Source organism: Mesocricetus auratus, unplaced genomic scaffold (genome assembly GCF_017639785.1).
Source record: "Mesocricetus auratus isolate SY011 unplaced genomic scaffold, BCM_Maur_2.0 Super-Scaffold_100037, whole genome shotgun sequence".
NCBI classification, from domain to species: Eukaryota; Metazoa; Chordata; class Mammalia; order Rodentia; family Cricetidae; genus Mesocricetus; species Mesocricetus auratus.
This window is the reverse complement of record NW_024429215.1, coordinates 9,556,556-9,799,262: the sequence shown is the minus strand read 5'-3', so window position 1 is coordinate 9,799,262 and position 242,707 is coordinate 9,556,556. Positions and strand designations below refer to the sequence as shown.

Here is a 242,707-nt window from a genome sequence, read left to right as displayed (position 1 = left end):
GAAAGGGTCTTACCCGGTTCTGCTTGAAACCTCTCCAGTATACACGGTTGAGTTTCTCCTGGAGTGCCATCCGAGTTCCGGTTGCAAGTACGGTGTCTCCGTTCACATCAGCAGAAACAGGTTGACGTGAACAGACACGGTCCTCCGGAGCCTGGGCCAGGGCGTAAGGACACAGCAAATAGATGAGTAAGGTTTCAGCCTCCGCCTCCTGCTTGGAGAGATGCCTAAAAGCTGGGTACAAGGTTCACACAGACCTGCAGCCCAGCGCCTCTTTCTCCACTGGCTAACAGCACCATTGCACTGGCCACCCGCATACATTCCCATTCTCCCCGGCCCTCTCTAAGGTGGTTTCTTGTTGATGTTGTTTTATGGGTTTGTTTTTTTTTTGGGGGGGGAGGGTGTTTGAGACAGGGTTTCTCTGTGTAGCCCCAGCTATCCTAGAACTCGCTCTGTAGACCAGGCTGGCCTTGAACTCAGAGATCCTCCTACCTCTACCTCCTAAATGCTGGGATTAAAGATGTGCACCGCCACCTTGCCAGAGTTGAGGTTTAATAAAGACATTTCAGGGCTGGAGAGATGGCTTGGAGGTTAAGAGCACTGACTGCTCTTCCTGAGTTCAAGTCCCAGCAACCACTTGGTGGCTCATAGTCATATGTAATAAGATCTGGCGCCCTCTTGTGGCCTGCAGGGATATATACAGGTAGAACACTACGTATTGAATCTAAAAAAAAAGAATGTTTTTTAAAAAATCAAAAGAATAAAGATATTTCAATATAGACATAATATAGTTAAAAATTATTGCAGCTCAGAAGAAAGTAAGGTACTCAGAAAGCATGCGTGTGGTCTTCTCTAACAGAGACTCTCCTAAGAGGGTTTTCTCAAATGTGATGCTGAGACTAGCAGCATCTGGGAGTCTTATCAGGCATGCAAAGTTTGTCCCAGTGCTCAGACCCGCTGACTCAGAAACTCTGGCGGTGTCCAGCAACTTGCTTCCAGGGAACGCTTGTTTGTGTTCCTGAAACAGGGTCACATGATGCCCAGGTTGGCCCGAAACTAACCAGGTGACCCAGGTTGACCTTGAACGTTTTTTCCTTTCGGCCATGTGAGTCTTGGGGCTGGAACTCAGATAGACTTAGCAGAAAGTACCTTCACCAAGTGAGCCTCCTAGCTGGCTCCCTCACCGCCGCCTCCATCAGAGATGCCGGTAATCATGACACTCAGGGAATTACAATGGAGATTAGTAACTAGTCAGGAGATTGACAAAGGCCTGGTAAAGAAGCTTGAGTGGCCGGTACAGGCCCGACAGCCTGGTGACTTGGGGACTGAGGCCGGAAGATCAAAAGGTCAAGGTCAACCCTGAGCTACGAGGCGAATTCAAGGCTAGCCCGGCCAGCCATTGAGACCTCTGTCCCTGAATGAAGGGTTAAAAAAAAAAAAAGATTGCTTCTTGGCCTTTTGGCTGAGATGAAACGTAAGGCTGGAAAAGAAAGGGCTGGAGAGATGGCTCAGAGGTTAAGAGCACTGACTGCTCTTCAGAGGTCCTGAGTTCAATTCCCGGCAGCCACACGGTGGCTCACAACCATCTGTAATGAGATCCGGTGACCGGGAGGCCAACTTGGAGGCAGAATGTTGTATACATAATAAATAAATCTTAAAAAAAAAAGGAACGGATAAGCTCTTCCGAGATAGAACGCAACGGCTCTGTCATCGAAGTACCTGCCTGAGGGTGGGAGCTGGGGTCCCCAGCACACAGACAAAGCCACGAGCAGGGAAACAGGATCTGTAACCCCAGCGCTAAAGAGACCGAGGCAGGTGCGTTCCGGGACTCACCACCCTGCCAGCCCAGCTAAGTCAGTGAGAGACACTTTCTCGAAACCTACAGAGACTGGAGCTGGAGAGGTGGCTCAGCGGTTAGGGCACACACTGCCCCTGTAGAAGACCGAGTTCAGGGCCCAGCACTCACTCGAGATAGCTCACAACCGCCTGTAAGGATAGCTCCAGGCGGATCGGACACCTCTGACCTCTGACCTCAGGCACCTGAAACCCACATGCGTGCATGCATACCTGCATGTGTAATTAAAAATGCAAACAGACCTTTAAAACAAGGTGAACAGAAATCGTGGAAGACGCCTATCTCTGAACTCACACACAAGCACACACCCACACAAACATGTTCATAAACCAGGCAACACAAAAGAGGGGGTATATATAGCTCAGCAGTAGAACATTTGCAGGGAAATGAACCCAGTGAGAGCTGGGGGTGTGGATTAGAGAGAGAGCCCCTGCCTAGAATTCCCCAGTGAGGGGCTGGGGGTGTGGATCAGTGGGAGAGAACCCCTGCCTAGAATTCCCCAGTGAGGGGCTGGGGGCGTGGCTAAATGGTAGAGCACCTGCCTAGAATCCCCCAGTGACGGGCCAGGGGTCATCAGTGGTAGAGGCCCTGCCTAGAATCCCCCAGTGAGAGGAAAGCGTGTGGGTGTGGCTCAGTGGTAGAGACCCCGCCTACGGTTCCCCTAGTGATGGCTGGGGTTTGTGGCTTAGTGGTAGACCCTCTCTTTAACATTCACATCATGCTGTGTTCAGTCCCCAAGGGGAAGAGAAAGAAGAGAGGAAGACAGAGAGAGGGAGAGAGAGAGAGAGAGAGAGAGAGAGAGAGAGAGAGAGAGAGAGAGAGAGAGACCCAGTTCTTGTCACTGAGCCATGGCTGAGGACTTAGCTGCTTCCTTTGTCGTTCCTCTGCTTCCCGCCTCTCTGTTGCCCCTACCCCAGACTTCCCCAGCACCTGCCTGCCTTCAGCAGACTGTTTCCACTGAAGTTAAGGTACCATGGCGCCTGTCTGTTAACCAGAACCTCGGTCTTTTCCACCCCTTTGCTGGTACAACTGAGTGTGGTGACCTGCCTTCCGCCGCTACTGAGGAGTCCGCATATCCGTGTAATAACTCATCAGAGAACAGCAGGAAGACCCTTACCCCTGTCCAAGGGATCATTGATGACTGTGGCAAAAAGAAACCCATGAAGGCGTTCAAGAAGAGATTTGCCAGCCGGGCGTTGGTGGCGCATGCCTTTAATCCCAGCACTCGGGAGGCAGAGGCAGGCGGATCTCTGTGAATTCGAGACCAGCCTGGTCTACAGAGCGAGTTCCAGGACAGCCTCCAAAGCCACAGAGAAACCCTGTCTCGAAAAACCAAAAAAAAAAAAAAAAAAAAAAAAAAGAAGAAGAAGAGATTTGCCTGCAGTGGTACCGTGGGTGACCATCCTGGGATGAGGAAGTAATTCAACTACAGGCTGGCCAGCACAAGAACACGCACCCGTCCTTGACAGCCTGTACCGGCTACGAACCATCGGCTGAAGGTCTGTGGGTTCTGAGGTATAAGCGAGGCTTTCCTGGCAGTGGCTGAAACTTCTCCTCTGTCCCTTGTCACAGGTTTAGAAACCTCACAGCCCAGATAACTGTGTGTGTGTGGCGGGGAGTCTTCTTTTTTTAGAGATTCATTTTATTTTAGTGTATGAGGACGGAGGAAGTCAGAACAAGGTGTTGGATCCCCTGGGACTGGAGTAACGGGTGGTTGGAAGCCACCACGATGTGGGTACAGGGAGCTGAACCCCCAGTCCTCGGTAAGAACAGCAGGGCTCTTAAACCACTGAGCTATCCCTTGAGCCCCCAGGGGTCACCTAGTTATATTGTTTTCATACCATAAATGGAAAAGATCCATGAAAAAAAGTAAAAGACCCAATAAGAGGCAGATGCTGGTGGTCTACAGCCAGTTCAGCTACCCCAGAGTCTTTGCTAGAGTTGGCTGAGGTTCAAGTGTTTGGGTGCCTTGGCCAAAGAAATATGAAGATGTATTTGCTAATGGGGCTTCTGGGAAGGTTTTTTTTTTTTAACTGTGAAAATGAGATCACGCCGGGCGTTGGTGGTGCACTCCTTTAATCCCAGCACTTGGGGAGGCAGAGGCAGGCGGATGTCTGTGAGTTCGAGGCCAGCCTGGTCTACAAGAGCTAGGATAGCCTCCAAAGCCACAGAGAAACCCTGTCTCGAAAAACAAAAACAAAACAAAAAAAGAAAGAAAGAAAGAAAGAAAGAAAGAAAGAAAGAAAGAAAGAAAGAAAGAACATTGTTTGGTCTGCAGGTGACACTAGAGGTTGGCAGCCATGTGTCTGGAGCAAAGGCTCAACGTTTAAGGACATATCGACCTTGACTTAGGATTTCTATTTCTGTGATAAAACCCTATGGCAAAAAAGCAAGTTGTGGAGGAAAGAGTTTGTTTGGTTTACGCTTCCCTTGACTTCCAAGTCTTAGGCCATCACTGAAGGAAGTCAGGACAGGAGCTCAAGCAGGGCAGGAACCTGGAGGCAGGAGCTGATGCAGAGACCATGGAGGGCCGCTGCTCACTGGCTTGTTCCTCATGGCTTGCTCAGCCTGCTTTCTTGAAGAACCCAGGACCACCAGCCTAGGGATGGCGCCACCCACAATGGGCTGGACCCTCCCCCATCAACTATGAATTAAGAAAAGTTCCTAGAGGCCTTCCTACAATCCCAATCTTGCAGAGGCATTTTCTTAAGCGTGGTTCCCTGTCAGATGACTTTAGCTTGTGTAAAATTGACGTAAAACTATCCAGCACGGGACTGGAGAGATGGCTCGGTGGCCAAGAACATTAGCTGGTCTTCCAGAGGTCCTGAGTTCAATTCCCAGCAACCACATGGTGGCTCACAACCATCTGTAATGAGATCTGGTGCCCTTTTCTGGCCTGCAGGCATACATGCATACAGGACACTATACATTAAAAAAAAAACTATCCAGCACAGGAAGGAAGGAAGGAAGGAAGGAAGGAAGGAAGGAAGGAAGGAAGGAAGGAAGGAAGTTGTCCTCTAGTTTCTGAGAATGGGGTGTCCCCCAACAACAGCCCAAGAGTAAAATCACTTTGCACTGTTGCAGAGGACCCAAGTTTGGTTCCTAGCAACTATATCGGGCCTCATAACTTCCTATAATTTCAGCTCCAGAGGACACAACAGTCTCTTCTGGCATCCTCCTCTCCCCTCTTTGAACGAGTTCTTGCTTTGAAAACCAGACTGGCCTAGAACTTGCTGTGTAGCCCAGGCTGGCCTTGATCTTGCTGTGTAGTCCAGACTGACCCTGATCTTGCTCTGTAGCACAGGCTGGCCTTGATCTTGCTGTGTAGCCCAGGCTGGCCTTGATCTTACTGTGTAGTCCAGACTGACCCTGATCTTGCTCTGTAGCACAGGCTGGCCTTGATCTTGCTGTGTAGCCCAGGCTGGCCTTGATCTTGCTGTGTAGTTCAGACTGACCCTGATCTTGCTCCGTAGCCCAGGCGGGCCTTGATCTTGCTGTGTAGCCCAGGCTGGCCTTGATCTTGCTGTGTAGTTCAGACTGACCCTGATCTTGCTCCGTAGCCCAGGCTGGCCTTGATCTTGCTGTGTAGTCCAGACTGACCCTGATCTTGCTCCGTAGCCCAGGCGGGCCTTGATCTTGCTGTGTAGCCCAGGCTGGCCTTGATCTTGCTATGTAGTCCAGACTGACCCTGATCTTGCTCCGTAGCCCAGGCGGGCCTTGATCTTGCTGTGTAGCCCAGGCTGGCCTTGATCTTGCTGTGTAGTCCAGACTGACCCTGATCTTGCTCTGTAGCACAGGCTGGCCTTGATCTTGCTGTGTAGCCCAGGCTGGCCTTGATCTTACTGTGTAGTTCAGACTGACCCTGATCTTGCTCCGTAGCCCAGGCTGGCCTTGATCTTACTGTGTAGTTCAGACTGACCCTGATCTTGCTCCGTAGCCCAGGCTGGCCTTGATCTTGCTGTGTAGTCCAGACTGACCCTGATCTTGCTCTGTAGCACAGGCTGGCCTTGATCTTACTGTGCAGTCTAGGCTGGCTTTGGACTGAATCCTCCACCTTTTCCTACAGAATTTCCTCCACATTTACCACCACACCCGCCCACCTCAAGTACGTTACATCTATTTAACCACCACTGGTCCCATGTCTTTAGCCCCATCCATGACTTAACGGGCACAGTTAAACCCCCTGCTTCTCTTTCCCACCGTAGACACGTTTATACCGAGTGATAAGCAACAGGACGGCGGCGTGTGGGCGATGGTTTGACTTGTAGCTGATCTCAAGGACACAGTGTTTTCACTCAGGCTGAGGTACTGTTCTCTTCCCTCCTTATCACCCGGTTAGGGCACAGCCTGACCTCAGGTTTTGGAGGACACTTGGAGACAAGCACACATGGGTCTGAAATGGGGGGAACCCCAATTTCCTGGGACAGCTTCAGTGAACCCAAACAGCACGTGACAGTTTACCAATATAACGCACACGTCACCGCCCTCCACAGCCCTGGGCAAGTGGCCCCATCAAGGATACCTCAGCTACTGCCCTGATCCCAGGGAGGGGGCTGCCCTTCGAAGGAGTACGGCTTTAGGAAAGGTGTTCCTGCCGGGCGGTGGTGGCGCATGCCTTTAATCCCAGCACTCGGGAGGCAGAGGCAGGCGGATCTCTGTGAGTTCGAGGCCGGGCTGGACCAATAGCCTCCGAAACAATACAGAGAAACCCTGTCTCGTAAAAAAAAAAAAAAAAAAAAAAAAAAGGAAAGGTGTTCCTTTCTGATTTCTCAGGCTCCAGGGTGAGAATTCCTTTGGCAGCAAACACCAATTGTACCTTCCTAAAGCTCTGTGTAGTACCACTATAATTACTACTCAAAACAATAATTACCGTTTTTTCTCTTCGTACGGCGCTTTGAAGCGGCGAGATCCTCCAGGGCAGGGGTGTGGTCTGGTTCATCCCTGGGTCTTGGGCCCCAGGCACTGGAAGGCTCAGATTATGTTTATTGGACAAATGGATGATGGATGGGCTGAGCAGGTGTGCTCAGGAGGGCTGGGGCTGGGAAAGAGCAGTGTGGGCAAGTGGTGGGTGCGTTGGCACGCGGTGCCCACATCCTGGACTCCTAATAGTGAGATCTGAGCATGGCTTACCTACTGATGACCCGTTCACAGAGACATTTGAGGAAATACAGTTAAGCTGCTTTTTTTTTTTCTGTGATCTGTAGACCCGGGGTTAAGAGGGTCTGCTGCTCTTGCTGAGGACCCGAGTTCAGTTCCCGGCACCCACGTCAGATAGCTCACAACTGACCACCTGTAACTCCAGACACAGGGCACCTGCGTTTATGTGCACATACCCATACAGACACCTGAGGGACAACAACCGATGTTGACCTGCATACACACACACCACACACACATACACACATACACACACCACACATACATCACACACCTCACATACATCACACACACACATACACACATACCTCACATACATCACACACACACACATACACACACACCACACATACACACACACCTCACATACATCACACCACACATACACACACACCTCACATACATCACACACACACACACCTCACATACATCTCACACACACATACACACACCTCACATACATCACACACACCTCACATACATCTCACACACACACACATACACACACACCTCACATACATCACACACCTCACATACATCACACACACACACACCTCACATACACACACACCACACATACACACACACCTCACATATATCACACACACACATACCTCACATACATCACACACACATACACACGCACCTCACATACATCACACACACACCTCACATACATTTCACACACACACACATACACACACACCTCACATACATCACACACCTCACATACACACACACCTCACATATATCACACACACACATACCTCACATACATCTCACACACACACATACACACACACCACACACACATACCTCACATACATCACACACACATACACACGCACCTCACATACATCACACACACACCTCACATACATTTCACACACACACACATACACACACACCTCACATACATCACACACCTCACATACACACACACCTCACATATATCACACACACACATACCTCACATACATCTCACACACACACATACACACACACCACACACACATACCTCACATACATCACACACACACATACACACACCTTACATACATCACATACACACACACCTCACATACACACACCACACATACACACACACCTCACATATATCACACACACACATACCTCACATACATCTCACACACACACATACACACACACCACACACACACCTCACATACATCACACACACACATACACACACCTTACATACATCACACACACACACACCTCACATACATCACACACACACATACCTCAAATACACCACACACACATACACACACATATATACACCACACACACACATATACACACCCACACATACACACCACACACACACACATATATACACACACATACACACCACACACACACCACACATACACACACATACACACACACCACACATACACACACACCACACATACATCACACACACACACACCTCACATACATCACACATACACACCACACACACACACACACACACACACACACACACACACACGAAGAGAGTGCTTGTGTGTAGGATGAGAACAGAGACTGGAGAGGTGACTTGCTCAGCCTTGTCCAGTGAATTAGTTTTTTTCATGATGCCGTGACCAAAATACCCGATGTGAACCACATCTAAGGGAGTCATGTCTGTTTTGCTCCTGTCCCTGGAAGGATTAGAGTCACTCCAGGATGAATTTGCCTCAGCAGAACAGCAGGGGAGCCAGCTTCTGGTGACCTGACTGCCTTTGCTTTTCAGAATGCCTTTTTAAAAATTATCATTGCTGTTATACAATTTGCACCTTAGCAAGTCAGTTTCTGAACACCAAAACCTCTTACCTGAAGTTGTCTGAAGGAACCAAGCGCTAAAGCAATTCTTAGTCACGAGACCTCTTGGTTTTACAAATCTGCTCATAACCAAGTTTCGAACCCTCCAGGAAGAACTCAGATAGGCTTCAAGCACATCAGACAAAAGGGTATCATTTTTTTTTAACAAAAGGTAGCATCACAAGAGGCACTTCAAACCCAAGGTGCTAACATTCAGAATTCAAGCCAGGTGCAACCGTCTGCAGGATCTCCTGCTTCGGAGTAAAGATATATTTGGTTCAAGGCTTCAGAGGGGCTCAGTCCATTATGGCAGAGTGGAGATGCTTCACGTCATGGCAGATCAGGAACTTGGCAGGGGGCCGGGCACGGGACAGGATAGGACTAGAGGTGGGTATAATTCTTAAAGCCTCCCAGCTTCGTTTTATTTTCAAAACAGGGTTTCCTTTCCTTTCTTTTTATTTTATTTATTTATTTATTTTTGGTTTTTCGAGACAGGGTTTCTCTGTATTGTTTTGGAGGCTGTCCTGGAACTCACTCTGTAGACCAGGCTGGCCTCGAACTCACAGAGATCCACCTGCCTCTGCCTCCTGAGTGCTGAGATTAAAGGCGTGTGCCACCAATGCCCGGCTTCTTTTTATTTTTTAGATTTATGCATTTACTAAAAATAAATAGGTTTGCTTATTTATTAAATGCACAGTATTCCATCTGCATGTATCCCTGAATGCCAGAAGAGGGCACCAGATCTCATTACAGATTGTGAGCCACAACAGTGTTGCTAGGAATTGAACTCAGGTCCTCTGGAAGAGCAGTCAATGCCCTTAAGGTCTGAGCCATCTCTCCAGACCATAGATGGGGTTTCTTTGCCCTTAGCTGTCCTATGACTCGCTCTATAGACCAGGCTGACCTCGAACTCATAGATCTTCCTGCCTCTGCCTCCTGAGTACTAGGATTAAAGGCGTGCACCATCTCTGCAGTCCCAGCCTTGAACTTCTGACTCTTCCGTCTCTACCTCCTCCCGAGTGCATGCTGTGACTGTAGGCGTGTGCGCTACCGTGGACCTCCATCACAACACAAAGTGGGTGGGATGACGCGTGTATAATCCTGGCATCGAGGAGGTAGAGACAGGAGGTTGGCAACTCAGGGTCATCTTTAGCTACCCAGCAAGCATGAGATCAACCTGGGCTCCTAAGACCCCGTTTCAATAAAACCAAGCAAAAACACAGAACAGGCTGGAGAGATGGCAGTTAGGAGCACTGGCTGCTCCCGTAGAGGACCCAGGTTCAATTCTCAGACCCCACATAGTGGCTCACAGCCGTTGGTAACTCCAGTCCCAAGGGATTCAACACTCCTTTCTGCCCTCTTTGGTAAACAGGTATGTGCACGGTATACATACATACACGCAGGCAAATACTCATATACATAAAAGTATCAACAACAAAAAAATGAAAAAACCCCAGAAGCCTCAAACAAGCAAAAGGAAATGCTCTGTTAATTTTATTTCTCAGGAAAAGAGTCCTAACCCAGGCTCGAAGTAACTATCTTGCAGACCTATGAAACGTGTGTCCTTGCACTCAGTACGACCTTGAATTTCTGATCCTCCTCCCTCCGCCTTCAGATTGCCGGGGTTGCAAGCGTGCCCTGAGCTTGAGGTGTGACGCACCGGGAATGGGCTCTAACCCAGGACTCCGTGCACTGAAGGCAGGCATTCTTGCAACTGAACCATATGCCATTCTCCAGTCCCTCGGGTGGATTTTCTCCGTGACGGAGACGCTGGAGAGTCAAGGGCTTCCTGTGCCGCTGTCCCGCGTCGCCCTGAAGGACTCAACGGTGGCTCTCTCTTTACCTGCTGCCACCCTCACATCTGGAGGGACCTGAAAAGCAAAGACTCGGGCCACCTCAACAGCTGCAAACGTGCAAATGCCATTGGTCAGACTGGAGCCACCACAGGAACATTTTCTGTTGTGCAACGCAGTATGGTCAGGAGCACACGCCCTCGGTGACCCCTGCACCACAAGGAGAGCGCGAGCGGGGTGGAAGCATTTGCCAGAACCATTTAGAATCTGCAGACGAATCCTTCCTGGCTTCCAAGGCCAATCGGCTCCCAGAGAGAGAACGTTTGGCCAGGTCTCACGGCTTCTCCTTCTACATCTCCTTGTCTTTGTCCCAACATTTTACCGTTGCCGAAGCCGGCTCCCCTCAAAGGCTTGTCATTTCCTTATTGAGGAGAATTGAGCTCTGCTGAAGCCGAGGAACGAGTGCTAGACCCCGACGCGTGCTCAGGGTTGACTCAGCTCTGTCTGCAGCCTGGAACGTTTCATTTTGTTTGGTCAGCCCCGGGGGTGGAACTCAGGTTGTTGGGGTTAGTGGTGAGTGCCTCTGCCCACTGAGCCATCTTGCCAGTCCCCAATACAATCTGTTGTTTATTAACATTTAAAGATCTTATTACTTTTTTATTGAGCTACACATTTCCCCATCCTCTTCCCTCCTCTCCTCTCCCCTCCCATCCCCCACCACCCTATGCTCCCAATTGACTCAGGAGAGATTGTCTCTTTTCCCTTCCTAGGGGGATCCCTTATTATCTCTCTCAGGGTCCTCTGTGTTTCCTAGGTTCTCTGGGGTTGTGGCCTGTAGTCTGGTTGTCCTTCGCGTTACTTCTATTATCCACTTACGAGTTGTTTATAATTATTATTTTGGTTTTTTGAGCAAGGGTTTCTCTGTGGAACAGTCCTGGCTGTCCTGGAACTCGCTCTGTAGACCAGGTGGTCCTTGAACTCACAGAGATCCGCTTGCCTCTGCCTCTGCCTCCTGAGTGACGGAGGTGCACGTCACAGTGTGCGTGTGTCAGGGGACCACCTGTGAGGGTAAGCTCTCTCCTTTTACCACGTGGAGACTGAACTCAGGCTGTGAGGCTTGGTGGCAGGCTCACTGAGCCGTCTTTCGGTTCACCGATGCAGTCTCTTAGAGAAGAAAAAGAGAAGGGGGTAGCCAATGTACCCTCACTCAGTCCTTCTTATTGTTCGTTTTGAGTGGAGAGATCCCTCAGGGTCAGGGTTAACACGCAGATTTTGGGGGCCGCAGAGAAGGCTCAGAAGTTAGGGGTACTCGTTGCTTTCCCATGAGACCCACATTCTGTTCCCAGCTGACAGCCACCTGTCAGCTCCGGCTCTAAGGGACTGGTGTCCTCTTCTGGCCTCCGAGGGCACTTATGGAATGCCAGGGGGGCATTTACACATACCTATAAATAAAGGCAATAAAGTAAATCTTAAAAAAAAATACATTGGTGGTGCACGCCTTTAATCCCAGCACTCGGGAGGCAGAGGCAGGCGGATCTCTGTGAGTTCGAGACCAGCCTGGACTACCAAGCGAGTTCCAGGACAGCCTCCAAAGCCACAGAGAAACCCTGTCTCGAAAAACCAAAAAAAAAAAAAATTAATAATAATACAGGTCTGACTCAGTCAGTCTGAAAGGGAATCTGGGACTCCACGTTTCTCCCAGGCTTTGTTTTTATTTTTTGGTTTTACGAGACAGGGTTTCTCTATATTGTTTTGGAGGCTGTTGGTCCAGCCCAGCCTCGAACTCACAGAGATCCGCCTGCCTCTGCCTCCCGAGTGCTGGGATTAAAGGCGTGCTCCACTACCGCCCAGCTTCTCCCAGGCTTTTGGGTGATGTCGATATGGCACATCTTAGGCCCTCACCTTGGGATCAGGACTCGCACCTCCTCACGTGGAGAAGGAAAGATTAAACAAAGAGACACATTTGCAGTTCCTGTTGAGAGCTAGGAAGAGGTTGCTAAATTGAGCGATGATAATTTGCAAAGGGTGTGTGTGTGTGTGTGTGTGTGTGTGTGTGTGTGTGTGTGTGTGTGTGGTGGGCCAGCGACCCTTACAGGGATCGTACTTCAACAGCTGCAGGCCTCTGGCAGCTGTTCCCGACACTCTCTGGGAGAGGGCATCCCCTGGAGGATGAGGGTTTGTGAAGGGCTCTCTGGTGGGGGCTGCCACTCGGACATCTACAGCCAGGAATTTCCGTGAGCATTCCGCCACAGAGGTAACCAGCCTGTTGCTTAACTCGGGGCCTGGTTTGAGACGCTTGGTGACAGAAACCCAGCAGGTGGAAGCAGCTAACGCCAGAATGGGTTGTCCTGGGAGTTTGGAGACTTCGCTCAGGAGAGAAGAGCGAAAGAAACCAGCAGGAGTGCCAGGAAGCCTTAGGGGCACCCGAGGCTTTCGGCTTGCCAAGGACTGGGCCTTCCTCTGTTTCTTCTCTATAGACAGGCTCATCCTGGATGAGCCTCACGGCTGCTCCCCGCTCCAGAGCTTGTCAACCTCAGTGACCTCAGGACCAATAGACTTTCACCTCAGTTCCAGGGAATGCCAGGGAGGCCACTGATTAGCCAGCTCGGGTCACATGACAGGGCCACACCCACCGGTTTGCTGTCCTTTCTCTAAAACTTTATCCCGTCTTACTCAGTTTCATGGTTTCGACTTATTTTAAGAACTCTATTTTTAATTTTATATATATATATGTGTGTGTGCCTGTATGTGTGGGTTTGTGCGTGCGAGTGTGGGTGCCTGCAGAGGCCAGAAGAGGCAGTGAGGTCTCCTCGAGCTGGGGTACACACAGGTAGTTGAAAGTTCAACTATGTGGGTGCTGGGAACCAAACGTGGGGACCTCTGGAAGAGTAGCAAGCACTCTTAACCTCCGAGCCATCCCTCCAACCCCAAGATGTTTGTTTGTTTATTTTTTCATGTAAGCATCTTGGATTGGGGCTGGGACCTGTCTCCACAAGGCAGCCATTCGCAAACCCAGGTTTCTCTGGCTTTACCACTTCCAATCCCACGCGTAACGCCTAGCAAAAATCAACAGAATGCTAGGCAGGAATATTTGTTTGCTAAGCGCCTTGACCTGGAAGTGGCTGATGTCATTTCTGTTCCACCTCACTGGCGAGAACCAGACACAAGGTCACACTTAGATGCCTAGAGGGGAGGTGTAACCTTTGGGTGTGAAGAGACACAATTCCGTGGAAATGAAGCGCCAGTGTTAGCTTTCCCACACGCGTGGCTGACATTGATGGCCAAGGGGCTGGAGAGATGGCTCAGTGGTTAAGAGCACTGACTGCTCTTCCAGAGGACCCGGGTTCAGTTCCCAGCAACCACACAGCGGCTCACAACTGTCTGTAATTCCAGTTCCAGGGAACCTGACACCTCTTGCAAACCACCAAGGCACATAAAAATAAAAATTAAAAAAAAAGACTGATTGCCAAACTGAAGAGAGGTGGCTCAGCAGTGAAGAACACTTGGCCCAGGTAGGCGGCGGTGGCACATTCTTTTAATCCCAGCACTCAAGAGGCAGAGGCAGGTGGATCTCAATGAGTTTGAAGCCAACTGTAGAGATCAAGTTCCAGGACAGGCTCCAAAGCTACCCAGAGAAACCCTGCCTGGAAAAGGCAAAAACCAAACCAAAACAACAAAAGAGCACTTGGTCCTCTTGCAAGGAACCTGAGTTTGGATCCCAGCATCTATGTTGGGCACTTATTTATTTATTTATTTATTTTGGTTTTTACGAGACAGGGTCTCTCTGCATTGTTTTCGAGGCTGTCGGTCCAGCCCAGCCTCAAACTCACAGCAATCCACCTGCCTCTGCCTCCCGAGTGCTGGGATTAAAGGCGTGCGCCACCACCGCCCGGCCATGTTGGGCACTTTAAAAGCACTTGTAACTCCAGCTCCAAGGGAATCTAACGCCTCTGTCCTCATGTGAACACACTGGCACGCACACATACACACAGTTATCAATGGAAATTTAAAGGACTGATGGCGGAGTTGAGAAGCTCTAGAACCACCTAGGTGACTAGCCCCAAGTGTACAGTGAGGGATGATCTGGATTAGTTCCCGGACACAGGAAGATGCACCGCTCCCCCGGCTGGAGTCTCTGGAGAGCTGAGCACCAGTGTCCATGCCTGTCCATTTCCTGACTGTGGCTGCATTGCCGTGATGGACCGGATCTTGGAACTGTGATTTCACGTAACCGTGACTCCCTTAAGTTGCTACGGTCTGGTATGTTGCTGTCACAAAGAGAGGAGGTGACTATTACAGAAACATCCTAGGATTGGGTGGGTGGGTGGCTAGTGTCTAACTTTCCTTTGGATTGAAGTTGGGAAGAGTCAGAAAACTCATAAAACTCATGGCTCGTGGAACTCAGGGAGTTACAAGAGTCACTGCCAGGACCAGGAGAAAGGCTCAGCTGGTAGGATGCGCCTGCTGGGTTAGACTCCACTCTCAGGACCCACATGATAGAAGAGAACCAACCGACTCCTAAAATTGTTCTCTGGCCGGGCATTGGGGGCCCACACCTTTAATCCCAGCACTCGGGAGGCAGAGGCAGGCGGATCTCTGTGAGTTCGAGGCCAACCTGGTCTACAGAGCGAGTTCCAGGACAGCCTCCAAAACAATACAGAGAAACCCTGTCTAGAAATTAAAAAACCCAAAATTGTTCTCTGACCTTTTATGCACACTGTGGCATGTGCATGCAGGTGCGTGCACACTCACACACGAGTACACACACACACACACACACACACAAATGAAGAAACCATACGAATCAGATACAAAAGGTGACTTGAGGACAGCTGGTTGGAGTTGGGGTGTGTGTGGCAGAATTGCACCCTTACTAGAGTAAAGGAGACACAGTTTGGAGAGATAAGAGGCAGCCCGAGGTGGCCAGAGCTTTGTTCCCTGTAGTTGTTGGGGGGGGGCACAAAACTGTTCCCCTCCAGGGTTCCATGGCTATGAGGTGAGAGCGTATCCTCTCCGCCCTCCGAGCCTCACGGTGGGGGAAATATTTAACTTTCGGACTACCGAGTTTAACAGTCTGAGAATTCCTCTGCGCGGCAGGGGACTAACCGTGTTCACTGCTTGCCTGCTCGCCCTTTTAGTTCTGTTAGCTTGGAGCCAGGAAGGGACAGCTGATTGTATTCCCCGACCTGCGCGTTTACTCTTCAGCTCTGAGGCCATTTTAAAGCCCCTACGCCGGTTCACCTTTAGCCTCTCAATCAGTTACGGGTCGCCTGTGATCTTTATCACAAGCTGAAAGGTCCCGGCTGGTTTATCTTTTATCTAGCCCTGGGAAGTCCAGCGCTTGGACATGAATTACAGGCAGCTTGGGGATTTTTTTTTTCCATTACAGGGCTCAGCCTAGGCCTCCTCTTGAATTTCCGACTTCTCTACCCACCCTAACAGCCCCGGCAGCGGAGGCTGGGTGGTGCTAATGGGGCTTACAAAGTCTTGCTAAGGGACGGTTATGCTTTCCATTTTCTTGTCATGTCCTCAGGTGTCATGTATCTTTTTTTTTTTTTTTTTGCCTTTAGGCTGTACAGGTTTTTTTCCTGGTTCGGGAGAGGTTGTTTCAAAGATGTCCATCCCTCACTTAGTCCAGATGCGGGCAGAGCCCTGATGTCTGCTTTCGTAAAGTCACTTAGGGACCACTGACTATGACATTTGTCTCAGAGAAGAGAACACTGACATTTGCGCTTCAAATTGCGCCTTGAAGGCAGTTGCTGCAGAGGGTTCTTTCGTTCCCATCCCTTCGTCGTTAGCATCCCTGAAAACCCCGTGGTGGGCTTTCCGTGCGGGAGGCAGCGTTTTAAGTCACAGAGAAACAGTTAGGAGGCATACTCTGCAGGTTCGAGTGCGGGCTCCGCCAATCTTGGGTCACTCACTAAGGTGATGTGACCTACTGGTCCTCTGCAAAACGGGGGCAGATCTCAAGATGAGGCGGTCCCCAGAGGGCAACCCTCAGTCCAGGAGACCCCAGGATCGCGGATCCCGGGAACTGTGCTTTTCCCGAAAGATCGGCGTGGGCCGGGAGGCGTCCCGGGGCGGAAGGGGTTACGATGATAGAGACGCCAGGAGGACCAGAGTGGCGGGAGCGTCCCCCGCGGGCCGCTCACCGCGCAGGCGCGAGTGGCGAGGCCGGGTTGGGGGCCCGCCCCAGACACCCGGAAGTGTGCGCCTAACGGGTCGGGCCCGGCCTTCTGTCCGGGGAGGGGGCGGGGCCGGAGCCCCCCTGTGGAGCGGAGGCGCCATAGAGCGGGACGGCGGACCCGGGTCCTAGACGCATCCGGAAGTGGCGTCCTGAAGGCGCCTCTCGGTAACCATAGAGCCGGAGGGTGGGGGGGGTTGGCGGCCCGGGGTCTCGGAGCTCGGCTGCCTAGAGCGGCGAGGAAGCGGTGGCGGCCCGGGCGGGGGTGGGGAGGGCGGAGGGGGGCCGAGGCGAGGGAAGAGGCGCGAGCGGAAGCGGCCGGGAAGGTCACTTCCGGCCTGGGCGCCCGTCCCCCTGACCCCAGGGTCTGAGTCGCCGCTGCCGCCGCCGCCGCCGCCACCGTCGGCGAGGCGGGAGAGAGGAGGACGAGTGCAGCGCGGCGGCGGCCCCGGAGCCGAGGAGGTGAGGGCGGGCTTGGGGGCTCGGGCCGGGGGACCCCGGGGGGTGGGCGCGCGTCGGGAAGCCGGGCTTCGCACGGGGGTGTGGGTGGGGAGGCGGGCGCGCGGCCGAGCGGGCGAGTGCGCGTGCGCGTCGTGCCCGTGCGGGGGGGGCCGAGGGGGCGGCAGTGCGCGTGCGCGGCCCCGGGGCGGCTGTGCGGGCCGCCCGGCTGCTCGTCCGCGGCGCGGGCGGAGCGGCCGGAGTCCGGGAGGCGCCCCCCACCCACCCACTCCATCCCCCGGGGGTCACGCCGCAGGCTGAGGCCGGAAGCGCGGGGGACTCGGGGTGGGGGTGTGTGTGTGTGTGCGTGCGGGGGGGGGAGGCGATCCCCGCCGCCTGGACCCGGGGGCTGACCGGAAACGGCGGCCCAGGGACAGTCTAGGCCTCGCTCCTCCCGTGTCCCCTCCTTCCCCATTTCGAGGCGGCCCTGGTCCGTTGCTGCCCCGGGCGCCGCGCGCTGCTGGCCTTTGATCCCGCCGGTAATTACGGGGATGCAGGCGATGCGAGGCCCCGTTCGGTCATTTGTCCCCCACACCCCACCCCACCCGCGCGCGGCAGGAAACGGGGTCCCGGGAGGGGAAGCCTCCCCAGGCCAAGGTCAGCGCCGCGTGGGCCGTGCCCGGCCCGGTCGCCTTCCTCCCTCCCCGAGGCGGACCCGGGGCTGGGTTCCGCGCGGAGCCCCGCCCCCCCGGAACCCCCCGCCCCTCCCCGTGTGCATCCGTGCAGGTCACAGGGTGAACCCCCCCAGATCCTGGGGCGTGAGTCGCCCTCGCACCCGCAGAGGTCAGGCGGAAAGGCGATCCGCAGATGCAGAAAGCCAGTGTGGAGGCTGAACCGACGCCACCAGCTGAGACCCGACCCCGGGGCGTTATTAAAAAGACCGCCACTTGCTTTTGTTTGTTTGTTTGTTTCCCCCCCCCTCTCGCGTCGTTTCTGGTTTAGGCTCCGGTGTTGGGCGACGTTGAGGTTCTCGTTGACATCTGACCCTGAGCCTCTTGGGTGGAGTGCAGCCCAGCCTTCCCCGGTCTGCCTCTCTGGAGTTACTGAGCGCCGTGTCGCCACGGCCCGGAGAACTCTTTCTCCTCAGATTCCCATCTGGCTTATCTCACATATCGTCCATCCGAGCTGGGGGTGGCATGGGAAGGGCATGTCCTTTGGCTTGGCCCGTGGTGAGGTTCAAGACCGGGTTGCAGCCACTGGTGATAGATATTCCTCACCAAAGAGCTCTGTGGCTCACAACTCTGCTTCAGCTCCCCGAGAGTCGCTTCTGTTCCCCTGAGGACACAGTGGAGGTGATAACACTGTCCTCCCCTGAGGACACAGTGGAGGTGATAACACTGTCCTCCCCGGTGCAAGGCTCCTCATACTTTCCTTTGAGGCAGGAGTCACCCAGAAGGCCTCTGAAGCCAGCTTTCCCGAGTCCCGTCTTGGCTCTTTTACTGTGACCTTGGATGTGTCACTTCCCCTTTCCCAAGCTGTTTCGTCCTCGGTTCCCTAAGTGGGGAACATGGTTACAGTTCTCCCGAACAAACCTAGTCTGTGAAGACTACAGAGACTGCTCACCCCAGGACACGGAATTGCTCTGGTGGGCACAGCCCATGGGGTGGAGAGACGCTCCCAAGGTTTCCATGGGCCAGGCCTGCCGGTGGGTGACATGGTCAGCTTGACGAGGATCTTGTAGTCCCTTTTTGGAGTTGTTCAGGCCATGAGGGAGGTGTCCCACAGTGCCACGGGAGTTCTGAGGGCCTAGAGGGAAAGCGTGCTGTGGTCTCAGTGCAGGGCGGTGGGGACAACTGTGTAGTCACTGATGGGCACGCATCGCGCTTGGGGGGAGGGGTGCCCAGACACACTTCACAGACTTTCCAGACCCGTATTGGCATCCTCTGACTAACTGGCTGCAAGTTTGGTGACTTGCTCTGAGAGCTTGGCAGTTACCTGGTGCTAAGTTCTTTGAGGCCATGGGATAGAGGTGGCCACCTTTGTTTTGGCAAGATAGGGCAGATCCTGGTGCCCGGCCTGGAGAGCCCGAGGCGCTGAGGTAGCTTCAGAATATATTCTCTGTAGGAGCCTGGAACTGGCCCAGATTGCAGTGCTGTGTCCTCTTGGGCATGGCTGGACCTGGGGTTACAGGCCTATTCTTAGGTGCTACCCATTGGGTTGGGGTCCCTGGTTCCCCATTCTTCATCAACTGTCAGGAAGACTCGTGCATACGGGGTTGCTGGCTGGCAGACTCTCTTACTGTAGGGGACCTACAGCATCTGCTGGTGACTGGGTTGGGTGGTGAGAACTGAGACCCATGTGAGCCGAGGTGGAGGCCTCACTAGCCAGCAGGGTGGGTAGGGAGCTGAGCTGTCTTGGTCCTAGTGCCAATGGCCTTGAGGTGGAGTGTAGAGGGCTATAGAGAGACCATTCCAGACCCTGACCAGGTAGACTGGGTGACCCGGTTGCCTCTGCTTTTCCTCTTCTCTCTCTGTCTTGGCCTCTCCGTTTGGGCTCCCAGAGCAGTGGCTTCTCTGCTGTGCCCAGCGTGGGAGTCTGTCTGTCTACATGCAGGAGTGCCTGCCCTGACGTGGATAATGCTGGGAACTAGACACAGGATAGTCTCGGCCTTAGGGCCAGGCCGCTCAGGGCATTGCTTTGGGTCTGTGTGCAGGGTCAGTTGGTCAGGGCTGAGTATATATAGTTCCTGCCCTCCTTTGAGGATTCGGCCTGCTGGCCACTCCCTGCGATGTTAGCGGGTGAGAAAACCGTAGGAGGAGCTTTAGGGTTGAGCTAGGAATCTCCCGGAGGACTGAGGACTCAGCCACAGGAACAGACATTAATTGGGAGCAGTGCCAGTGTCCTGAGAGGAAGTGTGGCGGACCCGGATTTGACCGGGAGTTAGCTCTGTGGCCGTGTGACATTGTGTCAGCCACGCAGTTGTCTAGACGTGGCTTTCTCCTCCATGAAACAGGTAGAGCGGTTGCCGTGTGCAGGGACTGCTTCCTTGCCTGCAGGTTTCTTGTTGAGTACGGGGCATGTGTCATGATTTACTACCGGTGTGGGGTGAGGAGATGAGGCACCTTTCCTCAGTCACATGGTTGTCAGCCTAGGTCACATGGTTGGTCAGTGGTGGGGTGGCTTCTGACCCTGGCAGCTTGCCTGTAGGGATTGTCCTCTGGCCTCTCCCTGGCAGTTCAGGGGATCGTGATCCGAGCGGACGTGCTTACAGCACCATGGACCCCACGGCTGGGGGTTTAGTCTGCACTTGGTGGATGTTATCTGTTACTGTTGGCTAAGGAGGGCAGCTGCGGCAGAGGGAAGGCTTCCCAAGGGAGAAGACAGTGTCGATGCTGGGCCTTGGCACGTGGGCATACAACCTCAGCAGATCTAGAGAGGCGTGAGGCCAGGTGTATCTGCACACCAAAACGGGCCCAGAGATGCCTCGTGAAAGATGTAGTCTTTAGAGTTTTAGGTTCACAGACAATTTGAACAGGAGGCAGTTTCCTTATGCCCCTCCCACCAATCCCGGGTTCCCCACTGTTGGCATCCCCTCCCCCCCATCCCGGGCTAGCTTGCTGTTACGGATAAACCCGTACAGACGTTGTAGTCTCCCAGCGTGCACAGTGTGTCCTGAAGAGGGTTTGCTTTTGGCAGTTTTCAGTAGCAGTCCGGTGCTCAGGCGAGACCCTGAAGGCCTGACTCACTGAAACTGAGTGCCAATGCTGCAGCCGCGCCAGGTGTGTCACAGGTTTGCAGTGGATTAACAATCTAGAAGGCTCTCCTGGGGTGGGTGGGGCCAAGGGCTTTCTCTCTCCTGACCGAGTTTACTTCTTTTCCTTGACCATCGGGTCCGGCCAGCCCGGGTTGACAGTGCCCGTGCTCTACTGAGGAGACTAGAGGGCGCAGGAAGTGGATATACTAGACCGGTTAGGAGGCAGAGGCGTCTCACCAGCCAAAACACTGGAGGGGCGGCCATGAGGGCCAGGGACATGGCTCTCTGCCACGTCTGAATACACCCCCAGATCCAGATGAGGTGCAGACGATGTTCTCAGGTTGTGACTACCAAAACTGACTGGATGAGGTGGAGTCGTCCCCACGAGCCCACCCATGTGCTCACCCCTGAAGGACAAGTGTAAGAGCCCAGCGGTGGCAGACAGTGGGGTGCATCCCTTGGATGTCAGGTCTCGTCCTAGGGCTGAGGAGATGAGGGCTTAGCTTTGGTCTGGTGTTGGATGCCGGGCTTGGTTAGAGAGGAAGCTGAAGGACATGGAGTCGGGGAGAGGCCACCCACAGACAGGGAGTGGGTCTGCTAGGGAAAGCAGAGAGGAGGTCATGGAACGCCCAGTGAAGGATGGCGCACAGTGGCCTCATGGCTCTCTGCAGCGCATTCTGGAACGGTAGCTACCTGGCACACTTAGTGACTGCCCTCAGGGATCCCAGGAGGAAGTGGAGAGGTGATTAGAGATAATGACAAAGCTGGCGTCTGGGCACAGGAGGAGGAGACAGGTACTTGAGGCAACCCTTGAGAGGGAGGAGGAGTAGGCAGCTGGAAGATCTGGGGCAGGGTTCTCCAGCCGGGCCCAGTGGGGGTAGACAGTGAGATGGGGCTCTGGAGGGAGATGGAGTTTGCAGAGCCTAAGCCAGACGAGGGTCCTGTGGGGTCTGGGGTGAGTTTGCTTTTGCGGCTAGTGCAGTGGGGCTGTTTGAGTCACGCCATGTTTCTTCCCCGTGGCAGTTTTCTGACTTGGGGCATCCTCTCCGTAAGGTTCAGCTCACCCCCCGAAGGCGCACAGTTTGCTGGCTTCAGCATGGTCACAGCTTTGTGTACACGTCACCACAAGGGGTTTGGAAGCTGACTCGTCATGGTGAACCCCACCATAAAACCATTTCATTGCTACTCCATAACGGATACTGCTGCCGTTATGCATCACAGTGTAACATCTGATATGCGACCCCGTGAAAGGGTGGCTTGTCCTATTTTAGTGTCTTCTGTAGAGTTGAGCAGTGCTTCCCTGAGTTTGGCTGGTTTTACAAGCAAAAGCCTTCAAGGTTCAACTCTGTTGCGTGTCGGTGCGTCACTCTGATTGTGGCTGAGTGCCACGCTTTTTTTGATGGCCATTTGTGTTGGCTCTTTTTTGATTCGCTTTTTTGAGACAGGGTTTCTCTTTGTAGCTTTGGAGCCTGTCCTGACTTCGTGCTCACAGATCCACCTGCCTCTGCCTCCTTAGCGCTGGGACTTAAAGGCGTGTATTGCCTTTTTGGCTTTTGTGATAATATTCCCAGAACGTTCACATGTTTTTCCCACGCACGGCTCTGGGGTGTAGACTGTTGTGGAATTGCCAGGTTGGTGGCGAGTGTGTGCTTAACCTTGAGGGACTGCCAGGTGCTTTCCGAAGCAGGTGCACAGCCGTGCCCTCTCCCCAGGCAAGCCTGAGGCTTCCTTTCTGACGTGCTCGCCAGCACTTTGATATCAGACAGTGGCCTGTGGTGTGAAGAGGAGCCTCTGTGACTGTGCTTGAACGTCCCCAGGGCCAGCATCGTCACCTGACCGTCGGGTGTCTTCTTTGGAGAAGAGGGCGCTCAGACCCTGTGTGTGTGTGCTCTCTGTGCAGTGTGTGCAGGCGCTTCTGAGTGTGAGCACGTGTAGAGGCCGGCTTCAGTTACTTCTCTGTCTTCTTTTTATTTATTATTTCCTGTTGTTTCAAGACACGGTTTCTCCAGTCTTGGCTGTCCTGGAACGCGCTCTCTAGACCAGGCTGGTGTTGAACTCAGAGATCCTCCTGCTTCTGCCTCCCGAGTGTTGGGATTAAAGGCGTGCGACACCACCGCTTGTTTTGAAAGATTTACTTACTTGTTTAACATGCATGTTCCTGTTTAAATGTGCCGTGTACATGCTTGAGGCCAGAAGAGCCTCGGATCCTCCGATACTGCGGTGACAGGCACTTGTGACCTGCCACGCGGGTGCTGGGAGCCAAACGCATGCCCTCAGTTATCAGACTCCTGCCCGCTGAGTGTCTCTCCAGCCTCCACCTTGTCTTTGAGATGGTCACGCTGAGCCTGGAGCGCTCTCTTTGGGGTAGATGAGGGAGTCGGCCTTGTGAGCCGCCCTCCCCAGATAGGCGTGGCTCTGCTTCCTGGTGCTGGGGTTCCAGGCGTGGACTGCTCCACTTAGGTTTTTATGTGGGTGCCAGGGATGCGTACTTGGTCCTCACACCTGGCAGCCACCGAGCCATCTGCCTCAGAGATTCGGAGTGGGAGGGGGTGTTTGAGACTCAAAAGTAGATGGGGGGGGCACTTGGTGACGGAAAAGTCAGAGTGGGTTTGCTAATGGCACCCGAAGAGGACTGGTGGTTTGGAGGTGGCGGGCGGGCGGGCGGGCCGGTAAGAAAGGAGGTGCGTTGGGATGTCACCACCCTGCTTGCTGGTGGGAGGAGAGGAACCAGACTCCTCTTCCCGGCTGGAAGAGGGAAGCAAGCGAGTGTGAGCCGGGATGAGGGCCGGGAGGGGCTGCGTGTACACCAGGCAGCAGGTCTCGGAGGCAGGCGAGATTGGCAGCAGAAGAAAGCCAGGGCATAATTGGTGGGCAGGCATCCAGAGGGGGTGGGTGGGACCTAATAACAACAATAATAACAATAATTTGTCTGGGCTTAATAGCCCTGTCAGATCCGGGTGCTAATTGGATTGCTTAAGGGCCCTGCTGGGAGGGGTGGGGGCTGGGGGGGTGCTGCTCTTTGTTCCACCTCTGCAAGCACCTGTGAGGGGCTGGAGCTGCTGGCTGACCAGGGAGAGAGAAAGGTGAGGGCGGCCTGCACCTCCAGGGTTCCCGGTCAGAAGCATCATGTTGCTTGGACTTTTCTTTTTCATTTCTTGAGAGGTGCTGGAGCCTGAACCTAGAGGATCAGACCTAGGGCCTCTGTCATATGCCAGACGTAATCTCTGTCACCGAACACCCTTGCATGTCTTGGAGTATTTTTGTGTTCAGGTTGGGGCTCTTCTCCAGGGAGCTGGGCTTGTGGCGCCTAAGGTTCCCCTAGTTCCTCTGGGCCTCCCCTGCAGACCAGCATCCTACTCCCCAGGCTGTGGGAGCTGTGAGCTCTCAGGTGGGCCCTGTGCCTCGGGAGCTACAACAGAGGGCCAGTGGCTACCTTCAAGAGTGGGTGAATGAAAGCATGGGAGAGGAGGACTGGACACCCTTTTTAAACCCTTTGAAGAACCCCTGATTCATGGCTCCAAGCTTGGTGTCACTGGGGACTTCACACAGCTCTGTGACACACCTGCCCTGCCAGGATTCCAAGCTTGGTGTCACTGGGGACTTCACACAGCTCTGTGACACACCTGCCCTGCCAGGATACAGCTGAGTCCTACGAGCTTTTGCTTGCTCAGGGCCATAGCGTGTAGCTGTGGGACACTTGGGTCGGGCTCGCAGGCTGGGATTTGCCAGGTGAAGAGAGGCGTGTGCCTGGGTCTGCTACCAGGCTTGCTTTCAGCTTGTTTGCTTGGGTCTGCCCAGGAGCCTTGTGCTGCTCCAGGCAGCCACCTAGACCGCCCTGCAGCTCCGCCTCCGAGAGGAGCCAGGACACGAGAGGGCGGGCGCGTTTGAGGCTTGCTGAATCTGTGTCTGCCTCACAGATGAACGCAGGTGTGGCCTGCTGCACCTTGCTGCCTTCCCAGCAGGGGCCTGGGGCAAAACAAAAACAGAATGCCTTTCCCTTCCTTGTGAAGTCTGAATCTTTCAGGGCGTTTTGTGTGGGTGTGGAGGCTGCATGATGATTGATGGCTAGTCTTTCCCAGTCGTTTTCTTATCTTTTAAAACACTTTCATTGGGCTGGAGAGATGGCTCAGCGGTTAAGAGCACTGGCTGTTCTTCCAAAGGTCCTGAGTTCAATTCCCGGCAACCACATGGTGGCCCACAACCACCTTGAACAAGCCCTGATGCCCTCTGCTGCTGGCATGCAGGCAGAAGATTGTATGCATAATAGATAAAGTATATAAAAAAATAAAACACTTTCATTGAACCTGGTGCTCCCCATTTTGCTAGACTGCTTGGCCAGCAAGCCTCAGGAGTCCTTGTGTGTCCCCTTGCCCAGCACTGGGGGCACAGGTGCACTGCCATGTCCAGCTTTTGTATGGGGGCTGGGGATTGAACCCCAGTCTTTATGCTTGTGTGACAGGCCTCTACAGCCTGAGCTGTCTGTGTCTGCTCTACCCCTTCCAGGGCATTTTATGTGTTATTTCACCCATGGGCTAGGATCCAGCCCATCCTGCACCTCAGCCCCACCAGTGCTGTGGGCTTGTGTGCTCCGCTGGTTCAGGGGAGCGCACTCACTCAGAACTTGGCTGCACCGACAAAACTCACCTCCTGCTGGCTGTGCTCCCAGCCCATGGCCCTCCTCGGGGCTCCCACAGTCCTTGGCTTTGCAAGCTGTCCTTACGTTTGTGTCTCTTGCTCTTTGACATCAGGAGTCAACCAGACTCTTCCTAATAGTCAGCCAGGTAGTAAATATTTTAGGCTTTTTGGATCACAGTGCAAACCAAAACATAGGTGACTAGGAGCATATAAAATGCGACCATTTGAGGGGACACCACGGTGTCGGTGTCAGTAGGAGGAATTGGGCTGGTCTAGCAAACCTTTTCCAGCCAGCACAGGTTAGGTCCACATCCTTGCCTCTTTCCCTGCCCTCTCTTGTGGGCTTTAGTTCCCTTGAGGGTTGCCTCCTTGCCTGCTCAGAATACTAAGGCTTCCTGGCTTCCAGGAAGTAGAGGCTGACCTCGTGACCACTGACGCCATTTTGCAGGGGTAAGGTGAGAAGAAAGCGGGCAGGCCTGCCCTGCCTCCCCTCCTTCCTGCAGGAAGTTGGCTGGAGCTGGGGATTGCGTCTCTTGCTTGAGCTCTGGGTGTCTTGTTTAAGTGAGAGCAGGGTCACACTTGGCAGCAGCCTTTGCAGGACAACCCTCTCCTTCCACCTCCTTGACCCCTGGCAGTGCCAGGAGCTCCTCTGTTTTCCCCTGAGGTACTTGTAATGGTAACTGTTTTATAGTCATCAGGAAAGGACACTTTCGTAGTTTTCTTTCTGGGAAAGATATTTGTGTGCTGAAAATGCTGTTTTAAGGCATACAGTTGGGTGAGTTGTTACATGCATCACTGCTGTCTAGTCCGGCACGTTTTCTTTCCCTGTCAGGAGGCCCATACCTGTTTTTCAGTCTCTTCCACTCCTGTCCCAGCACCACAGTCTCGAGGCTGCTGCTGCTCCTTGTGTTTTAAGTTTTCATTTTTCAAGACAGGGTTTCTCTGTGTAGCCCTGGCTGTTCTAGAACTCACTCTGTAGACCAGGCTGGCCTCAAACTCAAGAGATCGTCTGTCTCTGCCTCCTGAGTGCTGGGATTAAAGACGTGCACCACCTCCCAGCCTTAGTCTGCTTCTTGTCTGTGGACTTGTCTGGGACTCCGTACCCATGGAATCCTATGCCATGTGGCCTCTACTGAGTGACCTTGGGAGTTGATGAACATACAGTCTTACACTATGGCCGTGGACTCTGAGTGACCCTTGCGGATCCTTACACCCTGTACTCCTGGGCTTATTTGACCCTGAGTTTGGTGACTTGGGCAGTTGGCACACAAACCTATTCCCGGTGCCCTGGGCTTGACCTTGGGCATGGATCATACGCCTTGTGGCTTTGGGTGTAGTGACCTTTGGCATTTCATGCAACCCTGTGGCCCTGGGCTTGCTGGGCCCATGACCTTGGGAAGTCCATGAACATGCAGTAATAGGCTTAGGTCAGTTTCTTCCCATGGTGTTTGCCTTCTGTTCTGCAGAGGTCACGCACAGCACTGCGGGCCTGCTCACTCACGCTGTTGCACAGCTGCGCTCTCCTCTCTTGGGTGTATGCCAAGGGTGCAACTCTAGGGTTGCTCGGTAACTTGTTGCCATTTGAGAAATGGGTTGTTTTCCAAGTGACAGGTCCACCTGACATTTCCCCAGTGGACCCGCAAGTTCTCTTGGAGTTGTTTGTTTGCTTGTTTCACTGTGAGACAAGATCTCCTGTAGCCCAGGATGGCCTTGGATACATCACGTAGCCACGGCTGGCCTGGAACTTGGGAGCCTCCTCTCAGGGAGGAAATGCTGTTAAAACATGTGCACGACCACACCTCGCTTCCTTTCGGTGTTCCTGATGTGCCACCTGGGGCCTTGCAGTGTTGGGTCTTGTGTAGGGGAGACAGAACTTCGTCCCTCTTAGAGTTTCCCTTTATGTCCGAGGAATAAGCTGCCATGAGGCAGACAGAGTAAGCAGAAGATGCCTTCATCATGTAAAAGCAATGCCCTGGGGCTTCCGTGCTGGTGCCTGGAGTTAGTGCTTGTGGGATGGGGAGGGGAAGCTCGCTTGTGCAGAAGGCCCTTGGCCTTGGCTCCTGTCCTTGACAAGGTGGTTTACTCCTCCCCGCAACAGGGAGGGCCTGTCTCAAAGAGGAAGCTGTGCTCTGGCGCTCTGGAAGAAAAGGGAAGAGTCCCTGCTGTCTCCACAGGCCTTGGGTTGAAATCGTCCCCTACCCAGTGACTCGTTCAGTGGTTTCTGCCCTCACACCTGCCTGTTCCGTTGCATAGTCCTGAAGGTTGTCGGAGGAGGGGAAGGAAGAGAACAGAAGGGACTTGGACTCCCTTGTGTGAGCAGGAGGACTGTTGTTGTCATAGTCCTGTGTGACCCACGACGGCCTTCCTGACCTCCTCGCCCCCCCCCCCACGCCCACGCTCACTGTGCAACAGGTGTCTGCGGTTTGCTGGCGTTCTGCCCATCCATAGGCTCATGGGTCCTCCGGGTTTCCCAGTTTAAGCCTTGCGGTTCTTTCGAGAAGCATCTTCAGAGTTTTGGGTTTTCCTCTCCCAGTAGCGTCTGGAGAGGTCACCACCTGGGCTTCCTATAAGCATTTGTTCCCAGCTCATGGGCCACAACACGGCCACCTTGTGCTCATTCACGGAACTGTTCAGACCCGGCTCCAGCAGCCGGGGCCGCCTTGGGGCTTTTTGTGTGTCTGTGTGGTTCTCCCGCCTGTGCCAGGGCTGGGGCAGGGTCAGGTACTGGACCTCATTGAGTTTTGTCTTTGAAGCCTTTCCTTGGCCCAGTTTCCTTCACCTGTGTATCGATGCCGTTGTTCCCTGGGGCACTAGGGCTGCCCGGCACTGCTGTGTGGCTGGGGTTCCCGTGGGTAGTGCCAGTTTAGGAGTGGGCTGGGGACAGACTAACTTGGTATAACACGAAGGAGCACTAGTGTTGAGCAGGAGAAAGGCCAGGTGGGTAGAGGATGGGTAGACAGGTCTCCTAAGGAGGTGACTCTACTTCAGACATAGAGGTCACGGGAGTCATTGCTACATACAGACTCCCAGGAGCTGGGAGGAGCACAGCTGAGGGGTCCCGGCGGCTGCGCTGGTGGGGACCTGTGGTTGAGGGTGTCCTGAGGGCTGGCCCTGGCCCAGAAGCCCCACGTGTTAGTGTTGTCCTGTGGAGCGGGCTCGTCCAAACCGGCCTGCGGTTGCTCTGCTTGTAAATTTAGGCAGTCCCTCAGTCCACAGGAGGCACAGGCTTTCTGCCTCTGAAATTTCTTTATGTTGCTCTTAGTGAGTGAGGCAGATGTGACATCCTCCTGTCACTGTGCCCTCCTCCCAGTCACTGCCACGCCCTTTTACCAGGTGTCACATTCGCATGCTCATATAACCCCACATAACCTCTGTTCTCCATCTTGCCCAAGAGGAAACTCCATCATGGAGGTGGAGTTGCTCCTCTGGGGCAGGGGTCTGGGAAGATGGCCGCGGCCTGTGTAGCTAGCTAGCGGGGTGGGGTGGGGTGGGGGGGTGGGCTGAACTATCAGTCTTACCTCCTGAGTTAGGGATGCTGCGGCTTGAGGCCTTCCTGTCTCAGGCCAGGCTCCTGTCTGCTGGGTGACTGTGCCTGCCATGCAGAGTCCTCTCTCTGTTCCACACCTGTAATCGCTGTCTTCCTGTGTTGCCCCTTCCTGCAGGGACCCAGACATGGAGCTGCGGGAAGAAGCTTGGTCTCCGGGGCCGCTGGATTCTGAGGACCAGCAGATGGCTAGTCATGAGAACCCAGGTGAGGTGGCCTCAGTGGTTCCTCAGCCAACCCCACTGCCTTTCCACCAGGCCAGGAAACCATCCTTTGTGACTCTGGGGTGCCTGGACTCCTGTCCCTTTCCCTCCAAGAGTCCCACGCCCGCAGCTTAGAATGAGAGGCTGATGGTGTCCCGGTGCCCACGGGTCCTTTTAACAGGGCCCTCCAGATCCTCGGGGACCACGTTTCGTCTCACGTCTCCAGCTGGCTGTTGGGCACCCCCTTTTGTGCCCCGTCCCCTCTTGTGGTTCCAGGAGCATTGTGACTGCTTTCTTTACCCGTGCTCCTCCCATCAGGGGAATGAGTGAGGGAAGGCTTAGCAAGGGAATCTCTAGTCATGTGCTAAGATTTGCGAGGGGTGGGCTGCTTAACTGCGAAGTCATTCACCTAAGTGTTGGCAGCATGTGTTCTGTTTGTTTAATAAAGTGTTATTGAATGGAACAAAACACCCGTGGGTTACATGGTGCCTGGGTTTGTTGGCTAAGACCCCTCCTGGCCCATACCCATGCCAAGAGAGCTCGTGAGAAGGCCCAGGGAACGCTGTGTGTCCGCCTCCTGGGGTAGGTGCGGTAGCTCGCTCCATGTTAATAAATTGGTCTCACAACCCATTGCTTCAGTGTTGCTCAGACTTTTCTGGCCTGGCCCGAGGTTGCTGACTCGTCACCTCCACCTGTACACAGCCATGTGTCCTTTTGTGCGGGGTTACAATAAAGCTTGGCACAACCCTGACCACCTGAAGTATGTGCTGGCTGTCCTGGTGTCCTTTCTGTCGCTGTGAAGTTACTTAGGGGGGAGAGGGCTTATTTGAACTCTTAATTCCAGGTGACAGCCCATCATGCCGTGGAGTCCCAGGGGCAGGAGCTTGCAACAGCTAGTCACAGCACATCCGCAGTCCAGAGCAGAGAGAAATAGATGCGTGTTTGCGTGCCTGGGCCAGGTGGCTTCTTTCCACCCAAATCGGTTTAAGATTCCCTGATCAGTGATGCCCTCACAGTGGCTTGGCTTTTCCCTTATCAGTTAGCTGATGACAGTTCCCTACAGACGTGCCCACAGGACAACCCAGCTTATTCTGGCTTGATCAGGTTGACAGTTCAAGCTGCCAGCACGCTGACATTGCACTCCCTGGGCTCTGCCTTGCTCAGGTGCTGACGGGCCGGTGTATCTCACACTTGAGTAGCCTCTTTGGTGGTCCTCAGCAGTGCCCGGGCTCTGGACAGTGGAGCTGTGTTACCTGTTCTGCTGAGTAGTTGCTCAGAGTGTAAGGCATTCCAGAGAATTAGATTGTAGGGTTTCAGAATTTCCTTTTTCCTTTTTTCCTTTTTTGGAAGCCTGTCCAACCCAGAGAGGCTAGTGCTGTTGTAGTGTGTCTGGCCATCACTGCCAGCCTTCACGTGGGTCACCCCACTGCGCATGCACAGAGCCTTGGAAGGTCAGGCCGCCTGTTGGGCCATCCTGCTTTTGAAAGGATATGGGTGGGGGTTGGGGAGATGAAATTGGGATGTAAGCGGGGCAGCTTGCCTAGGGACGGGGTGCAGAGGTGACCTGGGGCTCCCTAGGGCTGGAGTAGTTTCACAGTCAGCTCTGCTTGCTCCAGCTGCTGTGTGAGATGGGAGGTGGCCATGACCACGGAGATCCTTCCAGGCTGTTTTGGTCCTTAGCTCAGCAATGGGATATCCAGAAAGAAAAGTAGAGTAGTCCCAGTAGAAAAGGACCTCCAGGTGGCGTGGTAGTCTCCCACTGGGCGGTGAGGAGGCTCTGTCCTCCCTGTGGAACATAGCACTGGTCCTGCCGTGCACCTCAGTCACCTGGGAGGGCTCACTTCAAAACTATAGAATGGCCCTTGAATCTTCCCAGGTCCCTGTGTAGGAATGCAGCAGCGCATAGCCAAACCCCAAGCCCTTAGACCGCACTGACAGACACCAACCTGAGCACGCTGCCGCTCTAGCAGACATTAGGTGGGATAAATCAGCCACCTCAGTCTGGGTGGCTAGGGGTGGCTTAGGGGGAAGGAAACAGGGGAGATGGCCTTTTGGTGTTCATTGTGACACCCTTGAGGACCCATAGCTATAAAATAGGTGTTTTGTGCAGAAATGTGTGGAACAGAGGCCTGGGGGGGGGGGGGGGCATTGAGGACCAGCCTGGGTTCCTGAACCAACTAGGTAGAGCCCTATAGGGCATGGCCTAGGGAGCGAGTTGTGAGAGAGGAGGGAGGGAGGAAAGAGAGAATGTTCTGATGGACATTCTGATGGAAATACAGGGTGGCAAGTGGCCATTTGTGTGACCACAGTATGAAAACAGTCGAGAATTCCATCCTGTTGCTTCGCAGGCCAGGACACCTGCCTGGGAAAGGAACTGTGGCCGTGTCCTAGATGGCTGTCTGTTACATTGAGAAGGAAACAGGGCAGCCTCTTCACAGACAGGTGACTGGGATGCCGCTCACCTCCCGGAAGTCCAGGTTCCTTGGGTGTGCTGAGAACACGGTGCACAGACAAACCACGTGATCACTGAACTAACTCTTAAAGGGGAAACTCGGCAAAGATGAGGAGTCAACCCAAACCATCTCATCGAAAAGACCACAAGGAACTCAAGTGAATAAGCTCACTGCTTCCGGAATATTAAAGGCGAAGGAGGGGCCAGAGAGATGACAGCAGTTAAGAACAGGTACTGGCCAGGCGTTGGTGGCGCACGCCTTTAGTTCCAGCACTCGGGAGGCAGAGGCAGGCGGATCTCTGTGAGTTCGAGGCCAGCCTGGTCTACAGAGCTAGTCCCAGGACAGCCTCCAAAGCCACCGAGAAACCCTGTCTCGAAAAACCAAAAAAAAAAAAGAACAGGTACTGTTCTCCCAGAGGAACCCCTGGAACTCCAGCTCCAGGGGGTCTGATAATTGGACCCCAGGCACCTGCACCCACAGACACAGCCCTCTCAATAACACATATAATTAAAATCATTTTAAAAAGCTGAAAGCAGGATAATTGTCAGGCGAAAATGAATTAATGTAGTTTTGTTTTTCAAGACGGGGTTTCTCTGTAGACCAGGCTGGCCTCAAACTCAGATCCGCCTGCCTCTGCCTCCCGAGCCCTGGGATTAAAGGCGAGTGCCACCATCTCCCAGCAAAAAGGAATTTTGTAAAAGATGAAATTGGAGTAAAAAGTACTGAAGTTAGGCAGAGAAAGTGACATGTGTTTAGACTGAATCTCTGACATAGCCAAAGCAAAGGAATGGATTATGTGGTAAAACTGTAATTCATGGGCTACAGAGATGGCTCAGTGGCTAAGAGCACTTGGTGCTCTTGCTGAGGACCCGGGCTCTGTTCCCGGAACCCACACGGCAGCTCATGGCTGCCTGTGACTCCAGCTTCAGGGGATCTAGTACCTTCTTCTGGCCTCTCCATTCTCCGTCCACTTGTGGTACTCATTTACACAGAGTACACGCACACACAGATGCAGATGCATCCTAAAAACCAATTCAAGTGAAACGCTCCCAAACTGAGAACAATTGAGAGCAACGATCAACAGCTGAGGGCCATGGACTAGAGAGATGGCTCAGCAGTTAACAGCACTGGCTAGTCTTACAGAGGACCCGGGTTCAATTCCAGCGCTCACGGGAGCTCACAACCGCCTGTAATTCTGAGATCTGACACTCGCACAGAGACATGCACGCAGGCAAAACACTAATGCACATAAGAAAATATTTAAAAAGCTGAGGGCCCGGAGGTAGTGCAGTGACAGCACACTCGTTTTGCATGCCTAGGGTTCTGTGTTTGATCCCGCCTGCTGCAAAACCAGAACCCAGCTTCCTGGCAGAAAGAACGAGCAGCTATAAGGAAAAGCAAAGGCAGCTTAGACTTCCTGAGTGACAGTTCTCCGGGAGAGGGGTGAGCCAAGGATTTGAGGGGCGCTGACAAAAACAAGAGCCCAGTTAAGCCTCGCCTCTCCTCGCACCACCTGTGTGCCTGTCCTGGAAAATGTGATGGTGATCGAGCTTTGGACCAACCCCAGCGACCAGAGAGGCACACTAAAGGTGACAGTGAGCAGGGGCTGGCTTCAAGCACGGGACCGGCTGGCCACCCAGACACCTGCCTGTGGAGACACTGTGGAAATGGAAAGGATCTCCTTAGGGCACGTAGTCCCCAGAAGGCAGCATGGGTTAAACCAGCAGGTGGCGCCTGTGTTGTGATTCTGTTGTCCCCCCACGGTGACGATGGGAGCTGTCTCAAGCGGGAGGTACTAAATAGTTTAAATAAAAACTTTTGAGTTGCTGAGAGTAAATATGGCAGTTGCCAGTGTGGATTTCCGAGTTTTTATTTGAAAACAAAACCCCAAGCAGGCACTTGCTGGTTTTGTTCCTGTGGTGGGTCTGGGGTAAGCAGCATATAAAACAAATGGGGTGCTCTTGAGGGCACCTGGACCCAGACGCCAAGGAGACTCAACACTCGCCAGAGATGGGCAGTTTCAGCCTGAGCGAATTTAACCTAGAGTTGGTTTTGCTGTGGTCCTGGGGAATCCAGCCTAGAGTCTTGGGACATTCTGGATAAGGTCCCTGCGGTAGAGTTACAGCCCCTGCCCTGCTGCTGTTTTTTATTTGGACACAAGATCTTCCTAAGTGGCCCAGATTGGCCTTGAACTCATAGCTCAGGCAAGCCGCAGCCTCCCAGGTAGCTAGCTGACCAGCCTATAGTCCTGGCATTTGGCATGATATTGGGAAGGGAGAGACTCATTTGGTCCCTTTGGGGAAGACTAGGGACTCGACCTACACTTGAAAACTGGGCAGATGTCCTGCCTCTAACCTCAAGTGCCAAGAGCTTGCCTCTGATTGGTTGTCTTGAGATCGTTAGAGCTGCTGTCCAACAAAGAGAATTGCTGCCCCTGCCATCTCCAGTTGGTCCATGATCTGAGCCTTGTCCCAAGGTAATACAGGGAGCCTGTCTTCCGGGAGAGGACACGGCATCTCGAGACTCTTTGGCAAGGCTGGACTACTGTCTGTCATTCCACGGGTTCAGAGGTAGCACGAGTGTGCTGTGTAGCCTGCAGAGTATATGGCTGCTTTCTTTTTTGGTTTTTCGAGACAGGGTTTCTCTGTATTGCTTTGGAGGCTGTCCTGGAACTCAACTCTGTAGACCAGGTTGGCCTGGAACTCACAGAGATCCGCCTGCCTCCGCCTCCCGAGGGCTGGGTTAAAGGTGTGCGCCACCACCCGGCTATGACTGCTTTCTATTATTTTTAAATTTGATTGTGTGTGTGTGTGTGTGTGTGTGTGTGTGTGTGTGTGTGTGTGTGTGTGTGTGTGTGTGTGTGCCTAAATGTCTGTATACCACATGCTTGCCTGGTGCCTGTGGAGGTACAGCCCCCGGACCTGGAGTCACAGATGGTCTTGAGGCACCATGTGGGTGCTAGGAATCGAACCTGAGCTCTCTGCAAGGGCAGAAAGTGACCTTAACAACTGAGCCAGCCCTGCTTTTCCTGAGACAGCGGGACTGAGAGAAGCTGACTTCCTAAGCCGACCCTTCAGGCCCCTGCTAAATGCTCACAGTAGCACTTCCAGACCACACTCAGAACCCAGTGTCCCTGTGGAGCCCAGGCATCCCGTAAACCAGAACTGCACCTTTAAGTAACTAGCTCCGAGTCCCTTAACAGTCTGCTTCTTTAGAAAGCTGGCACACTTAACCGAATGACCAGACCACTTAGAATAAGTGTGAGCCCAAGGAAGGAACACTAGCCCAGAGTTGTCCTTGCCCCTTACTGCCTTAGCCAGTTACTCTTCAGATTGTCATTGCGTCAGTGATGGCCCTGAGGGGTGCTGGCCTCCTCTTCCTCCCCGGCAGGCCTCTGTCCCGAGCTCTCAGACTTGCTGTATTCAGCATTCAGATTCCGTGTCATGACTATTAATGCTGTTCAGAGATGCACATACTCCGTACACTGGCACTCCAAGTCTGTAAGCTTCCTGCTTTAAATTGCATTTTGTGTGCGCATGGGAGGGCGGGCGTCGGGGCAAGCAGGCCACCATGCACACACAGATGGAGGCCCGAAGAAAGCCTGAGGAGCTGGCGTTCTCCTTCCACCGTGTGTAAGGATAGCTCCAGGCGGATCTGACACCCCAGCACTCGGGCAGAGGCAGGTGGATCTGCCTACGGGGGTGCCCACCCACTAGCATGCATAGTGTGTGTGTGTGTGTGAGTGTGTGCGCGCGTGTGCGTGTGTGTGTGCATACTTACGTCTGCCCACGGGGGTGCCCATCCACTAGCATGCATAGGCCAGAGGCAGATGTAGATTGTTCCCAGTGTATTGATCTTCACACAGACACTGAACCTGTATGCTGCGGCTAGGTTGCCTTGCCAGGGAATTCCTAGAATCCATTTGTCTCCACCAACCAGCCAATATTGCAGATTCAGGTCTACACTGCCATGCCTGGCTTTTATATGGGTTCTGGGGATTTGGACTTGGAACCTTTTGGCTTTCCCAGGCAGTGCTTTTACCCAATGAGCCACATACTACCCGGCCCCATACATATATTTACATTTAGCTTTTTTTTTTTTTTAAGATTTACTTATGTATGCAGTATTCTGCCTGCAGGCCAGAAGGCGGTGCCAGATCTCATTATAGATGGTTGTGAGCCACCATGTGGTTGCTGGGAATTGAACTCAGGCCCTCTAGAAGAGCAGTCATTGCTCTTAACCTCTGAGCCATCTCTCCAGCCCTACATGTAGCTTCTTAATATGAGGAAAAGTGATAGTTTTGGAAACTATCATTTTGTTTCATTTAATCTCCAGTTCCACTTATTTTCCTGTAAATTTCTTTCCTTATCATGGAATAAAATTTCATGGTATGTATGCATGGCATTTTCCTTGACCATTCTTCTGGGGAAGGGCTTCCAGGGGACTTTTTTTTTCTGAGATAGGGCTTCTCTTTGTAACAGCCCTGGTTGTCCTGGAACTTGCTCTGTAGACCAGGCTGGCTTCGAACTCACAGAGATCCACCTGCCTCTGCCTCCCTAGTGCTGGGACTAAAGGCGTGCGCCACCACCACCCAGCCTGGCTTCATTTCTTGATTACTGACATGAGTATCTCTGCTTTGCTCTGTGTTTGGATTTCTTCTCCACCCAGGTGATTCTAATAGTCATCCTTGAGCATGGAGAGCCGTCTGGCTGGGCTCGTGACAGTACAGCTGAAGTTGGGAATAAAATGAAACATGAAGGCCCTAGGGCTTAGGTGGGAGAGGCCCCTGGCTACTCTATATTGAAATCGTTACAGGTGTGTTGGGCCAGTGACCATGATGGACCAAATCTCCATCACAGATCTTGGCTTGGCCAATTTCTGGTTCCATCACCAGGAACTGATACTTCAGTCCCCAGTACCTGGACTAGGACCATTTCTTCCACAGGAACGGGTATAGCCCTGTCTATATTTACAGATACCTAAGGGGCCTTGACAGTTGGATTAGCGTTGGAGGGAGAGCTGTGAGCATGAGGGTCAGGGTGTTGGGGAAAGGAGAGAAGGGAGACAGAGTCACACTTGAGTAGAGGGTCTGCTCTTTTAAGTAGAGCTTGGGAGACAGGACGACCAGGGCCCAAGGCCTTGTTCCTTGTAGTTACTGAGGTGTGCACAGCCCCCTTCCTTCCCCGGTGGTCTAGGTGACAGAGCAGCTTCCATCCTTTGGACCCAGCAAGGAGGAAGGCTCGAACCTTTGTAGGATTTAACCCTTCGGTCACCTGAGAGTTGCTGTGTGTGTGCTCTGGACTCGGTGTCTAGAAGGTTCCACTTGTCTTTCAGCTTTGGGCCCGGGAGAATAGCCTCGTTTACTCTCACCTTTACCGGTTTCAAGCCTCTGACCACTGCTTCAGTTTAACCCCCATCAGCTGAGCCATGATCTGTGGTCTTTATCATCTGCTGAGTTAACCTTTGATCTGGCCCCTGAGGGCCAGCCCTCTGAACATGAGCTCTGGGCCGATTGCAGAGTTCTGGTCTTTCGAATCCCCCCCACATGCACGCTTACGCACACCCACCACACACACGTATCACACACAACCTCACACACACACTGCACTCACGCCATACACCACACCTACACACTACACACTCTACACACACACACTACACACACACCTATGAGGCCCAGCTGTAGAGGCCTGCAGGCAGCATCTTGGGTTTTATTTATTTATTTATTTATTTATTTATTTATTTATTTATTTATTATTTATTGTTTTTCAAGACAGGGTTTCTCTGTATTGTTTTGGAGGCCATCCGGAAACTTGCTCTGTAGACCAGGCTGACCTCGAACCCACAGAGATCCGCCTGCCTCTGCCTCCCGAGTGCTGGGGTCAAAGGCGTGCGCCACCGCCGCCTGGCGATATTTTTTCCCCTTAGTGTAGCAGTAGAAGGGACCTTGCCTTAAGTCCACTCTCGCCCAGTCCCGATGGGGAAGGGACTTGACACCCCTGTGGACTTTCACAAGGGACAGATGGACCACTCACCCATTTGTCTCAGGAAGCTGACCTTGACGGTCATGTGTCCCATTGCAAAGATCCCTTCCCACCTCCCGAGCTTCCCGTTAGGAAGCAGGTTGCTCTGCGGCTACCAGATGTGGGCTTGCCGGGTCTCAAGTGTGTCCTCCAGCCCAGGGGCCACAGTGACTCCTTTGCCAGCGATGCCTCAGAAGCCACACTTGAGCTGGCCAGAGGGCATGAGCTGCCAGTGGACCGCGGGAGCCTGGCTTTGAAAGCGGACTCCAGGGGGCCATCCTAGCTGGTTGGCAGGGTATCCTGTGAGGCCCTGGCATGGGATTCTGGGCTTTGGTTCCATTGTGAAGTGGGGAGACTGAGGGGGTTCGAGGGGTGGGTAGGCCCCTGGAGAACAGGAGAGTGGACCCTGGCCTCAGGAGCAGGACAGGTTGGGCCTGGACCTCAGGAGGCAGACTACAGGACAGGCCGGCTGCACACGTAGACTCTGGGCTACCCTGAGAGGTGGGTGTTGTCCAGAACAAGGCCTCTGCACTATCCTTGGATGCTAACTGTATGGGGACTGTATGCCCAGATAGGCTAGTGCGTCTCCCAAACTGGTGTCCCATCCCGTTTGTCCAAACCGTTCCATCTCTGTTGCCCACCTTGCAGCTGCGATTGCCCAAATGTGACATCATTACATCCTAGCCTGGAGTCCTTCCGAGACCTATGGTTCCAGCGGCCTCAGGTCTGGCCCTACCATCCCCATTGGTTTTCGGGTGCCGTTTGTGCTGGGCCGTCTCTTAACATCCCTACTCTTGACCCCTATAGCTTTGGTTGGTAGACCTTTATGGAGACCCCGGTAGCCTTAGGCATTGGTCATCCGGTCCACGGAAGGGCTAGCAGAGGGCAAGTCCTCTCTGAGGGAAGAACAGGTCTTAGGGACATGGGTTATGAAGACAGAGTACTTAGACACCTGGAGTGACCAGTGCCCCATGGGATAAGGGGTGCGGGCCGCGAGCTGGCACAACCCAGCCGTGCTTGAGTTGGGGGAACCCAGAAAGAACGAGCTGCCCCTGGCCGCTCGCTAAACTGGAACCCATCAGCAACCCGCACGCGGACAGTCGCTGTGGGCCGCCCGCCACCTCTGACTTGCCTCCTCCTTCCCTCTTGCCTTACAGTGGACATCCTCATCATGGATGACGACGACGTCCCCAGCTGGCCCCCGACCAAGCTGTCCCCACCCCAGTCCGCGCCTCCGCCTGGGCCGCCACCCCGGCCTCGGCCACCTGCCCCCTACATCTGCAACGAGTGTGGCAAGAGCTTCAGCCACTGGTCGAAGCTGACGCGGCACCAGCGCACGCACACAGGCGAGCGGCCCAACGCCTGCAGCGACTGCGGCAAGACCTTCTCGCAGAGCTCGCACCTGGTGCAGCACCGGCGCATCCACACGGGCGAGAAGCCGTACGCCTGCTCCGAGTGCGGCAAGCGCTTCAGCTGGAGCTCCAACCTCATGCAGCACCAGCGCATCCACACGGGCGAGAAGCCCTACACCTGCCCCGACTGTGGCCGCAGCTTCACACAGAGCAAGAGCCTGGCCAAGCACCGGCGCTCGCACAGCGGCCTCAAGCCCTTCGTGTGCCCGCGCTGCGGCCGCGGCTTCAGCCAGCCCAAGAGCCTGGCGCGCCACCTGCGGCTGCACCCAGAGCTGTCGGGGCCCGGCGTGGCGGCCAAGGTGCTGGCGGCCAGCGTGCGGCGCGCCAAGGCTCCCGAGGAGGCGGCGGCGGCGGACGGCGAGATCGCCATCCCAGTGGGCGATGGCGAGGGCATCATCGTGGTGGGCGCACCGGGGGACGGTGCCGCGGCAGCCGCAGCCCTGGCCGGGGCAGGCCAGCGGGCAACGGGGCCGCGGTCCCGGAGGGCGCCGGCGCCCAAGCCGTACGTGTGTATGGAGTGCGGGAAAGGCTTTGGGCACGGGGCCGGGCTGCTGGCCCACCAGCGCGCCCAGCACGGGGATGGGCTGGGGGCAGCCGGTGGCGAGGAGCCCGCACACATCTGCGTGGAGTGTGGCGAGGGCTTCGTGCAGGGAGCCGCGCTGCGGAGACACAAGAAGATCCACGCGGTTGGGGCGCCGTCGGTCTGCAGCAGCTGCGGACAGAGCTTCTATTGGGCCGGCGGAGAGGATGACGGCGAGGACCAGTCGGCCGGCACGCGGTGTGCCGAGTGTCGTGGTGGGGACGCCCGGTAGGGGCGGGGGTGCCCGAGGGGTGGGCAGGGCCCCTCGGGCTCAGTGGGGACTATCAGCAAGCAAGACCACGAGGCCCAGCGAGAACCGGACCGAGAAGAGCAGCGGCCGCTTCCCTCGGCCCACGCTGGCCCCCGTGTGAGGGGGACCCGCGGCCATCCGAGCAGGTTCTTAGGACTGCCCACGGCCTCTCTGCTGACCCGCGCCGGCCCTGTGTAGGTTCCCAGCCTGGGAGCCAGAGACAGTGTGTGAGAGACCTGTGTAGATCAGTCGGGACAAGACCCTCAGTGGAGAGGCCACCCCCACTGCAGGTGTGGGGTCTCGGTGTCTAAGGAATGAGGGAATCCTGGCCTTGAGCATCAAGAGGGTCTTCCTTTCCTTCTAGGATTTTCTTTTAATCATACGTTTTGATCCCTCCCATTCATTAATTTTTTTCTGCCCCCTGGGTTGTTGTCAATTTTCTAGCCCAAGTCGTTCCTCTCCCTCCTGGATTTGCAGTAGCAGAGGAGAGAAGAAGTAGCCTCCTGCTCCCAGCACTGTCCCATTGGGGACAGGGTCCTGTGTGTCCTGATGGTGGAAGGGATGTGGGGGCAATAAATGGCACTATTCAGTTGTCCCGGCACTGCCTTGTTCTTGGGTTTGGGATGGACAAGGGCAAGAGGTTAAATGGCGACCTCCTCACTTAGCTGAACACAAGTGACAAGTGCCACCACTAGGTGACCATGCTGGGCCCAGAGTTCTCACCCGGTTCCAGGAAAGAGGCCTGCTTGCCGAGCAGCTCCCTGCTGACCTGGTGCAGGGGCTCAGGAGGTCTGCTCTGCTGGGAAAGAGATTCAGGCGCTGACATTTCCACGGATGGGTGCAGTTCCCAGAGGCCCCTCTGCTGTGACTCGTCCAAGCGCTGGCCACTAGTTAGCCATCTAGCTGCGGAGCGGGCTGTATCTTGGTGGATGCTACTGTGCAGTGAAGGGTATCTTGGAGGAGGAAGATGAACTAGGAGTAGGCAGTGCCTCTGGACCTAGCACCGGAACGACGACAGGATGTTGGCAGTTACTGTGTTTTGTTCGGGTGCCGCTCAGTGCCAGGGCAATGCGTCCCCCCACAACACCGCAGCTGCAGAACCGGAAGGGATCTTCAGTGTTAGTGTAGCTTCTGGCTCCGCAATCCTCAGCTCGTTGTCACCTGCTGCTGGGCTTCGGAAGGCTGTCTTGTGGACCTCGCCAGGGAGGAATCGCAGGCTAGTCTGGGGAAGTGAGGGATGAACCGTAGGTGAGGCTGCTTCTTTATTTATTTTTGGTTTTTCGAGACAGGGTTTCTCTGTATTGTTTTGGAGGCTGTCCTGGAACTCGCTCTGTAGACCAGGCTGGCCTCGAACTCACAGAGATCTGCCTGCCTCTGCCTCCCGAGTGCTGGGATTAAAGGTGTGCGCCACCAATACCTAGCTGCCAGGCTGCTTCTTAATGGGGGTGTTGTGGAAGACGTTTGAGTCCTGAGTGTGCCCACCTGGGTCTGTCCTGTCCCACCTGAAGGATGAGAAGGTCAAGAGTGAAGGTCACGGTGAGCATCCTCTGGCTGAGGTTTCAGTAGTTGTAGGTCAGGAAAACACTCAGGTGGCGGCTGCCTGGCTTGGGTGAGTGTCACTAGAGTAGCTTATGTGGTACGTACCATCTCAAAGGAGAGGTGAAGTTGTGTGTGGGGTGGGCACAGGTTAGTAAAGATCTAAGAGATGTTGCTAAAAACCCTTCAGTTCCTTCTGCCAAATGCTGACCTGGGACATTGTTGGGGGCCAGAGATGGAAGGGAGATGCTCTGTGCTTGTAGAGATAAGCCCGAGCCTACAGCCAGGACACGAAGGAGCTGAAGATCAGTTTCCACTCTGCTTCTTACGGGCTGTGGTACTCTGGGCAGGTGAACCAACCTCTCCAGCCCTTGATTGGCTTTCTCCTCCATAGAAGTCCTGGCCTCTCATGAACTGTTGAAGGTGATCTGAGCCAGATGTGTGGTCCCGGGACTCTGCACCTCTCCGAAGCTGAATGCCATGGCGAGGAGCTAGCTAGCGCTTTTAATCCCAGCTCCGTGTTATCCATTTGGGCCTCAGGTACTTACTGCAACTCACTTAATTTCCTGAGCCAGAGTATCTATGAACTTGTACCAGGGGTGTCTCGTCCCCCCCCCAGACTCCCTTCCCCAGGCCAGACCAACCTCAAGTCTTGTGAGGCCCTCCATTGGGCAAAACAAGGAGATGTGTCTTCCCTTGGGAGTCACCACCTAGTCCTCAGCCTGAGGTGCAGCTGTCCCGGGGGACAGGTGGACAGATGTGAGGACCAACGAGATTGGACAGCCTTCTCAATTTTGGGAAGCGTCTCTCATTTGCCTTTTGTCCGAGCCATGCCACTTAGTAGCTCTGCATCCCGCCACACAGAGTCCCTGGGATTGACATCTGGCTGTGGCAGGCTCGGCAGCACGCATCTCCACCCACTGGGCCATCTGAGCTCCCAGCTCTACTCTGGAACGTCTGCCGCTGTCACATCCAGCCTGCACACAGTCTGACCCCAACTCCCGTGCAGAGCAGGACACCGCCCCCACCCCAATCCACAGCCGCAAATCTATGCTCTCCGGAGTCACGCCCCGCCTGCTTGTATTACAACGCATGTGCCATATGCGAGGGGCTCAGCTGCGTCCCAGGATCGCGGGTGGTGCCCTTGACAGCCACAGTCGGTGCCCTCGTGGGGCCTGTCCTCGGGGGTGAAGGGAGACACACCAGCAAGGTGTGATGCAGTTGCATAGAGAGGGGCCCGAGGGCGTGTAGAAAAGACACGGGAGAAAGGAGAGCGCCTCCCCGGCCTCCTTGCATCCGAGTGCAGTGTGCACCCGGGAACATTCCCAATGCTCACCCGCTTCCCTGTGCCCTGGAGAGTGGCTTCAGGGAGGGATACTGACGTGTGGAGAAAGCTGGGTTCTATGCTCAAGTAACCTGGGAACACGACACATGCCCTCTCCCCCATGCTTGCGCTTCCCGGAAGACTTGAAAAGGGCGCACCCCTTCCCTGGCCAGACCTGTCCCCCGCTAGTGGTGAAGCCACAGTCTCGGCAGAGCAGGCTGTAAGGGGTGGGTTGCTGCTGTGCAGTGATGAAGGGGACCACGGGAGGTAGAGGCATAGCAGGAGCAGGAAGAGCTTGGGATATAGTATCTAGTGTTCTCTGAACTTGTTTGGTCATGAAACCTTCCATTCATTCACAGAGCATCTTGGGGCTGGTACGATAAATCCCATCACTGTGTGATGCCTGAGCCTGCCTGTCAGCACCATGGACAGAGAACCCCGCCCTAGGTCTCTCCCAGTGGAGCCCCCAGGGCAGTTCACAGGCATCCTGGTCCCTTACCCACCATATGTCCCACTAAGGGAGCAGTGTCGCATTTTCCAGCAAAGGAAACAGAGGGCAGCAGAGGCCAAATGCTATGCGTAGGTTCTCCCAGGAGATGAACAGCAGAGACTAATCACTTAGACTCTAAGTCCACACACTGTACTTCACTGAAAGCAGCTCTCAGAGTGAATTGATTTTTCTATTGATTTGTTGTTTATGCTCATTCATTCACACATGGCAGCCGGAGGACCAACGGGAGCTGGGGTTCTAGCTCAGCGGCAGAGTGCTTGCTGTGTATGTATAAGACCCTTGGTTGGATCCCCAGTAATGGGGGAAGCATGGCACAGGAGTAAATGGGCAATACATGGTTCGTATATTGAGGACAGGTAATATGTTACAGTAAGTGAGGGCTGCTAGCAGAGGAAGGTAAGTAAATGAAGGATGGTGTGTAGGGCATGCTCACATCAGAAGGCATGTTATTCCTGTGTGTGCGTGTATAGCTGTGGGCATAGACACATGTGTAATGCCACAGCACATGCGCAGAGGTCAAAGGGCACCTTTCAGGAGTCGGTTTTCTCCTCCACCTTGTGAATCCCGGGGAGTAAAGTCAGGTTGCCAGGCTTGCACGGCAAGGACTTTCACCCACTGAGTTATCTCACTGGCCCTGAAAGGCCAATTCTTTAGACCCTCTAGTGTGCATCTTCCCAAGTGCAGAAACCAGAGGTGTTTCTGACTGTGTGGCGTCAAAGCAGAAGGAGGCTATTTATAGGACCACAGGAACTGACAGGAGAGGCGGGAGGAGAGGTAGGGGAAGGGGAAGGGCTGGATTTGAGCAAAGTACAAACACATTTGTCAGAGTGAGACCTTTTTAACGTTATGAGTATGCAGGTGTGCGCTGTGTGCATGTGAGTGTATGTGTGCTCCAGTGTGTGCACACATGAGTGCTGGTGCCTGCAGAGACCATGGTAGGGTATCAATCAGACACCCTGGAGCTGGAGTTACAAGCCATTGTGAGCTGCTTGCTGTGGGTGCTGGGCACTGAGCTCGGGTCCTCCTCAAGAGTGAGAAGGGATTTAAACACAGAGCCACCTCTCGCCCCAGATACTTTGTTTTTTAGCTGTGTGTGAAAAAAAATCATGGCTGCTTTTGTTCATCACAGAGCCGGCCCTGCCGGGAGAGGCCATCAATCCTCATGCAATGGAATATCCTGCCTAAATTCATGCGTCAGCTTTGCTAGGGACAGACAATCCCAAAGGCTGTTACGTCCCCGTGACAAAACCAGAAATGAGCAGACACCCTGTGACAGACTGTGTCTGAACCAGGACTTTGCAAGGGTAAAGGGAGAGCTGTTGGGTGCTACAGAAGATTTCCATGCATCATGTAGATCAGTGGCTCTCAGGCCCTGGTCAGGGAGATTGTGTATAGCAACATTTGGTGACAGTTCTGGTGGCTGCAGCGGGAGCAGGTGAGTGCCCCTGACACAAGGTGTGTTGAGGCCAGGCACACTTTTCAGCATCCTGCAGTGTGCAGGAAGCCCCTTCACACAGAAGTAGGTAGTCAGGTAACCTACCAGGAACCGGGGAGCAGCACCTTCCTCTCCTCCAGCTCCTCCCTCCTGAGACATGGTGCTCGACTGCCACCTGGTGAGCACTGAGAGATCACCAAGCGCTCAGGAAACAGGGATTAAAGGGAATCTGACCCATTACACGTCCTTGAATGGCACAGGAAACTTTTCGATGGCTTTAGCTGTGCTCACCACTTCACCAATCCGCAGGATGTGACAAGGCAGGCAGACATAAGAAAAAGTAACCTAAGCGGAGAGCTACAGCAAAATGCAAAGAATGTGGGCTGGAGAGAGTGCTCGCGGGTTAAGAACACAAACTGCCCTTACACAGGACCCCACATCCCAGCATCCACCCGGGTACCTCACAACCTCCTGGAACTCCAGCTCCAGGGGGTCAAACAGCTCTGGCCTCTGTGGGCATCTGCACTCGTGTACACAAATAAATTCTTTTAAGCAAGGCAAAGAATTGGCAACTCTCAGCCAGAGGCCGAGTTTGAATGTGTGTGTAGGGCCCAGGGGACCTCAGTTGTCATTCCTCAGGTGCTGCCCACCTTTCTATTTTATGAGACAGGGTGTCTCGTTGTCCTGGAATTCTCCAAGTGGACTAGGCTGGCAGCCAGTGAGCCCCAGGGATCCTCTGTCTCCTCCACACGATGATGGTATTATCAAGTCGACAGAACCTAAAGTTACCTGGGGTCCTGCATTTGGGGGACTGTGTTGATGATTCTCAGGTAGTGTGCTTGACACAAGCTAGGTCACCTGGAGGAGGACAAACTCAGCTGGGAAAGCGCCTCCATCAGATTGGCCTGTGGGACATTTTCTGGATTGGTGATAAACTAAGAAGTAGTCAAGCTACTCTGGGCAATGTCACCCATAGGTAGGGTGTCCTGGTTGTGTAACAAAACCAACTGAACCAGCCACAAGGAGCGACTGTAAAATCATTCCTCTGTGGCCTCTGCTCCAGTTCCTGCCCTGACTTTCCTCAGTCGTGGACCGAGACATGGATACATTAATCACGTAAACCTTTCCCTGTGCAAGTTGGGTCTGGTGTTTTATTACAGCAACAGAAAGCTAACTAGGACTCAGGGGGCACCGTGCCCTGATGGGACAAAGGGAAAAGGGATCTGCGCAGCAGTACACATTCATCCCTCACTTTTGAGTGTGGGGGTCATGTGACATCTTCCCTGCAATGATGGATGCCTCCTCTTGAACCATTAACCGAAAGTCAACTCAACTCCCTCCAGTTGGCTTTGTCAGAATCTTTTCATCTCTCAGTACCAGGATTACAAGCACGTGCCAGCGCACATGGGTTTTTAGCATCGGTTCTGTGTGTCCAGTTCAGGTCCTCACGCTGGCACGACAAGCCCTTTGCCAACTGAGCCACCTCCCCATCCCACCTCTGCCTTTCGTCACGTCCCCACTCATCAACATGACCACCTGATGCTTTTCCACGTGCTGAGTGTTTATTTCATTCCCGATACAACCTTGGAGGTGGGACAAATGTTTTCACAGGTACAGAGGTGCCAGGACCCGACGGGGAGGGAGGGGGACTCACATCTCACATCTTCAGTTTCTCCACCAGTTACGGTCATCTTCGTTGAAGGAATACCAGTCGTCATCAATCAGCACGTGGGACTTGGCGAGCTGTACTTTCTCCAGCTGCCTTCTCACCTCGGCATAGTACTGCTGCTTCCACAGGCTGGGAAGAAAGGGAAGTCGTGCTGGGACCTGCCTCTGATTGTTCCCCCCTCTTCAGACGGCCTGGAAGCCAAACCGTGGACTACCAATATTTCTGAGGACTCTCAATGAGATAGTGCATCTGCCATAGGTGAAAAGGGCTGGGGGAAGGGGCCCCCAAGGTCCCACCCCCAATGGAAGAGGGAAAATCACTGGTGGTTCCTCAACCCTCCCCCAGGATGACTCCACAGCAGATGGAGGAAGTTGGTTATTATTAACATCATTCATCATCATCATCATTTTGCTTTTTTGAGACAGGGTTTCGCTGTGTAGCCTTGGCTGGTTTGGAACTCACTCTAGACCAGGCTGGCCTTGAACCCATGTAAAAGTCTTAAATGCAAAGTAAAATCTACCCTGTGCTGGGTCTTGTCCCAGGTTTTAGGCACAGTGATGGACTTGGTCAAGGAAAAGTCCCACCGATCCCAACTGAGGAGAGGGTTATTCAACACATTTAAATATCTGCAGAGAAATCTCACTTAGCCCATGAAAGATCACCTGGTAGAAATCCAAGTCTGACTAGGTGGGCATGGCAGTGGTGTATGCGTGTGGATGTTTTCCATTGTGTGTGTGTGTGTGTGTGTGTGCCTTCATGAGTGCATGTGCGTACACATTGTGTGTTGTGTATGTGCTGTGTGTCTGCGTTTCTGTGTATTGTGTTGTATGTGTGCGTAGGTGTGTGAATATACTGTATTTTGTGTAGATGCGTGTGTGCATGTGTGTACTATGTTTGTTGTGTGCATGTGTGTGTGTATTGTATATGTGTTTTGTGTGTGCATGCATATTGTGTGTCATGTGTGTATGAGTGTATTGTTCTTTGTGTGTGTGTATGTGTGTGCACTGTGTGTTGTGACTGTGTTTATGTGTTGTGTGCTCACACACTCAAGCGTGCAGGTGGAGGACAGAGGTCAGCATCATTGTCCTTAGACTTTCTCCATCACTCTTCACTCAGACAATGTCCCGAAACCCAGAGCCTGCTGACTGGCTGGGCAATGAACTCCAGGGTCGTCAGGGCTCTGTCTCCCTAGCGCTAGGACTGCAGGTGTGTGCATCACCACATCTGGCTTTCACATGGGTTCTAGGGAACAGAACTCTCAAGCCTTCAAGCCTTGTGTGGGAAGCACTTTATAGACAGCCATGTCCCCAGACTGCACCAACTGCTAACGTCATGTTTATCACTGGGTCTTGTCAAAGACCGCTGTGCCTTGTGGCTCATTGATGTGATTGGCTTTTTAATTTTTTTCCAAGACAGGGTTTCTTTGTGTAGCTCTGGCCATCCTGGAACTTGCTCCGTAGATCAGGCTGGCCTTGAACTCAGAGATTGCCTTTCTCTGCCTCCTGGGTGCTGGGATTAAGGTGTGTGCCAGAACTACTTGACTCCAGTTGACTCTTTAACCAACATTCTGCCCTTTGGGCTTCTCTGGGCATGTATATTGTGACAAGTTTATATAAAGATTGCCAACCTCACTCAGCCAGAGTTCCCAGTCCACCATCCCCTGTAACCTTCCCTACAGTCGCTCTTGGGCCTTTTGCATTTATATCCATGAGCTAAGGCTTGTACATTATGGATAAATCCCCTGGCTACTGTCTGGAGAAGTCCCTCAATTGATCATTTCACCATCAGCCTCATCTGGGTGGCCAGCCCTGTCCTCTTCAGTCGAATTTTTGTTTTTGTGTTTGGAGGCAGGTTCTTACCCAGAATGTATGAGGTAGGCTAGCCTGGTCTCAAATTTACAGCAGTCCTCCTGCCTCTACTTCACAGAGCTAGGACTACAAGCGTATGCCACCTTGCTCAGAAATTCAGCAGCATTATACTTTCATGGATAACAAGTACATTAGAGTGTGAGACGGTTCAGTGGATAAAGGACACTGGGCTGCAAGCCTGACACCCTGAATCTTATCCCCACGCCCTACATGATGGAAAGAGAAAACTGGCCTTTTGCAAGTTATCAGACCCCCACATGAGCACTCCACACACACACACACAGATAAACACTACTTAAAACAAAACAAAAACGGATGCGAGAGACTGGAGAGATAGCTTAGTGGTTAAGAGCTGCTCTTCCAGAGGTCTCCAGTTCAATTCCCAGCAACCACATGGTGGCTCACAACTATCTGTAATGAGATCTGGCGCCCTCTTCTGGCGTGCGATGCAAGTGCAGTCATACATGCAGGCAGAACACTGTATACATAATAAATAAATTAAAAATAAACACTAAGTACAGGCTCAGCATTTCAGCAACTAAAAACACGGACATGCGCATGTCTGCATGCATGTATGTGCACTATGTACACACAGTGCCCTCAGAGGCCAGAAGAGAGCACTGGACCATCAAAACTTGAGTTATAGGCTGTGTGGGCTAAAAATATGGACACACACGTGTCTGCATGCATATATGTGCACTATGTACATGCAGTGCCCACAGAGGTCAGAAGAGAGCACTGGGACATCAAAACTTGAGTTATAGACGGTTGTGGGCTGCCATGTGGGTTCTACAACAGAACTCAGTTCCTCTGCAAGAGCAGCCAGTGCTTTCATCAAGTATCAAGTCATCTTTCCAGCCCCATTTTTACCCACTACCTTTAATCATAGTTTCTTGCACAAGTCAGGGTGTTATTTATCAGAACACAGCAACACATCAGTGGCTTCAATTCAATCTTCAACATATATGGCCTACTTGTCTCTTTTTGATTGAGTCTCTCTCTGTGGTCTACGCCATCCTGGAACTCATTACATAGTCAAAGATGGCCCCAAATGTGTGGTAATCCCCTGTCTCAGCATCACAGGGGATAGGATTACAGGTATGAGTCGTGACACTTGGCACAATTAACCAACTTGCATTGCATAAGTGGCATTAGACAAATACACACCATGGTGCAGACACTTCCACCATGCATCTTCAGAAATTTCCCATCATCCCAACCCGGAAAATTTGTAGATAAATTTTCATCTCCCCTTTAAGTTATTTTGGCAGGGCTAGGTATGGAACCCAGGGCATTACATGCATTGAGAAAGATCTCTACCACTGAGTTACACCCCTCAGCCCTCTTGGTCTCTTCCTTTAGCAACCTCTGGTCTTTCTGTCTTGAGTCTAAAAAAATCTAGGAACTTCACATGAATAGTTATACAACATTTGTCTTTTGTGGCTGACTGACTTCTCTTAACATGAACATTCATCAAACTCCCTGTCTTAAAAAATGACACTATAAACATGAGTGTACAAATTGTCTCTGACTTTTTTTGAGACAGGGTCTCACTGTGTAACCTTAGCTGTACTGGAACTCTCATCAACAGTTCTCACCTCTAGGGTCCCAACCCCTTTAGGAGCCCATATCAGATACCCTGCTGAATGTCTGATGTTTACATTACGATTCACAACAATATCAAAATTACTATTATGAAGTAGCAGTGAAATAATTTTATGATTGGGAGTCACCCCAGCAGGAGGAACTGTGTTAAAGGGCTGCAGCATGAGGAAGGTTGAGAACTCTTTAGGTAAAAAGAGTTGCAAAGCCATGGATCTTAACTACTTTTTAGTTGTTGCTGCCCCTCCAAGAAACTTGTCAGAGAGTCACGTGTATGTCTCAGGAGATGAACGGTAGGAACTTACCCAATTTTCCACAGATTAGAGGAAGGATGCAGGAATGCAGAACACAGCTTCAACATGCCCGACGTACTGAAATTGTTCCTTAACAGGTTTAGGCTGGCGAGGCGCGAGTTGCAAGAGAGGGCCAATGACAGCTCCTCGCAGCAGTCAGAAGTCAACCCGCATGCCTCCAACCTATCCAGAGGCCCAAGGAAAAACTGGTCAGTGATGGACTCTCCATTCATCCCATAATGGTTTCAATCCTGCTGGGCACTGGTGACACACACCTCTAGTCCCAGCACTCGGGAGGCAGAGGTGGGCAGACCTGTGTTTGAGGCAATCATGGTCTACAAAGCTAGGGACAGCCAGGGATACACAGACAAACCCTGTCTAGAAACCCCTCCCCCCCAAAAAAGTGGCATTGCACCAGAAGCTCAAATGACTGGGAGCTGCATGCAGGGTGCAGGATGTCCAGACATGCACACGATACCCAAGAAGCTGCATGGATACTGCTCTAGTGGGAGGATTCATAACGGATAACAAAGTCCAGGTGGTCAGAGCTTGGCAGAAACTATGACATATGAGACAAAGTTGAAGTCTTTATACAGTAAAGGTTTAGCATGCTAGAAAAATGGTTAAGACTGGAGGCTTGCATTTTAAATGAATTAAGTCAGACTTTTTTTTCTTTTTGTTTTTCTAGATAGGGTTTCCCTGTAGCTTTGGAGTCTGTCCTGGAACTCACTCTGTAGACCAACCAGGCTGGCCTCGAACTGACATCCACCTGCCTCTGCCTCCCGAGTGCTGGGATCAAAGGTGTGCACCACCACTGCCCAGCTTAAGTTAGACTTGGAAAGACAAATATTGTGAGTTTTCTCTTTGTTCCTGGAGCCCAGATTGAAAATGGATACATAAAGTCATACATGCCACTATCGTAGATGTGAAGTTGTCTAGGGGAATGAAGACAACTAATGGGATGGGAGGGGGAGGGGTGTAAAAGGGGGAAGATTTAGAGGTACACCTGCGGGGACTTGGTCTAAGTTCACTGTATACGTGTATGAAAATGTCCTTGTGAAACCCAGTACTATCTAGGAGGAATATATGTCAATAAAAACTTAGGGTTTTATCCCGAGAAGAGCAGCAGTCCAGAGATGATCACTGACAGGGGGCGCTGGAGAGACGGCTCAGTGGTTAAGAGCACCTGCTGCACTTGCAGAGGACTCGGGCTTGGTTCCCAGCACCCCATCAGGTCTCACAATGGCCTTTAACTCTGGCTCCAGGAGATCTGATGCCTTCCTTCTGGCCTTGGTGGGCATAAGCGGGCATGTGATGCAGAGGACAACAAGCAGGCACACAAATGTGTGAGCGCATGGTAAAGTTAAAAAAAAAAAGACTAGGCAGCCACGGAGCTGCATACTGCTGTCATCCTCATACTCAAAGGCTGTGTGCATCCACTTGGGCTGCACAGAAGGACGCCTCTAAGGAAAGAAAGGGAGGTGGGAATGATGTATCAGAGGGTTCCCATATTTAAAAAGTTACACCAATTTGGTTTGTACACATGTGGAGATCAGAGGGCCATTGACTACAGTTGGCTTTCTCCTCCTACCTTTTGGAGCCCAGAGATGACTGGGTGACTTTACCTGCTGGCTCATCTCACTGGCCCATATCCTAGCATTAAATTTTTTTTAATTTTTGTGTCTTGTGTGTGTCTATGGGAGTGTATGAGTGTATTCTTGTGCATATTAGGATCTCAAAAACCCTCACAATGCATCCCAGTCTGGCCTCAAACTCAAGGTGATCCCCTCCTTCATCCTATTGTGTGATTGAATGCCAGGCAGAAGCCTCCATATCTGGGTAGCACTCTGCTCTAACAGTTTTCCCAGGTGGATGAGATGCTACGTCTTAAGGACCACTGGTAACTGACTACTTTGGGTTCATTCTTCCTGCAAGAGCCTAAGTGCTGCACCACTGAGGTCTTAGCTGTCTCTATTGCTATTACCCAGTACCCAGCATCATGTCTATCAGTCAGAGGAAGCTCAATGAGTATCTGAAGGCTCCACACTGATACATCCTGACACTCAGACCCATGACTTCCCCAAGGTCGTTCATGGTCGTGCATGTCATACCACCACCCTGGTGTCATGCTCACATCCCCCCACCTCCTCTGAGCTTAACCCCTCAAAGTGGTGACCCCAAGAAATTACCCAAGCCTCTCCAGGGAGGTTCCACTTTCCTTCAGTCCCTTGCACAGAGCTATGACTCCTCTGTCACCCAGGTCGTTGCTACCTAGATCCAAGCTCTTCAAGTGTTGTTTTGTTGCGATCACTGAGGCCAGATCTGCACAGCAGTCCCCCGTGAGCTGGCAGCCCACCAGTCTGCAAGAGACAAGGGACACATCCATGTCTTCAGTGGGGAAGGGCTTCAGTGGGAGTAGCATCCAGAAACATTCAGAATAGCTGCTTTTATTGTCTTCTAAGAGACTGCCTTGGGGTCAGCAAGATGGAGCAGTAGCTAGAGGTACTTGCCACCACGAGGGGTGATCCTGGAACCACAAGGTTGAAGGTGAGAGCTGACCCCTGCAAGTTGTCTTCTGATCTCCATGTGGGCATTGTTGCCCAAAAAGGCCCTCACTCCAATTATGAAAATAAACCTATGTAATTTAAAGGGAGATGGTCTTTGTTCTGTGTGTGCATATGTACAGGTGGGTATGGGTGTATTCACACCCATGCATGCCTGTGTGGAGTCCAGAGACCAACATCAGGAATACTCCTGTTTCTTTTTTCTCTGTGCAACATTCCTGGCTGTCCTGGAACTTGCTTTCTGTAGATCAGGCTGGCCTTGAACTCACAGATCTGCCAGCCTCTGCCTCCCAAAAGTGCTGGGACTAAAGGCATGCACCACCACTGTCCAGCTACTCCTCTTTCTCTATGCCTTAATCTTGTCATTTTTAGAGAGACGTGCTGGCCAGTGAACCCCTGGGATCTTCTTGGCTGCCTCCTCCCTTAGTGTTGGGGTCACAGGCAAGTTTAGGGGGCTTCTACATGGATTCTGCCAATCTGAACGCAGGTCAGACAGATGACAGTGACGGAAACTGCAGTGGCTATGGATGAAGGGAGGTATCATTGGAATAATAACTGTATAACAGGCTGGGGGGGATGGCTCAGTGGTAGATCACCTGCCTAAATTCTCTAGTGAGGGGCTGGGGCATGGCTCAGTGGTAGAGCCACTACCTACAACCCCCATCAAGGGGCTGGAGGTATGGCTCTGTGGTAGAGTCCCTGTCTAGAATTCTCCAGTGAGAGGTTAGAGATGTGGCTCAGTGGTTCCATTCCTGGAGCACCACAAACGACAGAAACAAAACCAGCAAAAACAAACAACAAACAAAAGCCCCTAAACAAACAACCAGTCTCCAAACCAAATAATCTCTGCAGCCATGATCAGACTTTAAGGGGTCAAGGGTAAAACCCTGATGGCACAAACCTGCCTCGGGGCTCCTGTTCACAGTCATCCCTTCCTTCCTCCAAGTCTGTCCACTCCACACACCACTTACCCGGCTGGTGTGATTCCCAGAAGGCTGAGCACTTAGCCCCAGAAGTAGATTAGATTCTCGTGTCTGCCTGTCTGTCTCTTTCATTCTAGAAACTGGGATGGCAGAGATGACCCGCAGCCACCACTGTCTACTCACTCCAGCTCTTGGAGGTGACAAGTGGGCTCCTTTATAGCATCACACAGAAGCTTCATCCCGTCGTCCTCCACAGGGTTCATGGTCAGGCCCAGGTGTGTCAGCTTTCCATTGTAGGAAAGTATCAGCGCCAGGAAGCCGTAGGTGTCTCTTGTGAGGTTGCACTGGTTCAGTCTACGGGGACACAGATGGGAAGAGGACAGGATGGGCATGGCACATACACAGTACTCATGGCCTTGGATGAGAGATTCCTCTCTGCCTCAGTTTACTCTTCTGTAGGATGGGGCTCATATTTACACTGACCATTGTTCTCAACCTTAAGCAGTGGGTGGTTGAATAACTTGGTAGTAGGGGACAGGGGAGATGGCTCAGAGGTTAAGAGCACAGACTGTTGCTCCAGAGGACCCAGGTTCAATTCCCAACACCCACGTGGCAGCTCACAACTGTCTGTAACTCCAGTTCTAGTGGATATACCAACTTCCTACAGATATAGATGCAGGCAAAACACTAATGCACACAAATGAAAAGAAATTAAAAAGGACATGGCAGAAATGGCAATTATTAGGATCACTATCAGCACTGGGACTTACTGCAAGAGAACTCTGACCAGGCTGGCAGGATGGCTTAGCAGGTAAAAGGGCTAGTGGGTCAAGCTGGAGAACTACAACCTGAGTTCATTCTCCGGGAACCCCATGGTAGGAGGAGATAACCAACTCCTATCTTCCCTTCCACCCATATGCATGCTGTGGCAGGGGTGTGTGTCTGTGTCTATGTGTCTGTGTGTGTACATGAAGTATGCATGCACAGATTCTACAACCCTATTTCTCTGCTATTTTTATTAGAATTAAAAATTTAAATTACATTTTGTGTGTGTGTTGAGAGAGAGAGACAGAAACATACAGAGACAGAGAGAGACAGAGAGAGACAGAGAGAGACAGAGAGAGACAGAGACAGAGAGACACACAGAGATAGAGACTGTAGAGATCAGAGGAAAATTGGTGAAAGTTGGTTCTCTTTCTACCATACCAGTCCCAGAGATCAAACTCACATTATTAGACTTGTCAGCAACTACCTTCACCTAGCGACGTATCTTTCTGGCACTATTTTATATTTTTTGAGAAAGGGTTTAAGTAGGCCAGGCTGGCTGGGAATGTACCTTGTAGATTAGGATATCCTAGAATATTCCTGTCTTCACATCCTGAATGTTGTAGTTATAAGTAAAACACCACCCCACCAAGCTAAGGTTATCTTAACACACTTCCTGGTTTGTGACAGATACATGTATGTGTTTTCAAATCACATTTATCGTGTGTGTCAGCAAGTCTTGTGTGTGTGTGTGTGTGTGTGTGTGTGTGTGTGAACATCAGAGGACAACTTGTGGTATCTGGCTTTCTTCCTCTACCCTGTGGGTCCTGGGGATTGAACTCAAGTCGTTGGGCTTGGCATCAAGCTCCTTTACCCAATGTCCCACACTATACGTTTATTCACAAGAAGTTATTGGTGGAATAATTGCTCCAAGGGAATAAATAGCAAGAAACTCCCCCCAATAATCAGAGGAGGTAAACTGGGTTGATCTGAATAACAAGAATCATTCTTTATCAGGCCCCAGATTAATGGTTGGAGATAACTGCAGTTTTAAAAACATTACATGGAAGTAAATACTACCACACAGCAGCCAAGGAGAATGCTGTTGTCACTCTAGCTCCCTTGTGCGGCCTTCCTAGGAGTCTCCGATACCATGCATCTGTGACTTTAGCCCCGAGTCATCTACCTGAAACAGTCTTTCCATGGGTGTGTGTCCATGCTCAGGTGTGCATGTATGTGGAGGCCACTCAAAGCTACCCACTTTCATTTCCAAAGATTTTTGGTTTATGTGTGTAAGCGTTTAGTGGGCAAAGGCGCCTCCCACAAGCATGATGAGTTTGACCCCGCCCCTAACTGTGTGCTGTGGCATATGTGCTTGTCCCGCCCATACACAATACACGTAAAACTAAAAACCTATGACTCTTTGTCTTATACAGATAATCCTTCTGCATCATCTGTAGATTTCACACTTGTAAATTTTCCCATTTGGGGGGCTGGAGAGACGGCTCAGAGGTCAAGAGCACTGACTGCTCTTCCAGAGGTCCTGAGTTCAATTCCCAGCAACCACAAAGTAGCTCACAACAATCTGTAATGAGACTTGGTGCCCTCTTCTGGCCATCAGACATACATGTAGGCAGAACACTGTATACATAACAAGTAAATCTTCAATTTTTCCCCCATTTGGTGAAACTTATTAACAACCTGCGAAATATCAACTCGGAAGGCACTCATGGATCCCTCTGACACGTGCATGGTCATGGAGACGTTTCTGTCTCCAGCCCTACGTTCTGTTCCTGGTGGAGATGGGACTTGTTTCAACTCTCGCACTGAACAAAATTGTCTTTTTGGTGTGTATTTAGAGTCATGCTTGTCGATTTCTTTGTGCTTTCTCCTGGTGATTTAGTTATTAAAAATGGCCCAGGCTGGGCTACGGGCTACTTCTGAGTTGGTAGAGAGCTTGCCTTGCATCCATGAAGACTCCGGTTTGATATAGCGTTTAATTAAAATCATACAGGAGAGGCTGGAGAGATGGTGCAAAGGGGAAAGTGTTTGTCCCACAAGCACAGGGACTTGAGTTTGGATCCCAGCCATCCATATAAAGGCAGGGGGCAGGGTTTGGTGACTCCTGTAATCTCAGGGGATGCCAGGCCTAGACAGCAGATTCACTGAGCTAGCCAGCTAGTTAGTCTGGCTGAATTAGCAAGCTGGGTTCAAGCGAGACTCTGCCTTTGTAGAATAGATGGAGAGTGACACCAAAGCAATCCTTGGCCTCTGTCTTCAAGTGCACACACATCTGTGCACACGCACCTACCTGTCCGTACACACACACACACACACACACACACACACATACACACACACCCTAAAACCAAAGGATGCATTTAGAAATAGTCTTGAGGGCTGACGAGATGGCTTAGCAATGAAGGCATTTGCAGCCAAGCCTAAGGATTTGAGTTTGATCCTTGGGACCCACACGGTGGAAGGAGAGAACCAATGTTGCAGGCGCGTCCTCTGAGCTTCCTGTGTGGGTTGAGGCACTCTCACTCCCATCCCCATAAATATATAATAATATAAGCCTAGAGTCATCTTAAAACATATATACAAGTAACAATAATGAAATGTTTTTTACACCCAAGGGAGTCCTAGAACCAGAGTCCTAACCATACTGGGTGTGGTGTGTTGACTACAACGTGTCCTCCTATGGCTCCTGTTTTAACACTCGGTCCCCAGGCAGGGGCACTCCTTAGGGACATTGTGGAATCATTAGGAGGTAGACATTTGCTGGAGGAAGCATGTCACTGGAGGTGGCTGTTCACCTCATCTCACGTCCTGTTCTTTCTGCTTACCATGCATGTTAAAAAATGTGCTCAGTCGCTTTCTGCTCCAGCCATTTTGTTTGTCCTGACTGTTGCCAAGCCTCCCCCACCGTGCTGGACTCTACCCCTCTGGAACCATGAGATAAAATAAACAGCTTTCTTCTTGTAAGTTGCATTTTGTCGGGGAATGATAAAACAGCAACAGGATAGGAACAAATACACTACAGGATGCTGCTCCTACCATGTACTATCAGTCCGCTCGCCGACCCATCATCCCCGATAACCCCATGAGTGTAACGGCTGTGATGTCCTGCCAGAGACATGAACCAGACTCACATCAGTCGCTGCAGAGCACATTCTGGGAGTCTCATGAACTGACACAGACGTCTCACTTCTTCAGTCCTCAGGCTGTTGTTTGACAGGCACAGGTGCGTCAAGGTCCGGTTACTGAAAAGGGCTGAGGCCAGAACGTGGCAGCTGACAGGTGTGAGGTCACAGCTGTCCAGTCTGCAAGGAGAGAGTCCTCAACAAAGGGAATAGTGAGGTCCGTTCTTATGTCTTCCTCCCCAACTGGCACACAAGACGGTTACCACAGCACTACTCACAACGGCTAAACTACCAAACTCATAGAGATCCACCTGCCTCTGCCTCTGCCTCTCAGGTGCTGGGTGTAAAGGCGTGCAACATGTATGGGGGCACAGGGTGTTAGCCAGAGGGCAACTGAAAGGAGTTGGTTTTGTCTTTTACCACCTGGCTTCAAGGACCTAGGCTAAGATCGCCATGACTTGGCAATCTAACCAGCCAGCCCAAGATTTATGTAGACACGTACAACTGTGTATACAAGGACGTCATGAAAATAGAAATGGAGGTGTCCAGGAGAGTAAAGGGGAACAGTGCTTCGGGATGTGGGTGAGAAAGAATATGTGTCTATGAGTACAAATACGCTGAGCAGACAGTAGATACATGTATGGGGTCTGGGGGGATGGCTCAAAGGTTAAGAGAGCTTGCTGCTCTTCAGAGAACCCTAGTACAGGCCCTGGAACCTATGCTGGATAGCCCTCAACCACCTTTAACTCCAGCTCCTGGGGATCTGATGCTCTCCTCTGTCCCACTGTGGAGATACCTACAGAATCAAACAAATTTTAACATATAAAAATTAATTTCCCTCTCCTCTCATTCCTTACAAGGTTCTGTCTGTGTGTGAGGACATTTGTGTGCCTTGTCTTGCATGTGGGAGTCAACTGCACAACTTGGCAGTGGTCCATTCTCTTTTTCGCTTTAAGGAGCAGGGGTGGGGGTGAATTCAGGTCATTAGGTGTGGCAGTAAGCATCATTTACCTGCTGAGCCATCTCTCACTGCCCTAGGTTTGGACTTTGTTAATTCCCCCTCTCACTGAACATTATACATCTAAGGGGGGGGTTGATGTTCTGTGTGTGACAATAGATTGGCAATATAATCTGTATGAATTCATACTGACACAATTGATACATTTGACAATGTGTAATCTATTTACTACATACTTAGCCGTGAAAAGGAAAGCTGCTAGACTTGAAAGTAAAAGCTTTGTAGTCCCCCAAACTAACTGTATCAACATAGAGTTCTTAGGATGTTATGTATCAGATATTCGGAATCACTAATGGGTTGAACAGAGTCTCTGCTGGTGAAGAAATAAACACCAGATGCATTGTACCAATGCAACTATGTTAATGCCAGTTGAGATTTCTTTTTTGGTTAGAGCCTTTAAGATTTTTATGTGTCTATGTATGTGGGTGCAGTGCCTTCAAAGGCCAAAAGAGGGCGATGGAGATGCTGGAGTTACCAGGGATAGTGAGCACTGTAATATGGGTGCTGGGAACTAAATCCAGGACCTCTACGAGAGCAGCAAGTGCTCTTAACCTGGGGGCCATCTTTCTAGCCTTGCCTCTGGCCTTTAGAGGGTGTTTTACTGTTTGGTTCTCAGAGTTGACTTTAACTAGAGCTGTGACAGCTGCCAGCACCCAGGTCTGAGCAGCGACCATTGGTGTGACATCCTGTTTTGCCAATTGATGATAGTTCTCCCATGAATGAGGAACTTAGCCTAACATGCCTCAAAGGCCATTCCATAGACATGCCTGGAGAAGGAACTAAAAGGCACCAACAAGAATCGCGTCAATCTCATCATGATTTCAATAATGGTTTCTACAGTTACTACCTCCTCACTCCCCTCTCTAATCACAGGACAATTTGACCAATTAACATCTGACCTTTCGATCATTGACATTAAGAGAACCACCCTGCTCCAGGTTTCCAAGTACAGGTCTGTCTACAAACAACACTCTTAAACTGGTCCCTCTGGACACCTTTGTCTCTATAGGAGGTCAGACTTATCTGATTGGCATTGGGATGACATTCTGCTAGGACCCTCCTCGTTTTGGAATGTGTAGTGCATGCATGTATGTGCACGTGTGTGCAGCTGCAACTGTCTGTGCATGCATGCTTATGGAGGCACAGGGGTGACACTGGGCACCTTGCGTCATCCTTCTCCATCTTATATATGGAGGCAGGGTCTCTCACTGACCCCAGAGCTTACCAATCTGGCTAGTCTGGAAAGCCAGCTTTCTCTGGATTCCTGCCTCTGCCTCCTTAGTGCCATGTAACCCACCAAGCCTATCAGGATACTCATGGGCTCTTGGGATCTGAACTCTGGTTCTCATGCATGCTCTACATGCTTTTTACCACAGGTCTACACGCCAACACATCTTCCTATTTCCTTGCTCTCTCTCATTTGCTCACTATCTCCGTCTGTGTCTCTCGGTCTGTCTGTCTCTGTGTGTATGCGTGTCTGTCTCTGTGTGTATGTGTCTGTCTGTCTCTCTGTGTATATGTCTGTCTGTCTGTCTCTGTGTGTGTCTGTCTCTGTGTGTGTGTCTGCCTCTTTGTGTGTCTGTCTGTCTGTGTGTGTCTGTCTATCTCTCGCTCTCTGTGTGTGTGTGTGTGTGTCTATACAAGAGCTCATTCTGTAGCTCAGGCTCACCTAGACTTGTTATGATCCTACTGTCTTAGCCTCCTGGGTACAAGGACTACAGTCACATACAACTATACCATGTGGCAACCATGTTCATGCTCTGGTTGTGTCTTGGCCAGGCAAGCAGGAAGTCATTAGTCATTGAATGGGTGGATCATCTCTAACCTTGGACTCTCGTGTGAACTAACCCACTTGGCATGTGTGGGTCACGTTCCAAAGGAGCTCTGTGAGTACAGAGGACTCCGGTCGACTTCCATTGTGCTCCCTTTTCACAGGAAGGGCTATGATTGAATGAACGGGGTTTCTCTGATGCCCCAGTGCCAGGGCTTTCCCATGAGGCCATGGGGTCTCAATCTGGAGTTACACATCTGCCACCCCCACCCATCTCCTGGACACCTCAGGCACAGCAGAGTCACAGAGTGAGAGGAAGCAAGACTCACATCAGCTTTTGCAGACCACACCTGGAGCTACTCAAGGCATCAGAGAGCCACCTCATGCTTTCTTCCGTCACCTTGTTTCCTGCCAGGCTGAGACATTTTAGGCTGGTGGTTGAGAGAAGGAGTTTGGAGAGCATCACGTAACAATCTGGGGTCAGCGCGCAGGAATCTAATCTACAGAGGCAGACAGCCAGAGACATTATTTTTTTCTCATCCCTCCTGGGTAACCCAGGGTAACACACACTGGTGACTCAGCTCCTTAGGAACTGGAGGTGTGTGCACACAGATTTCCCTTGCTTTTTCCTTATAGCAGCCGGTCCACACCCTTAACCAGCACACCACACCCCCATGGATACAATAGGCTATTAATTGCTAAATGAAAGAAAATGATGGGCTTGGGAAACGCTCGGGAGTCAAGGAGCTTCCACCAAGACTGAGACCTGAGGTTAATGCCAGGACCCACACTGTGAAGGAGAGAACCCATTCCCACGAGTTGTCCTCTGACCACACACATGCTGTGGCGTGAGCACGTCCAGGCACGTGCACACACTCAAAACTGGTAAACAAATCCAATGCAGAAGAATGAAAGTGACAATTCCTCAGCATGGCTTGACAGATGGCCTGTGTCAGCTCTAATTTAGCAAGTTCGCTGCCTGACATAACCAAAGAATCTTCCTGAGGCTGCATGTGATCCCATCTTTTCTTCTTGAGACAAGGCCTCAGGTTGGCTTCAAAATCGCTAAGTAGCCAAGGATGATCCCGAGTTTCTGCTTCTCCTGCCTCTACCTCTTGAGGGAGGCGCTCTCAGGTTCAAGCTTGGTTTTGTGCAGTGATGGGAACTCAAAGCGACACTTCCTCTTTTCTAGACAAGCAACATCATCAACCGAACCACATCTGCAGATGCCCCCTTCACCACTTTTTCTGAAGACAGGAGCTTTTGAGGCAAACCAGGTTGGCCTCCGAAACTCACCATCCCCCCGACTCAGCCATCGTGGTGCTGGATTCCAGCTACATACTGCCCTTCCTGGCACACAATCTTATTTTCAAACGTCTTTTTTTTTCTTTTTACATTTATTTACTCTGTGTGCACGTGGGGGTGAGGGGACAACTTCTAGGAGTCTCCTGGGTTCTGGGGACCGAGTTCATGTCACCAGGCTTAGGGGCAAATGACTTCATCTCCCTGGTCCCGTTTCTTAATCTTCACAAACACTAAAGTGTTTCTCTGTGGTGCGGCATTTATACCTTAAAATCTACGATCTGAACCACTCAATTTGCTGGCGCACTGCGTATTCTTTTTCTCAGTAACTCTCCTGGCTCTCCCACTCCCAGTGATAATGTTGCCAAATCAGTGTGGCTGCCCTCCTCCAGGACTTCTCCTTCTCTCTAATCCTCTTAATTCTTTTGCAACATTCCGGAAATCATTCCGATTTCTCAAGTAGAAGCCACACAGTGATAATCATCGCCGGAGCTCACCTCAGAGTTTCCAGGGAGCATTTTGGGTGTCTCAGCGCTTCACAGGCTAACTTGATGTCATCTTCCTCCATGAGAGTGTTCCCCAGATGGAGGTGTCTTAAGTTCTGATTACTAACGAGGGTCATCCAGAGATACCGGAGACCAGACGCTATCTCTGCATTCTTAAACCTGCAGGAAAGGAAGGGAGAGAGGAGGGATACAGTCACATCCTAACTCTCTCATGTCGTGGAGGTTTGTACACTGTGTGAAGACATATCACTGTGATTGGTTTAATAGAGACTTGAAAGGCCACTACCTAGTTAGGAGGTATAGGTGGGACTTTCCGGCAGAGGGAAAGGAAGGAGGAGATGAATCCAACAAAACCTGGGGGGGGGGGTCAGACATACAGATGAAATAGGTAAAAAGCCAAGAGGCAAAAAATGTTAATTAATGTAAATGGGTTAAGTTATAAGAGCAGTTGGACAAGTCTAAGCTAAGGTCAAGCTTTCATAATGAAGATGTCTCTGGGCTGTTCTTTGGGAACTGTCTGGCGGGGAACAGAAAAAGATTCATTGCACTCTTACCCTTCTAGCCCAGCGCTCAAAGCTGCTACCCATTTACATGGCATTTGTTTCTCAGACAGAATCTCACACTGTGCTGGCCTCTAACGCCTGTCTTCTCCCTCCACCCCTCAAGTGCTGGGATCACAGCCCTGTGCTAGCTCTCATGAGAGCTAATTGTTTTTCTTTTTAGCGACAGGGTCTAATTCATTCCAAGCTGGTCTTAGACTCACTTTGTCGCCCAGTTTCCTAAGTGATTCTGTATGAAAGTTATTTTGGGGTTTCTATTGCTGTGGTAAAATACCAGGACGAGAAGCAATTTAGGAAGGAAAGGACCTATTCCGTCTTACAGCTTACAGATCATCATCTAGGGAAGGCAGGGCAGGAAGTCAAGGCATTCATTAGACAACACGAACCATGCCTGGCTCAAGTCCATGCCATGTGACTTTCCCCTGGGTTGGGAGGGCAAGTTAAGAAGTGGGCTTTTTGTCTAAAGTAAAGCTGACATTTATTCTCCTACCCCAGGTATACGTCATCTGTAGCAGGCTCTGATTTTTATTATTGTGAGAGCGTGGGGGTGCCCCCTCAAAGATAGCATTTATTACAGAAGGCCAGAGCCCACCACTCCAGAATAGGCCACACCTCCCCAGCCTGAGGACAGGCCACGCCCCCACTGCCAGAGGACAGGTCAGCCTCCCCACACCTCTCACTGGGACAGAGATAAGAAGCCTTCAACTGAAGGTACCTGGGTCCTCCAGGCTTCTCGTTACACCTGCTGTGCTGAAATCATGTGATGGGAAACTTCTCACTGCTCCTAAATGTTGTACAAAGTCAGACCTTTCCATTGGTCTGTGGGTTTGATAGAGACGTCTCAGGGGGATTTGCTGAGTGAAGTGGCACCTTCTCATTCAACACAACATCCCACTCGTGATGGCTTGAGTATTCTCTCTTTCACACTTTTTTTTCTGAGATAGGGTTTCTCTATGTAACTTTGGAGGCTGTCCTGGAACTCACTCTGTAGACCAGGCTGGCCTCGAACTCAGAGATCCACCTGCCTCTGCCTCCCGAGTCCTGGGACTAAAGGCGTGCACCACCAACGCCTGGTGGTTCATGCATCTTTTATAGCATTTATTCTTTCAGGACACATCATCTCAGGGTTGAGAGAGGGACCCTCTTGGCAAGAGGGACCATGGGAAGGATTACTCATACCAGACCGTGCGGCACTTACGTCACACTTTGTACTTTACAGGCTGGATTCCTCAATTTCACACACAGTATCTTCATGGCCCATTCGTTCAGGATGCTGCTGCCCACGTCCAGATGCTTCAGTTTGGGGTGGGTGCCCAGGACAGAGCAGAAATCCTTCCAGCACTCTGTGATGTGGGGCTTACCATGTGTCCTGTGTCAGCAGGGAGGGAAAGGAGGGGATTGAACAGGAGGATTTCAACAGGAGTGACTGCCACAGCAAGGTCACCGGAGGGGACCAGACTGTAAGAGGGAGCGGGACAGCTGAGAAAACAAAACTGACTCAGTGGATGCTGCCTGGTGCTCTACAGGACCAGCCCTACACCCCCCCCCCAATATTTCAACATCCCCTGCTGGTAAGCTAGCATGATCAGGAGCCTCAGCCCTCCCACTCATGTGCTGACTTAAATTCTAGCACCCCTAGTGGCAAAATGGTGCCACTGCATTGTTATACCATTGGGAAAGATAGATTCTTATTTTTAAATTATGAGTCTTTCTGCATTCGTGCATGGGCGTGCATGGGCATGCATGCACGCGCTCACGTGTGTGTGTGTATGTGTGTGTGTGTGCGTGTCTACATGTGGGTACACACATATGTGTGCTTTTGCCCATAGAGACCAGGAAAGGGCATCAAATCTCCCTGGAGCTGGTGTTACAGGCAATTATGATCCACTCAGTGTGATGCTAGGAACCAGATTCAGGGCCTCTGGAAGAGCAGACCAGTGCTCTTAACTGCTGTGTCATTGTTCTAGCCTGGATTTTTTTTTTAATTCTGGGGATAATATGATCATTCGATCTCCATCTTGGATTAGAGATTTCCACTTCCAGGTAGCTATGGCAATTGACTAAACAGAGCACTACAGAACAGCCATCTGTGTGGCAGCGGACTACCGATAATCCTTAGCAACAAGAGGACGGTTACAGGACCTCTGGCCTGGGGTTCTAGCTCTTACTTTGTCCCCTCCCTCAGCCGCAAGTGATCTTGGTGGCTGCCGGCGTGTGTGCGGAAGCAGACGGTTAGCTGAAAACATGACTGCACCACACAGCTCTCCCTGAAGCCATTATCTACGCGAGGCGAGACTCTGCCGTGATGCAGTTGTCCTGGGGTCACCCACGTTTCTGTAAGCAACCCCAATAAACTGCTGTATAACCCAGCCGACGGTGGTACAACGATGGCTCTGGGCTTGCGTTGGGTTCCTGCTGGGGTGAGGAGAGGCTGGTTTGCATCTCCCCAGGTGGACTGCACGCAGCAAGCTGCGATAGAGAACAGTGCGCAGGGGTCTCCAGAATTAGAACTGAGGAACTCAATACAGCAGCCCCACATTTGTGCATTGCTAGCACACGGGCCTGCCCCTTTAAGACGCCCTAGGAAGTCCAGATCTCACAGGTCTAAGGAGAGCAGACGTGTCTCCCTGTACACATATCTGTGCTGTGACATGCTGGCCCTTGACCTACGGCCCCTGGCTCGTCCATGCTCTGGTCACGTGCCTGTGCTGGGAGCAGTGAGCTGTATGTAGAAAAGTATGCCAAGGGGGCCATCAACTGCGGTGGTGCTATGGGCTACAACCTTCCCACTCACCTTTTCTGCAGGTAGTTACGTGTCTTTATGGGTAGCAAAGGGACAGCAGGGTCATTGAAGCAGACAGTGAATGGTCGCACATGTGTGTGCAGACAAAAAAAAAAGAGGTCTGACATGGCTGAGTGGGTTAAAGGCTTGTGCCACCCGTGCTTGGTGACGTGAGTTCAAACCCCAAAACCCATGTAATGGAAGGAGCAGCTCCATTACTGCTGGACGTGCTCCTCCTAAGCTCCACACAAGTGTTGTGACATGTGTGTGCACAGACAGACAGACACACACACACACACAGAGGCACACAGGAACAGACAGACAGACACACACAGAGCCACACACACACAGAGCCACACACATAGACCCCCCAGACGCACACACACAGACATACACACACATACACACACAGACACATACACACAGACGTACATGCACACACAGGCATGCGCGTACACACACTAAACAAATAAATGCAACTAAATAAAAATAAATCCCCAGCCATGGAGAGTGGTGGAGTCACTTGAGACAGGGAGGATGGGAAGATAAGGTGTTCAAATATCATAAAATCTCAATCAAGGGGAATCAATTTAGAGATTTTTTTTTCAGACAGTGTTTCTGTGGCTTTGGAGGCTATCCTAGCTCTTGTAGACCAGGCTGGTCTCGAACTCACAGAGATCTGACTGCCTCTGCTGCCTGAATTCTGGGATTAAAGGCATGCGCCACCACTGCCCAGTTTAGAGATTATTTCTACATTGTGACTTAATATATAATGATGATATTAATGTGTTACATATCTAAAGATTGCCAAAATGATCCTAAAAATACCTGAACATGCAATCTGCCTGCCTCTGTCACCAGCTTACAGAGGTAAGGATGATTCATTTTAAAAATATTCAGTGTTTTTTATGTATGTGCATTGCACATCACGTGCCCGTGTGGCTCTGTGCATACAAATGCAGGTGCCCGTGGAGGCCAGAAGGGGGCGATGAAGCTGTAGACAGTTGTGAGCCACTTCCACTTGTGCTGGGAGCTGAACTCTGGTCCTCTGGAAGAACAGAAATATCCCCTGAGCCCTCTCTCCAGCCTAGGTACTTTTGTCCATTAATCTGTCAATCAATCTATCAGACTTTGGAAACTGCCAATCACCCAGGAATCTCACACTGGGAGAAGGGAAAGGCTGGAGCCTGGCACCAGCCAGAATGGAAGAGATTCCGCATGTAGCAGCCCACCTTGCTGAAGACAGTGGAGGCAAGACCATGAGTCAGTGGTGGGCGGGGATCACACCTCTGGGAGAACTATTTAGATGTACATGTTCCTGGACCTTCACCCCTCCTATTTCATCGTCACTTCGGGATCCAGAAGATGGACTACGGAGAGGGGGATCAATAGAGACCTATTGACCTTTGATCTTTGTCCCTTTTCCCAATGTGGCCACACTGTTAAAATCTCCCTTTTATGCATTTTATTTTTAATCTGGCCATTCTATAGTTGTCTCACTGGTGGAACCTAGCTTGATGCCCCTCCCTCTTGAGTGCTGGCCTTGCAGGTAAGTTCCATACCCCACCCAGTCGATACACCTGGAGATTGAACCCCGGGCTTCATTCATGCTAGGCAAGCAATCTCTGGAGATCTATCTACCAACTGAGCTATATCCCCCAGCATGTGACTCAGTGTTTTAAATGGGATTACCCAGGAGATCACGATGAACTGGACTTGGATCAGGTCCTGCTAGTAAGTGAATCATCGTTTAGGAGCCATCTGGTAACCTGAATATTTCTGAACACCATATCCAAGCCCAATAACATAGAAAATTTGCTAACTGGCTTAGGATAAAGATCATGCGACACTCACTGCTGTTGAATAACAGGGCTCAGCTCAATATTCATTTCCGTCGAGAGGACGCCTCTGACATCCACCTGGAGCGTCTCCAAGCTCTGACAACACTGGAGACAATAGGAAGATACTGCTAAGTCCATCCTCTGGTTAACCACAATCCCCACTCCTTGGAAGCTTGTCAGGGATGAGCAAACAAATTCTTCATCCTGAGACTCAAAGAGATAGTGGAAGGCATCCAGGACATCCGTCAGGCTGGTGGCATTGGCCTGCTGACCTAGCACAGAGACCCAATGTTGGAGCACCTTCTTTACATCAGGGGACAGGGAACATCCAAGCAGAACCTCCAGGGTCCTCATTGTGTCCTTGTTCATGAGGCCAAATAAGAAACGCTTCATCCCATCGAGGTGAGTGTTGAAGTGGGTTCGCTTCAGCTCTGTCATGCTCTTCAGAGTTTTACTGAAGGAAAAGTACTGGTTGCTTTTCCCCAGCCCTTCCAAAACATAATGCAAGGCAGCGCAGAAATCCTGCAGGCTGACGTGAAAGAAAACATAGCACCGTTTGGCGCTGCGGTCAACCTGGAGGATGTTCATGCGAAAGAGGGCTGAGATCTTCGACTCCTTCAGGCCGTAGGTCTGCAGGTCGTCATCGTAGAACACTGATTTCTTGCTCCACACTCCCTCTGCCGCCATCCTGCACAAACCCATCAGGGTGCCTTGCTCTTCCTGATTGAGGCAGCTCCGGGAAGGCTTTCTCGGGGTGAGCTGGTGGAACACCATGGTGGCGTACAGACTGGTGAGAGTCTGGCAGCCTGGAGTGCGTCTCTTTCCCAGCTCCTCCTGTATCTTCAAGGCCTCACAGACCAGTGAGCACACGGAGGGGACCTGACACTGCTCAGCGAGCCAGTGATTACCTGTCACGGAACTGATGACTTGGTTTCTTTGATGGTCATCACAGATGTTCTTGAGGACTACCTGCTTCCTCCTTGTCGCATACAGCCCTTCAACCAGTATGTAGAGCGGGGACACCAGCATGGACTTGAGCTTTTCTAAGCCTGAGTCTGTGGTGGTGATCAGGAGAAAGGACTTGGGTAGGAGGGCCTTCTTCAGGAGGCTGTACAGCACGATGGATATGGGCCGTTCATCCTCCCAGTTTTCACAGAGCCTCATGTCCTCCTGTAGGAGGGCAGATTCCAGACTGTCAAAATCATCCATGACAAACAAGAGCCTTTCAGGTTTGGACATGATCTCTGTCACTGGAGCCTGGGAGCCTGGCCACTCCCTGGATATCAACTGTACCAAACTACTCTTCTCTGTCCATTTTATGTCTTTTGGAGAGAAGAGGAAGGCATAGGAGATGTCTTGGCAGAGTTTATCCTGTGCCCAGCCCAGGATGATACTTCTGGCCAAAGCCGACTTTCCAACTCCTGGCTTTCCATGTAAGACAACAGTATGAGGCTGGATGGTTTTCTGGTAAGGCTTAAAAGCCTCAGACAACACTCGCATCTCAGGGTCATCAGAACGGACTTTCACACTCTTGTTGAGTTTCTTTGTAATGTGTGCCTTATAGACTTGCAGGTCACCTAGATGGTAGGAAGTCAGGTAAGACAGCCAAAGAAAAACAAAATTACAACAAAATCTCATTTTTTGTTGAAACCGACATGCATATCTACAAGATGAGTCTAACAATGGTTTAAAACATCTCGGAATAGAGGGGAGGAATCTAAATTGACTTATAGTAGTGAGGGAAGTTTAAGTGGATGAATATACTCCTTGCCTTTAGTTGTTCACTACTGTATGTATAATGAATCAAATGTCTCTCTCTTTTGCCACAAGTCAGATGGCTATGTACATATTATTGCTACTTCAGTACCTGTTTTAGAGAATAGACTCTCTTATTTGCTCTGTAGCCTACCGTGACTTTGAACTTGTGGTTCTCCTGTCTCTATGTCCCACCTGCTGGGATTACTGGTGTGTACCATCATGTCCCGGTCTCATCTGGTGCTGGGGAGTGAACCCCATGGCTTTATGCACCCTGCACAAGCACTCTACCAATTTGGTTACATCCATTGTCTGGCTTAATCTGAGCAATGTATTTCTAATGAGATGTGAGTAGGCTTGGCCATCTCTGGGCAGTGAGTTGTAGAGATTTGCCTTTCTCCCCATTCCATCATGCCAGTACTATGATTACAAGTACAATGCCATTATACTCAACTTTTTTTTTCTGAGACAGGGTTTCTCTGTGCAGCCATGGCTGTCCTTGATGCATTTTATACATCAGGCTGTCCTCCAACTCATATCTACCCAACTCTGACTCCTGTGGGCTGGGATTACAGGCATGCCCCACCACTGCCTGGATCATACCCAACTTTTAATGTGGGTTTGGGGGTTGGGCATGCAAGGCAAACATCCCACCTTGAGATCTTAATCTCTATTTGCCAAATTGGACCGATGCAATATCCTCATCATGTTGAACATTAGCCTTGCTAATGGATTTAGGTTTTCCCACAGAGTCAAAAGCTCTAGGAACCCAGCCTGCAGTTGGATCCAAGTCTTCCTGGATTTTTTTCTCATCTATAGATTTAATTATTATACTCGGGCTCCAGACTGCTCTTTGATGCCTCCCAAGAAGTCTGTGCTTGTGTGTAACTTCTCACCCACAGAGCACCCCAGCTCTCATGAGTACCAGAAACTTCTTTCAAGGCACTTGCTTTATGGCACTGATCAGAGTTCAGAGTCCTCAGTGCCATGCACGTGTGCACACATATACACAAAATTTGTGAACACACATGCAGGCATACACATGCACACACACAGGCTTGGATGCTCACAAACACACACATGAACACACATGCACACACACAGAAAACCCACAAACTATTACCTCCAAATAAAAGTTACAGTCCTATTTCTATAAGACATATGAAAGCAAAAGCTCCCATTTGCAAGCTTACGGTTGGGCAGAGGTTGATCACAACATAAGAAGTTGTACTTATTTATATCTGATGACTATTTTGCCTGTATGCTATATGTCTGTGTACTTTGGGCATGCTATGCCTGCTGAGGCCACATGAGAGCAGATCACTTAGAACTGGAGTTACAGATGGTTTCGAGCTGACATGGGGGTGCTGAAAACTGAATCTGGCTCCTCTGGAAGTGTGCCTAGTGCTCTGAAATACTGAACCCTCTTTTTGGTACCTAATCATATTTTTGAGAGTCGCTCACAGAATCTGAATCTCAGCAACATGGACAGACTGGTTGACTAGTAACACCATGGACCCTCCTGCATCCTCCTTATCAGTGCTGGGATGACAGGCACATTCCTATTTACTTGGCCTTTTAATAAGAGTTCTGGGACCTGGAGCAGCTAACATAGTACTGACTGAACAGTTTACCTCAAACTCAAAAACATTAATAGAACTACCTATATATCCAAACACAGATCCATGCAACTAAATGCAGTCTATATCAAGAGAACAGCTGACATTCCAGAAATTGTCAAAATGACTGTAAAGCTCATGATAGAATCAAAGAGACCTAGAAAGTCCAAGTTTTGCAGATTAATGTTGAATGTCATCTACCCTCTAAAATAATGTAAGTCTGTGGACATAGCGGCATAAGGACAGGCACATAGGATAGTTAAATAGAATCAAGCAACCCCACATTACCCTCCCACACCTCTATTTAGACAATTCAGCAGAATTGCGTGTGCTCATGTGTGTGGTACGTGGTCAAGTGCAGGTTATATGTGTGCTTGCCTGTGGAGGTGAAAGGTCAACCTTAGCTTTCTTTCCTCTGAAAGACTACCCTTTTACAAAGGGCTTTTTAATTGCTAATTAATCCATGGGTGTCTGTGAGCACTTGTAAATGCAGAGAATAGAGGTGTTGGATTTCCTGCAGCTGGAGTTCTCAGTGGTTACCTGTCATCTGATTTGGTGCTAAGAACCAAACTCCAATCCCACATGCACATACATAGGAATTCAGAGGTCCAGCTGGGATGTGGTAGCACACACCTATTATGCCAGTACTCAAGAGGCATAGGCAGGTGGATCTCTGTGAGTTCGATGTTAGCCTGGTCTACAGCGATAGTTGTAGCACAGCCAGGACTACACAGAGAAAATTTGTGTTGAAAAACAGAAAGAGCACAAAGAGCTCAGGGGTCTAATTCTTTAGGTAAAACTATAAACCATGTGGCTTTAAGTGTATCCATGTTTACACCCCACCCTGCATGCACACCTGGGGCGTGTCCCTCATCTGGCCCTTGGTCACTCTGGATTGGTTTTCGGTTTTCTTCTGTTTTACTCTTTGATTCATCTGCAACAGAGAGGAAGAGAGAGCACTGTTATCAAATCACAGTCTAAAAGCCCTAGATGGGAGGAGAACTCTCCATGTCCAAACTACCAAGCAGAATTAGAGCAAGTCTTGACTCATTTTATGCCCAGAAGTGTCCTCTAGGCCGTCAGGAGCACCGAGTGAATTCATTCAAGTGGACAACAGGAGCGTTGCTGGGAGGCATCACAGACTTTTTGTGAAATGGGTCTTACTATATAATTTAAGCTGGCCTAGATCTTGCTATGTAGACCAAGGTGGCCTTGAAGTCAGACTTGCTGGTCTCTGCTTCCCATCCACGCATTGAGGTTCAAGTTGTACACTACAATGACTGGCTCATCAGTAGACTCTTGAATGATTCTTGCTACTCAAAGACGACTTCTGCCACTTGCCTCAAAAACAATAAAAATGGATTCATGATCTTCTTACGCTTGCAGGTAGGAAGGGTGAGGTTTGGGTAGCTACTCATGTGACCTGGAAAAATCTAGATGCCCCTCAACTGAGGTATGGAGAAAGAAAATGTGGAACATTTACACAATGGAGTAGTACTCAGTGGTTAAATCCACTACGTGGGGCTGTAGAGATCGATCAGAAGTTAAGCGCACTGACTGCTCTTCCAGAGGACACGGGTTCAATTCCCAGTATCGATATAGCCGCAAACAACTGTCTGTAGTTCCAAGATCTGATACTCTCACACCGACATATGTGTAGGCAAAACACCAATGCACACAAAATAAAAACAAATACATTATTTAAATAATCAACTACTTAGCATCTGAAATGCATGACACAGGAGTTTAAGATCAACAGTGTGCCTTTTCTTTTGGTTTTCGAGACAGGGTTTATATCTGTGCCTTTTGAGGCTGTCCTCCTGGCACATGCTCTGGAGACCAGGCTGCCCTTGAACTCACAGAGAACAGCATGTCTCTGCCTCCTGACTGCTGGGATTAAAGGTGTGCACCACCAACACCCAGCAGAGTGCCTTTTAAAATATGATTATGATGTCATAAAAAAGATCAAGAGTTATTTGTTAAGTACTAGACTTGATTGGAGCCAGAGCCTCATGAACACGATTATAATTAGAGACTGAGCCAGAACCTCATGCATACCAAGCACATACAACCACTAGGGATTGAAGCCAGGACCTCATGACTTTACACACACTACCTCCGGAAGCCAAGGCATCATTCCCGCCATGCTCAGAGTAGCAGAGACTGAAGCCAGGATGTCTCATACATGCTAGGACACAGAAATACAAGAGACTGAATCTGAGCCTCAGGCATGTTTTGTATACACAACCAATAGGGATCATCAATGTCTAGGAAATACAGGGAGCAGAAAGAACATGGAAACCACGAGGAAATTTTCAAGCAAAGAGCAGCTGAGAGTTTTGTGTAGGTGTAGTCAATGTGGGATTCTTTATAGGTGACCTGGAACTCACAGAGATCCTCCTTCCTCTGTGTCCCTAGTGCAGGGGTTAAAGGTGAGCACCACCACCTCTTGGCCTTTTAAAAAAGGAAATTCATTATATAAACACTGTTATGCATATGTGTATATATCCATGCCAGAAGAGGGCACCACATCTCATTCATAGATGGTTTGCAAGCCACCATGTGGTTGCTGGGAATTGAACTCAGGACCCCTGTGAGAACAATCAATGCTCTCAACCTCTGAGCCATCTTTCCAGCCTTCATCCAAGCTCTTGTAAGCAACTCTGATGAAACCTCCTGTTTGAATACTATATGATGCTCTCACTCAGCCTGCTTATAGGTTGGCGCAAATAAATATTTTCTTCACCTTTTTCACATGTCTCTGCTGCTGCCTCTTGTTCCTCAGCTTGCAAGGCTCCTGTAAAAGGAAGAGCAAGACCATCCTACATGACTATGTTTGTTGTTCAAAAGAGATACCATCTGTGTCAGTGCCTGCCACCCACCACTCTGTCCTCCTAACTGTCTGTCTGCATACCTGTCAGTCTATCCATCTATCCATTTTCCATCTAAGTAATGTATGTTATCTCTTTGCTGGTTTTTCAAGACAAGGTTTCTCTGTGTAGCCATGGCTGTCCTGGAACTTCGCTCTGTAGACCAGACTGTCCCAAACTCACAAAGATCTGACTGTGTCTGTCTCTGTGTGCTTGGATTAAAGGTGTGCACCACCACAAGCTAGTGAAGTTGTAGTTATTCATATCTGATGACTATTTTGCCTGTGTGTTATATATCTGTGTACTTTGCACATGCTATGCCTGCTGAGGCCACATGAGAGTAGATCACTTAGAACTGGAGTTACAGATGGTTGTGAGCTGACATGGGGGTGCTGAAAACTGAATCTGGCTCCTTTGGAAGTGTGCCTAGTGCTCTGAAATACTGAACCCTCTTTCTGTTATCTAGTTATATTTTGGAGAGTCTCTCACTAAATCTGAATCTCAGCAATTTGGCTAGACTGGCTGACCAGTAAGCACCATGGACCCTCCTGTACCTGCCTTTTCAGTGCTGGGATGAAAGGCACATTCCACTTTACTTGTCCTTTTAATACGAGTTCTGGGACCTAAAGTCAGGTCCTTGTACCTCAAACTCAAATTCATTAATATATCTATATCTATATCTATATCTATATATATCCAAACACAGATCCATGCAACTAAATGCAGTCCATATCAAGAGAACAGCTGACTACCCAGAAATTGTCAAAAGAATGTAAAGCTCATGATAGAATCAATGGGACCACAAAAGTTCCCCATGTTTTGCAGATTAATGTAGAATATCATATACCCTGAAGAACAGAGGACATAGCAGCATAAGGACAGGCACATAGGTATTTTAAGCAGGATTGAGCAACAGCAAATTATCCTCCCACACCTCTATCTAAACAATTCAGCAGAACTGCCTGTTAACATGTGTGTGATATGTGGGTTAAGTGTAGGTTATATGTGCGCTTGCATGTTCCGGAGAAAGTGGTCAACCTTGGCTTTCTTTCCCCCTGAAAGACCATTCTTTTAAAAAGGGCTTTTTAATTGCTTACTACACTCGTGCATGGTTGCCTGTGAGCACTTGTAACTGCATGGAATAGAGGTGGTGGATTTTCTTGGAGCTGGAGTTCCCAGTGGTTACGTGCCATCTGATGTCGTGCTGAGAACCAAACTCCAATCCCATATGCACACACATAAGAATTCAGAGTTCCAGCTAGGATGTGGTAGCACACGCCTAGTATGCCAGTACTCAAGAGGTATAGGCAGGATCATCTCTGTGATTTTGATGTTAGCCTGGTCTACAGCAATAGTTGTAGGACAGCCAGGACTACACACAGAAAACTTGTGTTGAAAATTAGAAAGAACACAAAGTGCTCAGGGGTCAAATTCCTTAGATAACACTATAAACCATGTGCCTTTAAGTGTATCCATGTTTACTCCCAACACTCCATGCAAACCTGGAGCCTGTCCCTCCTCTGGCCCTTGGTCACTCTGGATTGATTCTCTATCTTCTTCTGGGGTACTTATTGATTCATCTGCAACAGAGAGGAAGAGACAGTGCTGTTAATAAGTCACAGTCTAAAAGCTCCACCTGGGGAATGGAACTCTCCATATCCAAACTACCAAGGGAATTAGAGCAAGTCTTGACTTAGTTTATGCCCAGAAGAGTCCTCTGGGCCACCAGGAGTGTTGCTGGGAGGCATCACCGACTCTTTTCAGAGCAGGGTCTTACTATATAATTCAAGCTGGCCTAGATCTTGCTATGTAGACCACGGTGGCCTTGAACTCTGACTTGCTGGTCTGTGCTTCCCAATCCAAGCATTGGGGTTCAAGTTGTACACTACTCTGAATGGCTCATCAGTAGACTCTTGAATGATTCTTGCTACTCAAAGATGACTCCTGCTACTTGCCTCAAAAACAGTAAAAATGGATTAATGATTTACTTAAGCTTGCAGGTAGGAATGGTGAGGTTTGAGTAGCCTTAAAACAACTACTCACGTGACCTGGAAAAAATCTAGATGCCCCTCAACTGAAGTATGGAGAAAGAAAATGTGGAACATTTACACAATGGAGTAGTACTCAGTGCTAAAATGCACTACGTGTGGCTGTAGAGATGGATCAGAAGTTAAGAGCACTGACTGCTCTTCCAGAGGACACGGGTTCAATTCCCAGTATCCACATAGCCACAAACAACTGTCCGTAGCTCCAAGATCTGATACCCTCACACAGACATACATGTAGGCAAAACACCTATTCAAATAAAATAAAAACAAGTAAATTATTTATATAAGCAACTACTTAGCATCTGAAATGCATGACACAGGAGTTTTAAGATCAACAGAGTGCCTTTCCTTTTCGGTTTTCGAGACAGGGCTTCTCTGTGTCTTTGGAGTCTGTCCTCCTGGCAGTTGCTCTGGAGACCAGGCTGGCCTTGAACTCAGAGAGAACAGTCTGCCTCTGCCTCCTGACTGTTGGGAATAAAGGTGTGCACCACCAACACCCAGCAGGGTGCCCATTAAAATAGGATTTTGACATTGTAAAAAAGATCAATAATCGAGTGCCTGCTTTTGCCTGGAGACCGCCACAGAGTTTCCCAAATTGGCAGGAATCAAGTACCCCAGATCCCAGGTCTTCTCTTCCATCAAGGAGACCTGGAGAACAGCAGGCTGGTGAGGAGATCAGGTAAAACTGGCCCTGCATCCAGGCCTGGGTTTTGCCTGGATACTGCCACAGAACTTCCCATCCCGGCCGGAGTGAAGCACCCCATATCCTAGGTCATCTCTTCCACCAATGAGATCTGGAGAACAGCAGGCTTCAGACAAGATCAGGTAAAACAGGCCCTGCATCCACATCTGCATTCCTGTGCCTGTGGATTGCCTGGAGACTGCCACAGAGCTTCCCATCCCGGAGGGAGCCAAGCACCACAGATCTCAGGTCTTCTCTTCCACCAATGAGACCAGGGGACCAGGTGGGGGCCTACGTACCCCAGATTCCTGGGTTTATTCTCCACCCACAGGACCAGAACTAAGATGAGGAATAGAAGAACTACCAGCGTATTGGACTTGCTTGCACCCACCGAGAGGGAACTCTGGTTCCCTAACCACCAGACCAGTAAGGGGGCTCTTTCTGCACCCACTCTGAGTTGGGAAAGAGACAAAACAAAAATACACTCAGCAACAGAAAAACAAAGATGACACCACCAGATTCTAGAGCCAGACTCCAACAGCCAGACTCCAACATTCCAATGCAAATGAAGCAGAAGAAAATGATCTTAAAAATAACTTCATGAAAATGAGAGAGGCCCTAAAAAGAGGATACAGGAAAATCCCTTAAAGAAATGGAAGAAAAAACAAACCAAAAATGCAAGAAATGGAAGAAAAAACAAACCAAAAAATGCAAGAAATGGAAGAAAAAACAAACCAAAAAAATTCATAAAATGCAACAAATGGATGAAAAGATAAACCAAAAATTGCAATAAACAATTCAAACACTGCAAGGGTTGAAAACTGAAATGGAGACAATAAAAAACACAATCTGAAGAAAGGCAGGAAATAGAATAGCTGGGAAAATGGTCAGGTACTACAGATACAAGCATTACCAACACAATACAAGAGATGGAAGAGAGCAGCATCTCAGGTGTTGAAGATACATTAGGAGAAATGGATTCTTTAACCAAAGAAAATCTTAAGTCCATCAAATCCCTAACACAAAAAATCCAGGAAATATGGGACACCATGAAAAGACCAAACCTAAGAATATTAGGTATAGAAGAATGGGAAGAAAAACACCTCAATGGGGCAGAAAACATATTCAACAAAATCATAGAAGAAAACTTTCCAACCTAAAGAAAGACATGCCAATGAAGGTACAAGAAGCTTACAAAACAAAAACATACTCAGCAACAGAAAAACATAAAAAAGTCCCCTGGCCACATACTAATCAAGACCCCAAATATAGAGAATAAAGAAAGAATATTAAAAGCAGCTAAGGAAAAAGGCCAAGTAACATATAAAGGCAAACCTATCAGAATTACACCTGACTTCCCTATGGAAACTCTGAAAGCCAGAAGGTCCTGGATAGATATTCTACCAACACTAAGAGACCACGGATGCCAGTTCAGACTACTATACCCGAGAAAGCTCTCAATCACTATAGATGGAGAAAACAAGATATTCCATGACAAAACTAGATTCAAGCAATACGTATCCAATAACCCAGCCCTACAGAAAGTTCTGGAAGGAAAACTCCAACCGAAGGAAGTCAACTACAACCAGAAAAACATAGGCATTAGATAATCCCACTTTATCAACAGCCAAAGTAATAAAGGGGTGGAATTCCACACATAAATCCACCACCACCAACTACTCCAAATCAAAGAAGAATGATCAATCAATGGTCATTGATATCTCTCAAAATTAATGTCATTAACTCACCCATAAAACACACAGGCTAATAGAATGGATTCGAAGACAGAACCCATCCTTCTGCTGCAAACAAGAAACACACCTCACCCTCAAAGACAGATATTACCTGAGAGTTAAAGGTTGGGAAAAATTTTTCCAATCAAATGGACCCAAGAAACAAGCAGGGGTAGCAATCTGAATATCTAACAAGTTAGACTTTAAAATAAAAATCAAAAGAGATTAAAGAGGTCATTATATACTCATCACAGCCGGAATCGAACAATATGAAGTTTCAATTCTGAGCATCTATGCCCCAAATACAAAGGCATCCACGTTCAAAAAAGAAACATTACTAAAACTTAAATCACATATAAAGCCCCACACACTTATAGTGGGAGACTTCAACAGCCTACTTTCACCACTAGACAGGAATACCAGGCAGAAACTCAACAAAGAAGCAAAGGGTCTAATAGAAGTAATGACCCAACTGGGATTAACAGACATCTATAGAACATTTCATCCACATAAAAAAATACCTTCTTCTCACCACCACATGGAACCGTCTCAAAATTCGACCACATACTTGGCAACATATCAAACCTCAGCAGCTACAAAAAATTGGAATAACTCCATGCATCTTATCAGACCACCATGTGTTAAAATTAGAATTCAACAACAACACAAATGGCAGAAAACCTACAAACTCATGGAAATTGAATAAGGCACAACTGCACCGTTCCTGGGTCAAAGAAGAAATAAAAAAAGAAATTAAAGACTTCCTAGAATTCAATGAGAATGAAGACACAACATACCCAAACCTATGGGACACTTTGAAAGCAGTGCTACGTGGGAAGTTCATAGCACTAAGTGCCCACATGAAGAAACTGGAAAACAGTTATACTAGAGAATTAACAGCACAGCTGAAAGCTCTAGAACACAAAGAAGCAAACTCCCCCAGCAGGAGTAGATGCTAGGAAATAATCAAACTGAGGGCTGAAATCAATAAAGTAGAAACTTTACAATACAAAGGATCAATGCAACGGAGAGTTGGTTCTTTGAGAAAATCAACAAGGTAGACAAACCTTTGTCCAAACTTACCAAACAGCAGAGCATGAACATACACATTAACAAAATCAGAAATGAAAAGCGGGACATAATGGACTCTGAGGAATTTCAGAGCATCATCAGGTCATACTTTGATTAAAGGTGTGCACCACCAACACCCAGCAGGGTGCCTTTTAAAATATGATTTTGATGTCATAACAAAGATCAAGAATCATTTGTTAAATACTAGACTTGATTGCAGCCAGAGTCTCATGAACACGGTATCTTTAGAGACTGAGCCAGAGACTCATGCATATCAAGCACATACAACCACTAGGGATTGAAGTCAAGTCTCATGTGTGCTGTGCACATACATTCACTAGATATTGAAGCCAGGAACTCAAGACTTTACACACACTACCACCAGAAGCCAAGGTATCATGCATGCCAAAAACAGACAACCAGAGACTGAAGCCAGGAGGTCTCATACATGCTAGGACACAGTAATACAAGAGACTGAATCATAGTCTCAGGCATGTTTTGTATACACAACCAATTGGGATCATCAATATCTAGGAAATACAGGGAGCAGAAAGAACATGGAGAACATGAGGAAATTTTCAGGCAAAGAGCAGCTGTCAGTTTTGAGTAGGTGTAGTCTATGTGGGAGTCTTTATAGGTGACCTGGAACTCACAGAGATCCCCCGTCCTCTGTGTCCCTAGTGCAGGGATTAAAGGTGGCACCACCACATCTTGGCCTTTTTTTAAAAAGATAATTCTTCATATAAATAGTGTTCTGCATACGTGTATAACTCCATGCCAAAGAGGGCACCAGATCTCATACATAGATGGATTGCAAGCCACCATGTTGTGGCTGGGAATTGAACTCAGGACACCTGTGAGAACAATCAATGCTCTTAATCTCTGAGCCATCTTTCCAGCCTTCACCCAAGCTCTTGTAAGCAACTCTTGTGAAACCTCCTGTTTGAATGCCATATGATGCTCTCACTCAGCCTGCTTATAGGTTGGCACAAATAAATATTTTCTTCACCTGTTTCACATGTGTCTCCTGTTGCCTCTTGTTCCTCAGCTTCCAAGGCTTCTGTAAAAGGAAGAGCAAGACCATCCTACATGACTATGTTGTTTAAAACAGATACCATCTGTGTCAGCGTCCCCACCTGGGCTTAGGACACGGAGGAAGAGGGGCAGAAAGAAAGAGCTGGAGGATGGGGAGGGGAGCTGAGAAATGCTGTGCTCTACACATGTGTGAAGCTGCTGTTGCACACATGAAGTCAGGCATCTCTGGTCACCTGCACAAGGCAGATACAGTAAAAATCCCATCATGTATTGGCTAGCAGCTCTGGATCTTTTGTCGGTGGCTCAGGGTGTGTCAGCTTTTGGAGTAATTTGTGTGTTTGTGTCGTATGGTTATTTTTCCATGAGGTATGATTGTGTACATGTGTGTACAGGTCTGTGTACACATTCAAGAATATGTATGAAGTTCTGATGTTGACTTTTGGTTTCTTTCTAAATCAGTATCATCTTCATTTTTAAAGATGTGTCATCTGTCTCCCTGTCTGTCCACCTGTCTGTCTATCTGCCTGCCTGCCCAACACTCTACCAATCTGTCAGCCTACCTGTACATTTATCCATGTTTCCATCTACCTAATATATGTAATATATTTGTTGGTTTTTTCAAGACATGGATTCTCTGTACAGAACTCTGCTCTGTAGACCATACTGGTCTCAAACTCACAAAGATCTGACTGTGTCTGCCTCTGTGTGCTCTGATCAAAGGTGTGCACCACCACTTGCTGGTGATGATGCAGATATTTATATCTGATGACTATTTTGCCTGTATGTTATATGTCTGTGTACATTGTGCATGCTATGCCTGGTGAGGCCACATGAGAGCAGATCACTTTAACAGCAGTTTTAGATGGTTGTGAGCTGACTTGGAGGTGCTGAAAACTGAATCTGGCTTCTCTGGAAGTGTGCCTAATGCTCTGAAATACTGAACCCTCTTTCTGGTACCTAATCATATTTTTGAGATCTGAATCTCCGCAACATGGCTATACTGGCTGACCAGCAAGCACCATGAATACTCTTCTGTCTGCCTCTTCAGTGCTGGAATTACAGGCACATTCCCCTTTACTTGGCCTTTTAATAACAGTTCTGGGAGCTGCAATCAGGTCCTTGTGCAGTTAACATAGTCCTGACTGAGCATTTTGCCTCAACTCAAATTCATTAATACAGCTACCCATATATATATATATATATATATATATATATATATATATCCAAATACAGATCCATGTAACTAAATGCAGTCCATATCAAGAGAAGAGCTGACCTCCCAGAAAGTGTCAAAAAGACTGTAGAGCTCATGATAGAATCAATGGGAACACAAAAGGTCCCCAAGTTTTGCATATTAATATAGAATACTATATACACTAAAAAAACATAGTGGACATATCAGCATAAGGACAGGTGCACAGGTTAGTTAAGCAGAATTGAGCAACCCCACATTACCCTCCCATACCTCTATCTAGACAATTCAGCAGAATTGGGTGTGCTCATGTGTGTGGTACGTGGTTAAGTGCAGGTTATATGTGTATGCTAGCCTGTGGGGGAGAAAGAGGTCAACCTTAGCTTTCTTTCCCCCTGACAGACTACTCTTTTACAAAGGGCTTTTTCAGTGCGTACTACACTCTTGCATGGTTGCCTGTGAGCACTTGTAACTGCAGAGGTGTTGTATTTTATTGGAGCTGGAGCTCCCAGTGGGTTCGTGTCATCTGAAGTGGTGCGGAGAACCAAACTCCAATCCCACATGCACACACATAGGAATTCAGAGGTCCAGCTGGGATGTGGTAGCACACGCCTATTATGCCAGTACTCAAGAGGCATAGACAGGTGATCTCTGAGTTCGATGTTAGCCTGGTCGACAGCGATAGTTGTAGGACAGCCAGGACTACACAGAGAAAACTTGTGTTGAAAATCAGAAAGAACACAAAGAGCTCACGGGTCTAATTCTTTAGGCAACACTACAAACCATGTGGCTTTAAGTGTATCCATGTTTACACCCCAGCCTGCATGCAAACCTGGGGCCTGTCCCTCATCTGGCCCTTTGTCACTCTGGATTAGTTCTTGGTCGTCTTCTGTGTTACTCATGGAGTCACCTGGAACAGAGAGGAAGAGACAGCGCTGTTAATAAATCACAGTCTAAAAGCTCCAGCTGGGGATGAGAATGTTCCATGTCCAAACTACCAAGGGGAATTAGAGCTAGTCTCGACTCGGTTTATGAGCAGCAGAGTCCTTGGGCCATCGGGAGCACCAAGTGAATTCATTCAAGTGGACAACAGGAGTGTTGCTGAGAGGCATCACAGACTCTTTTGAGAACAGGGTCTTACTATATAATCAAGTTTGCCTAGATCTTGCTATGTAGACCACGGTGGTCTTGAACTCAGACTTGCTGGTCTCTGCTTCCCAATTCAAGCACTGTGGTTCAAGCTGTACACAACCATGACTGGCTCATTGGTAGACTCTTGAATGATTCTTGCTACTCAATGATGACTCCTGCTACTTGCCTCATAAACAATAAAAATGGATTAATGATCTTCTTAAGCTTGCATGTAGGAAGTGTGAGGTTTTTGTACCTTAAAACAACTATTCATGTGACCTGGAAAATCTAGATGCCCCTCGACTGAAGTTTGGATAATGAAAATGTGGTACATTTATACAATGTAGTAGTACCCATTGGTAAAATCTACTACGTGGGGCTGTAGAGATGGATCAGAGGTTAAGAGCACTGACTGCTCTTCCAGAGGACACGGGTTCAATTCCCAGTATCCATATAGCTATTAAGAACAGTCTGTAGCTCCAAGACCTGACACCTTCACAAAGACATACATGTAGGCAAAACACCAATGCACATAAAATAAAAACAAGTAAATTATTTAAAAAGCAACAAGTGTGCGCTTCCAGGCCCTAATGTCTGGGGATCCCACCTTCAGGAGAGCTTGGGTCTCAGGGGCGACACTCCCCATGCCCTGCCCAACACCCATCCTCTCAATCTTCTGGGGGCCTGCTCCTGGTTTCCAGAAGATCTGTCCACACAGCAAAGACATAAGCCCTTCCAGGCCCCAACCTCCCGCAACCCCAGCTTCAGGAAAGGCATCAGCCCTTCCATGCCCCACCCTCTGGCGAGCCCAGCTTCAGGAAAGGCATCAGCCCTTCTAGGCCCCACCCTCCGGCAACCCCAGCTTCAGCTTCATCTTCAGTTTTAGCGTCCCGAGCTTCAGCTTCAGGAAGGAAGGCAGACCAGTGTATTCGGAAAGACGCCACCTGCGCCCACTGGAAGAAGAGATGGGCAGAAGACAGAGTAAGAGCTCACTCAGCAATAGAAAGACCAACATGACTCTACCAGAATGTAGAGAACCAACGCCAGCAAGACCTGAAAAGCACTACATAGACGAAGCAGAGGAGACAGACCTTAAAAATTATTTTATGAAGATGATATAGACCCTGAAAGAGGAAACGAGGAAATCCCTTAAAGAAATAGAAGAAAAAACAAAAAAATCCATGAAATGGCAGAAAAATTCAAGAAATAAACAAATCTCTCAAAGAATCTAAGGTGTAGCAAGAAAAAACCAAACAAATGGAAGAAACAACTCAAATAGTTGAAGGATCAAAAGCTGAAATAGAAACAATAAAGAAAACATAGAACGAGGGGATGCTGGAAATAGAAATGCTGGGTAAATGATCAGGAACTACAGATGAAAGTATCAGCAACAGAATACAAGAGATAGAAGAGAGAATCTCAGGTGTTGAAGACTTAGAGGATATAGAGTCATCAATCAAAGAAAATCTCAAAACAAACAAATCCCTAACAGAAAATATCCAGGAAATATGGGAGGCTGTGAAGAAGCCAAACCTGAGAATAATAGGTATAGAAGAAGGCGAAGAAATACAGCTCAAAGGTACAGAAAGCATATTCAACAAAATCATAGAAGAAAACTTCCCTAACCTAAAGAAAGATATGCCTATGAAAATACAAGAAACTTACAGAACACCAAATAGGCTCGACCAGAAAAAGAAGTCACCTTGCCATATAATAATCAAAACATCAAACCTACAAAATAAAGAGAAAATATTAAGAGCAGCTAAAGAAAAAGGCCAAGTAACATACAAAGGCAGACCTATCCGAATTACACCTGACTTCTCAATGGAAACGATGAAAGCCAGAAGATCCTGGACAGATGTCCTACAAACGCTAAGGGAACAAGGATGCCAGCCCAGACTACTATATCCAGCAAAGCTTTCAATTACCATAGATGGAGAAAACAAAATATTCCATGACAAAGCCAGATTTAAACAATACGTATCCATGAATCCAGCTCTACAGAAAGTGCTAGAAGGAAAACCTAGATCCAAGGAAGATAACTACATTCACAAAGACACAGGCAATATATAATCCCACTTTACAAAACACCAAAAGAAAAAGGGAGGAGAAACTACACAAAATAACTTCACTAACAATAAATGAAGCACAAACAAAAATCATCAATCAATGGTCATTAATATCCCTCAATGTCAACAGTCTCAACTTGCCTATAAAAAGACACAGACTAGCAGAATGGATACGAAGACAGAACTCTTCCTTCTGCTGCATACAAGAAACACATCTCAACATCAAAGACAGACCTTATCTCAGAGTAAAGGGGTGGGAAAAGATCTTCCAATCACACGGTCCCAAGAAACAAGTGGGTGTAGCAATCCTAATATCTAACAAATTAGACTTCAAATTAAAATCAATCAAAAGAGATGAAGTAGGACACTTCATATTCAAAGGAAAAGTACATCAAGACGAAGTCTCGATTTTAAACATCTACGCCCCAAATACAAAGGCACCTACATTCGTGAAAGAAACATTACTAAAGCTCAAAATGCACATAAAATCTCACACACTAATAGTAGGAGACTTCAACACTCCACTCTCACCGCTAGACAGGACCTCCAGACAGAAACTTAACAAAGAAACAAAAGAACTAATAGAAGTTATGACCCAACTGGGTTTAACAGACATCTATATAACATTCCACCCAAATACAAAGGGATATACCTTCTTCTCGGCACCACATGGAACCTTCTCTAAAATTGATCACATAATAGGAAACATAGCAAATCTCCACAGATACAAAAAAATTGGAATAACCCCCTGTATCTTATCAGACCACCATGCATTAACATTAGAATTCAACAATAACAAAAATCGCAGAAACCCTACAAACTCATGGAGATTGAACAACGCACAATTGCACCATCCCTGGGTAAAGGAAGAAATAAAAAAAGAAATTAAAGACTTCCTCGATTTCAATGAGAATGAAGATACAACATACACAAACTTATGGGACACTTTGAAAGCAGTGCTGAGAGGAAAGTTTATAGCACTAAATGCCCACATGAAAAAACTGGAGAACAGTCATACTAGAGAATTAATAGCACAGCTGAATGTTATAGAGCAAAAAGAAGCAAACTCACCCAGGACGAGCAGACGCCAGGAAATAATCAAATTGAGGGCTGAAATCAATCAAGTAAAAACCAGGAAAACATAGAGAAGAATCAATGAAACAAAGAGTTGGTTCATTGAGAAAATCATCAAAATAGACAAACCTCTGTCCAAAATAGCCAAAAGACAGAGAGCATGCTAATTAACAAAAATCAGAAACGAAAAGGTGGACATAACAACGGACAATGAGGAAATTAAGAGAATCACCAGGGCATACTTTGAAAAATTGTACTCCGCAAATTCCAAAATTTAAAGGAAATGGACAATTTCCTGGATGAACAATCTTAACAGATCTATAACCCTTAATGAAAAAGAAGCAGTCATCAAAAGTCTCCCAACCAAAAAAAGCCCAGGCTCAGATGGCTTCAGTGCAGAATTCTAACAGAAATACAAAGAAGAGCTAATTCCAATACTCCTCAGAGTGTTCCACACAATAGAAGCAGGAGGCTCACTGCCAAACTCTTTTTATGAGGCTATAATTACCTTGACACCCAAGACACACAAATATACAACTAAGAAAGAGAACTATGGACCAATTTCTCTCATGAACATTGATGCAAAAGTACTCAATAAAACACTAGCAAACCGGATTCAAGAACACATCAGAAAAATCATCCACCATGATCAAGTAGGCTTCATCCCAGGAATGCAGGGATGGTTCTACATTAGAAAATCAATGGAGTCCAACATATAAACAAACTGTGAAAGAAAAACCACATGATCATCTCGCTAGATGCTGAAAAAGCCTTTGACAAAATCCAGCACCCCTTCATGATAAAGGACCTAGAGAGATCAGGGATAACAGGAACATACCTGAACATAATAAAAGCAATATATAGTAAACCAACAGCTAACATCAAACTAAATGGAGAGAAACTCAACACAATTCCACTAAAATCAGGAAAAGGCAAGGCTGTCGACTCTCTCCATATCTCTTCAATATTGTCCTTGAAATTCTAGATACAACAAAAAGACTACAAGACTACAAAAGCAGATCAAGGGCATACAATTAGGAAAAGAAGATGTCAAGCTTTCACTATTTGCAGATGATATGATTGTTTACAGAAGTGACCCGAAAAACTCTGCTAGGGAACATCTAGAACCGATAAACACCTTCAGCAAAGTGGCAGGATAGAAGGTTAACTCAAAAAAATCAGTGGCCCTATTATATACAGATGATGAAGTGGCTGAGAAAGTAATCAGAGAAGCATCACCCTTTACAATAGCCATAAACAGCATCAAATATCTGGGGATAATGTTAACCGAGGAAGGGAAAGACCTGTATATTAAGAACTTTTAGTCTTTAAAGGAAGAAATCAAAGAAAATGTAAAAATCTCCCATGCTCTTGGATTGGTAGGATCAACATAAAAAAATGGCAATCTGGCCAAAAGCAGTCAACAGATTCAATGCAATGCCCATCAAAATTCTGGCACAATTCTTCACAGACCTTGAAAGGACAATAATAAACTTCATATGGCAAAACCAAAGGCCCAGGGTAGGCAAAACAACACTTACAATAAAGCAACTTCAGGAGGCATCACCATACCTGACTTCAAGCTCTACTATAGAGCTATAGTCCTGAAAACAGCTTGGTATTGGCACAAAAATAGACAGATAGACCATTGGAACCGAATTAAAAAGCCTGATTTTAACCCCCACACCTATGAACACTTGATTTTTGAGAAATAAACTAAAACTATACAATGGAAAAAAGCAAGCATTTTCAACGAATGGTGCTGGCATAACTGGGTATTGGTATGCAGAAGATTGCAGATGGTTCCATGTCTAATGCCTTGTACAAAACTTAAGTCCAAATGGATTAAAGATCTCAACATAAATCCAACCACACTGAATCTCTCAGAAGAAAAAATGGGAGATACTCTTCAATGAGTTGGTACAGGAGACCACTTCAAGAACATAACACCAGTGCCACAGACACTGAGAACGACAATTAACAAATGGGACCTCCTGAAACTAAGAAGCTTCTGTAAAGCAAAGGACACAGTCAATAACACAAAAAGGCAGTCCACAGAATGGGAAAAGATATTCACTAACCACACATCTGACAGGGTTGATCTCCAAAATTTACAAGAACTCAAGAAGCAAGTCTACAAAACACCAAAGGATCCAATTAAAAGTGGGTTATAGACTTAAATAGAGAATTCTCAATAAAGGAGGCTAATATGGCCAATAGACACTTAAAGTGCTCAATATCCTTAACCATCAGGGAAATGCAAGTCAAAACAACTTTGAGATACCATCTTACTCCTGTCAGAATGGCCAAAATCAAAAACACTGAAGACAATTAATGTTGGAGAGGATGGGGAGAGAGGGGAACACTTCTTCACTGTTTGTGGGAGTACCAACTTGTACAGCCACTTTGGAAATCAGTATGGAGATTCCTCAGGAAAATGGGAATCAATCTACCACAAGACCCAGCAATTCCACTCTTAGGCATATATCTAAAAGAGGCAAATTCATACAACAAGGACATCTGCTCCACTATGTTCATAGCAGCATTATTTGTAATAGCCAGAACCTGAAAGCAACCTAGGTGCCCCTCAGCTGAAGAGTGGATAGAGAAAATGTGGTACATTTACACAACGGAGTATTACTCAGCAGAAAAAAAACAATGGAATCTTGAAATTCGCAAGTAAATGGATGGCACTAGAAGAAACCATCCTGAGTGAGGTAACCCAGTCACAAAAAGGCAAACATGGCGTGTACTCACTCATATATGGATTTTAGACATGGATCAGGAGAGTGCCATTCTACGCTTCCACTCACAGAGAGTCTGGGAAACAGGAAAGAACCCAAGAGAGATATGCATGGTACCCTAGAGACGAGGAATGAGGCAAGATCTTCTCATGAACAGATTGGGAACTCGGCGAAGGGTGGTGGGGGGAGTGGGAGCTGGGAAGAAGAGAGGGGGAGAAGAGTAAGAGACAGTAGGTCATGGGGAACAGGAAGGATGAGTGGGGGGTAGCATAGGGGGAAGAGGGAATCATAGGTTAGAATAGATCTGGCACCAGTGTGACCTCTAGTGATCTAAAGGGATGACACCAATTGGCAAGCTAAGCAATAGTGGAGAGACCACCTTAAATGCCCATTCCTGATAATGAACTTGATGTCTATAACCATCCGGGAGCCTTCATCCAGTGACTGATGGAAGCAGAGGCAAACACCCACAGTAAACACTGAACTGAACCCAAGGAATCCAGGGACAGATAGAGAGGAGCGATGAAAAAATTGGCAAAGATTTGGCTGGCAAAACCAGCATAGATAGCTGATCTGAACAGGGGAGAGCTGTTGGACCCCAGACTGACAGCTGGGAGGCCAGCACGCGACTGATCCTGACCCCATGAATGTGAGAGTCAGTGAGGAGGCCTGGGCAAAGTACCGGGCCCTGGGCAGTGGATCAGGGTTTATCCCTGGCATACAAACAGATTCATGTGTCCATAACACAAAGAGGGATGCTTTCTCAGCCTGGACTCTTCGGGGAGTGCCTGGACCCTGCCCTGAGTGAAATGATGGACTCTAGATATGCCCTATGTGGAATGAAGTGGGGATAGGGAGGGAGGCTGGCGGGGATGCTGGGGGTGCGGGAGGAGGGAAGGTAGAGGGAACTGGGATGCACATGTGAAACAAGATATTTAAAATTAAAGTAATAAAAAGTGCTCCAAAATAATAAAAAGCCAATCATTCGTATCTGAAATGCATGACACAGGACTTTTAAGATTAACAAGGTGCCTTTTGATTTGGGTTTTCCAGACAGGGTTTCTCTGTCAGTCTTTGGAGGCTGTCCTCCTGGCACATGCTCTGGAGACCAGGCTGGCCTTGAACTCAGAGAGAACAGCATGTCTCTGTGTCCTGACTGCTGGGATAAAAGGTGTGCACTACTAACACCCAGCAGAGTGCCTTTTAAATAGGACTATGACATCATAATAAAGATCAAGAATCATTTGTTAAGTACTAGACTTGATTGCAGCCAGAGCCTCATGAACACGGTATCATTAGATTGAGCCAGAGCCTCATGAATACCAAGCACATACAACCACTAGGGATTGAAGCCAAGTCTCATGTGTGCTGTGTACATACAATCTCTAGATATTGAAGTCAGTACCCCATGACTTTACACACACTACCACCGGAAGCCAAGGCATCATGCACGCCATGCACAGACTAGCAGAGACTGAAGCCAGGAGGTCTCATACATGAAGAAATACAAGAGACTGAATTAAAGCCTCAGGCATGTTTTGTATACACAACCAATAGGGATCATCAATGCCTAGGAAATGCAGGGAGCAGAAAGAACATGGAAAACATGAAGAAACTGTCAGGCAAAGTGCATCTGTCAGTTTTGAGTAGGTGTAGTCAATGTGGGAGTCTTTATAGGTGACCTGGAACTCATAGAGATCTCCCTTCCTCTGTGTCCCTAGTGCAGGGATTAAAGGTGGGCGCCACCACCTCTTGGCCTCTTTTATAAAGATAATTCTTTATATAAACTCTGCTCTGTATATGTGTATCTCTCCATGCCAGAAGAGGGCACCAGATCTCATTCAAAGATGGTTTGCAAACCACCATGTGGTTGCTGGGCAATGAACTCATGACCCCTGTGAGAGCTATCAATGCTCTTAACCTCTGAGCCATCCTTCCAGCCCTCAGCCAAGCTCTTGGAAGCAACTCTGATGAAACCTCCTGTTTGAATCCCATAGGATGATCTCACTCAGGCTGCCTATGGGTTGGCGCAAATAAATATTTTCTTCACCTTTTTCACATGTCTCTGCTGCTGCCTCTTGTTCCTCAGATTGCAAGGCTTCTGTAAAAGGAAGAGCAAGACCATCCCACATGATTATGTTTGTTGTTCAATATTGATACCATCTGTGTCATTGCCAGCCACCCAGCACTCTGTCCTCCTAAGTGTCAGCATACCTGTCTACCTATCCATCTATCCATCTTTGAATCTACTTAATGTATGTAATTTATTTGCTGTTTTTTTTCAGACAAGGTTTCTATGTGTAGCCATGGCTGTCCTGGAACTCTTATCTAGACCAGACTGGCCTCAACCGCACAAAAATCTGACTGTGTCTGCCTCTGTGTGCTGGAATTAAAGGTGTGCACCGACACCAGCTGGTGAAGTTGTAGTTATTTATATCTAATGACTATTTTGCGTGTATGCTGTATGTCTGTGTACTTTGTGCATGCTTTGCCTGTTTCTGCCACGTGAGAGCAGATCATTTGGAACTGGAGTTACAGATGGTTGTGAGCTGACATGGGGGTGCTGAAAACTGAATCTTGATCCTCTGGAAGTGTGCCTAGTGCTCTGAAATACTGAACCCCCTTTCTGGTACCTAATCCTATTTTTTAGAGTCTCTCACTAAGTCTGAATCTCAGCAACATGGCTAGACTGGCAGACCAGTAAACACCATGGACCCTCCTGCATCTGCCTTTTCAGTGCTGGGATGATAGGCACATTCCCCTTTTCTTCGCCTTCTAATATGAGTTCTGGGAACTGGAGCAGCTAACATAGTAATGACTGAACAATTTACCTCAAACCCCAATTCATTAATACAGCTACCTACATATCCGAACACAGATCCATGTAACTAAATGCAGTCCATAACAAGAGAACAGCTGACCTCCCAGAAATTGTGAACATGACTGTAAAGCTCATGATAGAATCTGGAACCATGAAAGGTCCCCAAGTTTTGCAGATTAATGTTGAATGTCATCTATTCTGTAAAATAATGGAAGTCTATGGACATAATGGCATAAGGACAGGCACATAGGGTAGTTAAGTAGAATCGAGCAACCCCACATTACCCTCCCACACCTCTACCTAGACAATTCAGTAGAACTGCCTGTTAACATGTGTGTGGTACGTGGTTAAGTGCAGGTTATATGTGTGCTAGCCTGTGGGAGTGAAAGACGTCAACCTTAGCTTTCTGTCTCCCAGAAAGACTACCCTTTTATAAAGGTCTTTTTAATTGCAATTATACTCCTGCGTGGGGGCCTGTGAGTACTTGTAACATCAAATAGAGGTGTTAGATTTCCTGCAGCTGGAGTTCCCAGTGGTTACCTGTCATCTAAGTAGTGAAATCCCACATGCACACAGATATGAATTCAGACGGCCAGCTTGGATGTGGTAGCACACACCTATTATGCCAGTACTCAAGAGTCATAGGCAGGTGTGTATCTTTGAGTTTGGTATTAGCCTGGTCTACAGCGATAGTTGTAGGACAGCTAGGACTACACAGAGAAAACTTGTGTTGAAAATCAGAAAGAACACAAAGAGCTCAGGGGTCTAATTCTTTAGGTGACACTATAAGCCATGTGGCTTTAAGTGTATCCCTGTTTACACACCACTCTTCATGCCTACCTGGGGCCTGCCCCTCATCTGGCCCTTGGTCACTCTGATTTGGTTCCCTGTCTTCTTCTGTTTTACTCAGTGAGTCATCTGCAACAGAGAGGAAGAGAGAGCGCTGTACACAAGTCACAGTGTAAAATCTCCAGCTAGGGATGAGAACTCTCCATGTCCAAACTACCAAGGGGAATTAGAGCAAGTCTTGTCTCAGTTTATGCCCAGAAGAGTCAAGCTGGGCCACCATGAACACCAAGTGAATTCATTCAAGTGGACAAATGGAGGGTTGCTGGGAGGCATCACAGACTTTTTTCAGAGCAGTGTCTTACTATATAATTCAAGCTGGCCTAGATCTTGCTATGTAGACCAAGGTGGCCTTGAACTCAGACTTGCTGCTCTGTGCTTCCCAATCCAAGCACTGGGGTTCAAGTTGTACACTACCATGACTGGCTCATCAGTAGACTCTTGAATGATTCTTGCTACTCCAAGATGACTCCTGCTACTTGCCTCAAAAACAGTAAAAATGGATTCATGATCTACTTAATCTTGCAAGTAGGAAGGGTGTGCTTTGTGTAGCCTTAAAAAACTACTCATGTGACTTGGAAAATATCTAGTGCCCTTCAACTGAAGTATGGAGAAAGAAATGTGGTACATTTACACAATGGAGTAGTACTCAGTGGTAAAATCCACTACGTAGGGCTGTAGAGATGGATCAGAGGTTAAGAGCACTGACTGCTCTGCCAGAGCACATGGGTTCAATTCTCTGTATCCATATAGCCACAAACAACTGTCTGTACCTCCAAGATCTGACACTCTCACACAGATATACGTGTAGGCAAAACACCAATGCACATAAAATAAAAACAAGTAAATTATTTAAATAAGCAACTACTTAGCATCTCAAATGCATGTCTCAGGAATTGTAAGATCGACAGATTGCCTTTTCTTTGTGGTTTTCGAGACAGGCTGTCTCTGTGTCTTTTGAGGCTGTCCTCTTGGCACTCGATATGGAGACCAGGCTGGCCTTGAACTCACAGATAACCGACTGCCTCTGCCTCCTGACTATGGGGATTAAAGGTCTGAACCACAACACCCAGCAGAGTGCCTTTTAAAATAGGATTATGACATCATAAAAAAGATCAAGAATCATGTGTTAAATACTAGACATGGTTGCAGCCAGAGTCTCATTAACACAGTATCATTAGAGATTGAGCCAGAGCCTCATGCATACCAATTACATACAACCACTAGAGATTGAAGCCAAGTATCATGCGTATTGTGCACATACAATCCCTAGATATTGAAGCCAGGACCTCATGACATTACACATACTACCACCATAAGCCAAGGCATAATGCACGCCGTGTAGAGACTAGCAGAGCCTAAAGCCAGTAGGTCTCATACATGCTAGGACACAGTTACACAAGGGACTGATTCAGAGCCTCAGGCATGTTTTGTATAAACAACTAATAGGGATCATCAATGTCTAGGAAACACAGGGAGCTCTCAGAAAAAACATGGAAAACATGAGGAAATTTTCAGGCAAAGTGCAGATGTCAGTTTTGAGTAGATGTAGTCAATGTGGGAGTCTATATAGGTGACCTCGAACTCACAGAGATCCCCCATCCTCTGAGTCCCTAGTACAGGGATTAAAGGTGTGCATACCACCTCTTGGCCTTTTAAAAAAATAATTTGTTATATAAACACTGTTCTGAATACGTGTATATCTCCGTGTGAGAAGAAGGCACCAGATTTCATTCATAGATGGTTTGCAAGCCAACATGTGGTGCTGGGAAATGAACTCAGTACCCCTGTGAGAGCAATCAATGCTCTTAACCTCTGAGCCATCTTTCCAGCCTTCACCCACGCTCTTGTAAGCAACTCTTATGAAACCTCCTGTTTGAATGCCATACGATGCTCTCACTCAGCCTGCTTATAGGTTGGCGCAAATAAATATTTTCTTCACCTTTTTCACATGTCTCTGCTGCTGCCTCTTGTTCTTCACCTTGCAAGGCTTCTGTAAAAGGAAGAGCAAGACCATGCTACATGAGTATGTTTGTTGTTTAAAACAGATACAATCTGTGTCAGTGTCCCCACCCGGGCTTAGGACACGGAGGAAGAGGGGCAGAAAGAAAGAGCTGGAGGATGGGGATGGGATCTGAGAAACGCTGTGCTCTACACATGTGTGAAACTGCTGTTGCACACATGAAGTCAGGCATCTTTGGTCACCTGTACAATGCGGAGACAGTAATAATCCGGTCATATATTGGCTAGCATCTCTGGATCTTATGTCGAGGGCTGAGGGAGTGTCAGCATTTTGGAGACAGTTTTGTTTGGTGGTGCGTCGTGTGGTTGTTTCTCCATGACGTATGAATGTGTACATGTGTGTACAGGTCCTTGTACACATTCAAGTACATGTATGAGGTTCCGATGTTGACTTTTGGTGTCTTTCTAAATCACTATCGTCTTCATTTTTAAAGATGTATCATCTGTCTGCCTGTCTGTCTGTCTGCCTCCCCAGCTGTCCATCCGCCTGACTGCCCTCCCAGAACTCCGTCTGCCTACCTGTCTGTCAGCCTACCTGTCCATCTATCCATCTTTCCATCTACCTAATGTATGTCATCTATTTGCTGGTTTTTCAAGACAAGGTTTCACTGTGTACACATGGCTGTCCTGGAACTCCGCTCTGTAGTCTAGACTGTCCTCAGACTCACAAGGATGTGTCTGTGTCTGCCTCTGTGTGCTGGGATTAAAGTGTGCACCACCAAAAGCTGGTGAAGATGTAGTTATTTATATCTGATGACTATTTTGCCTGCATGTTATATGTCTGTGTACCTTGTGCATGCTGTGCATTCTATGCCTGCTGAGGCCACATGAGAGCAGATCACTTGGAACTGGAGTTACAGATGGTTGTGAGATGGCATGCGAGTGTTCAAAGCTGCATCTGGCACCTCTGGAAGTGAGCCTAGTGCTCTGAAATACTGAACCCTATTTCTGGTACCTAATCATATTTTTGAGAATCTCTCACAAAATCTGAATCTCAGCAACATGGCTAGACTGGCCGACCAGCAAGCACCATGGACCATCCTGTATCCTCCTTTTCAGTGCTGGGATGACAGGCACATATCCCTTTACTTGGCCTTTTAATAGGAGTTCTGGGAACTGAACTCAGGTCCTTGTGCAGCTAACATAGTACTGACTGAACAATTTACCTCCAACTCAAATTCATTAATACAACTACCTATATTTCCAAACAGATATCCATGCAACTAAATGCAATCCATATCAAGGGAACAGCTGACCTCCCAGAAATTGTCAAAATGACTGTAAAGCTCATGATAGAATCAATAGGACCATGAAAGGTCCCCAAGTTTTGTAGGTTAATGTAGAATATCATATACCCTGAAGAAACAGAGGATATAGCGGCATAAGGACAGGCACATAGGTTAGTTAAGCAGATTGAGCAAACCCTAATTACCCTCCCACACATCTATCTAGACAATTCAGCTGAATTGGGTGTGCTCATGTGTGTGGTATGTGGTTAAGTGCAGGTTTTTTGTGTGGTAGCCTGTGGCAGTGAAAGAGGTCAACCTTAGCTTTCTTTCCCCCTGAAAGACTACCCTTTTATAAAGAGATTTTTAATTCCTTACTACACTCCTGCATGGGTACCTGTGAGCACTTGTAACAGCAGGGAATAGAGGTGGTGGATTTCATGGAGCTAGAGTACCCAGTGGGTACGATTCATCTGATGTGGTGCTGAGAACCAAACTCCAATCCCACATGCACACACATAGGAATTCAGAGGTCGTACTTTGCTGTGGTAGAACACACCTATTATTCTAGTACTCAAGAGGCATAGGCAGGTGGATCTCTGTGAGTTCCATGTTAGCTTGGTCTACAGCGATAGTTGTAGGACAGCCAGGACCACACAAAGAAAACTTGTGTTGAAAATCAGAAAGAACACAAAGAGCTCAGGGCTCTAATTATTCAGGTAACACTCTAAACCATGGGGCTTTAAATGTATCCATGTTTACACCCCACCCTGCATGCAAACCTGGAGCCTGTCCCTCATCTGGCCCTTGGTCACTCTGATTTGGTTCCCTGTCTTCTTCTGTTTTACTCAGTGAGTCATCTGCAACAGAGAGGAAGAGAGAGCGCTGTACACAAGTCACAGTGTAAAATCTCCAGCTAGGGATGAGAACTCTCCATGTCCAAACTACCAAGGGGAATTAGAGCAAGTCTTGTCTCAGTTTATGCCCAGAAGAGTCAAGCTGGGCCACCATGAACACCAAGTGAATTCATTCAAGTGGACAAATGGAGGGTTGCTGGGAGGCATCACAGACTTTTTTCAGAGCAGTGTCTTACTATATAATTCAAGCTGGCCTAGATCTTGCTATGTAGACCAAGGTGGCCTTGAACTCAGACTTGCTGCTCTGTGCTTCCCAATCCAAGCACTGGGGTTCAAGTTGTACACTACCATGACTGGCTCATCAGTAGACTCTTGAATGGTTCTTGCTACTCAAAGATCACTCCTGCTACTTGCCTCAAAAACAGTAAAAATGGATTCATGATCTACTTAAATTTGAGATAAGAAGGGTGAGGTTTGGGTAGCCTTAAAACAACTACACATGTGACCTGTAAAAAATCTAGATGCCCCTCAACTGAAGTATGGAGAAAGAAAATGTAGTACATTTACAGAATGGAGTAGGACTTAGTGGTAAAATCCACTACGTGTGGCTGTAGAGATGGATCAGAAGTTAAGAGCACTGACTGCTCTTCCAGAGGACACAGATTCAATTCCCAGTATCCATATAGCAGCAAACCACTGTCTGTAGCTCCAAGATCTGACACTCTCACACAGATATACGTGTAGGCAAAACACCAATGCACATAAAATAAAGCAAGTAAATTATTTAAATAAGCAACTACTTAGCATGTGAAATGCATGAGCCAGAGTGCCTTTCCTTTTGGTGTTTTAAGACAGGGTTTCTCTGTGTCTCTGGAGGCAGTCCTCCTCGCACATGCTCTGGAGACCAGTCTGGCCTTGAACTCACAGAACACAACCTGCCTCTGACTGTAGACTGCTGGGATTAAATGTGTGCACCACCTCCTCTTGGCCATTTTTAAAAAGATAATTCATTACATAAACACTGTTGTATGACTTTACACATACTACCACCGGAAGACAAGGCATCATGCACGCCATGTTCAGACTAGCAGAGACTGAAGTCTAGAGGTCTCATACATGCTAGGACACAGTAATAAAAGAGGCTGAATTGGAGCCTCAGGCATATTTTGTATACAGAACCAATAGGGATCATCAATGTCTAGGAAATACAGGGAGCAGAAAGAACATGGAAAACATGGGAACTTTTCAGGCAAAAGCAGCTGTCAGTTTTGAGTAGGTGTAGTCAATGCGGGAGTCTTTATAGGTGACCTGGAACTCACAGAGATCCCCTGTCCTCTGTGTCCCTAGTGCAGGGAATAAAGGTATGCACCACCTCCTCTTTGCCTTTTTAAAAGAGATATTTATATAAACACTGTTCTGCATACATGTATATCTCTATGCCAGAAGAGGGCACCAAATGTCATTCATAGATCGTTTGTAAGCCACCATGTGGTTGCTGGAAACTGAACTCAGGACCCCTGAGAGAGCAAGCAATGCTCTTAATCTCTGAGCCATCTTTCCAGCCATCACCCAACTTTTGTTGGGTGATGAAACCTCCAGTTTGAATGCCATATGATGCTCTCACTCAGCCTGCTTATAGGTTGGTGCACGTAAATATTTTCTTCACCTTTTTCACATGTCTCTGCTGCTTCCTCTTGTTCCTCATCTTGCAAGGCTTCTGTAACGGAAGAGAAAGACCATCCTACGTGACTATGTTTGTTGCTCAAAACAGATACCATCTGTGTCAGAGTCCCCACCAAGGCTTAGGACACGGAGGAAGAGGGGCAGAAAGAAAGAGCTGGAGGGGTGGGGATCTGAGAAATGCTGTGCTCTACACATGTGTGAAACTGCTGTTGCACACATGAAGTCAGGCATCTCTGGTCACCTGTACAAGGCAGAGGCAGTAAAAATCCCGTCATATATTGGCTAGGGGCTCTCTAGGTTTTGCTGATAGGTGAGGGACTGTCAACATTTGGAGACCCTTGTGTTTGTGGGTTTGTCGTATGGTTGCTTGTCCATGATGTATGAATGTGTACATGTGTGTACAGGTCCGTGTACACATTCAAGTCCATGTAGGAGGTTCCCATGTTGACTTTTGGTGTCTTTCTAAATCACTATCATCATCATTTTTAAAGATGTATCACCGGTCTCCCTGTCTGTTTGTCTGCCCACCTGTCCTGCCGTCCCCCCGCCCAAATGACCAGCCGTCAGACCACCCTCCCACTACTCCCTCCATCTACCTGTCTGTCAGCATACGTGTCCATATATCCATTTTTCCATCTACATAGTGTATGTATTCTATTTGCTGGTTTTCAAGACAAGGTTTCTCTGTGTAGCCATGGCTGTCCTTGAACTCTGTAGACCAGCCTGGCCTCAAACTCACAAAGATCTGACTGTGTCTGCCTCTGTGTTCTGGGATTAAAGGTGTGTACCACCACCAGCAGGTGAAGTTGCAGTTATTTATATCTGATGACTATTTTGCGTGTATGCTTTATGTCTGTGTACTTTGTGCATGCTCTGCCTGCTTATGCCACATGAGAGCAGAGCACTTGGAACTGGAGTTACAGATGGTTGTGAGCTGACATGGGGGTGCTGAAAACCGAATCTGGTTCCTCTGGAAGTGTGCCTAGTGCTCTGAAGTACTGAACCCTCTTTCTGGTACCTAATCCTATTTTTGAGAGTCTCTCACAAAATCTGAATCTCAGCAACATGGCCAGACTGGCCAACCACTAAGCACCATCGACCCTCCAGCATCTGCATTTTCAGTGCTAGGATGACAGGCACATTCCTCTTTACTTGGACTTTTTATTCCTGTTCTTGGAACTGGAGCAGCTAACATAGTACTGACTGAGCAATTTACCTCAAACTCATATTTATTAATACAGCTAAATATCCAAACACAGATCCATGCAACTAAATGCAGTCCATATCAAGGGAAGATCTCACCCCCCAGAAATTGTGAAAATGATTGTGAAGCTCATGATTGAATCAATGGGACTACGAAAGGCCCCCAGTTTTGCAGATTAATGTTGAATGTCATTTACCCTCTAAAATAATGGAAGTCTGGTGACATAGCAGCATAAGCACAGGCACATAGGATAGTTAAGAAGAGTTGAGCTACCCCAATTTTCCCTCCCACACCTCTATCTAGACAATTCAGTAGAACTGCCAGTTAACATGTGTGTGGTACCTGGTTAAGTGTAGGTTATATGTGTGCTTACCTGTTGGGGAGAAAGTGGTCAACCTTACCTTTCTTTCCCCCTGAAAGGCTACCCTTTTATAAAGGGCTTTTTAATTGATAGTTACACTCCTGCATGGGTGCCTGTGAGCACTTGTAACTGCAGGGAATAGAGGTGTTGGATTTCCTGCAGCTGGAGTTCTCAGTGGTTACGTGTCATCTGATGTGGTGCTAAGAACCAAACTCCAATCCCACATGCACACACATAGGAATTCTGAGGTCCAGCTAGGATATGGTAGCACACACCTATTAGGCCCGTGCTCAAGAGGCATAGGCATAAGGATCTCTGTGAGTTCGATGATAGCCTGGTCTACAGCGATAGTTGTAGGACAGCGAGGACTACATAGAACTTGTGTTGCAAATCAGAAAAAACACGAAGAGCTCATGGTTCTAATTCCTTAGGTAACACTATAAACCATGTGGCTTTAAGTGTATCCATGTTTATTCCCCACCCTCCATGCCTACCTGGGGCCTGTCCCTCATCTGGCCCTTGGTCACTCTGGATTGATTCTGTGTCTTCTTCTTGGGTACTCATTGAGTCATCTGCAACAGAGTGGAAGAGAGAGAGTGAGTTATCAAGTCACAGTCTAAAAGCTCCAGCGGGGGATGAGAACTCTCCATGTCTAAACTACCAAGGGAAATTAGAGTAAGTCTTAATTCAGTTTATGCCCAGAAGAGTCCTGTGGGCCATCAGCAGCACCAAGTGAATTCATTCAAGTGGACAACAGCAAGGTTGCTGGGAGGCTCCACAGATTCTTTGAGAACAGGGTCTTACTATGTTATTCAAGCTGTCCTAGGTCTTGCTATGCAGACCAAGGTTGCCTTGAACTCAGACTTGCTCATCTGTGCTTCCCAATCCAAGCACTGGGGCTCAAATTGTACACTACCATGACTGGGTCATCAGACTCTTGAATGATTCTTGCTACTCAAAGATGACTCCTGCTACTTGCTTCAAAAACAAAAATGGATTAATGATCTACTTCAGTTTGTAGGTAGGAAGGATGTGGTTTGGGTAGCCTAAAAACAACTACACATGTGACCTTGCTAAAATTTTGCTGCCCCTACTGTAGTATGGAGGAAGAAAATGTGGTACATTTACACAATGGAGCAGTACTCAGTGTCAAAATCCACTACGTGGGGCTGTAGATTTGGATCAGAGGTTAAGAGCACTGACTGCTATTCAGAGGACACGGGTTCATTTCCCAGTATCCATATAGCTGCAAAGAACTGTCTGTAGCTCAAAGATCTGACACCCTCACACAGATATACGTGTAGTCAAAACACATAAATGAAAACAAGGAAATTATTTAAAAAAGCAACCCTTGTGCATTTCCAGGCTCCAAACTCTGGCAATCCCACCTTCAGGTGAGCTTGAGTCTCAGAGGCAACACTCGCCCTCCCCTGGCCAACACCCATCCCCTCAATCTTCCGTAGGCCTGCTCCTGGTATCCAGAAGATCTGCCCACACAGGAAAGACATCTGCCCTTCCAGGCCCCAACATCTGAAGACCCCAGCTTCAGGTGAGCTTGGGTCTCCATGGGGACACTCCCCATCCTCTGCCCAACATTCATTGATATTCAGGGGTCCTGCTCTTGGCATCCAGAAGACCCGCCCACACAGGAAAGGCATCAGCCCTTCCAGGCCCCAACCTCCGGGGACCCCAACTTCAGGAAATGCATCAGCCCTTTCACCCAAACCTCCAGCGACCCCAGCTTCAGCTTCAGGAAGGAAGGAGACCAGTGGAGACAGAAAGACACCACCTGCACCCACTGGAAGAAGAGATGGGAAGAAGACAAAATAAGAGCTCACTCACCAATAGAAAGACACACATGACTCCACCAGAATCTAGAGAACCAACACCAGCAAGACCTGAAAAGCACTACATAGACAAAGCAGAGGAGACAGACCTTAAAAATTATTTTATGAAGATGATAGAGACCCTGAAAGAGGAGAGGAGGAAATCCCTTAAAGAAATAGAAGAAAAAAACAAACTTAAAATCCATGAAATGGAGGAAAAATTCAAGAAACAAACAAATCTCTCAAAGAATCTCAAGTGTACCAAGGAAAAACTGCCAAACAAATGAAGGAAACAACTCACATAGTTGAAGGATTGAAAGCTGAAATAGAAACAATGAAGAAAACACAGAACGAGGGGATGCTGGAAATAGAAAAGCTGGGTAAATGATCAGGAACTACAGATGCAAGTATCACCAATAGAAAGAAGAGATAGAAGAGAGAATCTCAGGTGTTGAAGACTCATTAGAGGACATACAGTCAACCAAAGAAAATCTCAAATCCAATAAATCCCTAACACAAAATATCCAGGAAATATGGGACACCGTGAAGAAGCCAAACCGGAGAATAATAGGTATAGAAGAAGGCAAGGAAATACAACTCAAATGTACAGAAATCATAGTCAACAAAATCATGGAAGAAAACTTCCCTAACCTAAAGAAGGATACGCTTATGGAAATACAAGAATCTTACAGAATACCAAATAGGGTAGACCAGAAAAAGAAGTCACCTCACCATGTAATAATGAAAACATCAAACCTACATAACAAAGAGAAAATATGAAGAGCAGCTAAAGAAAAAGGCCAAGTAATATATAAAGGCAGACCTATCTGAAATATACCTGACTTCTCAATGGAAACCATGAAAACCAGAAGATCCTGGACAGATGTCCTACAAACGCTAAGGGAACAAGGATGCCAGCCCAGTCTACTATATCCAGCAAAGCATTCAATTACCATAGATGGAGAAAACAAAATATTCCATGACAAAGCCAGATTAAACAACACATATCCATGAATTAAGCTCTACAGAAAGTGCTAGAAGGAAAACCTATACCCAACGAAGATAACTACACTGACAAAGACAACAGGCTATAGATAATCCCACTTTCCCAAACACCAGAAGAAAAAGGAAGGAGAACCTTCACACAATAACTCCACTACCAATAAATGAAGCACAAACAAAAATCATCAATCAATGGTCATTAATATCCCTCAGTGTCAACGGTCTCAACTTGCCTATAAAAAGACACAGACTAGCAGAATGTATTTGAAGACACAACTCATCCTTCTGCTGCATACAAGAAACACATCTCAACATCAAAGACAGACATTACTTCAGAGTATGGGCTGGGAAAAGATTTTCCAATCAAATGTACCCAAGAAACAAATGGGTGTAGCAATCCTAATATCTAACAAACTAGACTTCAAATTAAAACCAATCAAAAGAGATGGACATTTCATATTCAAAGGAAAAGTCCATCAAGATGAAGTGTCAATTTTGAACATCTATGCTCCAAATACAAAGGCACCTACATTCGTGAAAGAAACATTACTAAATCTCAAATCGCACATAAAATCTCACACAGTAATAGTAAGAGACTTCAACATTCCACTCTGACCACTAGGCAAGACCTCCAGACAGAAACTTAACAAAGAAACAAAAGAAGTAATAGAAGGTATGACCCAACAGGGTTTAACAGACCTCTATAGAACATTCCACACAAACACAAAGGGATATACCTTCTTCTTGGCGCCACATGGAACCTTCTCTAAAATTGACCACATAATAGGAAACATAGCAAATCTTCACAGATACCAAAAATTTAGAATAACCCCCTGTATCTTATCATAATAGAATTCAACAATAACACAAATCGCAGAAACCCTACAAACTCATGGAAATTGAACAATGCACAATTGCACTATCCCTGGGTAAAGGAAGAAATAAAAAAGGAATGAAAGACTTCCTGGAATTCATTTAGAATGAAGACACAACATACCCTAACTTACAGACACTCTGAAAGCAGTGCTGAGAGGAAAGTTTATAGCACTAAGTGCCTTCATGAGGAAACTGGAGAACAGTCACACTAGAGAACTAATAGCACAGCTGAATGTTCTAGAACACAAAGGAGCATATTCACCCAGCATGAGCAGACACCAGGAAATAATCAAATTGAAGGCTGAAATCAATCAAGTAGAAACCAGGAAAACATTGAAAAGAATCAATGAAACAAAGAGTTGGTTCATTGAGAAAATCAAAATAGACAAACCTCTGTCCAAAATAAAAGACAGAGAGAGAGCATGCTAATTAACAAAATCAGAAACAAAAAGGGGGACATAACAATGGACAATGAGGAAATCGAGAGAATCCTCAGAGCATACTTTGAAAAATTGTACTCCACAAATTCGAACATTTAAAGGAAATGGACAATTTCCTGGATAAACAATCTTAACAGACCTATAATCCTTAATGAAATAGAAGCAGTCCTCAAAAGTCTCCCAACCAAAAAAAGCCCAGGCTCTGATGGCTTCAGTGCAGAATTCTACCAGAAATACAAAGAGCTAATTCCAATACTCCTCAGAGTGTTCCACACAATAGAAGCAGGAGGCTCACTTCCAAACTCTTTTTACAAGGCTACAATTACCTTGATACCCAAGACACACAAAGATACAACTAAAAAAGAGAACTATGTACCAATTTCTCTCATGAACATCGATGCAAAAATACTCAATAAAACACTAGCAAACTGGATTTAAGAACACATCAGAAAAATCATCCACCATGATCAAGTAGGCGTCATCCCAGGAATGCGGGATGGTTCAACATTAGTAAATCTATCAATGGAATCCAACATATTCACAAACTGTGAAAGAAAAACCATATGATCATCTCACTAGATGTAGAAAAAGCCTTTGACAAAATCCAGCACCCCTTCATGATAAAGGACCTAGAGAGATCAGGGATAACAGGAACATACCTGAACATAATAAAAGCAATATATAGTAAAACAACAGCTAACATCAAACTAAATGGAGAGAAACTCAACACAATTCCACTAAAATCTGGAAAAGGCAAGGCTGTCCACTGTCTCCATATCTCTTCATTATTGTCCTTGAAGTTCTAGCTACAGCAATAAGACAAAAGGAGATCAAAGGGATACAAATTGGAAAGGAAGATGTCAAGCTTTCACTATTTGCAGATGATATGATAGTGTACATAAGTGACCCGAAAAACTCTGCAAGGGAATGCCTAGAGCTGATAAACACCTTCAGCAAAGTGGCAGGATAGAAGGTTAACTCAAAAAGATCAGTGGCCCTATTATATACAGATGATGAAGTGGCTGAGAAAGTAATCAGAGAAACATCACCCTTTACAATAGCAGCCTAGATGCCCCTCAGATGAAGAGTGGATAGAGAAAATGTGACACATTTACACAATGGAGTATTACTCAGCAGAAAAAACAATGGAATCTTGAAATTCGCAGGTAAATGTATGGCACTAGAAGAAACAATCCTGAGTGAGGTAACCCAGTCACAAAAAGATAAACATGGCGTGTACTCACTCATATATGGATTTTCGACATGGATCAGGATAGTGCCAGTCTACACACACTTCCACTGACAGAGAGTCTGGGAAACAGGAAAGAACCCAAGACAGATATGCATGGTACCCCAGAGACGAGGAATGAGGCAAGATCCCATCTCAGAGATGGGAACTCGGCAAAGGGTGGTGTGGGGAGTGGGAGCTGTGTCCTGGGATTTAGATTTGCACCACCAACGGCTGGTGAAGTTGTAGTTATTCATATCTGATGACTATTTTGCCTGTGTGCTATATGTCTGTCTACTTTGTGCATTATATGCCTGCTTATGCCACATGAGAGCAGAACACATAGAAGTGGAGTTACAGATGGTTGTGAGCTGACATAGGGGTGCTGAATACTGAATCTGGCTCCTCTGGAAGTGTGCCTCGTGCTCTGAAATACTGAACCCTCTTACTGGTACCTAATCATATTTTTGAGAGTCTCTCACAAAATCTGAATCTCAGCAACATCGCTAGACTGGTTTACCAGCAAGCCCCATCGATCCTCCTATGTCTGGATTTTAATTGCTGGGATTACAGGCACATTCCCCTTTACGTGGCCTCTTAATATGAGCTCTGGGACCTGGAACAGCTAACATAGTACTGACTGAGCAATTTACCTCAAACTCATATTCATTAATACAGATACATAAATATATATATATATATATATATATATCCAAACACAGATCCATGCCACTAAATGCAGTCCATATCAGGAAAATAGTTGACCTCACAGAAATTGTCAAAATGACTGTAAAGCTAATGATAGGATCAATGGGACCACGAAAAGTCCCCAAGATTTGCAGATTAATGTAGAATATCATATACCCTGAAAAACATAGAGGACATAGCAGCATAAGGACAGGCACTTAGGATAGTTAAGAAGAATTGAGCAACACCAAATTACCCTCCCACACCTCTGTCTAGACAATTCAGCAGAATTGCGTGTGCTCATGTGTGTGGTACGTGGTTAAGTGTAGATTACATGTGTACTTTCCTGTGGGGGAGAAAGAGGTCAACGTTAGCTTTCTTTCCCCCTGACAGACTACCCTTTTACAAAGAAAGGGCTTTTGAATTGCAAACTACACTCCTGCATGGGTACCTGTCAGCACTTGTAACTGCAGAGAATAAAGGTGTTGGATTTTCTTGGAGCTGGAGTTCCCAGTGGTTATGTGTCATCTGAAGTGGTGCTGAGAATAAAACTCCAATCCCACATACACACACATAGGTATTCAGAGGTCCATCAGGGATATGGTAACACATACGTATTATGCCAACATTCAAGAGGCATAGGCAGGTGGATCTCTGTGAGTTCAATGTTAGCCTGGTCTACAGCGATAGTTGTAGGACAGCCAGGACTACACAGAGAAAACTTGTTGAAAATCATAAAGAACACAAAGAGCTCAAGGGTCTAATTCTTAGGTAACACTATAAACCATGTGGCTTTAAGTGTATCTATGTTTACACCCCACTTTGCAGCCAACCTGTGGCCTGTCCCTCATCTGGCCCTTGGTCACTCTGGATTGGTTCTGTGTCGTCTTCTGGTTTACTCATTGAGTCATCTACAACAGAGAGGAAGAGAGAGCATTGTTAACAAGTCACAGTCTAAAACCTCAGCTGGGGATGAGAACTCTCCAAATCCAGTCTACTAAGGGAATTAGAGAAGAGTCCTCTGGGCCGTCAGGAGCACCAAGTAAATTCATTCAAGTGGACAACAGGAGCGTTTCTGGGAGGCATCACAGACTCTTTTCAGAGCAGGGTCTTACTATATAATTCAAGCTGGTCTAGATCTTGCTATGTAGACCAAGGTGGCCTTGAACTCAGACTTGCTGGTCTGTGCTTCCCAATCCAAGCATTGGGTTCAAGGTGTACACTACCATGACTGGCTTATCAGTAGACTCTTGAATGATTCTTGCTACTCAAAGATCACTCCTGCTACTTGCCTCAAAAACATTAAAAATGGATTAATGATCTACTTAAGCTTGCAGATAGGAAGGGTGAGGTTTGGGTAATCTTAAAACATCTACTCATGTAACCTGGGAAAAACATAGATGTCCCTCAGCTGAAGTATAGAGAAAGAAATATGGTACATTTACACATTGGAGGAGTAGTACTCAGTGGTAAAATCAACTACGTGGGGTTGTAGAGATGGGATCAGAGGTTAAGGGCACTGATTGCTTTTCCAAAGGACCTGGGTTCAATTCCCAATATCCATATAGCCCTAAACAACTGTCTGTAGCTACAAGATCTGACACTCTTACACAGACATACATGTAGGCAAAACACCAATGCACATAAAATAAAAACAAGTAATTTATTTAAATAAGCAACTACTTAGCATCGTAAATGCATGACCCATGATTTTTAAGATCAACAGAGTGCCTTTTTAGTTTTTTTGAGACAGGGTTTCTCTGTGGCTTCGTAGGCTGCCCTCCTGGCACTCCCTCTGTAGACCAGGCTGGCCTTGAACTCACAGAAAACAGCCTGCCTCTGCCTTCTGACTGCTGGGATTAAAGGATAACACCACCAACCCCCAGAGGAGTGCCTTTTAAAATAGGACTATGACATCATAATAATAAAGATCAAGAATCATTTGTTAGGTACTAGACTTGATTGCAGCCAGAGCCTCATGAACAAGGTATCATTAGAGATTGAGCCTGAGCCTCATGCATACCAAGCACATACAACCTCTAGGGATCGAAGCATTGGGGTTCAAGTTTTACACTACCATGACTGGCTCAATAGTAGAATCTTGAATGATTCTTGCTACTCAAAGATATCTCCTGCTAAAGGCCTCAAAAACAATAAAAATGGATTAATGATCTACTTAAACTTACAGGTAGTAAGGGTGAGGTTTGGTTACCATTAAAACAACTACTCATGTGACCTGGAAAAAATGTAGATGCACCTCAACTGAAGTATGGAGAAAGGAATATGGTACATTTACACAATGGCAAAATCCACTACTTGGGGCTGTAGTGATGTATTAGAGTTTAAGAGCACTGACTGATCTTTCACAGGACAGGGGCTCAATTCCCAGTATCCATATAGCTGCAAACAACTGTCTGTAGCTCCAAGATCTGGCACCTTCACACAGACAGACATGTAGGCAAAACCCCAATGCACATAAAATAAAAACAAGTAAATTTAAATAACCAACTACTTAGCATCTGTAATGGATGACACAGGTGTTTTAAGATGAACAGAACGCGTTTTCTTTTGGGTTTTCAAGACAGGGTTTCTCTGTGTCCCTCGAGCGTGTCCTTCTGGCACATGCTCTGGAGACCAGGCTGGACTTCAACTTACAGAGAACAGCCTGCTTATGCCTCCTGACTGCTGGGATTAAAGGTGTGCACCACCAACACCCAACAGAGTGTCTTTTAAAATCGAATTATGACATCATAATAAAGATCAAGAATCATTTGTTAGGTACTAGACTTGATTGCAGCCAGAGCCTCATGATCACGGTGTCATTAGGGATTCAGCCAGAGCCTCATGCATACCAAGCACATACAACCATTAGGGTTAAAGCCAAGTCTCATGTCTGCTGTGCACACACAATCACTATATATTGAAGCCAGGACCTCATGACTTTATACATACTACCACCAGAATCCAAGGTATCATGCACGCCATGCTCAGTCGAGCAGAGTCTGAAGCCAGGAGGTCTCATACATGCTAGGACACAGTAATACAAGAGACTGAATCGCAGCCTCCGGCATGTTTTGTATACACAACCAATAGGGATCATCAATGTCTAGGAAATACAGGGAGCAGAAAGAACATGGAAAACAAGGAAATTTTCAGGCAAAGAGCAGTTGTCAGTTTTGAGTAGGTGTAGTCATTGTGGGAGTCTTTATAGGTGACCTGGAACTCAGAGTTCCCCCTTCCTATGTACCCCTAGTGCAGGGATTAGAGGTGTGCACCACCACCTCTTGGTCTTTTTAAAATGATAATTCATTATATAAACACTGTTATGCATACGTGTATATCTCCATGCCAGAAGAGGGCACCACATCTCATTCATAGATGGTTTGCAAGCCTACATGTGGTTGCAAGGAATTGAACTCAGGTCCCCTGTGAGAGCAATCAATGCTCTTAACCTCTGAGCCATCTTTTCGCCTTCAACCAAGCTCTTGTAAGCAACTCTGATGAAACCTCTTGTTTGAATGCCATATGATGATCTCACTCATCCTGCTTATAGGTTGGCACAAATAACTATTTTCTTCACCTTTTTCATATGTCTCTGCTGCTGCCTCTTGTTCCTCAGCTTGCAAGGCTCCTGTAAAAGGAAGAGCAAAACAATCCTACATGATTATGTTTTTTGTTCAAAACAGTTACCATCTGTGTCAACGCCTTCCACCCACCACTCCGTCTTCCTACTGTCTGTCAGTATACCTGTCAATCTATCCATCTATCCATCTTTTCATCTATCTAATGTATGTAATCTATTTGCTGGTTTTTCAAGACAAGTTCTCTCTGTGTAGCCATGGGTGTCCTGGAACTCTGCTCTGTAGACCAGACTGTCCTCAGACTCACAAAGATATGACTGTGTCTGCCTCTGTGCGCTGTGATTAAAGGTATGAACTACCTCCAGCTGGTGAAGTTGTAGTTATTCATATCTGATGACTATTTTGCCTGTATGTTATATGTCTGTCTACTTTATGCATGCTATGCCTGCTGAGGCCACATGAGAGCAGATCACTTGGAACTGGAGTTACAGATGGTTGTGAGCTGACATGGGGGTGCTGAAAACTGAATCTGGCTCCTCTGGAAGTGTGCCTAGTGCTCTGAAATACTGAACCCTCTTTCTGGTACCTAATCCTATTTTTTAGAGTCTCTCACTAAATCTGAATCTCAGCAACCTGGCTAGACTGGCAGACCAGTAAGCACCATGGACCCTCCTATGTCTGCCTTTTCAGTGCTGGGATGATAGGCACATTCCCCTTTACTTGGCCTTTTAATACGAGTTCTGGGAACTGGAGCAGCTAACATAGTAATGACTGAGCAATTTACCTCGGACTCAAATTCATTAATGCAGCTACCTATATATCCAAACACAGATCCATGCAACTAAATGCAGTCCATAACAAGAGAACAGCTGACCTCCCAGAAATTGTCAGCATGACTGTAAAGCTCATGATAGAATCAATGGGACCACGAAAGGTACACACCTTTTGCAGATTAATATTGAATATCATCTACCCTGTAAAATAATGGAAGTCTGTGGAAATAGCAGCATAAGGACAGGCCCAGAGTATAGGTAAGTAGAATCAAGCAACCCCAGATACCCTCCCACACCTCTATCTACACAATTCAGTGGAACTGCCAGTTAACAAGTGTGTGGTATATGGTTAAGTGTAGGTTATATGTGTACTTACCTGTGGGGGTGAAAGATGTTAACCTTAGCTTTCTTTCCTCCAGAAAGACTACACTATTACAAAGGGCTTTTAATTGCAATTAAACTCCTGCATGGGGGCCTGTGAGTACTTGTAACATCAAATATAGGTGTTGGATTTCCTGCAGCTGGAGATCCCAGTGGTTTCGTGTCATCTAAAGTGGTGAAATTCCACATGCGCACACATATGAATTCAGAGGACCAGCAGATATGTGGTAGCACACACCTATTATGCCAGTACTCAAGAGGCATACACAGGTGGATCTCTTTGAGTTTGATGTTAGCCTGGTCTACAGTGATAGTTGTAGGACAGCTAGGACTACACAGAGAAAACTTGTGTTGAAAAATCAGAAAGAACACAAAGAGCTCAGGGGTCTAATTCTTGAGGTGACACTCTAAACCATGTGGCCATAAGTGTATTCATGTTTACACCCCACTCTGCAGCCAACCTGTGGCCTGTCCCTCATCTGGCCCTTGGTCACTCTGGATTGGTTCTCTGTCTTCTTCTGGGGTACTCATTGAGTCATCTACAACAGAGAGGAAGAGAGAGTGCTGTTAATAAGTCACAGTCTAAGTACTCCAGCTGGGGATGAGAACTCTCCACGTCCAAAGTATCAAAGGGAATTAGAGCAAGTCTTGACTCAGTTTATGCCCAGAAGAATCCTCTGGGCCATCAGAAGCACAAAGTGAATTCATTCAAGTTGACAACAGGAGCTTTGCTGGGAGGCATCACAGACTCTTTTAAGAGCAGGGTCTTACTATTTCATTCAAGCTGGCCTAGATCTTGTTATGTAGACCAAGGTGGCCTTGACTCAGACTTGCTGGTCTGTGCTTCCCAATTCAAGCACTGGGGTTCAAGTTGTACACTACCATGACTGGCTCATCAGTAGACTCTTGAATGATTCTTGCTACTCCAAGATGACTCCTGCTACTTGCCTCAAAAATAAAAATGGATTAATGATCTACTTAAGCTTGCAAGTAGGAAGGGTTAGGTTTGGGTAGTCTTAAAGCAACTACTCATGTGATCTTAAACCAATCTAAATGCCCCTCAACCGAAGTATGGAGAAAGAAAATGTGCTATATTCATACAATGGAGTAGTACTCAGTGGTAAAATCCACTACCTGGGGCTGTAGAGATGGATCAGAAGTTAAGAGCACTGACTGCTCTACAGAGGACATGGGTTCAGTTGCCAGTATCCATATAGCCACTAACAACTCTCTGTAGCTCCAAGATCTGACACCCTCACATAGACATTCATGTACGCAAAACACCAATGCACATAAAATAAAAACAAGTAAATTATTGAAATAAGCAAGTACTTAATATCTGAAATGCATGTCACACGAGTTTTAAGGTCAACAGTGTGCCTTTTCTTTTGGGTTTTCGAGATAGGTTTATTTGTGTCTTTGGAGGCTGTCCTCCTGGCACACACTCTGGAGACCAGGCTGGCCTTGAACTCACAGAGAATAGCCTGCCTCTGCCTCCTGACTGCTGAGATTAAAGGTTTGCACCACCAACACACAGCAGAGTGCCTTTTAAAACAGGATTATGAAGTCATAAAAAAGATCAAGAATCATTTGTTAAGTACTAGACTTGATTGCAGTCAGAGACACATTAGGGATTCAGCCAGGGCCTCATGCTTATCAAGCACATACAACCACTAGGGATTGAAGACAGGACCTCATGACTTTACAGATGACTCAGCCTGCTTATAAGTTGGCACAAATAAATATTTTCTTCACCTTTTTTACATGTCTCTGTTGCTGCCTCTTGTTCCTCAGCTTGCAAGGCTCCTGCAAAAGGAAGAGCAAAGCCATCCCCCATGATTATGTTTGTTGTTCAAAAGAGATACCATCTGTGTCAGCGCCTGTCACCCACCACTCTGTCCTCCTAAGTGTTTGTCAGCATACCGGTCAATTTTTCCATCTACCCATCTTTCCATCTACCTATTGTATGCAATCTATTTGCTGGTTTTTCAAGACAAGTTTTCTCTGTGTATCCATGGCTGTCCTGGAACTCTGCTCTGTAGACCAAAGTGGCCTCAAACTCACAAAATCTAACTGTGTCTGCCTCTGTGAGCTGGGATTAACGGTGTTCAACACCACCAGCTGGTGAAGTTGTAGTTATTTATATCTGATGACTATTTTGCCTGTATGTTATATGTGTGTGTACTTTGTGCATGCTATGCCTGCTTATGCCACATGAGAGCAGATCACTTGGAACTGGAGTTATAGTTGGTTTTGAGCTGACATGGGGCTGCTGAAAAATGAATCTGGCTCCTCTATATGTATGCCTAGTGCTATGAAATACTGAACCCCCTTTCTGGTACCTAATCCTATATTTAGAGTCTTTCACTAAATCTGAATTTTATCAACATGGCTACACTGGTTGACTAGCATGCACCATGGACCGTCATGCTCCTGCCCTTTCAATGCTGAGATTACAGAAAGATTCTCCTTTACTTATCCTTTTAATATGAATTCTGGCAACTGGAGCAGCTAACATAGTACTGACTGAACAATTTACCTCAAACTCAAATTCATTAATACAGCTACCTATGTATATATCCAAACATAGATCCAAGCAACTAAAGGTAGTCCATATCAAGAGAAGAGCTGGCCTCCAAGAAATTGTTAAAATGACTGTAAAGCTCATGATAGAATCAATGGGACCAGGCATCAGGTACAACATGCCCTGCCTCTGGGCCTGTGTTCCAGTGCCTGGGGATCGCCTCAGAACTGCACAGAGCTTCCAATCCCGGCGGGAGCCAAACACCCCCGACTCCAGGACTTCTCTTTCACCAAAGAGACCAGAAACCTGAAGAGCCAGGGAGGCCAGGAGAGCAGCTGTTCCGGCGGGATCAGGTACAACAGGATCCAGCAAAGGGTCCAGGGTACCAGGTGGGAGGCTAAGTGCCCCAGATTCCTGTTCTTCTTCTCCACCCACGGGACCAGAACGAGGACAAGGAATAGAAGAACCACCAGATTATTGGACTTGCTAGCACCCACCAAAAGGGAACTCTGGTCCCCAGACCAGTAAGGGGCTCTTTCAACACCCACTAGATGAAGAGATGGGAAAGAAACAATACAAAAACACACTCAGCAACAGAAAAACAAATATGACACCACCAGATTCTAGAGACTCCACACCAGCAAGACTCCAACATTCCAATGCAAACGAAGCAGAAGTGAATGACCTTAAAACCACTTTCATGAAAATGATAGAGGCCCTAAAAGAGGATATAGGAAAATCCCTCAAAGAAATGGAAGATAAAACAAACCAAAAATGCAAGAAATGGAAGAAAAAACAAACCAAAAAATGCAGGAAATGTAAGAAGAAATGAAGCAAAAAATGCAAGAAATGGAAGAAAAAACAAAGCAAAAAATGAAAGAAATGGAATAGAAAGCAAACCAAAAAATGCAAAAAATGGAAGAAAAAACAAAGCAAAAATTCATAAAAGGCAACAGATGGACGAAAAGATAAACCGAAAATTGCAAGAAGCAATGCAAACACTGCAAGGGTTGAAAACTGAAATTGAGACAATTAAAAACACAATCTGAAGAAAGGCAGGAAACAGAAAGGCTGGGCAAACAGTCAGGTAATACTGATACAAGCATTACCAATAGAATAGAAGAGATGAAAGAGACTCTCCAGTGTTGAAGATGCACTAGGAGAAATAGATTCATCAACCAAAGAAAACCTTAAATCCAACAAATCCTTAACACAAAATATCCAGGAAATATGGGACACCATTTAAAGACTAAACCTAAGAATAATAGGTATAGAAGAAGAAGAAAACCACCTCAAAGGGGCAGAAACATATTCAACAAAATCATAGAAGAAAACTTTCCCAACCTTAAGAAAGACACCCCAATGAAGGTACAAGAACCTTACAGAATACCAAATAGAGTGGACCATAAAAAAATCCCCTCGCCACATAATATTCAAAACCCCAACTATACAGAATAAAGAAAGAGTATTAAGAGCAGCTAAGAAAAAAGGCCAGGTAACATATAAAGGCAGACCTATCAGAATTACATCTGAGTTCTCCATGAAAACTCTGAAATCCAGAAGGTCCTGAATAGATATTCTACCAACACTAAGAGACCATGGATGCCAGCCCAGACTACTATACCCGGCAAAGCTCTCAATCACTATAGATGGAGAAAACAAGATATTCCATGACAAAACTAGATTCAAGCAATATGTATCCACTAACCCAGCCCTACAGAAAGTTTTGGAAGGAAAACTCCAACCCAAGGAAGTTAACTACAACCAGAAAAACATAGGCATTAGAGAATCCCTCTCTACCAACAGCTAAAAGAACAGAGGGGTGAAATTCCACACATAATTCCACCAACAACAACCATTGCAAATCGAAGAAGGATGAGTAATCAATGGTCATTAATATCCCTCAACATTAATGGCCTTAACTCACCCATAAAAAGACACAGGCTAGCAGAATGGATTCGAAGACAGAACCCTTCCTTCTGCTGCATACAAGAAACACACCTTACCCTCAAAGACAGACATTACCTAAGAGTTAAAGGTTGGGAAATAATTTTTCAATCAAATGGACCCAAGAAACAAGCAGAGGTAGGAATCCTAATATCTAACAAACTAGACTTTAAAATAAAAATCAAAAGAGACGAAGGAGGCCATTACATACTCATCACAGGCGAAATCAACCAAGATGAAGTGTCTATCCTGAACATCTATGCCCCAAATACAAAGGCATCCACATTCGTAAAAGAAACATTACTAAAACTTAAATCACATATAAAGCCCCACACAGTTACAGTCGGAGATTTCAACACACCACTCTCAAAACTAGACAGGAATTCCAGACAGAAACTCAACAAAGAAGCAAAGGGTCTAATAGAAGTAATGACCCAACTGGGATTAACAGACATCTATAGAACATTTCATCCACATAAAAAATATACCTTCTCCTCACCACCACATGGAACCTTCTCAAAATTTGACCACATACTTGGCAACATATCAAACCTCAGCAGCTACAAAAAAATTGGAATAACTCCATGCATCTTATCAGACCACCACAGAACAACATTAGAATTCAACAACAACACAAATTGCAGAAAACCTACAAACTCCTGGCAATTGAATAATGCACAAATGCACCATTCCTGGGTCAAAGAAGAAATAAAGAAATTAAAGACTTCCTCGAATTCAATGAGAATGAAATCACAACATTCCCAAACCTGTGGGACACTTTGAAAGCAGTGCTACGGGGGAAGTTCTTAGCACTAAGTGCCCACATGAAGAAACAGGAGAACAGTTATACTAGAGAATTAACAGCACAGCTGAAAGCTCTGGAACACAAAGAAGCAAACTCCCCTAAGAGGAGTAGACGCCAGGAAATAATCAAATTGAGGGCTGAAATCAATAAAGTAGAAACTAGGAAAACAATATAAAGAATCAATGCAACGAAGAGTTGGTTGTTTGAGAAAATTCAACAAGATAGATAAACCTTTGTCCAACTTACCAAACAGCAGAGAGTGAACATGCAAATTAACAAAATCAGAAATGAAAAGGGGGACATAACAACAGACTGTGAGGAAATTCAGAGAATCATCAGGTTATACTTTGAAAACCTGTACTCCACAAAATTCGAAAATTTAAAGGAAATGGACGACTTCCTGGATAGCTATCACTTGCCAAACTAAATCAAGAACAGATAAGCAATTTAAATAGACCTATAACCCCTATGGAAATAGAAGCAGTCATCAAAAGTCTCCCAACCAAAAAAGTCCAGGTCCAGATGGCCTCAGTGCAGAATTCTACCAGAAATTCAAAGAACAGCTTATACCAAATCTTCTCAAAGTATTCCACACAATAGAAGCAGAAGGGTCTTTGCCAAACTCTTTCTATGAGGCTTCAATAATCTTGATTCCCCACACCACACAAAGACACAACTAAGAAAGAACTTCAGACCAATATCCCTCATGAACATTGATGCAAAAATACTCAAAATACTGGCAAATCGGATCCAAGAACACATCAAAACAATCATTCACCACGATGAAGTAGGTTTCATCCCAGGGATGCAGGGATGGTACAACATATGAAAATCCATAAACTTAATCCACCAGATAAAGAAGCTGAAAAACAAAAATCACATGACCATCTCACTAGATGCTGAAAAAGCCTTTGACAAAATCTAATACCCCTTCATGATAAAGGTCTTGGAGAGATCTGGCATAATAGGACATACTTAAACATAATAAAAGGTATATACAGCAAACCAACAGCCAACATCAAACTAAATGGACAGAAACTCAACGCAATTCCTCTAAAATCAGGAACAAAACAAGGCTGTCCACTCTCTCCATACCTTTTCAACATGGTACTTGAAGTTCTAGCTATAGCCATACGACAACAAAGGGGGATCAAGGGGATACAAATTGGGAAGGAAGAAGTCAAACTTTCACTGTTTGCAGACGATATGATAGTTTACATCAATGACCCAAAGAACTCTACCAGGGAACTCTTACAGCTGATTAACACCTTCAGCAAAGTGGCAGGTTACAAGATCAACTCAAGAAAGTCAGTAGCCCTACTATATACAGATGATAAAAGGGCTGAAAGAGAAATCAGAGAAACATCACCCTTTACAATTGCCACAAACAACATAAAATACCTTGGGGTAACGCTAACCAAACAAGTGAAAGACCTGTATCGTAAGAACTTTGAATCTTTAAAGAAAGAAATTAAAGAAGCCCTCAGAAAATGGAAAGATCTCCCATGCTCTTGGATAGGTAGGATCAATGTAGTAAAAATGGCAATCCTGCCAAAAGCAATCTACAGATTCAATGCTATCCCCATTAAAATCCCAGCAAATTCTTCACGGACCTTGAAAGAACAATAATCAATTTTGTATGGAAAATCAAAAGACCCAGGATAGCCAAAACAACCCTATTCAACAAGGTAACGTCCGGAGGCATCATCATCCCTGACCTCAAGCTCTATTATAGAGCTATAGTCCTGAAAACAGCACAAAAATAGACAGGTAGACCAATGGAATCGAATTGAAAACCCGGATATTAACCCACACATGTATGAATATCTGATCTTTGACAAAGAAGCTAAAAACATACAATGGAATAAAGAAAGCATCTTCAACAAATGGTGCTAGCATTACTGGAGGCTGGCATGTAGAAGAATGCAGATCGATCCATGTTTATTGCCAAGTCCAAATGGATCAAAGACTTCAACATAAATCCAGCCACACTGAACCTCTTGGAGAAAGTGGGTGGTACCATTGAAGGAATTGGTACAGGAGACAGCTTCCTGAATATAACACCAATAGCACAGACAGTGAGATCAACAATTAATAAATGGGACCTCCTGAAACTGAGAAGCTTCTGTAAGGCAAAAAACACAGTCAGAAGACAAAAAGGCAGCCCACAGAATGGGAAAAAATATTCACTAATCCCACATCTGACAGAGTGTTGATCTCCAAAATTTACAAAGAACTCAAGAAGCAAGTCTCCAAAACATCAAAGGACCCAATTAAAAAGTGGGCTGCAGAACTAAATAGAGAATTTTCAATAGAGGAGTCTAAAATGGCTGATAGGCACTTGAGAAGGTGCTCAACATCCTTAGCCATCCAGGAAATGCAAATCAAAACAACTCTGAGATACCATCTCACTCCTGTCAGAATTTATGCTGGAGAGGATGTGGTGAAAGGGGAACACTACTCCATTTCTGGTGGGAGTGCCAACTGGTCCAGCCACTTTGGAAATCAGTATGGAGATTCCTCAGAAAAATGAAAGAAACCTACCACAAGACCCATCAACTCCACTCTTAGGCATATATCCAAAAGATGCCCATTCATACAACAAAGATGTACGTTCCACTATAGTCATAGCAGCATTATTTGTAATAGACAGAACTTGGAAGCAATCTAGATGTCCCTGAACCGAAGAGTGGACAGAGAAAATGTGGTACATTTACACAACGGAGTACTATTCAACAGAAAAAAAAACAATTGAATCCTGAGATTTGCAGGCAAATGGATGACACTAGAAGAAACCATTCTGAGTGAGGTAACGCAGTCACAAAAAGAGAAACATGGCACGTACTCTCTCAAATAAGGATTTTAGACATAGATCTGGGGAGTGTCACCCTACAATCCCATGGCCAGAGAGTCTGGGAAACAGAAACTTTATTCAGTGGCTGATGGAAGAAGAGGCAGACTCCCATGGTCAAGTACTGAGCTGAACTCAAGAAAGCCATTAACAGAGTGGTTGGACTGATGACCAAAGGGATTAAGACTTGGCTGGTTTAACCCCCAGAAACAGATGACCTGACAAAGGTTAACTCTTGAAACCCAGGCATCAGCCTGGGAATCCAGCATGGGACTGATCAAGACCCCCCCTGAATGTGGGTGTGAGTGAGGAGGCCTAGGTAATCTATTGAGCCTTGGGCAGCAGATCAATACCCATCCCGAGTATACACAAGGACTTTAGACTCCCATACAACACTGTGAGATGCACTCTCACCCTGAACTCTTGGGGAAGGGTCTAGGTCCTGCCCTGGATGAAATGACAGACTATGGACACCCCCATGGAGGGCCTCACCATCCCTGGGGAAATGAGGGGATAATGGGGGCTTGGGGGGGAGGGCATGGGAGGAGGGGAGGGAAAGGGAGAGCGACCTGGAACTGACTTGTGAAGCAACCTTGTTTCTAATCTAAATTTAAACTGAAAAATAAATAAATTAAAAAAATGAATCAATGGGACCCTGAAAGGTCCCCACGATTCGCAGTTTAATGTTGAATGTCATCTACCCTCTAAAATAATGGAATCCTATGGACATAGCAGAATAAGAACAGGCACATAGGATAGTAAAGTAGAATTGAGCAACCCCAAATTACCCTTCTACATGCCTTTCTATACAATTCAGTAGAATTGCCTGTTAACATGTGTGCGGTACTTGGTTAAACCAAGGTTATATGTGTGGTAGCCTGTGGGGTGAAAGAGGTCAAGCTTAAACTCCATTCCCTCTGAAAGTCTACCCTTTTACAAAGGGCTTTTAAATTGCTAATTACACTCCTGCATGGGTGCCTGTGAACACTTGTAAATGCAGAGAATAGAGGTGTTGATTTCCTGTAGCTGGAGTTCCCAGTGGTTACGTGTCATCTGAAGTGGTGCTGAGAACCACACTCCAATCCCACATGCACATACATAGGAATTCAGAGGTCCAGCTGCGATGTGGTAGCACACACCTATTATGCCAGTACTCAAGAGGCATAGGCAGGTGGATCTCTGTGAGGTCGATGTTAGCCTGGTCTACAGCGATAGTTGTAGGACAGCCTGGACTACACAGAGAAAATTTGCGTTGAATATCAGAAAGAACACAAAGAGCCCAGTGGTCTAATTCTTTAGGTAACACTATAAACCATGTAGCTTTAAGTGTATCCATGTTTACACCCCACTCTGCATGCCAACCTGGGGCCTGTTCCTCATCTGGCCCTTGGTCACTCTGGATTGGTTCTCGGTCTTCTTCTGTTTTCTTCATTGAGTCATCTGCAATAGAGCGGAAGAGAGAGGGCTGTTAACAAGTCACAGTCTAAAAGCTAAGCTGGGTATGTGAACTCTCCATGTCTAAACTACCAAGGGGAATTAGAGCAAGTCTTGACTCAGTTTATGCCCAGAAGGATCCTCTGGGCCATCAGGAGCACCAAGTGAATTCATTCAAGTGGACAACAGGAGCATTGCTGGGAGGCATCAAAGATTCTTTTCAGAGCAGGGTCTTATTATATAATTCAAGCTGGCCTAGATCTTGCTATGTAGACTAAGGTGGACTTAGAGTCAGACTTGCTGATCTGTGCTTCCCAATCCAAGCATTGGGGTTCAAGTTGTACACTACCATGACTGGCTCATTAGTAGACTGTTGAGTGATTCTTCCTACTCAAAGATGACTCCTGCTACTGGCCTCAAAAACAATAACATGGATTAATGATCTACTTAAGCTTGTAGGTGGGGAAGGGTGAGGTTTGGGTAGCCTGAATACAACTATTCATGTGATGCGAAAAAAATCTGGATGCCCTTCTACTGAAGTATGGAGAAAGAAAATGTGGCACATTTACACAATGGAGTAGTAATCAGTGGTAAAATGCACTACCTGGGGCTGTAGAGATGGATCAGAGGTTAAGAGCACTGACTGTTCTTCCAGAGGACATTGGCTCAAATCCCAGTATCCATATAGCCACAAACAACTGTCTGTAGCTCCAAGATCTGACACCTTCATACAGACATACATGTAGGCAAAACACCAATGCACATAAAATAAAAAGTAAATTATTTACATAAGCAGCTACTTAGCATCTGAAATGCATGAGTTTTATGATTAAAAGAGTGCCTTTTCTTTTGGGTTTTCAAGTCAGGGTTTCTCTGTGTCTTTGGAATCTGTCCTCCTGGAACGCGCTCTGGAGACCAGGCTGGCCTTGAACACACAGAGAACAGCCTGCGTCTGCCTCCTGACTGCTGGGATTAAAGGTGTGCACCACCAACACACAGCAGAGTGCCTTTTAAAATAGGATTATGATGTCATAAGTAGATTATTAATCATTTGTTAAATACTAGACTTGATTGCAGCCAGAGCCTCATGAACACAGTGTCATTATAGACTGAGCCTCATGCATACCAAGCACATACAATCACTAGGGAATGAAGTCAAGTCTCATGTCTGCTGTGAACATACAACCACTAGATATTGACTTGAGGAACCTATGACTTTATACACACTACCACCGGAAGGCAAGCCATCATGCATGCCATGCACTGACTAGCAGAGACTGAAGCCAGGAGGTCTCATATATGCTAGGACACAGTAATACAAGAGACTGAATGGTAGCTTGAGGCATGTTTTGTATACACAACCAATAGGGATCATCAATGTCTAGGAAACACAGGGAGCAGAAAGAATATGGAAACCATGAGGTAACCCAGTCACAAAAAGAAATATGGCATGTACTCTCTCATATATGGATTTTAGACATAGATCTGGGGAGTGCCAGCCTACAATCCTATGGCCAGAGAGTCTGGGAAACAGAAACTTCATTTAGTGGCTGATCGAAGAACAGGCAGACTCCCTTGGTTAAGTACTGAGCTGAACTCAAGAAAGCCAGTAACAGAGAGGGAGGACTGGTGATCAAAGGGATTAAGACTGGGCTGGTTTAACCCCCAGAAACAGCTGACTAGACAAAGGTTAACTCTTGAAACCCAGGCATCAGCCTGGGAATCCAGCATGGGACTGATCAATACCCCCTGAATTTGGGTGTCAGTGAGGAGGCCTAGGGAATCTATTGAGCCTTTTGCAGCAGATCAGTACCCATCCCAAGTATACACACGGACTTTGGACTCCCATAGAACAATGTGAGGTGCACTCTCACCCTGAACTCTTGGGGGAAGGGTCTAGGCCCTGCCCTATATCAAATGACAGACTATGGACACCCCCATGGAGGGCCTCACCCTCCCTGGGGGAATGAGGGGATAACGGGGGGGGGGTTGGGGGGAGGGCACGGGAGTAGGGGAGGGAATGGGAGAGGGACCTGTAACTGACTTGTGAAGCAACCTCGTTTCTTATCTAAATTTAAACTGGAAAATAAAAAATAAAAAAATAAAAAAAAAATAAAAAAATAAAAGAACAAGAAGAAAGAAAAAAAAAGAATATGGAAAACATGAGGAAATTTTCAGGCAAAGAAAAGAGTAGCTGTCAGTTTTGAGTAGGTGTAGTCAATGTGGAAGAATTTATAGGTGACCTGGAACTCACAGGGGTCCCCCGTCCCGATTAAAGGTGTGCACCACCATCTCTTGGCTATTTTTTAAAAGATAATTCATGATATAAACACTGTTCTGCATACGTGTATATCTCGATGCCAGAAGAGGGCACCAGATCTCATTCATAGATGGTTTGCAAACCACCATGTGGTTGCTGGGAATTGAACTCAGGACCCCTGTGAGAGCAATGAATGCTCTTAACCTCTGAGCCATTTTTCCAACCTTTACTCAGGCTCTTTTAAGCAACTCTGATGAAACCTCCTGTTTGAATTCCATATGATGCTCGCACTCAGCCTGCTTCTAGGTTGGCACAAGTAAATATTTTCTTCACCTTTTTCACATGTCTCTGCTGCTGCCTCTTGTTCCTCAGCTTGCAAGGCTCCTGTAAAAGGAAGACCAAGACCATCCTACATGATCATGTTTTTTGTTTCTAAGAGTTACCATATGTGTCAGCTCATGCTTCCCACCACTCCATCCTCCTAACTCTGTCAGCAACCTGTCAATCTATCCATATATCCATCTTTTCATGTACCTAATGTACGTCATTATTTGTTGGTTTTTCAAGACGAGGTTTCTCTGTGTAGCCATGAGTGTCCTGGAACTCCACTCTGTAGACCAGACTGGCCTCAACTCACAAAGATCTGACCGTGTTTGCCTCTGTGTCCTCGGATTAATGGTGTGCACCACCAACAGATGGTGAAGTTGTAGTTATTCATACCTGATGACTCTTTCATCTGTACGCTATATGTCTGTGCCCTTTGCATTCTGTGCCTGCTGAGGTCACGTGAGATCAGATCCCTTGGAAGTGGAGTTATAGATGGTTTTGAGCTGACTTGGGTGTGCTGAAAACTGAATCTGGCTCTTCTGGAAGTGTGCCTAGTGCTCTGAAATACTGAACCCTCTTTCTGGTACCTATTCATATTTTTGAGAGTCTCTCACAAAATTTGAATCTCAGCAACTTGGCTATACTGGCTGACCAGTAAACACCATGGTCCCTCCTGCGTCTGTCTTTTCAGTCCTGAGATGTCAGGCACATTCCCCTTTATTTGGCCTTTTAATGAGAGTTCTGAGAGCTAAAGTCAGGTCCTTGTGCAGCTAAATTAGTCCTCACTGAACATTTAACCTGAAACTCAAATTGATTAATATAGCTAACTATATATATACATCCAAAAACAGATCCCTGCAACTAAATGCAGTCCATATCAAGAGACCAGCTGACCTCCCAGAAATTGTCTAAATGATTGTAAAGATCATGATAGAATCAATGGGACCATGAAAGGCCCCCAAGTTTTGCAGATTATTGTTGAATGTCATATACCCTCTAAAATAATGGAAGTCTGTGTACATAGCGGCATAAGGACAGGCACATAGGATAGTTAAGTAGAATCCAGCCACCCCAAATATCCCTCCCACACCTCTATCTAGACAATTCAGTAGAACGCTCTCTTAACATGTGTGTGGTACATGGTTAAGTGCAGATTATATGTGTGGTAGCCTGCGGGGGTGAAAGAGTACAAACTTAGATTTCTTTCCCCATGAAAGACTACCCTTCCACAAAGGGCTTTTTATTTGCTAATTGCACTCCTGCATGGGTGCCTGTGAGCACTTGTAACTGCAGATAACAGAGGTGTTGGATTTCTTGCAGTTGGAGTTCCCAGTGGTTACGTGTCATCTGAAGTGGTGCTGAGAACCAAACTCCAATGCCACATGCAAACACTTAGGAATTCAGAGGTCCAGCTAGGATGTGGTAGCACACAACTTTTATGCCAGTACTCAAGAGGCATATGCATGTGGATCTTTGTGAGTTCGATATTAGCCTAGTCTACTGCGATAGTTATAGGACAGCCAGGACTACACAGAGAAAACTTGTGTTGAAAATCATAAAGAACACAAAGAGCACAGGGTTCTAATTCTTTAGGTCACACTATAAACCATGTGGCTTTAAGGGTATCCATGTTTACCCCCCATCCTGCATGCCTACCTGGGGCCTGTCCCTCATTTGGCCCTTGGTCACTCTGGATTGATTCTGTGTCTGCTTCTGGGGTACTCATTGAGTCATCTGCAACAGAGAGGAAGAGAGAGAGTGAGTTATCAAGTCACAGTCTAAAAGCTCCAGCTGGGGATAAAGACTCTCCTTGTCTATACCACCAAGGGGAATTAGAGCAAGTTTTGACTCGTTTTATGCCCAGAAGATTCCTCTGGGCAATCAGGAGCACCAAGTGAACTCATTCAAGTGGACAACAGGAGAGTTGCTGAGAGGCTCCACAGATTCTTTGAGAACAGGGGCTTATATGTAATTCAACCTGGCCTAGATATTGCTGTGAAGACCTCGGTGGCCTTGAACTCAGACTTGCTGGTCTGTGCTTCCCAATCCAAGCATTGGGGTTCAAGTTGTACACTACCATGACTGGCTCATCAGTAGACCCTTGAATGATTCTTGCTTCTCAGATGCCTCCTGCTACTTGCCTCAAAACAATAAAATGGATCAATGATCTACTTAAGCTTGTAGGTAGGAAGGGTGTGGTAGCCTGAAAACAACTACTCATGTGACCTGGGTAAAATTTTGATGCCCCTCAACTGAAGTATGGAGAAAGAAAATGTGGTACATTTACAAAATGGAGTAGTACTCAGTGGTAAAATCCACCCTTCTTCAGTGAGCCTGGGTCTCTGGGGGAACACTCCCCATCCTCTGCCGAACAACCATCCCCTCAATCTTCCATGGCCTACTCCTGGTATCCAGAAGATCCGCCCACACAGGAAAGGCATCTGCCCTTCCAGGCCCCAACATCTGAAGACCTAGCTTCAAGGTGAGCCTGGGCCTCCGTGGGGACACTCCCCATCCTCTGCCCAACACTCATTGATATTCTGGGGTCCTTCTCCTGGCATACAGAAGACCCACCACACAGGAAAGGCATCACCCCTTCCATGTCCCACCCTCTGGTGACCCCAGCTTCAGGAAAGGCATCAGCCCTTCCAGGCCCCAACCTCTGGGGACCCCAGCTTCAGAAAAGGCATCAGCCCTTCCAGGCCCCAACCTTCAGCGTCCTTCTGCTTCAGAAAGGAAGGAGACCAGCAGAGACAGCTGATTTGAACAGGGGAGAGCACTTGGACCCCAGACCGACAGCTGGGAGGCCAGCATTGGACTGATCCTGAACCCATGAATATTAGAGTCAGTGAAGAGTCCTGGGCAACCTATGGGGCCCTGGGCAGTGGATCAGTGTTTATCCCTGGCATGCAGACATAACACAAAGAGGGATGCTCTCTTAGCCTGGACTCTTAGGGGAGTGCCTGGACCCTGCCCTGAGTGAAATGATAGACTCTAGATATCCCTATGTGGAATGAAGTTGGGATAAGGAGGGAGGCTGGGGGGAATGGCGGGGGTGCGGGAGGTAGTGAGGGAGAGGGAACTGGGTTTTACATGTGAAACAAGATATTTAAAATTAAAATAATAAAAAAGTGCACGAAAATACCCAATCATTAGTATCTGAAATGCATGACACAGGAGTTTTAAGATCAACACAGTGCCTTTTCTTTTGGGTTTTCGAGGTAGGGTTTCTCTGTGTCTTTGAAGGCTTTCCTCCTGGAACATGCTCTGGAGACCAGGCTGGCTTTGAACTCAGAGAGAAAAGCATGTCTGTGTCCTGACTGCTGGTATTAATGGTGTGCACTACCAACACCCAGCAGAGTGCCTTTTAAAATAGGACTATGACATCATAATAAAGATCAAGAATCATTTGTTAAATACTAGACTTGATTGCAGCCAGAGCCTCATGAACTCGGTATCATTAGAGACTGAGCCAGAGCCTCATGCATACCAAACACACACAACCACTAGGGATTGAAGCCAAGTGTCAGGTGTGCTGTGCACATAGAATCACTAGGTATTGAAGACAGGACCTCATGACTTTACACACACTCCCACCGGAATCCAAGGCATTATGCCCGCCATTCACAGATTAGCAGAGTCTGAAGCCAGGAGGTCTCATACATGCTAGGACACAGAAATACAAGAGCCTGAATTGGAGCCTCGGGCATGTTTTGTATACACAACCAATAGGGATCATCAATGTCTAGGAAATACAGGCAGCAGAAAGAACATGGAAAACATGAGGAAATTTTCAGGCAAAGAGCATCTGTCAGTTTTTTGAGTAGGTGTAGTCAACGTGAGAGTCTTTATAGGTGACCTGGAACTCACAGAGATTACCCTTCCTCTGTTTCACTAGTGCAGGGGTTAAAGGTGTGAACCACCACCTCTTGGCCTCTTTTAAAAAGATAATTCTTTATAACTTCTGTTCTGCATATGTGTATATCTCCATGCCAGGAGAGGGCACCAGATCTCATTCATAGATGGTTTGTAAACCACCATGTGGTTGCTGGGAAATGAAATCATGACCCCTCTGAGAGCAATCAATGCTCTTAACCTCTGAGCCATCTTTCCAGCCTTCCCCCAAGCTCTTGTAAACAACTCTGATGAAACCTCATGTTTGAATGTTTATGATGTTCTCACTCAGCCTGCTTATGGGCTTGCGCAAATAAATATTTTCTTCACCTTTTTCACATGTCTCTGCTGCTTCCTCCTGTTCCTCAGCTTGCATGGCTTCTGCAAAAAGAGCAAAACCATGATGCATGATTATGTTTGTTGTTCAAAATTGATCCCATCTGTGTCAGCTCCCGCCACCCACCACTCCATCCTCCTAACTGTCTGTCAGCATACCTGTCTACCTATGCATCTATCCATCTTTGAATCTACTTAATGTATGTAATTTATTTGCTGTTTTTTCAGACAAGGTTTCTATGTGTAGCCATGGCTTTCCTGGAACTCTTCTCTGTAGACCAGACAGGCCTCAAACTGACAAAGATCTGACTAGGCCTGCCTCTGTGTGCTGGGATTAAAGGTGTGCACCAACACAAGCTGGTGAAATTGTAGTTATTTATATCTAATGACTATTTTGCATGTATGCTTTATGTCTGTGTACTTTGTGCATGCTTTGCCTGTTTCTGCCACATGAGAGCAGATCATTTGGAACTGGATTTACAGATGGTTGTGAGCTGACATAGGGGTGCTGAAAACTGCATTTGGTTCTTCTGGAAGTGTGCCTAGTGCTCTGAAATACTGAACCCTCTTTCTGGCACCTAATCCTATTTTTTAGAGTCTCTCACTAAATCTGAACCTCAGCAACATGGCTAGACTCTCAGACCAGTAAGCACCATGGACCCTCCTGAGTCTGCCTTTTCAGCACTGGGTTGATAGGCACATTCCCCTTTTCTTGGCCTTTTAATATGAGTTCTGGGTACTGGAGCAGCTAACATAGTAATGACTGAGCAATTTACCCTCAACTCAAATTCATTAATACAGCTACCTGTATATCCAAACACAGATCCATGCAACTAAATGCAGTTCATAGAGAACAGCTGACATCACAGAAATTGTCAATATGACTCTAAAGCTCATGATAGAATCATTGGGACCACGAAAGTTCCAAGTATTGCAGATTAATGTTGAACGTCATCTACCCTGTAAAATAATGGATGTCTGTGGACATAGCGACATAAGAACAGGCCCAGAGGATAGTTAAGTAGAATCGAGCAACCCCAAATTACCCTCCCACACCTCTATCTAGACAATTCAGCAGAACTGGGTGTGCTCATGTGTGTGGTATGTGGTTAAGTGCAGGTTATATGTGTGCTTGCCTGTGCGGAAGAAAGAGGTCAACCTTAGCTTTGTTTCCCCCAGAAAGTCTACCCTTTTACAAAGGGCTTTTTAATTGCTAATTAATTTCCTGCATGGGGGCCTGTGAGTACAGTAAATAGAGGTGTTGGATTTCCTGCAGCTGGAGTTCCCAGTGTTTACCTGTCATCTGAAGTGGTGAAATTCGACATGCACACACACATGAATTCAGAGGGCCACCTAGGATGTGGTAGCACACACCTATTATGCCAGTACTCAAGAGGCAGATGGATCTCTGTGAGTTCAATGTTAGCCTGGTCTACAGCAATATTTGTAGGACAGCCAGGACTACACAGAGAAAACTTGTGCTGAAAATCAGAAAGAACACAAAGAGCTCAGGGGTCTAATTCTTTAGGTAACACTATAAACCATGTGGCTTTAAGTGTATCCATGTTTACACCCCACCCTGCATGCAAACCTGGAGCTTGTCCCTCCTCTGGCCCTTGGTCACTCTGGATTGTTCCTCTGTCTTCTTCTGTTTTACTCATTGAGTCTTTTGCAACAGAGAGGAAGAGAGAGCGCTGTTAACAAGTCACAGTCTAAAAATCTCCACCTAGGGATGAGAACTCTCCATGTCCAAACTATCAAAGGGAATTAGAGCAAGTCTTGACTCAGTTTATGCCCAGAAGAGTCAGCTAGGCATTCAGGAGCACCAATTGAATTCATTCAAGTGGACAACAGGAGCATTGCTGGGAGGCATCACAGACTCTTTTGAGAACATGGTCTTAAACTATATAATTGAAGCTTGCCTAGATCTTGCTATGTAGACCAAGATGGCCTAGAACTCAGACTTGCTGGTCTGCGCTTCACAATTCAAGCATCAGGGTTCAAGTTGTACACTACCATGACTGCTCATCAGTAGACTCTTGAATGATTCTTCCTACTCAATGATGTCTCCTGCTACTTGCCTCAAAAACAATAAAAAATGGATTAATTATCTAGTTAAGCTTGAAGGTAGGAAGGTGAGTTTGGGTAGCATTAAAACAACTACTCATGTGACCTGGAAAAAATATAGGTGCTCCTCTACTGAAGTATGGAGAAAGAAAATGTGCTACATTCATACAATGGAGTAGTACTCAGTGATAAAATCCAGTACGTGGGGCTGTAGAGATGGATCATAGGTTAAGAGCGCTGACTGCTCTTCCGAGGACACAGGTTCAATTGCCAGTATCCATATAGCTGCAAACAACTGTCTGTATCTCCAAGATCTGACACCCTCACACAGACATACGTGTAAGGAAAACACCAATGCACATAAAATAAAAACAATTTATTTACATAAGCAACTACTTATCATCTGAAATGCATGACACACGAGTTTTAAGATCAACAGAGCGCCTTTTCTTTTGGGTTTTTGAGACAGGGTTTTCTCTGTGGCTTTGGACGCTGTCCTCCTGGCACACACTCTGGAGACCAAGCTGGCCTTGAACTCACAGAGAACAGCCTGCCTCTGCCTCCTGACTGCTGGGATTAAAGGTTTGCACCGCCAACACACAGCAGAGTGCCTTTTAAAATAGGATTATGAAGTCATAAAAAAATCAAGAATCATTTGTTAAGTACTAGACTTGACTGCAGCCAGAGACTCATTAACACGGTGTCATTAGGGATTCAGCCAGAGCCTCATGCATACCAAGCACATACAACCACTAGGGATTGAAGCCAAGTCTCATGTGTGCTGTGTACATACAATCACTAGATATTGAAGACAGGACCTCATGACTTTACACATGACTCAGCCTGGTTATAGGTTGGCGCAAATCAATATTATCTTCACCTCTTTCACATGTCTCTGTTGCTACCTCTTGTTCCTCAGCTTGCAAGGCTCCTGCAAAAGGAAGAGCAAAGCCATCCCCCATGATTATGTTTGTTGTTCAAAAGAGATACCATCTGTGTCAGCGCCTGTCACCCAATCTGTCCTCCTAAGTGTTTGTCAGCATACCTGTCAGTTTTTCCATCTATCCATCTTTCCATCTACCTAATGTATGTCATCTATTTGCTGGTTTTTCAAGACAAGGTATCTCTGTGTAACCATGGCTGTGCTGGAACTCTGCTCTGTAGACCAGACTGGCCTCACACTCACAAAGATCTGACTGTGTCTGCCTCTGTGAGCTGGGATTAACGGAGTGCACCACGACCATATGGTTAAGTTGTAGTTATTTATATCTGACTACTATTTTGTCTGTATGATATATGTCTGTGTATTTTGTGCATGCTATGGTTGCTGAGGCCACATGAAAGCAGATCGTTTGGAACTGGAGTTACAGATGGTTTTGAGCTGTCATGGGGCTGCTGAAAAATGAATCTTGCTCCTCTGGATGTGTGCCTAGTGCTATGAAATACTGAACCCGCTTTCTGGTCCCTAATCGTATTTTGAGAGTCTCTCACAAAATCTGAATCTTATCAACATGGCTAGACTGGCTGACCACCAAGTACCATGAACCCTTGTGCTTCTGCATTTTCAATGCTGAGATTACAGAAACATTCCCCTTTAATTGTCCTTTTAATACGAGTTCTGGGAACTGGGCAGCTAACATAGTACAGACTGAACAATTAACTTCAAACTCAAATTCATTAATACAGCTATCTCTATATATATCCAAACACAGATCCAAGCAACTAAATGCAGTCCATATCAAGAGAAGAGCTGGCTTCCCAGAAATTGTCAAAATGACTGTAAAGTTCAAAATTAAATGTCCCCACATTTTGCAGATTAATGTTGAATGTCATCTACCCTCTAAAATAATGGAATTCTTTGGACATAGCGGCATATGAACAGGCACATTGGATAGTTAAGTAGATCGAGTAACCCCAAATGACCCTCCTACATGTCTTTCTATACAATTCAGTAGAATTGCCTGTTAACATGTGTGCGGTACTTGGTTAAGCCAAGGTTATATGTGTGGTAACCTGTGGGGTGAAAGAGGTCAAGCTTAACCTTCTTTCCCCCTGAAAGTCTACCCTTTTACAAAGGGCTTTTTAATTGCTAATTACACTCCTGCATGGGTGCCTGTGAACATTTGTAAATGCAGAGAATAGAGGTGTTGATTTCCTGTAGCTGGAGTTCCCAGTGGTTACATGTCATCTGAAGTGGTGCTAAGAACCACACTCCAATCCCACATGCACACACATAGGAATTCAGAGGTCCAGCTGTGATGCGGTAGTACACACCTATTATGCCAGTAACCAAGAGGCATAAGCAGTTGAGTTCAATGTTAGCCTGGTCTACTGCGATAGTTGTAGGACAGCCATGACTACACAGAGGAAATTGGTGTTAAATATCAGAAAGAACACAAAGAGCCCAGGGGTCTAATTCTTTAGGCAACACTATAAACCATGTGGCTTTAAGTGTATCCATGTTTACACCCCACTCTGCATGCCAACCTGGGGCGTGTCCCTCATCTGGCCCTTGGTCACTCTGGATTGGTTCTCTGTCTTCTGTTTTCTTCATTGAGCCATCTGCAACAGAGAGGAAGAGAGAGTGCTGTTAACAAGTCTCAGTCTAAAAGCTATGCTGTGGATGTGAACTCTCCATGTCCAAACTACCAAGGGGAATTAGAGCAAGTCAGTTTATTCCCAGAAGACTCCTCTGGGCCATCAGGAGCACCAAGTGAATTCATTCAAAAGGACAACAGGAGGGTTTCTGGGAGGCATCAGAGACTCTTTTGTGAACAGGGTCTTACTATATAAGTCAAGCTGGCCTATATCTTGCTATGTAGACCCAGGTGGCCTTGACTCAGACTTGCTGGTATGTGCTTCCCAATACAAGCATTGGTGTTCAAGTTCTACACTATCATGACTGGCTCATCAGGAGTCTCTTGAATGATTCTTGCTACTCAAAGATGACTCCTGCTACTTGCCTCAAAAACAATAAAAATGGGTTAATGATCTACTTAAGCTTGTAGGTAGGAAGGGTGAGGTTTGGGTAGCCTGAAAACAACTACTCATGTGACTTGGAATAAAATCTAGATGCCCCTTAACTGAAGTATGAAGAAAGAAAATGTGGTACAATGACACAATGGAGTAGTACTCAGTGGTAAAATCCGCTATTGTGGGGATACAGAGATGAATCAGAGGTTATGAGCACTGACTGCTCTTCCAGAGGACATGGGTTCAATTCCCAGTATCCATATAGTGGCAAACAACAGTATGTAGCTCCAAGATCTGATACACTCACACAGACATACGTGTGGGCAAAACACCCATGCACAAAATAAAAAACATGTAAATTATTTAAAAAAAGAAAATACTTTTCATCTGAACTGCATGACATAGGAGTTTTAAGATCAACAGAGTGCCTTCTCTTTTGGGTTTGTGAGACAGGTTTTCTCTGTGCCTTTGGAGGCTGTCCTCCTAGCACTCGCTCTGGAGAGCAGGCTGACCTTGAACCCACAGAGAACAACCTGCCTCTGCCTCCTGACTCCTGGGATTAAATGTGTGCAGCACCAACAAACTGCAGATTGCCTTTTAAAATAGGATTATGACATCATTAATAATATCAAGACTCAGTTGTTAAGTACTAGACTTGATTGCAGCCAGAGCCTCATGAACTTGGTATCATTAGAGATTGAGCCAGAGCCTCATGCATACCAAACACATACAACCACTAGGGATTGAAGCCAAGTCTCATGTGTGCTGTGCACATACAATCACTAGATATTGAAGCCAGGAACTCATGACTTTACACACACTACCACTGGAAGCCATGATATCATGCACACCATGCACAGACTAGCAGAGACTGAAGCCAGGAGGTCTAATACATGCTAGAACACAGTAATACTAGAGACTGAATTAGACCGAGCCTCAGGCATGTTTTGTATACAGAACCAATAGGGATCATTAATGTCCAGGAAATTCAGGGAGCATAAAGAACATGGAAAACTTGAGGAAATTTTTAGGCAAAAGCAGCTGTCAGTTTTGAGTAGGTGTAGTCAATGTGGGAGTCTTTATTGGTAACCTGGAACTCACAGAGAGTGCAGGGATTACAGGTGTGCACCAGCACCTATTGGCGTTTTTAAAAAAGATAATTATTTATATAAACACGGATCTCCATACTTGTATATCTCCATGCCAGAAGAGGGCACCAGTTCTCATTCATAGATGGTTTGTAAGCCACCATGTGGTTGCTGCGAATTGAACTCAGGACCCTGTGAGAGCAATCAATGTTCTTAACCTCTGAGCCATCTTTCCAGCCTTCACCCAAGTTTTTGTAAGCAACTCTGATGAAACCTCTTGTTTGAATATCATATGATGCTCACATTCAGCCTGCATATAGGTTGGCGCAAATAAATATTTTCTTCACCTTTTTCACATGTCTCTGCTGCTGCCTCTTGTTCCTCAGCTTGCAAGGCTTCTGTAAAAGTAAGAGAAAGTCCATCCTACATGAGTATGTTTGTTGTTCAAAACAGATACCATCTGTGTCCGGTCTTAGGACATGGAGGAAGAGGAGCAGAAAGAGCTGGAGGATGTGGAGCGGAGCCTAGAAATGTTGTGCTCTACACATGTGTGAAACTGCTGTTGCACACATGAAGTCAGGCATCTCTGGTCATCTGTGCAAGGCAGAGACAGTATAAATCCCTTCATATATTGGCTATGGGCTCTCTGTGTTTTGCCGTAGCTGAGGGAGTGTCAGCATTTGGAATCCCTTTTATTTGGGGTGTGACAAATGGTTGCTTGTCCATGATGCACGAATGTGTACCTGTGTGTACAGGTCCATGTACACATTCAAGTCCATGCAGGAGGTTCTAATGTTGACTTTTGGTGTCTTTCTAAATCATTATCATCTTCATTTTTAAAGATGTATCATCTGTCTCCCTGTCTGTCTGTGTGCCCACAGGTCAGACTGGCCTCTGACTCACTAAGATCTGACTGTGCCTGCCTCTATGTGCCGGGATTTAAGGTGTGCACTGCCACCAGCTGATCAAGTTGTAGTGATTTATATCTGATGACTATTTCGCCTGTATGCTATATGTCTGTGTACTTTGTGCATGCTATGCCTGCTGAGGCCTCATGAGAGCAGATCACTTGGAACAAGAATTACAGATGGATTTGTCCCGACATGGGGGTGCGGAAAACTGAATCTGGCTCCTCTGGAAGTGTTCCTAGTGCTCTGAAATACTGAACCCTCTTTCTGGTACTTAATCATATTTTTGAGAGTCTCTCACAAAATCTCAATTTCGGCAACATGGACAGACTGGCTGACTAGTAAGCACGATGGATCCTCTTGTGTCCTCCTTATCAGTGCTGGGATGACAAGCACATTCCCCTTTACTTGACCTTTTAATACCAATTCTGGGAACTGGAGCAGCTAACATAGTACTGACTGAGCAATTTACCTTAAACTCAAATCCATTAATACAGCTACCTATATATGCAAACACAGATCCCTGCAACTAAATGCAGTTTAATGTTGAATGTCATCTACCCTCTAAAATAATAGAAGTCTGTGGACATAGCGGCATAAGGACAGGAAGATAGGATAGTTAAGTAAAATCCAGCAACCCCAAATTATCCTCCCACACCTCTATCGAGACAACTCAGTAGAACTGCCTGTTAACATGGGTGTGGTACATGGTTAAGTGCAGGTAATATATGTGCAAGCCTGTGGGGGTGAAAGGTCAACCTTAGCTTTCTTTCCCCTGAAAGACTACTCTTTTAAAAAGGGCTTTCTAATTTTAATTACACTCCTGCATGGGTGCCTGTGAGCACTTGTAACTGCAGAGAATAGAGGAGTTAGAATTCCTGCAGCTGGAGTTCCCAGTGGTTACGTGTTATCTGAAGTGGTGCTGAGAACCAAACTCCAATCCCACATGCACACACATAGGAATTCAGAGGTGCATCTAGGATGTGATAGCACAAACCTATTATGCTAGTACTCAAGAGGCATAGGCAGGTGGATCTCTGTGAATTCGATGTTAGCCTGGTAGACAGCGATAGTTGTAGGACAGCCAGGACTACACAGAGAAAACTTGTGTTGAAAATCAGAGAACACAAAGAGCTCAGGAGACTAATTCTTTAAGTGACACTATAAGCCATATGGTTTTAAGTGTATCCCTGTTTACACACCACTCTGCATCCCTACCTGGGGCCTGTCCCTCATGTGGCCCTTGGTCACTCTGGATTGGTTCTCTGTCTTCTTCTGTTTTACTCAATGATTCATCTGCAACAGAGAGTAAGAGAGAGCGCTGTTAACAAGTCAAAGTGTAAAATCTCCAGTTGACAAAGCCAGACTTAAAACAATACGTATCCATGAATCCAGCTCTACAGAAAATGCTAGAAGGAAAACCTAGAGCCAAGGAAGATAACTACATTCACAAAGACACTAGCAATATATAATCACACTTTACAAAACACCAAAAGAAAAAGGGAGGAGAAACTACACAAGATAACTTCACTAACAATAAATCAAGCACAAACAAGGATCACCAATCAGTGGTCATTAATATCCCTCAATGTTAATGGCCTCAACTTGCCTATAAAAAGACACAGACTAGCAGAATGGATACGAAGACAGAACCCTTCCTTCTGCTTCATACAAGAAACACATCTCAACATCAAAGACAGACGTTATCTCAGAGTAAAGGGTTGGGAAAAGATCTTCCAATCAAACGGTCCCAAGAAACAAGTGGGTGTAGCAATCCTAATATCTAACAAATTAGACTTCAAATTAAAATCAATCAAAAGAGATGAAGAAGGACACTTCATATTCAAAGGAAAAATACATCAAGACGAAGTCTCAATTTTAAACATCTATGCCTCAAATACAAAGGCACCTACATTCGTGAAAGAAACATTACTAAAGCTCAAAATGCACATAAAATCTCACACACTAATAGTAGGAGACTTCAACACTCCGCTCTCACCGCTAGACAGGACCTCCAGACAGAAACTTAAGAAACAAAAGAACTAACAGAAGTTATGACCCAACTGGGTTTAACAGACATCTATAGAACATTCCACCCAAATACAAAGGGATATACCTTCTTCTCGGCACCACATGGAACCCTCTCTAAAATTGACCACATAATAGGAAACATAGCAAATCTCCACAGATACAAAAAAAATTGGAATAACCCCCTGCATCTTATCAGACCACCATGCATTAACATTAGAATTCAACAATAACACAAATCGCAGAAACCCTACAAAGTCATGGAGATTGAACAATGCACAATTGCACCATCCCTGGGTAAAGGAACAAATAAAGAAATTAAAGACTTCCTCGATTTCAATGAGAATGAAGACACAACATACACAAACTTATGGGACACTTTGAAAGCAGTGCTGAGAGGAAAGTTTATAGCACTAAGTGCCCTCATGAAAAAACTGGAGAACAGTCATACTAGAGAATTAATAGCACAGCTGAATGCTCTAGAACAAAAAGAAGCAAACTCCCCCAGGAGAAGCAGACGCCAGGAAATAATCAAATTGAGGGCTGAAATCAATCAAGTAGAAACCAGAAAAACACTGAGAAGTATCAACGAAACAAAGAGTTGGTTCTTTGAGAAAATCAACAACATAGATAAACCTCTGTCCAAACTAACCAAAAAACAGAGGGAGAGCATGCTAATTAACAAAATCAGGGATGAAAAAGGGGACATAACAACGGACTTTGAGGAAATCCAGAGAATCATCAGGGCATACTTTGAAAATCTGTACTCCACAAAATTTGAAAATTTAAAGCAAATGGACAATTTCCTGGATAGATATCACTTGCCAAAACTAAATCAAGAACAGATAAACAATCTAAACAGACCTATAACCCCTAATGAAATAGAAGCAGTCATCAAAAGTCTCCCAAACAAAAAAAGCCCAGGCCCAGATGGCTTTAGTGCAGAATTCTACCAGAAATTCAAAGAAGAGCTAATTCCAATACTCCTCAAAGTATTCCACACAATATGAGCAGGAGGCTCACTGCCAAACTCTTTCTACGAGGCTACAATTACCTTGATACCCAAGCCACACAAAGACACAACTAAGAAAGAGAACTATAGACCAATTTCCCTCATGAACATCGATGCAAAAATACTCAAAATACTCGCAAACCGGATTCAAGAACACATCAGAGAAATCATCCACCATGATCAAGTAGGCTTCATCCCAGGAATGCAGGGATGGTTCAACATTAGAAAATCTATCAATGTAATCCACCATATTAACAATCTGCGAAAGAAAAACCACATGATCATCTCACTAGATGCTGAAAAAGCCTTTGACAAAATCCAGCACCCCTTCATGATAAAGGTCCTAGGGAGATCAGGGATAACAGGAACGTACCTGAATATAATAAAAGCAATATACAGTAAACCAACAGCTAACATCAAACTAAATGGAGAGAATCTCAAAGCAATTCCTCTAAAATCAGGAACAAGACAAGGCTGTCCACTCTCTCCATATCTCTTCAATATTGTACTTGAAGTTCTAGCTTCAGCAATAAGACAACAAAAGAAGATAAAGGGGATACAAATAGGAAAAGAAGAAGTCAAACTTTCACTATTTGCAGATGATATGATAGTTTATACGTGACTCAAAAAACTCCGCAAGGTTACTCCTAGAGCTGATAAACACCTTCAGCAATGTGGCAGGACAGAAGGTTAATTCAAAAAAATCAGTGGCCCTATTATATACAGATGATGAAGTGACTGAGAAAGAATTCAGAGAAACATCACCCTCTACAATAGCCAAAAACAGCATCAAATATCTGGGGATAATGTTAACCAAGGAAATTAAAGACCTGTATATCAAGAACTTTGTGTCTTTAAAGAAAGAAATCAAAGAAGATACCAGAAAATGGAAAGATCTCCCATGCTCTTGGATTGGTAGGATCAACATAATAAAAATGGCAATCTTGCCAAAAGCAGTCTACAGATTCAATGCAATCCCTATCAAAATTCCATCACAATTCTTCAAGGACCTGGAAAGAACATTAATCAACTTTATATGGAAAAACAAAAGGCCCAGGATAGCTAAAACATCCCTATACAATAAAGGAACTTCAGGAGGCTACACCATACCTGACTTCAAGCTCTATTATAGAGCTACAGTCCTGAAAACAGCTTGGTATTGGCACAAAAATAGGCAGGTAGACCAATGGAACCGAATGGAAAGCTCTAATTTTAACCCACACACCTTTGAACACTTGATTTTTGACAAAGAAGCTAAAACTGTACAATGGAAAAAAGAAAGCATCTTCAACAAATGGTGCTGGCATAACTGGGTACTGGTATGCAGAAGACTGCAGATAGATCCATGTTTATCGCCTTGTACAAAACTTAAGTCCAAATGGATCAAAGATCTCAACATACATCCAGCCACACTGAAACTTTTAGAAGAGAAAGTGGGAGATACTCTTCAACGAGTTGGTACAGGAGACCACTTCCTAAACATAACACCAGTGGCACAGGCACTGAGATCGACAATTAACAAATGGGACCTTCTGAAACTAAAAAGCTTCTGTAAGGCAAAGGACACAGTCAAAAAGACAAAAAGGCAGGCCACAGAATGGGAAAAGATATTCACTAACCCTACATCTGACAGAGGGCTAATCTCCAAAATTTACAAAGAACTCAAGAAACAAGTCTCCAAAACACCAAAGGATCCAATTAAAAGGTGGGGTACAGAGCTAAATAGAGAATTCTCAGTAGAGGAGGCTAAAATGGCCAAGAGACACTTAAGAAAGAGCTCAACATCCTTAGCCATCAGGGAAATGCAAATCAAAACAACTCTGAGATACCATCTTACTCCTGTCAGAATGGCTAAAATCAAAAACACCAAAGACAATTTATGCTGGAGAGGATGTGGAGAGAGAGGAACACTCCTCCACTGCTGGTGGGAGTGCCGACTCATACAGCCTCTTTGGAAATCAGTATGGAGATTCCTCAGGAAAATGGGAATTAATCTACCACTAGACCCAGCAATTCCACTCTTAGGCATATATCCAAATGAGGCAAGTTCATACAACAAGGGCATCTGCTCCACTCTGTTTATAGCAGCATTATTTGTAATAGCCAGAACCTGGAAGCAACCTAGATGCCCCTCAACTGAAGAGTGGATAGAGAAAATGTGGTACATTTACACAATGGAGTATTACTCAGCAGAAAAAAACAATGGAATCTTGAAATTTGTAGGTAAATGGATAGACCTGGAAGAAACCATCCTGAGTGAGGTAACCCAGTCGCAAAAAGACAAACATGGTATGTACTCACTAATATATGGATTTTAGACATAGATCAGGATAGTGCCAGTCCACACTTCCACTGATAGAGAGTCTGGGAAACAGGAAAGAACCTAAAAGATATGCATATATGCATAGTACCCAAGAGAAGAGGATTGAGACAAGATCCTCTGAATGGATGGGGAGCATGGCGAGGGGTGGGGGGGAGCGGGACCTGGGAAGAAGAGAGGGGGTGAAGAGGAAGAGAGTGGGTCATGGGGGAACAGGAAGTTGAGGGGGTGGGGGTAGAATAGGGGGAAGAGGGAATCATAGGATAGAATACAGATCAGGCACCAGAGCGACCTCGAGTGATCTAAAGGGATAACACCAATAGGCAAGCTAAGCAATAGTGGAGAGAGACCACCTCGAATGCCCATTCCTGATAATGAACTTGATGTCTAAAACCATCATGGAGACTTCATCCTGTGACTGATGGAAGCCAAGGCAAACACACAATCACTGAACTGAACCCAAGGAACCCAGTGACAGAGAGAGAGGAGTGATGAGCAAATTGGCAAAGAATGGGCTGGCAAAACCAGCAGAGACAGCTGATCTGAACAGGGGAGAGCTCTTGGACCCCAGACCGACAGTGGGGAGGCCAGCATGTGACTGATCAGGATCCCCCCAAATGTGAGTGTCAGCGAGAAGGCCTGGTCAACCTATGGGGCCCTGAGCAGTGGATCAGTGTCTATCCCTGGTATACAAACAGTCTTTGTGTGCCTATAGCACAAAGAGGGATGCTCTTTCAGCCTGGACTCTTAGGGGAGTGCCTGGACCCTACCCAGAGTAAAATGACAGACTCTAGATCTCCCCTATGTGGAAGGATTTGGCAATAGTGTGGGAGGGTGGGGGGGAAAGGGAGTGCGGGAGGAGGGGAGGGAGAGGGAACTGGGATTGACATGTAAAACAAGCTATTTAAAATTAAAATAAAAAATGATTAAACAAACAAGCAAACAAACAAAAACAAAACAAAAAAAGCTTGCAGGTAGGAAGTGTGAGTTTTGGGTAGCCTGAAGACAACTACTCATGTGACCTGGAAAAAAATCTAGATGCCCCTCAACCGAGGTATGGAGAAAGAAAATGTGCTACATTTACACAATGGAGTAGTACTCAGTTGTAAAATGTACTATGTGTGGCTGTAGAGATGGATCAGAGGTTAATCTCACTGAATGTTCTTCCAGAGGACTTGGTTTCAATCCCCAGTATCCATATAGCCACAAACAGCTGTCTGTAGCTCCAAGATCTGACACCCTCACAGAGACATACATGTAGGCAAAACACCAATGCACATAAAAGAAAATCAAGTAAATTGTTTAAATAAGCAACCATTTAGCATCTGCAATGCTTGACACAGGAGTTTTAAGATCAAAAGTGTGCCTTTTCCTTTGGTTTTTTGAGACAGGGTTTCCTGTGTCATTGGAGGCTGTCCTCCCTGCTCATGCTCTGGAGACCAGAGTTGCCTTGAACTCACAGAGAACAGCCTGCCTCTGCCTCCTGACTGCTGGGATAAAATGTGTGCACCACCAACACCCAGCAGAGTGTCTTTAAAAATAGTATTATGACCTCGTAAAACAAGATCAAGAATTATTTGTTAAGTACTAGACTTGATTGCAGCCAGAGGCTCATGAACTTGGTATCATTAGAGATTGAGCCAGAGCCTCATGCATACCAAGCACATACAACCACTAGGGATTGAAGCCAAGTCTCATGTGTGCTGTGCACATAGAATCACTAGGTATTGAAGACAGGACCTCATGACTTTACACACACTACCACCGGAATCCAAGGCATCATGCATGCCATGCATAGAAAACCAGAGACTGAAGTCAGGAGGTCTTATAAATGCTGGGACATGGTAATACAAGAGACTGAATTGAAGCCTCAGGTATGTTTTGTATCCACAACCAATAGGGATCATAATTTCTAGGAAATACATGGAGCAGATAGAACATGGAAAACATGAGGACATTTTCAGGCAAAAAGGAGCTGTCAGTTTTGAGTAGGTGTAGCCAATGTGTGATTCTGTATATGTGACCTGGAACTCACTGAGATCCCCCTTCCTCTGTGTCCCTAGTACAGGGATTAAATGTGTGACCCCCATCCAATTGGCCATTTGTAAAATGATAATTCTTTATATAAACAATTTTCTGCATACGTGTATATCTCGATGCCAGAAGAGTGCACCACATCTCATTCATAGATGGTTTGCAAACCACCACGTGGTTGCTGGGAATTCAACTCAGGACACTGTTCACAATCAATGTTCTCAACCTCTGAGCCATCTTTCCAGCCTTCACCCAAGCTCTTGTAAGCAACTCTGATGAAACATCCTGTTTGAATGCCATATGATGCTCTCACTCAGCCTGCATATATGTTGGCTCAAATATTTTCTTTACCTTTTTCACATGTCTCTGCTGCTGCCTTTTGTTCCTCAGCTTGCAAGGTTTCTGTAAAAGGAAGAGCAAGACCATCCTACATGATCATGTTTTTTGTTCAAAACAGATATCATCTGTGTCTGCGTCCCCACCTGGGTTTAGGATATGGCCAAGAGGGTCTGAAAGAAAGAGCTAGAGGATGGGGATGGGAGCTGAGAAACTCTGTGCTCAACACAAGTGTGAAACTGCTGTTGCACACATGAAGTCAGGCATCTCTGGTCTCCTATACAAGGCACAGACAGTAATAATTCTGTCATATATTGGCTAGGGGCTCTCTATGTTTTGCCGATAGCAGAGGAAGTGTCAGAATTTGGAGTCCCTTTGTTTGGGGTAGTGGAATGTGGTTGCTTTTCCATGATGTATGAATGTGTACCTGTTTGTACAGGTCCATGTACAAATTAAAGTCCATGGAGGATCTTCCGTTGTTGAGTTTTGGTGTCTTTCTAAATCACTATTGTCTTCATTTTGAAGATGTATCATCTGTCTCCCTTTCTGTCTATCTGTCTGCCTGCCCAGCTGTGTATCCTTCGGACCGCCCACTCACCACTCAGTCTGCCTACCTGTCTGTCAGCATACCTGTCCATATATCCATCTTTCCATCTACCTAATGTATGTAATCTATTTGCTGATTCTTCGAGACAAGGTTTCCCTTTGTAGACATAGCTCTGTTGGATATCTGTTTTGTAGGCAACACTGGGATCAAACTCACAAAGATCTGACGGTGTCTGCCTCTGTGTGCTGGCATTAAAGGTGTGCACCACCACCAGCTGGTGAAGTTGTAGTTATTTATATTTGATGACTATTTTGCCTGTATACTATATGTCAGTGTACTTTGTGCATGCTATGCCTGCTGAGGCCACATGAGAGCAGATCACTTGGAACAAGAATTACAGACAGTTTTGTTCCGACATGGGGGTGCGGAAAACTGAATCTGGCTCCTCTGGAAGTGTTCCTAGTTCTCTGAAATACTGAACCCTCTTTCTGGTACGTAATCATAATTTTGAAAGTCTCTCATTACATCTGAATCTCAGTAACATGGTTTGACTGGGTGACCACCAAGCACCATGGATACTCCTGTGGATGCATTTTCAAGGCTGGGATTACAGGCACATTCCCCTTTAGTTGGCCTTTTGATACCAGTTCTGGGAGCTGAACTCAGGTCCTTGTGCAGCTAACATATAACTGAGTGAGCAATTTACATCAAACTTAAATTCATTAATACAGCTACATATATATATATATATTCATATATATATATATATATATATATCCAAACACAGATCCATGCAACTAAATGCAGTCCTTATCAAGAGAACAGCTGACCTACCAGTAATTGTCATAATGACTGTAAAGCTCACGACAGAATCAATGGGACCTCGAAAGATTTGCAGATTAATGTTGAATGTCATCTACCCTCTAATATAATTGAAGTCTATGTACATAGCGGCATAAGGACAGGCACGTAGGATAGTTAATAATTGAGCAGCGCAAAATTACCCTCCCATACCTCTATCTAGACAATTCAGTAGAACTGCCTGTAAACACGTGTGTGGTACGTGGTTAAGTGCAGGTTATATGTGTTAGCCTATGGGTCAGCCTTAGCTTTCTTTCCCCCTGACAGACTACCCTTTTACAAAGGGCTTTTTAATTGCTAATTACACTCCTGCATGGGTGCCTGTGAACACTTGTAACTGCAGAGAACAGAGGTGTTCGATATCCTGCATCTGGAATTCCCATTGGTTACTTGTCATCTTCGGTGGGGCTGAGAACCAAACTCCAATCCCACAAGCACACACATAGGAATTCAGAGGTCCAGCTGCAATGTGGTAGCACACACCTATTATGCCAGTAATCAAGAGGCATAGGCATTTGGATCTTTGTGAGTTCGATTTAGTCTAGTCTACAGCGATAGTTGTAGGACAGCCAGGACCACACAGAGAAAACTTGTGTTGAAAATCGGAGAGAACACAAAGAGCTCAGGGTTCTAATTCTTTAGGTGACACTATAAACCATGTGGCTTTAGGGTATCTTTGTTTACACCCCATCCTGCATGCCTACCTGGGGCCTGTCCTTCATTTGGCCCTTGGTCACTCTGGATTGGTTCTGTGTCTTCGTCTGGGGTACTCATTGAGTCATCTGCAAGAGAGAGGAAGAGCGTGTACTGTTAACAAGTCACAGTCTAAAAGCTCCAGCTGGGGATGAGAACTCTCCATGTCTAAACTACCAAGGGGAATGAGAGCAAGTCTTTATATGGTTTATGCCCAGAAGAGTCCTCTGGGCCATCAGGAGCACCAAGTGAATTCATTCAAGTGGACAACAGCAAGGTTGCTTGGAGGCTCCACAGATTCTTTGAGAACAGGGTCTTACTATGTAATTCAAGCTGGCTTAGATATTGCTATGCAGACCTCGGTGGCCTTGATGTCAGACTTGCTGCTCTGTGCTTCCCAATCCAAGCATTGGGGTTCAATGTGTACACTACCAAGACTGGCTCATCAGTAGACTCTGGAATGATTCTTGCTACTCAAAGATGACTCCTGCTACTTGCCTCAACAACAACAACAATGGATTAATGATCTACTTAAGTTTGTAGGTAGGAGGAGTGTGGTTTGGGTAGCCTGAAAACAACTACTCTTGTGACCTGGCTAAAATTTTGATGCCCCTCAACTGATGTTTGTAGAAAGAAAATTGTGGTAAATTTACAAAATGGAGTAGTACTCAGTGGTAAAATCCACCACGTGGGGCAGTAGCGTTGGACCAGATGTTAAGAACACTGACTGCTATTCTAGAGTACACGGGTTCATTTCCCAATATCCATATAGCTGCAAAGAACTTCTGTAGCTCCAAGATATGACACCCTCACACAGACATACGTGTAGGGAAAACACCAATGCACATAAAATAAAAACAAGTAAATTATTTAAAAAACCAACTATTGTGCACTTCCAGGGCTCAATCTCTGGGGTTGCCACCTTCAGGTGAGCTTGAGTATCAGTGGCTACACTCCCCATACTCTGTCCCACACATATCCCCTCAATCTTTCGTGGGCCTGCTCCTGGTATCCAGAAGATCTGCCCACACAGGAAAGGCATCTGCCCTTCCAGGCCCCAACCTCTGAAGACCCCAGCTTCATGTGAGCCTGGGTCTCCGTTGGGACACTCCCAATCTTCTGCCCAACACTCAGTGGTATTTAGGGGTCCTGCTCCTGGCATCCAGAAGACCCGCCCACACAGGAAAGGCATCAGCCCTTCCAAGCCCCAAACCCCAGGGAGTCCAGCTTCAGGTGAGATTGGGTCTCTGACAGGACCCCCTGCCCAACACCCATCCTCTTGATAGATATCACTTGCCACAACTAAATCAAGAGCAGATAAACAATCTAAACAGACCTATAATCTTAATGAAATAGAAGCAGTCATCAAAAGTCTCCCAACCAAAAAAAGGCCAGTCTCTGATGGCTTCAGTGCAGAATTCTACCAGAAATACAAAGAAGAGCTAATTCAAATACTCCTCAAAGTGTTCCACACAATAGAAGCAGGAAGCTCACTGCCAAACTCTTTTTACAAGGCTACAATTACCTTGATACCCAAGACACACAAAGATACAACTAAAAAAGAGAACTATGGACCAATTTCCTTCATGAACATCGATGCAAAAAATACTCAACAAAACACTAGCAAACCGGATTTAAGAACACATCAGAAAAATCATCCACCATGATCAAGTAGGCTTCATCCCAGGAATGCAGGGATGGTTCAACATTAGAAAATCTATCAATGGAATCCAACATATAAACAAACTGTGAAAGAAAAATATGATCATCTCACTAGATGCAGAAAAAGCCTTTGACAAAATCCAGCACCCCTTCATGATAAAGGACCTAGAGAGATCAGGGATAACAGGAACATACCTGAACATAATAAAAGCAATATACAGTAAACCAACAGCTAACATCAAACTAAATGGAGAGAAACTCAAAGCAATTCTCTAAAATAAGGAAAAGGCAAGGCTGTCCACTGTCTCCATCTCTCTTCAATATTGTCCTTGAAGTTCTAGCTGCAGCAATAAGACAACAAAAGGAGATCAAGGGGATACAAATAGGAAAAGAAGATGTTAAGCTTTCCCTGTTTGCACATGATATGATAGTTTACTTTAGTGACCCGAAAAACTCTGCAAGGGAATTCCTAGAGCTGATAAACACCTTCATCAAAGTGCCAGTATAGAAGGTTAACTCAAAAAAAATCAGTGGCCCTATTATATACAGATGATGAAGTGGCTGAGAATGTAATCAGAGAAACATCACCCTTTACAATAGCCATAAACAGCATCAACTATCTGGGGATAATGTTAATCAAGGAAGTGAAAGACCTGTATATTGAGAACTTTGAGTCTTTAAAGGAAGAAATCAAAGAGGATACCAGAAAATGTACAAATCTCCCATGCTCTTGGATTGGTAGGATCAACATAAAAAAATGGCAATCTTGCCAAAAGTATTCAACAGATTCAATGCAATCCCTATCAAAATTCTGGCACAATTCTTCACAGACCTTGAAAGCACAATAATAAACTTTATATGGCAAAACCAAAGGCCCAAGATAACCAAAACAACAGTATACAATAAAGGAATTTCAGGAGGCATCACAATACCTGACTTCAAGCTCTACTATAGAGCTATAGTCCTGAAAACAGCTTGGTATTGGCACAAAAATAGACAGATAGGCCATTGTAACTGAATTGAAAATCCCAATTTTATCCCACACAGCTATGAACACTTGATTGTTGACAAAGAAACTAAAAATATACAATGGAAAAAAGAAAATGTTTTCAACGAATGGTGCTGGCATAACTGGGTATGCAGACGATTGCAGATGGTTCCATGTCTACCGCCTTGTACAAAACTTAAGTCCAAATGGATTAAAGATCAACATAAATCCAACCACACCGAGTCTCTTAGAAGAGAAAGTGGGAGATACTCCTCAATGAGTTGGTACAGGAGACCTCTTCCTGAACTTAAAACCAGTGCCACAGACACTGAGAACGCCAATTAACAAATGGGACCTCCTGAAACTAAGAAGCTTTTGTAAGGCAAAGGACACAGTCAAGAAGACAAAAAGGCAGTCCACAGAATGGGAAAAGATATTCACTAACCCCACATCTGACAGAGGGTTGATCTCCAAAATTTACAAAGAACTCAAGACGCACATCTAGAAAACACCAAATAACCAATTAAAAGGTGGGGGCATAGAACTCAATAGAGAATTCTCAATAAATGAGGCTAAAATGGCCAATAGACACTTAAAGTACTCAATATCCTTAACCATAAGGGAAATCAAAGTCAAAACAACTTTGAGATACCATCTTACTCCTGTCAGATTGCAAAAATCAAAAACACTGAAGACAATTGATGTAGGAGAGGATGGGGAGAGAGGGGAACACTTCTTCACTGTTGGTGGGAGTACCAACTCATACAGCCACTTTGGAAATCAGTATGGAGATTCCTCAGGAAAATGCGAATCAATCTACCACAAGACCCAGCAATTCCACTCTTAGGCATATATCCAAATGAGACAAATTCATTCAACAAGGACAAATGATCCACTATGTTCATAGCAGCATTATTTGTAATAGCCTAGATGCCCCTCAGATGAAGAGTGGATAGAGAAAATATGACACATTTACACAATGGAATATTACTCAGCAGAAAAAACAATGGAATCTTGAAATTCGCAGGTAAATGTATGGCACTAGAAGAAACCATCCTGAGTGAGGTAACCCAGTCACAAAAAAGGCAAACATGGCATGTACTCACTCATATATGGATTTTAGACATGGTTCAGGATAGTGCCAGTCTACATTTCCCCTGCCAGAGTCTGGGAAACAGGAAAGAACCCAAGAGAGATATGCATGGTACCCCAGAGACGAGGAATGAGGCAAGATCCCATCTCAGAGTTGGGAACTGGAAAAAGGGTGGTGGGGGGAGTGGGAGCTGGGAAGAAGACAAGGGGAGAAGAGGAAGAGAGAGTAGGTCATGGGGAACACGAAGGATGAGTGGGGAGTAGGATAGGGGGAAGAGGGAATCATAGGTTAGAAGACAGTTTTGGCACCAGAGTGACCTCTAGTGATCTAAAGAGATGACACCAATTGGCAAGCTAAGCAGTAGTGGAGAGACCACCTTAAATGCCCATTCCTGACAATGAACTTGATGTCTATAACTATCTGGGAGCCTTCATCCAGTGACTGATGGAAGCAGAGGCAAACACCCACAGTAAACACTGAACTGAACCCAAGGAACCCAGGGACAGAGAGGAGGAGCGATGAACAAATTGGCAAAGAACGGGCTTTCAGAACAAGCAGAGACAGCTGATCTGAAAAGTGGAGAGCACTTGGACCCCAGACCAACAGCTGGGAGGCCAGCATGGGACTGATCCTGACTCCATGAATGTGAGAGTCAGTGATGAGGCCTGGGCAACGTACTGGGCCCTGGGCAGTGGATCAGTGTTTATCCATGGCATACAATCAGACATCGTGTGTCCATAACACAAGAGGGATGCTCTCTCACTGGACTCTTAGGGAAGTGCCTGGACCCTGTCCTGAGTCAAATGACAGACTCTAGATATGCCCTATGTGGAATGAAGTGGGGATAGGGAGGGAGGCTGGCGGGGATACCGGGGGTGCAGGAGGAGGGGAGGGAGAGGGAACGGGGATTCACATGTGAAATAAGATATTTAAAATTAAAATAATTAAAAACTACACCAAAAAAACAATCATTAGTATCTGAAATTCATGACACAGGAGTTTTAAGATAAATACAGAGACAGGGTTTCTCTGTGTCTTTGGAGGATGTCCTCCTGGCACATGCTCTGGAGACCAGGCTGGCCTTGAACTCAGAGAGAACAGCATGTCTCTGTGTCCTGACTGCTGGGATAAAAGGTGTGCACTACTAACACCCAGCAGAGTGCCTTTTAAATAGGACTATGGCATCATAAAAAAGATGAAGAATCATTTGTTGAGTACTAGACTTGATTGTAGCCAGAGACTCATTAACACGGTATCATTAGAGATTGAGCCAGAGCCTCATGCATACCAAGCACATACAACAACTAGGGATTGAAGCCAAGTCTCATCTGTGCTATGCACATACAATCACTAGATATTGTAGCCAGGACCTCATGACTTCACACACTACCACCGGAAACCAAGGCATCATGCACGCCATGCACAGACTAGCAGAGACTGAAGCCAAGAGGTCTCATACATGAAGAAATACAAGAGACTGAATTAAAGCCTCAGGCATGTTTTGTATACACAACCAATAGGGATCATCAATGCCTAGGAAATGCAGGGAGCAGAAAGAACATGGAAAACATGAAGAAATTGTCAGGCAAAGAGTGTCTGTTAGTTTTGAGTAGGTGTAGTCAATGTGGGAGTCTTTATAGGTGACTTGGAACTCATAGAAATCACCCGTCCACTATGTCTTCATGCAGGGATTAAAGTTGGGCACCACCACCTCTTTGCCTCTTTTATAAAGATAATTCTTTATATAAACTCTGCTCTGCATATGTGTATATCTCCTTGCTAGAAGAGGGCACCAGATCTCTTTCATAGATGGTGTGCAAATCACCTTGTGGTTGCTGGGAATTGAACTCATGACCCCTGTGAGAGCAAAGAATGCTCTTAACCTCTGGGCCATCTTTCCAGCCTTCACCCAAGCTCTTGTTAGCAATCCTGATGAAACCTCCTGTTTGAATCCCATAAGATGAACTCACTCAGGCTGCCTATGGGTTTGTGCAAATAAATATTTTCTGTACCTTTTTCACATGTCTCTGCTGCTGCCTCTTGTTCCTCAGCTTGCATGGCTTCTGCAAAAAGAGCAAAACCATCCTGCATGATTGTTTGTTGTTCAATATTGATCCCATCTGTGTCAGCGCCTGTCACCCAGCACTCTGTCCTCCTAACTGTCAGCATACCTGTCTACCTATCCATCTATCCATCTTTGAATCTACTTAAAGTAAGTAATTTATTTGCTGTGTTTTCAGACAAGGTTTCTATGTGTAGCCATGGCTGTCTTGGATCTCTTCTCTAGACCAGACTGGCCTCAAACTCACAAAGATCTGACTGTGTCTGCCTGTGTGCTGGGATTAAATGTGTGCACCAACACCAGCTGGTGAAGTTGCAGTTATTTATATCTGATGACTATTTTGCCTGTGTGCTATATGTCTGAGTACTTTGTGCATGCTCTGCCTGCTTATGCCACATGAGAGCAGAGCACTTGGAACTGGAGTTACAGATGGTTGTGAGCTGACATGGGGCTGCTGAAAACTGAATCTGGCTCCTCTGGAAGTGTGCCTAGTGCTCTGAAATACTGAACCCTCTTGCTGGGACCTAATCATATTTTTGAGCATCTCTCACAAAATCTGCATCTTAGCAAGATGGCTAGACTGTGTGACCAGTAAGTACCATGGATCCTCATCCTTTTCAGTGCTGGGATGACAGGGACATTCCCCTTTACTTGGCCTTTTCTTAGGAGTTCTGTATGCCCCAGCAGGTAACATAGTGCTGACTGAGCAATTTACCTCAAACTCAAATTATTTAATACAGCTGCCTATATATCCAAAAACAGATCCATGCAACTAAATGCAGTCCATATCAAGAGAACATCTGACCTCCCAAAAATTGTCATAATGACTGTAAAGCTCATGATAGAATCAATGGGACCTCATGAAATTCGCAGGCAAATGGATGACACTAGAAGAAACCATCCTGAGTGAGGTAACCCAGTCACAAAATGAGAAATATGGCATGTACTCTCTCATATATGGATTTTAGACATAGATCTGGGGAGTGCCAGCCTAAAATCCTATGGCCAGAGGGTCTGGGAAACAGAAACTTCATTTAGTGGCTGATCGAAGAAGAGGCAGACACCCTCGGTTAAGTACTGAGCTGAACTCAAGAAAGCCAGTAACAGAGAGGGACGACTGATGATCAAAGGGATTAAGACTGGGCTGGTTTAACCCCCAGAAATAGCTAACCTGACAAAGGTTAACTCTTGAATCCCAGGCATCAGCCTGGGAATCCAGCATGGGGCTGATCAAGACCCCCTGAATGGGGGTGTCAGTGAGGAGGCCTAGGTAATCTATTGAGCCTTGGGCAGCAGATCAGTACCCATCCCAAGTATACACACGGACTTTGGACTCCCATAGAACAATGTGAGGTGCACTCTCACCCTGAACTCTTGGGAAAGGGGCTAGGCCCTGCCCTATATGAAATGACAGACTATGGACACCCCCATGGAGGGCCTCACCCTCCCTGGGGGAATGAGGGGATAACGGGGGGGGAGGTTGGGAGGAGGGCACGGGAGGAAGAGAGGGAAAGGGAGAGGGACCTGGAACTGACTTGTGAAGCAACCTTGTTTCTTATCTAACTTAAACTGGAAAATAAAATAAAAAAAATGGGCCAAAAAATTTGGCTACAGTCTGGCAGGAGAAGGAAGGACCATCAGAGCATGTCCTGAGATTATGACAAGTGTTCAAGTTCAGTTATTGATGTTGTGCTGGCCAAATTTATGTCAATGTGACACAAGTTCAATCTATAAGGTATGATTGATCCATATCTGAAAAATATCTCCATATGATTAGGCTGTTGGAAATGCTGTGGGGCATTTTCCTAATTATTGGCAGATAGACGAGTGCCCAGCACCCTGTGGGTGGGGCCATCCCTTGACTTGGCATCCTAGGTCATAGAAGAAAGCCGGCTGAACATGCTGAGGGGAGTGAGCCAGTAAGCATCACCCTCCATGTGCTCTGCATCACCTCCTGCCTTTAGGTTCCTGCCCTGTATGAGTCGTGTCCTGACCTCCTTCATTGATGAAGAGTGCTATAGATATAAGCCAAATAAACCCTTTCCTCCTTAAAAAAAAGAATCAATGGGACCACAAAAGGTACCCAATTTTTGCAGATTAATGTTGAATGTCATATACCCTCTAAAATAATGGAAGTCTATGGACATAGCGGCATAAGGACAGGCACATAGGATAGTTAAGAAGAATCTAGCAACCCCAGTTTACCCTCCCACACCTATATCTAGACAATTCAGTAGAACTGCCTGTTAACATGTGTGTGGTACTTGGTAAAGTGCAGGTTATATGTGTGGTAGCTTGTGGGGGTGAAAGAGGCCAACCTTAGCTTTCTTTTCCCCCGAAGGACACGCTCTTACAAAGGGCTTTCTAATTGCTAATTACACTCTTGCATGGGTGCTGTGAGCACTTAAACAACAGAGAATAGAGGTCTTGGATTTCTTGCAGCTGGATTTCCCAGTGGTTACATGTCATCTGTGGTGGTGCTGAGAACCAAACTGCAATCCCACAAGCACACACATAGGAATTCAGAGGTCCAGCTCGGATGTCGTAGTATACACCTATTTTCCAGTACTCAAGAGGCATAAACAGGTGGATCTCTGTGAGTTCGATGTTAACCTCGTGTACAGTGATAGTAGGAGGACAGCCAGGACTACACAGAGTAAACTTGTGTTGCAAGTCAAAAAGAAGACAAATAGGTCAGGGGTCTAATTCTTTAGGTAACACTATAAACCATGTGGCTTTAAGTGTATCCATGTTTACACCCCACCCTGCATGCCAACCTGGGGCCTGTCCCTCATCTGGCCCTTGGTCACTCTGGATTGTTCCTCTGTCTTCTTCTGGGTCACTCATTGATTCTTCTGCAACAGAGGAAGAGAGAGTGCTGTTAATGAGTCACATTCTAAGTGCTTCAGCTGGGGATGAGAACTCTCATTGTCCTAGGTATCATGGGAATTAGAGCACGTGTTGACTCTGTTTATGCCCAGAAGAATCCTCTGGGCCATCAGAAGCACCAAGTGTATTCATTCAAGTGGACAACAGGAGCTTTGCTGGGAGTCATCACAGATTCTTTTCAGAGCAGGGTCTTTCTATATAATTCAAGCTGGCCTAGATCTTGCTATGTAGACCAAGGTGGTCTTGACTCAGACTTGCTGGTCTGTGCTTCCCAATCCAAGCATTGGGATTCAAGTTGTACACTACCATGACTGTCTCATCAGTAGACTGTTGAATGATTCTTCCTTCTCAAAGATGACTCCTGCTACCTGCCTCAAAAACAATAAAAATGGACTAATGATCCACTTAAGCTTGAAGGTAGAAAGGTGAGTTTGGGTAGCATTAAAACAACTACTCATATGACCTGAAAAAAATCTAGATGCGTCTCAACTGAAGTATGGAGAAAGAAAATGTGTTACATTCATAAAATGGAGTAGTAATCAGTGGTAAACTCCATTACGTAGGGCTGTAGAGATGGGTCAGAGTTTAAGAGCACTGACTGCTCTTCAGAGGACACGGGTTCAATTGCCAGTATCCATATAGCCTCAAACAACTCTATGTTGCTCCAAGATCTGACACCCACACACAGACATACGTGTAGGCAAAACACCAATGCAAATAAGATAAAAACAAGTAAATTTTTCAAATAAGCAACTACTTAGCATGCAAAATGCATGACACAGGAGTTTAAGATCAACAGAGTGCCTTTTCTTTTGGGTTTTCGATACAGGGTTTCTTTGTGTCTTTGGAGGCTGTCCTCCTGGCACACACCCTGGAGACCAGGCTGGCCTTGAACCCACAGAGAACAGCCTGCCTCTGCCTCCTGACTGCTGGGATTAAAGGTTTGCACCACCAACACACAGCAGAGTGCCTTTTAAAATAGGATTATGAAGTCATAGAAAAGATCAAGAATCATTAGTTAAGTACTAGACTTGATTGCAGCCAGAGCCTCATGAACACGGTATCATTAGAGATTGAGTCAGAGCCTCATGCATACCAAGCATGTACAACCACTAGGGATTGAAGACAAGTCTCATGTGTGCTGTGCACATACAATCACTGTATATGGAAGCCAGAACCTCCTGACTTTACACACACTACCACTGGAAGCTATGACATCATGCATGCCATGCAAAGCCTAACAGAGACTGAAGGCAGGAGGTCTCATACATGCTAGGACTCAGTAATACAAGAGACTGAATTGTAATCTCAGGCATGTTTTGATACACAACCAAGGGGATCATCAATGTCTAGGAAATACAGGGAGCAGAAAGGCCATGGAAAACATAAGGAAAATTTCAGGCAAAGAGCAGCTGTCAGTTTTGAGTAGGTGTAGTCAATGTGGGAGTGTTTATAGGTGACCTGGAACTCAGAGATCCCGAGTCCTCTGTGTCCCTAAGGTAGAGATTAAAGGTGTGCGCCACCATCCATTGTCCATTTTTAAAAAGTACTTCATTATAGCAACATTGTTCTGCATACGTGTTTATCTCCCTGCCAGAATAGGGCACCAGATCTCATTCATGTATGGTTTTCAAGCCACCATGTGGTTGCTGGGAATTGAACTCATGACGCCTGTGAGAGCAATCAATGTTTTTAACCTCTGAGCCATCTTTCCCGCCTTCACTCTAGTTCTTGTAAGCAACTCTGATGAAATCTCCTGTTTGAATCCCATTAGATGATCTCACTCAGGCTGTTTATAGGTTGGCACAAATAAATATTTCCTTCACCTTTTTCACATGTCTCTGCTGCTGCCTCTTGTTCCTGAGCTTGCAAGGCTTCTGTAAAAGGAAGAGCAAGACCATCCTACATGACTGTGTTTGTTGTTGAAAACAGATACCATCTGTGTCAGTGCCTGCCCACTCACCACTCCGTCCTCCTAACTGTTTGTCTGCATACCTGTCAGTCTATCCATCTATCCATTTTCCATCTAAGTAATGTATGTTATCTCTTTGCTGGTTTTTCAAGACAAGGTTTCTCTGTGTAGCCATAGCTGTCCTGGAACTTCTCTCTATAGACCAGACTGGCCTCAAATTCACAAAGATCTGACTGTGTCTGCCTCTGTGTTCTGGGAGGAAAGGTGTGCACCACTCCCAGCTGGTGAAGATGTAGTTATGTATATCTGATGACTATTTTGTCTGTATGCTATATGTCTGTATACTTCGTGCATGATATGCCTGCTGAGGCCACATGAGAGCAGATCACTTGGAACTGGAGTTATAGATGGTTGTGGGCTGACATGGGGTAGCTGAAAACTGAATCTGGCACTTTAGGAAGTGTGCATAGTGCTCTGAAATACTTAACCCATTTTCTGGTACCTAACCATATTTTTGAGAGTTTCTCACAAAATCTGAATCTCAGCATCATGGACAGACTGGCTGACCAGTAAGCACCCTGGACCCTCCTGCATCTGCCTTTTCAATGCTGGGATTACAGGCACATTCCCCTTTACTTGGCCTTTTAATACGAGTTCTGGGGGCTGAAATCAGGTCCTTGTGCAGCTAACATAGTCCTGACTAAGCACTTTACCTCAACTCAAATTCATTAATACAGCTAACTATATGTATATATCCAAACACAGACCCATGCAACTAAATGCAGTCCATATCAAGAGAACAGCTGACCTCCCAGAAATTGTCAAATAGACTGTAAAGCTCATGATGGAATCAATGGGCCCATAAAGTTCCCCAAATTTGTCAGGTTAATATAGAATATCATATTCCCTGAAAAAACAGAGGACATAGCAACAAAAGGACAGGCACATAGGTTAGTTAAGCAGAATTGAACAACCCCAAATTACCCTCCCACACCTCTATCTAGACCGTTTAGCAGAATTTCATGTGCACATGTGTGTGGTACGTGTAGGTTATATGTGTGCTTGTCTGTCAGGGTGAAAGAGGTCAACCTTAGCTTTCTTTCCCACTGACAGACTACCCTTTTACAAAGGGCTTTTTAATTGCTAATTACTCTCCTGCATGGGTGCCTGGGAGAACTTGTAACTGCAAGGAATAGAAGTGGTAGATTTCCTGCAGCTGGAGTTCCTAGTGGTTACCTGTCATCTGAAGTGGTTCTGAGAACCAAACTCCAATCCCACACGCACACACATAGGAATTGAGTGGTCCAGCTAGGTAGCTATTATGCCAGTACTCAAGAGACGTAGGCAGGTGGATCTTTGTGAGTTCGATCTTAGTCTGGTCTACAGCGATAGTCGTAAGACAGCCAGGACTACACAGAGAAAACTTGTGTTGAAAATCATAAAGAACAAAGAGCTCAGGGGTCTAATTATTTTGGTAACTCTATAAACCATGTGGCTTTAAGTGTATTCATGTTTACACCCCACCCTGCATGCCAACCTGAGGCCTGTCCCTCATCTGGCCCTTGGTCACTCTGGATTGGTTCTCTGTCTTCTGTTTTACTCAGTGAGTCATCTGCAACAGAGAGGAAGAGAGAGCGCTGTTGATATTTCATAGTCTAAAAAGCTCCAGCTGGGCATGAGAACTCTCCATGTCCAAACTACGAAGGGGAATCAGAGCAAGTCTTGACTCAGTTTATGCCCAGCTGAGTCCTCTGGGCCATCAGGAGCACCAAGTTAATTCCTTCAAGTGGACAACAGGAGCGTTGCTAGGATGCATCACAGATGCTTTTTAGAGCAGGGTCTCACTCTATAATTCAAACTGGCCTAGCTCTTGCTATGTAGACCACAGTGGCCTTGCACTCAGTTGCTGCTCTGTGCTTCCCAATCCAAGCATTGGGGTTCATGTTGTACACTACCATGACTAGCTCATCAGTAGACTCTTGAATGAGTCTTGCTACTCAAAGAAGACTCCTGCTACTTGCCTCAAAATTAGTAAAAATGGATTAATGTTATACTTAAATTTGCACTTAGGAAGGGTGAGGTTTGGTTAGCCTTAAGACAACTACTCATGGAACCTGGAAAAAAACCTAGATGCCCCTCAACTGAAGTATGGAAAGGAAATATGATACATTTACATAATGGAGTACTACTCAGTGATAAAATCTACTACATGGGGCTGTGAGATGGATCAGAGGATAAGAGCACTGACTGCTTTTCCAGAGGACACGGGTTCAATTCCCAATATCCATATAGCTGCAAACAACTGTCTGCAGATCCAAGATCTGACACCCTCAGACAGACACCTGAGTAGGCAGGTTAAACACCAATGCATGTAAAATAAAAACAAGTACATTATTTAAAAAACCAAATACTTAGCATCTGAAATGCTTGATCTAGTAGTTTTGAGATCAACAAACTGTCTTTGTTTTTGGTTTTTTGAGACAGGGTTTCTCTGTTGTTTGGAGGCCTTCCTTCTGGCACTCGATCTGTCGACCATGCTGGTCTTGAACTCACAGAGAACAGCCTTCCTCTGCCTCATGACTGCTGGGATTTAAGGTGAGCACCACCACCTCTTGACCATTTTTAAAAAGATAATTCATTATATAAACACTGCTCTGCATATGTGTATATCTCCATGCCAGAAGAGGACACCAGATCTCATTCATAGATGGTTTGCAAGCCACCATGTTGTTGCTAGGAATTGAACTCAGGACCCTGTGAGAGCAATCAATGCTCTTAACCTCTGAGCCATCTTTCCAGCCTTCACCCTAGCTCTTGTAATCAACTCTGATGAAACCTCCTGTTTGAGTGCCATATGATGCTCTCACTCAGCCTGCTTATAGGTTGGCGCAAATAAATATTTTCTTCACCTTTTTCACATGTCTCTGCTGCTGCCTCTTGTTCCTGAGCTTGCAAGGCTTCTGTAAAAGAGCAAGACCATCATACATGATTATCTTTGTTGTTCAAAAGAGATACCATCTCTGTCAGCGCACTCCACTCACCACTCTGTCCTCCTAAGTGTCAGCATACCTGTCAATATATCCTTCTATCCATCTATTCATGTACCTAATGTATGTAATCTATTTGTTGGTTTTTCAAGACAAGGTTTCTCTGTGTAGCCATGAGTGTCCTGGAACTATGCTCTGTAGACCAGAGTGGACTCAACTCCCAAAGATCTGACTGTGTCTGTCTCTGTGTCCTGGGATTAAGGTGTACACCACCAACAGCTGATGAAGTTTTGGTTATTCATATCTGATGACTATTTTGTCTGTATGCTATATATCTGTGTACTTTGTGCATGCTATGCCTGCTCAGGTCACGTGAGAGCTGATCACTTGTAAGCGGAGTTATAGATGGTTTTGAGCTGACATGGGTGTGCCGAAAACGGAATCTGGCTCTTCTGGAAGTGTGCCTAGTGCTCTGCAATACTGAACCCTCTTTCTGACCGTCTCTCACAAAATGTGAATCTCAGCAACATGGCTAGATTGGCTGACCAGTAAGCACCATGGACCCTCCTGAGTCTGTCTTTACAGTTCTGGGATAACAAGCACATTCCCCTTTACTTGGACTTTTAATATGTGTTCTGGGTACTAGAGCAGCTAATGTAGTACTCACTGAGCAATTTACCTCAAACTCAAATTCATTAATACAGCTACCTATATATCCAAACACAGATCCATGCCACTAAATGCAGTCACTATCAGGAGAACAGCTGATATCATAGAAATTGTCAAAATGACTGTAAAGCTCATGATCCAATCAATGGGACCACAAAAGGTCCCCAAGTTTTGCAGATTAATTTTGTATGTCATCTACCCTCTAAACTAATGGAAGTCTGTAGACATAGAGGCATAAGGACAGGCACATAGGATGGCTAAGTAGAATCGAGCAACCCCAAATTACCCTCCCACAACTCTATCTAGACAATTCAACAGAACTGCCAGTTATCATGTGTGTGGTACATAGTAAGTGTAGCTTATATGTGTGCTAGCCTGTGGGGTGAAAGAGGTAAACCTTAGCTTTCTTTCCCCCTGAAAGTCTAACCTTTTACAAAGGGCTTTTTAATTGCTAATTACACTCCTCCATGGGTGCCTGTGAACACTTGTAACTGCAGAGAATACAGGTGTTGATTTCCTGCAGCTGGAGTTCCCACTGGTTACGTGTCAACTGAAGTGGTGCTGAGAACCAAACTCCAATCCCACATGCACACACATAGGAATTCAGAGGTTCTGCTTTGATGTGGTAGCACACACCTATTATGCCAGTACTCAAGAGGCATAGGCAATTGGATCTCTGTGAGTTCGATGTTAGCCTGGTCTACAGCGATAGTTGTAGGACAGCCAGGACTACACACAGGCAATTTGTGTTACAAATCAGAAAGAACACAAAGATCTCAGGGGTCTAATTCTTTAGGTAACACTATAAACCACGTGGCTTTAAGTGTATCCATGTTCACCCCACCCTGCATGCAAACCTGTGGCTTGTCCCTCATCTGGCCCTTTGTCACTCTGGATTGGTTCGCTGCCTTCTGTTGAGTCATCTGCAACAGAGAGGAAGAGAGTGTGCTGTTAACAAGTCACAGTCTAAAAGCTCCAGCTGGGGATGAGAACTCTTCTTGTCCAAACTACCAAGGGGAATTAGAGGAAGTCTTTACTCGGTTTATGCCCAGAAAGAGTCCTCTGGCACCAAGTGAATTCATCCAAGTGGACAAGAGGAGCGTTGCTGGGTGGTATCACAGCCTCTTTTGAGAACAGGGTCTTACTATATAATTCAAGCTGGCCTAGATCTTGCTATGTAGACCAAGGTGGCCTTATACTCAGACTTGCTGGTCTGTGCTTCTGAATTATACATTGGGGTTCAAGTTGTACACCACCATTATTGACTCTTGAGTAGACTTTTGAAGGATTCTTGCTACTCAAAGATGACTCCTGCTACTTGCATCAAAAAGGATAAAAAGGATTAATGATCTACTTAAGCTTGCAGGTAGGAATGGTTAGGTTTGGGTAGTCTTAAAGCAACTACTCATGTGATCTGGTATAAATCTAGATGCCCCTCAACAGACTTATGGAGAAAGATAATGTGGTACTTTTACACATAGGAGTCGTACTCAGTGGTAAAATCCACTACGTGGTGCTGTAGATATGGATTAGAGTTTATGAGCACTGACTGCTCTTCCAGAGGACACGGGTTCAATTCCAAGTATCCATATAGCCGCAAACAACTGTCTGTAACTCCAATATCTGATACCCTTATACAGACATACATGTCGGCAAAACACCAATGCACACACAATAAAAACAAGTAAATTATTGAAACACGAAACTAGTTAGCACCTGAAATGCATGACACAGGAATTTTAATATCAACAGAGTGCCTTTTCTGTTTTCGAGACAGAGTTTCTCTGTGTCTTTGTAGGCTGTCCTCCTGGTACATGGTCTGGAAACGACCTGGCCTTGAGCTCACAGAGAACAGCCTGCCTCTGCCTTCTGACTGCTGGGAGTAAAGGTGTGCACCACCACCACTTAGCAGAGTGCCTTTTAAAATAGGATTATGACCTCATAAAAAAGATCATGTATCATTTTTTAAGTACTAGACCTGATTACAGCCAGGGCCTCATGAACTCCTTATCATAGAGATTGAGCCAGAGCCTCATGCATACCAAGCACATACAACCACTAGGGATTGAAGCAAAGTCTCATGTGTGCTGTGCGCATACAATCACTAGATATTGAAGCCACGACCTAATGACTTTACACATACTACCACCGGAATCCAAGAAATCATGCATGCCAAGCACAGACGCGAAGAGACTGAAGCCAGGAGTTCTCATACATGCTAGGACACAGTAATACAAGAGACTGAATCAGAGCCTCAGGCATGTTTTGTATACACAACAAATAGGGATCATCAATGTCTAGGAAATACAGGGAGCACAAAGAACATGGAAAACATGAGGAAATTTTCAGGCAAAGAGCAGCTGTCAGTATTGAGTAGGTGTAGTCAATGTGGGAGACTTTATAGGTGACCTGAAACTCACAGAGTTCCCTTGTCCCCTGTGTCCCTAGTGGAGGGATTAAAGGTGGTGTGTACCACTACCCCTTGGTCATTTTTAAAAAGGTAATGCATTATATAAATACTGTTTGCATATGTGTATATATCCATGCCAGAAGAGGGCACCAGATCTCATTCATAGATGGTTTGCAAGCCACCATATTGTAGCTTGGTATTGAATTCAGTACCCCTGTGAGAGCAATCAATGCTCTTAACTTCTGAGCCATCTTCCAGCCTACACCCAAGCTCTTGTAAGCAACTCTGATTAAACCTCCTGTTTGATTGCCATATGATGTTCTCACTCAGCCTGCTTATGGGTTGACGCAAGTAAATATTTCCTTTACCTTTTTCACATGTCTCTGCTGCTGCCTCTTGTTCCTGAGCTTGCAAGGCTTCTGTAAAAGGAAGAGCAAGACCATCATACATGATTATGTTTGTTGTTCAAATCAGATACCATCTGTGTCAGCGTCCCCACCCGGGCTTAGTACACGGAGGAAGAGGGGCAGAAAGAAAGAGCTGGGGGATGGGGAGTGGAACTAAGAAAAGCTGTGCTCTACACATGTGTGAAACTGCTGTTGCACACATGAAGTCATGCATCTGTGTTCACCTTTGCAAGGCAGAGACAGCAAAAATCCTGTCATATATTGGCTAGTGGCTTTCTATGTTTTGCTGATAGCTAAGGAAATGTCAGCATTTGGAATCCCTTGTGTTTGGGTGTGTGAAGTATGGTTGCTTGTCCATGATATATGCATATGTACATGTGTGTACAGATCCGTGTATACTTTCAAGTACATGTAGGAGCTTCCGATGTCGACTTTTGGTGTCTTTCTCAATCACTATCCTCTTCATTTTTAATGATGTATCATCTGTCTCCCTGTCTATCCGTTTGTCTGCCCACTTGTCTGTCTGTCTGCCTGTCCAACTGTCCAAACATATGACAGTGCTCTCACCCCTCCATCCGCCTACCTGCCTGTCTGCATACCTGTCCATCTATCCATCTTTCCATCTCCCTAATGTATGTAATCTATTTGATGGGTTTTCAAGACAAGGTTTTTCTGTCTCGCCATGGCTGTCCTGGAACTCTGCTCTGTAGACCAGACTGGCCTCAAACTCACAAAGATCTGACTGTGTCTGCCTCTGTGTGCTGGGATTAAATGTGTGCACCACCACCAGCTGGGGAAGTTGTAGTTATTTATATCTGATGACTATTTTGCCTGCATGCTGTATGTGTGTGTACTTTGTACATGCTATGCCTGCTGTGGCCACATGAGAGCAGATCACTTGGAACTGGAGTTATAGATGGTTGTGAGCTGACATGGGGTTCTGAAAACTGAATCTCGCTCCTCTGGAGATGTGCCTAGTGCTCTGAAATACTTAACAGTCTTTCTGATACCTTACCATATTTTTGAGAGTCTCTCACAAAATCTGAAAGTCAGCAACATGGACAGAATGGCTGACCATTAAGCACCATGGAACCTACTGCCCCTGCCTTTTCAGTGCTGAGGTGACAGGCACATTCCCCTTTACTTGGCCTTTTAGTACTAGTTCTGGGTACTGGGGCATCTAACATAGTACTGACTGAGCAATTTACCTCAACTCAAATTCTTTAATACAGCTACCTATATATTCAAACACAGACCCATGCATCTAAGTGCAATCCATAATAAGAGAACAGCTGTCCTCCCAGAAATTGTCAAAATGACTGTAAAGCTCATGGTGGAATCAATGGGACCACTAAAGTTTTGCAGATTAATGTTGAATGTCATCGACCCTCTAAAATAATGGAAATCTGGACATAGCGGCACAAGGACAGGCCCAGAGGATAGTTAAGTAGAATCTAGCAACCACAAATTACCCTCACACACCTCTATCTAGACAATTCAGTAGAACTGCCTGTTAACATGTGTGTGGTACATGGTTAAGAGCAGGTTTTATGTGTGCTAGCCTGTGCTAGCTTGTGGGGGTGAAAGAGGTCAACCTTAGCTTTCTTTCCCCCTGATAGGACAGACTACCCTATTTCAAAGGGCTTTTTAATTGCTAATTACCCTCCTGCACAGGGGCCTGTGAGCACTTGTAACTGTAGAGAATAGAGGTGTTGGATTTCCTGCAGCTGGAGTTCCCCGTGGTTACATGTCATCTGAGGTGGTGCTGAGAACCAAACTGCAATCCCACATGCACACACATAGGAATTCAGAGGTCCAGCTGGGATGTGGTAGCACACACCTATTATGCCAGTACTCAAGAGGCATAGGCAGGTGGATCTCTGTGAGCTCGATGTTAGCCTAGTCTACAGCTATAGTTGTAGGACAGCCAGGACTCCACAGAGCTCTGGGGTCTAATTCTTTAGGTAACACTATAAAACTGGTGGCTTTAAGTGTATTCATGTTTACACCCCACCCTGCCTGCCAACCTGGGGCCTGTCCCTCATCTGGCCCTTGGTCACTCTGGATTGGTTCTTGGACTTCTTCTGTTTCACTCATTGAGTCATCTGCAAAAGAGAGGAATAGAGATGGCTGTTAACAAACCACAGTCTAAAAGCTCCAGGTGGGGATGAGAACTCTCCATGTCCAAACTACCAAGGGGAATTAGAGCAAGTCTTGACTTGGTTTATGCCCAGAAGAGTCCTCTGGGATGTCAACAGCACCAAGTGAATTCATTCAACTGGACAACAGGAGCGTTGCTGGGAGGCATCACAGACTCTTTTGAGAACAGGGTCTTACTATATAAATCAAGCTCGCCTAGATCTTGCTATGTAGACCAACATGGCCTTGAACTCAGACTTGCTGGTTTTCCAGTTGTGCATTCCCATGACTGGCTCATCAGTAGACTCTTGAATGATTTTTGCTACTCAAAGTTGATTCCTGCTACTTGCCTCAAAAACAATAAAAATGGATTAATGACCTTCTTAAGCTTGCTGGTAGCAAGTTGAGTTTGGGTCGCATTAAAACAAGTACTCATATGTTCTGAAACAAATCTAGATGCCCTTCTACTGAAGTATGGAGAAAGAAAGTGTGCTATATTCATACAATGGAGTAGTACTCAGTGGTAAAATCCATTGCGTGGGGCTGTAGAGATGGATCAGAGGTTAAGAGCGCTGACTGCTCTTCAGAGGACAAGGGTTCAGTTGCCAGTATCCATATAGCCGCAGACAACTCTCTGTAGCTCCAAAATCTGACACCCTCACACATACATACTTGTAGGCAAAACACCAATGCACATAAATAAGAACAGGTAACTTATTTTAGCCAGGCGGTGGTGGCACACGCCTTTAATCCCAGCACTCGGGAGGCAGAGGCAGGCGGATCTCTGTGAGTTCGAGGCTGGGCTGGACCTATAGCGTCCAAAACAATACAGAGAAACTCTGTCTCGTAAAACAAAAAGAAAACTTATTAAACTATCAACTACTTAGCATCTGAAATGCATGACCCAGTAGATTTAAATTTTTTGTTTTTCGAGACTGGGTTTCACTGTGGCTTTGGAGGCTGTGCTTCTTTCACTCCCTCTGTAGATCAGGCTGTCCTTGAATTCACAGAGAAGAGCTTGCCTCCCTCTCCTGACTGCTGGGATTAAAGGTGTGCACCATCAACAACCAGCAGAGTGCCTTTTTAAAATGATTATGGTGTCTTAATAAAGATCAAGAATCATTTCTTAAATACTAGACTTGAATGCAGCCAGAGCGTCATGAACATGTTGCCATTAGAGATTGAGCCAGAGACTCATGCATACCAAGCACATATAACCACTAGGGATTGAAGCTAAGTCTCATGTGTGCTGTGCACATAAAATCGCTAGATATTGAAGCCAGGACCTCATGACTTTACACACACTACCACCGGAAGCCAAGGCATCATGCATGTCATATACAGACTAGTAGAGACTGAAGCCAGGAAGTCTCATACATCCCAGTACACAGTAATACAAGAGACTGAATCAGAGTCTCAGGCAGGTTTTGTATACAAAACCAATAGGGATCATCAATGTCTAGGAAGTACAGGTAGCAGAAAGACCATGGAAAACATGAGGAAATTTTCAGGCAAAGAGCTGTTGTCAGTTTTGAGTAGGTGTAGTCAATGTGGGAGTCTTTATAGGTGACCTGGAACTCACAGAGATCCCCCTTCCTCTGTTTCCCTAGTGCAGGGATTAAAGGTGTGCACCACCATCTCTGGGCCATTTTCCAAAAAGTAATTCATTATAGAAACACTGTTCAGCATACGTGTATATTTCCATGCCAGAAGAGGGCACAAGATATCATTCATAGATGGTTTGCAAGCCATGATATGTTTGCTGGGAATTGAACTCATGACCCCTCTGAGAGCAATCCATGCTCTTAACCTCTGAGCTGTCTTTCCAGCCTTTACCCAAGATGTTGTATGCAACTGTGATGAAACCTCCTGTTTCAATACCATATGATGCTCTCAATCAGCCTGCTTATAAGTTGGTACAAATAAATATTTTCTTCACCTTTTTCACATGTCTCTGCTGCTGCCTCTTGTTCCTCAGCTTGCAAGGCTTCTGCAAAAGAGCAAGACCATCCTACATGACTATGTTTGTTGTTCAAAAGAGATACCATCTGTGTCAGCGTCAGCCACCCACCACTCTGTCCTACTAACTGTCAGCATACCTGTCAATCTATCCATCTTTTCATCTACCTAATGTATGTAATCTATTTGCTGGTTCTTCAAGACAAGGTTTCTCTGTGTTGCCATGGCTGTCCTAGATCTCTGCTCTGTAGACCAGAATGGCCTCTAACTCACAAAGATCTGACTGTGTCTCCCTCTGTGTGCTGTGATTAAAGGTGTGCACCACCACCAGCTGGTGAAGTTGTAGCTATTCATATCTGATGGCTGCTTTGCCTATATGTTATATATCTGTGTAATTTGTGCATGCTATGCCTACTTAGGCCATAAGAGAGCAGATCACTAGGAACTGGAGTTACAGATGGCTGTGAGCTGACATGGGTGTGCTGAAAACTGAATCTTGCTCCTCTGGAAGTGTGCCTCGTGCTCTGAAATACATGTTTTTAAGAATCTCTCACTAAATATGAATCTCAGCAATGTGGCTAGACTGGCTGACCAGTAACACCATGGACCCTCCTGCGTCTCCCTTTTCAGTGCTGGGATGACAGGCACATTCCTTTTTATTTGGCCTTTTAATACGAGTTCTGGGAACTGTAGCAGGTATGAGATTTCTGAATGAGCAATTTACCTCAAACTCAAATTCATTAATCCAGTTACCTATATATCCAAACACAGATCCATGCAACTAAATGCAGTCACTATCAGGAGAACAGCTGACATCACAGATTGTCAAAATGACTGTAAAGCTCATGATAGAATCAATGGGAACACGAAAGGTCCCCACGTTTTGCAGATTAATATTGAATGTCATCTACCCTGTAAAATAATGGAAGTCTGTGGACATAGAGGCATAATGACGGGCCCAGAGGATAGTTAAGTAGAATCGAGCAACCCCAAATTACCCTCCCACACCTCTATCTATACAATTCAGTGGAACTGCCTGTTAACATGTGTGTGGCACGTGGGTAAGTGCAGGTTATACGTGTGCTAGCCTATGGGGGTGAAAGCGTTCAACCTTAGTATTCTTTCCCCCTGGCAGACTATACTTACAAGGGGCTTTTTAATTGCTAATTGCACTCCTGCATGTGTGCCTGAGCACTTGTAACTGTAGAGAATAGAGGTGTTGCATTTCCTGCAGCTGGAGTTCCCAGTGCTTAATTGCCATCTGATTTGGTGCTAAGAACCAAACTGCAATCCCACATGCACACACATAGGAATTCAGAGGTCCAGCAGGGATGTCGTAGCACACACCTATTATGCCAGTACTCAAGAGGCATAAGCAGGTGGATCTCTGTGAGTTCTATTTTAGCCTGGTATACAGCGATAGTTGTAGGACAGCCAGGATTACACAGAGAAAACTTGTTTTGAAAATCATAAAGAACACAAAGAGCTCAGGGGTCTAATTCATTAGGTTACACTAAAAACCATGTGGCTTTAAATGTATCCATGTTTACAGCCCACCCTGCATGCAAACCTGTGACTTGTCCCTCATCTGGCCCTTGGTCACTCTGGATTGGTTCGCTGTCTTCTTCTGGGGTAGTCATTGAGTCATCTGCATCAGAGAGGAAGAGAGAGAGCTGTTAACAAGTCACAGTCTAAAAGCTCCAGCTGGGGATGAGAACTCTCCATGTCCAAACTACCAAGGGGAATTAGAGCAAGTCTTGACACATTTTATGCCCAGAAGAATCCTCTGGGCCATTAGAAGCACCAAGTGAAAACATTCAAGTTGACAACAGGAGCTTTACTGGGAGGCATCACAGATTCTTTTCAGAGCAGGTTCTTCCTATATAATTCAAGCTGGCCTAGATCTTGCTATGTAGACCATGGTGTCCTTGAAGTCACACTTGCTGGTCTGTGCATCCCAAACCAAGCATTGGGGTTCAAGTTTTACATTACCATGACTGGTCATCAGTACACTCTTGAATGATTCTTGCTACTCAAAGATGACTCCTGCTACTTGCCTCAAAATCAATAAAAATGGATTAATGATCTTCTTAAGTTTTCAGGTAGGAAGGTCAGGTTGGGCAACATTAAAACAACTACTCATGTGCACTGAAAAAAATCTAGATGCCCCTCAACTTAAGTATGGAGAAACAAAATGTGCTCCATTCATACAATGGAGTAGTACTCAGTGATAAAATCCAGTACGTGGGGATGTAGAGATGGATCAGAGGTTAAGAGCACTGACTTCTCTTCCGAGGACACAGGTTCAATTGCCAGTATCCATATAGCTGCAAACAACTCTCTGTATCTCCAAGATCTGACACCCTCACACAGACATACGTGTAAGGAAAACACCAATGCACATAAAATAAAAACAAGTAAATTATTGAAATATTTAACTACTTAGCATCTGAAATGCAAGTCACACTGAGTTTTAAGATCAACAGAGTGCCTTTTCTTTTGGGTTTTCGAGACAGGGTTTCTTTGTGTCTTTGGAGGCTGTCCTCCTGGCACACACTCTGGAGACCAGGCTGGCCTTGAACTCAGAGAATAGCCTGCCTCTGCCTCCTGACTGCTGGGATTAAAGGTTTGCACCGCCAACACACAGCAGAGTGCCTTTAAAATAGGATTATGAAGTCATAAAAAGATCAAGAATCATTTGTTAAGTACTAGACTTGATTGCAGCCAGAGACTCATTAACACTGTGTCATTAGGGATTCAGCCAGAGCCTCATGCTTATCAAGCACATACAACCACTAGGGATTGAAGTCAAGTCTCATGTGTGCCTAGCACATACAATCACTAGATATTGAAGCCAGGACCTCATGACTTCACACATGACTCGGCCTGGTTTTAGGTTGGCACAAATCAATATTTTCTTCACCTTTTGCACATGTATCTGTTGCTGCCTCTTGTTCCTGAGCTTGCAAGGCTTCTGCAAAAAGAAGAGTAAAGTCATCTGACATGATTATGTTTGTTGTTCAAAAGAGATACCAACTGTGTCAGCCCTGTCACCCACCACTCTGTCCTCCCCTAAGTGTTTGTCAGCATACCTGTCAATTTTTCCATCTATCCATCTTTCCATCTACCTAATGTATGTCATCTATTTACTGTTTTTTCAAGACAAGGTTTCTCTGTGTAGCCATGGCTGTCCTGGAACTCTGCTCTGTAGACCAGACTGGCCTCAAACTCACAAAGATCTTAATTTGTATGCCTCTGTGAGCTGGGATTAAGGTGTTCACCACCAGCAGCTGGGGAAGTTGTTATTTATATCTGATGCCTATTTTGCCTGTATGCTATATGTGTGTGTACTTTGTGCATGCTATGGCTGCTGAGGCCACATGAGAGCAGATCAGTTGGAACTGGAGTTACTGTTGGTTTGAGTTGACATGGGGCTGCTGAAAAATGAATCTGGCTCTTCTGGATGTGTGCCTAGTGCTATGAAATCTGAGCCTGCTTTCTGGTACCTAATCATATTTTTGAGAGTCTCTCACAAAATCTGAATCTCATCAACATGGCTAGACTGGCTGACCAGCACGCACCATGGACCCTCGTGCTTCTGCCTTTTCAATGCTGAGATTACAGAAACATTCCCCGTTACTTGGCCTTTTAATACGAGTTCTGGGAACTGGAGCAGCTAACATAGTACTGACTGAACAATTTACCTCAAACTCAAATTCATTAACACAGCTATCTATCTATATACATATCCAAACACAGATCCAAATTACTAAATGCAGTCCATATCAAGAGAACAGCTGACCTCCCAGAAATTGTCAAAATGACTGTAAAGTTCAAAATGAAAGGTCCCCACGTTTTGCAGATTAATGTTGAATGTCATCTACCCTCTAAAATAATGGAATTCTGTGGACATAACTGCATAAGAACAGGCCCATAGGATAGTTAAGTAGAATCGAGCAACCACAAATTACCCTCCCACACCTCTATCTAGACAATTCAGCAGAATTGCGTGTGCTCATGTGTGTGGTACCTGGTTAAGCCAAGGTTATATGTATGGTATATGTGGGGTGAAAGAGGTCAAGCTTAACCTTCATTCCCCCTGAAAGTCTACCCTTTTACAAAGGGCTTTTTAATTGCTAATTACACTCCTGAATGGGTGCCAGTGAACACTTGTAATTTCAGGGAATAGAGGAGTTGATTTCCTGCAGCTGGAGTTCCCAGTGGTTACATGTCATCTGAAGTGGTGCTGCGAACCACACTCCAATCCCACATGCACACACATAGGAATTCAGAGGTCCAGCTGGGATGTGGTAGCACACACCTATTATGCCAGTACTCAAGAGGCATAGGAGGTGGAACTCTGAGTTCGATGTTAGCCTGGTCTACAGCGATAGTTGTAGGACAGTCAGGACTACACAGAGAAAATTTGTGTTGAATATCAGAAAGAACACAAAGAGCCCACGGTTCTAATTCCTTAGATAACACTATAAACCACGTGGATTTAAGTGTATCTATGTTTACTCCCCACTTTGCATGCCAACCTGGGGCCTGTCCCTCATCTGGCCCTTGGCCACTCTGGGTTGGGTCTCTGTCTTCTGTTTTCTTCATTGAGCCATCTGCAACAGAGAGGAAGAGAGAGCGCTATTAACAAGTCATAGGCCAAAAGCTAAGCTGGGGATGTGAACTCTCCATGTCCAAACTACCACGGGGAATTAGATCAAATCTTGACTCAGTTTATGCCCAGAAGAATCCTCTGAGCCATCAGGAGCACCAGGTGAATTCATTCATGTGGACAACACGAGCATTTCTAGGAGGCATCACAGACTCTTTTGAGAACAGGGTCTTACTATATAATTCAATCTGGTCTAGATCTTGCTATGTAGACCAAGGTGGCCTTGAAGTCAGACTTGCTGGTCTGTGCTTCCCAATCCAAGCATTGGGGTTCAAGTTGTACACTACCATGACTGGCTCATCAGTAGACTCTTGAATGATTCTTGCTACTCAAAGATGACTCCTGATACTTGCCTCAAAAACAATAAAAATGGATTCATGATCTACTTAAGCTTGTAGGTAGGAAGGGTGAGGTTTATGTAGCATGAAAACAACTACTCATGTGACTTGGAAAATATCTAGATGCCCCTTAACTGAAGTATGGACAAAGAAAATGTGGTATATTTACATAATCGAGTAGTACTCAGTGATGAAATCCACTATGTGGGGCTGCAGAGATGAATCAGGGGTTAAGAGCACTGACTGCTCTTCCAGAGGACAGGGGTTCAATTCGCAGTATCCATATAGTGGCAAACAACAGTTTGTAGCTCCAAGATCTGAAACCCCCACACAGACATACGAGTAGGCAAAACACCATTGCTCAAAATAAAAAAACCATGTAAATTATTTAAAAAATCAACTACTTATCATCTGAAATGCATGACATAGGAGTTTTAAGATCAACAGAGTGCCTTTTTTGGCTTTTCAAGACAGGGTTTCTCTGTGTCTTTGGAGGCTGTCCTCCTGGCACATGCTATGGAGACCAGGCTCGCCTTGAGTTCACAGAGAACAGCCGGTTTCTAACTCCTGATTGCTGGGATTAAAGGTGTACAGCACCAACACCCAGCAGACTGTCTTTTCAAATAGAATTATGACGTCTTAAGAAAGATCAAGAATCATTTGTTAAGTATATTACTTGATTGCAGCCAGAGTCTCATGAACACGGTATCATTAGATACTGAGTCAGAGCCTCATGCATACCAAGCACATACAACCACTAGGGATTGAAGCCAAGTCTCATGTGTGCTGTGCACATACAATCACTAGATATTGAAGACAGGACCTCATGACTTTACACACTCTACCACTGGAAGCTATGACATCATGCACGCCATGCAAAGACTAACAGAGACTGAAGGCTGGCGGTCTCATACATGCTAGGACTCAGTAATACAAGAGACTGAATTGTAATCTCAGGCATGTTTTGATACACAACCAAGGGGATCATCAATGTCTAGGAAATACAGGGTGCAGAAAGAACGTGGAAAACATGAGGAAATTTTCAGGTAAAGAGCAGCAGTCAATTTTGAGTAGGTGTAGTCTATGTGGGAGTCTTTATATGTGACCTGGAACTCACAGAGATCCCCGTCCTCTGTGTCCCAAAGGCAGGGATTAAAGGTGTGCATCACCACCCACCTCTTGGCCTTTTTAAAAAAGATAATTCTTCATATAAATAGTGTTCTGCATACGTGTATAACTCCATGCCAAAGAGGGCAACAGATCTCATTCTTAGATGGATTGCAAGCCACCATGTTGTGGCTGGGAATTGAACTCAGGACCCCTGTGAGAACAATCAATGCTCTTAATCTCTGAGCCATCTTTCCAGACATCATCCAAGCTCTTGTAAGCAACTCTGATGACACCTCCTGTTTGAATGCCATATGATGGTCTCACTCAGCCTGCTAATAGGTTGGCGCAAATAAATATTTTCTTCACCTGTTTCACATGTCTCTGCTGCTGCCTCTTGTTCCTCAGCTTGCAAGGCTTCTGTAAAAGGAACAGCAAGACCATCCTACATGATTATCTTTGTTGTTCAAAAGCGATACCATCTGTGTCAGCTTCCCCACCTGGTCTTAGGACACGGAGGAAGAGGGGCAGAAAGAAGAGCTGGGGGATTGGGAGTGGAGCTAAGAAACCTTGTGCTCTACACATGTGTGAAACTGCTGTTGCACACATGAAGTCAGGCATCTTTGGTCACCTGTACAAGGCAGAGACAGTAAAAATCCCGTCATATATTAGCTAGGGGCTCTCTATGTTTTTCCCATTGCTTAGGGAGTGTCAGCATTTGGAGTCCCTTGTTTTTGGGGCTGTGACAAATGGTTGCTTGTCCATGATGTACGAATGTGTACATGTGTGTAGAGGTCCGTGTACACTTTGACGTCCATGTAGAAGATTCCGATGGTGACTTTAGGTGTCTTTCTAAATCACTATCATCTTCATTTTAAGGATTATCATCTGTCTCCCCATCTGTCCGTCTGTCTGCACACTTGTCTGTCTGTCAGCCCACTCACCTGTCCATCCGTCGGCCTGCCTACCCACCACTCTCGTTGCCTACCTGCCTGTCAGCCTACCTCCCCATCTATCCATCTTGTCTTGTACCTAATATGTAATCTATGTGCTGGTTTTTTCAAGGCAAGGCTTCTCTCTGTAGCCATGGCTGTCCTTGAACTCTGCCCTGTAGACCATACTGGCTTCAGACTCACAAAGATCTGACTGTGTCTGCCTCTGTGTGCTGGGATTAAAGGTGTGCACCACCACCAGCTGGTGAAGTTGTACTTATTTATATCTGATGACTATTTTGCCTGTATGGTATATGTCTGTCTACTTTGTGCATTCTATGCCTGATTATGCCACATGAGAGCAGAGCACTTGGAACTGGAGTTACAGATGGTTGTGAGCTGACCTAGGGGTGCTGAATACTGAATCTGGCTCCTCTGGGAGTGTGCCTAGTGTTCTGAAATACTGAACCCTCTTGCTGGTACCTAATAATATTTTTGAGAGTCTCTCACAAAATCTGAATCTCAACAACATGACTAGACAGTCAGACTAGCAAGCCCCGTGGATCTTCCTATGTCTGGATTTTCATTGCTGGGATTACAGGCACATTCCCCTTTACTTGGCCTCTTAATACGAGCTCTGGGACCTGGAACAGGTAACATAGTATTGACTGATCAATTTCCCTCAAACTCATATTCATTAATACAGATACACACACACACACACACACACACACACACACACACACACACACACACACATATATATATCCAAACACAGATCCATGCAACTAAATGCAGTCCATATCAGGAAAATAGTTGACTTCACAGAAATTGTCAAAATGACTGTAAAGCTCATGATAGAATCAATGGGACCCCGAAAGATTGCAGATTAATGTCGAATGTCATCTAATATAATTGAAGTCTATGGACATAGCGGCACAAGGACAGGCACATAGGATATTTAAGTAGAATTGAGCATCGCCAAATTACCCTCCCACACCTCTATCTAGACAGTTCAGTAGAACTGCCTGTTAACATGTATGGGGTACGTGGTTAAGTGCTATATGCTACATGTGTGCTTGCCTGTTGGGGAGAAAGGTCAACCTTAGCTTTCTTTCCCCCTGAAAGACTACCCTTTTGAAAAGGACTTTTAAATAGCTAATTATACTCCTGCATGGTTGCTTGTGAGCAATTGTAACTGCAGGGATAGAGGTGTTGGATTTTCTTGGACTGGAGTTCCCAGTGGTTACGTATCATCTGATGTGGTGCTGAAAATCAATCTCCAATCCCACATGCACACACATAGGAAACAGAGGTGCAGCTAGGATGTGGTAGCACACACCTATTATGTCAGTACTCAAGAGGAATAGGCAGGTGGATCTTTGAGTTCTATGTTAGCCTGGTCTACAGTGATAGTTGTAGGACAGTCAGGACTACACAGAGAAAACTTGTGTTGAAAATCAGAAAGAACACAAAGAGCTCATGGATCTAATTCCTTAGGTAACACTATAAACCGTGTGGCTTTAAGTGGATCCATGTTTACTCCCAAAATTGCATGCAAACCTGGGGCCTGTCCCTCCTCTGGCTCTTTGTCACTCTGGATTGGTTCTCTGTCTTCTTCTGTTTTACTCATTGATTCATCTGCAACACAGAGGAAGAGAACGCTGTAAATAAGTTACAGTCTAAAAGTTCCAGCTGGGGATAAGAACTCTCCATAGCCAAACTTACCAAGGGAATTAGAGCAAGTCTTGACTCAGTTTATGCCCAGAAGAGTCCTTTTGGGCCACCATGAACACCAAGTGAATTCATTCGAGTGGACAACATGAGCATTGCTGGGAGGCATCACAGGCTTTTGTGAACAGGGTCTTTCTATTTAATTTAAGCTGGCCTAGACTTTGCTATGTAGACCAACGTGGCCTTTACTCAGACTTGCTGGTTTGTGCTTCCCAATCCAAGCACTGGGGTTCAAGTTGTACACTACCATGACTGCTCATCAGTAGACTTTTGAATGATTCTTGCTACTGAAAGATGATTTCTGCTACTTGCCTCAAAAACAATAAAAATGGATTAATGATGTACTTAAGCTTGCAGGTAGGAACGGTGAGATTTGGGTAGCCTGAAAACAACTACTCATGTGACTTGGAAAATATCTAGATGCCCCTTAACTGAAGTATGGAGAAAGAAAATGTGGAACATTTACACAATAGAGTAGTACTCAGTGGTAAAATAAACTATGTGGGGCTGCAGAGATGAATCAGAGGTTAAGAGCACTGACTGCTCTGCCAGAGGACAGGGGTTCAATTCCCAGTATCCATATAGCAGCAAACAACAGTATGTAGCTCCAAGATCTGAAACCCTCACACTGACATACGTGTAGGCAAAACACCAATACACAAAATAAAAAACCATGTAAATTATTTAAGAAAGCAGCTACTTATCATCTGAAATGCATGACATAGGAGTTTTAAGATCAACAGAGTGCCTTTTCTATTGGGTTTTTGAGGCAGGGTTTCTCTGTGCCTTGGGAGGCTGTCCTGGCACTTGCTCTGTAGAGCAGGCTGGCCTTGAACTCAGAGATCCGCCTGCCTCTGCCTCCTGATTGCTGGGATTAAAGGTGTACACCACCAACAAACTGCAGAGTGCCTTTTAAAATAGGATCATGACGTCATAAATAATATCAAGAATCATTTGTTAAATACTAGACTTGATTGCAGCCAGATCCTCATGCATAACAAACACATACAACCACTAGGGATTGAAGCCAAGTCTCATGTGTACTGTGCACATTCAATCACTAGATATTGAAGCCAGGATATCAAGACTTTACGCACACTACCACCGGATGAGAATGCATCATGCATGCCATGCACAGACCAGCAGAGACTGAAGCCAGGAAGTCTCCTACACGCTAGGACACAGTAATACAGGAGACTGAATCAGACCGAGCCTCAGGCATGTTTTGTATATAGAACCAATAGGGATCATTAATGTCTAGAAAATACAGGAGCATAAAGAACATGGAAAACATGAGGAAATTTTTAGTCAAAAGCAGCTGTCAGTTTTGTGTAGGTGTAGTCAATGTGGGAGTCTTTATCGGTAACCTGGGACTCACAGTTCCCCCTCCTCTGTGTCCCTAGTGCAGGGATTAAGGGTTTACACCAGCACCTCTTGCCCTTTTTAAAAAAGATACTTATATAAACACTGTTCTGCATACATGTATATCTCCATGCCTGAAGAGGGCACCAGATCTCATCCATAGATGGTTTGCAAGCCACCATGTGATTGCTGCGAATTGAACTCAGGACCCTGTGAGAGCAATCAATGCTCTTAATCTCTGAGTCATTTTTCCAGCCTTCACCCAAGTTTTTGTAAGCAACTCTGATGAAACCTCCTGTTTGAATGCCATATGATGCTCTCATTCAGGCTGCATATAGGTTGTCGCAAATAAATATTTTCTTCACCTTTTTCACATGTCTCGGCTGCTGCCTCTTGTTCCTCACCTTGCAAGGCTTCTGTAAAAGGAAGAGAATGACCAACCTACATGAGTATGCTTGCTGTTCAAAACAGGTATCATCTGTGCCGGCATCCCCAACCGGGCTTAGGACACGGAGGAAGAGGGGCAGAAAGAAAGAGCTGGAGGATGGGGAGCAGAGCCTAGAAATGCTGTGCTCTACACATTTGTGAAACTGCTGTTGCACACATGAATTCAGGCATCTCTGGTTACCTGTACAAGGCAGACACAGTACAAATCCTGTCCTATATTGGCTAGGGGCTCTCTATGTTTTGCCGTAGCAGAGGGAGTGTCAGCATTTGGAATCCCTTTATTTGGGGTGTGACATATGGTTGCTTGTCCATGATGTATGAATGTGTACCTGTGTGTACAGGCCCGTTTACACATTCAAGTCCATGTAGGAGGTTCCGATGTTGACTTTTGGTATCTTTCTTAATCACTATCATCTTCATTTTTAAAGATGTATAATCTGTTTCCCTGTCTAACTGTCCATCTCTCTGCCCGCCCTCATAACACTCCCTCCGCCTACATGTCTGTCCACATACCTGTCCATATATTCATCTTTCCATCTACCTAATGTATGTAATGTATTTTATGGTTCTTCAAGACAAGGTTTCACTTTGTAGCCATGGCTCTGCTGGATCTCTGTTTTGTAGACAACACTGGGATCAAACTCACAAAGATCTGACTGTGTCTGCCTCTGTGTGCTCGGATTAAAGGTGTGCACCACCACCAGCTGGTGAAGTTGTAGTTATTCATATCTGAAGACTATTTTGCCTGTATGATATATATCTGTGTACTTGTGCATGCTGTGCCTGCTGAGGCCACATGAGAGCAAATCACTTGGAATTGGAGTTACAGATGGTTGTGTGCTCTCATGGGGGTGCCGAAAACTGAATCTGGCTTCTCTCGAAGTGTGCTTAGTGGTCTGAAATACTGAACCTCTATCTGGTACATAATCATAATTTTGAGAGTCTCTCATTAAATCTGAATCTCAGAAACATGGTTTGACTGGGTGACCACCAAGCACCATGGATACTCCTGTGGATGCATTTTCAAGGCTGGGATTACAGGCACATTCCCCTTTAGTTGGCCTTTTAATATGAGTTCTGGGAGCTGAACTCAGGTCCTTGTGCAGCTAACATAACTGACTGAGCAATTTACATCAAACATAAATTCATTAATACAGCTACACACACACACACACACACACACACACACACACACACACACACACACACACATATATACCCAAACACAGATCCATGCAATTAAATGCAGTCCATATCAAGAGAACAGCTGACCTCCCAGAAATTGTCAAAATGACTGTAAAGCTCATGATAGAATCAATGGGACCCCGAAAGATTACAGATTAATGTTGAATGTCATCTAATATAATTGAAGTCTATGGACATAGCGGCATAAGGACAGGCACATAGGATAGTTAAGTAGAATTGAGCAATGCCAAATTACCCTCCCACACCTCTATCTAGACAATTCAGTAGAACTGCCTGTTAACATGTATGGGGTACATGGTTAAGTGGTATATGCTATATGTGTGCTAGCCTGTGGGGTGAAAGAGGTCAACCTTAGCTTTCATTCCCCCTGACAGAATACCCTTTTACAAAGGGCTTTTTAATTGCTAATTACACTCCTACATGGGTGCATGTGAGCACTTGTAACTGCAGAGAACAGAGGTGTTGGATTTCCGGTAGCTGGAGTTCCCAGTGGTTACTTGTCATCTGAAGGGGTGCTGAGAACCACACTCTAATCCCACACACATTCCCATAGGAATTCAGAGGTCCAGCTGCAATGTGGTAGCACACACCTATTATGCCAGTACTCAAGAGGCATAGGCATTTGGATCTTTTTGAGTTCGATTTAGCCTAGTCTACAGCGATAGTTGTAGGACAGCCAGGACTACACAGAGGAAACTTGTGTTGAAAATCATAAAGAACACAAAGAGCTCAGGGTTCTAATTCTTTAGGTTACACTATAAACCTTTAAGGGTATCTTTGTTTACACCCCATCCTGCATGCCTACCTGGGGCCTGTCCCTCATTTGGCCCTTGGTCACTCTGGATTGGTTCTGTGTCTTCTTCTGGGGTATTCATTGAGTCATCTGCAACAGAGAGGAAGAGAGTGCACTGTTAACAAGTCACAGTCTAAAAGCTCTAGCTGGGGATGAGAACTCTCCTTGTCCAAACTACCATGGGGAATTAGAGCAAGTCTTTACTCAGTTTATGCCCAGAAGAGTCCTCTGGGCCATCAGGAGCACCAAGTGAATTCATTCAAGTGGACAACAGCAAGGTTGCTGGGAGGCTCCACAGATTCTTTGAGAACAGGGTCTTACTATGTTATTCAAGCTGGCCTAGATATTGCTATGCAGACCTCGGTGGCCTTGACGTCAGACTTGCTGGTCTGTGCTTCCCAATCCAAGCACTGGGGTTCAAGTTCTACACTACCAAGACTGGCTCATCAGTAGACTCTTGAATGATTCCAGCTACTCAAAGATGACTTCTGCTACTTGCCTCATAAACAACAAAAATGGATTAATGATCCACTTAAGTTTGTAGCTAGGAAGGATGTGGTTTGGGTATCCTGAACACAACTACTCATGTGACCTGGCTAAAATTTTGATGCCCCTCAACTGATGTTTGTAGAAAGAAAATGTGGTACAATTACAAAATGGAGTAGTACTCAGTGATAAAATCTACCACGTGGGGTGGTAGAGTTGTATCAGAGGTTAAGAGCACTGACTGCTATTCCAGAGTACACGGGTTCATTTCCCAGTATCCATATAGCTGCAAAGAACTGTCTGTAGCTCCAAGATCTGACACCGTCACACAGACGTATGTGTAGGAAAAACACCAATGCACATAAAATAAAAACAAGTAAATTACTTAAAAAACCATCTATTGTGTACTTCCAGTGCCCAACCTCTGCCGTTCCCACCTTCAGGTGAGCTTGAGTCTCAGGGGCCATACTCCCCATCCTCTTCCCAACACCCATCCCCTCAATCTTCCGTAGGCCTGCTTCTGGTATCCAGAAGATCTGCCCACACGGGAAAGGCATCAGCCCTTCCAGGCCCCAACCTCCGGGGATCCCAGCTTCAGCTTCAGGAAAGAAGGAGACCAGTGGAGACAGAAGGGCGCCACCTGCACCCACTGGAAAAAGAGATGGGAAGAAGACAGAATAAGAGCTCACTCAGCAATAGAAAGTCCAACATGACCCCACTAGAATCTAGAAAACCAACACCAGCAAGACATGAAAAGCACTACATAGATCAAGCACAGGAGACAGACCTTAAAAACTGTTTCTTGAAGATGATAGAGACCCTCAAAGAAGAAAGGAGGAAATCCCTTAAAGAAATAGAAGAAAAAATACACAAAATCCATGAAATGCTAGAAAAATTTAAGAAATAGACAAATCTCTCAAAGAATCTAAAGTGTAGCAAGAAAAAACTGCCAAACAAATGAAGGAAACAACTCAAATAGTTGAAGGATTGAAAGCTGAAATAGAAACAATAAAGAAAACACATAACGAGGGGATGCTGGAAATAGAAAAGCTGGGTAAATGATCAGGAACTACAGATCAAGTATCACCAACAGAATACAAGAGCTAGAAGAGAGAATCTCAGGTGTTGAAGACTCATTAGTGGATATACAGTCGTCAACCAAAGAAAATCTCAAAACCAACAAATCCCTAACACAAAATATCCAGGAAATATGGGAGACCATGAAGAAGCCAAACCTGAGAATAATAGGTATAGAAGACGACGAAGAAATACAGCTCAAAGGTACAGAAAACATATTCAACAAAATCATAGAAGGAAACTTCCCTAACCTAAAGAAGGATACACCTATGAAAATACAAGAATCTTACAGAACACCAAATAGGCTGGACCAGAAAAAGAAGTCACCTCGCCATATAATAATCAAAACATCAAACCTACATAATAAAGAGAAAATATTAAGAGCAGCTAAAAAAAGGCCAAGTAACATATAAAGGCAGACTTATCCTAATTACACCTGACTTCTCAATGGAAACTATTAAAGCCAGAAGATCCTGGACAGATGTCCTACAAACGCTAAGGGAACAAGGATGCCAGCCCAGACTACTATATCCAGCAAAGCTTTCAATTACCATATATGGAGAAAACAAAATATTCCATGACAAAGCCAGATTTAAACAAGATGTATCCATGAATCCAGCTCTACAGAAAGTGCTATAAGGAAAACCTAGATCCAAGGAAGATAACTACACACACAAAGACACAGGCAATATATAATCCCACTTTACAAAACACCAAAAGAAAAAAGGAAGGAGAAACTACACAAAATAACTTCACTACCAATAAATCAAGCACAAACAAGAATCACCAATCAATGGTCAGTGATATCCCTCAATGTCAATGGCCTCAACTTGCCTATAAAAAGACACAGACTAGAAGCCTTGGGAAGAGGAGCTGCTTTCTGTGTTGCATGATTTCCGATGCTGCGTTGGACAGAAGTAGTTACTGAGCCCAGAGCCTTGTGCAAGCTAGCAGCAAGGGCTTTACCTCGGAGCTTCCTCAACCGGAGACAACCCACTAATGGAAATGAACTCCTGAGTTTCGCCATTGTTGCAACAGACCTGTATTGAACAAGACAGTCTGGGTCAGGAATTCGATGATGCTTTGGAGGTGTTGCAGCACTCAGTTGGAGGACTTCAGTACTTCCCAGAAAATCACATGACTCACTATTACTCTCACCACATCAGAGGCAATCCCAGCTTCTATGGGATCTCACCCCCAGAAGAGCCCACCTACACCTGGAGAAATGTAATAAATGAGTCTGTGAACTTGCATTTGGAAGAAAGTCTCCAGCAATCTCTGCAGAGCATACACGAAAACCAGCTGGGACAAGTCTCCCTCTTCCAGCCAAAAGGAGGAAGGTTCGACTGTTTGAATACCTTTACCATTTTGACAGGAGTAAGATGGTATCTCAGAGTTGTTTTGATTTGCATTTCCCTGATGGCTAAGGATGTTGAGCACTTTCTCAAGTGTCTCTTGGCCATTTTAGCCTCCTCTATTGAGAATTCTCTGTTTAGTTCTGTACAACCACCTTTTAATTGGATCCTTTGGTGTTTTGGAGACTTGCTTCTTGAGTTCTTTGTAAATTTTGGAGATTTGCCCTCTGTCAGATGTGGGGCTAGTGAATATCTTTTCCCATTCTGTGGACTGCCTTTCTGTCTTGTTCATTGTGTCCTTTGCTTATTAGATTGGGCAAAGGTCTGACCATGGGGAAAAAGGACCAGCCAAAGACACACACCCTGAGCTGAGCCAGAGAAACACACTTTGGCCCTGCAACCAGAACCAAGGAAATGCACCCTGACCCTGAAACCAGTGCCAAAGGAACACACTTTGCCCCTGGAATCAGAGTCTGTGAAAGAAATGCACCCTGACCCTAAACTTGGAGCCAAAAGGTAAAAAAGACCAGAGAAAGAAACACTTTGGCCCTGAAACCAGAGCCAAATCTGACCCTAATTCTGTGCAGAAAACTAACCAATCCCTGAGCAGAAGCTCTAGCCAATCTGAGCTCAGCACTGAAACCGGACAATCCCTATCCTGGAAAAACTACCCTGCTCCCAAGAATCCCTATATAAACCCTGTGTATGCTGAGCTTGGTTGTCCAGCTGCTTCATTCCAATAAACCCTTTCGATGAAAAACAAAGACACAGACTAGCAGAATGGATACAAAGACAGAACCCATCCTTTTGCTGCATACAAGAAACACATCTCAATATCAAAGACAGATGGTATCTCAAAGTAAAGGGTTGGGAAAAGATTATCCAATTAAACAGTCCCAAGAAACAAGTGGGTGTAGCAATCCTAATATCTAACAAACTAGACTTCAAGTTAAAATCAAAAGAGATGAAGAAGGACATTTCATATTCAACAAAGGAAAAGTTCATCAAGATGAAGTCTCAATTTTAAACATCTATGCCCCAAATACAAAGACACCTACATTTTTGAAAGAAACATTACTAAAGCTCAAATTGCACATAAAATCTCACACACTAATTGTAGGAGACTTCAACACTCTGCTCTCACCACTAGGCAGGACCTCCAGACAGAAACTTAACAAAGAAACAAAAGTAGTAATAGAAGTTATGACCCAACAGGGTTTAACAGATATCTATAGAACATTCCACCCAAACACAAAGGGATATACCTTCTTCTCAGCGCCACATGGAACCTTCTCTAAAATTGACTACACAATAGGAAACATAGCAAATCTTCACAGATACCAAAAATTTATAATAACCCCCTGTATCTTCTCAGACCACCATGCATTAAAATTAGAATTCAATAACACAAATCGCAGAAACCTTACAAACTCAGGGAAATTGAACAATGCACAATTGCACCATCCCTGGGTAAAGGAACAAATAAAAAAAGACATTAAAGACTTCCGGGAATTCAATGAGAATGAAGACACAACACACACAAACTTATGGAATACATTGAAAGCAGTGCTGAGAGGAAAGTTCATAGCACTAAGTGCCCACCTGAAGAAACTGGAGAACTGTCATACTAGAGAAGTAATAGCACAGCTGACCGTTCTAGAACAAAAAGAAGCAAATTCACCCAAGAGGAGCAGAAGCCAGGAAATAATCAAATTGAGGGCTGAAATCAATCAAGTAGCAACCAGGAAAACATTGAGAATAATCAATGAAACAAAGAGTTGGTTCTTTGAGAAAATCAACAAAATAGACAAACCTCTGTCCAAACTAACCAAAAGACAGAGAGAGAGAGAGAGCATGCTAATTAACAAAATCAGAAATGAAAAAGGGGACATAACAACTGATTCTGAGGAAATCAAGAGAATAATCAGGCCATACTTTGAAAATCTGTACTCCACAAAATTCAAAAATTTAAAGGAAATGGACAATTTCCTGGATAGATATCACTTGCCACAACTAAATCAAGAGCAGATAAACAATCTAAACAGACCTATAACTCTTAATGAAATAGATGCAGTCATCAAAAGTCTCCCAATCAAAAAAAAGCCCAGGCCCTGATGGCTTTAGTGCAGAATTCTACCAGAAATACAAAGAGCTAATTCCAATACTACTCAAATGTTCCACACAATAGAAGCAGGAGGCTCACTGCCAAACTCTTTTTACGAGGCTACAATTACCTTGATACCCAAGACACACAAAGATACAACTAATAAAGAGAACTTCAGACCAATATCTCTCATGAACATTGATGCAAAAATACTCAATAAAACACTAGCAAACCGGATTCAAGAACACATCAGAAAAATCATCCACCATGATCAACTAGGCTTCAATCCAGGAATGCAAGGATGGTTCAACATTAGAAACTCTATCAATGTTATCTGACATATAAACAAACTGTGAAAGAAAAACCATATGATCATCTCACTAGATGCAGAAAAAGCCTTTGATAAAATCCAGCACCCCTTCTTGATAAAGGACCTAGAGAGATCAGGGATAACAGGAACATACATGAACATAATAAAAGCAATATATAGTAAACCAATAGCTAACATTAAGCTAAATGGAGAGAAACTCCACACAATTCCTCTAAATCAGAAAAATGCAAGGCTGTCTACTCTCTCCATATCTCTTCAATATTGTCCTTGAAGTTCTAGCTACAACGAGAAGACTGCAAAAGGAGATCAAGTACACACAAATAGGAAAAGATGTCAAGCTTTCACTATTTGCAGATGATATGATAGTTTAAGGAAGTGACCCGAAAAACTCTGCAAGGGAACTCCTCGTGCTGATAAACACCTTCAGCAAAGTGGCAGGATAGAAGGTTAACTCAAAAAATCAGTGGCCCTATTATATACAGATGATGAAGGGGCTGAGAAAGTAATCAGAGAAACATCACCCTTTACAATAGCTATAATCAACATCAAATATCTGGGGATAATGTTAACCAAGGAAGTGAAAGACCTGTATTTCAAGAACTTTGAGTCTTTAAAGGAAGAAATCAAAGAGGATACTAGAAAATGTAAAAATCTACCATGCTCTTGGACTGGTAGGATCAACATAATAAAAATGGCAATCTTGCCAAAAGCAGTCAACAAATTCAATGCAATCCCTATAAAAATTCTGGCACAATTCTTCACAGACCTTGAAAGAACAATAATCAACTTTATATGGCAAAACCAAAGGCCCAGGATAGGCAAAACACTTACAGTAAACCAACTTCAGAAGGAATCACCATACCTGACTTCAAGTTCTACTATAGAGCTATAGTCCTGAAAACAGCTTGGTATTGGCACAAAAATAGACAGATAGACCATTGGAACTGAATTGAAAACCACAATTTTATCCCACACACCTATGAACACTTGATTTTTTGACAAAGAAACTAAAACTATATAATGGAAAAAAAGAAAGCATTTTCAACGAATAGTGTTGGCATAATTGGGTATTGGTATGCAGAAGATTGCAGATGGTTCCATGTCTATCGCCTTGTACAAAACTTAAGTACAAATGGATTAAAGATCTCAACATAAATCCAACCACACTGAATCTCGTAGAAGAGAAAGTGGGAGATACTCTTCAATGAGTTGGTACAGGAGACCACTTCCTGAACATAACACACCAGTGCCACAGACACTGAGAAGGACAACTAACAAATGGGACCTCCTGAAACTAAGGAGCTTCTGTAAGACAAAGGACACAGTCAACAAGACAAAAAGGCAGTCCACAGAATGGGAAAAGATATTCACTAACCCCACATCTGACAGAGGGATAATCTCCAAAATTTACAAAGAACTCAAGAAGCAAGTCTCCAAAACACCAAAGGATCCAATTAAAAGGTGGGGTATAGAACCAAATAGAGAATTCTCAATAAAGGAGGCTAAAATGGCCAAGAGACACTTAAAGTGCTCAATATCCTTAAGCATCAGGGAAATGCAAGTCAAAACAACTTTGAGATACCATCTTACTCCTGTCAGAATGGCTAAAATAAAAAACAATGAAGACAATTGATGTTGGAGAGGATGGGGAGAGACGGGAACACTTCTTCACTGTTGATGGGAGTACCAACTCGTACATTCACTTTGGAAATCAGTATGGAGATTCCTCATGAAAATGGGAATCAATCTACCACAAGACCCGGCAATTCCACTCTTAGGCATATACCTACAAGAGACAAATTCATACAACAAGGACATCTGCTCCACTATGTTCATAGCAGCATTATTTGTAATAGCCAGAACCTGGAAGCAACCTAGATGCCCCTCAGCTGAAGAGTGGATAGAGAAAATATGGTACATTTATGCAATGCAGCAGAAAAAAACCAATGGAATCTTGAAATTCGCAGGTAAATGGATGGCACTAGAAGAAACCATCCTGAGTGAGGTAACCCAGTCACAGAAAGACAAACATGGTATGTACTCACTCATATATGGATTTTAGACATGGATCAGGAGAGTGCTAGTCTACACTTCCACTGACAGAGTCTGGGAAACAGAAAAGAACCCAAGAGATATCCATGGTACCCCAGAGATGAGGAATGTGGCAAGATCTCATGAACAGATTGGGAACTCGTCGAAGGGTGGTGGGGGGAGTGGGAGCTGGGAAGAAGAGAGGGGGAGAAGAGTAAGAGACAGTAAGTCATTGGGAACAGGAAGGATGAGTGGGGGTAGGATAGGGGGAAGAGGGAATCATATGTTAGAAGACAGATCTGACACCAGAGTGACCTCTAGTGATCTACAGGGATGGCACCAATTGGCAAGCTAAGCAGTAGTGGAGAGACCACCTAAAATGGCCATTCCTGATAATGAACTTGATGTCTATAACCGTCCGGGAGCCTTCATCCAGTGACTGATGGAAGCAGAGGCAAACACCCATAGTAAACACTGAACTGAACCCAAGGAACCCAGTGACAGAGAGCAGCCATGAGCAAATTGGCAAAGAATGGGCTTTCAAAAACATGTCTATCTCCATGCCAGAAGAGGGCACCAGTTCTCATTCATAGATGGTTTGCAAGCCTACATGTGGTTGCTGGGAATTGAACTCCTGACCCCTGTGAGAGCAATCAATGCTCTTAACCTCTGAGCCATCTTTACAGCCTTCAACCATGCTCTTGTAAGCAACTCTGATGAAACCTCCTGTTTGAATCCCTTAAGATGATCTCACTCAGGCTGCCTATAGGTTTGTGCAAATACATATTTTCTTCACCTTTTTCACATGTCTCTGCTGCTGCCTCTTGTTCCTCAGCTTGCATGGGTTCTGCAATTAGAGCAAAACCATGATGCATGATTGTTTGTTGTTCAATATTGATACCATCTGTGTCAGCACCCACCATCTACCACTCAGTCCTCCCAAGTGTCAGCATACCTGTCTACCTATCCATCTATCCATCTTTGAATCTACTTAATGTATGTAATTTATTTGCTGTTTTTTCAGACAAGGTTTCTATGTGTAGCCATGGCTGTCCTGTAACTCTTCTCTAGACCAGACTGGCCTCAAACTGACAAAGATCTGACTAGGCCTACCTCTGTGTGCTGGGATTAAAGGTGTGCACCAACACAAGCTGGTGAAGTTGTAGTTATTTATATCTAATGACTATTTTGCATGTATGCTATATGTCTGTGTACTTTGTGCATTCTTTGCCTGTTTCTGCCACATGAGAGCAAATCACTAGGCACTGGATTTACAGATGGTTGTGATCTGACATGGGGGTGCTGAAAACTGAATCTGCCTCTTCTGGAAGTGTGCCTAGTGCTCTGAAATACAGAACCCTCTTTCTGGTACCTGATCATATTTTTTAGAGTCTCTCACTAAATCTGAATCTCAGCAACATGGCTAGACTGGCTGACCAGCAAGCACCATGAGCCCTCCTGCATCTGCCTTTTCAGCGCTTGGATGATAGGCACATTTCTTTTTCTTGTCCCTTTAATACAAGTTATGGGAACTGGAGCAGCTCACATAGTACTGACTGAGTAATTTACCTCAAACTCAAATTCATTAATACAGCTACCTATATATCCAGACACAGATCCATGCAACTAAATGTAGTCCATAACAAGAGAAGAGCTGACATCCCAGAAATTGTCAACCTGACTGTAAAGCTCATGATAGAATCAATGGGACCAGGAAAGGTCCCCATGTTTTACAGATTAATGTTGAATGTCATCTACCTTGTAAAATAATGGAAGTCTGTGGACATAACTACATAAGGACAGGCACATAGGATAGTTAAGTAGAATCGAGCACCCCAAATTTCACTCCCACATCTCTATCTTGATAATTCAGTAGAACTGCCTGTTAACAAGTGTGTGGTACATGGCTAAGTGCAGGTTATATGTGTGCTAGCCTGTGGGAGTGAAAGAGGTCAACCTTAGCTTTCTTTCCCCCTGAAAGACTACCCTTTTATAAAGGGCTTTTTAATTCCTTACTACACTCCTGCAGGGGTACCTGTGAACACTTATGATTGCAGGGATAGAGGTGTCAGGTTTTCTTGGATCTTGAGTTCCCAGGGGGCACGTATCATCTGATGTGGTGCTGAGAACCAAACTCCAATCCCACATGCACACACATAGGAAATCATGAGTTCTACTTTGATGTGGTAGAACACACCTATTATTCTAGTACCCAAGAGGCATAGGCAGGTGCATCTCTGTGAGTTCCATGTTAGCCAGGTCTACAGCGATAGTTGTAGGACTGCCAGGACTACACAGAGAAAACTTGTGTTGAAAATCAGAAAGTACACAAAGAGCTCAGAGCTCTAATTTCAGGTAACACTCTAAACCATGTGGCTTTAAGTGTATCCATGTTTACAGCCCACCCTGCATGCAAACCTGGGGCTTGAGCCTCATCTGGCCCTTGGTCACTCTGGATTGGTTCTCTGTCTTCTTCTGGGGTACTCATTGAGTCATCTACAACAGAGGAAGAGAGAGTGCTGTTAGTAAGACACAGTCTAAAAACTCCACCTGGGGATGAGAACTCTCCATGTCCAAACTACCAAGGGAAATAGAGCAAGTCTTGACTCATTTTATTCCCAGAAGTGTCCTCTGGGCCACCATGAACACCAAGTGAATTCATTCAAGTGGACAAATGCAGGAATGCTGGGACGTATCACAGACGCTTTGCAGAGCAGTGTCTCACTATATAATTCAAGCTGGCCTAGATCTTGCTATGTAGACCAAGGTGGCCTTGAACTCAGACTTGCTGGTCTGTGCTTCCCAATCCAAGCTTTGGGTTCAAGTTGTACACTACCATGCCTGGCTCATCAGTAGTCTCTTGAATGATTCTTCCTACTCATATATTACTCCTGCTACTTGCCTCAAAAACAGTAAAATGGATTCATGGTCTACTTAAGTTTGAGATAAGAAGGGGGAGGTTTGGGTAGCCTTAAAACAACTACACATGTGACCTGTAAAAAAATCTAGATGCCCCTCAACTGAAGTATGGAGAAAGAAAATGTGGTACATTTACACAATGGAGTAGGACTTAGAGGTAAAATCCACTAGGTGGGGCTGTAGAAATGGATCAGAGGTTAAGAGCACTGACTGCTCTTCCAGAGGACACGGATCCAATTCCCAGTATCCATTTAGCAGCAAACAATTGTCTGTAGCTCCAAGATCTGACACTCTCACACAGATATATGTGTAGGTAAAACACCAATGCACATAAAATAAAGCAAATAAATTACTTAAATAAGCAACTACTTAGCATGTGAAATGCATGACCCAGGCGTTTTAAGATCAACAGAGTGCCTTTTCTCTTGGTGGTTTAAGACAGGGTTTCTCTGTGTCTCTGGAGGCTGTCCTCCTCGCACATGCTCTGGAGAACAATCAGGACTTGAACTCACAGAACCCAACCTGCCTCTGACTGTAGACTGCTGGGATTAAATGTGTGTACCACCACCTCTTGGCCATTTTTAAAAAAGATAATTCATTATATAAACACTGTTCTGCATACGTGTATATATCCATGCCAGTAGAGGGCACCAGATCTCATTCATAGATGCTTTGCAAGCCACCATGTGGTTGCTGCGAATTGAACTCAGGACCTCTGTGAGAGCAATCAATGCTCTTAATCTCTGAGCCATTTTTCCAGCCTTCATCCAAGCTCTCGTTAGCAACTCTGATGAAACCTCCTGTTTGAATGCCATATGATGCTCTCGCTCTCACTCAGCCTGCTTATAGGTTGGCGCAAATCAATATTTTCTTCACCTTTTTCACATGTCTCTGCTGCTGCCTCTTGTTCCTCAGCTTGCAAGGCTTCTGTAAAAGGAAGAGCAAGACCATCCTGCATGATTATCTTTGTTGTTCAAAAGAGATACCATCTGTGCTAGCGTCCCCACCTGGGATTAGGACACAGAGGAAGAGGGGCACAAAAACGAGCTGGAGGACGTGGGGCAGAGCCTAGAAATGCTGTGCTCTACACATGTGTGAAACTGCTGTTGCACACATGAAGTCAGGCATCTCTAGTCACCTGCACAAGTCAGAGACATAAAAATCCCGTCATATATTGGCTAGAGTTTTTCTATGTTTTGCCTATAGCTGAGTGAGTGTCAGTATTTGGAGTCACTATTGTTTGAGGGTGTGACATGTGGTTGCTTGTCCATGATGTTCAAATGTGTACATGTGTGTAGAGGTCCATGTACACATTAAGGTCCATGTAGGAGGTTCCACTGTTGACTTTTGTTGTTTTTCTAAATCACTATCATATTCATTTTTATAGGTGTATCATCTGTCTCTGTGTCTGTATGTCTGCCCACCCACCTGTCCATCTCTGACTGCCCTCCCACCACTCTGTCTGCCAACCTGTCTCTCAGCCTACCTGTCCATCTATCCATTTTCCATCCACCTAATGTATGTAATCTACTTGCTGGTTTTTCAAGACAAGATTTCTCTATGTAGCCATGGCTGTCCTGGAACTCTGCTCTGTAGACCAGACTGGACTCAACTCACAAAGATCTGGCTGTGTCTGCCTCTGTGTGCTGGGATTAAAGGTGTGCACCACCACCAGCTAGTGAAGTTGTAGTTATTTATATCTGATGACTATTTTGCCTGTATGCTATATGTGTGTGTACTTTGTGCATGCTATGGCTTCTGAGGCCACATGAGGGCAGATAACTTGGAACTGGAGTTACAGTTGGTTTTGAGGTAACATGGGGGTGCTGAAAAATGAATCTGGCTCCTCTGGATGTGTGCCTAGTGGTATGAAATACTGAACCTGCTTTCTAGTACTTAATCGTATTTTTGAGAGTCTCACACAAAATCTGAATCTCATCAACATGGATAGACTGGCTGACCAGCAAGCACCATGGACCTTTGTGTTTCTGCCTTCTCAATACTGAGATTACAGAAACATTCCCCTTTACTTGTCCTTTTAATACAAGTTCTGGGAACTGGAGCAGCTAACATAGTACTGACTGAACAATTTACCTCAAACTCAAATTCATTAATACAGATATATATATGTATATATATATATATATACATATATATATATATATCCAAACACAGATCCAAGCAACTAAATGCAGTCCATATCACGGGAAGAGCTCACCTCCTAGAAATTGTCAAAATGACTGTAAAGTTCAAAACGAAACGTCCCCACGTTTTGCAGATTAATGTTGAATATCATCTACCCTCTAAAATAATGGAATTCTGTGGACATTGGAGCATAAGAACAGGCACATAGGATAGTTAAGTAGAATCGAGCAACCCCAAATTACCCTCCTACATGTCTTTCTATACAATTCAGTAGAATTGCCTGTTAACATGTGTTCAGTACTTGGTTAAGCCAAGGTTATATGTGTGGTAGCCTGTGGGGTGAAAGAGGTCAACCTTAGCTTTCTTTCTCCCTGACAGACTACCCTTTTACAAAGGGCTTTTTAATTGCTAATTACACTCCTGCATGGGTGCCTGTGAGCACTTGTAAATGCAGAGAATAGAGGTGTTGATTTCCTGCAGCTGGAGTTCTCAGTGGTTACATGTCATCTGAAGTGGTGCTGCAAACCACACTCCAATCCCACATGCACACACATAGGAATTCAGAGGTCCAGCTAGGATGTGGTAGCACACACCTATTATGCCAGTACTCAATAGGCATAGGCAGGTGGATCTCTGTGAGTTCGATGTTAGTCTGGTCTACAGCGATAGTTGTAGGACAGTCAGGACTACACAGAGAAAGAACACAAAGAGCCCAAGGGTAACACTATAAACCATGTGGCTTTAAGTGTATCTATGTTTACACCCCACTCTGCATGCCAACCTGGGGCCTGTCCCTCATCTGGCCCTTGGCCACTCTGGGTTGGGTCTCTGTCTTCTGTTTTCTTCATTGAGCCATCTGCAACAGAGAGGAAGAGAGAGGGCTGTTAACAAGTCACAGGCTAAAAGCTAAGCTGGGGATGTGAACTCTCCATGTCCAAACTACCAAGGGGAATTAGATCAAGTCTTGACTCAATTTATGCCCAGAAGAATCCTCTGGGCCATCAGGAGCACCAGGTGAATTCATTCATGTGGACAACACAAGCATTTCTAGGAGGCATCACAGACTCTTTTGAGAACAGGGTCTTACTATATAATTCAATCTGGCCTAGATCTTGCTATGTAGACCAAGGTGGCCTTGAAGTCAGACTTGCTGGTCTGTGCTTCCCAATCCAAGCACTGGGGTTCAAGTTGTACACTACCAAGACTGGCTCATCAGTAGACTCTTGAATGATTCTTGCTACTGAAAGATGACTCCTGCTACTTGCCTCAAAAACAATAGAAATGGATTAATGATCCACTTAAGCTTGTAGGTAGGAAAGTGAGTTTTGTGTAGCCTGAAAACAACTAGTCATGTGACAGGAAAAAATATCTAGATGCCCTTCTACTGAAGTAAGGAGAAAGAAGATGTTGTACATTTACACAATGGAGTAGTTCACAGTGGTAAAATGCACTACGTGTGGCTGTAGAGATGGATCAGAGGTTAAGAGCACTGAATGTTCTTCCAGAGGACATGGGTTCAATTCCCAGTATCCATATAGCCACAAACAACTGTCTATAGCTCCAAGATCTGACACCTTCACACAGACATACATGTAGGCAAAACACCAATGCACATAAAATAAAAACAAGTAAATTATTTACATAAGCAACTACTTAGAACCTGAAATGCATGATACAAGATTTTTAAGATCATCAGAGTGCCTTTTCCTTTGGGTTTTCGAGACAGGGATTCTCTGTGTCTTTGGACATCATGGACAAGCAACAGGAGGTCTCATACATGCCAGGACACAGTAATACAAGAGACTGAATCAGAGTCTCAGGCAGGTTTTGTATGCACAACCAATAGGGATCATCAATGACTAGGAAACAGAGAGCAGAAAGAACATGGAAAACATGAGGAAATTTTCAGGCAAAGAGCAGCTGTCAGTTTTGAGTAGGTGTAGTCAATGTGGGAGTCTTTATAGGTGACCTGGAATTCACAGAGTTCCCCCAACTTCTGTGTCCCTAAGGCAGGGATTAAAGGTGTGTACAACCATCTATTGTCCATTTTTAAAAAGTAATTCATTATAGCAACATTGTTCTGCATACGTGTTTATCTCCCTGCCAGAAGAGGGCACCAGATCTCATTCATAGATGGTTTGCAAACCACCATGTGGTTGCTGCGAAAGGAACTCAGGGCCCTGTGAGAGCAATCAATGTTCTTAACCTCTGAGCCATCTTTCCCACCTTCACTCAAGCTCTTGTAAGCAACTCTGATGAAACCTCCTGTTTGAATGCCATATGATTCTTTCACTCAGCCTGCTTATAAGTTGGCGCAAATAAATATTTCCTTCACCTTTTTCACATGTCTCTGCTGCTGCCTCTTGTTCCTCACATTGCAAGGCTTCTGTAAAAGGAAGAGCAAGACCATCCTACATGACTATGTTGTTGAAAACAGTTACCATCTGTGTCAGTGCCTGCCCACTCACCACTCCCTCCTTCTAACTGTCTGTCTGCATGCCTGTCAGTCTATCCATCTATCCATTTTCCATCTAAGTAGTGTATGTTATCTCTTTGCTGGTTTTTCAAGACAAGGTTTCTCTGTGTAGCCATGGCTGTCCTGGAACTTCTCTCTATCGACCAGACTGGCCTCAAATTCACAAAGATCTGACTGTGTCTGCATCTGTGTGCTGGGAGGAAAGGTGTGTACCACCACCAGGTGGTGAAGATTTAGTTATGTATATCTGATGACTATTTTGTCTGTATGCTATATGTCTGTGTACTTTGTGCATGCTATGCCTGCTGAGGCCACATGAGAGCAGATCACTTGGAACTGGAGTTATAGATGGTTGTGGGCTGACATGGGGTAGCTGAAAACTGAATCTGGCACTTTAGGAAGTGTGCATAGTGCTCTGAAATACTGAACCCTCTTTTTGGTACCTAACCATATTTTTGACAGTTTCTCACAAAATCTGCATCTCAGCAAAATGGACAAACTGGCTGACCAGTAAGCACCATGGACCCTCCTGCAACTGCCTTTTCAGTGCTGGGATTACAGGCACATTCCCCTTTATTTGGCCTTTTAATACCAGTTCTGGGGGCTGAAATCAGGTCCTGTGCAGGTAACATAGTCCTGGCTGAGCACTTTACCTCAACTCAAATTCATTAATACAGCTAACTATATGTATATATCCAAACACAGACCCATGCAACTAAATGCAGTCCATATCAAGAGAACAGCTGACCTCCCAGAAATTGTCAAAAAGACTGTAAAGCTCATGATGGAATCAATGGGACCATAAAAGGTCCCCAAGTTTGTCAGATTTATATAGAATATCATATCCATGAAAAAACAGAAGACATAGCGACAAAAGGACAGGCACGTAGGTTAGTTAAGCAGAATTGAGCAACCCCAAATTACCCTCCCAAACCTCTATCTAGACCGTTTAGCAGAATTTCATGTGCACATGTGTATGGTACATGTAGGTTATATGTGTGCTTGTCTGTCAGGGTGAAAGAGGTCAACCTTAGCTTTCTTTCCCATTCACAGACTACCCTTGTACAAAGCGCTTTTTAATTGCTAATTACACTCCTGCATGGGTGCCTGTGAGCACTTGTAACTGCAGAGAATAGAGGTGGTGGATTTCCTGCAGCTGGAGTTCCCAGAGGTTACTTGTCATCTGAAGTGGTGCTGAGAACCAAACTCCAATCCCATATATACACACATAGGAATCAGAAGTCCAGCTAGGATGTGGTAGTACACACCTATTATGCCAGTACTCAAGAGGCATAGGAGGTGGAACTCTGAGTTCGATGTTAGCCTGGTCTACAGCAATAGTTGTAGCACAGCCAGGACTACACAGAGAATATTTTTGTTGAATATCAGAAAGAACAGAAAGATCCCAGGGGTGTAATTCTGGGGTGACACTATAAAACATGTTGCTTTAAGTGTATCCCTGTTTGAACCCCACCCTGCATGCCAACCTGGGGCCTGTCCCTCATCTGGCCCTTGGTCACTCTGGATTGGTTCTCTGTCTTCTTCTGTTTTCTTCATTGAGCCATCTGCAACAGAGAGGAAGAGAGAACACTGTTAACAAGTCAAAGTCTACAAGCTCTTGCTGGGGATGAGAACTCTGCATGTCCAAACTACCAAGGGGTATTAGAGCAAGTTGTGACTCGGTTTATGCCCAGAAGAGTCTTCTGGGCCATCAGGAGTACCAATTGAATTCATTCAAGTGGACAACTGGAGCATTGCTGGGAGGCATCACAGACTCTTTTGAGAACAGGGTCTTACTATATAATTCAAGCTGGCCTACATTTTGCTATGTAGACTATGGTGGCCTTTAAGTCAGACTTGCTGGGGTTCAAGTTGTACACTACCATGACTGGCTCATCAGTAGACTCTTGAATGATTCAAGCTACTCAAAGATGACTACTGCTACTTGCCTCAAAAAGAAGAATAATGCATTAATGATCTTCTTAAGTTTGCAGGTAGGAAGGGTGATGTTTGGGTAGCCTTAAAACAACTACACAGGTGACCTGGAAGACATCTAGATGTCTCTCAACTGAAGTTTGCAGAAAGAGAATGTGGTGCATTTACACAATGGAGTATTACCCAGTGGTAAAATCCACTATGTGGAGCCTCAGAGATGAATCAGAAGTTAGGAGCACTGACTGCTCTGCCAGAGGACAGGGGTTCAATTGCCAGTACGCATATTGCAGCAAACAACTGTCTGTAGCTCCAAGATATGACACCTTCACACAGACATACTTGTAGGCAAAACACCAATGCACATAAAATAAGAACAAGTAAATTATTTAAATATGCAAAATCTTAGAATCTGAAATTCATGTTACAGGACTTTTAAGAACAACAGAGTGCCTTTTCTTTTGGTTTTCGAGATAGGGTGTCTGTCTTTGGAGGCTGTCCTCCTGGCATTTGCTCTGTAGATGAGGCTGGCCTTGAACTCACAGGAACCAGCCCACCTCTGCCTCCTGACTGCTGGGATTAAAGGTGTGCACCACCCACTCCCAGCAGAGTGCCTTTTAAAATAGGATTATGACATCATAAATAAGATTAAGAATCATTTGTTAAGTACTAGACATTATTTCAGCCAGAGCTCATGAGAACGCTATCATTAGAGATTGAGCCAGAGCCCCATGCATACTAAGCTTATACAACCACTAGGGATTGAAGCCAAGTCTCATGTGTGCTGTGCACATACAATCACTAGATATTGAAGTCAGGACCTCATGCCTTTATACACACTACCACCGGAAGCCAAGGCATCATGCATGCCATGCACAGACAACCAGAGACTGAAGCCAGGAGGTCTCATACATGCCAGTACACAGTAATACAAGAGACTGAATCAGAGCCTCATGCAATAGTGATCATCAATGTCTACGAAATAAAGGGAGCTGAAAGAACTTGGAAAACATGAGGAAATTTTCATCAAAGAGCTTCTGACAGTTTTGAGTAGTTGTACTCAATGTGGGATTCTTTATATGTAACCTGGAACTCACAGAGATTCCCTTCCTCTGTGTCCCTTGTACGGGGATTAAATGTGTCTTTTTAAAAATGATAATTCATTATATAAGCACTGTTCTGCATACGTGTATATCTCCCTGCCAGAAGAGGGCACCAGATCTCATTCATAGATGCTTCACAAGCCACCATGTGCTTGCTGGGAAATGAACTCATGACCCCTGTGAGAGCAATCAATGCTCTTAACCTCTGATCCATCTTTCCAGCCTTCACCCAAGCTCTTGTTAGCAACTCTGATGAAACCTCCTGTTTGAATTCCATATGATACTCGCACTCAGCCTGCTTCTAGGTTTGCGCAAGTCAATATTTTCTTCACCTTTTTCACATGTCTCTGCTGACTTTTGTTCTTGAGCTTGCAAGGCTTCTGTAAAAGGAAGAGCAAGACCATCCTATGTGATTATGTTTGTTGTTCAAAAGAGATACCATTTGTATCACCGCGCGCCACCCACCACTCCGTCCTCCTAACTGTCAGAATACCTGTCATTCTATCCATCTATCCATCTTTCCATCTACCTAATGCATGTAATCTCTTTGCTGGTTTTCCAAGGCAAGGTTTCTGTGTAGCCATGGGTGTCCTTGAACTCTGCTCTGTAGACCAGACTGGCCTCAAACTCACAAAGATCTGACTGTGTCTGCCTTTGTTTGCTGGGATTAAAGGATGCACCACCACCAGCTGGTGAAGTTGTAGTCATTCATATCTGATGACTATTTTGCCTGTATGATATATATCTGTGTACTTGTGCATGCTATGCCTGCTGAGGCCACATGAGAGCAGATCACTTGGAACTGGAGTTACAGATGGTTGTGAGCTGTCATGGGGTTTTGGAAAACTGCATCTGGCTACTCTGGAAGTGTCCCTAGTGCTCTGAAATACTGAACCCTCTTTCTGGTACCTAATCATATTTTTTGAGAGTCTCTCACAGTATCTGAATCTCAGCAACATGGACATACTGGCTGACCAGTATGTACCATGGACCCTCCTGAGTCTGACTTTTAAGTGCTGGGATGACAGGCATATTACCCTTTACTTGGCCTTTTACTACGAGTTCTGGGAACTGAAGCAGCTAACAGAGTACTGACCTAACAATTTACCTGAAACTCAAATTCATTAATACATCTACCTATATATCAAGACACAGATCCATGCAACTAAATGCAGTCCATATCAAGAGAACAGCTGACCTCCCAGAAAGTGTCAAAAGAATGTAAAGCTCATGATAGAATCAATGGGACCAAGAAAGATCCCCAAGTTTTGCAGATTAATGTTGAATGTCATCTACCCTCTAAAACAACTTGTCTGTGGACATAGCAGCATAAGGACAGGCACATAGGATAGTCAAGTAGAATCTAGCAACCCCACATTACCCTCCCACACCTCTTTCTAGACAATTTTGTAGGACTGCCTGTTAACATGTGTGTGGTAGTTGGTTAAGTGCAGATTATGTGTGTGCTAGCCTATGGGTGTGAAATAGGTCAACCTCAGCTTTCTTTCCTCATGAAAGACTACCCTTTTTCAAAGGTGTTTTTAATTGCTAATTACACTCCTGCATGGGTGCCTGTGAGCACTTTTAACTGCAGCGAATAGAGGTGTTGGATTTCTTGCAGCTGGAGTGCACAGTGGTTACTTGTGATCTGATTTGGTGCTGAATACCAAACTCCAATCACAAATGCACACACTTAGGATTTCAGAGGTCCAGCTAGGATGTGGTAGCACACACCTATTATGCCAGTACTCAAGAGACATAGGCAGGTGGATCTCTGTGAGTTGGATGTCAGCCTGGTCTACAGCAATAGTTGTAGCACAGCCCGGGCTACACAGAGAAAACTTGTGTTGAAAACCACAAAGAACACAAAGAGCTCAGGGGTCTAATACTTTAGTTAACATTACCAACCATGTGGCTTTAAGTGTATCCCTGTTTACACCCCACCCTGCATGCCAACCTGGGGCCCGTCCCTCATCTTGCCCCTGGTCACTCTGGATTGGTTCTCTGTCTTCTTCTGTTTTACTCAGTGAGTCATCTGCAACAGAGAGGAAGAGAGAGTGCTGTTAACAAGTCACAGTGTAAAAGCTCCGGCCATGAGATGAGAACATTCCTTTTCCAAACTACCAAGGGGAATTAGAGCAAGTCTTGACTCAACTTATGTCCAGCAGAGTCCTCTGGGCCATCAGGAACACCAAATGAATTCATTCAAGTTGACAATAGGAGCGTTGCTGGGAGGCATCACAGATTCTTTACAGAACAGTTTCTTTTTATATAATTCAAGCTGGTCTAGATATTGCTATGCAGACCTTGGTGGCCTTAAAGTCAGACTTGCTGGTGTGTGCTTCCCAATCCAAGCATTGGGGTTCAATGTGTACACTACCAAGACTGGCTCATCAGTAGACTCTTGAATGATTCTTGCTACTCAAAGATGACTCCTGCTACTTGCCCCAAAAACAATATAAATGGATTGATGATCTATTTAAGTTTGCAGGTAGGAAGGGTGATGTTTGGGTAGCCTTAAAACAACTACTCATGTGAACTGGAAAAATCTAGATGCCCCTCAACTGAAGTATGGAAAAGAAAATGTGATACATTTACACAATGGAGGAATAATACTCAGCGGTAGAATTCACTATGTGGGGCTGTAGAGATGGATCAGAGGTTAATTGCCCTGACTGCTCTTCAAGAGGACAGGGGTTCAATTCCCAGTATCCATAGAGCCACAAAAAACTGTCTCTAGCTCCAAGATCTGACACTCTCACACTGAGATACGTGTGGGCAAAACACCAATGCACATAAAATAAAAACAAGTAAATTATTTACATAAGCAACTACTTAGCATCTGAAATGCATGACACAGGAGTTTTAAGATCCACAGAGTGCCTTTTCTTTTGGGTTTTCCAGACAGTTTTCTCAGTGTCTTTGGAGGCTGTTCTCCTTGCACATGCTCTTTAGACCATGCTGGCCTTGAACTCAGAGAACAGCCTGCCTCTGCCTCCTGACTACTGGCATGAAATGTGTGTACCACCATCATCCAGCAGAGTGCCTTTTAAAATAGGATTATGATATCATAAAATGGGTCAAGACTCATTTGTTAAGTACATGACTTGATTGCAGCCAGAACCTCATGAACACGGTATCATTAGAGATTGAGCCAGAGTCTCATGCATCCCAAGCACATACAACCACTAGGGATTGAAGCCAAGTCTCATGTGTGCTGTGCAAATAAAATCACTAGATTTGGAAGCCAGGACCTCATGGTTTTACACTACCACCGGAATTCAAGGCATCATGCGCGCCATGCAGAGACTAGCAAAGACTGAAGCCAGGAAGTCTCATACATGCTAGGACACAGTAATAAAAGAGGCTGAATTGGAGCCTTGGGCATGTTTTGTATACACAACCAATAGGGATCATCCCTGTCTAGGAAAATAGGGAGTGGAAAGTACATGGAAAACATGAGAAAATTTTCAGGCAAAGAGCATCTGTCAGTTTTGAGTGGGTGTAATCAATGTTGGAGTCTTTATAGGTGACGTGGAACTCACAGAGATCCCCCGTCCTCTGGGTCCCTAGTGCAGGGATTAAAGGTATACACCACCGCCTCCTGGCCTTTTTAAAAAAGACAATTCATTATAAAAACACTGTTTTGTATATTTATATATCTCCATGCCAGAAGAGGGCAGCAGATCTCATTCAGAGATGGTTTGGAAGCCACCATATGGTTGCTGGGAACTGAACTCAAGACCCTTGTGAGAGCAATCAATGCTTTTAACCTCTGAGCCATCTTTCCCACCTTCAAGCAAGCTCTTGTAAGCAACTCTGATGAAACCTCCAGTTTGAATGCCATATGATGCTCTTACTCAGCCTGCTTATAGGTTGGCGCAAATAAATATTTTCTTCACCTTTTTCACATGTCTCTGCTACTGCCTCTTGTTCCTCAGCTTGCAAGGCTTCTGTAAAAGGAAGAGCAAAGCCATCGTACATGATCATGTTTTTTGTTCAAAACATATACCAACTGTGTCATCGTTCCCACCCGGGCTTAGGACACGGAGGAAGAGGGGCAGAAAGAATGATCTGGAGGATGGGGATGGGATCTGAGAAACGCTGTGCTCTACACATGTGTGAAACTGCTGTTGCACACATGAAGTCAGGCATCTCTGGTCACCTGTACAAGGCAGAGACAGTAAAAATCCCGTCATATATTAGCTAGGGGCTCTCTGTTTTTTTGCCCATTGCTTAGGGAGTGTCAGCATACGGAGTTCCTTGTGTTTGTGGGTTTGTCGTATGGTTGTTTGTCCATGATGTACGAATGTGTACATGTGTGTACAGGTCCATGTACACATTCAAGTGAATTTAGAAGGTTCTGATGGTGACTTGTGGTGTCTTTCTAAATCACTGTCATCATTTTTAAAGGTGTATCATCTGTCTCCCTGTCTGTCTGTCTGTCTGCCCACATATCTGTCTGTCTGCCTACATGTCCATCTATCCTACTGCCCTCCCACCACTGTGCCCACCTACCTGTCTCTGTCAGTTTACCTGTCCATCTATCCATCTTTCCATCTACCTAATGTATGTAATCTATTTGCTGGTTTTTCAAGACAAGGTTTCTGTGTGTAGCCATGGCTGTCCTGGAACTCCACTCTGTTGACCAGACTGACCTCACACTCACAAAAATCTGAGTGTGTCTGCCTCTGTGTGCTGGGATTAAAGGTGTGCACCACCACCAGCGGGTGAAGTTGTACTTATTTATATCTGATGACTATTTTGCCTGTGTGCTATATGTCTGAGTACTTTGTGCATGCTCTGCCTGCTTATGCCACATGAGAGCAGAGCACTTGGAACTGGAGTTACAGACGGTTGTGAGCTGACCTAGGGGAGCTGAATACTGAATCTGGCTCCTCTGGAAGTATGCCTAGTGCTCTGAAATACTGAACCCTCTTTCTGGTAACTATTCATATTTTCCAGAGTCCTCACAAAATCTGAATCTCAGCAACATGGCTAGACTGACTGACCAGTAAGCACCATTGACCCTCCTGCTTCTGCCTTTTCAGTGCTGGGATGACAGGCACATTCCCCTTTACTTTGCCTTTTAATACAAGTTCTGGCAACTGGAGCAGGTAACTTTGTACTGACTGAGCAATTTATCTCAAACTTAAATTCATTAATACAGCTGCCTATATATCCAAACACAGATCCATGCAACTAAATGCAGGCCATATCAACAGAAAAGATGACCTTCCAGAAAATGTCCAATGACTGTAAAGCTCATGATAGAATCAATGGGACCACTAAAGGTTCCCAAGTATTGCAGAATAATTTTGAATGTCATCTACCCTGTAAAATAATGGAAGTCTGTGGACATAGCGGCAAAAGGACAGGCCCTGAGGATAGTTAAGTAGAATCGAGCAATCCGAAATTACCCTCCCACACCTCTATCTAGACAATTCAGCAGAGTTGGGTGTGCTCATGTGTGTGGTACATGGTTAAGTGCAGGTTATATGAGTGCTTGCCTGTGGGGGAGAAAGGGGTCAACCTTAGCATTCTTTCCCCCTGACAGACTATCCTTTTACAAGGGGCTTTTTAATTGCTAATTACACTCCTGCATTGGTGCCTGTAAACACTTGTAACTGTAGAGAATATAGGTTTTGGATTTCCTGCAGCTGGAGTTCCCAGTGGTTCCAGAGGTCCAGCTGGGATGTGGTAGCACACACCTATTATGCCAGTACTCAAGAGGCATAGGCAGGTGGATCTCTGTGAGTTCGATGTTATCCTGGTCTACAGTGATAGTTGTAGGACAGCCAGGAGTACACAGAGAAAACTTGTGTTGAAAATCAGAAAGAACACAAAGAGCTCCGGGTTCTAATTCCTTAGGTAACACTACAAACTGTGTGACTTTAAATGCATCCATGTTTACACCCCACCCTGCATGCCAACCTGGGGCCTGTCCATCATCTGGCCCTTGGTCACTCTGGATTGGTTCTCTTTCTTCTTCTGTTTTCTTCATTGAGCCATCTGCAAGAGAGAGAAAGAGTGCGCTGTTAACAAGTCACAGTCCAGCTGTGGGATGTAAAAGTTCCAGCTGGGGATGAGAACACTCCATGTGTATTTACCCAATGGAATTATAGCAAGTCTTGACCCAGTTTATGGCCAGAAGACTCCTCTGAGCCATCAGGAGCACCAAGTGAATTCATTCAAGTGGACTACAGGAGCGTTGCTGGGAGGCATCACAGATTCTTTTCAGAACAGGGTCTTTCTATATAATTCAAGCTGGCCTAAATCTTGCTATGTAGACCATGGTGACCTTCAGACTTGCTGGTCTGTGCTCCCTAATCCAAGCATTCGGGTTCAAGTTGTATACTACCATAACTGGCTCATCAGTAGACTCTTGAATTATTCTTGCTGCTTAAAGATGAATACTGCTACTTGACTCAAAAAAAAATAAAAATGGATTCATGATCTACTTATCTTGCAGGTAGGAAGGATGAGGTATGTGTAGCCTTAAAACAACTACTCATGTGACCTGGAAAAACTTTAGATGCCCCTCAACTGAAGTATGGAGAAAATTAAAGAAGTATTACTCAGTGGTAAAATCCACTATGTGAGGCTGTAGAAATGGATCAGAGGTTAAGAGCACTGACTGTTCTATAGAGGACACGGGTTAAATTGCCAGTATCCATATAGCTGCAAATAACTCTCTATAGCTCCAAGATCTGACACCCTCACATATACATAGGTGTAGGCAAAACACCAATGCACATAAAAGAAAAACAAGTAAATTATTGAAATAAGCAACTAATTAGCATCTGAAATGCATGACACAGCAGTTTTAAGAACAGAGTGCCTTTTCTCTTTGGTTTTCGAAACAGGGTTTCTCTGTCTTTGGAGGTTGTCCTCCATGCTCTGTAGACCAGGCTGGCCTTGACCATACAGAGAACAGCCTGCCTCTCCCTCCTGACTGCTGGGATTAAAGGTGTGTACTGCCAACACCCAGCAGAGTGCATTTTGAAATAGGATTATGACATCCTAAAAAAGATCAAGAATCATTCGTTAAATACTAGATTTGATTACAGTCAGAGACTCATGAACACGGTATCATTAGAGACTGAGCCAGAGCCTAATGCATATCAAGCACTTACAACCACTAGGGATTGAAGCCAGGACCTCATGACTTTACACACACTACCACCGGAAGCCAAGACATCATGCATGCCATGCACCGACTATCAGAGCCTGAAGCCAGGAGGTCTCACATGCTAGGACACAGTAATACAAGAGAATGAATGGGAGCCTGAAGCATGTTTTGTATTCAGAACCAATAGGGATCATCAATGTCTAGGAAATACAGGGAGCAGAAAGAACAGGGAAACATGAGGAAATTTTCAGGCAAAGAGCAGCTGTCAGTTTTGAGTAGGTGTAGTCAATGTGGGAGACTTTATAGGTGACCTGGTACTCTCAGAAATCACCCGTCTGGATTAAAGGTGCACACCACCATCTCTTGGCCATTTTTAAAAAGATAATTCATTATGTAAACACTGTTCTGCATACGTGTATATCTCCATGCCAGAAGAGGGCACCAGATCTCATTCATAGATGGTTTGCAAGCTACCATGTGGTTGCTGGGAATTGAACTCAGGACCCCTGTGAAAGCAATCAATGCTCTTAACCTCTGAGCCCTTTTTCCAGCCTTCACCCAAGCTCTTGTAATCAACTCTGATGAAACCTCCTGGTTGAATACCATATGATGCTCTCACTCAGCCTGCTTATGGGTTGGCGCAAATAAATATTTTCTGTACCTTTTTCACATGTCTCTGCTGCTGCCTCTTGTTCCTCACCTTGCAAGGCTTCTGTAAAAGGAAGAGCAAGACCATCCTACATGATTATGCTTGTTGTTCAAAAGAGATACAATGTATGTCAGTGGGTGCCACCCACCCCTCCTTCCTCCTTACTGTCTGTCAGCATACCTGTCAATCTATCCATCTATCCATCTTTCCACGTACCTATTGTATGTAATCTATTTGGTTTTTCAAGACAAGGTTTCTCTGTGTAGCCATGAGTGTCCTGGAACTCCGCTCTGTAGACCATCCTGGCTTCAGACTCACAAAGATCTGACTGTGTCTGCCTCTGTGTCCTGGGATTAAAGGTGTGCACCACCAACACCTGGTGAAGTTGTAGTTATTCATATCTGATTACTCTTTTCTGTATGCTATATGTCTGTGTCCTTTGCATGCTGTGCCTGCTGAGGTCACTTGAGAGCAGATCACTTGGAAGTGGAATTATACATGGTTTTGAGCTGACATGGGTGTACTGAAAACTGAATCTGGCTCTTCTGGAAGTGCGCCTAGTGCTCTGCAATACTTAACCTTCTTTCTGATACCTAATCATATTTTTGAGAGTCTCTCACAAAATTTGAATCTCAGCAACTTGGCTAGACTGGCTGACCCATAAACACCACAGACCCTCCTGCATCTGTCTTTTTGGTGCTGGGATGACAGGCACATTCCCCTTTACTTGGCTTTTTAATGAGAGTTCTGAGAGATGAAGTCAGGTCCCTGTGCAGCTAACTTAGTCCTGATTGAGCATTTAACATCAAACTCACATTGATTAATACAGTTAAGTATATATATATATATATCCAAACACAGATCTATATAACTAAATGCAGTCCATATCAAGGTAATAGCTGACTTCGCAGAAATTGTCAAAAAGCCTGTATAGCTCATAATAGAATCAATGGGACCACAACAGGACCAAGTTTTGAATCAATGGGACCACAACAAGTCCAAGTTTTGCAGATTACTGAAGAATATCATATACCCTGAAAAAACAGGGTGGACATAGTGGCATAAGGACAGGCACATAGGTTAGTAATGCAGAATTGGCAACCTCAAATTTCCCTCCACACCTCTATCTAGACAATTCAGTAGAATTGTGTGTACACTTGTGTGTGGTACATGGTTAATGCAGGTTATGTGTGCTTGCCTGTTTGGGAGAAAGAGCTCAACCTTAGCTTTCTTTCCCCCTGAAAGACTAACCTTTTAAAAGGGGCTTTTAAATTGCTAATTATACTCCTGCATGGTTGCCTGTTAGCACTTGTAACTGCAGAGAATAGAGGTGTTGGATTTTCTTGGAGGTGGAATTCCCAGTGGTTACGTGTCATCTGATGTGGTGCTGAGAACCAAACTGCAATCCCACATGCACACACATAGGAATTCAGAGTTCCAGCTAGGATGTGGTAGCACACACCTATTATGTCAGTACTCAAGAGGCATAGGCAGGTGGATCTCTGTGAGTTCGATGTTAGCCTGGTCTACAGCGATAGTTGTAGCACAGCCAGGACGACACAGAGAAAACTTGTGTTGAAAATCAGAAAGAACACAAAGAGCTCATGGATCTAATTCCTTAGGTAACACTATAAACCATGTGGCTTTAAGTGGATCCATGTTTACTCTCAACATTGCATGCAAACCTGGGGCTTGTCCCTCCTCTGGCCCTTGGTCACTCTGGATTGGTTCTCTATCCTCTTCTGGGGTACTCATTGATTCATCTGCAACAAAGAGGAAGAGAGACTGCTGTTAATAAACCACAGTCGAAAAGTTCCAGCTGGGGATGAGAACTCTCCATATCCAAACTACCAAGGGAATTAGAGCAAGTCTTCACTCAGTTTATGCCCACAAGAGACCTTTTGGGACACCATGAACACCAAGTGAATTCATTCAATTGGACAACACTAGCATTGCTGGGAGGCATCACAGACTCTTTTGTGAACATGGTCTTACTATATAATTCAAGCTGGCCTAGATCTTGCTATGTGGACCAAGGTGGCCTTGACTCAGAACTGCTGGTCTGTGCTTCCCAATCCAAGCATTGGGGTTCAAGTTGTACACTACTCTGAATGGCTCATCAGGAGTCTCTTGAATGATTCTTGCTACTCAAAGATGACTCCTGTTACTTGCATCAAAAACAATAAAAATGGATTCATGATGTACTTAAGCTTGCAGGTAGGAAGGGTGAGTTTTGGGTAGCCTGAAAACTACTCATGTGACTTGGAAAAAAATCCAGATGCCCCTTAACTGAAGTATGGAGAAAAAAATGTGGTACATTTACACAATGGAGTAGTACTCAGTGGTAAAATCCACTATGTGGGGCTGCAGAGATCAATCCGAGTTTAAGAGCACTGACTGCTCTTTCAGAGGACAGGGGTTCAATTCCCAGTATACATATAGCAGGAAACAACAGTATGTAGCTCCAAGATCTGAAACCCTCACACTGACATACATGTAGGAAAAACACCACTACACAAAATAAAAAACCATGTAAATTATTTAAGAAAGCAACTACTTATCCTCTGAAATGCATGACATAGGAGTTTTAAGATCAACAGAGTGCCTTCTCTTTTGGGTTTGTGAGACAGGGTTTCTTTGTGTCTTTGGAGGCTGTCCTCCTAGCACTCGCTCTGGAGAGCAGGCTGGCCTTGAACTCACAGAGAACAGCCTGCCTCTGCCTCCTGACTGCTGGGATTAAATGTGTGCAGCACCAACAAACTGCAGATTGCCCTTTAAAATAGGATTATGACGTCATAAAAAAGATGAAGAATCGTTTGTTAAGTACTAGACTTGATTGCAGCCAGAGACTCATGAACTCGTTATCATTAGAGATTGAGCCAGAGCCTCATGCATACCAAGCACATACAACCACTAGGGATTGAAGCCAAGTCTCATGTGTGCTGTGCACATACAATCACTAGATATTGAAGTCAGGACCTCATGACTTTACACACTCTACTACTGGAAGCCAAGGCATCATGCCAGACATGCACAGACTAGCAGAGGCTGAAGCAAGGAGGTCTCATACATGCTAGGACACAGTAATACAAGAGAGTGAATGGGAGCCTGAGGCATGTTTTGTATACACAACCAATAGGGATCATCAATGTCTAGGAAATACAGGGAGCAGACAGTACATGGAGAATATGAGGAAATTAGGCAAAGAGCAGCTGTCAGTTTTGAGTACATGTAGTCAATGTGGGAATCTTTATAGGTGACCTGGAACATACAGAGATTCCCTGTCCTCTGTGTCCCTAGTGTAGGGATTAAAAGTGTGCACCACCACCTCTTGGCCATTTTAAAAAAGTTAATTCATTATATAAATACTGTTCTGCCTACATGTGTATCTCCATGCCAGAAGAGGGCACCAGTTCTCATTCCTGGTTGGTTTGCAAGCCTCCATGTGGTTGTTGTGAATTGAACTCAGGACCCCTGTGAGAGCAATCAATGCTCTTAACCTCTGAGCCATCTCTCCAGCCTTTTCTCAGGCTCTTTTAAGCAACCCTGATCAATCCTCCTGTTTGAATGCCATATGATGCTGTCACTCAGCCTGCTTATAGGTTGGCGTAAACAAGTATTTCCTTCACCTTTTTCACATGTCTCTGCTGCTGCCTGTTCCTCAGCTTGCAAGACTTCTGTAAAATAAAGAGAAAAACCATCCTAAATGATTATGTTTGTTGTTCAAAAGAGATACCATCTGTGTCAGCGTCCCCACCCAGGCTTATGACTCTGAGGAAGATGGGTAGAAAGGAAGAGCTGGAGAATGCGGAGCTGAGTTGAGAAATGCTTTGCTCTACACATGTGTGAAACTGCTGTAGTACACATGAAGTCAGTCATGTCTGGTCCTCTGTACAAGACAGGGACAGTATCAAATCCTGTCATATATTGGCTAGGGGCTGGATGTTTTGCGGATAGTTGAGGGAGTGTCAGCATTTGGAGTCACTTTTGTTGGGGGCATGAGGTATGGTTGCTTTTCCATGATGAATGAATGTGTACATGTGTGTTCAGTTCTGTGTATACATTTAAGAACATGTATCAGGTTCCGATATTGACTTTTGGTGTCTTTCTAAATCACTCTCATTCCTTCTTTTAAAAGATGTATCATTTGTGTTTCTGTATACCTGTCCACCCCTCCGTCCCTCCACCCCTCCGTCCCTCCACCCCTCCGTCCCTCCACCCCTCCGTCCCTCCACCCCTCCGTCCCTCCACCCCTCCGTCCCTCCACCCCTCCGTCCCTCCACCCCTCCGTCCCTCCACCCCTCCGTCCCTCCACCCCTCCGTCCCTCCACCCCTCCGTCCCTCCACCCCTCCGTCCCTCCACCCCTCCGTCCCTCCACCCCTCCGTCCCTCCACCCCTCCGTCCCTCCACCCCTCCGTCCCTCCACCCCTCCGTCCCTCCACCCTCCGTCCCTCCACCCCTCCGTCCCTCCATACATCCATACAAACTATCTAATCTACCTAATGTATTGCTGTTTTTTTCAAGTTAGGATTTCTCTGTGTATTCATGGCTGTCCTCACTCTGTAGTCCAGTCTGGCCTCAAACACACAAAGATCTTAGTGTTGTACCCTCCAAGTGGTGAGTTTAAAGGCATGCACCACCACCACAGCTGTTGAAGATGTAGTTTTTATTTTTCATGACTATTTTCCTGTATGTTATGCCTGTGTACTTTGTGCATGGGATGTCTGCTGAGGCCCCATGAGAGCAGATCCCTTGGAACTGGAGTTACAGATGTTTCTAAGCCAACATGGGGGTGCTGAATACTGAATCTGGGTCATATTTAAATGTGCCCAGTCCTCTGAAATGCTGAGTCCTGTCTCTAGTTCCTAATCATGTTTTTGAGATTCTCCCATTAAATCTGAATCTTAGCAATATGGCTAGACTGGCTGGCCAGCAAGCACCATGGACCCTCCTGTGTCTGCCTTTTAAGAACTGGGATTACCATCACATAACCCTTTACTTGGCCTTTAATATGAGTTCTGGGAGCTGAAATCAGGTCCTTGTGCTGCTAACATAGTCTTGACTGAGCATTTAACATCAAACTCAAATTGATTAATACAGCTACCTATATATATCTATATATATAGGTCCATACAACTAAATGCAGTCCATATCAAGAGAACAGCTGACCTCCCAGAAATTGAAAAAAAAGACTGTAAAGCTCATGATAGAATCTATGGGACCACAAAAGGTCCCCAAGTTTTGCAGATTAATGTAGAATATCATATACCCTGCAAAAACAGAGGACATAGCGGCATAAGGACAGGCACATAGGTTAAACAGAATTGAGTAACCCCAAATTACCCTCCCACACCTCTATCTAGACAATTCAGCAGAATTGCATGTGCTCACGTGTGTGGTATATGGTTAAGTGCAGGTTATGTGTGTGCTTGCCTGTGGGGGTGAAAGAGGTCAACCTTAGGTTTCTTTCCCCCTGAAAGACTACCCTTTTAAAAAGGGCTTTTTAATTGCTTACTACATGCCTGCATGTTTGCTGCGAGCACTTGTAAGTGCAGAGAATAGAGGTGTTGGATTTTCTTGGAGCTGGAGTTCCCAGTGGTTATGTGTCATCTGATGTGGTGCTGAGAACCAAACTCCAATCCCACATGCACACACATAGGAATTCAGAGTTCCAGCTAGGATGTGGTAGCACACACCTATTATGTCAGTACTCAAGAGGCATAGGCAGGTGGATCCCTGAGTTCGCTGTTAGACTGGTCGACAGCAATAGTTGCAGGACAGCCAGGACTACACAGAGAAAACTTGTGTTGAAAATCACAAAGAACACAAAGAGCTCAGGGGTCTAACACTATCAACCATGTGGCTTTAAGTGTATCCATGTTTATATGTCACCCTGCATGCCAACCTGGGGCCTGTCCCTCATCTGGCCCTTGGTCACTCTGGATTGGTTCTCTGTCTTCTTCTGGGTAACTCATTGAGTCTTCTGAAAGAGAGAGGAAGAGAGAGCACTGTTAATAAGTCACATTCTAAGTGCTCCAGCTGGGCATGAGAATGCTCTATGTCCAAACTACTGAGGGGAATTATAGCAAGTCTTGACCCAGTTTATGCCTGGAGGAATCTCCTAGGCCATCATGAGCACCAAGTGAATTCATTCATGTGGCTAGCAGGAGGGTTGCTGGGAGGCCTTACAAACTATTTTGAGACAGGATCTTACACTATATAATTCAGCGTGGCCTTGAACTCAGATCTACTGGTGTCAACTTCTGAATCCAAGCATTGGGGTTCAAGTTGTACACTACCATGCCTGGCTCATCACTAGACTCTTGAATGGTTCTTGCTACTCAAAGATGACTCCTGCTTCTTGCCTCAAACACAACAACAAAAATGAATTAATGATCCACTTAAGTTTTTGGCTAACAAGACTGAGGTTTGTGTAGCCTTAAAACAACTACTTAGGTAACCCAGAATCAACCTAGATGCCGTTCGACTGAAGTATGGATAAAGTAAATGTGGTATATTTACACAATGGAATACTACTCAGCGGCAAAAAACAACTACTTAGGGCTGGAGAGATGGATCAGAAGAGCAAGTTAAGACTGCTCTTCCAGAGGTCACAGGTTGAATTCCCAGTATGCATATAGCCACAATCAACTGTCTGTAACTCCAAGATCTGACACCCCACACAGACATAGGTGTAGGCAATACACCAATGTGCATAAAATAAAAACAATTATTTAAATAACCAACTATGTAGTATTTGAAATGCATGACACAGGAGATTCAAGATCAACAGGGTGCCTTTTTTTTGGTTTTTACGAGACAGGGTTTCTCTGTATTGTTTTGGAGGCTATCGGTCTGGCCCGGCCTCGAACTCACAGAGTTCCACCTGCCTCTGCCTCCCGAGTGCTGGGATTAAAGGCGTGCGCCACCACCGCCCGGTGACATGGTGCCTTTTTAAATAGGATTATGTCATCATTTTAAAAAACCAAGAAATATTTGTGAGTATTAGACCTGATTGCAGCCAGACTCATGAACATGGTATCATTAGAGATTGAGCCAGAGCCTCATGCATGATAAGCCCATACAACTAGTAGGGATTGAAGCCAGGAACTCATGACTATACACAACTTCCAGAAGCCAACACATCATACATGCCATGCACACACTACCAGAGACTGATGCCATGGTCTCTTTTGTGCTAAGTACACAGCAATACAACAGACTGATTCAGAGCCTCATGCATTCTTTCTATACACAGCTACTAGGGATCATCAATGTCTAGGAAGCACAGAATGCAGAAAGATCACGGAAAACTTGAGCAAACAGCCAGGCAAACAGCAGTTGTAAGTTTTGAGTAGGGGGCATCATTGTGAGAGTCTTATAGCTGACCTGGAACTCACAAAGATCCACCTGACTCTGTATCCCTAGTCTGGGATTTAAGGCATGCACCACCATAAAATCACAGAAGAATACTTTCCTAAACTGAAGAATGACATGGTTATGAAAGTGCAAGAAGCTTACCAAACATCAAAAAGACTCAACAAAAAAATTGTTCCCTTGACACATTAAAGTCAAAACACCAAACTTACAGAATCAAGAAAGACTATTAAGAGCAGTGAAAGCAAAAGGCCAGGTAACATATGAAGGCAAACCTATCAGAATCACACCTGACTTCTCCATGTTAACTCTGAAAGCCAGGAGGTCCCGAATAGATGTTCTACAAACATAAGAGATCATGTATGCCAGTCCAGACTACTATACCCAGCAAAATTCTCAATCACTATATATGGAGAAAACAAGACATTCCATGACAAAACCAGATTTACACAATACATGTGCATAAATCCAGCCTTGCAGAAAGTTCTGGAAGGAAAATTCCAACCCAAGGAAGTTAACTACACTCTCAGGAACATAGGCAATAGATAGACACACTTTACCAAAAGCAAGAAAAAGGGAAAAAATCACACACAATACAAACACCAAAACCAGATCCAAAACAAACAAGAATCAAAGCTGAATGGTCATTAATATCCCTCAATGGTCTTAACTCACCTATAAAAAGACAAAGGCTAACAGAATGGACACAAAGGCAGAATCCATCCTTCTGCTACATAAAAGAAACAAACCTTACCTTCAGAGACAGATGTAACCTCAGAGTTAAGGGTCAGGAAAAGATTTTCCAAGGAAATGGCCCTAAGAGGCAAGCTGGTGTAGCTATCCTAATATCCAACAAGTTAGACTTCAAACTAAAATTAAAAGAGACGAAGAAGGTCATTACACATTCATCACAGGAAAAATCCATCATGATGAAGTCTCAATTCTGAATACCTATGCACCATGACAAAGGCATCCACATTTGGAAAGAAACATTACTAAAACTTAAATCATACATTAAACCCCACACACTTATAGTGGGAGACTTCAACACCCCCACTCTCACCACTAAACAGGAAAACCAGACAGAAACTAAAGAAACCAAAAGTAACAGAATTTATGACCCAACTGGGTTTAACAGATATCTATAGAACATTACATGCAAACACAAAAGAATATAGATTCTTCTCAGCACCACATGGAACCTTCTCTAAAACTGACCACATACTGAGCAATAGAGCAAACCTCAACAGATAAAAATTGCAATAACGCCTTTATCTTGTTGGGCCACTATGGCTTAAAATTAAAATTCAACGAAAACACAAATTGCAGAAACCCACAAGCTCATGTAAATTGAACAATTCTCAATTGCATCACTAAAGAAATAATCAGAGACTTCCTAGAATTCAGTGAAAATGAAGGTACAACATATCCAAACCTATGGGACACTTTGAAAGCAGTGCTAAGAGGAAAGTTCAAAGCACTAAATGCCCACTTGAAGAAACTGGAGAATAGCCAAACTAGAGAATTAACTGAACACCTGAAAGCTATAGAACTAGAAACTCACCCACGAGAAGTAGGCACCAGGAAATAATCAAATTGAGAGCTGAAATCAATAAAGTAGAAACAACGAAAACAATACAAAGAATCCATGAAAGAAAGTTGGTTCTTTGAAAGAAGCAACAAGATACACAAACCTTTACCCAAACTAACCAAAAGGCAGAGAGAGAGAACATGCAAATTAACCTAATTAGAAATGAAAAGGGGACCATAACAACAGGCACTGGAGAAATCCAGAGAATCATCAGGTCATATTTTGAAAACCTATACTCCCCAACTTGGAAAATTTAAAGGAAATGGACATTTTTCTGTATATATATCACTTACCCAAATTAATCAAGGATAAGCAATTTAAATTGACCTATAACCCCTACGAAATAGAAACAGTCATTAAAAGTCTCCCAACCCCCCCCCAAAAAAAAAACTCAGGGCCAGATGGTTTTAGTACAGAATTCTACCAGAAATTCAAACAAGAGCTAATACCAATACTCCCTAAATTGTTTCACACAATAGAAGCAGAAGATCATTGCCAAACTCTTTTTATGAGGCTACAATTACCTTGGTACCAAAAATACACAAAGACACAACTAAGATTGAGAACTAAAGACCAGTCTCACTCATGAACATTGATGCAAAAATGCTCAATAAAATACTGGCAAATTGGATACAAGAAAGCATCAGAAAAAATCATCTGCCATGATCAAGTAGGCTTCATCCCAGGGATGCAGGGATGGTTCAACATACAAAAATCCATCAATGTAACCCATCACATAAACAATATGAAAAAGAAAAACCACATGATCATATCACTAGATGCTGAAAATGTCTTGGCCAATACAACACCCCTTCATGATAAATGCCTTGGACAGATCAGGGATAACAGGAACATACCTAAACTTAATAAAGGAAATATATAGCAAACCGAAAGCCAACATTAAACTAAATTGAGGGAAAATCAATGCAGTTCCTCTAAAATCAGTAACAGGACAAGGTTGTCCACTCTATCTCTTCAATACTGTACTTAAATTCTTGCTAGAGCAATACAACAAAAGGAGATCAAAAGGAATACAAATTGGAAAGGAAGAAATCAGACTTTCACTATTTGCAGATGATATGATAATTTACATAAGTGACCCAAAGAATTATATCCATGGAACTCCTACAGCTGATAAACACCTTTAGCAATGTTGCAGGATACAAGAGTAACTCAAAAAATTAATAGCCCTAATATATATAGACAATAAAGGCGCTATGAGAGAAATCAGTGAAACATCACCCTTTACAATAGCCACAAACAGCATAAAATATCTTGGGGTAACTCTAACCAAACAGGTGAAAGACCTGTATGACAAGAACTTTGAGTCATTAAAGAAATTAAAGAAGTTTCCAGAAAATGGAAAGATCTCCCCTGCTCTTGGATAGGTAGGATCAATGTAGTAAAAATGGCAATCCTGCCAAAAGCAATCTACAGATTCAATGCAAGACTTATCAAAATCCCAGCACAATTCTTCACAGACCTTCAAAGGACAATACTCAACTTTATATGGAAAAACAAAAGATCCAGGATAGTAAAAACAACCCTGTACAATACAGGAACTTTATGAGGCATCACCATCCCTAAATTCAAGCCCTACTATAGACCTATAGTAATTAAAAAAGCTTGGTATTGGCACAAAACAGAGAGGCAGACAATGGAATTAAATTGAAGACCCTGATATTAACCCACACACCTATGAACACCCAATATTTGACAAAGAAGCTAAAACAATACAATGGAAAAAAAGCATGTTCAATAAATGGTGCCGGCCTAACTGGATGTGGACATGTATATTAAAAACGGATACATATCTATTACCATGCACAAACTGAAGTTCAAATGGAACAAAGATCTCAAAAATCCAGCCACACGAACTTCTTAGAAGTGGGAGGTACTGTTGAATGAATTAGCACAGGAGACCACTTCCTGAACATAACTCCAGTAGCACAGACAGTAAGAACAATTAATAAATAAGACCACCTGAAACTGAGAAGCTTCCATAATGCAAAGGACACAGTCAGCAAGACAAAAAAGGCAGCCCACAGAATGGGAAATATATTCACTAACCCCACATCTGACAGAGAGTTGATCTCCAAAATTTACAAAGAACTCAAGAGGTAAGTCTCCAAAACACCAAAGGATCCAATTAAAAAGTGGGCTGCAGAACTAAATAGAGAATTTTCAATAGAGGAGTCTAAAATGGCTGAGAGGCACTTAAGAAAGTGCTCAACATCCTTAGCCGTTAAAGAAATGCAAATCAAAACAACTCTGAGATACCATCTCACTCCTGTCAGAATGGCTAAAATCAAAAACACCAATGACAGTTTATGCTGGAGAGGATGTGGTGAAAGGGGAACACTCCCCCACTGCTGGTGGGAGTGCCAACTTGTACAGCCACTTTGGAAATCAGTATGGAGATTCTTCAGGAAAATGGGAATCAATCTACCACAAGACCCAGCAATTCCACTCTTAGGCATATATCCAAAAGATGCACATTCATACAACAAGGACTTCTCTTCCACTATATTCATAGCAGCATTATTTGTAATAGCCAGAACCCAGAAACAACCTAGATACCCCTCAACTGAAGAGTGGATAGAGAAAATGTGTTACATTTACACAATGGAGTACTATTCAGCAGAAAAAACAATGGAATCTTGAAATTTGCAGGCAAATGGATGGCACTAGAAGCAACCATGCTGAATGGGGTAACCCAGTTACAGAAAGACAAATATGGCATATACTCACATATATATGGATTTTAGACACAGAACAAAGGACTACTCACCTACAATTCACACCTACAGAGAGAAGCTAGGAATCCAGGAAAACCATAAGAGAGAGATACAAGGTTCTCCCAGTGAAGGGGAAAAAACAAGAGTCCCTGAACAAATTGGGAGCATCGTGGGAGGGAGGTAGGAGAACGAGGAGGGGAGAAAAGAAGCTGGGAGGAGAACATGAGGAGATCAGGAATATTGAGTGGGGAGAGGAACAGAGGAGAGCAAGAATTGAGACAATAGAGGGAGCCACTATAGGTTTAAAGAGAAATCTGGCACTAGGGAATTGTACAGAGACCTACAAGGATAACCCCAACTAGGAACCTAAGAAATAGTGGAGAGGCTACCTTAAATGCCCTTCCCCTATAATGAGATTGATGACTACTTTAAATGCCATTCTAGAACCTTCATTCAGTAGCTGATGGAAGTTGAAGCAGAGATCTGCAGCTAAGCACTGAGCAAACTCCTGGAATCCAGTTTCAGAGAGGGAGGAGTGATGAACAAAGGATCAAGACCAAGCTGGGAAATCCCACACAAACAGTTGACCTGAGCAAGTGGGAACTCACGGACCCCAGACTGATAGCTGAGAAACCAGCATAGGACTAAACCAGGTCCTCTGAATGTGGGTTTCAGCTAGGAGGACTGGCAGTGTATGAGGCCTCTGGCAGATGAACCAGGATATATCCCTATGCACGAATGGACTTCAGGTCTCATTTCCCATGGAGGGATACTCTCTTAGCCTAGATACACAGGGGAAGACCTAGGCCCTGCTCCAAACAACTTGACAGATTTTGATGATCCCTCATGGAAGACCTCACCCTCCTGGGGAGTGGATGGAGAATGAGATGAGGGTGTCGGTGTGGGGCATAGGAGAATGGGTGAGGAAACTGGAATTGATATGTAAAATAAGATTGTTTCCAATAAAATTTATTAAAACCCCAAACAATAAAACCAAACCAAAACCCAAAAATACCTATAAAATAAACCAACCCCTCCAAAATCCCATCAAATAGTGGAAAATAAAACTGACAACACAAAAAAAAACCAGTCCCCCAAAAGAACCAAGCCACGAAACTCAATGACGTGGATTGGTTAACTTGAGACATAGAATGAAGAATACCTTTCACAGTTCTACTAATTCATAATGGCAACCGGCAAGTTCACCTTAGTACAATAAGCAAAAGACTGAGCAACTCAAACAACTGTCTGTGGCTTCCAGTTTCACTTAAAGTCATTATTATTCACAGCATTAAGGATTGTAGTGATGCATTTTTTTTTGACACCAAGCTGAGAGTATCTTCAACGCCATCGTAGGCATGGCTATTGTGGTGCCTGTGAAGAGCAGTCCCTACGTCAGTGGACAGAAACAGGTACCAGTGGTTAGGGGATTGGGCAACACAGCTAACTTTTTTCAAAATAAAAAATCAGAATTTTATCAGACATGCAAAGCACAAGAATCTAAACACAATGAAGTAATGCCCTTAAAATAGTACAAAACACTATTTCCAAGCTAGAATTTTATTTCCAAGCTAGCCACTATGTGCAAGAATAAAATAAACTCACTTGCAATTCATGGGCTTCCCAGACATTCCAGTTGATGAAGTGCAACAAAGCTAACTTCTAAGTGCAAATGACACCCAGCCTTGCTGAGAGTAGCAAAGACCACTTAGGACTTGATCAGTGACACATGGGTTCATTTAGTCCCTGGGAGGCTCTGCACCCTTGGGACACACCCAGCTGTCCATCAGTAGAAGCAAGAGCCTCATGTGTAGGAGGCTAAACAGCTTGTGCAGCTGAGCAGCCTCCCTCTGGGTCATCATGATCAACACCTGCTGAGGGGCGTGGACACAAAGATCAGCCAAGGGCAGGGAGAACTCCTGACATCCTCACGTCAGTTCCTTGCTATGATGCCCACTGAAAGGCAATGCCATCCTAACCATTTTAATAAAAGCTAACAAATGTGCTTGAGGGTGTTTTCTCCATACTCATGGGTGAGGGACAGTCCCCCAAAGCACTGATGACCATCAAACATTGAAGTCTATATGTTTGTTAGTCAGAACTGAATGCTTGGTGAACGTAGTTCACACCTGTAATCTCAGTAATTTAGGGGTTGGCGGGTTGGTTGGTCTCAGTTTCACAAGATCTTGTCTCTAAAAGCCAAAATAAATAGAAGAAATTAAAGAACAGACAAATGAAAACACAAAAAACCCCTAGGTGGCTAGGCATCTCTCCATAGGAAGAATGTTGACTTCAGTGTGATTATTAAATTAAAGAAATATTAGCTGGGTGTGGTGGTGCAAGCCTTTCATGTCAGAATTGGGAGGCAGAGGAAGGTGGATCTCTTGAGTTCCAAGGCCAACCTCGACTATATAGAGTGACCAGTCACAAAAATTTATGAGCATAATTTAATGCTCACAATTTAAATTGTTACATTTTTATTAAAATTAAGATTTTTTTCTAGAGATTTTGAAATATGGAAACCAAAAAAGCTAAACAGGAACAAACAAATCTCTCAACTATTGGGTGAAAATTCAGTCTATGAAGGCTAAACATTGCATTCACACAACTTTAGTTAGATATATACATAGATCTCACCCCTTGGCATTCTCCCTGAATGGCCAAAGAAAAAGGAGTTCCTTGGGTAAATGCTTTAACAGGGTGGAAGGCAAGGACTTACACTTTTTAGAATGGCGTGATAGCAAAGTCTTCTCCCTAAAAGGGACTCTTGCTGGCTTTTTGTTTGTTTGTTTTTTTTTATAGGGGAAGGGTTTTACAGTACCTCATTTAATTTCATATAAGCAAAAAAAACCCACACACAATGTTGTCCTTAATCCAGGGTTCAAAACTTATGTGCTTCGAAGCAATTTATAGCTTTATACCTTGGGTTAAAGTACTTTAGAACATCCCAGAGTTCTTAATGGATCAGAATGGAAGACACCAACCTCCCTCCTCCCCCACCAGAACACACAGTTGAGAAAACAGATTCAGCTGAGACACTTTGGGGGAAAACTGAGGGGGTTGGGCATGAGGAAGCATGGAGGACTGAAAGCTGCCCTGGTTTTCTGCAGAGTGAAATCTTTTAAAAACAAACATAAAACCCCAAACAGTAACAACAACCACAACAAAAAAACATCAGTTTCCTTTACCCTGCATTCCCACTATCATTCCTGCCTTCCCAGACACACCCATTCAGCCCCGAGTGTCTAGATTGATTTGATAGAAGCAAGGAAAGCTGCAGGGCTCAGCGGTAAGGACGCCCACTGCATGCCCGAGGACACAAGTTTGACCCCCAGAACCCACATCGTGGGAGGGGAGAAGCATGTCTTGCATGCTGTCCCATGACCCCCACATGGGTGCATCCAGATACATGGAACATAAAGAGCGCAGGGCTTCAAATCTCTTTCAAATTGGTCAACGTTCCATTCAGATTTTCTCACTTGGCAACCGCAACAAACAATCCTCCAGGTCATATAGCAACTCTCAAACCATAAGTCACAGTGGTTCATGAGCCTCGCAGTTAACCCAGCAACAACCCAGACTCCCATAAAATGTGGCCCTGACATCAGCTCACCCCCAGCCAGCTGCATGTCTCCAGTTAACATCCAGGTCTGGGAGGGGCAAAGGACCTTCCTAAATGCCCCACTGTCCAGGTTGTATGATAAACAAACTTGGGGTGACATGATCTTTTCCCCCCACGCGGTCCTTAGGCCCCTTAGCTCTCTCTGGTTTAAAGATAGCAGGGGTTGGGGGAGTCAGAGCAAGTTAACTGGCCTGAGAGAGGAGGTGACAATCCAGAGAACCAGCTGGAACCGAGGTGGAAGTAACCCAAAAGCTCACCTTCAAGCGCGGAGCCTCCTTTCTGCAAAGGGACAACCACTGCAAGAAGAGAGCCCCTCTGTCTCCACTCCACACCCGGGTGGTGACAGCCTTTGAGGCAGATCAGGCTAGCGAGTGCTTAATGCCCATTGGCTGCAAGTTCTGACTGGCCCTCCCTAGTAGACCCGGAGCAGCTGTGCTGGAGAGCGAACATTGGCATCCTCCCATCCCTCGGCCTGCAGCTGCTCAGGGGAAGGTCATCTACCCCACCCCCATGAGCTTGTACTCTTATTATTCTTAAGATTTAAAACATGCATGTGTGTATGCACGGAGGCCAGAAGAGGGTATGGGATCCCTTGGGGTTGTATGAATTTGGGTGCTGGGGGCCCAGCTAAAGTCCTCTGCTTACACCCACGGCTCAAGGCTCATAACCACGGATCTACTTGTCCAGATGAAGAGTCATTCTTACCAGCGAGCACAGAACCTGGGATATTCACAAACTCCACTGGGTGTTTCTGAGAAGCATGTATTCGGGGTCCTCACCTTTTACAAATGTAGCCTGGAAGTAGTGCTTAGCATTTACAGGTTTTTAAAATTTTACTGCAAGCTGACAATCATAATCCGGTGTGTGTGTGAAGTACAAAATGGCATTAAGTGTTTCGGTGTGAGATGACTAATTAAGCTAAATATCATTTTGGAATACTTATGTCATGGGGGTGAACTTGACATTTATCTTTAGCAAATTTTGAAATCTTCTTTGGGTTGGCAGGGGTTTCAAGACAGGGTTTCTCTGTGTAGCCCTGGTTGTCTTGGAACTCAGTAGACCTGGATAGTCTTAAATTCAGAGATCTCCCTGCCTCCCGAGTCCTGGGATGTATATGTCCGTGTATGTGTGTCTGTGCCTCTGTGTGTGTGTACTCGAATGTGCATGTAGAAGCCAGTGGTCAGCTTTGCCTGTCGTTCCCCAGGTGCTGTTTATTTCTTAAAGAATTTATTTTTGTTTTATGTGTATTAGTGTATTCTGCCTGCATGTATGTTTGTACTGTGTGTGTGCGTGCCTGTGTGTGTGCGTGTATAGTGCCCAGAGCGGTCAGAAGAGGGCATCAAATGCCCTGGAACTGAACTGGATTCATTGGTGGCTGTGACCTGCCACATGGTTGAGGGGAGGAACTGAGCCCAGGTCCTCTGCAAGAACAGTACAGTAAGTGCTCTTAACCACTGAGCCATCTTCCGGTTCCCCATTTTTAATGATAGTATCCCAGACTGGCTTGGGGGCACACAACCCCCTCCTTTTTATTCATGGGTTATGGGGCTTGAACTCCGGTCCTCAGGCTTGCACAGTGAGCACTGTACAGTTTGAGCCATTACCATGGACCCTACACTATATTATTCTTAATTTTAAAAACTTACATTTACTTAGCATGTTCTTGTTTGCGTGCATGTGTCTGTGTGTCACTGTGTGCGTGTGTATATGAGTGTGCACATGCATGCAGGTGAATGTGTGTATGTCTCTCAGGGAACAGTTTGATTCTCTTCTTCTACCATTTGAGACCCAGGGATTGAACTCAGGTCATCGGGTTTGACAGCAAGCACCTTTATCCATTAAGCCATCTTGCCAGTCTGAATTATCCCTAAATATAGTTGCTTCATCTCGTAGCAGACCTCCTACTTACTTGAAACATTACACCTTCTACTTTCAAATCCCTTTCTCCACAGCCTCTGCTAACTACATTCTGCTTCTGAGTTCAACTGTCCTGTTGACGACATGCAGTGTTTGTCTTTCTGTGTCTATTGTACTTCACTGAGTACAATGATATATATATATATATATATATATATACATATATATATGTATAATTTTAAATTTTAAATTATAAACAAGGTTGTTTCACATGTGAATTCCAGGTCCCTCTCCCTTTCCCTCCCCTCCTCCCGTGCCCTCCCACCAACCCCGCAATATTCCCTCATTTTCATTGTCATATGGCAATGGCTAGAACTTCAAGTACAATATTGAAAGTTATGGAGAGAGTGGACAGCCTTGTCTTATTCCTGATTTTAGCGGAATTGCGTTGAGTTTCTGTCCATTTATTTTGATGTTGGCTGTTGGTTTGCTGTATATAGTTTTTATTATGCTTAGGTATGTTCCTGTTATCCCAGATCTCTCCAAGACCTTTATCATGAAGGGGTGTTGGATTTTGTCAAAGGCTTTTTCAGCATCTAATGAGATGATCATGTGATTTTTGTTTCTCAGCTTGTTTATATGGTGGATTACGTTGATGGATTTTCGTATGTTGAACCATCCCTGCATCCCTGGGATGAAACCTACTTGATCGTGGTGAATGATTGTTTTGATGTGTTCTTGGATCCGATTTGCCAGTATTTTATGGAGTATTTTTGCATCAATGTTCATGAGGGATATTGATCTGAAGTTCTCTTTCTTAGTTGTGTCTTTGTGTGGCCTGGGGAATCAAGGTTATTGAAGCCTCATAGAAAGAATTTGGCAAAGACCCTTCTACTTCTACTGCATGGAATACTTTGAGAAGCATATGTATAAGCTGTTCTTTGAATTTCTGGTAGAATTCTGCACTGCGGGCATCTGGACCATCTGGGCATTTTTTGGTTGGGAGACTTTTGATGACTGCTTCTATTTCCATAGAGTTATAGGTCTATTTAAATTGCTTATCTGTTCTTGATTTAGTTTGGCATGTGATAGCTATCCATGAAGTCATCCATTTCCTTTAAATTTTTGAATTTTGTGGAGTACAGTTTTCAAAGTATGACTTTATGGTTCTCCGAATTTCCTCAGAGTCCATTGTTATGTCCCCCTTTTCATTTCTGATTTTGTTAATTTGCATGTTGATGCTCTGCTGTTTGGTAAGTTTGGACAAAGGTTTGTCTATCTTGTTGATTTTCTCAAAGAACCAACTCTTCATTGCATTAGTTCTTTGTCTTGTTTTCCTAGTTTCCACTTTATTGATTTCAGCCCTCAATTTGATTATTTCCTGGCGTCTACTCCTCCTGGGGAATTTGCTGCTTTGTGTTCTAGAGCTTTCAGCTGTGCTGTTAATTCTCTAGTATAACTATCCTCCAGTTTCTCCATGTGGGCACTTAGTGCTATGAACTTCCCCCGTAGCACTGCTTTCAAAGTGTCCCATAGGTTTGGGTATGTTGTGTCTTCATTCTCATTGAATTCTAGGAAGTCTTTAATTTCTTTTTTTTATTTCTTCTTTGACCCAGGTATGGTGCAGTTGTGCATTATTCAATTTCCATGAGTTTGTAGGTTTTCTGCAATTTGTGTTGTTGTTGAATTCTAATTTTAACGCATGGTGGTCTGATAAGATGCATGGAGTTATTCCAATTTTTTGTAGATGCTGAGTTTTGATATGTTGCCAAGGATGTGGTCAATTTTTGAGAAGGTTCCATATGGTGGTGAGAAGAAGGTATATTCTTAAAAAACCCATTCTTTTGGGGGTTGTTTGAGCTCAGAACACACCATGTTTCTTGCACTGGGATATCCACTCTCGGTTTCTTGCTCCAGCTTACACACTGCTTAGGTTGATCAAGTAGGGATTTTTCTCCTCCTCGGCAATCCAGAAGCTCCTGGGTTTCCTCATCAAAGTCAGTAATTCGAAGCCTAGAAAGATATACGAAATTGACAGCTCTGACTAAGTCACTCTGGTAGGCTTTGAAAGTTTTCTTATTTATGTGTGTGCCTGCATGACTGTATGGGCAGCACGCATGTGACGCCACCTGCTGAGGTCAGATGAGGTCTTGGGACCCTCTAGGGTTACAGCAATTGTGAGCTGCCATGTTGGGGGCTGGAAACTGAAGCAGAGTCCTCTGTAAGTGCATCAAATGCTCTCAACTGAAGAGCCAGTTCTCCAGCCCCTCACAATCCTCATTGAGCTTTCCAGCATCTCCTTTTCACTCCATAATTCTCTTTCCCAAGAACAAGTTCAGGAGACCCTGATGACATGTCTCTCTAAATTGGGAGACATACACATGCCATCCAGACTCTTCTATAAAAACTGATTGGGAAATGGAGAGATGGCTCAGTGGTTAAGAGCACTGGCTGCTCTTGCAGAGGACCTGGGCCCAGTTCCACACTTGATGGCTGACCGCCACCTGTGTCTCCATTTCCAGGGGATCTGACACCATCTTCTGGCCTCCAAGGCTACTGCATGCATGGGGTTCACAGAGATACATAAAACAAAACATCATACATATGAAAATAAAAATATGAAGGAAAATTTTTAATTGATTTGTTGCTTGTGATTTTGTTTGCACAACGCACCTGCCAGTGGCAATATCATGTGTCTCCAACTGGTCCCCTCCATATCTTTTTGGAGACAGGGTCTCTCACCAACCTGCCATTCATGACCTGGCTGGCAGTGACATTCAGAGAGCTCCCTGCCTCCACCCTTCTCCCCAGCACTAAGGTTACAGCTATATGAGATCACAGTCAGCTTTTCAATGTGTGTGCAAAAGATTCGAACTCAGGTACTCATACTTCTGCTGCAAGTACTTTACTCGACTGAGCTTCCCTTCAAAGCTCTCACTGTGGCCATTTCTGTGGTACGAACTCAACAACCCAAATGTAGTCTATTACAATATTATGTCAACACCCAGGATACTGGTGGGAAACGCTGATTCCATCTGAGCCTTTGGGTTTGGATTGCTGACTTGTAAAATTTTTAAAGGTTTTTATTTCATTCATGCCCCAAAAGAGCAATTTGTTCCATGTCCTGAGTGTCTGGTCTTAGCCCTTTGGTTAACTGTGTCTCATGCATGTGCATCCTCACACACACAATCATTCATACAGACAACGCGAGCGCGCGCGCGCACGCACACACACACACACACACACACACACAAACCCTGATTGTGTTCTCTGTGTTGCTTCTGTATTAACTACTTTTCTATTATTGTAATAAAACACCATGACAAAGGCAATTTACAACAGGAGGGTCTGTTTGGGCTTACAGTTCCAGAGGGTTAAGTGTCCGTCACCATTGCAGCAGGGAGAGGGGTAGCAGGAGCAAGGAGCCAAGTGCACATCCTGAACCAGGAGCACAAAGCAGAAACACACTGGGAATGGTACTAAGCTTTGCAAGCATAGGGCCTGCCCCAGTGACACATGTCCTCAGGCAAGGCCACACCTTCTAAATCTTCCCAAACAGCACCACCAACTGGGATCAGGCATCCAAATATCTGAGTCTCAGGAAGATGGCTTCATGCAAGTCATCACGTATTGTGTATTTTTATGTTTCAAGTAGCTTTGTAGGAAGCAACCACATTCTTTTTTAATTTATTTTTCAGTTTAAATTTAGATAAGAATCAAGGTTGCTTCACAAGTCAGTTCCAGGTCCCTCCCCCTTTCCCTCCCCTACTCCCGTGCCCTCCCCCAACCCCCATTATCCCCTCATTTCCTCAGGGAGGGTCAGGCCCTCCATGGGGGTATCCATAGTCTGTCATTTCATATAGGGCAGGGCCTAGACCCTTCCCCAAGAGTTCAGGGTGAGAGTGCACCTCACATTGTTGGATGAGAGTCCAAAGTCCGTGTGTATACTCGGGATGAGTACTTATCTGCTGCCCAAGGCTCAATAGATTACCTAGGCTTCCTCACTGACACCCACATTCAGGGGGTCTTGATCAGTCCCATGCTGGATTCCCAGGCTGATGTCTGGGATTCAAGAGTTAACCTTTGTCAGGCCAGCTGTTTCTGGGGGTTAAACCAGCCCAGTCTGAATCCCTTTGGTCATCTCTGTTACTGGCTTTCTTGAGTTCAGCTCAGTGCTTATCCGTGGGAGTCTGCCTCTGCCTCCATCAGCCACTGAATGAAGGTTCTGTTTCCCTGACTCTCCAGCCATGGGATTGTAGGCTGGCAGTCCCCAGATCAATGTCTAAAATCCATATATGAGTGAATACATGCCATGTTTCTCTTTTTGTGACTGGGTTACCTTACTCAGGATGGTTTCTTCTAGTGTCATCCATTTGCCTGCAAATCTCAGGATTCCGTTATTTTTTTCTGCTGAATAGTACTCCATTGTGTAAATGTACCACATTTTCTCTATCCATTCTTCAGTTGAGGGGCATGTAGGTTGCTTCCAAGTTCTGGCTATTACAAATAATGCTGCTATGAACATAGTGGGACAGACACACTTGTTGTATGAATGGGCATCTTTTGGATATATGCCTAAGAGTGGAGTTGCTGGGTCTTGTGGTAGGTTTGTTCCCATTTTTCTGAGGAATCTCCACGCTGATTTCCAAAGTGGCTGAACAAGTCTTGGAGAGATCTGGGATAACAGGAACATACTTAAACATAATAAAAGCTATATACAGCAATCCAACAGCCAATATCAAATTAAATGGACAGAAACTGAATGCAATTCCTCTAAAATCAGGAACAAGACAAGGCTGTCCACTCTTTCCATACCTTTTCAACATAGTACTTGAAGTTCTAGCCATTGCCATATGACAACAAAATGAGATCAAGGGGATACAAATTGGGAAGGAAGAGGTCAAACTTTCGCTATTTGCAGATGATAAATAGTTTACATAAATGACACAAAGAAGTCTACCAGGGAACTCTTACAGCTAATTAACACCTTCAGCAAAGTGGCAGACTACAAGATTAACTCAAGAAAATCAGTAGCCCTACTATATACAGATGATAAAAGGCTTAAGAAATCAGAGAAATATCACCCTTTACAATTGCCACAAGCAACATAAAATACCTTGGCATAATGCTAATCAAACAAGTGAAAGATTGTATCACAAGAACTTTGAATCTTTAAAGAAAGAAATTAAAGAAGCCCCCAGAAAATGGGGAGCTGGAGATATGGCTCAGAGATTAAGAGCCCTGGCTGCTCTTTCATAGGTTCTGAGTTCAGTTCCCAGCAACTACAAGGTGGCTCGTAACGTCTGAAATGAGATACGGCGCCATATTCTGGCATGTAGAACACTGTGTATGTACTGAATCCATTAATACGTTGAGTCAAGTAGGTGGGAGCTTGTAACTCAGATATCCATCTCCTGCCTCCAAAGTACAGGGTCAAAGGCATGTGCCACTGTGCCTGATGGTTTTTGTTAATTGTGAGTTGTGCATAGAGTAATAATGATATATTCTTTCATATATGCAGGGGCTGAGGAAGTGGCTCAGGTGGCTTACTATTACCTAAAATATTGCACAGGTCCTGGATTTGTTTCCAGGCATCATACAGTGGTCCATGCCTGTAATCCCAGCCTCTCAGGTAGTGGAGGCTGATCAGAAACTCAGGGTCACCCTTGGTTGAATAGAGAGTGCAGGGCATGGCCAGAATCGACAAGAGAGTGTGTCTAAAGAGTGATAAATACTGCTGAAGCTGAGTCATGTATGGGGACTCATACTAGTAGCTCCAGCTCCGGGGAAACTGAGGCAAGAGGGCCTCTGAGCATTTTTACACTAGTCTGGGTTGCATACATAGTGGTTTCCAGGTCAGTCATGTCTAAAGAGGGAAATCCTGTCTCCAAAAAATAACCCACAATCGAATAAAAATAAATGTGTATAATTTGTGAATTCTTGGCTCTTTTGTCCATCCTGAAGTTAGAATCCAGGGCCTCATGTGTAGCAGGCTAGCACTTTGTCAAGAACTGAGGGCCCCTGCTCATGTTTTGAGACCTGGTCTAGCCTTATATCCACTGTGTAATCAAAGCTGGACTCAAACTTTTGATTGCTGTGCAGGGGTAGCGTAGGCTGGGTTGACTCTTTAGGAGCCCTGGAACTTATGTTTGGAACTTTCCTTTTCTTCATTACAATGACCTCGTTATCCAAGCATTAATGGTATTAACCCACCATCATATGAGGATGGGGTGTGATGGTCTGTGTCCTGTGTGTTTTCTTAGATATGAGCACTGCACTCAGACCCTTTATTCCACTCCCCCTCAGACTTTTGTGATCTCCTACCTGCAAACATCCTTTTAAAAGTTAAGTGTTGCTGGGTGATGGCATCACACACCTTTAATCCCAGCATTAAGGAGGCAGAGGCAGGTGGGTCTCTGAGTTCGAGGCCAGCCTGGTCTATATGGAGAGTTCCAGGATAGCTAGGACTCTTCCATCGAGAAATCTGTCTCAAAAACAAACAAACCAAAAGCAACAGATTATAGGAGTATGGGGATGGCTCCATGCTGCACAGGTATGAGAGCTCCAGTGTCATTGCCAGGAGCTACAGATTCTTAAAAAGACTCTGCATAGTAGCATATTCCTATATTCCCAGCACTAGGGAGGCAAAGGAATGCAAGTGCATACACATGAACACACACTCATGCATGCCCTCACAAAATCATGTTAACTGACACATACTCAGAAATCATATGAGGTGGGCTGGCAAGATGGCTCAGCAGCAATCAAAAGTGGCTACACTCTTTCTCCCTGCTTACGTTCTGTTTCTGCTCAGCTACCTCACGTCCTGTCTGCCTGTATAGATCTCCACACCTGTATGGTTAACTAGTGGCAAGCTCCATTCTCTGACCTTCAGACAGGCTTTATTTGTACAAGCTAGATATTACCACAGCAGACGAACCTGGTTCCCACTGTGTAGGATTCTCAGAATCACTTCTGGCCTTTACCCAAAAGATGAGAGTTGTACCTCTACCCTCAAGCTTTAACAAGCAGAATCCCTACCTTGTGAAGTGTCTGGCCAGGATCTGTGAGCATGAACTTAAGTACACTTGCTCTGTTCAGAGAGTCAGTCTGCTGCAGCATTTGTGTTCTGCGAATGTCTTGGCTTAATTGATTGGTAAATGAGTAGACTGTGAAAGCACTGGCAGGTTTTGCCATCCATTCATTGTTATTTTGTGTGGGTGAATGTTGTAGTTACATGCATGCATGTACACCCTGTGCTTACAGTGCCCATGGTAGCCAGAAGAGGGAGTCATTGCTCTGGAACTGTACTTATGGATGGTTGTGAGCCCCAAGTGAGGGATGGAAACTGAACTCTGGTCCTCTTCGGGAACAGCAGATGCTCTGCACCTAGGAGCCATCTCTGACTCCCCTTGATTAACATTTCAGCAATGGAATATGTGCCCTTCTCCTCCATTTCAGGGAAAAGCTGCTCATCTGTTGGCAAGATGTGTGCTCTGTGCTTGTACGGAGTCAGCAACTCCAGATCATCCAGGTGAAAGACACTTATCTCACCGACTTGGCCTCATTGATGTTGTATAATTGCCTAAAGCATCCTACCTGCACCCCTCGTGAATTACAGTAAGTTAAAGGTCGACTTTGATAGGGCCACATCACCTAAGTATTGGATAATGCCCCCCCCCCACCTCTCAGCTAACTGCATAAGTGAAGACTAGTCTGCTTAACACCACTAATGTCTGTTGCTGACCATTCTCCACTGGGATCTGTCTTGTGAATTGTAGAATGAGAGCATGTGTGGGCTCCCCTTTCTTTCTTTTATTTTAATTTTAAATAGCTTGTTTTACATGTTAATCCCAGTTCCCTCTCCCTCCCCTCCTCCCCCACCTCCCCCCCATCCCCCCATCCTCCCACCCTATTGCCAATTCTTTCTGCACAGGGGATATCTAGAGTCTATCATTTAACTCAGGGTAGGGTCCAGGCACTCCCCTAAGAGTCCAGGCTGAGAGAGCATCCCTCTTTGTGTTATGGACACACAATGTCTGTTAGTATTCGAGGGATTAACACTGATCCACTGCTCAGGACCTCATAGGTAGCCCAGGCCTCCTCACTGACTCTCACATTCAGGGGGTCTGGATCGGTCCCATGCTGGCCTCCTAGTTGTCGGTCTGGGGTCCAAGAGCTCTCCCCTGTTTGGATCAGCTGCCTTTGCTGTTTTTGCCAGCCCATTCTTTGCCAATTTGCTCATTGCTCCTCTCTCTCTCTGTTGCTGGGTTCCTTGGGTTCAATTCAGTATTTAACTGTGGGTGTTTGCCTCTGCTTCCATCAGTCACTGGATGAAAGCTCCAAGATGGTTATAGACATCAAGTTCACTATCAGGAATGGGCATTTGAGGTGGTCTCTACACTATTGCTTAGCTTGCCAATTGGGGTCATCCCTTTAGATCACTAGAGGTCACAATGGTGCCTGATCTGTCTTCTAACCTATGATTCCCTCTTCCCCCTATCCTACCACCCCAGTCAACCTTCCTGTTCCTCCATGACCTACTCTCTCTTCCACTTCTATCCCTCTCTATTTCCCAGGTCCCCCTCCCCCCACCCCTCGCTGTGTTTCCCATCTGTTCAGAGGATCTTGCCTCATTTCTCTTCTCTTGGGTACCATGCATATCTTTTAGGTTCTTTCCTGTTTCCCAGACTCTCTGTCAGTGGAAGTGCAGACTGGCACTCCTGATTCATGTCTAAAATCCATATATGAATGAGTACACACCATGTTTGTCTTTTTGTGACTGGGTTACCTCACTCAGGATGGTTTCTTTTAGTGCCATCCATTTACCTGTGAATTTCAAGATTCCATTGTTTTTTTCTGCTGAGTAATACTCCATTGTGTAAATGTACCACATTTTCTCTATCCACTGTTCAGTTGAGGGGCATCTAGGTTGCTTCCAGGTTCTGGCTATTACAAATAATGCTGCCATGAACATAGTGGGGGCTCCTCTTTCTAAGGCCAGCAGCTTCCTCTTGTGACAGCCAGCCTTGCCTCCAGATATTTCTCAGAGTTCCATGTGGAAGAGAAAAATCCACAAGATACAGAACCAGTGAGGAGAGTCACTACTGGGACATAGAAGGTGGTCAAAGTCAAGAGCTCTGGCTGGGTGGGAACTGATGGATCTCTTTATTCTGCAGGATAAATAATGTGTCCTTGTGGGACCAATACCTGTTCTTTGATCTGCTGTCTCAGAACCATAACCTGCATCACTTGGACCTCAGCCTTATGTCCCTGCCTGGTAGTGACTTAAAACTGTTGTTCGACGTCCTGAACCAGGCAGAGAATAGCATAGAAGACCTCCAGTAAGTCTTTGTTCATCTGTCTTGCTGATTCCCATCAAAAGAGGCATCTGAATTTTGATTCATCTAGCTGTGATTGAAAAAAATCACAAATTAGAATGAAAGGGGTTTATTGGAATCAAAATTCCAGCTCACAGGCCACCGCTATTGGAGGTCAGGGTGGCACATACTTGAAGTAGACAGTCATATCCCATCCACAGTCGAGAACAAAGAGCAGTAGATTCATGGACACATGCTGGTGCTCAGCTAACTCCCCACTCTACACAGTTCAGGATCCTCCTTCTTGAGGAATGGTGCCTCCCATAGTGGGCAGGTCTTGCCACATCAGTGAATTTCATCAAGAAATTGCCCACAGCTCATCCCTATCTAGAGAATTCTTCACTGAGGCTCTCTTTCGATGTGATTGTAGATTGTGTCATGCTGACTCTTAAAACCATCACAGGAAGTCTACAATTTAAAATTTGTGCACTCTTGTTTTTGTTCCTAGCTTGTACTGATCCTGTATAAACTTTGTCATCTTAAAAACCCACCACAGCTAGCAAGTTAGAGGGATAAGTGCCTTAATGTGCTTTCTGCTCACCCTAAAACCCTGCTTCAATCCCTAGCACCCAGATGGAGAAAGGAAAGAACCGACTTCAATGAATTGTTCTCCTTTACTCCATGTGTATACTGTGGCACAGGTATACAGACCAATAAGTAAATGTAACTCTTAAAAAGTTTACAACAGTAGGCTGTTAAGAGCACCTGTTGCTCTTCCAGAGGACCCGAGTTCAATTCTCTGCACCCACGTGGTGGTTCACAGCCTTCTGCTACTCTAGTTCCAGGGGATCTGATGCCTTCTTCTGACCTCTGCAGGCACCAGGTATACATGTGGTGCAGAGACACATGTAGGAGAAATGCTCACACATAAAAAATACATTAGTCTGCTGTTAAGTTAAATTAACTGTTTTAATTAAACTGATGATGAAAAGTGAAAGTTAATTTCTAGATAGGTGTAATCACTCAGGAAACCATTGCTTCAGCTTTTGTGGGCTCTGGCATACCTAAGAACTCGGAACTCTCACTGCTAAGTTTATGTTTGATGGTTGCATGACTCCTTTTGTTGAAGGACAGTTGTTCCCAGATCCGTGAATGACAGGTGTTCAGACTTGAAAAGTTGACATTCTGACAGACAGGAAGCTTGACAAAAGTCTTTGGTTATTGATCCTATCTAGAGAGATCTCAGATATTGTTGATGGAATAAATTTGATTAAAGAGGATATCAGGTGTTCATATATAACATTCAAAGTTGGGCAAACTGTGATATATAGGTGTCCTTGTTTGGAGCTAGTGACAGAAAATGGGGAGGGGATGAGTATGGAAGACAATAGGTCTTCCTATGTGCAGTTTTGTCCTTTTATATGCCCTGGATACTGGTGTTCTGTGTGGTTCTATGGTAGCCATGCTTTTGCTTTTGAATGACTGAGTATATAGCAAAAATAACTTAAAAAATACCCAGTAGCAGAAAGAAGTCACAGTCACCTAACAAAGTTTCATCAGATCTGACACCGACATGTCCATCAAAGGCTAGCATAATTCAGTGACTAAAGAAAATATCCAGTCAGGGCCTACAAACATCCAGCAGAAATAGACCAGGGAAACCTCATTAAAGTAATCAGGGAATTCCTTTGGTTCCCCTTAGGAAAAGAAGAAATAATAGCAGATAGGTGATGTCCACAGATAGCATGAGCAAGACAGGTGCTTACATTCACCCAGCAGAAATGACTGGAGAAGCCCTGAGACAGCCCCAAAGGAGTTGCGGGTTGAGAGTTTGAGTCCGAGTAGAGCATCCTCTCCACCTGAGTCCCTCCCCCTTCCCGCCTTGTTTTCCTGCTGCAGGCCTTTATTATGTTCTGGGGTAAGCAATCATAACCTTGGTTGGCCCTGGCTTACTTCCAGCCCTTCCCAGGAGCACAGTGTTTTTTCACTGTGTGAGCACTCCCTCCTCTCCCTGTTACAGAACAGGTTACAGGGCCATTCCATCCCTGGACAAGGATTCTTAGAGAATATTTGCAGTAAACATGCTTGAGTCTGGGGTAGGAAAACCCTCCTTACACCCAGAGTCCAGTTTCATCCAACTTAAACAGGACATCACAGTTTACATTACATTACAGCTTATAACTCAAGGGCATTGAACACACACACACACACACACACACACACACACACACACACACACCAATAAACAAATGTACTTTTTAAAAACTGGGATGGAAACATAGCTCAATGGTTAAGAGCATTTGCTTCTCATGCAGAGGACCCAGGTTTAAGTTTCAGCATCCACACTGAATGAATGGCTTAGAACCACTTGTAATTCTAGTTCTAAGGGATATGATGCCCCTTTCTGACCTCTGTTGGTACCAGGCACACATGTCATGTGCATACATACATGCAGACAGACAGTCATACACATTAAATTAATATTTTTTTTTAAAGAACAGTGTCAAGTTCTGAAAGATCCAAACCTTTATGTGGATAGCAAGGGGACATGTTGCAGAGCCAGGTAAGACTATGACATTCTTCCTTGCCTGCAGGTTGGCAGACTGCCAGCTTTCCCCTGATGACTGCATAATCTTTTCCTGTATCCTGATCAGTAGCAAGACATTGAAGCATCTTAATATTTCCTGCGACAAATTGGACAAAGGGATGCACTTGCTCTGCAAGGCTTTGTGCCACCCAGACTGTGTTCTGGAGAACTTAGTGTACGTGGTCATGGTGGGGAGGGTCGCTGTGGAGAAACTGTGACCAGGGAAATGGTTCAGTGGGTAAGAGTTTATGCCATTCTGACAACAGCAGTAGACCATCTGTAACCCATAGCAGACAGGTGAGGATAGGTGGGTCCTACAGCTCCAGGATCTGACATATTGGTGAGCTCCAGTCTCAAAAGGAGGCGAGGAGCAACTGTGGGAGACAGGCACCAACAGCCTCTTGCTGATAGTTTCCTGAGGCAGCACAGAGGAGACACAGAAGATAGAAGAGAAGCTGGAGGCTAACCTTGACAGAGCAGACTGCTTATTCCCAAACAGCAAAGGTCAGACAGTCTCCTGTGGGGGAAAGGGTGCCTGTGTGGGTAGCTGTGATTCTTCATAGGAATAGAGTAAGGATGCTGTTTGCATCCATAAGTGGCGATGATAGTTCCCTTTGGGCTTTCTTTCCTTGGCCTTAGGATGCAGCCATAATGTGCTCGGACAGTTGCACAGTCTTTATCATTGAATCATCATGTCTTTCTGTGCTTATTCATTTATCAGAACAACGTATTTGTAGGAAGTCTGTCCAGTAACCAAGGCATTCTACAACTCCACATGCAGAAATTAAATAGGTCTAGTGTCTACCCATTGAAAGTGCCCCACAGCATAAATTTCAGAGCCTAAACCTAAGAATTGCAGACAAGCTGAGGGAGCTTGGGGAAGGAGGTTCAGTGGTTAGGAACACACTCACGGATCTTGCAGAAGATGCATTTGTTTCCTATGACCTATGGCAGGCTATTTAACAAGCACTTGTATCTCTAGGCCCAAGGAATCTAACAACTCTGCTGTCCTCCACAGGCCCCCTCACACTTACAGACAGACCCACTCATGACACACATGAATAAAATCTTTATCACATGTGCACACACACACATACAATATTATTTACATTTTAAAATGGTTTTGAACCCAACATTTGCAGATTCTTTTTCTAGCTATTCCCTATCAACATGGCTCAGCAGGTAGATGGTGTTTAATTGTATGTGTGTTATAAGCAGTCTGGAGGAAGCTGGAGCTAGTATACAGAAGACTGTGGACAGGTTCTGGACACATACTGAAACATTGTACTTACAGCGCTTGAGCACCTGTGGGATTTTCTATCCACAGCCAATCTGCCCCTCTGGCTCCCCATGTACACCCCATCTACCCATAGATACCAAAGTATTAATGTACTAAACTTCAAAAGGTGTCAGATTAGTTTACAGTGCCTAATACGGACTCACAGATCTTCATCAATAAGTTGTTTCTGGCATACAGTGTGGGCTCTAGGCTGGGACAGTCAGAGTGGAATGCCCATGAGGCCCTTGTCCTCATATTTTACTGAGTGAGCCTCTCTTGTAAGTCTGGAGAGAGTGAGTAGGTGGACTAACGTAGAAGAGAATCGGCGTCTTTAGAATGCAGAGGAGAAAGAGAGATGGCTTGGTGCTTTGGAGGGGACTGAGTGATTAAAATTTTTCATATCAAATAGTCCTATAAATTTCATATTCTGATAATGTCAATGTTCAACTTGGCACCATGTAGACTTACCTGAGAAGAGTGTCATTGAAGGACTGTCTAGATAAGATGAGCCTATGAGTTTGTCTGTGAATTGATGGGAGAAGGCTCCACCCACTATGGGCAGCACCATTCCCTAGGTTCAAGTCCTGGATTACAGAAGAGTGGGAAACAAGAACTGAGCAATAGGCATGCCCCGGACTCTGGATGTGATGCTACAAACAACCTGTTCAATGTTTCTGTCAGCTCCCCACACCCTGCTTGGCTTCCCCTCCTGAGGAACTTCCAATCTGGAATAGTGAATAGAGCCTCTCTTCCCTAAGTGGCTTTTTTTGTTTGACTGTTTTTTTTCTTCAAGACAGGGTTTGTCTGTGTGACTTTGAAGCCTGTCCTAGTCCTTGTTCTGTAGACCAGGCTGGCCTCAAACTCAAAGAGATCTGTCTCTGCCTCATGAGTTCTGGGATTAAAGGTGTGCACCGCCACCACCCAACTCACAAAGTTGCTTTTTGTAAGGCTATTTTCTCACAGCAAAAGAAATGAAAATAAAACACATATACACATTTTATATTATTTGTTATATAAGACAACATGTATGTGGTTGCCTATATGACAATATCCATATAGTTATAAAAAGTATCATTAAAACTCAGAGATCTAGGCATTGTTAATATAAAGGATTTAGGTTAACATCAGGTAAGGTCTTCCAGGCAAGCATTTTCAGTGAACTTTACTCAGTTTCAACACTAGTGCTGATATGAGTCGGGAGAAATGATAAGCCAGGGGTTTCTTGTCTTGCTTGAATATTTTGTTACTGTGTGTATAGTTGTGAAATGTTAGCCTCTCAATTAACATGCCCATCATTCCCTCCCACAGGTTGTCCAACTGCTCCCTCAGTGAGCAATGTTGGGACTACCTTTCTGTTGTTCTGAAGAGGAACAAAACCCTGAGGAACCTTGACATCAGCTCCAATGATGTTAAGGACAAAGGACTGAAGTTCTCTTCAAGGCTCTGAATCTCCCAGACAGTGCTCTGAAATCACTATTGTAGGTTTCTTTGAGCTTGACATTAGAAGCCTTGTCTAGGGATCCTTGATATCTGTATATACCAGAGAATATGGAGGTTAGGATTATTCACATCAGGTTGCTAATGAGCGTTTCCCAAGGACAATTCCATACCTTGACTTCTGTGATGAGGTTTTGGTATGTGGTGGGCAGCCACCCAGGATATAGACACAAGGGACTGAGAAAGGAATTATGAGTTGGGTCCAAGAGATGGATAAGGTGTTTGGAGTGGGTACTAGGAGATGAATTCCCTCAAGTCAAAACCTGGATCTCAAATTGTATATTCTTGATTTTTCTTGTGGCTGTGACTGTGATGAAATTCCTGACAGAAGGGACTTAAAGAAATCAGGGTTCATTGTAAGTTATGGGATGGAGTGTTCTAGTCTCTCCTGGTGGAGAAAGAACTTGGTAGAATGGCCGCGTGGTGGCAGGAGTGTATAGAAATCCTTCACATGTTTGGGGATTTGGAAGCATCAAGTAGAACCAAAATCAGGGGTAGTGATAGAACCCTTAAGCCCATGCCCAGTGGCCCACATCTACCTGTCAGACCCCAATGTTTCAGAGGCCCCATAACCTCTCCAAACAGCACCCCTACTGGGGACCTAGTGTTTAAATGCGTGAGCCTATAGGGAGACATTTCAAACCCAAAGAAAGAATAAGACATGCAAGAGGTGACCCAAATATACGTGTGTGGATTAGTTTATATGCATGAAAAGTTTACTTGGGGAAAAATAAGCAGTAATGGCAACAGGAATGACAGAACTCTTTAATTTCAGATTATACAACTGAGCATTGATTTGGTCATTTAGTGTGGTGGTTGTTTTGAGTATGCCAAGTAGATTATTATTCCGTGATCAAATGATGTTCTGTGAGACATCCAGACATGTGGGCCTTGGTAGAACAATTCTAATTAGTGTTGTGAAACCTTGGTCACATTTTTATCCTCCCTAGAAGGGATTAAGGAACAGAATTAAAACACAAAGTGGATCATGTTTTTTTTTCCTCAAATGATGGCTTTGCCTATTTTTAGATACTGAAAACCACTGAAAAAAACAGGTACAATATATTTTTTAAAACATTAAAAGTATCTGGCACTGGGCAGTGGCAGCACACACCTTTAATCCCAGCATTCAGGAGGCAGAGGCAGGTGGATCTGTGTGAAGTCAAATCAGCCTGGACTACAGGGTGATTTCCAGGACAGGCTCCAAAGGTACGTGGAGAAACACTGTCTCAAAAAATAGAGTCAGAGAGACAGAGAGAGAAAGAGAGAGAGACAGAGAGACAGAGAGACAGAGACAGAGAGAAATTTATAAATTATGAGAGGCATTTTAAGATTTCAAGGGTAGGGTAGAAAATTGCAATGTATTGGTGAATTCCGTCTCCAAGGCTAAAGTGACAAGAGGCTTAGGGAAATAGTTCAGTGGCAGTCCTCCTTTTCACAGGCCAGGTCCTACCCTCCATCCCAAATGCCAGAATAAAAATATCTACACAAAACATTTACCCATAGAGGTGAAATTTCCTCTCCATCCCAAAACAAGATCAGCAGTCCCTTCTGTTCCAGAGAGTCCTGGGAATTCCAGTAAGCACTAAAGGTTTCTTTAGTCAGGTGAGTGTGTGTGAAGGAATTCCTAAATCCACCCTTAAAGGAACAACAAAGAAACCACTTATTCTATTCAGATGATATGAATGAATATATGTAATCCAAAAACTACACAGATAATTTCTCCAGCACAGGTGTGCCCCCTATGTCTCCCCCAAATGCAGCCACCAACTGGAAAACAGGTGTTCAAATACCTGAAGCTCTGGGGGTAGTTCTCATTCCAACCACCACATACCGTGTATCAACATGAAGTGAACTGATAGCAATGAGGCTGTCACAACGGTGTTATCAGTTAGTAGTGTAAATGAAGAAAACAAACCATGTTCAAATACTGAAGTCGTATTTAGAAAGTTGGTTCTTCATACATGGACTGTGGTTTTAATGAGACATTAGTAGAAATATATGGTTTATTTGGGTTGATGTACTTGAAGAGTAACTCCTAAAATATACAGAGTTCTTTATGGTGGCACATAACTGTAACCAGTACTTGGGAGATGGTCTTAGGGGACTCTCTGGGAGTTCAAAGCAAACCTACCCTAGAATGAGACCCTGTCTCCAAAAAATCAGATAAATAAAAAAAAAGAGTAAGTAAAAAGCATATGGGACTTTCAAAAATACAAACACATTAAGAATCTGAGATGGAATTTGGTGTGGTAACACATGCCTTTAATTCCAGCACTCAGGAGGCAGAGGCAGGTGAATGCCTATGAGTTCAAGGCCAGCCTGATCTACAAAGTGAGTTCCAGAGCAGCCAGGGCTACACAGAGAATCCCTGTTTCAAAAAAGTATATGGTATGGAAAGCATCACTCAAAATCTTTTCACAGATTAAACAGTTGTGTGAGAGCTGGAGAGATGGCTCAGCAGTTCAGAGCACTTGATTCTCTTGAATGGAACCTAAGTTTGGTACCCAATACCTAAGTCCTAAGGCTCACAGTCATATGTAACTCCAGATCCAGGAGCTCTGATGTCTCCTGTGCCCTCTGTGAGCATCTGCTTACATGTGGCAGGCAGACACAGAGATACACTTTTTAAAAAAGTGTTGCTTGATTCACAGTGGAATTTTAGAAATCAGAAGTGGGCTCCTCAGAAACAACTCATCCACTTGGGGATGGAAGATGTTTCAGGGATCAGCAAGCTTCAGCAAGGGTTCAAAGTCAGCTACCTTTCTGTGTGGGTGGTGAAGGCTGCAATGCCAGCCATATTTCTTCTCCTGATCCCAAGTTTGGAGAAACGGTGAATTCTGTGTGGTAACCGCCACCACACCTGCCTTATTCATGGTTTGGATTACCCATAGTCAGCACATCCACTCAATTTTAATAGTCAATCATTGCTCAAAAGTATTATCTAATATAATATTGTACCAACTTTTACATTTCTGAAGATATATTTATTTATTATGCATAGTGTTCTTCCAGCATGTCTGCCTACACACTAGAAGAGGGTAGTAGGTCCCATTAGAGATAGCTGTGAATTGCCATGTGGTTGCTGGGAATTGAACTTGGGACCTCTAGAAGAGCAGCAGATGCTCTTAAAGTCTGAGCCATCTCTCCAGCCCTTTGTTCCAACTTTTAAAAAGATTTATTTACTTCATGTTATGTGTGTGCACTTCTGAGTGTATATATGTGTACCACTGGCACGAAAGTACCCAAGGAGGCTGGAAGAGGGACTCAGATCCCCTGGAACTGGAGTGACAGGTGTTTGTGAGCAGCCTGTTCTGGCATCCAAATGTGGGTTCTCTGAAAGAGCAACATTTGCTCTTTCCCTCTGAAAATCTCTGCAGTCCCGTTTTAACTTTTATTACAATGTGTTGTATTTGATCTGTCCTACAACTGTTAATATCTTATCTTAGCATGCTTGGTTTTCTTCATTGTCCTCTGTGGACCCTTGAGAAGATGATGCTATCTGAAGGTCTTGGTGCTGTCCACAGTTTTGGGCACCACTGAGTCTTGTGTAACTCTTGTGTCAGTGAGTAACCAGTATGTGGTGACTTGTCTCTTGCAGTGTAGAACATTGTCTCATCACTACTAGTGGCTGCCAAGATCTCACTGAAGTCCTCAGTAGCAACCAGAACCTGATAATTCCTCCAGGTTTCCAACAATAAGCTTCAAGACACTGGCATGAAGCTGCTGTGTGATGCTATCAAACAACCCAACTGCCACTTAGAGACTCTCTGGTGGGTATCCTCGAGGTCATAGCCATGTCCTTGAGAGTGACAAAAGGTGGGAGATTAATGTGCAGAAAGAGAAATTGAAGCGCCATGGGGACAGCATAGAAAATAGCAGTGCTTGTATTAAAAAGCCACTCCAAAACCACAAGACTGGAAGCAGTGAGCCTGGGCATTCTTATAGAACATGTCTCAACTGGACACACTTATAAAACGTGATCATTTAAAGGAGTGTGACATGAGGCAGCCTCACTGCTATGAATGGAGGCAGGAGAAGCAAATGGTGCAGGCATGGATATGCAGATGGATAGACGTATGCATGGATGTGCAGATGGATGCCAAGGCAGGTGGATGAAAGACTGCATAGATGGGTGAATGATTGATTGATGGTTGGATGCATGGGGTGGATGTTATTATATGGATGGATGTGTATTTGATTAAAAGAGTATGCAGATGATTGGATGGTTGTGTGGGTAAATAGATGGGTGACTGATGGCTGCATGCAGGCATAGATTCATGGTATTCATGGATTGAAGCATGTATAGGATATGTAGATATTACATGGAGGGTACATAGATGGATAGTGGTTGCATGCATAGATGGTTGTGTGTACGCATGGATGGATGTCCACTGGAGATGATAAATGTGACTCGCCCACATCTCTTGGACTTACGTGTCTGGAGTAAGTGATGTGTTAACTGCTTTGGCTGCTGTGACAAACATGAATTGAGTATCTTTTGCAGCAGGGAGTTATTGTAGAGACTAGAATTTAGATCACCCTGTGCTGTCAGCAGGGCTCCTTAGAGGACCAAGATGGAGTACATTCCAGGCTTCTCTCATTGACCTGGAAAATGTATGTCTTCTCCCTGTGTCTTCAGTTATAGAAGATGAGGTTCCATCCATTGTCCTCACTGTAACTTAGTTTCCTCTCTAAAGAACCTGTGTCAAAATCCAGTCTCACAAGACACGGGGGATTAGAACCTCAACATACAAATTATGAGGGGACAAAGTTTAGTTCATAGCAAAATGAATCTTAATGGGTTCAAAGCAAAAGGTATCAAGGCAGCCTGAAGTGTCGACTCAGAGCTCACCAACCATTCACTGCATTACCCAGTGTCACCTCCAATTTCCCCCCAGGTTCAAGGGCTGGGATTACTGACTCCATGGAATGGGCTAGTTCATTCACCACAATAATGGATGTAGAGAATGGGCAGTTGTGGTCACATCTGCCAGAGAAAGGGAAATGTGATGTCCTGAACACTGAGCTTTTAAGATACCTTTAGAGAATGTGGAGTGAGTGTAGGCTAAATGACCAAGTCGCCTCTCACCCATGTTCTGCCTTCCCGCCTTGATGTTGAGCTATTCTTTTTGTTGTAGGTTGGAAGCCTGTGAGCTAACTGGTGCCTCTTGTGAGGACCTGGCTTCTGCTGTTAACCAGAATAAAATCCTCTGGTCAATCAACCTGATGCAGAATGCCTTGGACCGCAGTGGGTTGTCTATGTTGTGTGAGGCTACGAAGCAACATAGGTATACCATGCATGTACTTTGGTGAGCTGGGCTCTGTTCTCCTTTAAAGGAAGAGTCCGTGGGGCTAAGGAAGGATTGACTAAGATCTGAAATGTGCATCTGGGGTGATGGCTCAGTCCATAGACTGCTTGAAACACATGCAGGAAGACCAGAGTTTTATTTCCAGAAAGCATCTGAAAAGAACCATGGGTTTTGCACTTGTAGTTTAGTACTGGAGAGGTAAAATACAGGAAGAAGGATCCTTAATGATCAGTGTCCAGCCAATATAGTCAAGTTGGTGAGACCTCCCCATCTCAAGAATCAAGAATGCTACCTGAGGTAGAACTCTGTCCTCTGCATACTTAAACACACACACACACACACACACACACACACACACACACACACAGAGACAGAGACAGAGACACAGAGAGAAATGCAAGTAATTCAATACTAAGTTGGTTTGTCACACCAATAATAATCATGCCACTGGTGTACCAGTAAACATATCTTGTCTTTCAACCCCACTTCTCACTGAAGGCTATGGACAGTTAATTAATATTTAGGGAGGAGATGCCACAAAATATTTTAAAAATTCAAATTAAAAACAAAGTAAACTTGTGTTCTTTTACTTGGGGGGCTGTTGTTGCAGGAGTATTAGGTTAAGTATAAAGCCTTTTCTAGTCTTGTGACTGGTGAATGCCCAAGAACTGGTGACATTTGGTGCTATCATCAGTAAAGCAATAATATATAAACATAAATGTAGATAAATTTGTGTTTGTGCAGACAGTTCTGACTTGAGGTTGTTTGTCTCTATAATATGAATGCACACACTTACAGAATTTCATTTTCTTATCTCAACACAGTAGTCAGTAATTGCATGAGATACTCAATGTTTTAATATCAGGTGGGCTTTATGACAGGTGATTTGAGTTTTTTTCCTATCTGGAGACTAACTTGTATGCCTGAGAACATTTAACATAGGCTAAGTAAGCTAGGGTGGTCTGCTTGAGCATAAAGTATTATTTCAAGCATTAGTCCTATACAAATATGACATGAACATAAAAATGTATATCAACTATTGAGACTACTTTATATCAGCATAAGGTATGTATACATATGATATATAGTATATACTTATAATTGCCAGCGTTTATCTTTGTGATTTGCTTTCCCTTCATGGTCTTCAAAGCTATATAGATCAAGGTAACTTTTCTGAAAATATATAGGTGGTATAGGTTACAGGTGTGTGTGGAGGGGCGGTTGTGCACATGTGAGTGTGTAGACCAGAGGACAGCCTCTGATGCCATCCACCATAAGATGCCGTCCACCTCAATTATTTTTGAGATGGGATCTCTCACTGGAACCTGGATCTAACTAGTTTTATTAAGCTGGTTGGCTGGCAAGCCCTAGGAATCTGCCAATGTGCTTCCTTGAGTCTTGGACCAGAGGCCTGTGCCACTGTTCCCAGATTTTTATGTGGGTGTTGGGGATTAACCTCAGGTCCTCAAATTTGTGTAGCAAACAGTTTCCTGAGAGATCTGACACCCAGACCTCAAGATCAGGCTAATTTTAAATAGTTATTTGGCCACACTTTTCTATAAAAATAAAAATACTTTGGGGAGTCCAACCATAGCCTTGCACACAATTCACATAGCTGTCCTTGGATGCATGCAGCCCAAGGCCCCTGGATGAATGTGCCTATCAGGGTCAAAATGCTCATACATCCAGCTGTGTCTTTTGTGAATATACGGGCTCCCCTCCTTAAGGCTTACTCTTGAGGCTGGGTAGTGGTGGCGCATGCCTCTAATCCCAGCACTTCGGTGGCAGACACTGGTGGATCTCTGTGAGTTTGAGGGCAGCATGGTCTACAAAGGCTGTTCTAGGATTTCCCGGGCTACACAGAGAAACCCTGTCTCAGAAAAACAAAAAGACTTACTCTTGCAATTCCCCTCATGCCCCTGGAAAAGTGGAGTACCTGCAAATTTCTTTCTTACTTGGTTTTGGCTACGGTTGAGAACGTACCAAGCTGGAGTGAAAGGGTAATGAGGTAGAAAAGTGAGTTGTCTGTCCTCATTTGAGCCATCCAGCTCTGCCTTTGGTCCCAGATTGGACATGCTTATGTTGCACCCAGAGCAAGGTACCAGTTCCTCTGAGTATCGGGCATTGATATGCAAAGTAGGCGTCGTTACTTGGCCTGACAAATTCAGAAATATACAGGTGTCAGATAATGTGGTAACTATTACAAAACCAAGTTAGTTGTTGTTGTCATTGTCATAGTCATTGTTACTTAGTGCCCTCCTTCACCACCAGGGAAAGTCTCAGAAAGACTTGTACATCAATTAATATACACCCTAAGAATGTGGTTGCTTCCTACAAAGCTACTTGAAACATAAAAATACACAATACGTGATGACTTGCATTAAGCCGTCTCCCCGAGACTCAGATGTTTGGATG

At 45.3% G+C, this 242,707-nt stretch overlaps 2 protein-coding genes across 52 annotated transcripts; one reads left to right on the top strand and one right to left on the bottom strand.

The window, feature by feature from the left end:
- The first annotated feature begins 16,858 nt into the window (after nt 1-16,858).
- Znf787 (zinc finger protein 787) lies at nt 16,859-40,702 on the top strand. 2 transcript variants are annotated; one of them, XM_040734014.1, is made up of 3 exons: nt 16,859-16,984; nt 29,306-29,394; nt 39,024-40,702. In XM_040734014.1, exons 2-3 carry the CDS (start codon nt 29,316-29,318, stop codon nt 40,088-40,090), a joined length of 1,146 nt encoding a protein of 381 aa, XP_040589948.1. In that variant the 5' UTR covers nt 16,859-16,984; nt 29,306-29,315; the 3' UTR covers nt 40,091-40,702. The 2 variants fall into 2 exon arrangements, with proteins under 2 accessions (XP_040589948.1, XP_021091938.1); XM_021236279.2 differs by lacking the exon at nt 16,859-16,984 and adding an exon at nt 17,145-17,278.
- Nucleotides 40,703-46,454: 5,752 nt separating this feature from the next.
- On the bottom strand, nt 46,455-219,242 carry Nlrp5 (NLR family pyrin domain containing 5). 50 transcript variants are annotated; one of them, XM_040733959.1, is made up of 66 exons: nt 219,146-219,242; nt 209,018-209,095; nt 206,741-206,788; nt 204,797-204,874; nt 203,124-203,174; nt 201,265-201,342; nt 199,233-199,283; nt 197,288-197,365; nt 195,663-195,710; nt 193,783-193,860; nt 192,155-192,205; nt 190,601-190,675; nt 188,551-188,601; nt 187,174-187,251; nt 185,552-185,602; nt 177,384-177,461; nt 175,291-175,341; nt 173,393-173,470; nt 171,267-171,317; nt 169,322-169,396; nt 167,704-167,754; nt 166,351-166,428; nt 164,761-164,811; nt 162,710-162,787; nt 160,644-160,694; nt 158,723-158,788; nt 157,119-157,169; nt 155,747-155,821; nt 154,124-154,174; nt 152,186-152,263; nt 149,359-149,409; nt 143,615-143,692; nt 141,518-141,568; nt 134,991-135,068; nt 133,212-133,262; nt 131,291-131,365; nt 129,684-129,734; nt 128,328-128,402; nt 126,731-126,781; nt 124,163-124,240; nt 122,513-122,563; nt 119,848-119,925; nt 112,114-112,164; nt 110,820-110,897; nt 109,204-109,254; nt 106,457-106,534; nt 100,059-100,136; nt 97,983-98,033; nt 96,242-96,319; nt 94,154-94,204; nt 92,206-92,283; nt 90,595-90,645; nt 82,359-82,436; nt 80,309-80,359; nt 75,268-75,345; nt 73,642-73,692; nt 71,752-71,829; nt 67,535-69,098; nt 64,097-64,267; nt 62,330-62,497; nt 60,860-61,030; nt 57,751-57,921; nt 54,017-54,187; nt 52,536-52,706; nt 50,359-50,529; nt 46,455-46,712 (listed from the first exon to the last, which is right to left on the bottom strand). In XM_040733959.1, exons 2-66 carry the CDS (start codon nt 209,085-209,087, stop codon nt 46,580-46,582), a joined length of 6,489 nt encoding a protein of 2,162 aa, XP_040589893.1. In that variant the 5' UTR covers nt 209,088-209,095; nt 219,146-219,242; the 3' UTR covers nt 46,455-46,579. The 50 variants fall into 50 exon arrangements, with proteins under 50 accessions (XP_040589893.1, XP_040589892.1, XP_040589878.1 ...); XM_040733958.1 differs by lacking the exon at nt 219,146-219,242 and adding an exon at nt 218,698-218,893; XM_040733944.1 differs by lacking the exon at nt 219,146-219,242 and adding an exon at nt 218,432-218,541.
- Between the last annotated feature and the right edge of the window lie 23,465 nt (nt 219,243-242,707).

Bases quoted from the DNA above. Each gene is read 5' to 3' on its own strand.
- Nlrp5 (XM_040733944.1), bottom strand. From the start codon at position 218,540: ATGTCACCCCAAGTTTGTTTATCATACAACCTGGACAGTGGGGCATTT. The intron at 152,264-154,123 runs GTGAAGGAAATA...CCTCTGTTGCAG, and splicing joins AGCAGAGACATGTGAAAAAG to AAGAATCAATGAGTGACCCA. The intron at 100,137-106,456 runs GTTGGCTGCAAA...ACTCTGTTGCAG, and splicing joins AGATGAGGGACAGGCCACAG to ATGACTCAATGAGTACCCAA.
- Znf787 (XM_040734014.1), top strand. From the start codon at position 29,316: ATGGAGCTGCGGGAAGAAGCTTGGTCTCCGGGGCCGCTGGATTCTGAG. The intron at 29,395-39,023 runs GTGAGGTGGCCT...CTTGCCTTACAG, and splicing joins GGCTAGTCATGAGAACCCAG to TGGACATCCTCATCATGGAT.